Source organism: Acinonyx jubatus, chromosome C1, assembly GCF_027475565.1.
Source record: "Acinonyx jubatus isolate Ajub_Pintada_27869175 chromosome C1, VMU_Ajub_asm_v1.0, whole genome shotgun sequence".
Classification (NCBI taxonomy): Eukaryota; Metazoa; Chordata; class Mammalia; order Carnivora; family Felidae; genus Acinonyx; species Acinonyx jubatus.
Genome location: NC_069381.1, coordinates 180,592,264 through 180,880,621, shown reverse-complemented (window position 1 = coordinate 180,880,621; position 288,358 = coordinate 180,592,264). Strand labels below are relative to the sequence as shown.

The following is a 288,358-nucleotide window of genomic DNA, read 5'->3' as shown; positions in this document are numbered from 1 at the left end:
GCATGGTAGGTACTATAACCCAACTAGATGTGTCATAATTATCAGAGGGAACAATTCCTAAAGCCTTAATAATTGGCTATATTATGTGCCTTTCTCAAATTTCTGCAAGGTTTTCAACTCTACTCTTCTTTTTTTCTCAATCTTCCTATTTATTGTATTAGGCATCTTTACAGTTTGCTTTTTACCTAAATATTTATTAAACTCTATAACAGTCTTTGGCTAGAAAATTCACAACTGAATTTTCTTATTCTTCCTTAGCTGTGTCCTAATGTCCACTGGGATGTGTAAAACATTAGGTGTTTATTGTACATCTGTTAACAAATTAATAGTTGTACTCATTTGGGTGGTCTATTTTAATTTAGAAGTTAATCAGGTTTAATTTTGACTTAGTTATTTGTTAATTTAGAAGATAACTGAAGTGTCCTCAGTAGATTAATACTTCTTTCTTGTTCCAAGAATTAAGCTGTTGACACATAGTAACCATTTTTTATCACCAGCAGTAGGTATAAGTAGTAATGTTCACATTATGACCCACAAGTTGCTAAAAAACAACAAAAAAAAAAACATGAATCACTATGCTGAATGCTTTCAATCAGGTGGTGAATTTGAAAAGTATAGGGTTAAGTAACTATATAACCAAATAGTGGCATTAGCCTTCAAATCCAGGACAGGTTGACTCCAAAGCTCATTATACTTTTCTGCAAATAAATATTAAGTATAAAAGTAGATTCTCAAGATACAGGGGATTCTTATCTCAATTTTTTCTCAGATCTGTTGCTTTTTTTTCCATCTCCATTACCAACATTCTAGTCTGAGCTACCCACTTTCCTTGCCTTGATTACTGGAAAAGCCTCCTAACTGGTCTTTCTGAATCCAGTCTTGGTACCTTCCAACCTATCATACACAAGGAAGCCGGAGTAATCTTTGAAAAGTGCACATCTTAAGTTATTTTCTGCTTATTTTTGAACTGTCCTTTATTTTTCTTCCCATGCTTTAGCCATCTAGCCTCATCTCAGTTCCAGAACATACAGTATTCCTAATATACACTATTTACCTAGAATGCTCTTTGCCATTCCATTAAAATCCCATTCATTCTTTAAAGCTCAGCCCAAACATCATTTCCTCACAAATTAAATACAATTGGAACATTCATACTACCTAGTATAATAGACTATACTACGTCTTAATGTATTTATCAAAATTGTCTTAATTGATTAATTGTCTAGTTACCTAATAACTATCTTTCCCATAAGAGCCTAACTTCAATACGGTATGTCCAATTTTTTTCTTTTTTCTTGTTGGCTGTATCACCAGCCAAGTTCAATGCCCTGTAACTGTACTGACTTTTAAAATTCATTCATTCATTCATTCATTCATTCATTCATTTAGCAGATAAACCTGTGGTTCCTTGATTATCTTTGGAGGCAAATCCATGAACTTCATGAATTGTGTGCAAAATTTTGTTTCAGTATATATCTCTGAGAAAAGACTCCATGACTTTCATCAGATTCTCAAAAGGATGGGATTAAGAATCACTAAAGTAAGCAGTAACAACTCTAGATGAAATACAGTGAAAATATAAAGGCTGAGAAGCAGTAGTGCTGCTTAAAATGGTAGGCCAGTGCTACTCACAGTGTGGTTTGCAGCCAGTAACAGTTCACTTGGAATCTGTCAAAATGCAAATCCTCAGGCCCTATCCCAGACTTACTGAATCTAAATCTCTGCAAATGTGGCCCTGGATAATAAGCTATCTAGGTGATTCTAATATATGTTAAGTTTTGAGAATCACTGATATACTGGAAGAAGGATTGCCAGTTCTAGTAATTTACATAAATTTGCTGGTCAAGTACTTAATCTAACTTGGCTTATATAAATTTTCCAAGTGTTCTCCTGACAAAAACATACATATTTTTTAATTTGGGGGGAGGAGTGTAATAACTTGATCTGAGAAAAGAGATGGGGACCCAGAACTAGCCACATGGAAGATTTGTGGTTATGTTTGCAACAGCAGCAGTTACAGCAAAGGGAAGCTAGAGAATAAGAGTTACAGTGTCAATGAATTCTTGTGAGAGTAGATCCAAAGAATTTGTGGGGTAGAACCAAAATCCCTTCAGGAAAGTATGGAATCTTTTCCAACCTCACTGATTTCATCATCTTTGGCCTTTTACAAATAAAAGGTCTTACTAAGGTCTTAGGAAATTTATTATAGTGTCTATAGTCTTCAGTTAACTTTATAATTTATATTTATAAAAACAATGGCCTTTCTGATAATAATTTAAATTGTTAAGCTTTGTGTTTCGTTACATTGGTACTAAAATCTAAGTTAATGAATTTTTAGTATTCTTTTTTGAACTTGTTTCTTTTTCTCTTATTCACCTTAAAGTAATAAAAGCTCTAAGATAGTAAGTTTGAAAACATATATTTCAAAGACACTTTAACGTATGGAATTTTTTTTTAATTTGCAACATTCAATTTTTACCATAACTATATAGATGTGTTAAGATAAACATTTTCAAATGTTCAGAAATTACCATTTTAAAAGAAAATTGAACATTTTAGTTATTGTTATTATTTAATCTTTGCTTTAGGTTCCAGTATAATGCCTGCAGCTGGAACAATGTATCTAACAACTTCAACTGGATATCCTTACACTTATCATAATGGTGTTGCTTATTTTCATACTCCAGAGGTAACTTCTGTTCCACCACCTTGGCCTGTAAGTAATTTTCATCTTAGAAGGTTTTCCATCTATTCTATTGATTTTGTAAAATATTTATTTCTGAGATATTTCAACCACAGACAAGCACAAATAATAATATAATCGCCATGTAGCTACCACTTAAATTTAACAGATGTTAACATTTTGCCATATTTACTTAAGTTCATTTAATAGGGGGAAATAAAATATGAGAAATTCAGGTAAAGTCTCCTTGCCCCCACATTCTTACTCTCTTTTTCTCCTCAGATATATCCAGAATATATAACCAGAATGTCTTTCCTATCATTTTATGGTTTTTCTACACATGTAGGTGTCCTTAAACAATAGGTAGTATTACTTTGGGTGGTTTTTAAACACTATGTAAATAATCTAGTTTTTCTATTCAACATTATTTTTTAGAGATTAAACCATGCTGATGCTAGTATATCTAATTCACTTTTAATATTTTATAATATTCCATTATATCAGTGTATATTCCCCTATTGATGGACATTTTAAGTTTTTTTTTCTGTAATCAAGAGTGCAGTGAACATCTAGCTCTTGTATGTATTGTGTGAGAGTTTGTCTAGGAAAGTGGTCTTCAAAGTTTTTTCTTCTACAGCCTCTAAAAATTTTCTGAAAAATTATAAATAGTCTCACTCATTTTTAAGTTGACATCTTAAATTTGTCATAATTTTATTTTTTTAATTTTTTAATGTTTGCTTATTTTTTGACAGAAAGAGAGAGTGTGAGTAAGGGATGGGCAGAGAGAGAGGGAGACACAGAATCTGAAGCAGGCTGTAGGCTCTGAGTTGTCAGCACAGAGCCTGACACAGGACTCAAACTCACAAACTGTGGGATCATGACCTGAGCCAAAGTCAGACACTTAACCAACTGAACCACCCAGGAGCCCCTGAAATTTTAAATAATGTAGGAATATTTTATATTGTGGAGTATTGTAGATTTGTTTTAGATACATTTTTATAAAACTTTGTAGCTGTATATTTCGTTTAAGAAGAAGTGTTGTGGGGTGCTTGGGTGACTCAGTCGAGGGGCTGACTCTTGATTTTGGCTCAGGTCATGATCCCAGGGTCATGGGATCAAGCCTTACTTCTCTCTCTCTCTCTCTCTCTCTTGCTCTGCCCCAGTGAGCCCCAGACTGCTCACAGTCTGTGAGTTTGAGCCCCACGTGAGGCTCTGTGCTGACAGCTCAGAGCCTGGCGCCTCCTTCAGATTCTGTGTCTCCCTCTCCCTCTGCCACCCACCCCCACTCACGCTCTGTCTCTCTCTCTCTCTCTCTCTCACGCTCTCTCTCTCTCTCAAAAATAAATAAACTTAAAAAAAATCTTTTTTAAAAAAAGGATGGAAAATGTCTGCTCTAGAACTCAGTTAACAAAATTAGTCAGCCAAATAAAACTTTGTTTCTATTAGAAAATTCTGACCTTTAGTATTTTTATAATGTTTAAGTTCAAATGAATGAGTTAGTATGTATTCCTGTGACGATCATGTTACTTATTTTGTTCCCTCTATGAAATAAGGGACCATCTCCCCTTTAACATTTCTTTTTTTTTTTTAAGTTTATTTATTTTGAGAGAGACAACAGGGGAGGAGCAAAGAGACAGGAGAGCAAGAATCCCAAGCAGGCTCCGAGCTGTCAGCACAGAGCCTGCCACAGGGCTCAGTCCCACAATCTTGAGATTATGACCCAAGTGAAAATCAAGAGTCGGTTACTTAACCGACTGAGCCACCCAGGCACTCCTCCTCTTTAATATTTCTTATATAAACTCTTTTTGCTTTGCTATCTCCTATTTTTTAAGGGCATTGCCTTCTTGAATTGTTTCATGCCCTGTTGGTATTTATATTCCCGAACAAAGCACTATAACAGATCCAGGATGATTGAGAAGTGTGTCTTTCATTGTGAAGGAGAAGGGTAATTGTGAAAGGAGAGTTATGAAAAGAAGACAGACACATAGTGAGCAGACACATTCACAAATCAAATCAGGAAGGAGTACATGTGTTAGGATCTAAAAATTAATACTCTTGGAGCACCTGGATGGCTCAGTTGGTTAAGCATCTGACTCTTGATTTGAGGTCAGATCATAATCTCACAGTTTGTAAGTACAAGCCCCACGTAGGGCTCTGTGTTGACAGTGTGAAGCCTGCTTGGGATTTCTCTCTCACCCTCTCTCTCTCTCCTCCCCTGCTCACGCACTCACGTTCTCTCTCCCTCTCTCTCCAAATAAATAAATAAACTTATAAGAAAAAAAATTAATACTCTTAAACTTATTCATGCCTATGTACCACTGGAAAAATTTTGTATTCTCCTGCTGTAGCAGGATTCTCACACAGAGAGTCATGGCACCGAGGCTTTTTAATTTCCAGAAAGCAACTTTATTCATGCCGGCACCACTCAGTTGGGTTCATACCCAAAAAACTGAGCACCAAACATGTAGCATAGGTTTTTTATGCATTTTCTATTTCTTTGTCTCCCATATATGGTAACATACACACACATGTAGTCTGATTAAGTGTTCTCAGTTTACAACGTCATGAGGGATGTTGTCACATAGGTACATAGCCAGGTTACCTTGTTTTTTGTGGGTTTTTTTTTTTTTCCTTTTCTCTCTCTCTCTCTTTTTTTTTTCTCTCCTTACGGAGGGGTCCCTACCACACTAACTTGGTCTAGGCTACAATATATGCATAGAAGTAAAATTTCACATTATAAAGTATAAACATCTTTGACTAAATGTTGCCAAATGGCTTTCCAAATATACACTTTAGCTACAGTTTATGAAAGCTGCAATTTCTCCATAATCTGCCAACCCTTTAATTTTACATTTTTGCCAATGTTATTATGAAATAGTATGTTGTTTTTTTATTTAATCATTGGTAAGATTTAACATTTCATGTATTTATTTGCCATTCTACTTTCTTCTCTGAGGTGCCTCTTCATATCCTTTGTCCAGTGGGGTTACTTATTTTTTTCCATTGGGGATTATTGTCTTTTTCTTGAGTTCATGTATGAATTTTGTGAGTTCTAGTTTGTGGCTTGTCCATTAACTTTATAAGTTTTGTCTTTGTCACATGCTAGTTCTTTTAATGTTAAAAAATATATTAATGTTTTCCTTTATGGCTTCATCTTTTAGTATCTTGTTTAAAAAAAAAAACACTTCCTGGGGCTCCTGGATAGCTCAGTCGGTTGGGCATCTGACTTCAGCTCAGGTCATGATCTCACGGTCTGTGAGTTCGAGCCCCACGTCAGGCTCTGTGCTGACAGCTTCAGAGCCTGGAGCCTGCTTGGATTCTGTGTCTCCCCCTCTCTCTGCCCCTCCTCTGCTCATTCTCTTCTCTCTCTCTCTGTTTTTCTCTCTCTCTCTTAAAAATAAAAATTAACAAAAATTTTTTAATTAAAAAAAACACTTCCTTATTACTCAAATATAGATATTTTATATTTTATTTGTAAAATACTATAGTGTTGCCGTTTTTCACATCTAGATCTTAAATCTGGAGTTCATATATTGACTAATTCATCATCTTTCACTGTTTTGAAATAAATCCTCTGTGAAATGCCACACTTCTGGGGTGTGGGTGGAGTGGGGTCTTCTTCTGGGCTCTCAGTTCTATTCCACTGGTGTATTTGTTTGCCCTGCCCAATTCTCTTTTAGGTCCTGTTGCTTTAGAACTAGTTAAAATCTGGTAGGGCAACCCTATCACTTTTTTCTTCAGGAGTCTCATCTATCCTTAAGTCTTTATTTTTATAAATATAAATGTTATAATCCAGCTTGTTCAATTCTGTGAAAAGCCTTTGTTGGGTGTTTATTATAATTGCATTAAATATGTAGATTAATTTGTGTATAATACTGAATTTTTTTTTTAATTTTTTTAATGTTTATTTATTTTTGAGATAGAGAGACAGAGCATGAACAGGGGAGGGTCAGAAAGAGAGGGAGACACAGAATCTGAAACAGGCTCCAGGCTCTGAGCGGTCAGCACAGAGCCCGATGCGAGGCTCGAATTCACAGACTGCGAGATCATGACCTGAGCCAAAGTCGGCCACTCAACCGACTGAGCCACCCAGGCGCCCCTATAATACTGAATTTTAACATCCACAAACATTTCGTTAGGTTTTTTATTTCCATCTATCCATAAAATTATCTTTCTCCAGGAAATAGTTTAGTACATCTTTTGTTGGATTTATTCTTAAGTACTTTATGGTTTTTGTTAATTTTAAGAATGACATTTTTTAAATCACATTTCCTAATAGGTTGAGACTCATAGGTAGTAATGCTTTTGATTTTTAAGTGTTCATATTCTATCAGTAATCCTTCAAAACTCTTATATAGACAATCATTTATTATTCAGTATAGTTATTTTTTTCTGCTCTTTTCTCATTTTTTTTCCCATTGAGTTATTGCACTGGCATTGTCTCTGCTACAGTATTTATATAACAACATGCCCTTGTCCTTGAAAAAGGAAACAAGTTTAGTGATTCACCATTAAGTTTTGTATACATATACTGTAGATTTTGGAAGATAATCTTAGATTTAATGAAGGTTTCTCAACCTCAGCACCAGACATTTGGGGCCAGATGATTCTCTGTTGTTAGAGGCTCTCATGTACATTGGATGTTTAGCGGTGTCCTAGCCTCCTCACATCTATAAAAACCAAAAGTATTGTCAAATGTTCCCTAGAGGGGCAAAGTCACCCTGATCAATTAAGAAAGGTGTTTTACATTCTGTTTGCTAAGAAAGAAGGAGTATTAAATTTATCATGAAAAAGTATTGAATATTTTTCCTTAAACATATCTATTTTTTTTTTATTTTTTTAATGTTTATGTATTTTTGACAGAGAGAGAGAGAGAGAGGGAGAGAGAGAGCATGAGTGGGGGAGGGGCAGAGAGCGAGGGAGACACAGAATGCCAAGCAGGCTCCAGGCTCCAAGCTGTCAGCACAGAGCCCAACGAGGGGCTTGAACTCACACACTGCAAGATCATGACCTGAGCTGAAGTCGGACGCTCAACTGACTGAGCCACCCAGGCACCCCAGACATATTTATTTTTTAATTAATTATTTATTTTTTAATTTATATCCAAGTTAGTTAGCATATAGTGCAATAATGATTTCAAGAGTAGGTTTCTTAATGCCTCTGACCCATTTAGCCCATCCCCCCTCCCACCACCCCTCCAGCAACCCTGTTTGTTCTCTATATTTAAGAGTCTCTTATGTTGTATCCTCCTTCCTGTTTTTATATTCTTTATGCTTTCCTTACGTTGATCTGTTTTGTATCTTAAATTCCCCATATGAGTGAAGTCATATGTTATTTGTCTTTCTCTGACTAATTTCGCTTAGCATAAGGGGTATTGAATTTTAACAAATGCTTTTTCTATGTCTGCTGAGATTTTTCCCCCTTTGTTATTAGAAATTAAATAAATTAATATAGTAAATTACATTATTATTTTCTAATGTTAATCTCTTTACAATTTTATTAACATATGATAGTCTGAAAATTGTACAATGATACTTTTTTCATTTTGTGGGTGGGGTGGTACGGTGAGAATTAAAATAAAACAACATAAGTTAGATCCCATATTGGAGACTGAATTTTAACTGCTATCGTTAAAGCTTATTTTAACTATCTTGTAATACAACTTGCCTGTTTTATTAGTCTGATTTTAAATAACCTAATTTGGGGTTTACTCTATTACTTTGAATAATTAAGTGTTATGTGTACTTTTTCAAACATAGAGAAATCACTTGAAGTTTATTGGATGATTAACTCATTTATTTTTTTTTAATGTTTATTAATTGAGAGAGAGAGAGAGAGAAAGAGAGCACATGTGCACGTGAAAGCAAGCAGGGAAGGGGCAGAGAGAGAGGGAGAGAGAGAATCCCAAGCAGGCTCCACACTGTCAGCATACAGCTGGACATGGGGCTTGATCCCACGAACTAGGAAATCATAACCTGAGCCAAAATCAAGAGTCGGCCGCTTAACCAACTGAGCTACCTAGGCACCCCGGATGATTAACTCATTTAAGTGTCAAATTAATAAAACAGAATTTGATAAATGCTTCAATAAGAAATGTATTTGCCTTAATTAAATGTATAACAAAGGAATAGGATTTAATTATTTGTAAGTAGTGGGAAATCAGTGGCAAAATTAGATGTGATTATTCATTCAGTTCTGTATGTTAACATTATCTGTTGCTGGTCTCATGATGGAAATAGGCATCATCACCTTAAGTCCAGCTGCCATTTTCTTTTAAAAAATTCTCTTAGAACTATATTTTCATAGTCTGGACTAAACAACTTTTCTGGTGGTGGTTTTAGCATTACCATGGAAATGAAACCAAATAAAAGTGGGACTACTGTAATGATTTTAGTAGACTTAAGTGGGGTTGGTAATTCTATCAATAACAGGTGGAAAAATGACATTTCCAATCATAGACCACAGGTTGACTGGGTTTAGGTAACAATTCGAGATAAATTTTGTAAAAACTATTTTAAAGAATTTTGCTTAGGCCTAAAATAATTTTTCACTTTTTTTTTCCTCTTATAGTCACGTTCTGTATCTAGTTCCCCTGTGATGGTAGCTCAGCCAGTTTATCAGCAACCTGCGTATCACTATCAGGTAAACATGAAATTACAATTAAAATTCTCTTTAATACCTTCAGTCCTTTTTGGGTAAATTTCATTGTATTCTTTCTCATGCAATAACTCTAGTAATTAAAATGAGATACTTAAGCCTTGATAACAGTGGGTTTTTTTTTTCTTATGGGGAACTAAACAATATCATACAAGAAGGTAGAATGTTTGCTTCATTTAACCAAATGTAATGAGGTCAGTTTTGCTCCATTTGGCTAACATTTGATCTAAAAAGTCTTTAGAAATTCTCAAAGCAACATACAGATAACACATTCAGGGTCACAGGCTAATTTTTTAATGTTATTGTTAACATTATATTACTTCCTTGCTATTATATTTAACATAATCTATATTAAAATAAGCCTCTTTTAGTTAACCAACACTCTTCTGTTAATTCTGTGGGAGATTGGTGATAAGTGATCCATAATGCCAGACTATTTTGGTGTTTTGCAAATAAAGATTTGTTTACATATCTTGTATTTGTATTACATATCTTGTATTTGTTTACATACTGTCTCTGGCTGCTTTTGTACTACAATGACAGAGTTTAGTAGTTCTAACAGAGATACTATGGACTGCAAAGCTTAAAATATTTACTCTCTGGCCCTTTACTTGCCAACCTCTGATCTATAGCATTCACAAATAAAATCACATTCTTTCTTACTTCTGGAATATTGGAAGAGAATTTGTTTCCTTTTTTTTTTTTTTAACTTTTAAAATACACCCACATCAAGTGTTAAGTTTACTGGAATTCTTTTTAGTATTAGACTCAGTTTTGGGAGGGAGGGTTATTTTAGATAGAATTTAAAATTCAAATTTATTTAAATTGGTTATATTATCATATGTTAATGTATATTATATTTTTTTTAATGTTTATTTTTGAGACAGAGACAGAGACAGAGTGCAAGCAGGGGAGGGGCAGAAAGAGAGGGAGACCCAGAATCCAAAGCAGGCTCCAGGCTTTGACCTGTCAGCACAGACCCTGATGTGAGGCTCGAACCCACAAACTGTGAGGTCATGACTTGAGCTGAAGTCTGGCACTTAACCAGTTGAGCCACCCAGGCACTCTAGTGTATATTATATTATTATGCTATATTGCTTATTTTTAAATAAAGTTATCAATTCTATTAGCATGCTAAATATAAAATATCTAAAGTATTTCCTTCATTTACTAAAGATGAAAATAACTTAATGGCATATATTTAAAATACATATGTGGTATCACTTTTTCTAAGCTGCCTCAAAAGTTTAGCAGAAGCCTCAAAGACAAAACATTAGGTACCGCAGCTTTTAACACGACCAGCCAAATATTGTGAAACCAGTTTGAGGACCCTTAGCTTATTGTCCACCTTGAACACAATGAGGGGAAGCTGAGATTGCTGAGGGAGATTGGTAGCAAGGTTTTCTTGAATAAAAGAATTGTTAGAATGCTATGGCATTTCCCCTTCTTCTCAACCAAGTAAAGAGGACATCAGAGAATGACTAAGAAAGCTTAATGCACCTGACTTTGGACTAAAAAAGTCCAAAGAAGCAGCTGAACTAGTCTCTGGAGGCAGAGCCTGGAGAAAAGGCTACAGTGGGAATGTGTTGAACTTTTACTCACAACAAGAAAGTTTTATATGTCCCAAGAGCAAGATGTGAACCTCACAGAAGAGACCCTTTTCAAAAAACTTTAAGATGACCCCAATAAAGAAAGAATATGTGTGAAGTAGACTTCTAGAATCAAGGGCTAGAAATGTAGTTAGAAGTTCTCAGCAGGGAGATCACCAAAGAATCCAGTAAACTACCTAACTAGAGTCCGCATTTGGAATCTGCCACACCCCAAGAAGTGTTCTGTCCTAATTTTTATCTAGGGTCAAGGAAGAAAAGCTCAACCCAGTGCTTTTAAAGTGTCAGGGGGTGAGAAAGAATGCTACATGTCATATATATTTTTTTTAATTGCCTAATTTGAACCCACAAAGATTTAAACATATTTTCTTCTAAGAGTTTTATAGTTTTAGCTCTTACATTTTTAGATCTTTGACCCAACTTGAGTTAATTTTTGTATATAGTTTGAGGTGTAGGGATCCAACTTCATTCTATTTGCATGTAGATATCCAGTTTTGACCCCTGTTTATAATGTGGGTGGGTTTGTTTCTGTTTTTCATTTTAGGCCCCTGCACAGTGCCTACCAGGACAGTGGCAGTGGGGCGTTCCTCAGGTAAATATTAACTTTTTTAATTGTATTTTTATGAAGACTATATGAATATTAAGGTCAGGAGAACTAGATTTGAGATGTTCCTTTTCTATTTAGTAACTGTGATACCTGTGGCAGTTTGTTTAATTACTATATTTCTTAGCTTCCCCATTTGTAACATGGAAGTAATGATACCATACCTTTGTAAGTTTCTTTACCTGATCTTTGTGAAGATCACATGAGATCGTGTTAGTGAAAGCATTTTGTTAAAAAGTGAGTACTTATATAAACATGCAAAATTACTTTTTATTATTTTTTTTTATTTTTTTTTAACGTTTATTTATTTTTGAGACAGAGAGAGACAGAGCATGAACGGGGGAGGGTCAGAGAGAGAGAGGGAGACACAGAATCTGAAACAGGCTCCAGGCTCTGAGCTGTCAGCACAGAGCCCAACGCGGGGCTTGAACTCACGGACCGCGAGATCATGACCTGAGCCGAAGTCGGCCGCCTAACCAACTGAGCCACCCAGGCGCCCCTACTTTTTATTATTAATATTATGGGGAAATGTAGCATTTTTCCAGTTTTATTTCAAATTTTTCTTCAGTTTGACTATGCTCCTTAGTAAAATTCCATTTCTCAATTTTTGATACAAACAGTATACCACCAAAAAGACTATTTAATGACATTTTGCATTCCCATGTGAAGTCACAAAGCTGAGAATAGGTAATTTAAACACTGTAAGTTATATTATTACAACCTTCAATAGTGATCTTAATATCATTATTATCTGAATTTATAAATGAGGTTCTGAAGCATTAAGAAACTTTAGTATTTACCAGTGATAAAGTTCTTTGATCACATCTACACAATTGGAATTTATAATAACCAAGAACTCCTTATTTGTTGTTAAGATACTTCTATCCTATTCCTGGAAAAGAACTTCAGCAAATTATGAAACAAATATTCCTGTCATCTGTTGGGTAAGTTATTTGGTTTAACTGGAATCATATTTGATTTGGAAATATGGCTTTGTGTTTTAGTCTCCTGCATCTTCTGCTCCATTCTTATACCTGCAACCTTCTGAGGTTATTTATCAACCGGTGGAAATCACACAAGATGGTGGATGTGTCCCTCCTCCACTGTCTCTGATGGAAGCCTCAGTTCCAGAGGTATGTATTAGTCTCAAAGTAAATTATCTATAACTACCTCATCATTATATTTTATTTCTTTTTCTTTTCTAAAGATATTTAAGACCCTCATGGAAGCTGCACATCTTTTTTCTTTGATTTATTCACATCTTTTCCTCTTTAATATCTAAGAATGCTCCAACTTAGACTTCTTCATTAACTAGTTCTGAACCATTTCTGAAATTAGCTGTTCACTGTACTAGGCTAATCCCTGACTTGATCTCCTTGAAAGAGTAAGGTACCAAATACTTCTCTTTCTTTTGGTTTGCCTGTCAATCTGTATTGTTACTAACATTCTGTCAATTAAAAGCATATAAAAATTAAAGAAGAAAATAATCTAAAAAAAAATCTTCCTTTAAAATGTAAATCAAAATACTTCATAACTACAAATTGTAAATATCATGTTCAGTGTCTTTAAACTACATTTCCAAATCATTACTTACCTTACCATCTATGGGCCAGGAACTGTACAGGTATGTTTTAAATCAGTGTTATGAAAGATTAGAAAATTAACACCCACCTCCCAATTAGAGTATATTACTTTTTTATATTACTAATGTTTATAACATTATGATGACATTCCGGAACAATAATTTCCACAATTGGATCTTAATGTTACTATCACTACTTCTACTAGGATTTCTCCATTTTTCATCTTACCCTCCATCACCTGGTTGACTGAATCTTCAAGAACTCATTGTTAAAGAAAGCTTGTGGTTGTTACATTCTCTTAAGAGATTTCTTACATACTTGTTTGTTGAATATTGTTGTCTATAAATCTGAAAGACAGTTACGCTAGCTATAAAATAGCTACATCATACTGCCAGAACAAAGTACAACAAATTATGGCTTAAACAACAGACATTTATGGTCTTAGAGTTCTAGAGACTCAAAGTTGAAGACCAAGATGTTGGCAGGATTAGTTCAGTCTGAGGGCCATGAGGGAAGCATTTGTTTCAGGCTTCTCTTCTTAACTTGTAGATGGCCATCTTTCCCCTGTGTCTTCACATTATCTTTGTCTGTGTCTCTGTGTCCAAATTTCTCGATTCTGTGAGGATAGCAGTCATACTGGATTAGGTTCCACCTTAATGACCATTTAACTTGATTATCTCTATAAATATCCTGTCTACAAATAAGGTCACGCTCTGATGTACTAGAGGTTAGGACTTCAAAACAGAAGTTTTGAGGGAACACAATTCAACCCTTAACAACACTATTTAATTATAGAACTTCCGGTGTACTCTTCTCTGGTGTTAAGAAGTTTGAAGCCAGCCTGATTTTCTCCCTGGTACATAATTTGCTTTTTCTTCTTGCATACCTGGAGAAGTGAGGTGTGTTCTTAGTTGTCTTTGTACATACTATTCCCATCTTCTTTCCCTAATTCTTCAAATTCAAGCATCAATTCCACTAGAAAACTTTTCCTGACTACCTCCCTGACTTTCTTAAGCTAAATCAAGTAGTTCTTTTCTTTTCTCCTATACGTTTCATAGGATTTATGGTAATTTTGGCTACTCAGCTATCCCCAATCAGTCTATAAATTAATTAAAGATAGAGAGTGTGTTTTTCATTTGTGTTCCTCTATTAGGTAGCAAAATTCCTTTACATTGTAATGCTGAATAAATATTTTGAATTAATAAATGAAAGGCAATATTTTTTTTTTCTTTTTTTGTTAACAGCCTTATTCTGATCATGGAGTTCAAGCAACATATCACCAGGTTTATGCTCCAAGTGCCATCGCTATGCCTACACCTGTGATGCAGCCTGAGCCAATTAAAGTAAGAAGTTTGTTTTGATTTTTTGGTGTTTTTTCAGTCATTTCAAGTTTTTCAAATTTATTTTCTGAAAAGGAACAACTTTGGATATTTAGATCACATTTGTGATCAGAAGAACAGAATTAATGAACTTTTTCATGTGAAGGATGTACAATTCTAAATTATAATTTTTATTTATTATTTTTGAACACGTTATAAACCATACATGGTCAAAAATGTTTTATTTACTGTAGTAAAATACATATAACTTAAAATTTGCCATTTTAAGTGTACACCTAAGTGTTAATTAATTACATCCACAATGCTGTGCAACCATTACCACTATCTATTTCCACACTTTTTCATTACCCCAAATAGAAAATCTGTACCCATGAAGCAATAACTTCCAATTCTTCTCTCCCTACAAATCCCTGGTAACCTCTAATCTACTTTTTGTCTCACTGAATTTGCCTATATATTTCATATACTCAGATTTTGGTTATGTTTGTTAATGGAATGTGGCATTTATATGGGGAGATAAAAACAGTTAACAATCTATTCAGCTAGTTTGGGAACTGCTCATGCATCCTAAATCAGATGCATGCCAAAGAGTGGGAATCTAGTTAGATGCATGGATATACTCAATATATTTCAACTAAATTCTTCTTATTCCCTTATGACCTTCAATAAAAGTTTCTTATTGAAACTCTTCATCATTACTTGGGGGAATTGGGACTACATCTCTAAGTGAAGAATCACAGATTGATTAACTCTTGTGATGGTAATATGAATCTTGCTTGCAGTGTACTTTGGTAAGGAATGTAGGCATATTCTATGACAAAATGATGGAGATTAGCTATTTCACAGTCATATTTATGCTTCTGAGCCATCCCATGTGTTAGAACTTGGTACCAAGACAGTCTACTTTAAGGAGCCTCCCACTCTCTCATATCCCCTCATCCCATTACCACTCACTGCATCCCTTCACTGCTATTACTACTGTACTGTACACATGAAGTAAAACCATAATGGTGACCTAGTGTCAAAGCCTAGAGTGTTCCTAAACTTTATTTATAGAGTTATTATACTATCAAAATTTTCTAAAACAGATTTCCTCTGGTGTTAACATTTTCTCCTAATATACTTCTCTAGGAATAGCTGAAAGAGCTTTGCCATATTAAGCAAGTACTAATTACTTTCAGTTACTGATCATATACACTATATATATAAACACAAAGGATTGAAGTTTTATTCCTTGAGTGGTACTAGAAGAAATTTCCAAAGAATGTTAATGTTACACATTCTTTTTTTTTTTTTTTTAAGTTTGTTTATTTACTTAGAGAGAGAGCGCTAGCTGGGCAGGGGCAGAGAGAGGGGGAGAGAGAGAATAGAATACCAAGCAGGCTCCACACTGCCAGTGCAGAGCCTGATGTGGGGCTCGAACTCACACACCGTGAGATCATGACCTGAGCCAAAATCTAGAGTCAGACACTTAACCGACTGAGCTACACAGGCACCCCTAATGTTACACATGCTAATTTAAAGTTTAATTCCTCTAGTTTAAGAGTAAACACTTTTCTACATTTTCTTAAATCTATGAATAGGAAATGAAAGAAGTTATACAGAGAAACTAGTATCTTACTCCTTAGTCACATAAAAAGTACATTTATGTTGCATATAAATCATAACAGAGTCATGAAAAGGTAGGTATCTTCTCTTTTTTCATATATAAGCCTAAAACTGGAATCAGTAACCTGTCTCTTCATGTCTAAAGAAATGCTGCTAGAAGGAACTTTCCCCGTTCTATCCTGATGCAGATCTTTGCTTTACTATGCCACAGGCCAAAGGGGAAGAAAACTACTGACTTGTTTCAATTTAATCTGTCTCATTAAGGGTTATAATAATTCTGGTTATCACATGGGATGCATCCTAGAGAATGTTTTAGTCCTATTCAAATTAAGATTTAAGGATTAGGGAAGAATTGAAGAGCTATGAACTATGCTTAACTAGCTTACTCCAAAACCTATCATGTCTCACACAACCTAGTATCAGATTTCATTGAATCTGCAACATCATGGGTTATAAGACACACCATTCTTTATCACCATGAAGGAAAAAAACATTGCCATCAATTGTAAACGTATCCTTACTCAGAGGTTTTGAAGTATGAAATGCTTTAAGGAATGCAATGTCTCAGTATCAGTGGAATTTAACCTTTTATACTTAGAGATACAAAGTTAAGAGGGATGGGGAAGAAACCCAAAAATCCTCTTTTGTTAGAGATGAGGAAAAAAAGAAAGTTTAATTTAATGAACTTTAAAAGTCAAAACTGAAACACAGGGCTATTGTATACAGTTTTATATTTCCGGTTTTTATTTTTTAAGGTCTAATGTTCTGTGTATTTTATACCCAATAATTTTCTTTAGGTGATTTGATGGCCCTCAATAGAAAATGCTATCCCACCTAGGGACAGAAATTTAAAAACACTCCCATAGTTTTCTAAAACTATACAATCCTATAGAAATGTTTTAATATTCAAGTTTTACTGTATGGAAAATTATCTCCTGTTGTTTATAGTACATTTGTATTATAACATAGAAGTCTTAATACACAACTGTTATTAGTTGATGATCTTTTCCTAAAACATATTAAGTACACTAATATTAAAATATTGACATTTGAAACATTAGCCTTAGTTCTTATTATGCAAATTTTCTCTGGTGTACCAAATAGCTTGATGAGTTAAAAGAAAAAGGTAGAAATATTCCTTAGAATAATGTGAGCTCGGGGTGCCTGGGTGGCTCAGTCGGTTGAGCTTCCGGCTTCGGCTAGGGTCATGATCTCACAGTTTGTGGGTTCGAGCCCTGCATCGGGCTCTGTGCGGACGGCTCAGAGCCTGGAGCCTGCTTCAGATTCTCTGTCTCCCTCTCTCTCTGCTCCTCCCCCACTCATGCTCTGTCTCTCTCCTTCAAAAATAAATAAAAACATTACCAAAAAAATTTTTTAAAAAAGAATAATTTGAGCTCTAATGATTATAATTTTAAGGGTGTTAACTGGATATATTCCAAAGTAGCAATTTCAGATGTCAAAACTATCTTGAAGCATCAAATCTAATCAATAAAATAGAGACCTTATTCAGGGCTCAGAGCACAGGTCTAACTACTGTAAAAGACTGTTTGCTAGAAATCACTCATTGACTGTAAGGCACACGCTACTACCAATATAGAAATACCAATATAGAAACTACTAGATGAATAAGGTATTAATTAGGGTATCATTTTTTAATTCAGCAGAGCCACATCTTATACATAACTGAGTTTGGAAGTCAATAAAGCAAATCACAGAATGTCAAAATTAGCCCATTGAGCTAGACTACAGGAAAAAACAAAAGGAAAATCTTTGTGTATCTGGGCATTTGAACTATTATGCTTTTAAGATCAGTATCAAATCCCAGGGTAAGAAATGTGTAAGTGGAAAATTATGAAGTGTTTATGTTTTACAGTTTTTCCATTTTTGCATTAATATGTGTCCAATAAATTTGTTATGAGGATTAATTGAAATACTAGAAACTGGGGAAATTATAGTTTTAAGTTCACCTTTAAATTAAATGTTCATTTTATTTAATTCCAATGTATAATAGCTATTCATGAAAATATTTAATGTTAATAATATTTAACTATTTGCCAGCCTATGAGGAATTTCTTCTTCTTCTTTTTTTAATGGTTATTTATTTTTCCTGTGCCAGTACCATACTGTCTTAATGAGTACAGCTTTGTAGTATAGCTTGAAGTCTGGGATTGTGATGCCTCCTGCTTTGGTTTTCTTTTTCAAGATTGCTTTGGCTAGTCGGGGTCTTTTCTGTTTCCATACAAATTTTAGGATTATTTGTTCTAGCTCTGTGAAGAATGCTGGTGTTAGTTTGATAGGGATTGCATTGAATATGTAGATTGCTTTGGGTAGTACCGACATTTTAACAATATTTGTTCTTCCTATCCAGGAGCATGGAATCTTTTTCCATTTTTTTTGTGTGTCTTCTTCAATTTCTCTCATAAGCTTTCTGTAGTTTTCAGTATATAGATTTTTCACCTCTTTGGTGAGATTTATTCCTAGGTATTTTATGGTTTTTGGTGCAACTGTAAATGGGATCAATTCCTTGATTTCTCTGTCGCTTCATTGTTGGTGTATAGGAATGCAACCGATGTCTGTGTGTTGATTTTATATCCTGCAACTTTGCTGAATTCATGAATCAATTCTAGTTTTTTGGTGGGATCTTTTGGGTATTCCATATAGAGTATCATGTCATCTATGAAGAGTGAAAGTTTGACCTCCTCCTGGCTGATTTGGAGTTGTCTGATTGCAGAGGCTAAGACTTCCAATACCATGTTGAATAACAGTGGTGACAGTGGACATCCCTGTCGCGTTCCTAACCTTAGGGGGAAAGCTCTCAGTTTTTCCCCATGGAGGATGATATTAGCATTGAGTCATTCATATATGGCTTTTATGATCTCGAGGTATACTCCTTCTATCCCTACTTTCTTGAGGGTTTTTAACAAGAAAGGATGATGTATTTTGTCAAATGCTTTCTCTGCATCTATTGAGAGGATCATGTGGTTCTTGTCCTTTTATTGATGTGATGAATCATGTTAATTGTTTTGCAGATATTGAACCAGCCCTGCATCCCAGGTATAAATCCCACTTGGTTGTGGTGAATAATTTTTTTAATGTGTTGTTGCATCTAGTTGGCTAATATCTTGTTGAGGATATTTGCATCCATTTTCATCAGGGAAATTGGTCTATAGTTCTCCTCTTTAGTGGGGTCTCTGTCTGGTTTTGGAATCAAGGTCATGCTGGCTTCATAGAAAGAATTTGGAAGTTTTCCTTCCATTTCTATTTTTTGGAATAGCTTCAAGAGAATAGGTGTTAACTCTTCCTTAAATGTTTGGTAGAATCCCCCTGGAAAGCCATCTGGCCCTGGACTCTTGTTTTTTGGCAGATTTTTTATTACTAATTCGATTTCCTTCCTGGTTATGGGTCTGTTCAAATTTTCTATTTCTTCTTGTTTCAGTTTTGGTAGTGTATATGTTTCTAGGAATTTGTCCATTTCTTCCAGATTGCCCATTTTATTGGCATATAATTGCTCATAATATTCTCTTATTATTGTTTTTATTTATGCTGTGTTGGTTGTGATCTCTCCTCTTTCATTCTTGATTTTATTATTTGGGTCCTTTCCTTTTTCTTTTTAATCAAACTGCTAGTGGTTTCTCAATTTTGTTAATTCTTTCAAAGAACCAGCTTCTGGTTTCATTGATCTGTTCTACTGTTTTGTTGTTGTTGTTGTTGTTGTTGTTTCAATAGCATTAATTTCTGCTCTAATCTTTGTTATTTCCTGTGTTCTGCTGGTTTGGGGTTTTATTTGCTGTTCTTTTTCCAGCTCTTTAAGGCATAAGGTTAGGTTGTGTATCTGAGATCTTTCTTCCTTCTTTAGGAAGGCCTGGATTGCTATATACTTTCCTCTTATGACTGCCTTTGCTGCATCCCAGAGGTTTTGGGTTGTGGTGTTATCATTTTCATTGACTTCCATATACTTTTTCATTTCCTCTTTAACTGCTTGGTTAGCCCATTCATTCTTTAGTAGGATGTTCTTCAGTCTCCAAGTATTTGTTACCTTTCCAAATTTTTTCCTGTGGTTGATTTCGAGTTTCATAGTGTTGTGGTCTGAAAATATGCACGGTATGATCTCAATCTTTTTGTACTTACTTAGGGCTGATTTGTGTCCCAGTATATGGTCTATTCTGGAGAACGTTCCATGTGCACTGGAGAAGAATGTATATTCTGCTGCTTTAGGATGAAATGTTCTGAATATATCTGTTAAGTCCATCTGGTCCAGTGTGTCATTCAAAGCCATTGTTTCCTTGTTGATTTTTTGATTAGATGATCTGTCCATTGCTGTGAGTGGGGTGTTGAAGTTTCCTACTATTATGGTATTACTATCAATGAGTTTCTTTATGTTTGTGATTAATTGATTTATATATTTGGGTGTTTTCACATTTGGTGCATAAATGTTTACAATTGTTAGGTCTTCTTGGTGGATAGACCCCTTGATTATGATATAATGCCCTTCTGCATCTCTTGATACAGTCTTTATTTTAAAGTCTAGATTGTCTGATATAAGTATGGCTACTTCGGCTTTCTTTTGTTGACCGTTAGCATGATAGATGGTTCTCCATCCCCTTATTTTCAATCTGAAGGTGTCTTTAGGTCTAAAGTGGGTCTTTTGTAAACAGCATATCAATGGATCTTGTTTTCTTATCCATTCTGTTACCCCTATGTCTTTTGATTGGAGCATTGAGTCCATTGACGTTTAGAGTGACTACTGAAAGATATGAATTTATTGCCATTTTGATGCTTGTAGAGTTGGGGTTTCTGGTGGTGTTCTCTGGTCCTTTCTATATATATATGTAAAATATATATGTTTTCATCTTCTCTCCCCTCAGAGAGTCCCCCTTAAAATTCTTGCAGGGCTGGTTCAGTGGTCACAAACTCCTTTAATTTTTGTTTGTCTGGGAAACTTTTTATCTCTCCTTCTATTTTGAATGACAGCCTTGCTGGATAAAGAATTCTTGGCTGCATATTTTTCTGATTCAGCACACTGAATATATCCTGCCACTCCTTTCTGGCCGGCCAAGTTTCTGTGGATAGGTCTGCTGCAAACCTGGTCTGTCTTCCCTTGTAGGTTGAGGACTTTTTTCCCTTGCTGCTTTCATGATTCTCTCCTTGCCTGAGTATTTTGTGAATTTGACTATGATATGCCTTGTTGATGGTCAGATTTTGTTGAATCTAATGGGGTTCCTCTGTGCTTCCTGGATTTTGATGTCTGTGTCTTTCCCCAAGTTAGGGAAGTTTTCCACTCTGATTTGCTCACATAACCCTTCTACCCCTATTTCTCTCTCTTTCTTTTCTGGGACCCCTATGATTCTGATGTTGTTCCTTTTTAATGAGTCACTGATTTCTCTAATTTTTAAATCGTGCTCTTTTGCCTTAATCTCCCTCTTTTTTTTCTGCTTCATTATTCTCTATAAGTTTGTCCTCTATATCGCTGAGTCTCTGTTCTGCTTCATCCATCGTTGCCGCCGCTGCATCCATCATGATTACAGCTCAGTTATAGCATTTTTAATTTCATTCTGGCTATTTTTTACTTCTTTTATCTCTGCAGAAGACTCCAGCTAGTATTCTTATTATCGTGATTCTAAATTCTGGTTCAGACATCTTGCTTATATCTGTGTTGGTTAAATTCCTGGCTGTCATTTCTTCATGCTCTTTCTCTTGGGGTGAATTCCTTCATTTTGTCATTTTGAAGGGAGAATGGTTATTTATTTTTGAGAGAAAGAGAGCACGTACAAGCAGGGGAGGGGCAGAGAAAGAGGGAGAGAGAAAATCCCAAGCAGGCTCCACACTGTCAGTGCAGAGCCCAACACAGGGCTTGATCTCACAAACCATGAGATCATGACCTGAGCCGAAATCAAGAGTTGGATGTTTAACAGGCTGAGCCACCAGGTACCCCTGAGGAATTTCTTCTAATTAAAGCACCGATTGGACTTGAATGAAAAAAACAGCTATTTATGTATTATATGTTACCTTTTAGAAAGACACTGTGATTCAAAAGTAAATTAGAAAAGGACTTGACCTGTTACCACTGTCTGTTTCTAGCTCAGAGAACCATAACGTACACTTAAACTAAAAATTAGCAACTTACCTTTACTTTACAGAATCATTCCATTACTATCTTCTTCCTAAACATTTCGTCATTTCGGTATCATTAACACTTCTCATAAAGCAATTTAGAGACTAAAATTTCCACATATTCAGCAAGTCCTCAGAGTAGAGGATGACAACTGCAAAGCACTGCATTGTAGAGGGCAGGGACAGGAAAAGTCTGTGCTTTGCAGCTATGAACATACAGGAGGGTATAAATTTTTATGTACTGTACAAAGTCAAACTATACATAGTCTCAGATTCTGCAGAATAAATTATTTTACTCAACAGAGAACTAGGCAGCAGAAGCAAAAAAGATTACCAATCTAGAGGCACTAGAAATTGCATAGGTTGTATGTGTACCAAGCCTCTTTCTTGCTACAAACCTAAGAGATGGGACAGAGGACGGTAAGAGAAACAAAAACTCATGAAATGGATCTTTTAGAATTTTCATGGATAGATCTACATTCAAGGATAAGTTAAACAGAAAAGTATACATTATATGGGTCCCATTAAAATATTTTTGTATATGGCACTACATTGAAGGCAAGGATAAATAGCATATATATGTATATATGCATAAGAACATATATACAAGAGGAAATTAAATAAAGTTATAAAAACATATCCCATGTTCCTAGTAATTACAGACTGAAAAACAGGAAAGATGAAATGGTTGCTAGTCAGTGTAAGAAGACACCATATGAAACTATTGATATGATGGAAAAAAATCAAATTTGTCTTGGCTGTAAAGGACCAGTAATTACTACATAAAAATAATTCCTTGATGTAGAAAGAATTTTTTGAAATCCTCCCAGAATACAGAGGAAAATAACATGAAGGATAAAATGATGAAAAATAAAATGCTAGAATAGAGAGAACAGACACAAGTCCAGCCAAAAAAGGAGTAACTCTCAAAAGGAATACAGAAAAAGACAAAAAGAATGAACACACATTTTAATAGTAAAACAAAAATAAAAATACGCTTGATTTGTTTGAATTTAAAAGTCAAAAAGGATTCACCATCCTTCAAGCCTAATTAATGAGAGACAATCCATGTATAAATATGCTGGGAAATATCCATTTCTCTCCTTCAAACATCCTGGTCCTTTTAACTTTTTGTTAACCATTTATTTTTAAATAATTTTAGAGTTAAAGAAAAGTTGCAAAAAATAAGAGTTTATGTATCCCTTCACCCAATTTATCCTAATCTAACAATTTATGTAATCATAGAACAATTAGGAAAAACAAAAATTAGCAATAGTATAATATTATAAACTACAAGCACTATTTAAACTTCACCAGTTTTCCACAAATGTTCTTTTTCTGCTCCAGGATCTAACCCAAGAATCCCACATTACATTAATTTGTCATCTCTCCTACTCTCCTCCAATCTGTGAAATTTACAGTCTTTCCCTGTCTTTCATGACCTTGATACTTTTAAAGACTACTGGTCAGTTATTTTGTTGATAATCCGTCAATATGAGTTTGTCTGGTATTTTCTCTTAATTAAAAAGAAGTTATGCAGGGGTGCCTAGCTGGCTCAGTTGGTACAGCACGTGACTCTTGATCTCATGGTTATAAATTTGAGTCTCACGTTGGATGTAGAAATTACTTAAAAAAAAATAAAACCTAAAAAAAAAAATAGAAGTTATGCATTTGGGGAAAAAATATCACAGAAGTGATGTGCCCTTCTCAGTGTATCATTTCAAGGGATACAAGATGCCAGTATATCTGATTACTGGTACTATTAACCTTGATCACTTTAAGCATGAGAAGTAAATTACCTAAATAAGCAGATCCAGGAGTCTAACAGAAGCATGCTTTCTAACAAGAGAAAAACTTAGCTGGCCCTATGAAATCCCTAACTGTAAAGCTCATTGATAAAACTATCCACACACAAAGAACTTCCCATTAGGATTTTAGTGCTTCTTCCTTAAATATGGATATGCAGTCACGTTAGAAGAAAACCTTCAGAATGAGAGATCATAATAAACAGAAAGAAACATAATGCAGAGAGCAGAAGAAAATATCAAACTATAATTAATATCCACTTAAAGATAAGAGAAAATAAGAAGTGTTCCATGCATAGACATCCTAGCAAACACTTCATTTTTATCAAACAAATTGCTCCTTTTAACTTTTTTTTAACTTTGTATTTTTTTTCAACGTTTTTTATTTATTTTTGGGACAGAGAGAGACAGAGCATGAACGGGGGAGGGGCAGAGAGAGAGGGAGACACAGAATCGGAAACAGGCTCCAGGCTCTGAGCCATCAGCCCAGAGCCCGACGCGGGGCTCGAAGCCACGGACCGCGAGATCGTGACCTGGCTGAAGTCGGACGCTTAACCGACTGCGCCACCCAGGCGCCCCTTAACTTTGTATTTTGAAGTAATTTCCGATTTACAGAAAAGTTATAGAAATAATAGAGTTTCTGTATATCCTTCACCCTCCTGTTCTTTGACTGGAGGGCATTGGTAGAGAAAATGAACGCTAATATGTCCTCTTAACCTAACTATATACCTTACTCAAATTTTATTAGTTTTTACACTAATGAGGTAGCTGAAATAAATCAAATGTGAAAGGGTTAAACATTACAATCAAAAGCTTTCAGAAAATAGAAAAAGAGGTAAATAATAAGAGAAAAAGATAAAATTAGATTGATCCAAGAAGTCAAATATTAATTCCAGAAAAAAGAAAATGGTTTGAAGGAAATTAGCAAAAAGTTAACACAAGAAAATTCCCTAGGAAGTTAAGGACAAGAATCTCTAGATTAAAAGGCCCTAGGGGAGCCTTGGTGGCTCAGTTGTTAAGCATCTGATTTTGGCTCAGGTAATGATATCATGGTTTGTGAGTTTGAGTACCACATCAGGTAAGCCCTGCATCGGGTTCATGAATTCAAGTCCCACATCGGGTAAGCCCTGCATCAGGTGAGCTGGAGCTCCACATCAGATGAACATGAGCCCCCATCAGGTAAAACATGAGCTCTGCTTCAGTTGAGCCCGGCTTTCTCTCTCTCTCTCCCTCTCTCCCTCTCTCCTCTCTCCCTCTGCCCTTCCTGGGAGTGTCTCTCTCTCTGCTCCTAGCTCACTTGTGCCCTCTCTAAATAAATAAATAAATAAATAAATAAATAAATAAATAAATAAATAAATAAAAGGGCCTACCAACTACTTCGCACAATTGCTGTAAAAGACTCACAGTTCAGGCACATTATTCTGGATTTTATTTTTATTATTCTGAAATTTCAGAATGGCAGGGATTTAAAAAATAAACCTAAGCGAGAAAATAGATCACAGACTAAGAATCAGCAACACTGAAAGCTAGAAAACAATGGAGCAAAGCTTTAAAAATATTTAATGAAAGTTTTAATCTAGGATTCTATAATAGACAAGTATAAATGAAAAAATATATTTTCATACAGTAGAGTCTCAATTTACCTCACGTGCATCCTTTCTTGGGGTGCTACTAAATGTGTATTTCACCAAAACAAGAGAATAAACTAGGAAAAGACATGGGATAAAAACAAAAAAGCAGAAAATGAAAATGAAACAAACATCTAATGCAAGGCAGAGGCTAAGGATGAAAACAAAAAGAGGTCTTGGGATGATGGCTGTTTAGATGGTTTAAAGAGCAATCAGTCCAGAATTAGATTGTTCTCTGCAGGAAAAATAAGTTTTATTTGTGTAGTAACTTGTATTAAGTATCTTACACAGCTGTTTAAAGATATGGAGAGACTTGACTTTAGGTCTGAATAAAACTAAATGAATGGGGGAAATGAAGAAATTAGTGAAAACCCAAAAGGTGTTCAAGAAAGAAAATGTAATTATAATGCACCACTTGGCTTATTAGTGAGTAATATTTACTTAAGCATAATAATTAAAATAATTAACAAATTTGGGGCGCCTGGGTGGCTCAGTCGGTTAAGCATCCAACTTCAGCTCAGGTCACGATCTCGCAGTACGTGAGTTCAAGCCCCGCGTCAGGCTCTGGGCTGATGGCTCAGAGCCTGGAGCCTGCTTCCGATTCTGTGTCTCCCTCTCTATCTGCCCCTCCCCCGTTCATGCCCTGTCTCTGTCTCAAAAATAAATAAACGTTAAAAAAAAATTTAGAAAAAAAATAATTAACAAATTTAAGCAAAACTTATGATATAAAAAGGATGGGCAAGGCAATAAAAGAGATGTAATAAAAGATATAAAAGAGTTAAAATCCTTATCTACCATAAAGAAGTCGTTAAATAATGAATGAAATTGTTCAGTTAATATAGATAGAAATAGGGAAACAAATACTAGAAGAAACAACTTAAACAAATCAATGTGGCCATCTCTGAAAAAGTGAAGTGGGACAGGAGTGGAGTGGCAGGGGAGGGCTAATGTGTTGAAGCCATTTTTCCCTTTAACCACTATTCGATTTTTAAAACTAAGTATGTAATTACCTTATTTATTTATTTATTTATTTATTTAGAGAGCATGAGCACGGAGGGGCAGAGAGAGGGAGAGAGAGAGAATCCCTAGCAGGCTCCACAATGTCAACACAGACCCTGATGCAGGGCTCAAACTCACAACCCATGAGATCATGACCTGAGCCAAAGTCAGACACTTAACTGACTGAGCCACCCAGGCACCCCTATAGTTACTTTAACAAAAATAAAAATTAATTTCAAAAGTGCTATGTACTCCAGATTGTTTCAAGCCAAGATATATCAGGCAAATGTGAACAATAGTAGGAAAAACCCAAGATGATTCTAATAAGAAAGTAAATTTCAAAGTAAAAAGCATTAAACAAGACAGGGAAGATTAGTTTGTTGTGATAAAAAGTTAAATCTAAAATGAATAAGTAAGTCTAATAATGTAACATCAAAACTATAAAGTAGGGTTGCCTGCCTGGCTCAGTCAGAAGAGCATGCGACTCTTGATCTCGAGATCATGAATTCAAGCTCATCTTGGGTGTAGAGATTACTTAATAAAAATTTAAAAACTTAAAAAATATATACAAAGTAAAAACTGTTAGAAATACCAAGAGAAAGAAACACAGCTGTGATAGGAAACTTTAATATCATAATCATAACTCATGTTTGGATAAATAAGATCTAAAGACATATATAAATAATACATATTGAATTTTGTGCCTTGCAAAGAGAAAGCTATTTCTTTTCTAACATTTACAAAAGTTGGTAATATTTTGGTCACAACATAAATCTCTATAAATTCAATAAAGTGGTCCTGGACAAATGTCACTGACTATAATGAATTATGTATAAGAAAGGAGAGCATTGTGCAGGGCAGAAGTATTGAGAGACTGACCCCTAATAGGCAGAGTTGCCTACTGAAATGGCAACAAAAGGTTGTTATAGCCTAGATGATGATGCCTAAGGGCTCTCTGTCTTGGGCAAGACAACGCCTACTCCTTCTCAAACCACAGCATGAGCTAAGACCACTCTCTACTCTTCCATTTTTTTTCCCACGCATGTAAATATTACCAAACATCTTAGCTGATGATGATCTCAGGAGAAAATTTTATGAAGGCAAAAACCACAAAACATCTGAGAACAACACAATAAGTAATATGTGACAGAAATAGCAATGAGATATAATTGACATATAACATTATTAGTTTCAGGTGTACAGTGTATGTATATATTATGAAATGGTCATCACAGTAAGTCTAGTTAACATCCACAAAACTTCACATACTTAACAAATTTTTTCCTTGTGGTAAGAAATTTCTTAAGATCTACTTTCTCAGCAGCTTTCCAATATGCAATACAGTATTATTAATTATAGTCACCTACATTATAGTCACAGTATAGTAATGCTGTACATTAGTGGTCCACTTAGAAATGTCTTCTGTAGCTTTGCATTACCAAAGCAGTTATTTTTGCTTACTTTTCCATTACTCGGACTTAAGATAAGTTTCTATCAATTTGAGTTAGTTTTCTCCACACAACTAAATCAGATAAAATACACTGAAATCTCTTATATATTCACTTAGCCATTCTTTCTTGAATACTTCAGACTTTAGTTATACCTTTCATGAAACAGTATTGTTTAAAAGCATGTAATTGTTGCTGATCTTTAAAACTTCAGAATAAACACATTAGGGACAGATCTTAAAGTATTTGCAAACTGCTAACCACCTTTATCTTCCTTCATTCTTTCTGCAATGAAATGTTCTTAACCTGAACTCTATTAGCTTTTCATTGCAAGATGGAAAAAGCCTCCTGTTACATGTTGTAAACCTTTAAGGAAAAGACCTTTATGTCATTCTGAAAATTTTAACCAGGATTTATTTAAAACCCTCCTCTCTCAACTTTAAAAATTGGCTAAAACAATTTTTACTTGAAAAATATTTATAGGATATATTTTCTCTTTTATACTGTCAATTTGGTCTTTTTCATATATACCAATTTACATCATTTCCTTGTGCGTATACTACCTGCAGGTTACCTCAACTCCTTTATTTTCACTTTCTATCTGTTGGGGTTTTTTTTTTCCTTTTTTGAATGCTCTTTAAGAAAGTTTCTTTATTTTTTTTTTTTCAACGTTTATTTTTTTATTTTTGGGACAGAGAGAGACAGAGCATGAACGGGGGAGGGGCAGAGAGAGAGGGAGACACAGAATTGGAAACAGGCTCCAGGCTCTGAGCCATCAGCCCAGAGCCCGACGCGGGGCTCGAACTCACAGACCGCGAGATCGTGACCTGGCTGAAGTCGGACGCTCAACCGACTGCGCCACCCAGGCGCCCCAAGAAAGTTTCTTTAAAAAGAGTCAAAGTCAAATCAGTTTGTTTACCCTTCTAATCTTGACAAAGATTTAATTGAGATTGAAATAAAAACTATAGCTAAAATAAAACTTTAAATTTTTATGGATAAAAACTATACATTACTGTTTTTACTCATATTTGTAGGTACTGTCAAATCTGGCAGAATCTAAATGAACTATGGGCCATTAGCTAATTAATAAATCACATAAATAAGTTGGCCCTTGCATAAACATGTCATATGGACTCTACCATATGACAAGTTTTAAGTAACATTTTCATTCTCAGTAGTTCATTTCACCAAGCATTTATTGAACATTACACTTGAAAAATAATATTTGAAGTGCTGTATGTATAGTTAGTAAGACCACCCTTAAGATTACATTCAGCTGAGCCTATAGTCTTTTCCTAATCCTAATTTGCTTGTAATGTAATGTTACATTAAAAAAATTTTTTTCTTGCGTGAATACTTGGTGGTCTCAAAGGTGTTTTTAAATATATTAAAATTAGTAACGGGGAACAAGGCAAGAATGTCCATTTCATTTCTCCATTTCAACACTGTACTGGAAGTCCTAGCTAATGCAGAAAGACAAGAAAAGGAAACAAAAGTATACAGATTGGGAAGGCAGAAATAAAACTGCCTTTGTTTGCAGATGACATGATCGTCTATGTAGAAAATCCAAAAGAATTGACCAAGAAACTTCTGGAACTAATAAGCAATTATAGCAAGGCTGTAGGATACACGGTTAATATGCAAAAGTCAATTGTTTTTCTGCTTACCAGCAATAAATTAAAAATGAAATACTTAGGTATAAATCTAACAAAATGTGTACAAGATCTAGATGAGAAAAAGTATAAAATAAAAGAAATCAAAGAATTAAATAAATGGAGAAATAGTCCATGTGTATGGATAGGAAGACATCATATTGTCAAGATGTCAATTCTTCCCAACTTTATCTACAGGTTCAACAGAATCCTAGTCAAAATCTCGGCAAGTTATTTCATGGATATTGACAAACTGATTTTAAAGTTTACATGGAAAGGCAAAAAACCCAGAATAGCCATCACAGTGTTAAAGGGAAAGAACAAAGTTGGAGGACTGATACTATTCAACTTCTCTCACTTCTTAATATTCAATAAAATTAGTACACATGTTCTGCAAGTATTGTGTAAATGTTCATTGATGTCCTACATTCATTTACTCTAATTTGTTTTTTCTTTCCTGTTCATTTCTGATCTATATTTTCTCTCTTTTTACTTAACAGACAGTGTGGAGCATTCATTATTAAGACAACTGGGCAGCTCTAGTCCAGCTCAACTGATTTCTTGTCCAATGATCCTTGTGTGGCCAAGATCCAGCTTCAACGAACCGTCTAGAAGCTGCCCATTGTGACACTTAGGGTTAGTTAATACCTCGCCATACTTATTTATTCCATTATAAGCTGTCTAAATTCGATGAAATTTGCTTTTTCAGCTGTTCTACAAAACTATTTAGGTAGTTGTGGCATGTTGGTTTATGTGTTAATCTAACTGTAGTGACATTTTCTACATGTTTTATCCATTCCATAAATAATAACCACATTGGGAATAGTGAGGTGTCTTTCATTTTCTCTGCTTTGTGTTATTTCTTTTCCTCTCAATCTTTTAGGAGTAATGTTTAATAGTCATTACTATTTATTTTAGTATTTAGGATAAGAGTCCTCTCTAATGCTAACAGAATTTTTAATACTTTCATGCCTTGTGGTATAAGTACATTTGATCTTAATGATTCAGTTCTAATACTGGCTATTTTGTCATTTAATATGTTTTTGACTGAGTTTTTATTTATTATTGCTATTCCTTATTTAATTTTGCTTCTGCCATGGTTTTCAAAATTTGAGTAATATTTATACTTTTTTATAACATTTTCCAAATATTAGAAACACTTCAACATGATCAGTTTTCTTACCTTTTCATATGATTAATTTGACTATATTAAATTTTTACTCTAATATTTGTGATAATGCTGAAGCCTTTTATAATATAAGCCATTTGGTACCCAAATTTATATAATACGGTTCACCTAGTAGAATTGTTTTGATAAAAGAAGGGCTCACCTCTGACATCCCATAATACTGACTGATACCCCACTATATTTTGGTATCCTCTACTGCTTTAATATTTTGACTTTTTATTCTTATATGTTACCAATATATTCAATTATATGTTATTAATATTTTAAAAGACAGTTATTTTCATAAAAAGCAAAGCTATTTCTTACACCAAAGGAAAACTTTAAATTCTGATTCTAAAGCCAATCTTATTATAAAATTAGAAAATAGGTAGGGAGGAAAAGCCATTGTTCAAAAGTTACAGAACAAATTGTTTTCATCACTGTAATTTCTGTAATAGTATAAAAAAATCCACTTTACATTCATTTGCAATTCTTTTACTTGACTTCCTAATTTTAGGTGAGAAGAGGAAAATCCATAAATATTGGCATTACCCTAATTAATCTCTCCTCTCTCCTTTTCTATGCCCAAATGTATTACATGTTCAACGGCATAAGCAGAAATAATAAGACTTAGATCCCAAAGATTTTCCTGATAAGTCAAATAAGGTGTTTCTTTTGAAACCATAATGAACAGTAGGACTATATGATTATATATTAGCCTACAGGTATTCCATGCACATTAATTATTCTGTTTTTAGAAATATAAATAGACTAATAAGTCCCACAATGAAATTTCAAAAGTTTTTGTTCTGTAAGTAAAAATGATTAACCACTGATGTTAGAGATATTTTAATAGCACTCTCCTTGATTTTCAAAATGTTTAACATGATGCTAAACAAATCCTGGACTGTTAATAAAAGTTAATGATTTATTATTGGATAAGGAATTTTGATAATAATTGATACCCAAGTGTGTTTCTTCCACAAAACTATAGAGATCTGCGTACACACATATACTACGTACACACACACACACACACACACATATAGATTATATACACATACACATTATATATACATACAATTCATATACATACTTTCTTAGAATTTAGCTTCATTTTGTGAAGCTAATTAAAACTGTGGATATCACTGTCAACCAGAATATATGGAGGACATCATCAACTTTCTTTACGACCTAGTTTGATAGCCCAAACAGGTTATTTCTAAAACCAGATTGAGAGGATAAAAATTCTCCTTATATAACTAAGTAAAAGCCATTTTATTTTTCTATTTTTTGTAGTATATCATCTATAGATAAATTTGAAAAGTTTCTATTTAGTTCTATTTTGAAAGGCCAATCTGAAGACATCTGAGGAAATTCACTGGGTTAGAGTGAAAAGGATAATACAAATATTAGTATCATCACATGTACCAAAATCACAAATAACTTTGTGACCTGTTTTCCCCAAATCTCTAATATAATCAGAGATAGAAAGATGGTAGCATGTCAAAAAATAAAGGATCTTGGAAAATTAAGACTTTAATTTCTTTCCTGTCAGCCAATTTCACAAGAATGGCTTAGAAAAAGAGGTATGATTTAGTTTGTAACAATGCTTTATAAATTTCTGCCAATAATGACAGTACAATATTTTCAAACAAATTTATACATAAGTCCCAGATGTAGGAGTGTGTTTCATGGGTTTGTGGTGTATTTAAGAAAAATAATGAATTGGGGTCACATACACAAAAAATCTTTGTATCTCTCTCAGAAGTAGTGCTTGGATAGTATTAAAATGTAGAATCAAAGGACTAGAAAAGACTTTACAGGGGCATTCAATCCAACTTTGATATCATGTTTCAACATGCCCTGTTGTTAAAATAGTAAATTGCTGGCCCCTAGACCTATACTTTGACTAAAATTTATTCTGAAATCTCTATAGACTTCAGTAGAAAGAGGCAAATTTTTCAAAAAAGATGGGCATATTAATCATAATTGGTGCTGTTTCTTTCAACTCTATTCAGTGTTTTCATTCCTAGTGCATAAATTCCTAAAAAAATATGCTACCAGCTTCTGTTCTTCCATGTTTAGTACCACTCTCTGATTAGCAGCTACAGTTATTGCTGTTTGTTTCACCTGCTCTATGTGTTTTTGTCTCTTTGCTTTTATGTATTGCATAAATTTACTGATACTTTCTGCATTCTCATGATTCCTCTCAAAAATCAAGTGCCATTCAAGACCACTTGTTTTATTTCACATTGTCATTTTTGTCCTTTCCATGTAATATAATCCTTCAGTTTTCTGTTATACTAGTTTCATGGTTACCTTGATACCTACTTTATGACCTGTCAGAATCTAGAAATAAAATAACAGGCATCAATTTTAAATTTGTAAACTAACAGATTAAAGTTTTCCAGTTTTATCATTCTTTTTAGTTATGCTGCTTAAAATAGGATCAACTAATATATTACCAAGCCTGACTGTATTGAAGTTAAGATACACAGTAACAGGCTGAATAGTCATTAAAACATTTTATTTAAGCTAGTAAGTGATACCATATTGACATCTGACTTGTTTTTAAAACATGTAATTAAAAATTTTTCCATCTACTGATTTGTCAGTTTTACTCATTTGATGCGTATTTCTTAGTTAAAAGAAGCCAATACTTGATTATTTACTAATATTTTGGTACATAATTTTAGTGAGGCTAGTATGTGTTAATCTCAGTTTTGCATTTCTGTCAAGGTATATACCCACGAGTCAATGTCATTTAGTATTTCTCTAAAGAGGATATGAATCAAACATCTTGGTGTACTTTTTTCCTTTGGAAAACAAGGCTATGGGAAGCTGCCATTCTATACCTAGGAACTAAATCCCTCCCCTTCCTTACCTGCTAACAGTTTTTTTCCTCACTTCAAACCTTTTACTGACTGGTTTTTGTTTCTCATCAGAGAAAATTTGGAGAGCCCTAGATCCTCACACTTTTGGACGTCCTACAAGATCCCAGTATACCCGTAGGCCTAGAGAGAGGATTTCTAATAAGAATGTCCTTTGATTAGACTCTTTTTTCTTTATGTCTTCCTTTATGAAAAAGAGGATAAAATACATCTCTCAGAATTTTTCTTTCCTGGGGAAAGTAATGCTTTTGAGAAGATGATAATTTTTTGTGTTGCTATTTTGTTTTATAAGAGAGTCAAGATTCTCCTCTAAAGTATAAAGTCTTCAAAGTGTCTCAAAGCTCTTAGCATTTTCTTCCCCTTACTCACCATTATCAAGTTCTGTGGCATTTCCTCTAGATCTTTGTCTTTGATAGGTTTCAATACTTTAAAAGGAGTTTTCCCTTTGGTAAATTCCAAGCTAAATCTCCAACTATACTCTTCCTGTCCCATGAATTCCCTAAGTCTACCAGTTGTCCTCTTCCAATCTGGAAAGAATTCCCTGTGTATTCATCTGAAGATCTACTTTCCAACTTGTTTTCCAAGTACCATGTCCTTGTTGTTTGAATCACTTAAAACAAAAACAAAAACAAAAACCTGAGTGTACTAACAAAGAGAAAGACCTCCATCTGGTTTTCCCCCATTATGGCTATTAGCATTCTGAGGGACCTCTATTTTGTATTTTGTATAGAATTTCTCCAGATTTTTAGAGACCCTGACTCTTTTATTATCCACCCAACTCAATTAACTTTCTTGTACTTAAAATGGTAGGGTTTAAGGATATTTACTGTGTAGTCATTATTTATGGTTTCATTTTCACATGTGGCTCTAAACTGAAAGAAAAGAAATGCAATCAGATACACTTAATTTTGGAAGAGTTTTTCCCAGCTTCAACATATTTAATGATGTTTAAATTCACAGCATATGCCTATAACAGCTATCTATACTGGCCTAAATATATAAACCTAGTAATACTAACCTGACTTCTAGATTTGGGGAATAATGGCAAGAGGAAAAAAAAGGATCTTTCCTGGCCTTGACTTGCCTAAGAACAGGAATAAAGAGAATTCCTATTAACCCAAACAATCTGATTTGATAGAATTTCCAACAGTGTAATCTAATATGAAAAAAAATCAGGCAATGTGGAGAAAGATGTTTTGGCTTAAGGAATCCAGCTTACAAGTAGCTAATTCATGCTTAAGAGAGTATAATCCTTAGTTTTCACAGATTCTGTCCTTTTATTTCTGAACTCATTGGTACTCAAAGTTCCATGTTTCTCACAGTGGTTCCCAATAACAGAGTGAGCATTTTGGAAGAGAGCCAAGATAGCTTTTGCTTAACGTGGAATATTACATCCTTTAATCTTCAATTTCTTTTGCTTTAAAATAAAGATTATAAAAGGAAATTTTAAAAGATGACGATCAGGAAAAGAGTTACTTACCTTTGTGTCTAATTCCTAAAGATCAGATGCAACTATAGAGAATGCTACTTAACACACATCTTTTTGTACATCTCTCTATATCTTATTCTTGATTTCAAAAAGGCTATCCTGTTTCCTCAAAGGATTTTATAGGTGCAACCCTAAATAATAATGAAAGATAAACATTCTGTGTTGAACTTCAGCAGATTTGTATTTTTGAAGTTAAAAATTTATTTTAAAGATTCTCTGATTTCGGATATAAACCTAACACTATACAACTCATCTTAATCATCCACTTGCTTCTTGAAAATTCTTTCTAAATCACTGTCACCTTTTCATAAATGCTGTATACCCAATACAAGAATTTAGCTTTCCTATTTTCTTCTAAATGATAAATTATTTGGGGAAATAACCAAAAATGCATTCTAATGGTCGTTTCTTCATATGAAATCATCCACTTGCTCTTTCTTTATTAAACATCCTTCAAACCAAACATCTTCATACTCTATGTAGGAAAGGTAGCTAACAATAGTTTTCACTGACATGATTTAATCTCAAGTCATGCAGTTCAAAAGAATTTTGTCTCTATCATTAATAATGGACAGTTCATTATATTTTAATAAGACAAAGTTGTAATTAGGGTCTATCTGAATAGAGTCATGTGTAAGAATGTACTACATTTTTTTTCTCAGAAATAATTACATACTCAGAGATTTGCCAAGTTCCAATATGAATATTAGCTTAACCTTCTCTGAAATACAATTATATGGATTCAGAATTAGAGGAGTCCTTATTCTCCAGCACTTATTTCCTTTGAAATTGCACTCCCAACTTCATTGATAAGCAGCAGACTGACTTGATTATATTTACAGAAATCAAGCCTGTTTCACTGTGGACAAGGCCCTCTGATGTTTACCAATCATACTAAGTTCTGCTTCACTTCTGTTCCTTATAGGAGTCAGAAAGTTCTTGACTTTGCTAGGGGCTCCAAGTTCTTCTTATATGTGGAAATGATATATTCATAATTAAATCAGTACACTTAAGAGTGAAAAGGGGCACTAAAAATAATTAAAATGATCTAATTTTTGAAGTATATACTTACTAACCAACAAGTTTATCATATTAACAGACCCATAAACCATTCTATTCAAAGACTATTTTTCAAAACCAAAATTCTAATAATACAGTATGCATAAACTAGACTGTCCCAGGGAAATTGGAATGTTGTTAACCCTATTAAAATATTATAAAATGAATGTAACATTACACTGAGATCAAAAAAGTATAGTCTGAAAGGGATTAAGCCATAAGGGATAGGCCTGAATTACTCTATTACTTTAGCCCTTGAAGCTTTATGATATCTGGTTTAGCCGTTGATACAACTATATAAATAAGTTCAATGAATATGTTCAGGGATAAGCCCCTTTCTCAAGTTATAAACACGAAACCACAGAATCATATCAACTTGAAAACTATAACATCTAATAAAACTATGGAATATTCTTAATTATTTTTTTTAACGTTTATTCACTTTTGAGACAGAGAGAGAGAGAGAGAGAGGATGAACGGGGGAGGGTCAGAGAGAGAGGGGGAGACACAGAATCCGAAACGGGCTCCAGGCTCGGAGCTGTCCGCACAGAGCCCGACGCGGGGCTCGAACTCACGGACCGTGAGATCGTGACCTGAGCCGAAGTCGGACGCTTAACCGACTGAGCCACCCAGGCGCCCCAAAACTATGGAATATTCTTAAGATATTAGTCTTAAAATATTGGTAACTTGAAACTAAATTTGGTATAGAATAATGAGGTAATTCTCAAGAAAATCTTTGGTTTAGTCATTGAAGATTATTTAAAGTCCATGATAATATTCCTTATAAAAACTGTATTAACTCTGTTGATAATTTGCTATAAAATCATGCTTAGTATATCACATTTGTGCTTACTGTATTCTTCCAAGGCAAGAATAACACTTATTTTTATAGCACTTTATAATTTATAAGCACAATACATATATTATCTTATTTTGTCCACTCAATATATTTGAGAAATAATCGACAACTTTTTTATAAGAGAAGTAAGGCTTTGAAAGAGTAAGAGAATTGCCCAAAATGACATTACTATTAAGTGGTAGAACCCAGAGTTTTGATTACTAATAAATTACACCAGTAAGGAAGCAAGTGATTTCTGGGGAGTATGGGAACTAAGAGGGGAAGATCCTTGGAGAACACTTTTCAGAAATAATTTTTGCCCCTTCTAAGAGTTATGGACCATCTTTCATTGAATCACTAAAATTAAATCTTACACAAATTAAATCTTAGACACAAAAGGTCTATTCTACTCCCTTAAGCATCTCAGACTCAGAATCAGAAAATATTTCAATTCTAAAGTAAACAAATTCTGATAAACACGAACCTGTTTAATCATGCTTTTATCAAGTAACTGAAGTATGAAGCTTCCTAATAAAAGGGAGAAACAGAATTGCCATAGAATTTAATTTTTAGATGTTAATCAAAAATTTTCTTCAAATGTGCCGTGTAATTCAGCATTCGGAGAAATATAAGAAGGAACACAAGGTAAGAAGAAAGGCCTTTTAAGTTATCCCTGAAAACTTTAATCCCTCTGATAAGCAAAAGATACCTGTAAGTGGAGCCACCTACTCTTTTTATTTTGGGAATGTGACACATTTCCACATGTTTTTGGAAGCATAAAGTCCACCAACAAAAACAAATGAACCTTTGGTTGCTTTGCTTCTGCCTTCCCATTTTCTTGCTAATAACTGCAGTGTAGGCATTTATCAGTGTTTGTATAGACCCTACATGTATTATTTGCTATTTTGAGAAAAGGCTATTCAAGTTTTCTTTTTTTACATCCTAATCCAAGGGGCCAAACTCATGCCACTCTTTATACTGATAAAATGTGTGTGTTTCTAAGATAAATGGATCATAATCATAATTGCCTACTAAAGTCAACTTAGCTCAAAAATTGTAACCGTGCCTAAAGTTAAATACAGCCTGATGTCATTACAGGGAATTTTCTCAAACACTGATTTTGATAACTAACATATTTTATAATACTTTATAAATGGTTCTTTTCTGGTTAGAAGACTATTTTGTACCTTCACAAAGTATCCTAAAGTGATACGAATAAACTCTCTCAGTAACCCCACATTTAAAAAACATTTTTAACCCTAGAAGCACCTAGGTTTGATACGCTGTAAAATTATTCATTGTTTTTATGACTTACTCCTAATAATTAACCTATTCTAGCATTGGCAAGTTGTTACATTGTTAGTAGACATGCTCAGAGTCTTGCTAGGTCAGTAGAGTGGCATCTGTGCCCAAATTAGGGAAAACACAATATATAATCAACAGTGCCTCTTTAGAGAAGTTTTGCCCTTTATCTTAGAAGCTTCAGTTCATTTCCCTTAACTACATAAAAGCTGCTATTTAAGTATTTAGAAGAACAACTTCAAAACTTGGCATTAACTTTCTGTTGTCAGATTCAGGCTGGGCAACTGATTAGCCTTCATGCTACTTCCAAAGTTTTAATCAGCTTTATTAGATAAACTCAGGCTTGATGCATGCATTCTTCTTGAATCACAACATTCAAACTCAGATAATCTGAAGAGGACAGAACAAAAGATGAGATTTTTTAGGCAAAAGGATTTGGCTAAACACTGACACTCTGAAGTAGGCATTTACTCATTATAAAAACACCTTAGCTGAAATCTTCCTATTCTCAACCATCTTGAGCAAAGCAGTATCTTCTAAAAATCATTATATTCAGCAGTGGATCAAATAAAAATCATTTGTTGGAACACAGAGTCCATTCATTGGATATTTTACTTAACAGAATAAAATGTTACTCTATTAATATGAAAGTTTATTAATAATTCCTTGATTTTCTCTGGATAGTGGCTTTCTTAACCATAGGCTTAAGTGCCTTTCTGACTCTAATTTTATATATCACTGAGTACATAAATCTTTCTTTTAAACATATCTTTAGCAAGGTTCAGGAATGACACAAAAGAATATAACCTAATAATTGAGAAAATACCATTAGATATGGCCATTCTCAGATCCTTTGTAGTGAGTCTTTGTTATTGCCCTAGGTTTCCTCCTTGTCCAGCAATAGGTTTTAGGGTAGCCTACATACTCTTAATAGTGCGAATTTCCTAAAGCACACCTCTCCTCAGAATCCAGGCCCAGTTAGTATTATTTTTTAAATCTTTCCCTTACTTACAAGAGCCATTTAAAATGCATTAAAACCCTAGTTTTCTTTAAATCTCTTAATAGGAACCAAGGTTACATTCTGTGAGAAGAAGCTTTTCTCAACCTTCATCTGTAGGTTTGAAACCTTGATATTCTCGAACACCACACTTTCATCCTAGGAAAGATTTCAGAGCATTCAATTCTTACTCCACCTTAATTGATTCTGTTAAGTAGAGTCTTGGATAACTATTTTATCCAATAATAGAAAACAATTAGCCCTATGTGTGGTCTGACAACAAATGTGAGGGGTTTGGATATGCCTAACATTAAATGCTTTTGCTTTTTTAAGGGCATTAAAGAAATCCTAGTAGCCAAAATATTGAAGATGCAGGAGAAAACTATGGTTTCCCTTATGAATTTACACACACTTAAGTAAGATAGACTTATAATTCTAGTAAATAGAACAAATGCTGTATCTATAAAACAACAAATACCTTGGTAAAGTTTGAAAACTTTGGTCATATCTGGCTATATTATCAACATGATAATGTCTAAGCACTTAAAAACACCTTTGATGTTTGGATTTTTCAGATTTGTTCTAGATGTTTCATACCTGTAGACACAGCCATGCCATATATAGAATATACAATAGCAACAGGCCATTTGTTGTAATATGGTAAATTAAAAAAAAAAACACTCTCTTGCTAGAGAGATAATGTGTGTAGAAGATTTTAGCTCCCACATTATTTTGACTTTTCTATATATTGGTTAGTGTATATTTTACTGACATTAAATATTTTTTATAAAACATTTCAAACTCTAGATTTACATTAGGAATTTTGACAGATATTAATACATGTAAAGATAATTTATATATATAATATCTGGAAACCTGTCCTATTATGACCACTTATTTTATACCAGTTACTATGACCAGAGTAGACACTATTCTTAAATATACTTAAATGTATCTCTCTATATATTTCTGGCCCTCTTTTGTCATCCATACCAAAAGTATAAGGGTTCTTACAGCATCTTAGCAAGTATAAGCATTCACTGCATATATCATCCCAGATTCAGTACATATTTCTTCCTTTAATACTGTAACACTGTCATTATTCCTTTTTATCTTTCATTCAGGTCTTAGTTTGTGACGTTTCTAGCCTTTCAAAGCATTAACTTTGAATAAAACTTACCCATAACATTATATTTCACCTTTTAAATACAAAGATATTATGACTATCTGCTCTTACAGAATTCAAAGTTTTTTAAAATTAAAAAATGCAACAATAGGTAGACCTTCTTAAAATTAAAAAATGGCCAACTCTTCTTTAAATGCTGCCTATTTAATGTATATCCCAACTTTCTTCTCTAAGAACATTATATTCCTTATATACAAGGCTAGACTAATAATAAAACGATTAAAAATTATATAAATAAGCAACATTTAAATTAACTACATGTAAGTTTATTCTAGCATTTATTGAAATTTGATTGTACAATATTAGAATAAGAGTCTTATTTTTTTCACTATTTTAATTTCACATCTTCTCCAAAAACTAAAGCTAGTTTGTACTTATGTTGGAAAAGAGTAGGAATTATATATGAAAACCTTCTTATAATGTTAGGTAGATGATAATCCAATTATATCAATTTTTTTTATCCTGCCTCATAAAGGATAATGAACTATCCATTAATGTATCTACTTTTTGTGTATATTGCCAAAATGTTTCTGGGCTAAAATATTCAGGTGGAGGAATAAAATGTAATAATATAGTTATATATTAATTACTCTGGCACATACTAAGGCCACTCCACCTATTGGTAATACTTTTGTTTTGCTACCTTTATTCTGAAAGTAACATGCTATATGTTAAGATCCAGTATTCTACAAATAGAGCCCTCGTCAAAAATAACATGACACATTCTATTTAATATTCCACTTGTCTGGCATTTTCATTTTAATCCTATATTTGTTATTCAGGCTAATTCAGTATATACCAAGGCATTTTTGTTCTAAAACTTTTGTAAATTTCAAGAGTCCAAGGGTAATCACATTTTCCTTCAAAAACAAATTTCTGTTTGAAGTGTTTTTCTTAGTTAATTTATTTTAGGTAATTGTGCTCTTTACCAAAATGTACTGATGTGCTTTCACAGTGCATTCATTCAATTCTATAAAGATTGTATTACTTTATTTTTCTCTCCAGATATAAATTACAGAAAAATGGAGATGGTACAAAAATCATTAATGTACCCCCCCCCAAAAAAATTCTGTTTTGCTTAGGTTGTGATATTTGGCTCTTATTTTATAGAGAATGTAAGATAGCAATAATAGCATAAACAGATTTAATACCATATAAGAGATAAATTTTAGCTCTTAACTATCAAGGTCCTTTTTCCTGCAAGTCAGGATATAAAAATGGACAAAGGTATGGAAACTAAACCCTCTTCCTTAGCCTCATATAATTCTGAAATGACCAATGATAACAAAGAAAGGAAATGCTAATTAACATAAAGTATTGCCGAAAACGTGGATTTTTTTTCCTTTACGTGTTTTGGAGAAAACACCTAAAGGATAAAAATTTTAAAGTACACATCAACAATTTGAGATGATTTTAATATTCTCAATGTGTTTCTAGCTAATCCCATTTAGGATTTTTTTTTAACCTGATACCAAAGCAATCTATACAATATCCACTTACAGAACATATTTTTCACAACACATAAAAGAAACCTTCTAAAATCCCTATTAGTAGCTGACCTACAATACAAATTATTTTTAAAAGATACTAATACAAGTAAATTCCTCCTGCACTATTCAAATGCTGACTCTACGTTAACCTTAGGATTATTTTATTCAGGCTATATCCAACTGTTTGTGAGAATAGCTTTCAGTTAAAAGAACACATATAATATCCTAATGTCTATGCCAAAGGAAAAATGAAAATGAATTAAGCAACAATCCTATGTTTACCAGTTAGATTTTTATGCCCGTGCCCTAACTATGTGTCTATCTTTAGAGAATGACTTGTTTAAAACTCTTGAGCTCAAACCTAACCTACCTTCACATGTTGAATATTTAAAACATCTACCTCTACAGACTTACCAATGATGGGTTTTGATAACTTGGTTGACTTTGGCTAGTCCCCTTGTCACTACTCTAGATGTTAAACAGTAAGTGTCACTATTTTTCCTTTGCTTTTCTAAGATCAGGTTGATTTACTAATTTTTTTACACTTAGCTACACACAGTTATATATTTATATTGGTTTTTGTGCCCCTGAATGGATAGCTGTACTTTTAGATGGTCTCCATAAATTATGGGAAAAGGAAGAAGTCCTATATATTCTCCTTAGGCTAGAAAACTAATTTTATGGTATCAGCTACATCCAAAATGTTTTATTTAAAATTTGTTTCGAATTAATTACCTTATTTTTATGTAATAAAGGCTGATTTTTATGTGGGCAACATTAAAATTAAAAAAAAATCTTTCTAGTTTGAGGATTATTAATTGAGGATTATTAATTGTCAGATTACTTTTTAATTCTAGGTCAGACAGTGTCATAATGAACGTTAAAATTTTTCCTTTATATTCAGCAAAAAATACTCCTTCCATATTTTAAAATGGTGTAAAAATCCAACCATCAATGTTCACACAATGAACCATACATAGTTTCAGTAATTCATTTTAGTACTTATGGTTTTCTTCTATAATACCAAAATAAGCTTTTTACACATCGTTACTTATTTAATTACATTCCAGTAATGAATTATTAAATGAAACTGAACTCAGGAATAAAAGGTTTGCTTTTTAAAAATGAAGGGAGTTCCCATAAAGTAAGTTTTACAGAAACTTAAATATAAAAGTTAATGCAATAAATTCATTTTACCAGGATTGAAGATTCTTTGCCTTATGAAAGCCTTTATAAATTGCTTTAGTAAGTGATTTTTAAGGATAATCTGAAAAATGCTATATAGGATATTTTTTATAATGTACCAGTCTGATTATGTTAATAAGTCATAAGCTACCATGCAAAAAATACTGAAGTACCCATCATGCCTTGCTATCTTGGGACTTTGTAACTTGAATTTAAACATAGTTTGAAGAAATTATTTAAAACATAGAACAGAGATGTAGGTGTTCATGGCTTCCAAGTTAGCAAGGCCCTTAATACTTTTTTATACATTTTTAAAAATACAATTTAGATGATAGCTTAAAGACCTATATAAACATGGGTTTCATCACACTTCAAGGTGTAGCCCATGTCCAACATAATAGCTACATTTCATTAAAAATGTAAAATATGACATTTTGTGCAGTTCATAACAAAATCTCTAATTAGGGGAAGTTAGAACATGTCTTGACTGTCATGTATGAGATAATTTACCAAGAATTATTCAATATGTAGCATTTTTGTTAGAGTGGGATTTGCTTTGGTAATAACTGTGGAGTCAGTTAACCTGATTTCTGCAGGCTTGTTAGGAAAGATGTCATAAGAATACAGTAATAAATGTTCAGTAAATTTATAGAACTTAAATTGTTAGTAAATAGATGAGTCTTTTCATAAGTTCATTTATATTAAAACTGTATGTATGAAATGAAAAAGTTTCAGTGTTTGTGAGCTTGAATAAAATTCTCTGGCTTTGTTACTATAATAGTCAAGTCAAATAAAACTTTTGAATATTGATATGTTTTCATGTTTAGAGATAAATGTATTATCTAAAGTATTTGTAAAATGTTATTTCAAAATACTTAGATTCATAAATTTATGACAGCATACTTTCATTTAGAGGAGAACTACTGGATTCAAGAATTTGGAACACTGTTCTGAAAATGAGAAACAAAATAATCTTAAGGAAAAAAAATACAGACTATAGAGTTATTAAAATTTTTAACAAATTTATACCAGCACACATAAACAGGCTTAGGATATAAAGGGAACTATTGAAAGCAAGAGAGAAATATTTCATGATAAAAGTAAGTAGTTTTTCTAAGTTTCTATTTTGGCACTCATCTATTTCATAATCTAGTTATCAAGAATAATCCCCCACCTTGAAACACTCATTGCTGTATTTCAATTAAGGGGTCTTTTTTAGACTTTTCATCTTCAAATCTTTGGTTCTGATTATACTACTTCCTCTTCCCCACAATACACTGCCCTCAGTATATACTCAGTGATTGATTGTGGTGTTGGTGCTGAGGCTCTGGCATCAAGATAAATCTGAGTCTAGGCTCTTCTGTTTTACAAACTATAACCTTGGCCAAGTTACTTAATCTCTCTCTGCCTCAACTTCTCATCAGCTAAACAGAGAAACAAAAATACCTCAGAGTTGATGAGAAAAGTAAATGAGAGAACATAATTAAGGAACACAGAACTATTGGTTCTCTCCTTTCACCTTTGCTTATTACCGAACTAACAATGAAAAATTTTGGCAAAATTATAGCCATGGGATTCTCCCCTTTTAATAATCCAAAGAGAGGACTTCCTGAACAGGTATATTTGCTGACATATCTATTCAAAAAGCAAGTCATCATTTTCACAGAGGCATATATGGAAAAAGTCAAGGTTTTAGAGTCACAAAACCTTACCTGCTATAAAATTTTTATTTTTCTACACTTAGCAATGATACATGTGGTAGTGAGCATTAAAGACTGAAGTGCTGATGTGTAGTGTAAGTTTTTACTTTCTCATTGCCTAGTTTCTTTGAACTCATGAATGGCAATTTCGTTTTTTTGCAGACTTGAACATTTCTTGTTAATTTTATCCTTTTATATTTTGAGAATGTTGTTAGATCATACAATTTCCTAATTGTTATAACTTGCTGCTGCATTATTCCTTTTATATTAAGCCTCACTTTATATTCAGTAATGGTTTCCCCTCTCAATATAGACCGCCTACTATTAATAATACAATACCAGCTTTCTTTTGGTTTATTTATATGCCCAGTATTTCTTCATGTCTCATTTTCTCTTGTAAGTATATGCCTTTTAACTACATATAGCTAACTTTTTATTAAGAATGAACATTGCTGGGGCACCTGGGTGGCTCAGTCAGTTGGGTATCCGACTTCGGCCCAAGCCCCACATCAGGCTCTGTGCTGACAGCTCAGAGCCTGGAGCCTGCTTTGAATTCTGTGTCTCCCTCTCTGCCCCTTCCCTACTCACGCTCTGTCTCTCAAAAATAAATAAACATTGAAAAAAAAATTTTTTTAAAGAATGAACATGGCTGTCTTTTGACAGAAGGTTTATCCTTTGATGTTCATTACAATTCTGAGATATTTGTAATTATAATCATTTCTACTGTCTTATTATGGGTTTTCTTTTACCATATTTTTCATTTTTCTTTGCCCCTTTTTCTCCTTCCTGTCTTCTTTTGGATTGAATTTTCTTTAACATTTCTTTTCATGTGGTTTGAAAGAAATACATTGTATTTGTATTATTGTACTGATTTAACCTAAAATGTGTAACATGCTTATTAACTTTATATTTTTAATATTTATAGCTTTTTAACCAGCAGACTCTTCTAGACTAGTTCAAGGAAAGCCAAATTACTGAAACTATCTTAATGTTTTCCAATATAAAAGTTACTACATTTTTAAAAATATTTTGAGAAAAAATGTGCAGTCGGTCATATTTTTATTGAATGTATTAAGAAAACAGAAATTCTAATCTATAAATCAGTCATAAACTACTTTTTGAAAGTACATCTTCATGTTAAATCGCACAAACCAGTGACTATCAACTAATGAGGGGTATATGCACAAGGCATGACTGACGTTAGGAATGGTAGTATAGAGAGGATAGAACCATTTTTCCCATACCATACACTAAGAAAGGTGGTATCATCCATTCCCAGTGAGTCTTCCAGGCCTCTGCAGATGTTTCATCCAAAATATTCTTCATGACTTGAAGGCAGGGCTCATCTCTCCTTGGAGCTATAATTTTCTTCTTGCAGATGGCACACTTGGTTTCCTGAAACATCCTGACATCTCATACCTTCCAGTTCTTAAGTGAGGAGCTGTGGACTTTAAAATCTATGGTGAGTAGTCTGTGCCATAAACCAAATGATATTTAGTTAACAGCCAAGGATGGAACTTCCGTACTTAGCCTTACCTTACTTTGAAGATCCAAGTATGGCTAAAACTCCCAATAGCTATTCATGAAAAGATGCAGTAGAAAGTATATTATTTCTAGTTGTCAATGCCATAGGAAGATCCTCCTGGTGTGTAGCTCTTCCCAATTCCCTTCCCTTGTCATGAAAATATAAGTAGAAACTGATTAATATGATATAATCTTAAGCAGGGTATTTTAAATATGGTCAACTATTCCCTGTTAGATGGTTCCCATAATTCAGAGGATCTATAATACTAGGTAACCCAGGACTACCAAAAAACTAAGAGAAAGCAGCAATTTCCCCTTTAAACTGGTTAGTCCCTTCCCCTCAGCTCAAAGTAGTTCTTGGTGATAGAGGAAAGTAGCTTAGGCTGAGCTTCTCTTATCCTCAGTCTCAAAAAAGAATAAGACATTCTCTAAGAAGGTTAAAATCCCCATTAATTAATCTAAATTAGCTTGGTTGTTACTGTTTGGCCCTTCCAGCAATATTAACCCCCAAATTTGGTGTGCTCCTATTGATAAAAGATGACCAATGCTATCTAAAGCTCCTTCCTGTAAGAGGAAGGGTCAGGACCATCTGAGTTGTGCTGAAATGACATATTTCATACTGGTTTCATTTCGCAAGGGACTCAAAGCCTTTCTTCTAAGACTGATCCCCCTAACCTGTGCTCTTGGTTACCCAAATCTATGCTGGAGCTCCCTCCAAGCTCTCAGAACTCATAAACCTTTGCTGCAAAAATAGACTTATGGCTGTCAATACATCCACACCCTTTTAGATCCACTGATGTTATTCATTCAGGCAAAAGATGAGGGCAAGGACCCACCAACGTTTACAGCAAACTTGATCTCACCCACCAGAACAGTTGTTCTATATTTGGTAGAACTATGGATAGTGGGGAATTGCCTCCAGGAGACTATTTTAGATCATCATATAGCAGCTTTATGAACCAAGTCTCAGTCAAGAGGCATGGCCTCCCCCATAACTCCGGGTTACACTAATGTAGGCCAACAATGCAACTACATACTTACCAGGGGTGGGGCAGTCAGAGATCTAAGAAACCAGCCCTACATAATGCCCAAGGAGTAATCTGCTAAATGCTTCATACTGCCACTTGCTACTCAAGCTACATCATGATCATAAGGCATCCTAGATGGAGGCCCACCCAACCTAACCAACTACTGGCTTTACTTCAGTTTTGGAACTTCCCATATCTAAAGAGCTATTTCCTGGAGTGCCTGGCTGGCTTAGTCAAAGCATGCAACTCTTGATCTTGGGCTTTTAAGTTCAAACCCCACATTGGTTGTAGAACTTACTTAAAAATTAAAAATAAAGAGCTATGCCCCAACCACAGGTCCAACTGTGCAAAAAAAGACCTGTGTCCATGTTCCAGCCTAGGCCTTCATGAGTACTTTGGCATCAACTTAATATTCAACTTATCCAGCTCTTCTCAGCCCCTATAGGGGTCATATAGGTCGTTAAGAAAAATAATGAGGCCTATTTCCAGAATAACTTTGAGATATCAATGAAATCAGAGATGGTATCTATTTGTTCTTCCTGCCTATTCTTGATCTCCATATATAGCCACAGGTCTTATGACTTCCGAGGTGCCTAAGCTCTAAGTTCACTTGTAGAATGGCTCTCCAATATACAGTGATGCACCTAACATATACATTGACCACAACTTCTTGCATGACTTCATTGATAGGACTGTAGCCTGCTGAGTTGACAGCTACGTTATTACTTCAACATGATACGTTGTGAACACCTGGTCTATCCCCTTCTGCAACTATGCCCCCAAGAACCCCAAATTGAATATTTAGGAGCCTCAAGGTAGTAGTTTTGGAGAAACCTCTGTTCTGTCAAAGGGTGCATAAGATGCCGTCTCTTCAGTTTTAAGTTTCACCTTTCCTCCACTTGCCATTCCTAAACTGTTGGATCATATTGAACACATCAACTAAGTACCCAAAGGATACTTGTTTTACATACATTGCCCCTGACACAGAATCCAACTGGTTCATCTTCCATATTACCACAGAGTAACTTAGATCCCCACTTCTTCAGAGTATCCTGTATTAATTATGTATCTGTACTAATTATGCCCTCTCCTCTTTCGATTCTCTATTTTCTTGTGCCCTTTGGTACCATAAATATTCTGGTAGCCAGTTAAGTGCCTCTATAAATGACAAGCTGCACAAAAGGAACTCCATTAACACCCAGCAAGTCAAGATCCAGTGTATTGACCAGCACTAGGCCATAGGAAAGATCATTCAAGTGGAAGTGAATGTCCTTTCATAATAGGAACAGAAAGATTGCTATCAAGGCACTTCAACAGCAGAGGTTATCATACCACTGGTTTTCCAAGTCTGTTTTTGTTCATTCATATAAACGTTTACATCTCATTTCTTTTACCACTCTGCTCTATCCAGCCCTAGGAGAGATTATACCCCTCCTACAACCCAGTAATCTGCCCTACCAATCCCAGAAGATAGCTAGACTATGTCATGTGGAAAGCCCAGGATTCGATTATGAAAAGGAGGGTCTGAAGGAACATTTGCAGAAATGGTCCTTCCACCTTTAGAATGCCTTCAAGCTTTCTTTTCTAAGCAATGTTTCCAAGCAACCAGAAATCTCTCACCATATTGATTAATAAACAGAAACTGGAGCTGAATAGTAGCACCTAGAATAAATCTGGGGGAACTACCAGCACAATAGTTGACTTCATAGTGAGCTCTCTCTGCTTGCTATCATGCTGAGAATGAGTATTTCAAGGCAAGTTCTCATTTTAAACTTTGGCCTAACTATCCAATCACCTATGAAGTATTACGCTGGCTTACTGTGTTGTAGTCATTGAATAAATTGATACCTTAACATCTTCTCTGTGATATTCTCTTATGGAGCCTTGGAGAGATCCCTAAATCCAGTTTGAGATTCTTGGAGCATTGATCATTTCCTCCCTTCACCATCACCTTCAACAAATTCAACAGAACAGATCTGAATAAGGTACTCACAGACTTTTAAACTTTAATAACTTAAGACAGCAAAAGAAATAATCGGTAAAAAGTACTTGAAAGTATATGTATTAACATTTATAACTATTCCACAATGTCTATATTGTATTATAGATTCTGATTTGCCAAAAGAGATCACATAAGGTAAATTATGTATGTGTTAACAAAATTATGATTCAGAAATAAAAAGAAAATATAACCATTTTGAGCTGTTTACAAATTTTTTAAATCATACCTGTAAACCTGTTATTAAAGTTTAAAATTTTTAACATAACCAACTCGAGAGCTTTATAATTTATCACGGATAGTCCAAACGCATTTGATACATTTACTTATTACCTTACTAAATGTTTAATAGAGTAAATGTCCTTTTTTAGTTTGAAAAAACAGGATTCTGATCTTTTTTTATTGCTTTATGTAAAACAGCAGTGGTTACAGTCTTCCCTTATTTTAAGAAAAGCAATAAAATTTTTCTTTAAATTCTGCCAAATTAGCAGAAAACAAATTTATCCTAAATATTCTGAACTGTCAATGTTAGGTAATCAAATACGTGAAACTGTAGAGCCATCTACTGGTTGAAGTGTAATGTTACAAAGCACAACTATTCAGACTATTAACAGAGTAGGTAGGGAGTCATAGTTGTAAGAAATGAAAATATAAACGTGGGCAAAAACCATCTTGTCTAGGACACTGGTTTTTAAAGGCTTAATAAAGAAACCTGTTTATTTTTAATAGGAAACCCAACATATATAACAAAGTAGGACTACTACGTAAAAGCTGAGGTAGGGGGCCTCCAACCCCCAATCTTCACTAATTTGCCCAGCAGAGGCCAGGCCAATGGAAAACAAGCCATAAGAGGTAGTCTGGGCAAATAACATTAACTGTGGTTTGGAAGGAGGCACAATGAGAAGGAATAGTATCAGCAAAGTTGTCTCTCACCCATCTTTGACCCTGGAGACATCTTAGAGACACTGGTGTACAAAGGATAGTGGTTAATGGGCACAGAGAACTGAAGACTAGGAGGGGAGGCACCTGAAAGGCTACAAACCTCTTATCACAGTGACACTGTTTATGTGCTCATATGATGCAACACTTTAGAAAACATTAGCATAATTTTCCTAAAAACGCAAAATAAGAAAATAACACATTTGCTTTTTTACCACAAGCCAATTTAAAAACTAAGTTTCTAGGTCCTATGGGCTTTTACCAGCCAGGCCCTAGACTGGTCTAGTCTTGGAAACAAGAGCCCAGTTTCAGGTCCCAGCCTCCTCCCTTCAAAAGGACATGGATGTCCATAGAATCGAGGCAAGAAACAGAGCTCTCCAAGGCCCCTCTCTGTGGCAGACACCCCCAACCTGGATAGCAGCTTATCAGCTAGGCTTGGGGTGACAGGCTGGAGCAAAGTTCCAAAGACTCGCAAACATTCCAAGGCTACATGAAGCACAGTACCCAGCCAGGGGGCATCCACTGGGCTCTCCCAGTTCAACTTCCACGGTGCATGCCTTTGGACAAAGCCGTTAGTTTGCCGGACACAGCTGGACACTGCCTCCAGAGCTTTATAGATCTGAAAGTTATCATAGTGGTCGGCTACCTGCTTGGGCAGAGTGGCCACTGCACTCACCAAAGCATAGTCCTCTGCCTGTGCACGAACTGACGGCCCCACCAACCCTGGCTCACTGGGAAAGCAGGTAGTGCAGAAAACCGGATAGGTCCCAGAAGGATTTATTCTATTGGCAGTACACCGGTTCAAGAGGCCTCCCAAAGCATCTGCCAGCTCGGAATCTAGCAACTTAACCACCTTTTCATCATAGTAATCACAGTCCCAGTTGGGGACGCCCTGACGAAGAAGAAAGTATCGGAAGCCATCCACAGTATAGCGATCAAGGCAAGTCCTGGGATCCACCACGTTGCCCAAGCTTTTGGACATCTTTTGGCCACAGACCGTCCAGTGTGAGTGGACATAGATGCGGTGTGGTGGGCTCATGCCGGCTCCTAAGAGGAGGGCAGGCCAATAGATAGCGTGGAATTTAAGAATGTCCTTGCCTATGATATGAGAGGTGGTTGGCCACCAAGATTTGAACTCAGCATTTGGGTAGCCAATTACAGTAAGGTAGTTGACCAAGGCATCCAGCCATACGTAGATGGTCTGCGAGTCGTCCCCGGGCACAGGAATGCCCCAATGCAAGTGGCTGCTCCTTCGAGAGACTGACAGGTCTGGCAGCTCCTCCTCTAGCCACTGAAGAACTGCGTGATGAAATGGCTCAGGGGTGATTGCCTGAGGGTCGCCCCGCAGCCACTGCTGAAGAGGCTCTCGGAACTGAGAAAGCCTGAAAATGTAGTTTTCTTCCTTGGTCCAGACTACGGGATGCCCACTCTCTAAAGACACAGGACACGAATTCCCCGAGGAACTCGGCTGCCTGGTGACCTTGGCCTCAGGCAGGAAGCACTCTTCGGAGGCGCAATACCAACCTTCATAGAGACCCTTGTAGAGCAGACCCCGGGCCTTCAGCAATCCCCAGAAATGCTGCACAGCGATCCGGTGCCGGACTTCGGTGGTGCGGATGAAGTCGGTAGAGGAGATGCCAGCCTCCCGAAAAAGCTGCTGGAACTGGGCAGAGACTCGGTCGCACAGCTCGGTCGGGGCCAGGCCCGCAGCGGCTGCTGCTTGCTGAATCTTCAGGCCATGCTCGTCGGTACCAGTGGAGAATCGCGTGGCGGAGGCGCTGGGAACTCGGAGGCGACGGTGGCGGCACAAGGCGTCTGCCAGTAGCGCCGAGTACAGGTGCCCGATGTGCGGCGCCGCGTTCACGTAGAAAATGGGTGTCGTGAAGAAAGCGCGCGCGTCGCGAGCATCGTCGCGGGCACGGAGAGGGGACGAACTGTAGTGGCGGGGGGTAGAGTACTCCAGGAGCGAGACTCCTCTCGTCCCCGGCCGTCTTAGCAGCCGCAGGGCAGAAATCTGCACCATGATGCCGGCCTAGCCGCGGCAGCGGAGGGGGCGTTCTGGAAGCACGTGTGAGGAGCGCATGCGCAGCCGATGTGCACCGCCGCTTCCGGCCGGCCGGAAAGCCAATGAGGTGGGGTCTGCAACGCCGGCCCTCTCCCGCCCCGCCCGCGCCTCCTCTCTGCGCCCGCGTAGGACGTTGGGGCTGTGAAAGTGGAAGCGCGTGAGAAAGCTTAAAGGAGCTGGGTTTAGGAGAGGTTCTGAAAGCAGATAAATCTTTCTCTGACGTCCTATGCGCCTTGCTTTGGGTTGTAATTTTATATTTGTGGATCTCTTTTCCTCTCTAGGCTGACTTGCTTGTGAGGCAAGAATTTTATGTTCAGACATTTCTCAAACCCAGTAAGTGGCCGGCACGTTGCTGGACACAACAGTATGCGCTTTACATATGCCCTGCTCAATGCAGAGATCTGAAATATCTAAATTTTATCTCAGAACCTAGCAGCTAGACACAATAAATCTGGAAGAGGGAGGTAGAAAGTAAGAAAAATAATTACCTAGAGCACTTGAGGGAAGAGTAAGAACATGCAAAGTAAGGGAAATGTTTTCTCTAAACACAATCTTAAATCAACCAAGGATGTAGATATCTTATGTGCCAAAGATTATTGAGATCCAGAGAAGTGAAATGCAGGCTGTTGTCACTGATAAGGAAGAGTCAACCTTCAACTTTATTTCTCGAAGTAGTTAGCAACACTTCTAAAGCAGTGTTTTGCCAAGTTTGTGTTTAGTGGTGGAACTCTACCTCTTTTTGGGTGAATGCTTCTGGAGCCCAGAACTGGATTAATACTAATCCTTGCTTCATGAAACACTCTCATCTTTGCTTTGGTCTATGACTTTTTTTTTTCCATTTAATTTAAATACTACATTCATTTCATAACAAAATGCAGTGCAACACCAGTGAACCCACAACCCAACCAAAGAACTAGGTGTGGTTATCTATGTGTGGTCCCAGAAGAACAGCATTAGCAGCACCTGGGACTTTGTTAGAAACACATGTTTTAGGCCCCACACCCAAACAAACCCTTCCACCGATTCTGGGGGTGGAAACCAGCAGCCTAGGTTTTAATGAGCTCTCCAGGTGATTCTGATGAAGATTCAAGTTTGAGAACCACTGAACTGGAAGATTACCAATGATTTAGATCTATGTGCTCCTTTTCTCTCTGTTTTCCTCCCAGAGGTAATCGTTGTCCTAAGTTCTGTACTTTTCCATTATTGTCATCACAAGCTAATTTTAATTGTATTTAAACAGTCTAAAAAAGGATATCATACAGGGGCGCCTGGGTGGTGCAGTCGGTTAAGCGTCCGACTTCAGCCAGGTCACGATCTCGCGGTCCGTGAGTTCGAGCCCCGCGTCAGGCTCTGGGCTGATGGCTCAGAGCCTGGAGCCTGTTTCCGATTCTGTGTCTCCCTCTCTCTCTGCCCCTCCCCTGTTCATGCTCTGTCTCTTTCTGTCCAAAAAATAAATAAACGTTGAAAAAAAAATTTAAAAAAAAAAGGATATCATACTACATGTGGTCTTCTTCCACTGGCCATTTTCACTCAACATTTTGTTACTAAGATTCATCCACGTTTCTTTCTATAACTCTAGTTACTTCATTTTGATTGGTGAATAATTTATGAATGGGAGCGTTTGGTGAGTTGGATCTTATTTATGTGGTGATATGGAAAGTGGATCAATCAAATTCTCTATAGATGTTACAATAGGAACAACAGATAATTCTTTGAGTACTTAGTTGATATGCTCTATTTGATCTAGCAGTTTACGAAGGGAAAGTGAAGAATAGGTAAAACCTAAAACTGGAGGGTATATACAGCACCCTCCAGAACTAGGAGGTAAATTCAGATTAAATGTCTGAGAAATCAAGTTTTCCAGTAGTTCTCCACCCCCACACCCATGGCATTAATTCTTTAGCATATGCAATATGTAATTTTTCTCCTGTTTTAATCAGGAAAAAAAACTCTCAACCCACTACTCCTCCATTACTTTCCTTCCCTTTATAGCAGACTCCTTAAAAGAAATGCCTATTGATGCACATCTGAGTGGTTCAAGTTGTTTGCTCTTAAGAATAGTACTACTGTTAACTTTCTTGTATAAATCTTCTGGCACTTACATGCTAAACTTTCTCTAGGTATGTATGTAAGAGTAATATTGCTGGATCATACAGTATGTGAAAGTTCAATTTCACAAGATAATGTCAAGTTGTTTTCCAACATGGTTAAGCAAATTACACCCCCATCAGCAACATACAATTAAAGAGGTCTCTCCAATACTTGATATTAGCTACTTCTTAATTTTTTGCCAGTTAAATAAGTATAAAACATTATCTCACTAATGTTCATAGAAACATTATCCCCAATAGCCAAAAGATAGAAACACCCCAAATGCCTATCATCTGATGAATGGGTAAACAAATGTGGCATATCCATACAATGGAATATTATTCAGCCATAAAAAAGAATGAAGTACTAATAACATGCTATCACATAAGTAAACCTTTAAAACATTATGGTAAATGAAATAATCCAGACACCAAAGACCACATATTGTAGGTTCCACTTACATGAAATATCCAGAATAGATAAATGCATAGAGATAGAAAGGAGATGAGTGGTTGCCAGGAGCTGGGGGAAAATCGCAATGGAGAGTGAATGCTTAAAGGATGTGGGTTTCCCTCATGGAGTGATGAGAGAAATCTGGAGCTAGATAGTGATGATTATCATACAGTATTGTGAATGTACTTAATGCCACTGAATTGTACACTTTAAAATGGTTAAAATGATCAATTTTATGTGTATTTTACCACAATACAATATAATCTCACTGTGGTCTTAATTTGCAATTTCCCAAATAGAAGGTTAAGTTAAGCATCTCTGTGTGTGTTTATTAACCATATATGTTTCCTTGCCTGTGAAGTGCCTATTTATATTTTGTGTCTGTTTGTCTATTGGGTTTTTTTTTCTTTATTTTCAGGTTTTTATATATTCTTGATGCTGTTCCTTTATTGGTTGATATTTGACAAATATCATTTACCAAATTGTATCTTGTCTTTTCACATTACACTTAATAGAAATTCTTAATTTTAATATAGTAGGATTTATGAAAATTTATCTTATGATTGTTATTTTATTTAAAAATGTTTTTAATGTTTATTTATTTTTGAGAGAGAGAGAGAGAGAGAGACAGAGTATGAGCTGGGGAAGAGGCAGAGAGAGGGAGACACAGAATCCAAAGCAGGCTCCAGGCTCCAAGCTGCCAGCACAGAGCCCGACACAGGGCTCGAACTCACAAGCTGCGAGATCATAACCTGAGTCGAAGTCGGACACTCAACCGACTGAGCCACCCAGGCACCCCATGATTGTTATTTTATGATTAATGATGATTATTTTCTGATTATCTTCTTGCTTTAAAAATAGTTTTTAGTACTCTTACGTCAGAATAAATATTTATCCATATTTTCATATAAAAATGTAAAGTTTTCTTTTGATGTTCAAATTCTTCATGTAAAATTTAAATTTTTATATATGATATGAGGTAGGGATCCAATTTCATCCCCATATAGATAGTCAAATGTCCCAGCTCCACTTTCTCCACTGATCTGCCATGCCACCTCCCTCATATATTAAATTTCCACATATGCAGGTTTCTGTTTCTGGGCTTTTTATTCTGTTGTATTGGTTAATTTGTCTATGCCTTGCTAAAAAACAGATTTAATTACTATAGCTTTATAATAAGTCTTAATATATAGTTTTTATATCTCCTTATTCTCCTTCAGAAGTATCTTAGACATTCTTGGTCTTTTTGTCTTCCACATATATATTAAAATCAACTTGAGGATGCCTGGGTGGCTCAGTCAGTTAAGTGTCTGAGTCTTGATTTTGGCTCAGGTGAAGAGTCTTACAAATTGTGAAATTGAGCCCCACATAAGGCTGTATGCTGACAGTGCAGAGCCTGCTTGGGATTTTCTCTCTCCCTCTCTCTCTGCCCACGCCCCCCCAAAATAAATAAATAAACTTTAAAAAATCAAATCAAATTAAATCGACCTGAGAGATTCCATGCGAAAAATCTGTTAGGGATAAGGTCACCATTGCATTAAATCTACAGCTCAATGACAGGTGTCAAGGAATAGCTAGAGAGATAATTACAATATTAAGTGTTCCTAAAAATGTCTTTGTATATCTCTCCATTTACTTGCCTCTCCTTTCACGCTGTTCAGTAAAGTTGCATAGTTTTACATATACAAGTCTGGCTTATATTCAGTAGATTTATTCCTAGAAACAACATAGTTAATTGATAATGTACCTGTTTTCCTTTTCTGAAAATTATGGGAGTTTGTTTGTTACTGGTATATGAAACTGACAAAATCTACACTATTCTGTTTGAAGAAAGAGTGGTGTGATGGACCCAGAGCCCTGCCTGCCTGGCCTCTCCTCATGATCAAAGCCCCCTCTCTTCCAAAACTGACACCTCTTCGGAACCAGGGAGCTCTGCCACACATAGTTTGAAAACTTCTAATCTAGAAGAGTGAACAGTTAAGAGTAGTCAACAATTTTTTTAAAGAATAATAATATTGTGAACTGCTGGACAGTGAAAGATTATAGAGGCATTAAAAATTTTTAAATATGTAATATGAAGAAGCCAGACTATTGAGAAAAATAAAAAGTAAAAAAATCTTAGTCTATACAATGATTAAGTATGTGGTGAGTATGGCATTTCTAATCATTAAAGAAAGCCTTTTTTTAGGGTGCCTGGTTGGCTCAGTCAGTTAGGCATCTGACTCTTGATCTCAGCTGAGGTCACAATCTCGCAGTTTGTGAGTTCGAGCCCCACATCAGGCTCTGTGCTAACAGCATGGATTCTCCTTGGGATTCGCTCTCCCTCTTTCTCTGCCCCTCCCCCACTTTTTTCTCTCTCTCAAAAATAAGCATTTAAAAATATTTTTAAAAATACCTCTTTCAATAAGTAGTGCTTTCAATAAGTCATTAATTACTTAGGAAATTTGACTACATTATGAAACTAGCAGTGCATTAGGTTAAAACTCAATGCTAGCCTGCTAGCTTATGATGTCTAAGGACATAAATTGGTATTTTTATCTTTGTGTCTACATGTGCCCTAAATATGTAGTCAGTGCTCCATAAAAACTTATTGAATTATTTTTGAATTTGCTTCTTTGGATCAGGGCCACATAAAATAAATTGGATTTAAAAGTTACTATTATGGAAAGATTTTGTAAGGCATGGACTGGATAATATGTAATTATCTCCTAGAAGCTTTAAAACTTTAGTGAGCTTAGGTGATCTAAACTCTCATAGTAACTATGAAAATAATTTGCTATCAGTTATGGAGAATATTTTTATAAGGTTCACTCATTAATTCAAGGACTAAGTGAGCCCATTCTAGAACATAGGCAAGAATTGATAATATATCTTCATCATATACAGCCACATAAGAGTCTGCACTTGGAGAAACCCTATTTGCAATACAGAACTGAAAACATATAATTCCATATAGAAAAAAATGACCAATGATAGAAAACATTTGTTCCAAATATTTATCCTAATTACTATAGGTACTCAATATATGACAAGCCTGGGGAAACATGACTGGTTAAAAAAAAAAATTATCTATGAAAACAAATGTAGTTGTGACAGTTGAATGTCAGTGTAGGAAAAACTGACTTTGATCCATATTTTACCCTTTATATTACAATTGCCAGATGCATCAGAGTTAAATAAGAAGTAAGGATGGGATGAATAGGAGGAGCACGGATTTTCAGGACAGTGAAACTATTCTGTATTATACTGTAATGGTGGGTCCATGTCATACATTTGTCAAAACCCATAGAATGTACAATACCAGTAGTGAGCCTATGGACTCTAGGTGATAATGATGTGTCAAATAAAATTTTATTTTGTTCAACTTTTGGAGAAAAAAAATAGTGATGGCTCAAATAATGAACTAAAGGAACTATAGGTTTTTTTTACTAAAAGATTTTAAAAAGTATTTAAGGACATAATGATGTCCCATATTCATTCATCTAAGTTGTCAGCACTCAACTGGACTACTGCAATACTCTCCTGACTGGGTCTCCCTCCATTCTTGCTCCCATTAAAACCATTTTCCTCAAAACAGCCATAGTGATCCATTAGAAATACAAAGTGATGTTAGTTGCCTGTTTCAAACTACTCCTTTGATTTTATACTTGATTATTTAATTCTCCTTTGTTGCCTACAAAATAAAGTCCAAATTCCCTTTGTATGGGACATAAGATCCATTACAACTTAGCTCTTGCCTCTCTTACAGCTTAGTTCTCTTTCAAATTTTATGTTCTAGTAATTTGCAACTGCTTCATGTTCTTTAAAGTTCATGCCATGCTATTTCATGATTTTGTGACATTGCTCAAGCTTTTCCCTTTCCCTGGCACATGCTCCCCACCTTTATCTATCTTATGCATATTCATCCTTCAAGACAGGTCAGATACCATCCTCCAAACTGAGTTAGAGTCCCCTTCTTGGGTTTCTGTAGCATCATATGCATACTTCTATCTCATCAGCTACCAAATCACATTGAAATTATCTGTTTATAAGTCTATCTTCTCCATTAAACCATAAGTTTCTTTAGGAGAAGCCATGTTTAGTCATCTTGTGTACCTAGCCAGCTCCTGGAATATAGCAGGCATTTAGTAAATAGAATGAGTACTTAATAAGCCATCTTCTGGGTACTGCACCAGGGACTAGTGAACTTCATATATTCCATTTCTGCCACCCAGTAGCTCACAGCCCACCGTACAAAAGAGGACATGAGAAATGACAGGCATGAAAGCACTGTGACTAGTGAAATGAGTCAAACTGGGTGAGAGTCTGCTGTCTTCTTAGCCAAATTGAAATTGCCTACCACCAACCATGCTCATCCATGAGAATGAAGAATGGTAGAATTTTCCTCTGTTAAAATCACTTCTGAGAAGTGACTATTGAAAGACAAGTAGGCAGACTGAAGAGACAAGAGGTCATAGTGCTCTACAAACTCATCCATTCCCCCCTTTGAGAGTCTTGATATGCACTCTTCAATGTGATTGAAAAAACCTTTACAGGCTTGTGTTCTCTAGAGTCTGATATGTGATCAGGTTTATTCTGTAAATAATGAGAGTTGTGGCAGAAACACTTCCTTGCTATTACTATTTTCAACACTGTTTTATAATGGAAGCACGTTAACAAATTTATTTTGTGCTATTAGCCAAGCATAGTGTTAAGATATGAAATAAGATTATTCCACTCAACCTTCATAACAAGCCTATGAAGTAAGCACTATTATTAACTGCATTTTGTTAAGGGAGGAAATTGAAACTTGAAGAGATCAAGTAACTTGCCAAGATCACGTCTGTAGTAGGCATTAGAAGCAGGATTTGAAGCCAAGCAGTCTGATTCCAGGGCTCACAGCTTTGGTGAGTGCACCATTACCTGAGCTGTACATGGTAATATGCAGTGAACACTCATTACAATTGGTCCATTATAAATTGTTCCTGACTTCAGGTAAATGGCAATTTATAAGACTGAATAATCAAGTTGTCAGTTTTGTTGCTTTTTTTTTTTTTTTTAATTAAGGATACTTTGGGACCTGTAAAAGTGTTAACAGTTCCTCTCAGAAGCCTGCTAATAGTGGAGTACTTTAAACTTTAAGGATACTATCCACATAAGAGAAATAAAATCTTATCATTAAAATATCTTTTTTTAATGTTTATTTATTTTTAAGAGAGAGAGAGAGAGAGAGAGAGAGAGAGCATAAGCAGGGGAGGGGCAGAGAGAGAGGGAGATATAGAATCCAAAGGAGGATCCAGGCTCTGAGCTGTCAGCACAGAGCCCAACATGGGGCTTGAATCCACAGAAGGAGAGATCATGACCTGAGCCAAAGTGGGACACTCAACCGTCTGAACCACCCAGGCGCCCCTAAAATATCTTAATTTTTTTTATATTTAGCAGTTTTAATTAGTATATGATTAGCATATGGAAAGAGTCTTCCTGTGGAAAGAAATCCACAGTGCTACCTAAAGACTCAAGTGTTTGTTTAAAAAAAAAAAAAAAGCTTTACTTTTCTCCTTTTAGACTCCAGAAACAGTTTCCTCCTAAAGCTGACTTCCTTTCTGGAAATGATTTTTGTTTCCAACCATGTTGAGAATCCATTTTTTTTTTCATTCCTTCTCTCTCTCTCTCATTCTTTCCTTCCTCCCTCCCTTCCTCCCTCCTTTTGCTTTTCTGGTAGTAGCAGAGAGGAAGGAGGGGGTGGGCACAGCAAAGAGGGAAAAAAGAAAACAGAAAAAGAATTGCATGCCACTATGCCTGAATATATCCTCTACTTGTAGATAATTCCATCCGAGTTGCACTTTTGCCTTTTTATTTCCGTTTTTGGACACCTCCTTTATCATCCAGCCAACTGGGACAGACAAAGCACTGTTGGTGCCCTGAGCGACAGAACTCTGGTAGGGGGCTGGCTGTAAATTGACGTGGCATGGAAATTCTCCGCTAAGTTGTAGCAGCTTGCATGTTTCTCCTAAGATCAAGCCCAGCCTCCCAGAGCTGTGGCTTAATCATCATGGGTTCAACGACTTTACAGAAAAATGGATAGAAAATGTCTTCAGCTCCTTTCTTTGGACTCAAATGTTTTCTTTTTGACTATCTATGGTTTAGCTGAAAAAATCAAAGCAGTTAAGTCTGTAACTTTCTTTTTGCAGCTTAAACAACAGAATTTGCTGCTCTCCCTCCCCTATCCTGCAATTTAATTCCTTACAGATTTTGCCATGGGGTGCGGACTTAGAAAGCTAGAAGACCCTGATGATAGCAGCCCTGGAAAAATATTTTCTACCCTGAAGAGACCGCAAGTGGAAACAAAGACAGAATTTGCTTACGAATATGTATTGCTGGATTTCACTTTACAAGGTAATTTTTGCTTCTATTTTATTTGTTAAATGAAATCTCTCAAAGAGAAGGCACCAGTTTTTTTAAGTGTTGCTTGTGAATTTTTAAACTATTCTTCACAGATTGTGTAAATCTAACAATAATGCTTTGTTTCTTAATTATATTTTGAAAGGTTTTTGTTTCGTTTGCTTCATTTTTTTATAATATGGCTCATATATACTTTATAAAATTAGAAAAACTGCTTGGAATTATTTTTCATTTTTAAATCAAATGCTTATTTGTAGAAGGATAGATAAAAATGTTTGATTTCTCAACCTAATAGCTATAGCCTTAATGACAGTTGGGTCTTGAAAAAGATCTTAAAGTCACAAGAAGGTAGCTTGTAGAGAATATGATTTGCATGGTGTGAAAGAGTATTTGCTAAGATAATTCTGAGGTTTCCAACTATGTAAAATTTTGTGATTGTAATAGTCATTTGATATATTTAACCAAGCTAAACTTGAAGTTTGAAAATACAGTAAAAAAGAAAAAAAAAAAAAAGATAGTCTTTCTGTAAGACATTTCCTTTGCTTGGTGCCCTGTCCCTAACAGAGAAACTCCCTGTTCCAGAAAGTTGGAAACACAAATAAACAAGCCCAGATGGCAGCCCTGTGGAAAGAACAGAGGCAGCTCAAACTCACAAATACTTTGCCTCACTTCTTTTGGAACTTCAGGGTGTACAACTGCATGGATAAAACTGAGTTTTTAAAAACCAGAGCAATATCTTTAACTATGGGGTACTGAAAATGAAATTTCGAATGTCTTGCTTGCTGTTAGAATTTCCAGATATCAGTATTTTAAGTTCTTATTACAAAGTTACACTTTTAATTCTAATAAGCCACACATTTTATCAGTGAATAGAAAGTTTATACTAAATATATGATCATGTTGGGTATTAAATTCTTTTCAACTTAAACACAAATTCCCCATTTTTTGGTTTCCTCTGTGAACAGTGCATCTTTGTGCGAGAAGCAAGAGCAGCCCATTTTTCTTTGTCAAAAATTGAGCTAGCCAGCAAGCAAACTCCCTTCCAGGGACGTACACAAAATCCTAACATATACTTTCAATATATTCACATTTCTATTTTTATCTAAGGCTAAGGCTACCAAAGGTGAAAATGTCAATATTCTTAATTTTCTTTTTAATTATGAAAGTTAAAAGTGGATTAAGATAATAGTGATAATCAGAGAACTGACCAATCATGTGAATTTTTTTCTATACTTTTTCAAAAACCATCATTTGAGAAAATATTTCTGATGTGGTGCTGTGTTTTCTGCATTGATTGTTCTTGTCAATTATTTTTAGGACTAGTTTCTGTCAATCCATAGGATGCAAACACACACTCTCCTTAACCTTAAAACCTTGTCTACTCATAAACTTTAGGCCAGAGCCATTTTGATCTGCACTTTAAGATTTGCTGCACAATCCGCCATGGGATCATAAGGCTTAAAGTAACTGGAAATTTTTTTTTCTGATTTATTTCCTTTTAACAATGTTAGCAGTCTCAAACAAATATGCATACATGCAGTCATGCTTGAATCAGAAACATCTACAGCTTTTGTCAGAAGTGATTTTGGTTTTGTTATCAGAAGCACTTCTCTCCATGAAAGTAGTATAATTACTACCTCTACTCTAGGTGTTTGGAGGAGGTAATAGTGTTACACTATGAAGTGTAAGTATGGGCACAGATTACAAATGCTAGCACAGAAAGCAGGCACATATTTTAAAGTTGCATCTGGTTCCTATTTGGATGAGGCGCCTAGTCTCCTGGTGCCCCTTTCTGTCCAATTCTTCCACATTTTTTGTTGTGTTTTGTTTTGTTTTTGTCTTTGCCTTTGCGTCAGAAGCCAAGACTCTGTATCACCCCAAGTGCACAAACCACCTTTCTTTATTCTGTTGTTTCTGACGTCCACCTGCCACTCCAGTGTATAGAGGAGTGAGTCGGGGTGGGGGTGAGGGGGTGGTGGTAGTTAAAACATGCCAGTCTTCTATTTAACACTGGCAATTCTGTCCTGGGATTGCTGTAAGTACTGAATAGTGACACCTCCTATTTCTCAGAAGCCACTGTGAGCAACCGTTCAGGAAATAAAATGGTCTGGTGACAGCTGTGTGTGCTCATGATGAGCCTGTCTCTTACCTTGTTTTCCTCCATTTTTTCCAAATAGAGGACATGAGACAGAGAGAAAGTCTCAGTGGGCAAAAGGAGACCCTTTGAAATTTCCAGTGCCTTGTGTTAGGATGGCTAATGATCCTGAACAACTTATTTATTTTCATTCTTTTATTTATTTATTCTCTTTCTTTTTCTCTTTCTTTCTTTTCTTCTTTCTTTCTTTCTTTCTTCCTTTCTTTCTTTTCTTCCTTCCTTCCTTCCTTCCTTCCTTCCTTCCTTCCTTCCTCCCTTCCTTTCTTTCTCTCTTTGCTTCCCTACACTTTGGTGGGGGGGGGAGGTTGGCGGTGCAGGGGGACTTTGAGACATTATTTACATCTCTATGGGAGAAATAATAGCATAGTCATGAAGAACATAAGACTCTGGAGTCAGAGTTCCTGGATTCTGAATCTAGGCTCTTTCACTCACTATGTCAGGTTTATAAATGTTGCTGTATCTTGGTTTCCCCATCTGAAAAATAAGGATTCTGATGGTACTTACATAATGGAGTTGTTTTGAGGATTAAGGAGGATAATACAAGATAATCCATTTAATAAAAGTTAACTATTATTATCCCTCCTGGCTTTGTGCCAGGTCTACCAACTGCACTAGTGAGATTTTGGTACAATTTTTGTTTTCTGTGAATGTGTATTTATGAGAGTGAGTGTGTATACGACTATGTTACAGAATTTCTTAATAGAATAGAATAGTTAAATTAACTCTGCAAAGTATCCAAAAGTGTTAGTTTCATCCTTAAATCCCAGAAAAGAATCTGAATAATAATAGCCTTAAGGATTTTTAAAGCACATAGAGCTTTATGATTAAAGGAGTTTTACTAAAACCCAATAGAAAGAAGGACAGATGGTAGCTTTGAATTTCTAGTAAAATTATGTAAAATATATTAAGGAAAATTTTTCTGGTCCCTAACTTGCTTCCTTATTATTAAAACAAGAAACTCTCATTGTCTTTTATCACTACTGTTAACAGCAATAAATACATAAGACATATGGATTTTTTAAAAGATACTGATAAGTACTAGAAATACAAAGAGGAATAAGACAGTTTCTGCCCTCAAGTATTTTATGTTCTAAATGGTCAAACTAGAAAAGACCCTAAACTCCTCAGGGTCAGGAACTATTTCTTACCCACCTTTGTATCCCCCTATCTAGTACAGTGTTTGGTCCGTGAACAATGGCCAATAAGCTTTGTTGAATTAATGAATGAAAAATTATAATACAAGATACAAGAGGTAAAATCAATTTTGAGTAGGATCAGTTAGAACTGGAATTAGGACTTTAACTGACCCTGAAGAAAAGTAGGGCTTAGATTATCAGAAAACAATTAAGAGGTTGAAGCATACTCAAAAGCTGTTGACTAGAGCAGTGAGCTAAGGGAGGTTTTGTTGGAGAAAAGGAGAGAATAAGGTTGGAAATAAGTAGAGTATGAAACACTCTGACCTGGCTAAGGAATGACTCCTTGATTCTATGGGAATTAAGCAGCTGTAAAGGCTTTTGAACAAGTAGTTGATAGGTACAGAGAAGTTTTTTTTAGAAGATTAATGTGAGATTGCAGTGAAGAGAGATGAGAATGAGGATATTTATTTAGAAGGCTGCTTGTAGTGGTCAAGGCTACCAGTGGACCATGAGGACCTGCATATTGGGGGACAGCAATAGGATAGAATGCCAGGGGCAAATATAACGGACATTATGAAGGAGGAACTTACTAGCGTGCGCTGGCTGGATTTGAAGGAACAGAAAGAATGAGGAATCCAAGATGCCTTCCCACTTCTGAGTAACTGTGTAACTGAGCCTGAGTAACTGTGGAAATAATGATGCCTCTTACCATGGAAGGGGCAGCCCAAAGAGAGTCAGTGTGTAAAACAGCAGTTCCATCACAGGCATGTTCCATTTGAGGGGGCAGTGGACATCCTGGTAGAGATTCTTACAGATACATAGCTGGAGATGATGATTTCCAGGAGGAACTGAAATAGTTAAAGTCTTAAAGACCATGAACGTGAGCAGAGTCTAAGCATCTTGGGCTGAGTTGTCAGGCATATTTAGCCATATTGAAGACAATTTCAGTAAAAATGACTGAGAATGAAGACCGTCAGGACTATATACACCAGAGAACACAGGAAAGGGAGGGTTTCAAAAAGCAAGAAGTGGTCAGTAATTTCAAGTGGTAAAGAACTTGTAAGAAGAATGAAGATGCAGCACTGTAGAGCATTAGAGAATCAACCAGAAGTGAATAAAGGATCAGAAATGAGGGAAGGAAGGGGCGCCTGGGTGGTTCAGTTGGTTGAGCTTTCAACGTCGGCTCAGGTCATGATCTCACAGTTTGTGAGTTCGAGCCCCATGTCGGGCTCTGTGCTGACAGCCTGGAGCCTGCTTCGGATTCTGTGTCTCCTTCTCTCTCTGACCCTGCCCCATTCATGCTCTGTCTCTCTCTGTCTCAAAAATAAATAAACATTTAAAAAAAATTTTTTTAAAGAAATGAGGGAAGGAAGGAGGAAGGAAGGAAGAGAGAAAGGAAGAGTGGGTCCCACTAAATTTTCTGTATCTGTCTGAATCTAATAAATTCCTGAGCATTTCCCAAACAGTCAAAAGATTTTCAAAGGTAAAGTGCTACATTAAAGGAACTTATAATAAAAGCGACTAAATTTAATCAGGCATCAACATAATCCCTGTTGTAGTGCCTAGCCCAAATTCCTACCAGGTGAATAAACCTATACAACGAGTTCTATTATGTTTGAAATGGTGAGATATTTTGGTCTAGAATATAATAACAAAACCTCACAAATACCACTGGGGGAGAAAAATATCCCATTCTAGACTGAAAAAGAGGAGAATCTCTGATAATAGCAGAGGTGATCGACCTAAATATTGATGTTGAAAGAAAATACATATACATTGATATTGACAATCTAAATTATATTTTCTATCCTACATATACTTCTTATGTGTGGCTGGACATGTACTCGTTAATTGAGCTAATATTTATTGAGTATCTACTGAGCTAAGAGCTAGGATATAAAGATAATAAAGCCTAGTCCCTGCTGTTATGAACCTGCACTCTAGTGAGCATCCTACTGAGGGACACTGATAAATAAACATTTAGTTATAAGTGTATGTACACTATACACTATGATACAGGTTATGCTAGAAGTTATGAGTTATGAGTTATGAGGGTTATAGGAGAAAAAGAAGAACACCTCTACCTGATTGATGGGATCCAGAAAGATTCCTTAAAAGAAGGGTCAATTCATCTGAGATGAAAAGAATGAGTGGGACTTAGACAAGGGTTTGTATCCAGAATATAGAAAATACAACTGCAAATTGATAAGGAAAAACCAACCAACTCAACAGGGAAATGCACAAGGAATTCGGACATGCAATTCACAAACTAGTTAATCCAATGACCATATCAAATAGACGTATGATGCTGTGCTCAACCTTATCAGTAACCAGGAAAATGCATGTTAAAACCACAGTGAGGGGCGCCTGGGTGGTTCAGTTGGTTAGGCGTCTGACTTCAGCTCAGGTCATGATCTCACAGTTGGTGGGTTCAAGCCCCGCATTGGGCTCTGTGTGTCTGATAGCTCAGAACCTGGATCCTGCTTAGGATTTTGTGTCTCCCTCTCTCTCTGCCCCTCCCCCACTTGTGCTCTGTTTCTCCAAAAATAAACAAGCAAACAAAAACCACACTGAGACGCTACTTCAAAACATCCAAAATGGCGTAAATTTTAAAAGACTGCTAATATCATGTTTTAATAAATTGGTACAACCATTTGGAAAAACAAATGCTTTGGCATTATCTAGTTAGCTAAAGATATACCTAATATAAATGTGTGCACGTGTGTACCATGAGGCGCATATAACAATGTTCATAAAAGTGTTATTTATATATTTTTTTAAGTTTTTATTTAAATTCTAGTTAGTTAAGATATAGTATAATGCTGGTTTCAGGAATCGAATTTAGTGATTCATCACTTACATATAACACCTAGAGCTAATCATAACAAGTGTCCTTTTTCTCTCTCTCTCAAAAATAAATAAACATTAAAAAAAATTTTTTAAAGGGGGGCGCCTGGGCGGCTCAGTGGGTTAAGCGTCCAACGTCAACTCAGGTCATGATCTCACGGTTTGTGAGTTCGAGCCCCACATTGGGCTCTGTGCTGACAGCTCAGAGCCTGGAGCCTGCTTCGGATTCTGTATCTCCCTCTCTCTCTGCTCCTCCCCCGCTCACACTCTGTCTCTCTCTCTCTCAAAAATAAATAAACATTAAAAAAAATTTTAATAAAAAAAGTGCCCTTTTTAATACCCATCACTTATTTGACCCATCCCCCACCCACCTCCCCTCTGGTAGCCATCAGTTTATTCTCTATAGTTAAGAGTCTCTTTTTTTGCCCTCCTCTTTTTTCCCCCGTATGTTCATCTGTTTTTTTTTTTCCTAAAGTTCCACATAGGAGTGAAATTATATGGTATTTGTCTTTCTCTGACTAACATTTCATTTAGCATAATGCACTCTAGCTCCATCCAGGTCAACGCAAATGGCAGGGTTTCATTTTTTGTAGTTGAGTAATATTCCATTATACACACACACACACACACACACACACACACACAACATCTTTTTTACCCATTCATCAATTGATAGACATTTGAGCTCTTTCCATAATTTGGCTATTGTTGATAATGCTGTTATAAACATCGGGGTGCATGTGCCCCCTCAAATCAGTATTTTATATCCTTTAGGTAAGTATCTAGTAGTTCAATTGCTGGATCGAAGGGTTGTTCTATTTTTAACTTTTTGAGGAACCTCCATATCCAGAGTGGTTGCACCAGTTTGCATTCCCACCAACAGTATAAGAAGGCTCTCCTTTCTCCACATTCTCACCAACATCTGTCATTTCCTGTGGTGTTAATTTTGGCCATTCTGACAGGTGTGAGGTGGTATCTCATCATGTTTGATTTGTACTTCCCTGATGATGAGTGATGTTGAGCATCTTTTCATGTGTCTGTTAGCCATCTGGATGTCTTCTTTGGAAAAATGTTCATGTCTTCTGCTTATTTCTTAACTGGATTATTTATTTTTTGGTTGTTGAGTTTGATAAGTTCTTTATAGATCTTAATAACCCAAAAGTATGAACAACACAGAAATCCAAGAACAAGAGACTAGAAAAATAAATTGTGGTACACTTGCACAATGGAACACTATACTGCAAAAGTCAGCAAACTTTTTCTGTAAGGGACCAGATAGCAAATATTTTAGGCTTTACAAGCCGTGTGGTCTCCATCATAATTACTCCGCTCTGCCATTGTAGTACCAACTTACCATTCATTATAAAATAGGCCATAGGCAGTACTTTGCCAACTATACTTCGATGAAAATGAATGCACTACAACTACACAAGCTACACAAGGTGAATCTCACAGGCATAATGTTGAATGAAAGAAGGCAGACACAGGGGGTGCCTGGTTGGCTCAGTCAGTAGAGCATATGACTCTTGATCCTGGGGTTGTGAGTTTGAGCCCCATATTGGGTGTAGAGATTACTTTAAAGAAAATAAAAATAAAAACTAAAAAAGAAGACAGACACAAAAGTATATGCCTTATGATTCCATTTATATAAAACTTGAAAAACTGGCAAAATTGAACTATAGTGTTTAAGGCTGCATTCTTGGATAGTAAACTAAAAGAAGAGAAAGGAAATGATGACCATAAAACTCAAGGTAGTACAGAGGGGAGAGGGAGATTGTGATTGGAAAAGGCAAAATGGGAGACTTCTGGAATGCCCGCCATTGTCTGATTTTTGAACGGATGATGGTTACCCAAGTGTTGATAGTGTTATGTTTTGCTTTGTTTTGTTTGTATGTTGTAGTTCAACCCCTACCCCCAAATTTTTAAAAGATGAAAAAAAAAAGACTAAGTAGGGGGCGCCTGGGTGGCTCAGTCAGTTGGATGTCAGACTCAGAATTCCGCTTAGGTCATGATCTCACAGTTCATGGGATCAAACCCCTCGTCAGGCTCTGCACTGACATTGTGGAACCTGCTTGAGTTCGTGATTGGGCTTCTTTTAAAAAAGAAAACTAAGTAGAAAGTGTGAGTAAGGCAAACAAGGCTGAAAGACAAGACATACAGACTTGGAAATGAGAGAAAATTGCATGGTCTGTCTGAGACCCACTAATAAAACAGAACGGATAGAGAGTAGCACATGACGCAGGCAGCAATGAAATTAAGGCTGCAGGAGTGTGAAATGGTCATAATTTGATCTTTCATATATCTGCCTATAATAATGAACCATGTAGTTCAGTAGAATTTTGCCATATTTAAAAGTACAGTTATATTACCTCAATTAAGAGTGACTACCAAAATGGAATCTTTCATTGAAAACATAAAAGCTTACATAATTTGGATATTGTTCATCTAGCAGTTCATATTTCTAAATAATTTTAAGCATGTTGATAATTAAACCAGATATCCCTTTAATATCCATACATTAAATTGCTTAACAATTTATTATAGTTCAAAAACTTTAGCCTAGCTCATGTCTGAATTTTCACAAATTCTATATTAACATGATCCAAATCAATGAAGTTTTACTTTCCTATAGGCACCAGAGTGTATGGCTGTGGAGTCATTCTGTCTGGTTTGATCACAGCCTACCCACTTACTAGCAGTTTGGGCAAGTTACCAAATTTCTCTCTTCCTGAGTTTCCTCATCTGAGAATAATGATAATATCTACCTTATGAAGTTTTTGTAAGGGTTACTCAAGATTAGGCATGTAAAGCATTTCACATAAGTGCCTGGCACAAAATATGCACTTGGTATATGTTACTTATTAATTTTTACTATAATTGCTAGATATCTATGGAGATTGACAGTCTTATTGCCTTTTGAAAATATGATAAAATTACTGCCAGTGTTTGTACATTGTATGTTTATCTGAGGAAACAATGTTTCATAAATATTTCAAAAACACATACCAATCTTCAGAAGTAAATTGGTGGAAAGAACATACACGTCTTGGACAGTTTTCATAGAGTTACATCATCAGAGCAAAGCTTTCAACATTGAGCAATTTCATAGCTTTATACTGGATGGTGAATTTTTCTATTTTTAAAATTTGATCTTTGTCTATGAAGCTTTTAAGCAAATGAGTGTAAAAAAGTCTATTAATGGGGCACCTGGGTGGCTAACTCAGTTAAGCGTCCAACTTTGTCTCAGGTCATGATCTCATGGTTTCTAAGTTCGAGCCCCGCATCAGGCTCTGTGTTGACAGCTCAGAGCCTGGAACCTGCTTCGGATTCTGTGTCTCCCTCTCTCTCTGCCCCTCCCCCACTCGTGCTCTGTCTCCCTCTCTCTCTCAAAAATAAACATTAAAAGAAGTATTTTTTTAAAAGTCTATTAACATTTTATTTTTTAAAACTATAAGTGATAGAATGTTGCTTGACCTTCAATGTGTTTCAGTTTTAATTATAAAAATCCACTTTGCATTGGTATATAGTTTTCAAAGCAATTACAAACACTTTCATCAGTTATTCACAATAGTCTTGTAAGGTATAATAAAGCATTTACAAATTATGTAGCATCAATTTAACAGTAATCAACCACACCCAATAATGCTATGAACAGCACCATTTGCTCCTTCTCCCAAAGAGCTGAAAAAGAATTGATGGTGGCCTGGGAGCTAGGAAGAACAAGATGGATGGCTTGCAGCTGCTGCTAACCACCTGTGCTATTCAAATTCTAGCCAAAACTACCACCACCTCCCCCTGAATTTCCTGGTTTAAAAAGTAATAGAGCCATGGGACATCTGGCTGGCTCAGTCAGTAGAGCATGCGACTCCTCATCTTGGGGTTGTGAGTTCGAGCCCCATGTTAGGTATAGAGGTTACTTAAAAATAAAATATTTTTTTTAAAAAAGTAATTGAACCTCTGATATTACTGCCCCAGTATAAAGACATCAAATCAAAGTCTTGGCCTCAAACATCAAACCTGTTGCGGAAATTTGATTACTCACTCTGGTGAGTACTGATGAAAATTCCTCACTCTGTGTGCCTAGCTCTCCCCTTCCTCACATGTCTCGACTGAATCAGGCTTCTAGTCTCCTTTCAGCACAGCTTAAAACATTAGTAAAAATTGAGGGAATTACATGAAGGGAAGTTCTCAAAAAAATTCCCAGATTTATTTTTCCTCTTTTTGCTCCTGGGTATGATGCTGGCATGTTTAAAGCACGTCTCTATGTCAGATGAGAACAGTTTGTTAAAAAGAGTGAACTCCAGCCTTTCTATCACCATTCTTCTCCTCTTCCCACTAATGAGGAAGAATCAGATCGTTCTTCTGTGTCCTAGGAGGCTGAACACTGTCTAACATGATTTAGGTGGCCTGGCCTGGACCTGAGCAGGCTCCAGTCTGCAGAGTCCCTGGGGTGACCCAGAGCAGAAGTTGCAAGCCAAAGAGACATGGGCCATATTCAGCCCTCAGACAGGTTTCACTTGGTGTGTACAGTGTTAAAATATGAATTAACTGTCGCTTTTTTTTTAATTGGCAAATATTACATAAGAATCTGGATTTGAGGGTCTTCTTAAAAATTAGAAGATCCAATAACAGCCGGGCTCGCCTGCCCATATGGCAGCCCTCAGCCAGGGCTACTGCTGTCTTTGGATGAAGTTCTGAGGTTTTTCCAGGTCCCACAGCCTCCTCCAGAACAGCTCCTTTCTTTGTTTTATCAGCCTAGAGCCTTCAGGCATTTGAGTCCAAAACTCAGTGTAATAGGTCAGTGAGTTAGGAACCCCTGATATGGAGTGTGAGCTAGGGATGCCTAATCCACAGGGTGAGTTACGGACATGAGATCTAGAGCATGTGTTAGGGCCTCTGATCCAGAGTGTGAGTTAGGGACCTCTAGAATTCTACAGGATGGGAGCAGGCCATGTGCTTGGAATAAACCCAAATCTCTAAAACAATCTTTCGGGAGCTTTTTAAAACCAACAATGACGTATCTCTGAAGGCAACTTCATTTGAAGCTCTCTTTTCTGACTGGATCACCAATAGGCACACCTATGAGGGTTTACTTCATGCTAGGCACTGGGCTCCTGTTTTACAGTTACTATTGAGCAACTCTATGGAGTTACTACTATTATTTATCCTTGTCTCAGAAAGACAAAGTAACTTGTTTCAGATCTAGTAAATGGTATAACCTTGACTTGAACCCAGGTGATTTGCTTCCAAAGCCTAATGCTCTTAGTAAGGATACTGCATTTCCTCTCTTTGCAGAGGAGAGGAGTTTATTTAACAAAGCAACCAACAGTTATATAGCACATACTGCATGCCAGATACTTTCTAGGAACAAACATTAACTTATTTCATCCTTCTGACAATCCTATAGGGTGGATCCTATTATTACTCTCACTTTGCAAATAAGGAAACTAAGGAACATGGGTGCGAAGTACCTAGTAAATGGCAGACCTGGGATTTGCACCCAGGTTCTAGAGTCTGTTTTCTAAACTGATGTTCCATGAGCACCCTGAAGCTCTGTTAATTAAATATGTTAATGTTACACCTAATTTTTCATTTGTTGATCCTTTAATAAATATTTTTAACCACTTACCATAATTGTTATGTCTCTAATGAGTGCTATTTATCAAAAGACACAGACCTTCAGATAGAAGAATATACACACTTGAGACAGTTGAATAATTAATGTAAGGCACTGAGCCCAAAACCAACATGATCTTCACATAAACTTATGTTAAAATATATTTATACAATTTTTTCTCCCTCCCTAACTTTTCTAGATTTCTCAGTTTGTGATTCCTCCCAAAACTACTGTGTGTGTGTGTGTGTGTAATGCATTAACATTTCTTTTGCTTTGAGACGCAAGACCTTACTTTAGTGAGAGTGCAAGAGGGTGTGGAGTTGACCTGGAAACCCGGATTTATTCCATTGACATCACCAGAGAATGAGGTGTTCCTTAGAAATACATTCTCCACCTGAACAGGAACCCCCTTAAGCACCAATGTTAGTCTGTCATAGCTATCTTCTTGGCGATTGTTTTTAATATGTTACATAACTCTGCCTTTGAAAACCATGTTCTGAAACAAGAGAATGGAGGGAATGAGTTCATTATAATAATCAATTTGGGACAGTGAAGTGTAGAAAGCCTGTTAAGTGACCCCAAACTGTATGTAAAGTTTTAATAGTTCTTTTATCTAGTTTTGTAATTCATTTTATTCCCTCTGATGTCCTCTGTCTCCTTGCTACTATTGTTATGCCCTTGCTCTTTCTTAGTGGCTCTCCAAGCCTCTACAAAATCCCTTGGCACTGGATATGAGATGCTTTCAAGTTGTGCATACAGGCACAGAATTAAATAACATTGAGTCTCAGAACGTTGTGCTCTTTTCAATCCTTTTTAAGCCTTCCAATCAGCTTGGAGTTAATATATCTTTAACACATCTCTAATGGCTAATTTTACTTTTCAACAAAGAGAGAATAGAGCTGTGGCTCAGAATCTTTGGTAGATAACAGTATCAAGCTAGAATATAATGTGTTTTTGCTGTATTTATTTGTATGACAACTTTCTGCTCATGGTAAGTAATTCTGCTTTTACAGTCCTATGAGAAATATAAATTCCTTTTGAAATTAGTTTAAGTTTAAATATTTTTTAATGTTTATTTATTTTTGAGAGAGGGGGAAGGCGGGGGGGGGAAGATATAGAGGGGGACAGAGGATCCAAAGCAGGCTCTGCACTGACAGCAGCGAGCCTGGTGTGGGACTCAAACTCGCGAACTGTGAGATCAGGACCTGAGCCGAAGTCGGATGCTCAACTGACAGAGCCACCCATGAAACGCCTGAAATAAGTTTAAGATTAAAATGAAAATTCAAAGAGGAACTGTAATGATATGGAAGTACAGATGGTACTCAGATAAGACAAAAACTGAAAGTGTGCTCAATGACTTAAGTTTGGGATATGCTACCCCAGTCCAATATACACATGGTAGTGAGGAGAGCTGAAGGGAGCTCCATGCCTCTCATGAAAAAGTGGATGCTTTGTGAGAACTTTTTTGGTAAGCTGAGGGTTTATTTGAGTACTAGATTTTTGAGGCTGCTGGCAGTCTGCTTTCCAGTTACATGGAGCAAAAGTCTCTTACCTCTAATTTTTTGCCATATGTCTTTACCATACATAGATTTAAACAACTGAGCATGTCAGAGTCCTATTTTTCTTCCCTGCCAGCTGCAGTTTGGGTGAATACTCCTCTGTGTACCTGTCTCCTCCACTGTTCAGTCAGTGTCAAACCTGCCAGCTTCTTTGTGCGATAGCCCTTGACATATATCCAGATGGTATCCTGTCCCTCACTTATTTAGCACATAGTTGAAGAACACCTGTAAGGGTCTTCAGACCCCTTGCTATCCTGAGCACTTTTTTGGAACATAATCCAGCTTCAAACTGTCTGTCTCTAATTTGGCCCTTAAACTGAACACAATCCAATTATTAATTCAACAAATATTAACTAACTATTGATGTGGTAGGTGCTGTTCTAGGTATAAAGAAATAGAGGTGAACAAAATGTGAATATCCCCACCTTCATGAAGCTTTCATTTTGGTGAGGGAGGCAGATATTAAATAAGATAATTAGGTGAATATACTAGTATATTCTGATTATTATTTAGGTGGTGATAAATATGAAAGGGAAGGAAAATAAACAGGAAGTATACCAATGGTGGTCTGCTCAGCACAGAATTCAGTGAGCCAGTTTGGAAACCGTTTTCTTTCAGATGACTATGATCACATTAGGTTAACTGCTAACTTATAATTAATTTGTGGGCAGCTAAAGTCTCTAGGGTTTCCTCCTTCCCCCACCAAATGAACATGTGTTAAATCAGATTTCTCTCATTCTGTGTTTTGAACTATGAAAAGAACTAAGAATTTATCCCTGTTCAAATTTGGGTGGGTGGGGGGTGGGAACATATATACTACCAAACAAAGAGTTCTTCAAATCCTCGTTCTCTTTTTTTTATGTTTATTTTTTCATTTATTTTATTTTTTATTTGAGAAAGAGTGAGTGTACAAGTGGGAGAGGAGGGCAGAGGGAGAGAGAGAAAGAATCTCAAGCAGGCTCCACACTCAGTGCATAGCCCAACGCGGGCTTAATCCCATGACCCTGGGATCATGACCTAAGCCAAAATCAAGAGTCAGGCTCTCAACTGACTGAACCACCCAGGTGCCCCAAATCCTCATTCTCTTAGCCAATGTATTTGCAACCACTTCTTTGCTATATAATTATCATTCTTCATTGACTCCAAAACATTCTTGGTTTTAAAACACACCATTACTTTATGTACTGCTAAGAGAGAAAAAAATCACAAATTAAACTATGACTTACTACTTTCTCACTTGGTAATTTAATTCTTACCAATGGTAAAAGCTCTTTGAGACATTTTTAAACGTCAATTATTCCTTCTATCTCTCCTCCATACATAAAAAAGGAACACTAAGTGCAATAAAAATATTCCTAAAACTTGTTTACACTCAGGCCTCAATTCTTCTAAATCACTTTCAGATTCAGACCCCTTGTGTCCCCTTTTTTCCACATAACTTTTTCCTCTGGGATGTCAGGAGTATTGGAAATGCCACATTTCTTAAAAGAGTCTTGGGCTTTTCTCTGAAGTACCTGACACCCATTCTGAGATTGGGGCTCTCTTGATATTGCCAGAGGTTAACAATGGCAAGTTTTCAGGCAACAACCAGGAAACCAGAATTCACAGTTATAATTCAAGTGATCCTTGAATGGTTTGTTGACTGAAACCTCAAGCACTCTCTCTAGTCATGCCATATGGAAAAACAACCAACTTCACACAGCTTGTGATACCCACTATAATTACACCTGGCCAGTGGTAGTGGTTAAAATGCCAGGAGAGATTTCCAAGCCAACATACATCCCTCATTCTTATATTGAATTGTATAATTTACAAAGACACGCTTTCATACGATGAAATGCTCATCTCCACTCATATATTAAGTTATAAACTACAATCTACATTCTTTTGTGTTTCGCTTTTGTCAGGTAAATAGTATTTTTTCAATAAACTTTAAAATTTCTTATACTTTCATGATTTTTATGTATTCATTTTATAACTTACCTTACCTAAAATAATTATGTAAAGCCAATGTGAAAGTATCATAGTTTTTCATTTTTCTGGCATCATTTTGAGAAAGAAGGCATAGCATACCTTTTTAAACCAATAATCTAGGGGCGCCTGGGTGGCTCAGTCAGTTAAGTGTCCGACTTCAGCTCAGGTCATGATCTCGCGGTCCGTGAGTTCGAGCCCCGCGTCAGGCTCTGGGCTGATGGCTCAGAGCCTGGAGCCTGTTTCAGATTCTGGGTCTCCCTCTCTCTCTGACCCTCCCCCGTTCGTGCTCTGTCTCTCTCTGTCTCAAAAATAAATAAATGTTAAAAAAAAAATGTAAACCAATAATCTAGTGCTATTGTACTTTTCAAAAAAAAGTCTTTAAAGATTAGCCTAAGCTATCAAATTCCTAGAAGAAAACATAGGGTAGAACTTTCATGACATTGGATTTGGCAAAGATTTTTTAGATATGACACAAAAACCAAAGGCAACTAAAGCAAAAATAGGTAATGTGACTACATCAAACCTAAAAACTGCTGTGTATCAAAGGACACAATCAACAGAGTGAAAAGTCAACCTATGAAATGGAAGTAAATATTATATCCAGAATATATAAAGAACTCTTATTGAGAACAAAAATAACCCAATTTAAAAATGGGCAAAGGACTTGAAAAGGCATTTCTCCAAAAATGATACACAAATGGCCAATGAGCATATGATGTTCAACATCACTAATAGGGAAATACAAATCAAAACCACAATGAAATATCATACCCATTAGGATGGCTACTATTTAAAAAAAAAAGAATAGAAAACAAGTGTTGGCAAGGATGTAGAGAAATTAGAAAACTTGTACACTGTTTATGGGGATGTAAAATGGTGCATCCACTATAGAAACCAATATGGCCATTCCTCAAATACTTAAAAATAGAATTACCAGGGGCACCTGGGTGGCTCAGTCCATTAAGCATCTGGCTCTTGATTTTGACTCAGGTCATGATCTCACAGTTCGTGTGATAGAGACCTATGTCAGGCTCTGTGCTGACAGCGCAGAGCCCACTTGGAATTCTCTCTTCCCCTCTCTCTACCCTTCCCTGTTCACATGTGCTCTCTCTCTCAAAATGAATAAACATTTTTAAAAAATAGAATTACCATATAATTCAGCAATCACACTTCTGGGTATACATCCAAAAGCATTGAAAGCAGTATCTCATACAGATATTAGCGTGTCCACATTCATAGCAGTACTATTCACAATAACCAAGAAGTGGAACCAACTCAAATATCCATTGATGGATGAATGGATAAACAAAATATGGTATATATATACAATGGAATCTTATTCAGTCTTAAAAAGGAAATCCTGTCATATGCTACAACATGGATGAACCGTGCGGATATTGTATTAAGTGAAATAAGCCAGTCACAAAAAGACAAATACATAGAGTTGACCCAACAAGAAGGGTTTGAACTGCACAGGTTCACTTACACACAGATTTTTTTAGATAAATACAGTATAGTACTCTAAATTTATTTCTCTTCCTTATGATTTTCTTCATAACATTTTCTTTTTCCTAGCTTTATTATAAGAATACAGTATATAATATATATATGTATATATATATATATATATGCATTAATTGACTGTTTATGTTATTGGTGAGGCTTCCAGTTAACGGTAGGCTATTAGTAATTAAGTTTTTAGGGAGTCAAAAGTTATATGTAGATTTTTGGCCATGGGAGTTGGTGCCACAACCCCCATGTTGCTCAAGGGTCAACCGTAATGTATGATTTTACTTGTATGAAGCATCTAAAGTAGTCAACCTCTTCCCAATCCTCATTTCTTGATTTCTGGGGTTTCCTTCCAAGCAATGGTATGAGAGTAGACTTAGATAAGACAACGTTGGACCAAACAGTGACTCCAACCAAGTCAGCAAGGGAAGCAAGCCCAGCGGGATCCTGAAGCTCTCCAAGCCTACAATCTCATTCTTTGTATGTGATAAGGTCTCCCAAATTTCTCTCCAGATTTCACCCCAAGGTGGAGCTAATTACATCCAGTGTAGTTCCACTTCTCATTACTTTTTACCTCATTTTCTTTGTCATTTTCTCATTGCACTATGATTAATTTAAGGAACCTAAAATGGGGCCCGAAGCTAGAACATTCAGAAGCGAATATGACATTTAACTCTACCTGGTTGGATTCTCACTAGGTTCTTGACCACCTTCACTTTTATAATCAAAAGAGTAACAGTTTTGCAACACTTTTTGTGTGTTCTTTCCCTGTTGTGTCTCTCTCCAACAAGTCCTAGATAATGTGTACATTTGTTCCTGAATTTACCAGCCAACCTTGATGGCTTTCCCTCCTTTATGCAATAATTTTACTTCATAGTTCCCCTAATGAACAGTATTTCCAACTTAACATAATAATAACCTAAGGAAAATGCTAGGCATAGAAAGAAAAATAAGGTAGGTTCTTTGCCGTTAAGGAATTCTTAGTCTAACAGCAGAGACAAACATATAAACAAGCAACTATAATAAAGTCTGAAAAGGAACTAGTAGAATGCACACACAGAGGAAGAAGTGATTAACCAGTCTCAGGGAGCAGGAAAGGAAGTGAAGGCCTGGTGGCATGAAATAGCATGTGAGGTTCAGGAACTGCAGTAGTACAGGCCTGCCAAAGCAAGGCCTACAAGAAAACAGATGACAACAGTGAAAGCTGAATAAGTAGAAAGAGGCCAGACTATGAAGATTCTTCAGTATCATGCTAAGTAAGGCATTTCCACTTCCTATAATAAACAACAAGATCCATTAAAAAGGCCTCATTTTGAAAAAATTTTGTGGAATTAGTATATAATCCTAAAAATAGGTTTGGGTTATGTATGTATCATTCCTTAGTCTTAACAGTTTATTGCGTTTTATAGTTTTTCAGTTTCTTTGTTTGGGAATAGGATTGGTAGTTAAAATACTGAAAAAGTAAAACTAAATGAAAAATGGAGTGATTGCCACACAACCATGCAGCACAGGGCCATTGGACGATGAAACCCAGCTGTTTCCTTCCAAGTCCAGGATCATTCTCTTTGGTATTTCTCCCTATACATAATGATGAAGAAAATACATTGTAAATAAATTAGTGTAAATCCAAAAGAGAAAGAGACTTTGAGGAAATGGATTTGTCTTAATTTATATAACTTTTCTATTGAGGGTTTTGTTTTCTTTTGAGACATTGGCATGAATACCCAGTGTTGGTGGATTTTTGTTCCATCATGTGGATACTAATGTAAGAGGAGGCGGGGATTTCCTCTGACCCTTCTTCCTTGTCTGCTTCTTAACCTCCTTCCTGTGTTCAGGCAATTAGCCACAGTTCTTTGCTGGACACCACGGACCAGACTGACAGATGGCCAACAGCCAGCACTGCTCACGCCTGGAATTAAGTTCATATGTTTTGTTACTCAAGAGATAATCAAATTGCAGGTCTATTTCTAGATATTAATTCTTGACTGCTCTCCAGAAAATGAGAAATATTGTTACAGAAAATAAAGTTGTTTTTTAAATTAACTCTGCTTGAACATTAAGAACATTTTCCCAAATAACACACCCTTTTCCTTTTACTAAAAACTGTACACATTGTACTACTCTATAGTTTTTACAGATTTGCCCTGCTTCAAAGGGCTAGTTCAATTACATATCACTATTGCATTTAAAATTCCTCTACATTTAGAAATTTTACTTATTAAAAAGAGCTTCTGGATACCTTTCCTTTTTCAATTCCTCCACTCAAGCATTTATATAAGTGCCGTAAGAAATCATGTTTAGTTTCCCAAAGAAACTTAAAACATGATGCTTTTGAAGTGTAATTGGAAATAAGAAAGCACTTGACAATTTTTGCTTAACAAATATCATTACACCCACTTTTAATTTTTAGATTTGTATGAATTTTATTTTTAACAAAGGATGCATCTCAGCTTGTTCAGAATTATAAAAACAATTGGCTCTCCAACTTAATATTGTTTCTCATATGTATGTCTTCCATATCTATTAATGGAATACTGCCACTCAAAATGAAATTCTAAAAAATAAAGCTGCCTTAATTGAAAAAGTAAATATAAGGCATTTCTTACCTTATCAATAAGACGTATTGGTACTATTACATATTTACCAGCTTATGAGGTTACTTTTGCTTTTTTCTGAAATTAATTTAGAAAACATATAATACATGTTAGTGTAACTTTGAGATTAAGTCACATGGATATGCTTTCCATTCATTAATTATTGTCACACATAGATAGAAGTAACATATAATTCAATTTTATAAATGTGCGATTTCTCATTGCATTTGGTATTTCAGCCTCGCCAAACCCAGAAGTCATCAAGATAAATTCAATTCCGGATATAGTAACAAAAGTTGAAGACTACTATCTTAAAGGATATATTGTTGGGGCTATTCATCCTGTTATACAACCTGTGGGGCAGCGAAAACACCTACCTGCAAGTTACCTGTACAGGGTAGTGCTATTGCGCTTGAAGTTAAGGTAAGCCTAGTGTTCAAGGAAACAGACTAAGAAGCTGTCGAGACAGTTTTCTTTGGTTAAAAGAAAAGAAAGTTTGAACGTAATGATGGGGAATAAAGGATATTTAGGGGGGTTGGTTGAGAGCACATTTTCTAGTGGTTAAACCTGGAATGAAAGAAGGAAACTTACACCTCCCTCCTTTTTAAAACTCTTCCTTGATTTTAGCCCCTTGCAGACAAATGGGTCCTAGATGAGGATGTCGGTGAACAAAGGAAAAGGAAGACAGACTCAAGAAGCACCTAGAAGCTTCAGCAGATGAGGGAGTAGTTGTCAGCTACAGGTCCTGTCACTGGGCTAAAAGAGATGACTGGACCAATGAAGTCCACTTTCACTGAGTGTTTTTTTTTAACTGTCCTATACTATTTTAATAATAGTGGCAACAGAAACTAGCTCTACCTTCTAAGCAGTTTACAGCAGAAAGGCCTACATGCCGAGTTCTCACAAATTGATAGACTTCAGCCTTTTCAAAAAAAAAAAAGGGGGGGGTGTAAAGACCATCCATTTTAGTTCATTTTTTTCACTTTTTTTGGTAGCTGCTTTCCCAAATAATACTGCAACCATTTTTGCCAGCCTAGCTTGTAAGTTTGATAGTTTTCAAAATACAGTTGCCCTTTCCAGTGAGGAGTGAAAATAACCAAATCAAGTCTTTGATTAACACATTAAATTTTTTCACCCAACTCTTTAACTATATCAATCCATCCCAAATACCAGGGTAAAAACTGTTTTCTCTTTTTAGTGATGGCCTAACAATTGATTGCTTTAACTAAGAAAGGGCTAAGCAAAGAAAGATGCTTTTAAGGGACACTGCCTGCTACTTATCAGTATAAGCCTATTTATACATGTCTGAGAGGGTTTGTACAGGCGTCAGCTTTCACCATTAGATCGAATTTGATCAGATACTCCAAACATTATTAAATAAACATGTCATTTTATCACACAGTAGCAACACTTCTAATTATAACTCTTATAAACCATGTATAAATTATTTTGTCTTTTTTAACATTATTTCAAATGGACTTAGTAGTGCTCTGACAAGGCTAAGAATAAGCAAGGGGTAATGATCAGAAAAGAAAAAAAAGGAAGAAGACAGGACAATATTTATTTGCATTTAAAGAGGACCTTGACTAATGTTTTTGTACAATAATCAAGTGTAACAGTGATCTAAAATCATTTCTTACAATTTTTATTAAAACCGCTGATGAATTTTTTCTTCCATATCAAATCAGAAATTATATTAATAGAGGTTTATATTAAGAAAATTCAACCTGTTTTTCTGGTATTTTCACCTAAGAAGACCACCATTATTAAGTTTGAAATAACAACAACAACAAAAAGATTGCCTTGACCTTATTTGTGAGTTGCTCTCTCAATTTTACATAAGCATATTAGCTGAAAATGATCAATTGACTTCCAACCATGGGTATATTCTCTGTTACAGCCTGAAGCATTCAGCAGCATCCAGTGGACAAAGACGCCCAAGGCTCGTGATTGAGGAATGTCCTCTAACTTATGAGACACAAACAAATGACATAGCAAAAGAACTGATAGAAAAGGTACTAAATGTATAGATTTTTTCATGTGATATTGAGAAATATTTGGTATTTCTTCTTCATCAATCTCCTTTCTTACCTTAAAAAGAACAGGGAAATGGTAAGTGACTTATTCTTCCAGAAGTTAAAACATATTGAAGCACACATACTAAATTATACAGAGTTAGAAACAGAAATACAGGTCAATGGAAATGCCAGCAATAAATTTACACACCTATAAGAAGTTTGGAAACAAACCCGATGAAATAAATTGGGAAAACAACCATCCCAGAAAACAACTGCTGGGGAAATGGACAATTTGCTCTGTGTAAAATAGACTCCACACATTTCAAATAGATAAAGAGGTAAATTTTTTTACCTATAAAAAATACAGAAGAAAACAAAAGAATAGACATACTGAATTATGAATAAGTTGAGGAGTTTGAGAATATAAATATAACATATATTAGGAAAATTAAGCTTAAAAAAAAGAATCAGTGTGGGGGGGATCTCCAATAAATGTGTCTTAGGGGGGTTTATTTAAGAAATCTATAAAATGAATACAAATGCATGAAAGTAATGTCCAGTCTTGAATGGACAGACAGAATCCACAGACAGCAAAATACAAAAGGAAACATAAACTACAGACCTTTGGAAAAAGGTTCAACCTAACTAATAATTTTTAAAATAAAACTGAGATTTAATACCTCACCAATATTAACTGAGAAATTAAATTGAAGGTATTAAATCCAGTGTTGGAAGAGCTTTAAGAAAACATTCATATATCGCAACTGGCATCGTAATAAATTAGTACATTGTAGTAAATTAGGTGTTTCTGGATATCAGTCTGGTCAAAAATATCATAAATACCATTTTATTCTTTAGAATCTATTCCAAGAAATTAATTGAAAAGGGGAAAAGTCATTTTTATACAAAGTAGTTTAATCAACAGTGAATAAAGAGGCCAGATTCTCAATAATTGGAAAATTGAGGAGATAGCAATGGTACATCCATACAATGCAATATTTTATGGGGACTAAACGTAACAACTATATTGACTGTTGAGATAGAAAAGTCTATACAAAATAACTTAATTGAAACTTAAACAAAAAATTGAACACTATATGCATATTGATTAAGACCAAGAAAAATTATACATTTATAAGTGTTCTAAATTGATGGGATTTTAAGTGAAAGTTTTTCTTAGTTGCATTGATACATTTGTAGGGTTTAGGTCTTATTTAAATGAATATAGCCAAAAACCTAAGGCATTTCCTTTCAAGTAAGAAACTGAGGTTTGCTCACTGTTTCTAGTATTGTTCCCAAGGTTTAAGTGGTCTTGTGTGTCAGAGTGTCTATAATTTGTATATAGCCAGTTAGAGCTGCTAATGATATTTCTCTTTTAGGTATAAAGTCACCATTCAATAAGGTTTTCAGGAACAGTCTTTGAGACTAGATTTTTATAAACAAGCTACGCATACTGTTTACTACTACTAATCTGGGAGATTTCAACTTGTTTTTCTGGGAATAAATCCCCTCCAGAAAATTTCTTTTGAAACAAAAATGTAACTACTAATTTAGTCTTAATAGATCACCATCAGAGCCCTTGTTTTGCATTTGACTTCCTGGACACAGTTAAAGATCTATTTAAACAGGAAAGTACTGTTATTTCAGCAATCAGAGTAATGGATTTATTTCATGAAGAGAAAAGCTTCAGGAAACATAGCACATGAACTATTTGAACATTGCCCCATGTATGAACAAGAGCAGTAGATGAATGCCAAATGTTATTTTGGAACAATTGTCTTACATAAAGAGTTTATTGTTGAATAGCTAGATTTTAAGTCATTTTAATTTTAGATCAATATTTGTTTTATGTTTAAAATTAGATTTATAAGTGTTTTTCTCAGGATTTTAAAGTAAAAATAACATTTAAAAATATCAATCTTCCGATTTAAAAACTGGAAAAAAAACATTAACACTATATTTGTTACCAAATGTTTCCAGCTAAAACTTTCTAGTAATAGAAAAAGCCTTCTGTACTTTTTCACCCAAATCAACTAATAAGACCTAGAGAAAGAACTGACAATAAATTTACCCATTTCCACCTGCAGAAACGTCATGCCCCCTTACCACTCCCTCTTCTCTCCCAGGACACCTGATATAAAGGACAATTTGTGGTTATTTTTAAGGCTTCATGCATTGTTACAATCTCAACATGTCCATGTATAGGAGTAAATGATACTGCAACAGCACTATCCTCTGTCTTAGCTCCACACACCTATCACCTCTGTCCTGCCCAGAATTTTCCTTGCTGACTAGAGCTGAGTGACCATTGTCCCCTTTGAGTGGGTATTGCTCTCTGGTTTTGTCCCAGTTCTTCCCGGCCCTTTTCATTGCAACCTCCATCATAACTCTTTCTTCCCCTCCCAGGGTAGCATTTAAAACATGTAGTTTAAATATTTAAAACAGTGGCCAAATTAAAGATGTTGCTATTTCTTCATTTTTACTTATTTAACCAATACTTATAGAGCACCTGTAGGTACAAAATGGCACAATACAAAAATGATTAAGATACAGTCCTTGCCCTCAAAAGAATTGCCAGCTTAACAGAGGAGAAAGACGTGGACACAAAAAGAACAAAGAAATGTAGAAAAAGCAGAGAAAGGGGAAAGTGCTGGGCATGAAAATGACCCTCTTAACGTCTCAAATTATTTCACTGGCATTATGTAATGTTCTTCTGAATCCTATTCTTTAACTTATACGATTGAATCTGATCATGTGTATTTGGCCTGATAGGAGACAATAGCATCAAGATATAAATAGATGGGAAAGCTTCCTAAGAGTGAATTGGGCCTATGCATGACATGCACACATTTGTCAAGAATTAGACTTCTAACATTTTTCTTTACCCACATCAAGCAAGCAATTCTGTATGTTTTTGCTTTTAATGTTTTTGCTTTGTTAATTAAGATGTATTTAGTCATGTTATTTTTGAGGATTTCTTGGAATAGCTTTTAATTTTGCCTCAGTGGGAGAAACCATTGTTAACAGGCTTGCAAAAATCATGTTATAGAATTATTAGTTCTTCTCAAATAGTAACCTTTTGAAGAAAAATGATTCCTGTTTTCATAATTTCTTTTATTTTTTAATTTTATTTGAGAGAGAAAAAGAGTACGTGAGAGCAGGGAAAGGGGCAGAGGGAGAGAGAGAAACAGAGAGAGAAAGAGAGGGAGAGAGAGAGAGAGAGAGAGAGAGAGAGAGAATCTCAAGCAGGCTCCATGCTCAGTGCAGAGCCAACACAGGGCTCAATCTCACGACCCTAGGCTCATGACCTGAGCTGAAATCAAGAGTTAACGCTCAACAGACTGAGCTCCCCAGCAACTGCTTCTTTTCATAACTTCTAAAGTGTATCAGTTCTGTTTGAAGAAGTCACAATAATACTGTGACATAGAATTTGGAGTAGTGCTTTGTTACAGGTTATTAATTTGTTTATGAATGGGTCTTTAGTTAGTGGTCAATTTACTTCATCTTATGAATTTCCTTAATAAACCTACAGGTTAACTGATAAAGTGATCAATGTAAATGAATTTTACATCTTGCTCTACAATCTCTTTTAGATTAATATAGCTGCTAAGAGAGGAATGAAATTTGTTGGATTCATATCACAGCCTTATTCACCACTTAAATTCTGCAACGGAACCAACCATGATGAAGACGTAGAGTCAGTGCTGCCTCTGAGACACACTTCAGATGAAAACTGTAAAAGTTGGAATGAAGGAACATTAAGTGGGCAATCATCTGAGAGTGGAATTGAGGAAGAACTTCATCATGAAAGTGAACAGTGTCAGATGGACCGAGATGGCAGCCCCAGTTATTCTAAATCAAGAAAGGGAGAAGGTAATAGACAAGATGAGTAGAAATAGTATATTAGTTTCAATTTAGTAAAAATAAGTTTTTGAGGGGTTTTTTGGAAATACGAGACAAAGTAAATTTCTGAAACTACAAAAACCGAGTAAACTAATATATTACACTCATCTTGATTTTGTTTTTAATTATTATAGCCAGAAATAAGGTAAGGCAGTTTTTCAAACAGTTGTCCCTGGCATGGTCATACAATACCATCCATATAATGAAACTTGGTTTGAAACTTGGTTTCCATTTAGTCATTCACCAACTCCCCTATAAAATGGAGGCTATGCGTGTATACAGAAAGTGATTCTATAAATATAGAAAGCTGTTCTGATTTATGTTTGTTTTTTGCAAACAGAGTGTGAGAATTTTAGTTTTGGCCTTTCCCATTTCATGGATGGTTTTTGCCCTTGAAGTTAATTGACTTTCTTTGATGATCAATTAGAATATGAAAATGCACACCATGATGAAGCAATTAATATAACAATAGTGCCTGCATCCGAAAATAGCTTTAACCATTAGTTTTAGTCTACTTTGCCAACTAGCAACTCTTCCCAAGCAATTGAGACCACTTCCTCATGCATCTTGGCCTGCTCAGAGTTTTCTGATATCTTTGCAAGCATGCTTTTAAAAAGCACTGTTAGAGAAAGTCAAAGACTATGCACACCTTACAGTTAAGAGCTCTGGAGTCAGGCTGCCTCAATTTCTTTATATAAAGGGAGTTGTTGTGAGAAGTAGCTAAAAGATAAGGCACTGTGCCTGCCACAGAATAAATTCTGGAGTAAGTTAGCTGCTATTGGCTGACCTTTTGTTCTAAGTTAGTGCTGAAGCTGTACCCACTCGTGTAACACACTGCACATATGCACATTGGCTTTCTGGTTGTAATGAGATGTGCTCAATCTCGTGAGCCTAGCAGAGACCCATCAACCATGGTCAGCACAATCCTTTTATGAACAAGCCAGGAGCACTTCCTAATTCATCGTCTCATCCTTCCTCACTGCCACCACCACCCTCCTATTTTCTCACTAGCTCCTTAACTAACAATCACCCTGATTTTCTTGCAGTGTAAAAATTTTAAGAACAAGAGTTGTTGAAGATATGGTCAGAGACCTATTTGCTATCTGCTACCCAATGCTGCCTTTAAACTCCCGCTGGTTCCCATCCCGACCTGATTAGATCAAGTGTCTATTTCTAGCCCTTTTAAATTCTAAATCCAAAATGATGCCTACTTAATTTAATTAACAATCTTTATTTTTTTAATTTTATTTTTATGTATTTTTAAATTTACATCAAATTAGTTAGCATATAGTGCAACAGTGATTTCAGGAGTAGATTCCTTAATGCCCCTTACCCATTTAGCCCACTTCCCCTCCTACAACCCCTCCAGTAACCCTCTGTTTATTCTCCATATTTATGAGTCTCTTCTGTTTTGTCCCCCTCCCTGTTTTTATGTTATTTTTGTTTCCCTTCCCTTATGTTCATCTGCTTTGTCTCTTAAAGTCCTCATATGAGTGAAGTCATATGACATTTGTCTTTCTCTGACTAATTTCACTTAGCATAATACCCTCCAGTTCCAACCACGTAGTTGCAAATGGCAAGATTTCATTCTTTTAGATTGCCGAGTAATACTCCGTTGTATATATATACCACATCTTCTTTATCCATTCATCCGTCGATGGACATTTGGGCTCTTTCCATACTTTGGCTATTGTTGATAGTGCTGCTAGAGACATGGGGGTGCTTGTGTCCCTTCAAAACAACACGCCTGTATCCCGTGGATAAATGCCTAGTAGTGCAATTGCTAGGTCGTAGGGTAAGTCTATTTTTAGTTTTTTGAGGAAACTCCATACTGTTTTCCAGAGTGGCTGCACCAGCTTGTATTCCCATAATTAACAATCTTTAGATTCCACTTTCTAAATAGTTTAAATCCTATACTTCTTTATAATTTGTCTATGGCAAAAGTTCTTAATTTGGGCTGTCAGGGTGGGGTAGTGGCAGCATGAGGTTGGGGGAGATACACACAAAAGATCTCTTGGAGAATCTGGTGAAATCCACAGAGACTCAATCCAGAAAAATGCACATGTACATACATACCCCCAAATACTTTTGCAATGCAAGTGGGTTTAGACTTCCTAAACACAACCATAGAGGTGGGTCCCTACACCACTCCCCAAGTTAAGAATTTGCCAACTTATGGAAAAGTAGAAGATATGACCTAGCAGTTCCATGTCTGCATATGTATGCTAGAAGCTACTCCCACATGTGTGTCTAAGGAAACATGAACAATGTTTATAATGACAAAAATTTGGAAGCAATGTATATGTCCATCAACAGGAGAATAATAAACTAGGATATTATGTAGCAGTTTAACTAAATGAATAAGGTCTACATGTATTAATTCCACTCCAAGCAAAAGAAAATCAATTTATAGATGCATATATACAACACCACTTTTTAAAAGTTTTTTAAACTTCAGAATATTATATATATATATATATATATATATATATATATATATGGGTATATAAAAGTATATTAAAAGAATAAAAGCTTGCATGAGAATAATAAACACCAAATTATTATAGTACCTATTTCGGGAGAACTGGATTAGGGAAGACTACATAGTAAGCCTCAACTACATCCATTTCTCATTTTCTGGAAAAATAAATCTGAAGGAAACATGGCACAAGGTCAACATTTAATAAAGCTGAGTGGTGGGTAATTTTATTATTCTCCATGTTTGTCTGTATGCCTGAAATACATGAGTAATAAAAAAATGTTTAGGAATCTTTTCAATAAGTAAATTAATAAATAAATAATCTTTCTTCTTTCCGAATGCCTATCCCTAGAAAACAAGTTGTATACAATATTCAATGTTTTCGATGATGAATCAACCTGCTGGACCTATCAGGAAGGCATCCTGTCAATGAAAGTAACAAGAAAAGGATCTGTCATTAGTACACTTGATGCCGATTGGCTGGAGTTAACTACATTTTATTATAAACAAGGCTTATCTTTAATTGATTCTTTTGTATGCTGGGAAACATCTAAAGGTATGTTTTATATTATAATATATTGATACCTAAAAAATTTGACCTGTATCAGAGTTGGTGGAAATGTTTTTGCCTCTCAAGATCTATGGCTAAAAGGACAGGAATTATTCATTATTATTCATTATAAAATTCATTAGGAATTAGATTCCAATTATTACACAGCTGTGCAACTTTAATTTAAAAGCTTAGGGGCTCCTGGGTGGCTCGGTCGGTTAAGCGTCAGACTTCAGCTCAAGTCATGACCTCACAGTTTGTGAATTTGAGCCCTGTATTGGGCTCTGTGCTGACAGCCTGAAGCCTGCTTCTGATTCTGTGTCTCCCTCTCTCTGCCCCTCCCTTACTCATGCTCTGTCTCTCTCTCTCTCTCTCTCTCAAAAATAAATAAACATTAAAAAATTTTTAATAAATAAAAGCTTAATCATAGTGTGTGGTAGAATTGTAATGTTTGCTGTCGGGTTGTAACTATCAGGTATAGATAAACCACTGTGTGATTGACTAGTAGGATTTTCCAAATAAGATGTATTATAACAGTCCAGTTGAAAGGATTATAGTGGCATTTGATAGTTACTATCCAAACTTATTACACTATCCCAGATTTGGACACTATCTAACCATGTACTCCAATCTATATCTGACTCTAAAATTTGTATAGAAAAATAATCTTTGGTTTAGAAAATGATATTTACTCTATTTTTTCTGCGTTCCCTTTATCTTTCAACTTCCCCTAGTCTTCCTCTTTTAGTTACGATGGGATATGTAATCACTCATGTCTATCACAAAAACAACAAAACTTTCCAAAAGTTACTTTCTAGGGAAAGTGTTTTAAAAAAGAAATTGGTGCTGGGGCACCTGGGTAGCTCAGTTGGTCAAGCCTCCAACTCTTGATTTCATCTCAGGTAATGATCTCACAGTTGTGAGATTGAGCTCTGCACCAGGCTCTGCCCTGGGCATGGAGATGGCTTAAGATTCTTTCTCTCTCTCCCTCAGTCCCTTCCCCACCCACGTGCACATGCACATACCCACGCTGTCCCTCTCTCTCTCTCAAAAAAAAATAAAAATAAAAAAGAGATTAGTGTTAAAAGAAAAGAAAAACTCATAGTTAGGAGACTTGAAAATTGCATTAGGAAGGATGAAGGCTATGAAAACCAAGATTAACTAACTTAATGAGGCTAGAGGAAAGAACAAAAAAAGCAAATGAGATATCAGTATTCTTTACTATCATTAAGTCAGCCTATTACATCAGGGATACCTTAACTAATAGAACTAAAGACTTTGGATGATTATTTAAAATTATCAAGAGTCATGGTCCAATAAGTTCTTTTAACTAGCAACCAAGAGTAAGGATCTAGCCTATTGAAGTACCCAGAAATATGGCCCATAGCACACAGCCCATAGCAGGTGCTCAATAGATAGTTCTTAGTATTTTGGTTATTGGAAACTTCCTCCAAGGTGGTCTTTTATGGAAACAGCAAAATCTTTTTTCTTTAAGTTTATTTATTTTCAGTATATGTGCTGCCGAAGCAAGCACAAGTTTATTTATTTTCAGAAAGAGACAGAGAGTGCATGCATATGCACAAACAGGGGAGGGGGAGAGGGGAAGATAGGGGGAGAGAGAGAGAGAGAGAGAGAGAGAGAGAGAGAGAGAGAGAGAGAGAATCCCAAGCAGGCTCCATGCTCAGCACAGAGCTCGACTCCAGGCTTGACGCCACGAACTGTGAGATCATGACATGAGTGAAACCGAGAGGCAGACACTCAACCAACTGAGCCACCCAGGCACCCATAAGATTTTTATTTTTAAGTAATCTCTACACCCAACATGGGCCTCAAACTTACACCCCAAGATCAAGAGTCTCATGCCCTTACTGACTGAGCCATCCAGGTGTCCCAGAAACAGCAAAATCTAAGAAGAGCATGGACTTTAGGATGAGATAGACCAGGGTTTGAATCCTATGTTCTCTACTTATTAGCTGGGTGATCTGGGGAAGTGAGGTGAGCTCACTGAGCCACAGTTTCCTATAAGGGGAGTAAAAATACTCCCTACTTTACTGCTATAAAAATTTGATAAGATGCAGTATGTACAAAATGACTCCCACAGTGCCTTACCCACTGTCAGAGCTTATTTTCTGGAGTTAGTTTTCTTTCCTGCAGCTTGTGTGCAGCTACAGTACTTTTAGTATGGATCAGCTACTTGGAGGTCAGTTTATGCTTCATATATTTCTTTCTCTCTTCTCTTCCTTCCAAAAAGTCTAGTTGGAGACATTTCAAAATTTGGTTTGTTACTAACTGCTGAAGGAAAAACGAGAATTACTCCTTTCAGAATCTCTTTCTGGCATCCCCGCCTTGGGCCTTGCCTGATGAAAATAAAATTAGCCACAGCAGTTGCCAGCCAGAGACTCTGTAGAGCTTTTGTTCATAAAGCCTCAGAAGCTATTTAGAGAGCTCAGGGGAGAATCTCTCCCTCTCAGCAGCTCTGGAATGTCTCATTAGACATTTTACATTGCAGGCCATGCCAAGCCCCTAATGAGCCACCACGGTCTGTGGGGCCTGGCAATTGGGTGTGTCTCTTGGGACTTCCCTAGGAGTACACAGGGAAGCTGCAGAGGGGAAATTGTGACCCATGCCTGTGTCACTGTGAGAAGCAAGCCGGAGGAAGCAGGGCTGAATTGGTTGCTTTGTTCTGGGACATTTGATGCCTGACAGCTAAAGCACATAGGGGACAATGCGTATTTTGTTTTGTCTTGCTTCCATCCTCTTCCAAAATATTGTCAGAAGTCAGCTCACCATGAGAAATAAAAGCACAAAACCAGACATTGCACAGACATTTAAATACCTTATTCCACAAATCTCATAAAATATCTTCCTCTAGAAAGAGGGAGAGGGGGAACAAAACTTTTAACAAGTTTTCTCCTTTGGTGGGGTCACGGTGGAGAGGTTATAAGGACTGTGAAATTCCTCTTCAGTGCCCTTTCCCACGCACTCTCAAAGCCTTCTGCTTCGAAAAGCCCCACAGGAGAGGTACCCAGCGGCCGTCTTGCTGTTCTTGCAGCCTGAGGGTTCCCACTGCAATGGTTTCCTGTATCTGACATTCTCCGGCATTGTTGGGTCCTCACCAAACCGGTCCTCTGCTGGAATCACTGCACACGCACAGGGGCTTGCACTATAGGGCAAAGAACTCCAACTGGTCCCAATTGAGCCAACAAAGATAAAACACTTTATTTTACCAGAATGTGTAGAATCCAGTGGGCAGTTGGCATGGGTTGAGATGAGCAGCTTTGCCAGCTGATATAAAACACACACACAGACACAGACACAGACACAGACACAGACACATATACACCCATGAGTCCCCATACTCTACTAGCCTACAAATGCCCCCATTATCCTCAGAGAATAGTCTCTTCCCACCTTTAGTTCACCCACATCTTAAGGCTACATTTTGATTTTTTATGAATTTTTAGACTTAAGTTCATTTCAAACTCTTCACCCCTATAAAAAGGCTTATGTGAGCTGACAGGCAAGGTGTATCAGAATGAGGAGTGAGGTAGAGTACTGACAAAGAAAATGTATTTATTCACCACAAATATGTGTATGCCAGGCCCTATGCCAGGCACTGGATTTACAACGATGAGCAAAATGGACATCTTCCCTACTCTCAAAAAGCTGGCCCTGTGGCATCAGGCAGTCAGGCGGTAATGGGTACAGAAACATATGTATCTAATTTCAAACTGGAGAAAAGTGTTGTGACATTACCTAACACCATATTGTAAGGAGGGATCAGGAGGTCCCGCCTGACAAGGCACCAATCACACTGAGACTGGAAAGCCAGCATTCCAGAGCCACAGGCAGACCGTTCTAGGCAGAGGAAACACCCCCAGATGTACAAAAACCCCAGGGCAGGAAAGAGGAACAGGGAAAAGGTCTGTGTGCTGGAGCAGGGTATGAAGAGAGAATGGCTCCATACAAGGTAGAAGTGGTAGGCAGCAGCCAATCTTATAAATAATGCAACAAGAGCTAACATGTATTTGTACTTACTATACACCAGCATTGTTCTAAGCACTTTAAATTTATTAACTCACTTAATCCCACAGCAACCCTGTGGGGTTGGTATGATTATTCCTCTTTTGTAGATGAGGAAGCTGAGGCACAGAAATATTTAAAAATGTGCCCATTTTCATGCAATTAGAAAGTGGGGCAGGGGGCACCTAGGTGGAGTGTGTGCTCCTAAGCAAAAACTTTAAACATCCTGCCAGGATTTTTATTCCAAGTCATTCACTGAAGATTTAAAAAGGGAGTTATGGAGGTGCCTGGGTGGCTCAGTCAGTTAAGTGTCTGACTTGGGCTCAGGTTATGATCTCACATTTCATGAGTTTGAGCCCTGTGTCAGGCTCTGGGCTAACAGCTCAGAGCCTGGAGCCTGCTTCAGATTCTGTGTCTCCCTCTCTCTCTGCCCCTCCCCCACTTAGGCTCACTTTCTCGCTCTCTCTTTCAAAAATAAACATTTTTAAAAATTAAATAAATAAATAAATAAATAAAAGAGGGAGTTATGACCTGATATGCATTCTTAAAATAACTTCTTTGGCCTCATTTTGGGAAGTGGATTAGAGAGGGCAAGAGTGGAAGTGGGGGGGGTGCCATCAAGAGGCTGAGACTTGTTTTGGAGACAGAATGTTCATGAATGAGGTACAAAATGGGAGTCTCCATATTTGCCCTCCAGGCCTACCTCTAGGCAGTTTGATGCCAAAAATGACACATGGACCAAAAATACTAAAATGGAATGTTACCTTTCCTCACATTTACATAAATGACACTGTCATATGTAGCTGAAATGAATGTGTCAGAGCACACGGCCAGACAAGTAAGCCACTCCCTGAGAATTTGTTAAGCTTGTGCTTCTTAAACCAGGGCCCAAGTACCCTGAGGGTATGCAGCCTTGTGCTAGGGAGTACACAGATTCAAAGGATAGAATGTCAATATTACTTAATATGGGGAGTTGGAGAACTTTACTTTTTTACATAATATATTTGAAAGGAATGCAAATATTGCATGGCTTTTAAGATATAAACATTAAGACGTTAAAGAAACCTTATTCTTGCCACAAATCAATTCAAACTGTACTTGGAGACCATCCTTCAAGGGTACAGGTATACTTTCCTTTGCTACTGATGGTATTTGGCTAAAAAAAATTAAGAAGCAGTGGGTCAGGTCAATGCTTTGTAACATTTTCATATTATGCACACATAGAAAATGATAAGATAATAAGGCACATGGGTACAAGAAGATAAAACTTCTCTGAGCAGGAGGTGGCATCCCATATCTTGGCACTTCTGGAAGGGGTTCTCAGAACACCAATGGGCCAAGACATACTGGGTGGGAAGCTCTGGAATATGTACTGTTAAGAAGTGACTCAGTTCTATAGGTGCCTGGGTGGCTCAGTAGGTTAAGTGTCAGACTTTGGCTCAGGTCATGATCTCATGGTTCATGGGTTTGAGCCCTGTTTTAGGCTCTGCTGACAGCTCAGCTTTGGATTCTGTGTCTTCCTCTCTCTGTGTCCCTCTTCTGCTCACACTCTTTCTCTGTCTCAAAAATAAATAAAAATGTTTAAAAATTTAAAAAAAAAATGACTCAATTCAGGAACAGTTATTAAGTAACCGTTTACAATTATCAACTCATCCATTACCTGGAAGATTTAACACACCAAGCACCCAAACAGCCACTCCCCATGGGACCTTCCCTGACACCCTGCCTCGCCTCCACTTCTGTTAGGGAGAATTTTTCAGGAGATATTAAATACTTTCTCCTGTGTAAGCTTCATTCATCTGTGGCTCTGGGGACTGGCATGGGAGCTAAGAAGGTCAGCCAGGACCTTGGGGGCTCTAAAGTGAGAAGGGAGGGACATAAGTATAATACACATATAGAAAAGTGCATTAATCTTATGCGTACAGCTGAATAAAAACAAACATTCAAGATATAGAGCATCTCTTTATATATCAGTTATATCTCAATAAAGCTGGGGAGGAAAGAATTCAGAGGGGGAAAAAAAGGTACAGAACATTTCCAACATCCCAGAAGCCACCTCATGACCCTCCCCAGTCAATGTCCTCCCACCCAGAGGAAGCATTATTCTAACGTCCATCCCCATAGATTAATTTTGCCTGTTTTTGAACTTCACATAGGTTGAAGTATACAGTATTTACTCTTTTGTGTCTGGCTTCTTTTCTCAACATAGTTTCTGAAATTCATCCATGTTGCTACATAGCAGTGAGTCTTACTTTTTTATTCTTGTGTGGCATTTTTTGAGTGTACCATGGTTTCATTCTTTTAAACCAAAAGAAATTTAGAAGTACTAGGATACCCCAATATTGAGAATAAGAAAACAGACACAGAGCCACAAAACCACATTGTAATCCCAAAGTAAATAAGAAGCAGATTATAATTAACTACATAATTATCACAGTACATAATTATTTCTAAAATTCATACCCCCTTTCTAAAAAAGGACTTGGGACATACATATTTTTAAAGACGGTCTTGTGAAGCTCTAAACTTACGATAAAAAGATTTGCTTCCACTGGTCACTTTGGTATGACAGTGGACAAGTACATTTAAAGGAAGTGGAACATACACTGTAATTAGAAAACTAACTCTAACTAGTAAATTAAACTTTACTGGGTTTGAGGGAACCAATCTGAACAAGGTAAATTCTTCACGGTATTCTGCCCTAATTGTAAATGATGTAAATAATAATGATGATGATTTTCTCCTAAAGCTTATAGCCTGTTAATAAAAATCAAAACCAAAAATTACATTGAAATTATGTTTGGCTTCTTTATCTTTAAGCTTAATAGATCACTTGAAAATGTTGTAGGCTATAATTTAGATAAATGTCCAGCAGAGAGACTTTGATGCGACATTGTACTGTATAAAAACCAAACTGTTTAGCCAGCACGTGACCATGGGAAAATTGTCTCCTATTGCAAAATAGGAGACAAAAGAACGTCCATAAAATCAGTTTAGTTTTCGCCAGCTGGTTATTGTCAACTATTCAAGAAAATGTCAGAGAGGCCCTCCCTTAAAACTTCCTTCCCAGCAGGAATTCTTTTGACAATGACTTCTGTTTAGGATTTTCCTGTTACCATTCTTTCATTATTTTTTTAAAAGCATCATTGAGGTAAAGAATTGTTTCGTGTTTATATTTTTTTGAAGTAATCTTACCTCACATTAGTTTGAATATCACACCTATAGTTTCAAGAATATACATTTTTATGTTTTCTCTCCTAATGGTGTAATTAATGTGCATAAACATATAGGTCAGAAACCAAAATTTGATTTCAGGGTGAAGGTCAGTTCCCAGTGCTTTTTAGACTTAGGAAATCCACTTGTTTCTCACTGTATGATATTATTTTATCTTGTTTTTGTGTTTGTAGTTTTCATATTTACAGTTTGATTTTAATTCAGTGAAGTACAAAATTGTCTTGACCTTCCCCAAAAAACCCTACAACAATAACAACTCTCAAAGAGGAGGATGTTATTGATTCAGCCAAAACAAGTGCTGATTAATTTATATGCTTTTCTTTCAGCTTCCTAAAAGGGTTATCTAAGGATTTAGATGATCTTAGGAGACACTCAGTATTTGCCACCCTTCTTAATTGCATCCTTTTCCTCACAGGGGACCATTTGCCTAAATCTTTGGAAGGATTCTTTATCTATGAAGAAGAAGGTTCTGGAGTTCCAGGTTCCAGTAGGAAAGGAAATGATGCCATCGTAGTAGAACAATGGACTGTTATTGAGGTAAACTGCAGTTTTCTGACAGTTTAGCTTTACTTTTCTATTTAGTTTTACATGTTAAAGATCTTCATTGCCTAATACCTGCAGTATCCTTCAAACACATGTTTGTGCAGAGTTCAGAATTTTATCACAAATGCATAAACAAACTGTATAGATTTGTGAAAAGGTGATTTCCTTTACTCCATGTTCAACTCCGTGATAAGATAGTAAAATAATTACCTATACCTAAATAGCAGTAGATTCCCAAGGATTTGGCATTATAATCCTGAATAAAGTTCCCAGGCACTGAGACTCTCTTTACACATGCCATGACAACTGGTTGAAACTGAAAAAAAACTCAGTCAATAACTACTATTTTATCTCCAAGAAACCAATGTGACTGACTTTTATTTATTTATTTATTTATTTATTTTACCTTGTGAATTGACTTTCAAAGGCAAAAATATCCAAAAGGTGTTCTCTCTCTCACCAGGCCAAATATGTACACACAGCATTGTCCTTCCTAATCAGAGATGACATTGCTGCTGATGTTGTGCACTCTGAATTCAGATGTCACCGAATGGACTGCCCTTGAGGTGTACAGACTGAATTCAGGTATATTGTGTTGTGTGTATGAGGCCCTCACTGACAGGCTGTTTCATAGACACATGTGCCTTTCTGGCCTTATAAAGGCATACAGAGAGGCATAGCTCATTTTCAAATAAACTAGAAATCCCAATGAGGGGGGAGAAAAGGATTTGGGGGGAGAGGTAAAGCTCCTAGTAAAAATCAATTCCACATGAATAAAAAGCAGGGAAACAACTCAGCATCTAAGCCCCACTTGCCTTTTACTTCCTGATCTTCACTTCCTACTCTTATCCTCACTTCCCAACCCCTGGTCCAGTGTTTCTAACCAGTATGGTCTGTAAACTACTTGAATCCACGTCACTAGGGAGCTTTTCTAAATGCAGATCCCCTAGCCCCATACCTTAAAGTCTGATGCCTGAACAAGACTGAGGGAACACAAAGGAAGGCAGGCCCAAACTCTGGAGAACCAGATGGAAACCTCTCTCCACTCTGATCCCCAGTGTCTCTACTTTGGTTAAATGGTTAGAACGCAGCAAGTAGCAGAAAATGAAGCCCAGGAAGACTGCAGCTGATGAAACTGTACTTAATGGAGCATGAACTCCCTTTATTGTAACACCCATCACCCTTTATTGTAATCACTTGTGTTGCTGGTCATCTTGCCATTAAGGCTATGAGCTCTTATGCTTATTCATGCAGGGCTGTGAAATCAAAACGGATTATGGCCCTCTGCTGCACACTCTGGCTGAGTTTGGATGGCTCCTGACAAGCGTGTTGCCTACACCTATACTGCGACATGACAGGTAATACCAGAGTAGCCTTACAAACTCTCATTTAATTCAAAATATAGTTCATTTGTTAGATAACTCAATTCAGCAAATGCTTATTTAATGCCTACAAAAAGCATTTCACTGAACTTCTAATCTGATTTCATGGACCTTGGAGATCAGCTAATCTAATCCCCTCAAGTTATAGATGTACAAACTGTAACATCTCCTCCCCAAGGGCATGCAAGCAGAGCCAGGCAGGGGCGCAAGACCCACTCCCAGCTCAGGGCAGCTCAAAATGCCTGGAGTCAAGGGGTGCCTGGGTGGTTCAGTCGGTTGAGCATCCAACTCTGGATTTCGGCTCAGGTCATGATCTCACAGTCGGTGAATTCGAGCCCCACATCAGGCTCTCTGCTGAGTGTGGAGACTTCTAGGAGCTCTGTCTCTCCTTCCCTCTGCCCCTCCCCAGCTCGTGCTGTCTTTCTCTGAAAGTAAATAAATAAGCTTAAAAAAAAAATGTCTAGAGTGAAGACTGAGTTGATGTAACTCTGCAAACAGAACAACTCAGGCCCCTCTGTAGACCTCTTGTCCTCCCCCTCCTCACTGTGCACGCAATCCAAGGGAGGCAGGAGCCCAGGCACTGCTGCCTTCACCTCTCCCCTCTGGTAAGGTGGCTGAGCTCTCCCCTGGAGCACGAACTCATTAGCTGTTTCCACTAAAATAAACTGCCTACATTAGAACCAAAGTGCCATCACTTCACAAATACCAACCTTTCCTTTTCCCCTTTAGTCAATCGTACTTTGTTTTTTTTAGAGACAGAACGAGAGAAACCAATTAAGCCTTCTGTATAAAGAGCTTTGCTGTCCCCTGGACACAGAGATGTTCCCTCTACCTTCTTTGGCTTCCAGAAAATGATCGAGTGCCAACGTGGTCCTGCCTGGGCCAGTAACTACCTGCCAAGGACAGCACAGTACCACGTGGCCTTACCCTTTAGCGGCGTCAACTGTGGTTCAACACTCTTGAGTAATTGTCAGGTGTAGCTGAAGGAGGCAGCTCCTCCTTTCTCAGTCTCACCCACCCTGCTGCCTCCTCTGGTTCTCCCAGTTTTGCAACCTACCCCTGTCCAGTATCCCAACTTCCCCCCACACTGTAAAAACATTTGATTGGCATGGTTTTATATTAAAGCCGCATCTTCTTCAGGTGGGAAGAGAGACAAAGACTGATACAGAGTAAAGATACTCAAGCTTTAAAAGGAGGGGTTAGAAATAAACAATTAATCTGCTTTTCTTCTCCGGGATCTATTGGTAACTGTACTCAAGTTGTGAATGACAACATCCTGAAGCATTAGTTCCCAACTGTTTAAATCTGTGACATAGCTGTCAGGTCACAATACAGTGGTAATTCACAAGATTTGGTCTTTAAACGAAGCAATATGAAACACCTGGGGAGCCTATGCACCTACAAATGCTGGAGGGCCACCCCAGTGGAACAGTCAGAAGCTCTGAGGGTGAAACCATGAATCTGCACTTTCACAAGCTTCTGAAACTCGTTAACATTAGAAGAATTGTGCAGGAGGTAGTGAGAAAGGAACTCCTCTTCCCTGCCTTTCTACCCCTCATAGCCATGCCCAAGCATTGGCCTATCCCACTGCCCACTCTCCCTCAGAATAACTTGGGTATTTGGCCTTCTCATCTCTTTTTGATGGTTATCATTGGTGTGTAATTTAGGATATCATCTGGCCCATTACAGTTAGCTCTTCCTAAGAGTACTCTTGAGTTCTGAACCTTTCATGTTCCTTTATCCCCGGTGAAAAATATATTTATCATTCCTCCCTCCCATTCACTCAGGGATTCTACTCTCGTGAGTCTAAATTTTTCTTGGGATGCCTGACTGGCTCCATTGGTAGAGTATGTGACTCTTAATCTCAGGGCTGCAAGTTCAAGCCCCACACTGGGCATGGAGCTTATTTAAAATTAAAATGCAAAAAAAAAATAGTTTTGTCTTAAAGTATGAGTGACTGCTTGGGCACTGATTAGATAGCAAGCCTGCTGGGCTGGGTGCTGAGCCAGAAAACACAAGCTGAAGTTCCTTCAGCATCTCCTGCTTCTGGTTGGTTTAGGATTGAGGACAGGATTGAGACCGAGTATAATGTGAAGGGGGAGGGTTGTGGAAACCAGAGACACACTTGACTGGACCACCTTGTCCTGTATGTCAGACTGTATGAAGTCACAGGCTTCCCTGATGAGGAGAGGGCTCACTGGAACAAGGAGTAGCTGTACATTGTCTTTGAAGCAGAGATAACACCACTGCCTCTCCACTGTTCTAGATTCTCCTGTACCCCTGTTCCCCTTGAGGTGCTGTGGGGTCACAGTAGGCCTTTCACACCCTCCTTGTGAAGGCTTATCTTCATGTGTAATTAAAATAGCAAAAGGGCTAGTTGCTGGACTGCTCATAAAGCGACTGTTTCGAACAGTAAAAAAAAATGGACACAGTATAGATGTCTGTCACTAGGAATGGTGTGTGTTAAGGCTAAAAAGCTACATAGCAAATTCTAGTGAATGATTAGCTCTGGGACTATGGGTAGGAGACAGGGAAAGTGGGCGTTTCTGCTTTGTCTTTATACATTTTCTGCTATTTGACTTTCTACAAGGAATACATATTCTGTGATTTTAAAAAAAAACTAATTTTAAAGAGTAAAAAAATCAATCAATTACTAAAAAGATGTGACAGCTGTATCTGTCGTGAAGGAGCCTGTGTCTGGTTAAGCTTAAATTTAGTATATAACGAGGCTTGCACTTGGGTTATGGCAGGTCAAACTTACATACCGGGGCAAGTATAGGTTGTACAGCAGCATTAAAAAGAGGAGTAAAGACTGTCAAAGTTAGACAGAATCTTCACCTGAGTGAAGTTTAAAATGAGTTTAAAAAGCAGCATCACCATTTAGCAGGTCTCCATTTAGAATCTGCTGTTTACCCTGGATGGGAGATAGTACAGGGGCACCTGGGTGGCTCTGTCAGTTAAGTGTCTGACTCTTGATTTCAGCTCAGGTCATGATCTTAGGATTCATGGGGTCAAGCCCTATGTCCAGCTCTGTGCTGCCCATGTCTGACTCTGTGCTGCCCATGTCCGGCTCTGTGCTGGCAGTATGGAGCCTGCTTGGGATTTGCTCTCTCCCTCTGTCTCTGCCCCACCTGGTTGATTTGGGACTGAAGACAGGATTGAGACCAAAGGTGGTAAAGAAGAGGTCTCGAGTATGTGTACGCACGTGCACACTCCCTCTCTAAAAATAAATAAATAGATAAATAAACGAAAATAGTAGAAAAATACTTTTTAGCAGTAATCACCCATTTGTAACAAGGCACACTAGAACAAACAGTGTCTACTGTTCTTTTGTACTCAGGAATATTGTGCAATATTGATGTTTATTTTAATCCTTTACGTCTTGTAACTTGTGTTCTTCCAAGTGCCTGCAAGGTAGATGCTATAAGCTGAAAGTCAAGGTTCATTGTTACTATCCGGTAACAAAGATTGTTGATAAAACCGGTTTATCCTCTGCCTTCTTATTCTTGTCCAAATGTGCTATCTCTGTCAGTCACATGCTTGTCTTAGCTGCTGTAGTACACACAAAGATAGTACTCACTGTCAGTCATGTCATCTTTAAATATAAAGAAAAATACCATTTAAATACAAAAAAAAAAAAAAAAAGAAGATACCACATACAGTTCATCTTGGTCCAAGTGGAGGATAGAGCCTAAAAATTTTTAGTATAGAAGAAGAGTCTGGGATGTGAACCAAACTATTCTATAGGAACTAATCCTTTAGCAGAACCAAAATCCTGAAGTTGAAACTTCAGGATTATGCAAGCGTGATCACTCAGCCTGTCATAAATCAGGATATTTCAGAAAATGTAAATACTGTGATTCACTATATACTAAATCAGCACTGATGATTACAAGTCAGTAAAGGAGCAGAAATAAATAACATCACTATAAAGATACATAAGCTTACACATATACTCATACCCAGAAAAACAAATAACTGTCATGACCTTTCTTTCGGGGCCCACATGTCTGAAAACATGAGTTAGAACCATTGTCAGTGAAAACTTTCTTCCTTAAATATTTTCATCTTGTACACAATCATGTCTTCCTTCAGCAATTTCAACTTTTTCCCACTCTTCTATCACCTAAACCATAACTTGAGTGGTCTGTAGATAAGGTATTTTCCCTTCATTTCTTTCATTACTCAAGTATGTCATTGGATGACATAAAAATATTTTCCCAATGTGTCCTTACACTGAGGTTGTTGCTTCATCATCCTAGGCAATATCACACCACCAAGGTTGAAAGCCACATTGCCATGGAAACATGATAATGTGGTAATCAGATAACACTACATTATTCCAGGATTATTGCTGTCAGCTGTGAAAACTTGCCAGAATCCCTTCTTAATCGTTATCACTATGTAATTATACAAATGGGCCCAATCCTTTTCTTTTCAAGAAATCAACATGAAAATTGACATTAAACAATTCAGGGAAAATCTGGTAGAGGATCAAATTAGCTGAACTAGCAGCTAATATTGCTGCCCTTAAAATAATCACCAGAATAAAATGGAAGGGGAGCCAAAGTTCCCTCTGTTTGGCTCCCTCAAACCAACAAGGTCATTCCCCTCTCCCTGAATAATCATCTGGAAAGGGATGGGGGAAGGGGGCATCTTAACAGGAACCCACGGTAATTCTGATGTGCTTTCAGAAAAACACTGAAGTATAACCTTGCAGAGGGACCATGAAAGCATTTTAGAATACAATATAGAAGAAAGATATACGCCTTCATTTATATCTCAGAAGACAGAATTGAAAAGCAGGGGTTTGGGGGTACAATGAATCATGTTATACTGTTCTGAGAATATAAAAACATCTGATCCTTAAGAACAAGATCTGAATAACAAAAAGAGAAAATTGTCTTCTCACTGTGATGCTGGGAGTCCTGCTCCCTCTTCCATCTTCTGCAGCCCTTGCAGAAAAGGCTCCACAGCCTTGTGGTCACCACAGCCCAGAAGCATAAGTCTGTGAAGTCACTTGAGACACTTTCATGTACCAATGATTTCCTCTCAATCCTCAAGTGGCAGCCAAAGCAGAGCTGCATATTTACACACAGTCAGGGCAAGGCTAGGGTTTCGTGTTTAGTTCATTCTAATGTGCTTCCCTTCCCTTCCTAATTTAAATTCTGTAGAAACAGTAGGTGTAATTCCTAGTTAAGCTCATAGTAATCTTGCAGTGAGCAGCATTTTGATAAGGCCACTTTTTAAACAAGTTTATTTCTTTATTTTCAGAGACAGAGATAGAGCACGCATGAGCGGGAGGGAGGGGCAGAGAGACGGAGGGAGAGGGAATCCGAGCAGGCTCCACACTATCAGCACAGAGTCCAAGGCAGGGATGAAATCAAGAGTTGGACCCTTAACCGACTGTGCCCCAAGGCCACGTTTTTCAAAATAGTCAATTTGTCTATTGTAGATACTTCCAGTTATCACTTCCTCATCTGAACTTCAATTTTTGACATTTTGTCAGGCAGGGGGGTTGGGAGAAGCTAAACTGTGGGAGTGCTCTTTTTAGTTTTTAATACACTCATATTAATACCTGAAAAACAAATCAGGGTCATAAGCCAAAGGAACTGTGACCAAGCACATAGCTATAAAGGTGCATGCGAAAATTAATTTTATAACTTTGCTTTCAAAATGAATTTTATTTTATATTTTAAAAGCAAGAATTTACTCATTTATTTTTAAGTTGCAACATTAAACATGGCAATTAATTAATTAATTAATTAGATGATACAAAACTGATCAGAAAATACAAATTAACCTAACAATTCTGTTTCCTCTAGTCTAACTCTACAATCATAAATAAAAGCTCTTTATAAAAGTTTTTTTTTAAGTTTATTTATTTTAAGAGAGTGTGTGCATGAGTGGGGGGGTGGGGAGGGGCAGAGAAAGGGAGAGAGAGAATCCCAATCAGGCTCCATGATGTCAGCACAGAGCCCAATGCGGGACTTGGTCTCGAGATCTGAAATCATGACCTTAACCGAAATCAAGAGTCAGATGCTTAACCAACTGAACCACCCTGGTGCCCCAAGAGTATTTTTATCCCACAAATGACTAAACAGCTACAGATAAGCCACTCATTTAGAACCATTTCAGTTGTATTCAAACTGAATCACATTTTTGCATTTTATTTGAAAATGTTCTTTCAGTTCAACTCAGATATCTACTGAGTGCCTGATATGTACAAGGCAGTATTTTACTCACTCTAGAGGCTGACTCTGGCTTCCAGGAAGGAACTCATAGTTGGCTTGGAGACGCAACACCATTGCAAATAACTAATGCAGAACAGCTCATGACAAGTCCTGCAGTGGAGGTCTAGAGCATGTATTCTCAATAGGGGTGATACTGCCCCAAGGGGGTGAAAATTAGTTATAAGGGGAGGTAAAAAAATCTTAAATACTACAGTGGTTTGTGGCCCTCCAAAAGGTCACGGTACATAAACACAAACACAGCATATCTTTAGGATTAAAATTTAATGGGATTGGGGAGAATTTGGGGAGAAATATCTAAAAAGTCTTTTTTGGGGAAGCAATAATGAAGAGTTGAGTATAAAGCAGTTGAATATGCTAGAGGACTTCATTGAAGGAGGAGGGCAGATCTGCGAAAGCTGTGTGTCTGAGGGGGAACTTTAGGAAAGAACAGATCTTCTGAAAGCAGTTTTAGAGAGGAGAATACTCCCTGTGGCAAATAGGACTAACTATTTACTATTCTGTTTCATCTCATGTAGCAGCACTAGTCTGTAGGTAGTGGCTGCCTGGAACACTATAAAACCAAGGATTCTGACACTAGAACCAGGCTCAGCAAAAAAGAATGCAGTGATCAATCAATTAGTGATGCCTGCTATGTGCATAGAAGGTAGAAAGTTGAAGTATGGGTACCACAAATTATTTCCTTCCTCTGGAAATCTTAAGCAAAAACACAGGAAAATGCAAGATATATTCCAGGGAAAGTTAGTACAGGTGAATGAATTCCTAAAGACCTCTTCTAATCAAACCCAAAGAATTCAAGACTGATTTTTTACCAAAGAATAAATGTGAAAGGGGAGGGATCATTTTTATCATGTGTAAATCTACAACCATTCTCCTTCATGTCACCATTACCTGTACTCATAAAACAATTTTTCTTAAATATACAAGTATAAAGTGCACAAAACACAAATGGGTATAATTGTAAACACTTGTGTAGTTTCTACTGGACAAGAAACAATATCAGAACCTTGAAAGCACTCCACGTATTTCCCCATCACATCTACTCCCTTCACTCAAGAGTTAACATCCCAACTTTTAGGATAATCACTTCCTTGCTTTGCCCAAGAGTTTTATCACTCTTGCATGTGTATCTAAACTGTATGCAGTTCAGTTTTGCCTGTATTTGAATTTTACACAAATGGAATTTTATGTTTGGCTCCAATGGTTGATTATGACAAGCAGCGCTATCCTGAACATGAGCAGGGATCCTAGTGCACACGGGCATGAGTTTCTCAAGCGAATAGATCTGGAAGTGGTGTTGCTGGGTCATAGGGCATTTCTTTAGCTTTATTAGATAAATGCCAGACTCTTTCCAAATAGAATGTTGCAGTTTACACTCCTAACAGCAGAATATGAAGTTCCCATTGCTCCTACAAAAAATATTGTCAGATTTTTAAATTTTGCCATCCTAGTGCGTATACAGTATGATGTCGGTATGGTTTTAATTTGTATTTACCTAGTTACTACTGAGATTGAGCACATTTTCATATGTTTATTGGCCATTTGGATGTTTCTTTTGTAAAGCACCTATTTAAATCTTTTGCCCAATGTTGTCCTTATAAATAACTTCCTGCAAAAATAACCTAAAAGCTTAAATACCACTAAAGATGTTATCAAACTGTGATAGAACTGCTTTTTAATTTTGTTTTTGTTGCTTGCTTGTTTTAAGTAGTGCTGTTCACTCTTAACTGAATTCATGGGGAGATTTTTTTTTTTTAATGTTTATTTATCTTGAAAGAGAGCACAAGTGGGAGAGGGGCAGAGAGAGAGGGAGAGAGAGGATCCCAAGCAGGCTCCACGCTGTGAGCACAGAGCCCAACATGGGGTTCAATCTCACAAACCATGAGATCATGACCTGAGCCAAAATCAAGAGTCCGACATTTAACCAACTGAGCCAGCCAGGTGCCCCCAAAGGGGGAATTTTTTTAAGGAAAAGCTTTCAATGATCCATCTTATATGTGGTGCTTAAATGCCGAGAGTCAAGAACTTGCCCTCTCTCCTTCTCTCACCATGCGAACACCGGGACCTGTGTGGTCTGTTTAAATAATCTAATTGGCCCAGAAGAAAATGAACACTTGTTTTTATTTTCTTCACTATTCTCCACTACAACCCCTGCACATTATAAGCTGAAAGTATTCATTTGGGAGAAGCTACATAAAAATCTGAACTTTTGCAAAGTAGTCTATGCTTATCCATTCATTATAAAGTGTTCCAGCAGAATGGAATTAAATTAGGCCACTCTTCTCTGTAGTCAGAGCTTTACTGAATTCATTCTACACTTGTTGTAGAGATAGTATGGTGTTGTGGGAAATAGAGAAGACCCAAGACAAAACTCTTAAAAACTCTGAGTCTCAATTTCCTTATCCATATAATGGATAAAATAATATCTTCTCTGCCCACCTCAAAGGGCTATCATAAGAGGGGCGCCTGACCAGCTCTGTCGGTGGAGCATGTGACTCTTGATCTCTGGGTTCTAGGTTCAAGCCCCACATTGGGTGTAAAGATTACTTAAATATCAAGCCTTTTTAAAAAGGGGGGTGGCTATCATAAGAAGCAAAAGTGCTCATTAACAAGGAAAATAGTGTACCAAAAGCACTACACAAATCCAAGTTACCCTTCTTCTTTTAACCTATATTTATTTTTGAGAGAGAGAGACAGTGTGAGCAGGAGAGGGGCAGAGAGAGAGGGAGACACAGAATCCGAAGCAGGCTCCAGGCTCCGAGCTGTCAGCACAGAGCCCAAATTCACGAACCGTGAGACCATGACCTGAGCCAAAGTCAGTCGCTCAACCGACTGAGCCACCCCGGCGCCCCTCCAAGTTACCCTTCTTACTTTAGTCCATGAGATCTTCTGTTGTTGGGAAGCTAGTCTCTTTCTTAGTAGTCTGTTGATGCCATAGCAAACCTCTCTCCTTTAAACAACACCCAAATAGAAAGTCTTCTTTTTGCTTTCATATGAAAGGCATAGAAGAAGGTAGGGAAGAGAGAAGGAAACATTTATAAAGCATCTACTGTGCTCCAGGATCTGTGCTAAGAACTTTACTTCCATCACCTCACAGATATTGTTTGGACCACCTGTTTTACAGAAGAGAAATGGGAGACTCAGAAACTCTGAGTAACTAGCTCAGCATCACATGGCTAGTAAGCAGCAAAACTCAGATGGAAACCCAGCATTGGTCTGACTCTAAAGTCATATACATGCTGTTTCCCCCACACTCAACATCCTCTCCAATAAATATATCACAGAAAAAGGATGTGTCCCCACATTTTGTAGTGTAAAGCTGTAGAGCTGGTCAAAAACTCATTTTCTTCCCCATCTGTGGCCTGATTCCTTACACTTATGCTCACTCCCCAGACCCTATAGTAGTGCATGCCCACATTAAGAGGTGAGCATAATACCAAGACAAAGAGCAAAAGAGCCCATGTCCCAGGACAACAGCAATACTGGTGGCCTCTTCTGCTTCTTCTAGGTCCACACCTGCCCTCTGGTGTTTGTCTGATTCTAGGTGTGAACCTGACAGTGACTCAGGCTTTACCCTTTCACTCTACTTCGCCTGGTTCAGTCTGGTGAGATGCGTGGATCTGACACTGGCTTCTCCCACCAACTGCATTTTCCGCTAGGCCTCACAGATCCGACCTTTGTTTTATCTCCTTCAGTTTGGACCAATGCCTCAGGTCGCACATGGACTTTGGCCTCTAGAGTCATGATACTTTCCTGGTCCTTCTGTACTAATGACCCTCCTTTCCCTTCCCCCATCTGGGCCCTTTTATAGTCACCCTGCTCCCCATCATTGCCTGCAGGGAACTTAGCCTCTCCAGGCCTGAAGTGGCTGACCCGTCCCTCATGCTGACAGTGGCACAAGGGATTATTTGCTGCCCTCAGAAAGGAAGAACTAGTGGATGGTTTTACACCTTTGCAGACTATTTCCTTGGCCAGTTTATCCTTGAAGCTTATGCTCTTGACCAACACAGGTTGTGCCAGAACTCTTTCAGCACTTCTGTGAAAATCTGCCATTTCTCAGAAGCCGTGTTCATTTTCTATGACATCAAAGCATGACTGCCCACTAATAATAGTCTGGAAGAGGATGTGAAGAGTTTTAAATTCCTCTCAGAAAAACACCAAGTTACTCAGTTAACTAACACTTTTTGGATGAAAATTGCTGTAGGGAATAGGAGATGTAGGCCCTGTCCTCTGAGTATCCAGGGCATGCGAACCCTCCCTGGTCAAGTAATGACACCACCAGTCAAATCCTTTCAGAAACTGTGCTACAGGACAAATATCCTATCCCAGCTCAGCAGACAGAATTACCTCCAGAGCCACTGAGGCTGTGAGGCACTCACCCTTTCAGATAGTTGTTGTTCTGTCAGGCTTCTGTCCCTTAGTTCTACCATGCTTAGATTCTCTAAACCAAAAGGAGGTCCATGTCTCACAGATGTTCTGAAAATAGCAGGACCTATTTTCTTTTTTATTTTTCAAGTTTAAATTCTAGTTCATTAACATACAATGCAATATTAGTTTCAGGAGTAGAATTTAGTGATTCATCATTTACATACAACACCCAGGGCTTGTCACTAGTGCCCTCCTTAACACCCATCACTCTTCTAGCCCATCCCCCACCCACCTCCCTCCATCAACCCTCAGTTTGTTCTCTGTATTTAAGAATCTCTTACCGTTTGTTTCCCTCTCTTTTTTTCCCCTTTCCCATATGTTCATCTGTTTTGTTTCTTAAATTCTACATATGAGTGAAATCATACATTTGTCTTTCTCTGACTTACTTCGCATAGCATAATATACTTTAGCTCCATCCACGTCATTGCAAATGGCAAGATTTCATTCTTTTTTTTTTAATGCTTATTTATTTTTGAGAGAAAGAGATAGCAGGAGTCAGGGAGGGGCAAAGAGAGAGGGAAGGAGGATCTAAAGCAGGCTCTGCACTGTCAGCGGTGAGCCTGATGTGGAGCTCCAACTCACAAACTGGGAGATCATGACCTGACCTGAAGTCATCCACTCAACCGACTGAGCCACCCAGGTGTCCCAAGATTTCATTCTTTTTGATGGCTAAGTAATATTCCATCATATATATATATATATATATATATATATATATATATATGCATGCCAAACCTTCTTTCCATTTATCAGTCCGTGGACATTTAGGCTCTTTCCACAGTTCTGCTACTGTTGATAATTAGTAGCACATATTTTAAATCAGAATGGCCTTAGGGTGCCTGGCTGGCTCAGTCAGAAGAGCATGCAACTCTTGATCTCTGGGTTGTGAGTTCAAGCCTCATGTTGGGTACAGAGATTTACTCAAATAAATAAACTTAAAAATAATTGAAAAATAAAACTTAACACTGTAAAAAAAAATCAGAATGGCCCTCAGAAAACTAGGGACATAGCAATCTCAGACATATTTCAAACTGAAGAACTTGTTCTAAGGACCTCCCCAAGAGATGGGAAGATGCTGACCTTCCACAGCCTTATCTGGGCATGTGAAGACTGTCCTGTTACAGTCAGCAGAGAAGCTATCTCTGCATTTACTATTTTACCCCATTAGTAAAGGTTGAGAAGCCTGCTCTAAGTCAAACATCACATCCTAGGACATTCAGATTTCATGTATATTCACATCCTATAATGTGTTGGAAAGAACTCACTCCAGGGTCACTCACAATCCCTACCTTGACCTTCTCCTGCTTTCTATTCAAGAAGAGTAATTCTGCCCTGATGGTTTCTCATCTTTCCATAGCTCGAGGCCTGGTCCTCTCATGGGTTTCTCTACCTGAATCACACACTTTGACCATTACCCAGAAATGTCCTCTGTATTCTCGGGTATCCTCTCCCTCCCTTGACTTTTCTCTCTGGAAGGGATTTTTGATTCTGGGACATTTCCCTCCCACTTAACTCCACCCTACATTTCATTAAACAGATAGAAAAAGTAGACGGAAATCACATTTGTTGTACTTCTTCTAGTGGCAGGCACAGTGAAGGTGTTCATGCACATCAACATATCTATCCTTCACAAAGTCATGATAGGAAATGAAGTGCAGAGAGTCTAAAATTTTGCCAAATTTTACCAGCTATTAGGTGGTCTCATCAGCTATTATGGTAGAGTTGGGATTGAACCCAGGAACTCTTAGACTCCAAAGCCTCAGCCTTTTCCAGCATATTCTGTACCTCCCAAACAGACAGCCTATTCTGTACACTGCTAGTTCCTTCCCTGTATGCCTGTGTCATAACCCATGTGTCCTAATGATTGTCGCCAAAAGTTACAATATACAGTTGACCCTTGAACTACATGGGTTTGAATTGCACAGGTCCACTTATAAGCAGGTTTGTTTTGATAAATATAGTACAAAACTGTAAATGTATTTTCTCTTCCTTATTATTTTCTTCACGACATTTTCTTTTCTCTAGTTTACTTTATTGTAGGAATACAGTATATGATACACACCACATACAAAATATGTGTTGATTGTTTATATAATCAGTAAGGCTCCTAGTCGACAGCAGGCTATTAGTAGTTAAGTTTTGGGGTAACCAAAAGTTATACATGGATTTTTGACTGTGGCAGGGAGGGGGTTAATGCCCCTAACCCCCTCGTTGTTCAAGGGTCAACTGTACTTCATACCAAGTCTTTTCTTCTAATCGAAGATAAGATCAAACTAAAATGAGATTAGACTAGAAGCATTCTTTTAAAAATAAAAATAAAAAAGCAGCAGTCTCTCAGGAACACTCTGGGGGAAATTTTGCAGTTTCTCAAAATTCAACAGTATCAGTAAACTGGGGATTTTCAAATGGTGTGGGGCTGACATATACCACTAGGGCCAGAGTTTCAATGTTGCGTTTGTTTTCCAGAAAAAGAGCTCAGCATAAAATGCAGCTAATAGTGAGGTTTTGTTTGGGTTTTTTGCATAATAAAAGTCGTAACTGAGCAACATTAGCTACAGACACTCCTCCCCATAAATCCATGGAGACTGTGAAAAGCATTTCAGAGAAATACAAACCCCAAGTAGTCTTTGGCAAGGGGTAATTTGCCATGATGATAGTTAAATAAGGAGAATACTGAGTAGCTGACTACAAAGAAGCATCTGAAAATAAAACTAGCTGTGGCTCAAGTCCTTCAATTGAAAATGTATATACAATCTCTCACATGTGGCAGCCCAAATTGGTCTCTTCTTTTTATAAGGCAAATTTGACAATGCATACCAAGAAGCTTAAATCATACCCTTTTGACCTAATAATCCTACTCCTAAGAATTTATCTCAAGGAAATAAGTCATAAGAATAAGGAAGACTATACATATTTTATAGCAACATTATTTAAAAGTAGCAAAAAAACTGGAAACAACCTAATTTTCCAGTCACATAGGAAAGACTTAATACATTTTAGTATCTTAATTCTTTGAGATAATCTGAAGCTATTAAGAATACGATCACCAGTGCACAAACAAGAAAAGGGTGTTCAGTGAAAAGTATAGAACACAGAAATGCAAATATGTAGTGGTTACAGACCTGCAGAAATTCACATGTTGATAAAGAAGATTAGGAGGGGGCAAAAGAAGATAAAATAGTTACGTTAGCACATTGAGATTACAACTTTTAAACAAATTTTTCTTTTGTAATGACTGTATTCATTTTTTAGGCATTTTTTCTTGTTTTTCCTTAGGAATCAAATAGAATCATATTTATATAGAATCATATTTATAATCATTTTTGAATAAGAAGATTATTTTACAAAGAATACAGGTGGAATATTCTAGCCAAGTACGAAATATAGAGGATTACTAATTCTCAAATACTAATGCTATTGTTTTAATTTGCAGTGAAGGGAATTTGGCTACAAAGCAGGTTGTGTTCCTTCAGAGACCAGTTATGTGGAATTCAGCTGCTCAAACACCAGAAGTGAGTAAAACTGATGCTTTTTTTTTTTAAGTTTATTTATTTATTTTGAGAGAGAGAGAGTGCACACACTCAAAGTTGGGCTCGAGCGGAAGAGGGGCAGAGAGAGAATCCCAAGCGGTGGTGTGGAGCCCAACACTGGGCTCAGTCCCACGAACGTGAGAGCATGACCTGAGCCAAAATCAAGAATCAGACACTTAACCAACTGAGTCCCAGGTGTCCCAGTGCTTTATTAACCAAATGTTCTATGGAAGCATTTAATCCTTAAACTCACGTTGTAATTCTAAATGGTGAATACAGATGAGGAAATGTGGACGCGATATGGAAATAGTCTCCAAAACAACATAACAACAAAGGAAACGTGCCAGTAACAGGTGACATGAGACAGTTCCAAAGGGGATCAAAATATGTTACCCCCAAATTTGCCACTTTGGCAAAGGATTATTTTGAGCTGAAGGTAATTAAGAAACACAGACATAGGAGTAACTTTCTACCCTCTCCCTTTCTCATAAAAACAGGGCATAAATTTCCCTTTTTAAAGTTAACGTAAGGGTACCTGGCTGGCTCAGTCGGTAGAGCAGGTGACTCTTGTATTGTTATTTCAACCCCCACATTGGGTGTAGAGATTACTTAAAATTAAAATCTTTTTTAAAAAAAGGTAACATAAATTTCCATTTGTAAAGTTGTCCTCCTCTCCTATACCAGGAAGAGGAGAAGACTCCTAATCACTAGAGATGATTCCTCACTGGAGATAGTACTGACTTGGGTCTACATAAATAAATCTTACTAAAATAACCTTGATCTTCCCTTAGGTTCCCCATATACTTACCTTTCCACAATTTGCTGCCCATAGAAGCTCAAAACCCTGTTCCTTTGTCTAGTCACTTCTCCACAATCTATCATCGTTTGTTGAAATCATGTATAAGCTTTCAGTCTAACTGTCTCTTTGGGTTTTCACTTTTTCTCTGTGAAGCCCCATGTACATCCAAAATAAATCTTTTCTCCTGTTAATCTATCTTTTGTTAGTTTAATTTGTAGGCCTCAGGTACTGAAATAAGAGGGTAAAGGAAAAGTTTTTTGGAAGTGGGTGTGCCTAATATTGCAACACACCTGTGCAATCTTCTCTGTCTTGACCTCTGAAGCTACTTTTTTTCATTCTTAATTTTAGCTTTTATTTATTATTTTATTTTTAATATTGACGTATAGTTGACATAGGTTATATTAGTTTCAGGTGCACAACTTAGCGATTCAGCAATTCTATACATTATGCAGTGATTACCACCGTAAGTGTAGTTACCATCTGTCACCAGACAACATTATTACAATGTTATTGACTCTCTTTCCTATGTTGTACTTTCCATCTTTATGACTTACTTACTTTATAGCTGGAGTTTATACCTTAATCACCTTCACCTATTTTGCCCGTCCTTCCACCCCTTTCTCACTGTCAACCACCAATTTGCTTTCTGTATTTATTATTCTCTGTGTTTTAAATTTTTTGTTTGTTTTGTTTTTTAGATTCCACATATAAGTGAAATCATATGATATTGTCTTTGACTTATCTTACTTAGCATTATACTCTCTACATCTATCCATGTTGTTGCTAATGGCAAGACTTTGTTCTTTTTTATGGCCAAGCAATATTCCATTGTGTGTGTATACCACACCTTCCTTATCTATTCATTTATCAGTGGACGCTTGGGTTGCTTCCATACCTTGGCTATTGTAAATAATGCTGCAATAGACATAGGGGTACATATCTCTTTTTGAATTAGTGTTTTCGTATTTGTGGGGTAAATGCCCAGAAGTGGAATTACTGGATCATAATGGTATTTCTATTTTTAATTTTTTGAAGAACCTCCATACAGTCTTCCACAGTGGCTACACCAATTTACACTCCTACCAACAATGCACAAGGATTCCTTATTCTCCACATCCTTGCCAATTTGACTCGTGTGTGGCTTTGAGTTCTACTTCCCTGATGGTGAATGTTGAGCCATCTTTTTATGTGTGTGTTGGACATCTATATGTCTTCTTTGGAGAAATGTCTGTTCAGGTCCTCTGCCCATTTTTTAATCACACTTTTATTATTATTTTTTTTTTTTGGTGTTGAGTTGTATGCATTCTTTATATATTTTAGATGTTAACTTCTTATCCTATATATCATTTGTAAATATCTTCTCCCTCTAAGTAGGTTGCCTTTGCATTTTGTCGATGATTTCCTTTGCTGTGCTAAAGCTTTCTAGTTTGATGTAATCCCAATAGTTTATTTTTGCTTTTGTTATCCTTGCTTGATGAGACATATCCAGGAAAATGTTGTTAAGATCAACGTCCAAGAGATGATTGCCTATGTTTTCTTTTAGAAGTTTGTATGGTTTCAGGTCCTACATTTAGGTCTTTAATCCATTTTGAGTTTAAGACCTTTACTTTTAGAATCTGGTTTTTTATTTCACAGATATGTTTTAATCAATTTTCCAGATAGCTTGAGAATTTTTTTAAGAAAGTGAAAAGGCAAACCATGGATTAGGAGGAAAAAAACCTTGAAATCACATATATGACAGAGAACTTGTATCTTGAATGTACCAAGAACTCTAAAAACTGAACAAACAACTCTAAAAAATAGCATAGAGACTTGGACACCTCACCAACAAGGATGTAGATGAGAAATACGCATTTAAAAAGTCATTTAAATCATTAGCCATTAGGGAAATGCAATGAAAACCATAATGAGATACTACTCTGCACCATTGAGAATGACTAAAATAAAAAATACTGACAATACCAAGAACTAGCAAAGGAGAAGGGCAATTGGAACATTCAAACAAAGCTAGTAGAAATGCAGAATGATACAACCACCTTGGAAAAACAATTGGCAACTTCTTTTGAGGTTAAACACACACTTACAATATGACCCAGCAAAACCACTCTTGAGTATTCACCCTAGAGAAATAGAAATTGAAATATAAATGGAACAGAAATGTTTATGTCAGTTCTATTCATAATCTCCAAAAACTGGAAACAATTCAAGTGTCTTCAACAGGTGAATGGATAAACAACTATGGTACATTCATACAATAAAATACCACTCAGAAATAAAAATGAATGAAATAATTATATACACAAGGAGTTGAATTAATTGCAAAAGCATGCTGATTAAAAGAAGTCAGTTTCAAAAGGTTACAGACTGAAAATTTTACCAAAAAAAAAGGTAACCTACTGAATTGGAGGAGATATTTGCAAAAGACATATCTGATAAAAGGTTACTATCCAAAATATATATAAAGAACCTACACAACTTAACACACGCACAAAAACAAATAATCCAATTAAAAATGGGCAGAAGACTGACATTTCTCCAAAGAAGCATACAGATGTCCCACACACACATGGAAAGATGCTCAACATCACTCATCATCAGGGAAATGCAATCAAAGCCACAGTGAGAGATGGCCTCATACCAGTCAGAATGGCTAATATAAAAAAGATAAGAAATAACAAGTATTGGCAAGGATGTGAAGAATAAGGAATCCTTGTGCACTATTGGTGGGAGTATAAATTGGTGCAGCCTCTGTGGAAAACTGTATGGAAGTTCCTCAAAAACTTAAAAATAGAAATACCATTATGATCCAGTAATTCCACTTCTGGGCATTTACCCCACAAATATGAAAACACTAATTCAAAAAGAGATATGTACCCCTATATCTATTGCAGCATTGTTTACCATAGCCAAGATATGGAAGCAACCTAAGTGTCCATCAATAGATGAATAGAGAGAGAAGGTGTGGTATATACATACAATGGAGTATTACTCAGCCATAAAAAAGAACAAAGTCTTGCCATTAGCAACAACATGGATAGATCTTGACAGTATGATGCTAAGTGAAATAAGTCTGAGAAAGACAAATGTTGTATGATTTCACTCATAAGTATAATTTAAGAAACAAAACAAATGAACAAAGAAAAAAAGAGACAAACAAAAAAACAGGCTCCTATATATAGAGAACAAACCGGTGGTTAGCAGAGGAGAGGCTGGGGGAAGGGGGATGGATGAAATAGATGATGCGGGTTAAGAGTACACTTATCAAGGGAGGCGAGGGTGGGTGGTGGGTGTTGGGGAGGGCACCTGTTGGGATGAGCACTGGGTGTTGTATGGAAACCAATTTGACAATAAATTTCATATTTAAAAAAAGAGTACACTTATGATGAGCACTGAGTAATGTATACAATTGTTGAATCACTGTTTGTACACCTGAAATTAATATAGCTCTGTGTGTTAATCATATTGCAATTTAGAAATAATAAAAAATATTCCATTTATATGACAGTCTCAAAGAGATAATGATATAATGTGGAGAACAGTTCAGTGGTTGCTAGGAATTAGGGATTTGGGGAAGGGAAGTGATAAAGGGATCACACAGGGAGTTTGCAAGAGGTAATAAAACTGTTACATGTCCTATTATAGTTACACAAAACTATACATAAGTGTTGAAATTTATAGAACTATACACTTTTAGTATATAATAATTTTTTTTATTTTTTTTAACATTTATTTATTTTTGAGACAGAGAGAGACAGAGCATGAATGGAGGGAGGGTCAGAGAGACAGGGAGACATAGAATCAGAAGCAGGCTTCAGGTTCTGAGCTGTCAGCACAGAGCCCAACGCGGGGCTTGAACTCACGGACCACGAGATCACGACCTGAGCCGAAGTCGGATGCTTAACCGACTGAGCCACCCAGGCACCCCTAGTATATAATAATTTAAAAATTAAAAGATTGCTTTATAAATCACACAGACTAAATTTTTTATGTCTTTGTCCTTCATTAAAGACTGTCCTTGGGTAATGAAATTCTTATGAAGTAAGGCTACACAGGATGATAAACCAAGGTCTTTCTGTCTTGTTCCTTTCATCTATTTGTATTTTTCTTTATTTTGGAGAGAGGCCTCTAAATAAATTCAATTATTTTACATTCAGTAGAATAAAAGACTCCAACCAGGATTTTACCTCCATCTATTAAAATGTTCCCAACTTTTCTTCCAAAATATTTTTCTTAACTTTTTTGTTTCTTTTGAATACTCAAAATTCATTGATTTTTTTTTACCTAAAAGTCTCTATTGCAGTTAAATTCTTCAGCCCACTTCCCTTTGATAATTATTTAAAAGAAACAAAGGTCATTTAAAAGTATTTAGTTTCCACTAATTCAGAATAGAGTTTCCATTCTGTGGTGTTCTTAGGAGTAGAAAACAAAACATGAAAAGGATGCCAGGGGATAGTGTGTGTGTGTGTGTGTGTGTGTGTCACAATCTGCAAGCCTCCGTGTCCTCATCCGTAAAAGATGGACAACATTGGTACTTACCACAGGATTGTGAGGAGGATTCAGTGAGAAAACATGTAGTGGCCTTGCCACATTGCCTTGTCATGAGAAGTGAAATGTTGCTTTTGTTTTCAGTAGGAATGTTTTTCTTTCAATACTAGATGATTAATCACTACTAACTCTATGGAGAAATTGAAGAAGAATCTAGAAATGCCTAACGACCCTCCATTTTCTACAGCTAAAAATTGCTTTCAGCTAGTATGCAGGAATTCTTTTTTTTAATTTGTTTTAACTTTTTTTTTTTTTTTTGAGAGAGAGAGAGAGGGAGGGGCAGAGGGAGAGAGAGAGAGAATCTTTTTAATTTTTTTTAATGTTTTTATTTATTTTTGAGACAGAAAGAGACAGAGCATGAGCAGGGGAGGGGCAGAGAGAGAGGGAGACACAGAATCTGAAGCAGGCTCCCTGAGCTGTCAGCACAGAGTCCAACGCGGGGCTTGAACTCACGGACTGTGAAATCATGACCTGAGCCGAAGTCAGACGCTTAACCGACTGAACCACCCAGGCGCCGAGAGAGAGAGAGAGAGAGAGAGAGAGAGAGAGAGAGAGAGAGACAGTCTTAAGAAGGGTCCACATTTAGCATAGAGCCCAATGAGTGGCTTGATCCCACAAACCTGGGATCATGACCTGAGCACAAATCAAGAGTAGGACGCTCAACCAACTGAGCCATCTAGGTGCCCCGGGAATGTTTTTTGATGTTCTAAAAAACATATGTATATATGAGAAATATAGCACAATTATCAACAAGTTTAGAATTAGGTAGTGAGTATATGGTGTTTGTTGTACTGTCCTTTAAACTTTCTGTATACTTGAAATTTTTCTTAATATGAAAGTTGGGGAAAATTAAGCTGAAAAGCATTAGTCACCCAACAGCTTATTCATTCATTATTAATTGGTAACTAGTTACTAAGATGCTATACCAAAAAAGACCCATAAGGAATGATTTAAACACAACAGAAGGGTCTCTCTGTCATCATAGTCTGAAGCTGAGCAGGTCCTCTAGGGTGGGGCGAGGCTCTGCTTCATGACAGGTCAGCTCTGCTGCCCTCCACATTTGGCTTCTGCCTCTGGACCCAGGGCTGCTGCCACAGTTGTTGCTGTGTTCAGCCTGCAAGAAGCAGGAAAGAGGAGTCCCAGGCATGCTTCTAAGGCACTGACCCCCAAGTCACGTATTTCTTCTCACATCCTATTGACCTGAACTTATTTATGTCACCACAGGTATCTGCAAGGGAGACTGGGAAATGTAATCTGGGAAACCGGGAGTTGGTAACATGGTGAAATAGCACATGGCCAGCTCAAAACTGCAAGGCACTGCCAGGAGGAGTTCTGTTATTAAAAGAAAAATGGAGAGAATAGATCCTGGGGAGACAGGAGTTTAATTTTAATGGTTTCCATTTTAATTTATTTTTCTTCTTGAGAGCAAAATAATATTCAAATAATATTCTTATCTTTAAATATATCTCAAAATGAATGATTTCAAGAGGTAAAGACTTCTTGGACACATCTGTTGAATCAGTTCTCTAACACAAACCAAGAAGTGAAGGAGCAGCAGCCAGAAAAATGTTCTAAATCAGATCTTTTCCAAGGTAGCTACAATCAAATCATATATGAATACTAAGAAATATTAATGTACACACTAACTTCTTTTTTTACCTTACAGTGAGACAATTATTAAACTTAGTTCTTACTTTTTCAGTCATTTGAAGTTGATTTGAAATTATTTGAAAACCATAAGGGTCATACTTAATTCATTAGCTGTCAGTATCCTTGATTGAAATCCATGTGAAATCAAATCAAGTGCTAGTGTAAATAGAGGGCATCGAGTATCTCAAAGAAAATTATGCAAAAATCAAGATGAAGGCATTTTGCTTTTATCATTAACGAGGTTCTTCATCTAGGGAATGCTTTCCACTTAAAGTAAATGGGTTTTTTTCCTGGTGTGAGCAGAAGAGAAAGAGTGGTCCCTGTTGCCACAGGACAATGTTCAGGCTGGAGAACAGCTCTCTTCTAGGCCACCTGTGTTCTTATCTATTGGTGTCCCTGGGAATGTAAGGGACAGAAACCCTGCTCAGATTAGCCTGTGTGTATATAAGGGAATTTACTAGCTTCTAGGTGGAAAGGATGCCAGCATAGCTTACAACATCAATAAAGAGCTATAAGAACCAAGCCCTCAGGCACTGACACCAGAGATTCCACATTACCAGGGTGTTCTTTTTCATCTGTTTATTTCAGCTTCTAGGGGCATATGTGCAGAGGGCTTCTAATCAGGTGAGTGTGGCCACTTCATCAAAAAGAAAGAGCTTCTTTATCCTAGAGTCCATATAGCAATCCCAGAGAAGGACTCTGATTGGATCTGATTGGGTCATGTGCCCACACTACGGCAGAGAAGAAGGTGGATAGGAAAACTGACTGGAAAGGTAGTTGTCCACTACCCCTTTCCTTACCAGTTTTGAATGATTCTGACAACCTCAAGCTGGAATGACCCAGGAACAAGTTCTGTGAGCAAGCTGGGGTAGTGTCTCTGCATGTTTCTCTAACTCTTCCAAATGGTACTAGAACTACACTTCAGCTTGAGACATACAGAGACAAGGTATGGGAGATCTTCTCCCAAGCCTGAGACATACAAGGAAGAGAAGTCCTGAATGTCCACTCCTTGTTTTTATTTCTAAACCATATCTTTTAGCTCTTCTTCTACCCTGTTCATCACAACACTGACCATGCCTTATGATTACTGGTGTAATTCTGACTTCATTGTTTTGTTTTTGTTTTTAAGACACTGACAGTAAAAAATGGAAGCCAGAATGGTAGGATACTCTAAAATCAACTGACTTGTCACTGGGTCTCATATATTTGAAATGAATCACCCATTTTTAGCAAATGAGAATGATTCTCAAAAGTTAATGGATTTTATCAAGGATGACATTATCAAGGATGACATTTGCATCCAGATCTTGGTATAATTTCCTCCAATTTTATAGTGAAAATATCAGAGAAAAGTGAGAAGATATATGAATAAGCCTGGCAATGTAGCGTGGAAAATTTCTCCTTATTGATTTAGAGAAATATTCAAAATACAGTGCTAAGTAGAAAAGTGAGCTGTATACATTTATGTGGACATAAGCAAATACATACATATTTAGAGAAAGAAATAGTAAAATACACCAGATTTTAACAGTGGTATCTCTGCAAGATAGGATTGTAGGTAGGTTGTGCTTTTTTCTTTGTTTTTGCCAAGTTTTCTACACTGAACATGTATTATTTTTGTAACTGAAGGAAAATTTTATTTGGAAAACACACAAATCTTTGACCATTAAGTCTACTCATAAATTTGTAGCTGTGGATAATGTAGTGTGAAGGGAATGAAATAGGATCCTTGGGCTCCAGTTCAAGGCCAACCTTGGACAAATCCTATCTTCCTTCTTGGCCTGGGTCCTACCTCCATTAGAATGTGGGGTTAAAGCAGATGACCTCTCAGGACTGGTTGAGCTTCAGACTCCTACACTCTACGTTAGAAGAACATTGCAATTTGATCTGCTGTAAAAGCTATTCCTTCATGTGGAGTGAGAGTAGAGTAGGGGAGGCATTATCATTGCTGAAGATATATTTATTAAGAGTCATGAGGTAAAAAAAGAAAATAAAAGTGTTTGTTCTGAAATCTTTTTTAGAGTTACCTAGCAACCTAGAGTTGCTAGGTATTGTGTTATCTTTTAATATGTGAAATTTACATTTGGTGGCTGTTTACTTATTAATACTTATCTATAAGTGAATTACCAAGAGTATCTTATTATTCTGAATAATACCCACATTTTATTAGGAAAATTCTCACTATGGGGCACCTGGGTGGCTCAGTCGCTTGGGTATCCCACTTTGGCTCCAGTCATGATCTCACGGTTCATGATTTCGAGCCCCGTGTCAGGCTCTGTGCTGACAGCTTGGAGCCTTGAGCCTGCTTTGGATTCTGTGTCTCCCTTTGTCTCTGTTGCTTCCCTGCTCATGCTCTGTCTGTCTGTCTCTCTCTCTCTCTCTTTCAAAAATAAATAAACATTAAAAAATTTTTTTTAAAAAGTAAATTCTCACTGAGTGAGAGTTGGCCTCTAACGGCTGGCATGCAATAAGGAATTTATTGCAAAATTTACTTTTGGCCCTGGCATTGGTGAAGAAGGAAAGATCCAGGCAGCCAAGTGCTCCCAGGCACCCCTGCCTTCCTATTTTCTTTCAGTCAGCATTGAGAGGTCATTCAAGAATGAATGAATTCTTTATACATGTGGGAAAGAGCCAGTAGCCAGGCTTGAGAAAGGAGCCCAGTCTGGCAGTACCCGTCAGCCCTTCTTGCAGCCAAAAGGCTATCTCCTCACTGATGAGTGTCCCAATGCCAGAGAAAATGTGCCATTCTCAAATCCAGTACCTGAAGAGTAGATCTGTCAGGTTCCAATGCTTGTATTAAATTTAATACTTCTGGGGCGCCTGGGTGGCTCAGTCGGTTAAGCGTCTGACTTCAGCTCAGGTCATGATCTCGCAGTTCATGGGTTGGAACCCCGCTTCGGGCTCCGTGCTGACAGTTCAGAGCCTGGAGCCTGCTTCAGATTCTGTCTCTCCCTCGTTCTCTGCCCCTCCCCCACTCATGCTCTCTCTCTCTCTCTCTCTCTCTCTCTCCCTCAAAAATAAATAAATGTTTGGGGCGCCTGGGTGGCTCAGTTGGTTAAGCGGCCGACTTCGGCTCAGGTCATGATCTTGCAGTCCGGAGTTCGAGCCCCGCGTCGGGCTCTGTGCTGACAGCTCAGAGCCTGGAGCCTGCTTCCGATTCTGTGTCTCCCTCTCTCTGACCCTCCCCCGTTCATGCTCTGTCTCTCTCTGTCTCAAAAATAAATAAACCTTAAAAAGAAAAAATTTGAAAAATAAATAAATGTTAAAAAAATAAAAAATAAATTTAATGCTTCTAGTGAATAACAATAAAAAGAAAAGGATTTGAGTTCTGATATTTGCATCTGATGAATACAAGGGGGCCAATGGAAATGTCACCACCACAACCATCTCTGACTTGGGATCATGAAAGCTCTTGTTGAGGCAGGACCCATAAACTTAAACTTGCCCAAGGACTCCAGTAACTCAGCCAAGAAAAAGAGCTGCCAACATACGCCTTTCTATGCAACATGCTGAGGACTGCAATGTTCCTATACAATGTCATAGACCGTGGTTGCATTCCATGGTAGCACATTAAATCTGATTTAGTAAACCTGTTTGTTTGCTTTGTATATTTGCCATGAAAGTCAGTAGACTATACCTCTGTATTTTATATATTACAGTTCAACTAACTTCTGAGTTAATAAACTTTTATAAGACTAGCCTGGGCATGGGCATCTGACTTCTATATTTTTTCCCTAAGTTTTATAATTATAGCTGTTGCATTTAGGAAAATGAAGTCCTAATTTCCATCTAACATATAAATGAACATCCAAATAATAAACTCTGTGTAAATTGGGAAATTAGTGTGCTTTTTTATCTTTTTAAATTTTATCTCTTTTTTGTTTATCCTTGTTCAGATTTTTGTTCCTAAGAGTAAATGATCACATTCTAATATGTCATGTTATCAGTATTAAAGACATCCTGGTAAGGAAATCTCATCAGGAGTCTGAACATCTACCTGTTGAGTTGCTACAGTTTTCTTCTTGAGATTTCCTTTTATTGGCTTAGATATCTTATTTTGACTTATTACCTTGGCAAAGACCATGTCCTCTTTACTCTGAACTGCACCAAGGACATTGTCAGCCCTCAGTAAATATTTCACAGCAGAAGCATCTGCAGCTTAAGGTGGTCTGGTTGCTGAGCATTCGTACCATGTCAGGCAGAAGTAGTTTGAACCAGGACAGAGAGAGTGGTCTGCTTGACCTAGGAAGACGCTCCAGGCATTCTTTCAGTATAAGCATGATCAGAATTATTTGTGACTCTTCTGTGCAGACTATTCCTGTGTGAAATGGGTATGAGGTGGCCAATGAAGTCCTTTTCCTGCTGTCTGTATTGCAACTAACACCAAGAAGAAAAATAGAACCTTCAGTGTATTTCTACCCTACTTTGTTCCCCCAAAGTATGATCTCAACAGGTTTCTCTCTCCCAGAGATATCATTGAGGGCCCAGATATGTACACAACCAATCTGTCAGTGAGGAGAAGGACGTGCCAAGAAGCTACTAAAGATTGTGAAAGAGAGAGGCAGCTCATTCTTACCTGGGAGGAGGAGAGACTGTGAAGGGTGGCTCTCAGTTGGTCCTTAAAGATGAGCAGGATCTGGAAGAGAAGCAAGGAAGAGACGTTTCAGGCTGAGTACAGTATGTGCTAGATCAAAAGGACAGGAAAGCACCCCTCTTTTTAATTCCTGGTTGCCAATCTCTTGTGTTCCAGAGGAAAGCCAGCCGGCATACAAAAGGTGAAGACAGGAACAAAGTCACCAGCAGGAGCATCGGTTTGGACACAGCCACATCACAACCAACAGACAGCAGAAACCCACCTGCAGAGTGCCTCCTCTCTCCTTCTGGAGAGTGTTGGACAAGAGAGAGGAGGCCGACACAGTACAGCAGCTTCTCCGGCTTCAGCAGCAATGACAGTGTCCTACGGGAATTAGACGACGGTCAGTTTGACCAGGAAGATGGAGTAACTCAGGTCACTTGTATGTGAGCAATGAAGTAAAGCAATGGAAGGCCCTGTAAATAACTATTAAAATAATTGCCAACTGACTTTATTGTATTACTTTATCTGCATTTATGTAATACTTTGAATTTTTCCAGATTCTGGCTTTCCTTTAATCTGCATAAACTTTGGCTCAACCTCCCAGACAAGGAAGAATAACCAACATATTTGTAAATTTAGAATCATGTTTACACTTCTCTCAACTAAAACATCTGTTTAAACAGATGTCTCATTAGGTTATTAACCAATAATCTACTTCAGTTTCTCATGAATGTACAAGATGTACTTTTCATTCATTTCCTGGTAAGAAGACTAAATATATTAGCCAGTATTTCACCTAATTAGAAAGTTCTCAGGAAGTCAAAATCTTACTTAAGCTGAAAAGCAATCTCTCTCTCTTTCAATCCCCCTCTCTTTCACATACATGTAAAGGGCTAATTAATGAAATACCCATTTCCTGAATATAACAATAATCCAAATTTTGTCTTTAACTATAACATGTATATACAAAGCAAGCCCCTGTTTGTGAAAATATTCTTCCAAAAAAAAATCCTTTTTGTTTGTCTTTTTTTTGGGAGAGAGAGAGAGCAAGAGCATATAAAAAGGGCAGAGGGGCAGAGGGGCAGAGGGAGAGAGAAAAAGTTTAAACAGGCTCCACACTTAGCATGGAGCCCTACATGAGGCTCGATCCCAAGACTCTGGGATTGTGACCTGAGCCGAAATCAAGAGTTGGACATTCAACCAACTGAGCTACCCAGGTGCCCCTGTATGTCTTTGCTTTTAAAGAAAGGGTCACCATGTTACCAACTCCATACTGATTCACTGAGCTTAAACTTTATTGCTTCCAATAGCTTAGAAATAGAGCAAAGCAGCATCCCTTAAAATTCAATATGAAAAGAACCCACAATCTCAACATTTAGAAACCTTGGTAGAAAGAAAGAATTTCTTTATTTTAAATTGCAGATAATATGAAGAGCAGAAAGGTACTTACAGCTCCATGTGTATGGAGACCCATCTGTTCCATCTCTGCTTTTCTTGCTCTTGTAATAGGGATGGCTTTGCCTTTCCCAGCCTTTAACAGTTAAAGATGAAAATTCTACATAATAGAGGATCTTCATTTATCTGTGAAAAGCTTACTTGGAAATGTGGGAATCTTCGAGGGAATTACAACTGACTTTGCCATTGATGAATTTAGCATATTATATATTTTTATTAGCATTGGTGTTGACATTATAAGATCATTTGAATAATAAAATGTCATTTGTTATTGGGTTATCGTTTTCTTGAACACAAATGCTCATTATACATTTTATACATATGACAGGTACATATTACATGTATAACTAAACTAGGACAATCTCCATGAATTGTTGATAAGATTAACATGGAATTATCCCACTTCTACCATGCAGAAGCATTATCTTGATAAGTATAAAGGAACTTAAGAAGATTTTGCTTAGTAGTATTCTTTGGAAATGGCTATTAACAATATTTGCAGAAATGTTTTCTTTGTTTTAATTTTCAGATGAACCTGAGTCCCATATTCAAGGGTTGGTAAGTTTTTGGTAGAAACAAGCATTACTTCTGCAGCCCACACAATGTCATGAGTTATGAAACAGGGAGTGTTTTCAGAAACGTCAGTTTTCACAATGCCAGGGTCTACAAGAGGTGGACACTCCTATGTCATTCTGTCAGTATATAGAGGGGATTTGAAGTATTAAACACAGATAGAAATTTATATTTCTAATTTAAAGGAAAAGTCAGGAATTTATCAATCACTTTTAAGTTTTTTAATTTGTGTTAATCATCTTTTTTTTTTTACAGTTTGCTTTTAATCTGTATTATAATGAAATAATGACCAAGGTTTTAGAGCATTTAAAATATATATAAGTATCTTTGAGTCTATTCTTTAAAAACAAAAAAAAAGTAACAAAACTTGGACTCTATATGACTAAGGAGTTAGATGCGACCAATCATTATCTGTCAACTATATATTTGGTTCTTTTCATAATACTATGTAATTCTAGAGGCCTGGCATATGAATTTGTAATACCTATAAGTTATAATGATAAAACATCAAGATCATAGATGTGGGTGTGAAGTTCTGCCATTTTCCTTGGTGCAGTATCTCCTGTCTTAGGTCTCAATAACCACCTGTTAGGGCTTTCCCATTTGGATTGAATGCCACCCTGTCATCTTTCATGGCAATATTTAACACCTACTCACCAGAAAAATCACCACTGAGCTGATGAGCAGCTCTATCAATACCACAACAATTCCCTTCAGTATAAAATAAATGGAAAAATTAACAGGCTTTCAAGAATCTTCAGACACCCATAAAAGCAGGAGGTAGAGTTATAGTCAATCCAGATCACAGCTAACTCCAAATCTTTTATCAGGAGCGGTTGTTTATATATTTGAATATAAATGTACCAGATGTGTTTTTATTTCTTTCATTCTGGACGAGCTGAGGACTGTCTCATTTTCCTAGCCTTGACTGACTACCCTGATTCCTCACTACCATTCTCTCAGGGCTGGAAGGACTGTGGCTCTTTCAGCATCAGGCTAAAAAAGATTTCCTTCTCTCAACTCCTCAGGGCCCCAGAGTATCCTTGTATGAAAAGGCTAATCAAGTGAGAATTCAAATGGAATAGGTGCTAACAGTGGAGAAGGCCTGTAACTAAACATGTTAAATCAATATACTCCTCGGTATGTAGGAAAACTAGCTAAATGCAAACTACCAGAATTTAGGGCACGTCCATTTAACTAATATTTGTTGTGCAACTTATCACACCTTGAGAGTGAAATTTATTGTGCAATTACCTAAAGTTTATACAGCCAGTTCTGACATATGATTAAGTTCTCAGATGGTGTTTGATGGTGGAATATTAGGCGAAGCTCTAAAATAATGAGCCTGGTTTCGCTACGGTCATAAACTTCTTGTGGAGCCAATTCCAAAAATGGATGCCAAAAATGTTTTGGGCATTAATATCATGGTATGTGTAAGTATCAAGGTGATTCTTTGTAGGCTTATATCAACCAATACTCTTAGTTGCAAGCAACAGAAATTGACCTTGGTTCATTTAGCATTAAAGGAGTTTAGTTCAAAAGGTAGCTAGAATTGGACTTCATCAAAATTTAAAACTTCTGTTCATTAAACTCATGGTTTAATAAATGAAAATGCAAGCTGCAGACTGGGAGAATATGTTTGCAAAGCACATACCTGGCAAAAGATTCATAATAAGAATATATAAATGGCTCCAATAAATCAATAACAAAAAACCCCAGCACCCAATTGTAAATGGGCAAAAGGCTTAAACACTTAATGAAAGAAAATATAGAGACTTCTGCTTGCAGAAAGATGGGAGTAGATTCCTCCCATGAAGTATGTATAACTGAAACCCTGAGCATTACACATAAAACAAACCTAAGATGACCAGTGGCAAGTTCCTTGATTTTATTTTTGCCCCACGTATCTCAGACTTGAGACCTGAAGAAGCCAGCAATCTTGAAATGCCAATGTTGCCGATCAAAAAACCCTAACAAACGCCTACCAAGACAGCAAATATTTAGACTATAACCACTCTACCCCAGCCAAACACCAAAGAAAAACCTGCGACCTCACCCTAACCTACACCAGTACAGATGGAGTGGGAAGCATAGATTGATTATACATTGGCTAGGGTGATGTCAGAGAAAGAGGAGCAAGGAATCATAATTTCATCCCCACTGGCCCTGCAGCCCTCACCCCAAAGTGTTAGTGGAGGTCCTGTGAGAAGCTTGAACTTCACCTCCATCCAGTAGTAATGAGGCATCTCTCTCCTTCCCCATTATGGTATCAGAGGAAGCTTAGTGAAGAGTCAGGACTTTATTGCCCAGTGGTAATGAGACCACTTCCACAGAGTTGTCAGTGGAGACCACATAGAGAACTGGAACCCCCACCTGTGCCCAGCAGTAGGGAAGAACACCCCTCTCATGTGTCAAACAGAGGTTGAGTGGGGAACTTGGTCTTCTAACTCCACTCAGAACTGAGTAGATGGTACCTCCCATTCCTGAACTGGAGTAGTGTCAGAAAAAAGCCAGCTAACATAGAAGGTATAAATATTTAAGATCTATAATCTCATAATATGAAAATAATACCTAATTTCAATAGAAAATAATAAAAACCAAGAACCAGAAAGATCCAAAACTAAATGAAAAAAATGCAAAAAATAGATGCCAACAATATAGTGATGTCAGAATTAACTTTAAAATGTTTTGGAGCACCTACGATGAAGATGCTTCAACAAACAATTATGAATGTGCTTAAAACAAATGACAAAAATAGAAAACGTCAGCAAAGATATAGAAGACATAAAGAAGACCCAAATGGAAATTTTAGCACTGAGAAATGCAATACCAAAATAAAAAGGTCATTGGATGGGCTCAACAGCAGAATGAAGGGGACAAAAGAAAGAGTATCTATGAACTGAAAGAGCAAAAATGACCAAATCTGAACAACAGAGAGAAAATAGACTTAAAAAAAAACAAAACAGCCCCTTCAGGGCTTTGGACTATAACAAAACAACAAAAGATATAATATTCCTGTCATTAGTGTTCTGGGGGGAGGGTTGGAGAAAGGGAATGGGGTTGCTGAAAATTTCCAAATCTGGTCAGAGACATAAACTTACAGATTTAAGAAGATGAAATTAATCTATAGTGACGAAAATCAGAGTAAGAGCTGCTTGTGGGGTTGGGGTTAGGGTGTGACTTGACTCAGTCCGTTCAGACTGAGAATACCACAGACAGGGTGGCTTTTAAACAATAGAAATTTACTTCTCACAGTTCTGAAGGCTTGAAGTCTAAGATCAAGGTGCCAGCAGATTCAGTGTCTGGTGAGAGCCAACTTCCTTGTTCATAGACGGCTGTCTTCTGGCCGTAACTTCACAGGGTAGAAAGGGCAAGGGAGCTCTCAGGGCTCTCTTTTGTATGGGCATAAATCCCATTCATGAGGGCTCCACCCTCATGACTCAATCGCCTACCAAAGGCCCACCTCTCAATACCATCACACGGGGGATGAGGATTTCAACATCTGAACGTTAGGGAGACACAGACACTCGGTATGTAGCAACTATAAAGGCACATAGGGGAACTTTCTATGGTAACAGAAATTTTCTATATCTTTATTTGGTTGAAAGTAACACAAGTATATGCAATTGTCAAAAACCTTTGAACTATATACTTAAGATAGGCACATCTTACTATGTGTAAATTGTGTCTTAATGGAAGAAATGCTGATTGAAGAATTTATAGCTGTTGGGAGGACTAGAGACCCACGCTCGATGCTAAGCTTCAGGACAAAGAACAAACCTACACAAGAGAACTCACCAAGCCTGGCGAGGCACCGAGCAGCCCTGCCAGGAAGCCAGGAAAACAGCTGCAACTGTTTTCGGGACCTGCAGCCCCAAACCCAAATGTTTCTGCTGCCATTCTTTTCAGCAAAATGACTGCCGTTTGCTCAACTTTCTTCTTCTCATGACTCGCTTGTGAATCGGCATCTCACGTGGGTGAAACTGCTCCAGCTTGGGAATGAGAATGCAGAATATGAGTATTGTAAGGACTGGGCAGGGCAGCACTCATCAGGCTCAAGATCCTCCAAACACAGCGCACATGTTTATTCATGGTGCCAAGTCAAACTCTGATTGGACCTGAAGCAAATGATCAAAAGTTAACATCACCAATAATGGAACAAACCAACATCCCTGACACAGGACACAATATCATTTCTGCGGTACTCCTGGCAAAAAACACACAACCTGAATGAAATCATTAGGAAATGCCACATGAACCCAAACATTCTATAAAACAACTGCCTACATAGTTTAAAAAAATGTCAAGGTCATGAAAGACAAAAAAATGCCAAGGTCAAAGGACATGAAAGACAACAGGAACTGTTCCACATTCCAGGAAACTAGAGAGACATGATAACTAATTGCAATACATGACCCTGGACTGCATCCTAGATGGAGAGGAGGGGTGGCTGGTGCGTCAGTCGGAAGTTACATCACATAACTGGGACTATGGACTGCTGATTAGATTATGATATTGTTATCAATGTTAAATTTCTTGATTTTGGTTATAGTACTGTAGCTATGTAAAAAAAAATTCTTATGAAATACAAAAATATTTAGGCACAAAGGGACTAATACCTGCCACTTATTCTCAAATGGTTCAGAAAAAAAAAAAGTATGTGTGTATCTATGTTGAGAGACAGAGACAGAGAGATGGAAAGTTTGATAAAGCAAATGGGGCAAAATGTAAACAATTGGTGAGTCTGGATAAAGGGTATGCAACAGTTCCTTTTTTTTTTTTTAAGTATATTCTACACCCAGCGTGGGGCTCAAACTCATGACTCTGGGATCAAGAGTCACAGGGTATACTGACTGAGCCAACCAGGGGCCCCCATGAGTTGTGGTGTGTGTGTGTGTGTGTGTGTGTGTGTGAGAGAGAGAGAGAGAGAGAGAGAGAGAGAGAATTCTTTTTTAGTCTTCTGGCAACTTGTTTGTAAGTTTGAAATTGTATCCAATAAAAAGTTCGAAAAAAAGAAAGAAAAGATGCCAGTCCAGTCAGCCAGAAAACATAACACATGATTACTACAAATAGTAGCTTTCAGTGATGTTCACTATAAAACAGCAAACACATGACTCAGAAGATCTTCATTATGGGGCTCACTTAGGGACTAACACCTGGTATGATGGCTAGATAAAGCTTATCCTCTCTACCAATTTAGTTAAGGATCCTGCATATTCTACCCAGAATTCTTACAGCATGTTAAAAGGATATTAAGAATGCTATAAAATATTTGTATTAAAGCCTATAAAATTTTCTACCAAAAGATGTCAAGCCCTAAAGGAAGGGAAGAGACGAAAACTGTTAAGTGGCTTATATTTACCAGATCCGGTGGTTTCATCCTCACCACAATCACCTAAATTGGGGTTGATTCCAGTTCACAGATGTGAAAACTGAGACTTAGAAAGTTACAGCAAATTGCTAATGATACACAGCTTTGAAGTAGGGAAACTAGAATTCAGAACTTGGCTTGATTCCAAGTCCACCGATCATTAAGAAGTGATTAGAGGGATGCCTGGGTGGCTCAGTCAGTTGAGCATCCCACTCTTCATTTTGACTCAGGTCATGATCTCGTGGGTTCCTGACACTGAGCCCGTCATGGGGCTCCCCACTGGGCACAAAGCCTGCTTAAGATGCTCTCTCTCCCAAGAGGAGCCCAGATGGTGGAACAGCATGGAAGTTTTTTGTGTGCCTCACATCTATGAAATACAGCCAGACCAACACTAAGCCATCCTGCACACCTAGAAAACTGATCTGAGGATTAACACAACAATCTGCACAACCTGAACTACAGAATTCAGCAGGTACGTGGGGTGGAGAGGGGAACTTGGGGAGAGAGAAGCTGCGGAGGGCAGGGAGCTGCTTTTGCATGTGGAGAGAGGATGGAGCCTGGGGGCGGGGGGAGAATACGGGAAAACACCCCTTCCCAAAAGCAGCTGGAGAGAAAGTGGAAAATTGGAAACAGCCACAGGGACTGAACTAAAAGGGGAGAAAGGAGAGGATTTAAATTCCATTAAGACTGCAAACAGGGGGAGAGCAGAGTCTGAAACTCCACAGTTCGATACCTGGCGGTGCTCTGGTGGGAAGGGCAAATCCCCAGGAGCAGAGTGGGGTCCAGGAGGTTCTCGGGCCACATGGGGAGAAGCAGTTCCACTGCTGGAAGGGCATTTGGTAGAGGTTGTGAGGCCACCTGGGCCCAGCAGACCCCAGAAAACGGCCACATTCGCTGGTGCTGGAACAAGGTCGTTGGGGGTGAAGCCTGGTGCCAGATGTGTGTTGTGATTTCCCATAATCCCTGAGGCGCTGCTGCTACACTGTCTCATGAACTTTTTCTGGGGCGGAATTAGAAGACTTGCCTGTGTGGAAAGAAAGTTTGAATGGACCAACGAGTTTCAATCGAGTGTTCATTATGCCCTCCCAGTTAATCATTGCTGCCCTTGGGCAGATAGACCTGGCTCCCTGGCTTGGGTTGGCCAAGACCCACCCAAATAGACATCTGGGAAACCTGAAGTCCAGGATTTCTAATGTAAGAATTTCTTTTGTTGGTTATGAGAAAAAAACTACTAAATACACACATGTAATTTAATGGGCATGCTAATCAGGGACAAAGTTGTTTTCAACATGTTAAAATTTCAAATAGAGAACCACTCACATCACTGTAATAGATGTGGTTAGCACAGTGACTTTTAATTTCTTAAAGCATGTCTTTTCATTTCAGTAATTAATATAAAACTGAAATACACCAAATTTGGATATTTACATTTCCTTTTTCTTTCCCAGACTAGAGGCATAGTTTAATGTTTACACTATACATAGAAAAGTGGGTGTTAACATTTCAGTATTTTTTCTGAAAACATTAGTTCCTTAACCACATATCATTCTTTTGAATTTGTTCTTCTGGGAAACCATATGTCTCAAAATTTTTATTCTTTTTTTTTATGTTTATTTATTTAGAGAGAGAGAGAGAACAAATGGAGGAAAGGCAGAGAGAGAGGGAGAATCCCAAGCAGGCTTGTTCAGCATGGAGCCTGACACAGTGCTTGATCCCAAGACCACGAGATCATGACCTGAGCTGATATCAAGAGTCAGAGGCTTAACCAACTGAGCCACTCAGATGCCCCTCAAAATTTTTATTTTTTAATCCCCTCCAAAAGTATTAGCTAGGATTCCATTTTTTTAAAAATGTCCAGCTTTAATGATACAGCCAGTCTGACAATCTGTGTATGTTCTTCCTTTTTTTCCCCACATCTTTATGTAAAAAGCTATGGCTATAGACCAAGTTACAATGAACAAGATTCATTCCTTATTCCAAAATATCTTCCAGATGAATTAAAGATTTAAATGTAAAAAAACAAAACTATAAAAGCACATATATGAGCAAATATTTAAAGCAAAATTCAAAACCAGAAAAGACTATGTAAATGCCAAGACTAAATATTTAAAACTTACACAGAAAAACGCTCCATTAACAACATCAAAAGGTAAACAAAAAACTGGAATCAAGAAATGATCAAATGACAAAGGGCCAATATTCTAAATACACAAAGAGATGTTAATAAAAAACAGATGTACAATGGAAACCAATTTGAAAATAAATCATATATATATAAAAAAAAAGTCCTGGGGATGTAATGTACTGCATGATGGCTATAGTTGACATACTGTATTATATATTTGAAAGTTGCTAAGAAAATAAATCTTAAAAGTTCTCATCACAAGAAAAAAAATGTGTAACTGTGTGTAGATAACTGGATGTAGTGTGACAATCACTTTGTAATAGATACAAATATTGAACTGTCATGTTGCACACCTGAAACCAATATGATGTTGTATACCAATTACGTCTCAATTAAAGAAATGAACCACTAAAATAAATAAATAAATACGGTATGACATATATAAAAAAAAAAAAACAGATGTACAGCCAAATAGAAAAAAAATGCAAATACAAAAACAAATAGTTTAAAAAAAGAAGCATAAATAACCAAAAAAAATGATGATTTCAACTCACTAATAAAATACTGCAAAACACCCCCAAAAGATGTCATTTTTCTTCTCACTGAGTTGCCAGAGTCTTAAAAAGATTGATAATGCCCAGTGTAGGCCAGCGTGTGGAGCCTGGAAAGGAGCAGCCTTCTCGCGGAGAAACCGTGAATTAGCCTTGAGGATGCAGGCCCGGAGGATGATGGGATAGAAAGACAGAAGGAGCCTGGGACACGGATGAAGGACTGGGAGCCGCTGCACGAGTCTAGGACTGCTGACCCGTGGGCTTGTTGCAAAGAAAAGCAATACCTCATTTGGGTAAGTCACTCCATTTCAACACATACTGCCTAATGTGATCCTATTCAAGGACTAATGGGGTGTTCCAAAAATGGTAGCAGCAATGCTCAGAAACATATGAGCTGGCATAGCAAAATGGAGAGGCCTGAGCTTTGGAGCCAGCACTGAGTTCATATCCTGGCCCTACCACCTGTTCCTGTATACACTGAACAACCACCTTGAAGCTCAGTTTACTTGTATGTTAAATTGGGAGAGCAACAAACAAATTAAATTGTATGAAGATTAAGTGGGATCACGTGGGAATGCACTTACCAGTTCGTGACACCTAGTTACGTGCTCAATAAATTGAAATCCTTATTTTTTTTTAATGTCTAATTTTAAGTTCTCAAAAAAGTTCCTTTTAGTGTGGTGAACAAGATTACTCCCGGGAAACTCCAGAATAAACATAGGGCATCTTTAAATTTTGAATATCCCCAAAGATTTAAATATATTTCTAAGTAGCTAATAAAAAGTTTCTTCACTACTTTGTCAAGTATATGAGGTAGTTCCCAGGATCTCCAGAAGAGCCAGATATCCAGGGCTGGACACCAAGCAGCCAAGAACAAGTGCTGTTAAAGGCAGACATCTTTAATAAAAGATGGAGGAGGATATATTTTAAGAATGCTTTTTAGTTTTCAGTGCTCAGGCCCTTGTCAGCGATGAAGCCCTCCTCCTGAAACAGAACCCCTGTAAGAAGTTGCAGGTTCATGCTCTCATCCACTCATTCATATTTATTGATTCTTGGTCAGATGCCATGCTAGGGACTAGAGAACAAACAGGCAGTCTTGCCCTTATGGGATCAACAGGGTAGCAGAGGAGAAAGATGAATAATAATAGAAATAATCATATAATTGTAGTTGATGGAAGGAAATAACTCTTACAGAAAGCAAAATTTGCTAGGAGAGCATATAGCAGAAAAACCTAACATATTCAAGGTCAGAGAAGGCTTCCCTAAGCAAATGATACTTGATGAAATAATGACAATATTTCTAATAATAGCCTGTGTTTGTGTTAGAAAGTTATAAACAGATCATTTTAAACATGAAGACCTATGAACTTTTCAGGGATCCCAAAAAAGGTTTGAAACCAGTTTAAAAAATATGATGGCTCAAAAAATAAAACTACAAAACTAAAATATTTAAACAGCTATAAAATATAAAATTTAGCAACATTATTTCCTTTCATATTTATAAAAATGTCATTAATTTTGAAAATAATGTGTAAATTAGCTTTTCTCAATTCCAAGAAATCCCAGAGAATGTGTGATTACTGATGAGAAACCACAGCCTATTGTAACTAAGTGACCAACAGAGAGCCCAATTCTTAAAATCAATTACAAAAAGCTGTTCAAATTTATATTTTTAAATATAAAAATTGCATTTAATTTGAAATGGGATTACATTTTAATTTATTTGGTCTTGTGCAGGGTAGAATCTATTAACCTACAAAGATCTTAAAATTCTCTGACTTTAAGGTCTTCAGTAGTTCAGGGCACAGGATCTCAGACCATGCAAAGTAGCACATGGCTGTGTCAGGACCTGAGATTAGGGGTTACCGATGGGCCCTTATCAGTAGATACAGGATGCCACAGGCACTGGAAGAGAGTAGGCAATCGGGAACTCACAGGTTGAGAGGACACTGACATCAAGAGAAGTCTAGTCCTGTCGATATCCATCTGGCATCCCATTCACCATCACCCCTACATTTCCGGGCCACATCTTTGACCACTTTTCACACTCCATTTTGATTCCAGCTAAGCAATGATTTTTATTTCTGCGTGAGTACATAATAAGCTCTAGGGTACTGGTGAGCCCTTGAATCTTGCAACCGAGTGGTGTCTGAGAAGTGGCAGAGATAATGATGCCTTCCATTTGGAGGGCCCTGACAGCCAGAAAGACACCCTTGAGAGGCAACTCCTTCTAATGAGGCCCACCCTTCTGCCACTTAACCCCTTACTTCACAGACAGGCCTCTCCTCATGCCCCAGAAATGTGATATCGATCAATATAGTTACATTCAACTTGCTATTATCTTGCTAAATCTGAGCTGTCCATTCTGTACTGATGGGCTCTTCTCAGAGTGATTGCTCTATATCTGGAACTCGTATTGAATTATAATAATAAAAACTTATTAGTCTCCACCCTTGCCCTAAAGGTGGATATCTCAATCAGAAACAGCAAACCTCATTCATTCCACCCATAATGCTCTCACCACCAAGCTCATTCTGCCACACACCATATTTCCCTTGCCCCAAGCAATGCTTGAAAACTCCCTCTCCTCCTAATTCCCCTAAATCATCAATAGTTATTTTAAATCCTGTTGTATTAACAAATTTAACTATGTTCAGATGTTAAAAATAACTACACGTAAATACACCACCAAGAAAATTGATTGATAAATGGACAAGGTATGAATATAGGTTAGAAAAAACTTCCTATTAATATGAATAAGCAAAAATATTTTAACAGAGGTTGTTGACAAGTCCTAGCCTTTTTAGACAGGATAGGACATTAGTATAAGCCATTACAGTAGCCCCCCCTTATCTGCAAGGGATACATTCTAACAGCCCTAGTGGATGCCTGAAATCATGGAGAGTACTGAACCCTATGTAGTGTATTTTTTTCCTATACATATATACCCATGATAAAGTTTAACTTATTAGGCACAGCAAGAGATTAACAACAATTAACAAATGATAACAGTACACTGTAATGAAAGTTAGGTGAATGGGGTCTCCTCTTACACCGTAATCACCCTTCTTGTGATGATGCGAGAAGATAAAATACATAATGAGATGAAGTGCGGTGAATGACATAGGCTCTGTGATGCAGCAGTAGGCTACTACTGACCTTCTGAAGATGTCGGGAGGATCATCTGCTTCCAGCCTGCAGTTGACCCCAGGATAGTGAAACTGCAGGAAGTGAAACTGCAGATATGGCGGGGGTGAGGGTGGGGGAGAACTACTGTATTATCACACACAAAATTTGCATGTTGTTCACTGAAATTTTTTATGAGACTGAAGACCTTCAGATACTCAGTGAAAATTTTTTTAATGTTTATTTATTTTGAGAGAGACAGAGAGAGAGTGGGGGAGGGAAAGGGAGAGAGAGCGGGAGAGAGAGAGAACTCCAAGCAGGTTTCCAGCTGTCAGTGCAGAGCCTAATTTGGGGCTCAAACCCATGAACTGAGAGATCATGACCTGAGCTGAAACCAAGAATCGTATACTTAACCGACTGAGCCACCCAGGTGCCCCTACTCAGTGAAATTTTTTTAACATTATAAAGGCAGTTTTCTCAAAGTAACGCTAGAATGTAGAATTAAAAAACTATATATTGTAAGATAATCCAAAATTAGTAAGGGAGAAATTGAAGATCTATAGTTAAAGATGCATTTTTCCATAACTTATTCCTCTATGCTTGAAGGTCACAGACATCTCACATTTTCTTTCTTTCTTCTCCAGCAGTCTCATTTCTGGTTTCCAGAAACTGTGCTGTTTACATAGCTGTTATCTAAAGTTTATTTTATAATTTGCTTTCAAGATCATAAATACAGTCCTTAGAATGCTGCGTTCATTTACCTAACTAGACAGATGCAAATGTATTTTTCACCAGGAAAAAAGGGCTTCTTTTAAGAGAAACCATTCATGAAATATGTCCTCTGCATTAATAGCTTACAACATCTCAGCTTATTCACTCAACTGGATCTAGATTATCATAGACTGAATTTTTGAAGGGTGATGATTTGAATTTCCATATTTTGTATTAAATCGCTTGCTACGTAAACAGAGAAGGCTATAGTCAAGTGACAACACCTGCAATGTACAATTCTAACTCAAAGAAGCACATTTTGGTCGAACTTGAGAGATCCATCAGGTTAGTGGTTGGTTGTATAGGAAGCCCTTGGGAAGAATGAGTACATTGTGAAGCTTTTGGCATACTTGTAAATTAGCTAGTGAAAGCTGAAGGCAAATGGGATTTTAGCCAGTTGATGACTGACCTACTTTTAATTTAGAATTGTAAGCAGGAGAAGGGGCTGTTTATAATCAGCCCAAATCACAGTAGTCATTAAGATATGCCCCGGAAATAGATCAGGGGTTTTGGAAGTCCCCAAACCTCCCAACTATTTAGTGTACTACACTCAGATGTACCAAATACTCTATTAGATGAAAAAATTTCACACAACTCCCTGACTCTAACCTGCTCCCAGAGACTAAGATAAAGACTGCCTTGTTAAGCTCTGGCCCCAAGAAGTACTTTAGGACCCAGCTAGAGAATCCTATCTAACATGCACTTTAACTTGGGTGTTTTAAGAATGGCAATCACCTGATGGCCCATGTTTATGGTACTGTACTACTGAGAAGTCATGTGGCAAGGGATGCTGGTTTCCTAGACCCCATCAGATGAACTTTTCTCTTTTCTTCGTCTTTTCTACGTTAAGTTCCACACCGTTGAGGGATCTGAGGCCCCAGCTCTGCACTATCTATCTGTGGAAATTCTGAACAAGTAGTTAATTTCTGTGGCCTTGGTTTCTTGTTGAGGTTGTTTTGTTTTTTTATCAATAAAACAAGAGGACAAGAAAAAGGAGGCTCAACTCAGTAATGCCTAAGGTTCTTTTCTAGCTCTAAACATATTTTCTCATCTTTCTCCTTGGGATTTGCTAATACCAGCACCACAGAGCCCTTTGGTTGTGCTAACAAGAGCTGTTACTTTAGATTCAGTTCCCAAAATTAAGCAAATCACCCAAATTAAGTGGTGATATGAAGGCTGATTCAATGTCTGTGTTGCTCCCAAATAGATAAATATGTTCCTCGGTCTAGAATATGCTAAGCAAGACTGCACACACCTGATGACCCTACTAAGTGTCCTAAAGATTCCAGACCAACAGGTATGGGGCACACTCACATATGGGGATAGAGGAAATTGCAGTTTAGATTTTCTTTTTGGAAGACGTGAGTTGTAAAAGCTTCACAAATGACTCTGATATGCCATCCATTTGGGAAACCACTGGGAAATGTAGGAGGTGAGGTAAAAGGTACACTTCTTTCAAATCAATAAACAGTAATTGTTAAATATTTTCTTGAGGGGGAGATAAATCTGGTGACAGCAACAACATTCACTTTGGGTAAGTTCCTAGAGGAAGGAGTGGGGTTGGGACATACCACCTGCTTTTCCCCAGGTCACAGAGGATGATGAAAGCTACATAAAGAGGAAAACAGAGAAAGAGGGTAGCCCTCAGCTGACCTCCCTCTAAATAGCTTTGTTGCAAGAGTTGGCAGTTACCTTGTTTTGTTTAAATGTGAGAGCCTATTTGAAACATGTTGAATCTTATAATTTGGTAGAATTCAAAAGCCTTGTTTTATAATGACACTAATAGGAGAACTTTTAACTGTGGCATTAGAGAGGATAACCTCTTGCATTTTGGGTTGATTTGATTGAGGAAAACCAGGTAAATTTTAACAGGCCTGGAATGTTTGGTTGCTTACAGAGTCAGATTGCTGCCACTGCAGAAATTCCAAGTTCATCTCAAGTACATAACATACAAGAAATAAAAAGTACCACAATCAGATTAAAAATTAAGCACATAAAATGGAGAATTAACAATGAATTTGAAAGGATTGTTGTGGTAGGCTGAATAAAGTCCACTTTATTAAAGTCCACTAAAATGTCCACTTCTTAATCCCAGAACCTGTGAATATTAATTTGTATACAAAAGGGACTTTGCAAATGTGATTAAGGATTTTGCGTTGGGGAAATTATCCTGGATTATCCAGGTGGGCCCAATGACATAATCACAAATGTCCTGAGAAGAAGGAAGCAGAGAGATCACTACAGAAGAGCAGGCATTAGTAATGATGGAAGGAGAGAGTAGTATGATGTGGCCACAAGCCAGAGAATGCCTGCCAGCAGCCTCCAGCCAATAAAAGAGGCAAGGAATGGATTTTCCCCTGAGCCTCTAAAAAGAAACAGGAACCTAATTTTAGCACTAATAAAACTGATTTCAAGCTTCTGACCTCAAGAACTGTAAGAGAAGAAATTTATATTAAGCCACTAAATCTACAGCAGACTTCAAAAATTAATACAATCACTGACTAATGGTTATCTCAAGGATCAGAATCCAAGATCTGCATTTGCTTTGCAAAATTATGTTTAAAAAAACCAGAAGCACCAAGTATTTTTAAAGTGGTTTAAATACTACCCAAATCAAGGCAAGCATATATTTTTTCCTATACACACCTGGTTTTAAAACACCGTAACTTAGAAAGAGATCATGTTTTCATTCACATGTGGATCTCGAGAAACTTAACAGAAGACCATGGGGGGAGAGGAGGGGAAAAAATAGTTACAAACAGAGAGGGAGGGAGGCAAACCATAAGAGACTCTTAAATACATAAGAACAAACAGGGTTAATCGGGGCAGTGGGGGAGAGGGGAAAACGGGTGATTGGCATTTAGGGCACTTGTTGGGATGAGCACTGGGTGTTGGATGTAAGCAATGAATCACGGGAATCTACACCCAAAACCAAGAGCACACTTTACACACTGTATGTTAGCCAATTTGACAATAAATTATATTAACAACAAAAAACACTGTAACTTTTGGGGGGGGCAGAGAAGTAGGGATTTCCCTAAAAAATCAAAAGGATTCCATTGAATTACTGAAGGGGCACCTGGGTGGCTCAGTCCATTAAGCACCTGACTCTTGATTTTGGCTCAGGTCATGATCTCATGATCCTGAAATTGAGCCCCTGTTGGGCTCCAAGCTGGGTGTGCATGCAGCCTGCTTGAGTTTTTCTCTCCCTCTGCCCCTCCCTCATTCACAGGCACCCATGCACACACGCACATGCTTGTTCTCTCTAAATAAATAAATAAGTAAATAAGTTACCGGAATTGGATCTCATTTGTAATAGTGACCATACCCACCCTTTTCTCATCTTAGGAGTTTTACTATTCCTTTAACTCCTTCAGTTTATCTCTGAGGGATATGATAGAAAAATATGAGGACACAATCCCATCATTCCTACTTGATTTAAACTTACTTAAAAAAAATTTTTTTTTAATGTTTCTTTTTGAGAGAGAAACAGCGTGAGTGGGGGAGGAGCAGAGAGGCAGACACAGAATCTCAGGCTCCAGGCTCTGAGTGGTCAGCACAGAGCCCGATCTGGGGTTCGAACTTGGGACCAGTGAGATCATGACCTTGGCCAAAGTCGGATGCTTAACCGACTGAGCCACCCAAGCACCCCAACCTCTTACTTTTTAAAATGTATGAGAGAGAGAGATACAGAGAGAGAGATCAGGGGAGAGGCAGAAGGAGAATCTCAAGTAGGCTCCAGACTCAGCACAGAGCCTGATGTGTGGCTACAACCCTGAGATGACCTGAGCCAAAATCAAGAGCTGGACATGCAATCCACTGAGCCACCCAGGAGCCCCTAATATCTTTTAAAACAATGTATAAAGCATTAAAAAAAAAAAAAAAAGAACATTTTCTTACTAACTTCATGGGTAGAAGTGCAGGATATCAATTGTATTTAACTTTTGGGAATGTAGGTTGTCAAAATTAGTATTCTCTGCTTAATTACATTAGGTTCTCCCATTTGATATAAAGCTTTGAGTATTATAAAAATAAATGTAAATAGCAGAAAAATCAAACAAATGAAGCAGTTAGATTTCCAGTCCACATAAAATACCAGGTATCCCCAAATGTTAAGAGTGAGGCTCCTAATCAAATCTTTTAGATGAGTAATCTAACCCTCTAGAGGATTCACTTGGCAGTTATCTGGTTTTATTGTGTATACCACACTAATAATGCCTATTTTTTCAGAAGCCACATTTAGATCTTTAGACCATCTCAAATAAGTAGCTAAATGTGTTAACCATCAGTAGTGTCTTAGTCAACAATTAGCTGCATCCAAGAAATGAAAATCAGCTTTTACTAAAACATTTGCATAGCAAGGAAAAACACCAAGAAACCTTTTAACTACACTTAAGTATTCAAAAGGTATATAAATAAAATGTAGAATGTGTGCAAATAAAATTATAGGAAGCCTTCAGGCAAAAAACTGTCATCACGGGGCAAAATACCCAGGGAAAAAACAAATTAGTTCTATTACAATGAATTTAACATCAGTTAGTGGGTTTAAAACTGTAACATTACCCTGGGAATGCAAGCTGGTGCAGCCACTCTGGAAAACAGTATGGAATTTCCTCAAAAAACTAAAAATAGAACTACCCTACAACCCAGCAATTATACTACTAGGTATTTATCCAAGGGATACAGGTGTGCTGTTTCGAAGGGACACGTGCACCCCAACGTTTATAGCAGCACTATCAACAATAGCCAAAGCATGGAAAGAGCCCAAATGTCCATCGATGGATGAATGGATAAAGAAGACGTGGTGTATATTTACAACGGAGTATTACTCAATCAAAAAGAATGAAATGAACTTGCCATATGCAACTACGTGGTTGGAACTGGAGGGTATTATGCTAAGTGAAATTAGTCAGAGAAAGACAAATGTCATATGACTTCACTCATATGAGGACTTTAAGAGACAAAGCAGATGAACATAAGGGAAGGGAAACAAAAATAATATAAAAACAGGGAGGGGGACAAAACAGAAGAGACTCAAATATGGAGAACAAACTGAGGGTTGCTGGAGGGGTTGAGGGAGGGGGATGGGCTAAATTTGGGTAAGGGGCACTAAGGAGTCTACTCCTGAAATCACTGTTGCACTATATGCTAATTTGGATGTAAATTTTTAAAAATAAAAAATAAAACAAGTTAAAAAAACTGTAACATTATCCTTGCTAACAATGTAATCATGGATTAATTTTTTTTTAATGTTTGTTTTTGAGAGAGAGAGAGAGAGAGAGAGAGAGAGAGAACAAGCAGGGGAGGGGCAGAGAGAAAGGGAGACACAGAATCCAAACAGGCTCCAGGCTCCCAGCTGTCAGCACAGAGCCTGACATGGGGCTCAAACTCACGAACAAAACTGTGAGATCATGACCTGAGCCAAAGCTGAACGCTTAACCAACTGTGCCACCCAGCTGCCCTATGTAATCACGGATTTCTAATTTGATTCTATTAGAAAGCATTAACTCATTAAGAATTTAACTGAGAAACTGAGAAATGCAAAGTTAACACCTCAAGTCAGGGAAAATGTACACACAAAAGAGAACTAGGACACTTACAGAAACATAAAGTTAGCTACTTTCCCAGTTATGACAGGAGAAAGAGTGAGTTAAGAGTGAGTTGACTATAGGAGCAAAATTCATGGAAAGTTTTAATTTTGGGATCTATATTGGATAATCAAAAAAAAAAAAAGTGCAGCCTAATTTCCTTACTGCACAGAACTGCGAGTTTTCTTTTCCTCCTTTCTTAGATTTACTGTATAAATCAATCTTTTGTCAGGTTAATTTTTTAATACCACTTATGTACATACATGTGTATTTTCAAAATTCTGTAAAGAGTGTTAAGGAAAAACAGTAACTGTTTCATTTAGGTTTTATACCTAGTACAATGAGTCAATTTCATGGTACAATGAGTATGAGTAAGACCTCAATGTGAATACAAAAGCAAGCCTACAAACTGATGTTTTCTTTTTGGGGTATTTTTTTTTTATGATCAATTCCAAACACACAGTACAGGGAAAATGGAATGAGTAAGAAAAAACATACTTTATTTCCCCGTTAACACCAAGTCTTATTATTCAGAATGTGTTTCAATATACTTAGCCAGATCACCAATCCCAGCCACGGCCTTAGTTCAAATGTTTACTATGAAAATAATCAAGCAACAGAAATCCATTGTGAGACACCATCTAGAGAGAACGGCTACATTGCTATATATAATTTATTAACTTAGTAGTTTAGTCTCTCAATATTTAGCAAGTTTGTGTAAAAATTACTACTCCCATTGGTTTCTAGTGACATTAATATAAATGCATAATTTCAAAGTCAACATTGCTTTCACTATGAACACAAAACTTCTTAAAAAGATAGTTAGTTGTGAGTTAAAGTAACGACTGGCTGCTGGGATAGCACTGTTCAAGGCCAAATACACTGCCAGGCTTGGAAAGGCATAAATATATACATACACACTCAGTTTGCTATTTCCTACATATTTGCTACACGTCCTTTGTTGTATAGTATGGTATAAATTATTTCCTTAAATTTGAAAAAAAAAAATCAAGATGAATACATTTTCATCTTCATTTCAAAATAAACCCTTTAAATGAAAAAGTTCTCATTTGTTAATTCTGTTCAAGAGATGGATTTAAAATATTTTCTTCACTACATGTATAATTTTTTGCCCTATCTTAGTGCCTCATTACAACCAGTTTAGCAATAAGACCTCCAGTGCTTTGTTAAAAATTGCATTCAGTAGATGAAAAGGTTGTAAAATCTGCAGTTGAATCTTTCTCAAGATACTGAATTATAACAAAGTCAAAAAAATGTATGACCATTCAACACCCTTGGAAGCTGTGAATTATTGCAAAAAAAGACTCACATGTGCATATAATTCAAACATAAACTTTGTGGGGAAGGGATGTAAAATAAATACTACAATATTTTTCAACTCTTAAATGTTTCTTAGATGGTTAAATGAAAAGATTAATATTACTAACAGGAAGAATCAAACTATCTTAAAGAGTGCTTTCCGTAATTAGAACAATTTTGCAAAACAAAGATAAGCAAGAGCCTATGCCAATACATTTTTCCTGTAGTGTAATGTAATTGCTAATATGAGGTATAATCTGTAAGCAATTAATACAAATATAAATAGGTATAAGCCACACTAAATCACAGTCTGGTGAAAAGCTTCCCAGCTAATGTAGTTTGGGTAAGGAATTAAGGGAAATGAGAAGGGCAGGGCAGGTTTCCAGTGGGAACATCATTTACATGCCTTATCATTATCATCATCTTGTATCTAACAGTCCACTGCTGCAGAAAGGTAAGTCCTTTCCAAGTATGCTGGTCTAGAATATACTTTATGTAGCACAGTAAAATTATTTAGGTATTACTAATACTTCATTTGCATTTATATTTGGATTATACACATAATCATATATGTGTATCAAAAACTAAAAACAGAATTTGAAAACACTTTCATCTCATTTTTGAAAAGTTAACAGTTAAGACTGAACTATGTACTATAGAATTTTCTAGAATATCTAAACTAGGGGTAAAACCAAAGGAAAATATTACTATTTCTTTAGTAAATGGCTTGTGCGAAACCTCAAGCTCACTCATCTTTTCATAGACAGGTTTATCTGATGAGGATTGTGATTCAATGATTGTTTAGCAGCAATTTTACCAAACTGTAAATTCTTTTATTAACAGGCATTATAAACAGATAATACTAATCTTATTTAAAAACCATGAGTGCCACACTGGTGAATATACAGCTCATGAATAACTTAAAAAGTATTTCCCGTTTTAAAAGGCAACACTCAGCATACAAAAACCTATACTAAACAAAGAAACTATAATATGGATACATGATTGATGTGTCTAAACGATATATATACAGTACATAATTATTGTTAATTATGTGATCAGTACATTTTTTTCTGTATGATTCCCTTCATGCTTCACTTTCCCCAGAAGCTGAATTCTGAACTTCCTCTTCTAAAATTGGTACGATCAGGTTATCCTTGGACATCAAATTATATTTCATCACAAATTTAGTAAACCGGTGACACAAAAATGTTTCATTCTGTAAGGAGGAAGAAAAAAAGATATTTTACTATTCAAAACCAAAAAAGCCTACATGTAATATCCATGTATATTATTGTCATTCTGATAAGAATGCATCAGGATAATTAGTGAAATATACTTACTTCATATTCATCAAATATCTGCCGATGATGAAAATAAGCATGTGAAAATATTCTGTAAATCCTACGGCATACTGATCCTAGTTTTGCTACAGATGATTCCTTTATGCTAACCCTAGAAATAGGAAAGAAATCAGATTCATAGAGCTGGACAGATCTTAGGAACAATGTTGTCTAATCTTCTCAAATGACAAGTGTGGAGACTTAAACCTTGGGGAAAAAAGTGACCAATGCAAGGTCACAGTGCTAATAAGTGGCAAGAGCAGGACCAGGACCCCTCCCTGTTCCTTACTCCTGGGCCAGTGCTCTTTCTATGTAACCACAGTGCCTAAGATACTCAGTATTGTAAGCTTTGAGACTTTATGAAAGTTCAATGCAATTAAATCCCCAACAAATCAAAATTTCCTAGAACATAACATTTACCACATTAACACTTTGTACACTACAGATGATTAAAACTACTAAAAGGAATTATTGCTTTATTCTACAGAATTTGATTTTTTCAAATAAAAAATGCATATTTTTGATATTAAAAAATATATACAGGATAATGAAGCAAAAAATTATATCTTTTAACATATTTTATATCAGCTCTTTGAAGTTGATATTTGGGGCGGTGGGGGGAATCTCCAAATCTACCCATCTGATAACAAGTGTCTTCATAGAATAAAAGGCCAGTAACAAACCTCACTAATAATATATTACAATATGCAGAGCCTTCTTCCCAGATCTTAAAAATCTGTAAGCAAGGATAAGGAATCCTTCAAAAACAAGCAGTCCAGTCCAACTTAGGAAATTGTGCCCTTCAGGCATGCTGTCTAAGAGGAGGCTAGCTCTATCACAGAGATTCAAGAAGTTAAGTGTGTAAATACCACAACTCTAAAGCAGAAGAGGGACAGCCCTGCAGGAAGTACCCTTGACTAAACTGGCCTGTGAGCTTTGCGAGCCAAGTCCTGCTGCTTTTAGTTTAACCACAACCTTAATTTCAAAATTTGAGTAATTCTCAACTAGCTAAATATAAAATAGCTAAAAAAAAAAAAAAAAAAAAAGTTTAAAGAACACAATTCATTAAGCAGCAACCTAGTTTGTTTTAAGAAAAACATCAACCTTTTAAATCAAATCCAAAAAAGTTTAACACCATGTTTACAAGTTTTATTTACCTGCTGGGAAAATATTTATTGCTATTCAGAAGACATGCAGCACCATCAAGTGTGTGTCTAGTATAGTCTATTGCAGGACACTATAAAGGAAAGGATATAAAAAATGCATCAACATAGAGCTCTACCTCTTGCATGAGGTCTGTTATGAAATACTTGTCTTATTCCAAAAACATGAGCATGTCTGAAGAAAAACGTCTTACAATATCAGAATGACTTTAAAATTTAATGTTACAACAAAACTACATTAAAAAAGAACAGGTGAAATTAATTTTAATGATATAATTTATTTCTCTATCTACCCCAAATTATGTCAACATATAACTGATACAAAAATTATTAATGAACTTCTTTGGGGTATTTAAAAATTAGCAAACATGTAATTCACATACCATAAAATTTCTTTTAAAATGTTTATTGCTTTGGGGAGCAGGGGGCAGAGAGAGACAGAGAAAGAGAGAATGAATCTCAAGCAGGCTCCACACTGAGCCCCGATGTGGGGCTTCATATCAACGACCCGAGTGGGTGCTTAACTGACTGGGCCACCCAGGGGCCCTGGCAAAATTTCTCTTTTAAAACGTACAACACAGGGACACCTGGGTGGCTCAGTCAGTTAAGCATCTGACCTCAACTCAGGTCATGATCTCACAGTTCATGAGTTCAAGACCCATGTTGAGCTCTGTGCTGACAGCTCAAAGCCTGGACCCTACTTTGGATTTTGTGTCTCCCTCTCTCTCTCTGCCCCTCCCCCATATACATTCTGTCTCTCTCTTTCAACAATAAACATTTAAAAAATAAAATAAAATAAAATAAATAAAAATAAAATAAAAACTCAGAAGTTTTTAATATATTCACAAATTTATGCAACCATCAACTACATTTCTGAAAATTTTCATCACCCCAAAAAGAAACCTAGTATCAATTAGCAGTCACTTCCAAATCTCTCCTCCCCCTGACTTGAAGCAACAATTAATCTACTTTCTGTTTTCCATGGATTTGCCTATTCTGGATATTTTCTAAAAAATGGAGTAATATGTGGCCTTTTGTGTCACTTAGCATTTTTCCAAGGCTCACCCATAGTGCAGCATGAATATTACTTCTTTTTTCGATTCAAAACCTTTTTAAACTTTGTTTTTAATATATACAAAAATGCTGTAATCCCTCATAGACTTCATTCTTTTCTATGGCTGAACAGTATTCCGTTGTGTGCATGTATCACATTTTGTTTATTTACTCATCTTCAGTTGATGAAAATTTCGTCGTTTCCATGTTTGGCTATCATGAATAATGTGACTATATCAGTGTACAAGTTTTGTATGGACATATGTTCGCATTTCTTTTAGGTATACACCTAAAAGTGGAACTACTAAGTCATATGGTAACTACGCTTATCATTTTAAAGAACTTCCAAACTACTTCCCAAAGTGGCTACAGTATTTTATAGTCCTATCAGCACTGTATGATGATGCTCCTTTCTCCACATCCTGGCCAACACTTGTTATTATCTCTTATATTTTGATCATTCTAGTAGGTGAAGTGTATGCCATTGTGGGGTGTGTCTTTTCTTTTTCCATTAAAAAAAAAAGTGGTAAAATACGTTTAAGATGAATTCTGCCATTTCAACCTTTTTTTTTTTTAAGTTTATATATTTTGAGACAGTGTGTGTGGGGGGGGGGGGGGGCGGGGGGGAACCAAGATAGAGGGAGAGACAGAATCCCAAGCAGACTCCATGCTGACAACAGAGAGCCTGATGTGGGGCTCAAATTCACCAACCATGAGATCAGGACCTGAGCTGAAGTCACGCACTGAACCGACAGAGCTACCCAGGTGCCCCCTCCCGTCTCAACCTTTTTTAGATGTACAATTCAATGGCACTAATTACATTCACTATTGTGCAACCATCACTTCTATGTATTTCCAACCAAAGGTTTTTCATCATCCTAAACAGAAACTCTGTAAACCATTACGCAATAATGTCCCAGGTCCACTACCCCCAACCCCTAGCAACCTCTAATGTACTTTCTACATCTACGAATTTGCTCTTTATAAATATTTCATGTAAGTGGAGTCATGTAACATGTACCCTTTGGTGTCCGGCTTATTTCACTCAGCATAATGTCCTCAAGGTTCATCAACACTGTAGCGTGTTATCAGAACTTCACTCTCTTTTATGGCTGAATGATATTCCATCCTGTACATTCCATTTATCCACTCATGGTGGTTTTGATGATTAATGAGCATTTTTTCATGTGCTTACTGGCCATTTGTTTATCTTCTTCAGAGAAAAGTCTATACAAATCCTGTGTTCATTTTTAACTGGGTAATCTTAATTTTTTTTAAGTTTACTTATTTGAGAGAGAGAGAGAGTGAGCATGTGCATGAGTGCATGCAAGTAGGGGAGGGGTAGAGAGGGGAGATAGAGAAGATAACCCCAAGCAGGCTCCACGTTATAAGTACAGAGCCTGACACAGGGCTCGAACTCACAAACCATGAGATCATTACCTGAGCCGAAATCAAAAGCTGGATGCTTAACTGACTGAGCCACCCAGGCACCCCAACTAGGTAGTCTTTTAATTGCTGAGTTGCAATAGTTATGTATCTGGGTATCAGACCCGTATCGGAGATAGGTTTATAAAAAATATTTTCTCCCATTCGTAGACTGTCCTTTCACTTTCTTGACAGTGTCCTTTGAGGCAAAAAAAATTTTTAGTTTTGGTAAAATCTGAGTATTTTCTTCTATTACTTGTGTTTTTGGGGTCATATCTAAGAAATTATTGCCTAGTCCAAGACCATGAAGATTTACACATATGTTTCTAAGAGTTTTATAATTCTAGTTGTTATATTTAGGTTTTTGAACCATTTTCAGCTAATTTTTGTATAAGGTGTGAGTTAAGGGTCTAACTTCATTCTTTTGTATACAGATTACCTAGTTCTCTCTTAATGAGATATTTGATGTCTTTCTGTACTCTTTGAAAGGGTATTTTATTTCATACTTTGAGCATATCTCAGTTTGGACTACCAACATTAAATGCTCTGTAGCTGCATGTGGTTCATGACTACTATTGTATCAGCATAAATTTAGATCTTTGATTGGTTACTGGAAGAAAAAAAAACTTTTTTGGAGATGGGGGAAAGGTTTTATCTTATTTTAGCTGCTTCCCTCCATCTCTCTCCAATTAACTCTCAGTTAACTAATCCTATTTTGTATCATTTGTAACAGCAAAAAGTTAGCAATATATACAAGGTTACAAAATAAGAAGCAATTTGTTCACAGGCTTTTATAAATTCTATTTTGCCAAATATATATTTATAATGCTACTGCAGTCTGCATGTGACTGAAAGGGCTAGCAGATGATAACAAGTTGTTGTTGATAACAAGTTGTCACTTACAGTCACTATGTACAATTAACTCTGTTGCAATGACTCTTTAATTCTCAAGAACATTGAGTAAAATCACCATTGGTGCTGAGTACCCTGCCTCTTCTACTTTACAATCTTCCCTGTTCTTTTCATCTGTAAGAACAACTTTCTTAGTTCCTAATTTGTTAGTTGCTATTATTTCCTGACTACACAATTATTCTAACAGTTCATAAAGTGTCCTTTCAAGATTTTCTTTTGTATTTTTACAGAAATTCCTTTGCATACAACTTACCACTTGAAAATGCCACCATCATTCATCCTCCCTTGACACAATTCAATGGAGCTGGTCTTCAGCAAACAATGTTACAATTCTAAGACTCATTCACAAGACCTAATGCTGATAATCATCCTATCTTATATTTATTACTAATCAAGAAAAAAAGCAAATATGACAATGACAGTCCATATAAATCTCATAATACATCAAAGATACAAACTGGGTATCTTTTCCACTCTAAAGTGAGAATAATGCATCTTTACTATTTGCCAAAATGAAACTAGCCTTCTTGATTCAGTTTCCTAATTGCAATTATCACATAATTCACTATACTATGTAGCCAATTTCAATAAATTATCAATAAAACTGCTATGTGGATTTTCCCATATATAAAATGATAATCTTAATATTGCTTCAATTAACTAACACAAAAAGAGTAACACCCTGAATGAAATTAGTCATCCAAATAAGTCATCCAATAAGTCAACTTGTCTATTTGCTTAGACAAGTACCAAGTACCAGATACTTCTTATTTTGGAGAATTTGCCTTTTCATTTTTTTTTTTTAATATGAAATTTATTGTCAAATTGGTTTCCATACAACACCCAGTGCTCATCCCAACAGGTGCCCTCCTCAGTGCCCATCACCCACTTTCCCCTCCCTCCCACCCCCAACAAACCTCAGTTTATTCTCAGTTTTTAACAGTCTCTTATGGTTTGGCTCCCTCCCTCTAACTTTTTTTTTCCTCCTTCCTCTCCCCCACGGTCTTCTGTTAAGTTTCTCAGGATCCATCTACATAAGAGTGAAAACATAAGGTATCTGTCTTTCTCTTTATGACTTATTTCACTTAGCATAACACTCTCCAGTTCCATCCACATTGCTACAAAGGGCCATATTTCATCCTTTCTCATTGCCAAGTAGTATTCCATTGTATATATAAACCACAATTTCTTTATCCATTCATCAGCTGATGGACATTTAGGCTCTAAAAATATGGAACGCTTACGAATTTGCATGTCATCCTTGCGCGGGGGCCATGCTAATCTAGTCTGTATCGTTCTTCCAATTTTAGTATATGTGCTGCCGAAGCGAGCATAGAACTTGCCTTTTCAAATAAAAGAACATCAGATGTGAATTTTGCAAACAGAAAGTCACTTGTCTTTAAGCCTTAGAGGTCTATCAATAAAATGATCATTTGACAGTCTATAATTCTGCAGAATTGGCCTAACCCCAATTATTTTCAATGAGTTTAAGTATCCAAAAAAAAAAAAAAAAAAAGTACTATAGATTAAAAGGAATGCAGATCAAGGAAAATGCAATGCATAGTTTAAACAAACTAGCTGCAACTTTTGAAATAACTAAGGAAAACTGAATATGTACTGGATATTAGATAATATGAAGGAATTACTTGTAACTAAAAATGTTCTATAAACAATTGCTACTTCCTATACTCTCACTATGACAAAAACTAAATGAGGAGAAAACAACATGAATAACTTTTTCAATGTAGGGCCAATTATGAAGAGGAAAATCATTATGGTGGGTTTCAAACAAATAGTAGGAAATATAAGGGGTGCCTGAGTGGCTCTATCGGTTAAGTGTCTGGCTCTTGGTTTCGGCTCAGGTCATGATCTTATGATTTGGGAGATCTAGCCCCGCGACAAGCTCGGTGCTGACAGTGTGGAATCTGCTTGGGATTTTCTTTCTCCCTCTCTCTCTGCCCCTCCCCCACTTTCATACACACTTTCTCTCTCAAAATAAATAAACTTAAAAAAAAAAAAAGAAATATTAAAAAAAAGTAGGTAAAAAATACTGACCTATAAAGTCAAAAAGCCCAAAAACAACATTTCTTTAATAGATAACTCATCAACTTGTAATCACCAACAGTTATTCCTATCAAAAGAAATTACGAGGCACCTGGGTGGCTCAGTCAGTTGAGCACCAGACTCTTAATTTCAGCTCAGATCATGATCTCATGGTTCATGGGACCGAGCCCTACGTCAGGCTCTGTGCTGACAGCATGGAACCTGCTTGGGATTCTCTCTCTCTGCTCCTCCCTGCTGTGCACGCTCTCTCTCTCAAAATAAACAAACATTAAAAAAATTATAACTGAACCAAAAAACTAAACATGTATATCTCATCCATTATACAGTAGCTATCAGCATCATATGGTAGATGTTATTCTGTAATAGGCAACGAATCATAAAGTGAGTTCTAGCCCATGATATTATCCAATTATGAAAAATGATAATCATAAATCCTAAAATAGCACTGGGGCAATAAACTTAAAACAAAGAACTCTAAACCAAACAGCAAAATAAACAGTGAACTAAAACACTAAAAATTTATTGACCACTCTCATGGAGAGATTTAGGTTATGATGATTTTATTAGGCATTCTATTTCATAATGTCTCACCTCTTTTGGAGTCTTATGAGCTGCACAAAGAAAAATCCATTGTTCAGTTGCAGTCATCTGAGTACATGTATCTGGATGGCACTCACTCTGTTAGAAATAGTTACACTTCTTAATATGTAAAACAATGAAAAAGTCTATCATTTGGGTTACTACACTCCCATGTAAAAGTACAGAATAATTAGAAATGTTGGGTGAGTCTTTGGGAGCACCTAATGTTACAAAAACAGAAAAAATCAGCACTTTCAATAATAGCTTTAACTTAAACAAAATATTACCTGAAGTTTGACAGCAAGTCCATTTAGTTCAAGACAGAATTGCCTAAAAATGCAAATATATAAATGAAAAGTCTTATCCATCCTCCACATTATTTTCAGAATACTAACTGTAAAAACAGAATCCCATCAGTACCATCCTTCCTTTGTCGTCACCACTGTCAACACCATCTGAATTTACATGGCATATTTTGTACAAAGGCATACAGATTAGTATGCAAAACCCAAAACTAACAACCCTAATAATGTTCAATATCAGCCTCCAGTGAGTTGATCATAATTATACACTGGAAATTGGTGGAATTTTTCTGAATTTGGAAATAGTTACCAAAATGCTTAGGAAGTATATACTTTTATTTACAAAGTCATTCTCCTAGAAATCTATTCTAATAAAATAATCAGAATTGCATACAGATAAATGTATAAAGACATTCACAGAAAATATAAATTTTTGAAACATTCCAAATAATCAGCAATTGCAGAGTAGCAAAATGTTGCTATATACATAAGCAAAGGATATATATTTATATTTACAGTAAGATTCCAGTTATGTAAAACATCATGTGTGTATTTATCTGAATACAAACATAAAACTAGATGTTTTAAATACCTGAATATTCTACAAACTTTGTTCTGATTACAAACAACATGTTCCTTATGAAAACCTTAAATATGATCAAATATATAATGTACAATAAGAAGGTCCTTCATAATTCTACCACCTCTCCCAAAAGTTAATTATTACTTACCTACAAATTTGATTTTCTATGCAAAGATTAAACTATATTGGGACCAAATCATACACAATTTTTTATCTTGCTTTTTGGTCACTTAGTAGATTGTAGCATTTTTTCATGATACTCTTCTAAAACTGCCAAACAGAATTATAAAGCCTAGAATAATTCTTGGAACATAGTAAGTGTCCAAAATGTTTTTTAATAAGTGAAGAATAGAGGAAATTGTGTAAGATTGAGATCATCATTTTTAGACAAACTTGTTATTTTATATGAAACGACCATCAATCCTCTATGTCACTAAGATAACTTACTTTAATAGCTGTCAAAATACTGAACACATCCCCTCTAAAAATCTTACCTAATTAATCACTATTATGTTTCCCCAACAAATGAGAACAGTGTGGTTCCCTACAAATGCAAAACTAAAACCTACTTAGTTAGAAGATAAAGGAGAGTCCCAAAAGGGAAAAAACAAAAAACCCCACACATATATGAAAGAAAAGCTATAGAAGAAAGCAAATAAGGAGTCAGATTTTCAGTTCTCTGTAAATGTATTTCCTTTCCAGATCCCTAACAATAATGCAGTTCTTAGATCACTAAAATAACACTATTTCTGAATCACCACATCACCCTCTAATGCCCTGTATCTTATAGGCTGCATGCAAGTTTTCAAGTTGTTTTCCACTAAGTGGTAATAAAGACAGGTGGTGAAAAGTAAGTTTCTCATCTACTTTAACTCACGTATGGCCAGCAGCAAAACTAAGCCAACTGATTTGGCAGTGTTTATGGGTACAATCTGTGGCACACAGTGCAAATCTAACAGCTTCCAGTTAATTCAATATAGGGCTAACATATAGAGTTGTGCAGCTGAAGAGACAAGCCAGAGCTGAAATCCAGCCTATGCTCTAATCTCTTAAGTCATACATAGGATTGCATCCACTCAGAAAAAGGAGCATCTCTTCCGATTACAAAGATTCCATATGGGCTAGCGGGAGATTTGAATGAAGTCCCATTAGCATCATAATATAATCAACAATATTAACCAATAAGAGCAAGTATTAAGCCTCAAATCAATTACATCAAGTACATGCAAAAACTCAAAAAGCTACTTTTGAAATTCTTCTTGGTCAACTATAAAGATATATACACTATGATGAAGACACAAAAGAATATATATGTGATATTTAATACATAAATATGAAACCAAAATAAAGTGGCTAATATTCAGGAAAAAAAAAAAACTACAAATAACAGCACCAGGACAAATGGAATATGCATGAGAAAGATTTTATAAGTTTTGTATACTGCATATTTTATAGTCTAATTAAATATGCAGGAAAAGGTTTTCCTAGATCTGAAATTAAAATCTTATATGCTAAAATCAGACCTCACTTGTTAGGATTATGCTTGTAGTGAAAAAAAATCCCCACTTATTTTCATCATTAATCCTAACAGGTAAGTAAGTAGTTATTTTCAAAGCTGATTAAAATAAGGCAGAGGGGTGCCTGGGTGGCTCAGCTGGTTAAACGTCCGACTTTGGCTCAGGTCATGATCTCATGGTTCATGAGTTCGGGCCCTGCATCAGGCTCTGTGCTGACAGTTCAGAGCCGGGAGCCTGCTTCAGATTCTGTTACTCCCTCTCTCTGTCCCTCCCCTGCTCACACTGTCTCTCTCTCTCTCTCTCATAAATAAATAAACAATAAAAAAAATCTTTTAATAAAAAATAAAATTAAAAAAAGAGAATCTAAAGTGCTATTTTGATTTATAAGAATGGGAAAATATCTACATATTCATACCTTCAATTATCATGCACTGAGATGTATTTTTAAAAAACTATGTCAGGGGAACCCAGCTGGCTCAGTTGTTGGAGCATGTGACTCTTGATCTCAAGGTTGTGCGTTCGAGCCCCACGTTGGGTGCAGAAATTACTTAAAAATAAAATCTCTAAAAACACTAGATCAAATAGTCAAGTGATTTGTCTAAGAAACCAGCAGAGTACAAAGAAGTCTTAGCATCCTGAAATTGCTGGACTGTTATGACAAGATATTATGTCTTAGCAATGTCTATATAACAAGTCTGTAGCAAAAAAAAAACCCAAAAACACACCAGATCAAACCAAACCAAACTGAAAAACAGTGCCCACTCTACAATTTGTGGGACTCATCAAAAAAGTGGTCTAATTTATGCAGGGAAAGTCCTATTTCAATTTCACTTATTATTTAAAAATTAACTTAAAAAGTTACAAACCCTAATGAACATCTATCTCTAGCTACATTCTTTATATTTAACCTACCAACTCATCTCAGCTCCCGTTTACAGAGAAGCTTGCAACTTCAAGAAATAACTTAGTAACTTCAGGATTAAGCTGCCTTTATTTATTTTTTAATTTTTATTTACTTTGACAGCAAGTGTCAGCATGGCGCTTGATTCAGGGCTCGTTCTCACAAACTGCAAGATCATGACCTGAGCCAAAATCAAGAGTTGAACGCTTAACCAACTAAGCCACCCAGGCACCCCTAGGATTAAGCTGCTTTTAAAGTTAATTCTTGTTAACTAGTCATTCACTAGTCATCAATTTTCTCATTCAAAGGGCATCATCAGAAGTTCCCAAACTCCTTCAGAATTACAATTAATTTTTATTTACAATTAATTTTTATTTACCACAGTTCACAGTAGTTAATAGGCAACTCATCAGACACCAAGCTTAGACTGGAAACTTGTGTTACTTTATAGTGAAATAAACTTTATAGAGAAATAAAGTTTATCATGAGTGGAAAAATAGAAACAATGTATTTGTGGTTAAGGAATAATTTGTGTTTAAGAGAAACTATGTAGGGGCATCTGGATGGCTCAGGTGGTAAGAATGCTACCAACGTGATCTTGGGTTCATGGACTTAAGCCCCACACTGGGTATAGAGATTACTTAAAAAGGCCGGGGGCAGAGGGTGGCGGGGTGCCTGGGTGGCTCAGTTGGTTAAGCATACGACTTCAGCTCAGGTCATGATCTTATGGTTCGGGAGTTCGAGCCCCACATCAGGTTCCATGCTGACAGTGTGGAGCCTACCGGGGATTCTCTCTCTCCGCCCCCCCCACAATCTCTCTCTCTCTCTCTCAAAAATAGTTTTTCATGGGCACCTGGGTGGCTCAGTCAGTTAAGCATCTGACTTCGGCTCAGGTCATGATCTCACAGCTCGTGAGTTCGAGCCTCACATCAGACTCTGCTGACAGCTCAGAGCCCGGAGCCTGATTTGGATTCTGTCTCCCTTTCTCTTTTCCCCACCTCCCACTTGCACTCTGTCTCTGTCTCTCAAAAATAAATAAATGTTAAAAAAAATTTTTTTAAATAGTTTTTCCAAAAAAAAAAAAAAAAAGAAAAATTGTGTAAAAAGATAATAATGCCCAAATCCATAAATTAGAAAAAAAATCAGTGAATAAAAAAGTTGAAAACTTTATAATACCAAAAACACAAAAACTTTAGAATTCAGCTTTTTAGTCTGCAATTACATAATGATTTTATTTATGATTCATAATCATCAGCATTAAAGGTTATTTTTACTAATAGAAATACTACTACTATTTTGATATATTATAAAGACTTACCTTAAATGTTCATATTTCCATACACCTTCATCTTGGCCTTCAGGTGGTTCAAGAATTTTGTCAATATTGGAACAATCTGCTCTTATGTTCTGCTGAATATACTATAATAAAAAAAGTTCTCATAATTAATTAACATACTATAGTACATGGTAAATCTTAAAATATATTTAATTTTTGAGTCCATGATTGCTCCTATGCTTCAACTTTTTTAGGTTATACACATAACAGGAAATCAAGTAATTCAGAAGATAGGAGGTAACCCTTACCTTCTCCAACTCAACTCCTTTGGGATAAGATATATCACATAAATGCAGATATGGTACTTACCAGGATTGGATGTGGGATCAAAAGTAAAGCTATGATTTTCACAAGGACATAAAATGTAAACCATATAACTGTGGTACATAATGCATGATTCTATTAATATGCATTATCTAGAATAGCACATCTATGGAGACAAAAAATAGTTGTTCAGGACTGGAGAAAGAAGGGGAGACAGAGGAGAATGCAGATAACTGCTAATGTGAATGAGGTTTATTTGGTGGGGAGTGAAGATGTTCTAAAATTAAACTGTGGTGATAGTGTAGAACCCTGTGAATATACTAAAAACCATGAATGTTTATTTTAAATGGGTGATTTTAGGGTATGTGGTATCCAATAAAGTGTTTAAAAAACAAAAAATGACTAGCAGAAAAGCTAAGTTAAAAAAAAGGCATGGACATTCACTTTTAAAATTAAATGAAAATTTCAGATCTTTTTAATGTTTCATGCAATCTATGATTTAAATAATCTAAAATTTGAACAGGCTAAATAAGACTAAGATACCTAATTACAGAAATAACTACGAGGCCTTGTTATGCCAATGTATTTTGCCTATTTTCAGGCAACCTTTCTTTGAAAATTACTGTCAAAAGCTTGCTCAAAAGATTTTAATGATTCTCTAATGCCTGTTTAAACTATTCTCCCTGGTTTTCTGACCCCATCTCAAGTTCCAAAGTTCTGCATGAAATTGATTCTCGCAAATAGAACCAAATTCTTTACCTTTTCCACCGGCCACCTCAAATTGCATACAATTCTTTCCAAATTCCCTTTCCCCCAACACACTCGTCTTTGCTTTTATTCAATATATAGCATTTATTTACTTTTTAATATCTCCTTCAAAAAACAGAGACTCGGTTTTGTTTTAAATTTTAGTATTAGGACCTGGCACATAGGAGGTTTTTAACAAATTCTCACTGTCTTTTCCTAAACTACATTACTTGAAGTCAAGGATAAAGATACTACTTACCTGAAATGTTAAAACCATGGGGGATTAGGGATGAAAAAATTTACCAAAAATGGGGTGGAGACTGATTCTTTAGTATTCTCCGGTGATCCCCAAAAGAGTTTGGTAGTTAGGCACACAAAAATATATTCTATGCAATACAGCTGGCTCATAATGAATACTAAGTCTTTAACCACATGTTTAGTAACTGAATTTACTCAAAATTATTTAATTTTTTATAAGTAGAGGTACAAGTTGTCAATCTTCAGGGAATCTAGATTTTATTAATGATAATACATGTAAACAATTAAGAAAACAGGGCACCTAGGGGGGTGACTGGGTGGCTCAGTCAGCTAAGTGTCCAACTTTGCTCAGGTCATGATCTCACAGCTTGTGAGTTCAAATCCTACGACAGGCTGTGCTGACAGCTCAGAGCCTGGAGCCTGCTTCAGATTCTGTCTCTGTCTCTCTCTGCCCCTCCCCTACTCACCAGTGTTTCTCTCTAATATAAAGAAACATTTAAAAATTAAAAAAAAAAAAGAGAGAGAGAGAGAGAACGGGGCGCCTGGGTGGTTCAGTCAGTTGAGTGTCCAGCTCTTGATTTTGGCTCAGATCATGATCTCGTGGTTTGTGGGCTGACACGGATCCTGCTTGTGATTCTCTCTTCTCCCTCTCGCTCTCTGCCCCTCCCCCTTCCATGTCTGTGTACACGCTCTCCATTTCTCTCAAAAATAAATAAAACTTAATAAAAAAGAGAGAGAACAGAAGAAATCCTTAACTCTGAAAGAAAGCAAAAATGTGAGTCCTCCACACTTTTATGGAAAGAGAGACAGCTATCATCTAAAATGAGCTAAGAAAGGGGCACCTGGGTGGCTCAGTAGGTTAAGCATCTGACTTTGGCTCAGGTCATGATCTCGCAGTCTGTGAGTTTGAGCCCCAAGTCGGGCTCTGTGCTGACAGCTCAGAGCCTGGAGCCTGCTTCACATTCTGTGTCTCCCTCTCTCTCTGCCTCTCCCCCAATCACACTCTGTCTCTCTCTCCTTCTAAAATAAACATTAAAAAAAATTTTTTTTTAATGAGCTAAGAAAAGTAAATGTCCTAGTAGCAGATGGGTGGCTCAGTCAGTTAAGTGTCTGACTCTTGATTTTGGCTCAGGTCATGATCTCACGGTTCAGGGGACTGAGCCCTGCATTATGCTCTATGCTGACAATGCAGAGCCTGCTTGGGATTCTCTCTCTCCCCCTCTCTCTGCCCCTTCCTCACCTGCACTTGCTCATGCTCTCTCTCTCTCTCTCTCAATAGAAATATTAAAAAAAAAAAAAAAGAAGAAGAAGAAAAGAAAGAAAATACCTAAGAATAAACCTAACCAAAGATATAAAAGATCTCTATGCTGGAAACTACAGAAAGTTTATGAAGGAAATTGAAGAAGGTACAAAGAAATGCAAAAACATTCCATGCTCATGGATTGGAAGAATAAATATTGTTAAAAAGTCAATACTACCCAAAGAAATCGACATATTCAATGCAATCCCAATCAAAATTGCACCAGCATTCTTCTCATAGCTAGAACAAATAATCCTAAAATTTGTATGGAACCACAAAAGACCCCGCATAGCCAAAGTAATATTGAAGAAGAAAAACAAAACGTGAGACATCACAATCCCAGACTTTAGCCTCTACTACAAAGCTGTAATCATCAAGACAGTATGGTATTGGCACAAAAACAGACACATAAACCAATGGAATATAGACCCCAGAATTGGACCCACAAAAGTATGGCCAACTAATCTTTGACAAAGCAGGAAAGAGTATCCAGTGGAAAAAAAGACAGTCTCTTTGACAAATGGTGCTGGGAGAACTGGACAGCAACATGCAGAAGGTTGAAACTAGACCACTTTCTTACACCATTCACAAAAATAAACTCAAAATGGATGAAGGACCTGAATGTGAGACAGGAAACTATCAAAACCCTAGAGGAGAAAGCAGGAAAAATCCTCTTTGACCTCAGCCACAGCAATTTCTTACTTGACACACCTCCAAAGGCAAGGGAATTAAAAGCAAAAATGAACTATTGGGACCTCATCAGGATCAAAAGCTTCTGCACTGCAAAGGAAAACAATCAACAAAACTAAAAGGCAACTGTCAGAATGGGAAAAGATATTTGCAAATGACTATCAGATAAAGGGCTAGTATCCAAAATCTACAAAGAACTCACCAAACTCCACACCCGAAAAACAAATAATCCAGTGAAGAAATGGGCAGAAGACATGAATAGACACTTTTCCAAAGAAGACATCCAGATGGCCAACTGACACATGAAAAAATGCTCAATGTCACTCATCATCAGGGAAATACAAATCAAAACTACAATGAGATATCACCTCACACCGGTCAGAGTGGCTAAAATGAACAAATCAGGAGACCATAGATGTTGGCGAGGATGTGAAGAAACGGGAACCCTCTTACACTGCTGGTGGGAATGCAAACTGGTATAGCTGCTCTTGAAAATAGTGTGGAGCTTCCTCAAAAAATTAAAAATAGATCTCCCCTATGACCCAGGAATAGCACTGCTAGGAATTTACCCAAGGGATACAGGAATGCTGATGTATAGGGGCACATGTACCCCAATGTTTACAACAGCACTTTCAACAATAGCCAAATTATGGAAAGAGCCTAAATGTCCCTCAACTGATAAATGGATAAAGAAGATGTGGTTTTTATATACAATGGAATACTACTTGGCAATGAGTAAGAATGAAATCTGGCCATTTGCAGCAATGTGGATGGAACTGGAGGATATTATGCTAAGTGAAATAAGCCAGGCAGAGAAAGACAGATACCATATGTTTTCACTCATATGTGGATCTTGAGAAACGTTAACAGAAGACCATGGGGGAGGGGAAGGGGAAAAAAAAAGTTACAGAGAGGGAGGGAGGCAAACCATAAGAAACTCTTAAGGACTGAGAACAAACCAAGGGTAGATGGGGAGTGGGGGAGAGGGAAAAGTGGGTGATGGGCAGGGAGGAGGGCACTTGTTGGGATGAGCACTAGGTATTATATGGAAACCAATTTGACAATAAATTTAAAAAAAAAGAGATTTAAAACCAAAAAATTAATTAATTAAATTAAAAAAAAGAAAAGAAAAAGAAATGTTCTAATCCTCCCTAAATATAATGTTTACCTTATGGAAATTTTTATATTGTTTCTGAGTTATTAGTACTATTAGCAATTTCTGTTCATTCTGAAAAATTATTTTTATCATTCTCAAAACATCTGAAAACTAAAGATTCACAACTGTAATGTTTCTCTATCCTGTCCCTGTCACACATAATGTGGTATAAATCTAAACTTGGATTAATTTTTTCAAGTGCATCACAAGATACACAAATATGAAATGGGGAAAAAAAAGCAAGAACTGGCCCTATCATGAAAAGCTGTAATATTCTTAAGTACATTTTCAACATTATCTTTATTATATTACTTATTTAGTAATTCAGTTAAATGGAAAAGTAGTACCATTACTATACAAAACTTTTGCTGCTGAATTTTAACGCTGAGAGAGGTTTTGAAGCTGAGTAAGTTATACAACTATTATTTAAGAAACTAGCTTTGTACTCTAAGAAATTCTACCAAAAAAAAAAATCCAGAAAACAACCACACAAGAGTGTTCTTTATGCTTCCAAGAACTTTAAAATCCTAACTTACCACCATTTCTTGAAAAGAATTTTTTCAGGTAGCTTCTAAAGGTATTACCACTTCTACTTCATACTGTCACCTGATCAAGCTCACTAGCATTTCAGAAGCTCTCAGTATATACTTACTTCCCAGGCCTTTCAAGTCTCCTCAGTACAGGAATATACTATACCATACTTCTGGACTAAGTTTAAAAAAAAAAAAGGGGGGGGGGCATAAAATTCTTCCTTCTGTTATGAAAAAGGCACAAACATATCCTTCCAGTGATTTATTCCCGTGGACTGTAATTATTAAGAATTACAATGATCTAGTATGGTGTTTTACAGAAGATTTTTCCTAAAGCAGTTTTTAGAAATCATTTGGGAACAGTAAAATACCATTCAAAAGCATTTTATTGCTTCCAGTTCTAGGTAAGATGGAGTAAACACACATCAACTTTTCTCTCCCACCGTACACAATTATAAAATCTGGACAGAATGCATGGTATAGCAATTTGAGATCTTTGAAGAACACATATCAAAAAGAAGACCTGGAAAGAACACCAGATTCAAAGTATCACTGAACTCGCAGTGAAGTTGTGATGTTTCTTTTCCCCTCTGGTATACCCTGGCCTAAACTCAATATAGGATGCAACCCAAAAATGAGCTCTGTTGGTGCTAAAAGTTCCAGGAGAAACTACATAGTTCTGGCTCAAGGAGTGGAAAATGGTACTCCTAAAAGCTCAAAAAGAATGAAAGAAAGCTGCTGGCTTTTTGCCCTCTGCTTTTTCTCCACTTTCATAGCCTATGCCTAAGACAATTCCACAATGGCAGCAAAAGCAGCTGGCAACAGAAAAATTCAAGAGACAAAATTCTCAGGAAGAGAAATCGTCCTCTCCATTTGGTGGTGGATCAAACCCTATTTCTTTTTCTCTCTTTGTCTTCCCACAACTGCAGCACAATTCTAGTAAGTGGTTTCTGGTTGGAAGATCAAAAAGGTGGGCCCCAGGGAACCAGAATGTATCAGAGAGACATTAAAGAGAGCAAAATTCAGAAATGTGACCCCATAAGGTGTTTATGAACTCCTGAGCTCAATCCTAATCTGCGCATGCGCACATACATTGATCTGATCATAATTAGCATATGACAGACTTCGAGAAATGAACTAACAGATATACCTCCACCCAGGCTGACCACAGATTGGTACACACAGAACAGATTCAAGGAGGAGTACAAAGATTTGAAATCTGAACAAACACTGGAACCTCGGTCAGGTTGGAACTGGCAACCTGTATCTAACGAGGTCAGATACCTGCTAAAACAAAAATAACATTCCCCGTGGGATTAAATAAGACCAAAGTCTCAACATAATATTCAAAATGTCCAGAATACAATCCAAAATTACTTGGTATACAAAGAATATGTGAAAATCTCAATTCAAGAAGATGAGTGAACTGGGGGAAGGGAGTAGTGGAAAGTTGTTATTGTTTAATGGACACAGAGTTTCAGCTGTTAAAGATAAAAAAGTTCTGCAGATAGAGGCTATAATGATTCACAATGTGAATGTATTTAATGCCACAGAGCTACACACTTAAAGGGCCCCTTTATAGTGTAAGCTATATACTTAAGCTGGCTCAATCGGTAGATCTCAGGGTCATGAATTCGAGCCCCACGCTGGGAGCAAAAATATAAATAAAATAAATAATTTTTTTTAAAAGTACACTTAAAAATGGCAAAATGGTAAATATATTTACCACAATAGAGAAAAGCAGAGTGAACAACAAATAAAAACCTCAAAGAAATCCATGCTTAGACACATAATGAAGCTGCCAAAAACTAAAGATAAGCCAGTGAAAAAAGACACATGACCTACAAAATATTTTAAAAACTGCCACTTTCTCATCAGAAACCACAGACAGAAGGAACTGACACAACATGTTCAAAGGGCTGAAAGAAAGAACTATCAACCCAGAATTCTATATCTAACAAAAATACCCTTCAGGAATGAAAATAAAGACATTTTCTTTTTTTTTTTTTAATTTTTTTTTTAACGTTTATTTACTTTTGAGACAGAGAGAGACGGAGGATGAACGGGGGAGGGTCAGAGAGACAGAGGGAGACACAGAATCCGAAACAGGCTCCAGGCTCTGAGCTGCCAGCACAGAGCCCGACGCAGGGCTCGAACTCACGCACCGCAAGATCATGACCTGAGCCGAAGTCGGACGCTTAACCGACTGAGCCACCCAGGCGCCCCAAAGACATTTTCAGATGAAAGAAAACAAAAGATAATTTCTAGCCAGCAGAGCACTCTAAAAGAACTGCTAAAGGAAGTTCTCTAGACAGAAGGGGGAAAATATAACACCAGAAGAAAACTTAGAATCAAGAAAAACAGAAATTATAAATGTCTGGGTATAATTATAATAGGCCATTCTCCTCCTGAGTTCTTTGAAATATGTTTTGGCAGATGACAGCAAAAATATAACATTGACTAATGGGGTTTCCAATGTATATAAATGTAATATTGACAGGAAAAGCATAAAGGGATAATGGGATCCATAGGATGATAGTTTCTACATTATATATTTCAAATATATTATACAGAGGCACCTGGGTGGCTCAGTTGGTTGGGTGTCTGACTTGTGATCTTGTGGTCAAGGGACCAAGCCCTGCAGCAGACTCTGTGCTGAGCGTGGAGCCTGCCTGGGATTCTCTCTCTCCCTCTCTCTCAAAATAAATAAACTTAAAAAAATATATTACATAAAGAGACAGACAAAATTAGAATTCAAATAGAACACTAAAAATGTTCAAGCTGTAAAAAGGCAGAAAAGAGGAAACAAACAACAACAAAAAACCCAGAGGGAACAACCTAGATGGTAGACCTAAATGTAAACATATCTACCAGTAACTAAATTAATATTAAATGGCCTAAATACACCCATTAAAAGACACACACTATCACACACACACACAAAAAAAAAAAAACAAGAAAAGATAACCCAACTATACACCGTCTACAAGAAACTTACTTCAAATATAGGTAGATTAAAAGTAAAAGGATGGAAAAAGATATACCATACAAACATCAATCAAGAGGAAGCTGCAAGGAATGAAAGGTGGTTCAGTATTAATAAAAAAAACAGGGTGTCTGGCAGGCTCAGTTGGGAAGCATGTTGAACTCAACACTCCCCAATTTCAAAACTTACTACAAAGCTATAGTAATCAAAACAATGTAGTATTGGTATAAGGATAGATATACAGACCAATGGAACTGAATGAGCCCAAAGAAATAATCCTTACATAGTCAAATAATTTTTCACAAGTGTGCCAAGACCATTCAATGAGGATAGCCATTTAAACCATTTTTAAGTGTATAGTTCAGTGGCATTAATTACATTCACAATGTTGTGCAACCAAAGAAAAGACCCAATGGCTTCAGTGGTGAATTTTACCAAACATTTCAAGAATACCAATCCTGGGATGCCTGGATAGCTCAGTCGGTTAAGTATCCAACTTCTGCTCAGGTCATGATCTCATGGTTCATGAGTTTGAGGCTCACGTCGGGCTCTCTGCTGTCAGCAGAGCCTGCTTCAGATCCTCTGTCCCCCTCCCTCCCTGCCCCTCCCCTGCTTGCACTCTCTCCTTCTCTCTAAAAATAAAGATAGATTAAAAAATAATAACAAAAAAAATAAAGAACACCAATCCTCTTCAAACTCTTCTAAAAAATCAAAGAGGAGGGAATACTTCCTAACTCATTCTATGATGTCAGCATTGCCTGACACCAAAGTCAAACAAAGACACGTGAGGAAAACTAGAAACCAATATCCCTTATGAATACTGACACAAAAAATCCTGGCAAGCCAAATTCAACAGCTAATCAAGAGAATTATAGATCATTATCAAGGGAGATTTATTTCTAGGATGCAAGGATGGTTCAAGATACAAAAACTGATATATATGCCTCATTAACAAAATGAAGGGGGAAAAATCACATGTTCATCTGAATTGGTATATTTGACAAAATTCAACACCTTTTTAGGTCAAAAACAGTCAACAAACTACAAACAGAAGGAAACCAGTAACATAATAACTCAACATAATCAAGGTCACGTATGAAAAACCCACAGTGCACCTCATACTCAATGTGAAAGACTGAAAGCTTTCCTCTTAAGCTCAAGAACAAGATGCCCACTTTTGCCACTTCTATTCAAAGGAGTATTAGCAGTTTTGGCCAGAGCAATTAGGTAAGAAAAAGAAATAAAAGGCAACCAGATTAGAAAGGAAGAAGTCAAAATGTTTACAGATGACATGTTCTCAATATGTACTTAAAGATTACACACACACACACACACAAAGTTCCAACTAATAAATTCAACAAAGTAGCAGCACACAACCTCTACTTTTAAAGGGAGATGGCTCAGGTCATGATCTCACAGTTCAAGCCCCACACTGGGTTCCATGCTGACAGTGCAGAGCCTGCTTGGGATTCTCTCTCTCACTCTCTTACCCCTCCCTGGCTCACTCTTTCTGTCTCTCAAAAATAAATAATAAACTTAAAAAAAAAATTTTAAGGGAGAAATATCCATACACTTTTCCTGTAATTTTTCCCAATTTCCAGGCATAGAACTCTAAGTTTATATTTCTGTGTCTTCCACAAGGCCTGTCTCATTGCCCAATAAATATTTGCTGATTGAACAATACATTCTTTAAAGGCAATGAACAAATAAAGCCATTCATTCATGAATACTCTTCCATTTCCTGTGCTAAATATTATACTGAGTCCATTCAAAAGGTTTTTAGTATTTCTGTTAATATCATGAATTGGTTTTTATGCTCAAAGAATTCAACTGTATTCCTGTTTGATTTCCCAGAATCTTCAAATAACACAATAAATCCAAACAGCTTCTACTTCTATTATCTCACTATCAAGATAAAGCCAAGCCTCTCTTTATTACATATTTTTCCTTTAAATATGTTAGTTAACCAGGGCCCCTGGGTGGCTCAGTTGGTTAAGCGTCTGACTCTTCACTTATACTTGACTCTTGACTTCGGCTCAGGTCACGATTTCACTTTGAGTTGTGAGTTTGAGCTTTACATCAGGCTCTGTGCTGACAGTGTGGAGCCTGCTTGGGATTCTCTCTCTACCTCCCTCTCTGCCCCTCCCTTGCTGGCACACGTGCTCTCTCCCAAAATAAATAAATAAACTTAAGAAAAAATGTTAGTTAACCAATGCCAAATCCAACTTACTAGTCCAACTGGTTAGTTAACCAATTCCTAGTCCAATTTTACTCATCTTTTTGTTAACCTCTTAATGCAACTTTTAATAATTGGCTATAGCAAGTATTTCTTTCCTAGATTCTAGATTTTACTCATTTTGGAAGAACTATTACATTTTTTTTTAAACCCCAATGTAGGGTGATTCTCAATAAGAATGTTTAAGAATCCCCTGAGGGGCTTTTCAACCTACACAAGTTACAGAAGTCCATCTCCTTGATAATCACTGCCTTAGTGAACTACTTAATAGTGGCAATAACCTAAAAGGAGGCATCTTAGCCCTCAAATGTATTAGAGAGCACAAACATTAAGAGCTAATGGCAACTAAAATTTAAATGTAAATTTAGGGGCGCCTGGGTGGCTCAGTCTGTTAAGCATCCAACTTGTGATTTCCGCTCAGGTCGTGATCTCACAGTTGGGCTCTGCACTGACAGCATCAAGCCTGCTTGGGGTTCGTTCCCTCCCTCCCTCTCTCTCTCTCTCTCCCCCCCCCCCCCACCTCTCTGCCCCTCTCCTACTTGCACTTACACTCTCTCTCAAAATAAACTTCAAAATAATTTTTAAAAATGTAAGTTTAGATACATGTTCTCAAGTGTCAGTAACCACGTATGCTCTTTCTTCCTACTTAATCATGTTATTCTAATTTAGCATTCAATTAACTTTGAATTAAATTCACTCTAAAGTAAAATTTGGTACCCCAATTTGGCACATATTAATAGATATTAAAATGTACTTAAGCTTCAGTATAGCTTACTATGCCATCTTAAAACAAAATGACTGATAAAAATTTTAAATAGGCATCCTGTTATTTCCATGGATTCTGACTTATGCTAAAAGACATAGGAATATTTAACTACTCCAAGGGAGGCAAAATGCTCAGGTTACTGGAGTTGCAAAAAACTATTGTTATTACCTGCTGAACAGCTAGTGTACTGTCCATTTCATCAAAGGATTCATCAGGCCAATTATAGAAATCCTACAAAAAAAAAATTCATGGTTAAAGCACATACAAAGTTACAAAGAGGCAACATTATTTTCATTAACTTTAATTCTTAATAAAGTTATATTGGAGAAGAAAGCTCTCATACTATAAACAACATGATTATCAGTGAGTAAGTCAAAGGAACTTTAAAACGAACACCAAGATTTTATTTAACTGAACTACAAGTTAAAATTTTCAACCATAAATCCCTAAACTGTTCATGGATTACCTAAGGAGATAAATCTATCACTTTTTTGTTTATGGTGGTTAAATATCTCTCAAAAAGTTGAAAAAAAATCTCCAAGCACTGATTCAGTTTTTACCTAAAGAGAATAGTTTGTGACGGTGGTGGCAGTGGTGGTGGTGCTAATAGTAGTTATTGTCCACAAGTACTATTTTAGACAGACATTATAAATTATTATTCCAATTCCAAACGATGTTTTAAATTTCTAAATCAAAATATGAGCTCCACTAAAAAGTAGTCAACCAGTCTTCATTAAGGGCAATTGGTACTTTTGTGGATCACCTTATACCAGTTCTGAAATTCTCTATAAATAGTCCAGTTCACAGACATTCCCCTAAGTATTTAAGAATCTTCCCATCTGACTGATTTTTTTCAGCAAAGTCTACCTATGTATCCTTAGCAGGCAGCACAACATATAGTAGTTGCTTGATAAATGACTCTGGGGTAAAACTGAGGGAAACAGGAGTAGTGAACCAGTGATATATAACCCTGTATCAATCAACATGGGTAAGTCTCCAAACACCTTAAGCAAAAGCTGGAGCAAATGACAAATTCAGTGTACGATACCACATGAATAAAAATTTAAGAAAGTGCAAAGCATAATTCTGGAGACAATGCATACATAGTAAAAGTATGCAGCAAAGCAATGATAATCACTATCATTTGGTTGGAAGAAGTGAGTAGAAGACAGAAGAATGTGATAAAGAGGGATTTATCTATATTAGTAACGTCTTAGTTATGAGAGTAGATGATAGGTATACCTTAAGTGTCTTAAACTTTTCACATTTTTCTATAGTTGCCCTATATGAATGAAAATGAACTAACTTATTTTAATATGTCAGGAGGGGCACCTGGGTAGCTCAGTCAATTATGCATTCCACTCTTGATTTGGGGCCAGGTCATGATCCCATGGTTCCTGAAATTGAGCCCTTTGCTGAGCTCTGCGCTCATAGCTCAGAACCTGCTTGGGATTCTCTCTCTTCCTCTGTCTCTCTCTCTCTGCCCCTCCTCTGCTTGAGTTCACTTGCTCTTTCTCTCATATTATTTAATGTTATTTAATATGCTCTCATGTTATTTAATAGGTAGATCAAGAAATAAAAATAACTTTCTAGAAATTGTTCCAGGATGTTTTTTTCCTAGATAGCATGTAGTTTTTTAAATTCTTTCTATGCAATTTATACTGAAAATGTTTTCCATCAATATGCTTTGACTATTCTTCCCTTTAAAAAAATTAAGGTAGTTTGTAAAATATTTTGTTTTAAAAATATTAAAACACACATATAGGAATATACAGAAAAGATATAAAAGTGTTAGCTGGTAACCAAATGTTTTGTCTCATCATAACTGTCATATGCTTTAAACACTTACAAAAGGAACCAAAAATTGGCTTAATGAACATTCTCATGCATTTCATGAAATAAACATTTACTGAAAACCAACCATGTGCCTATATCCCAATCTAACCAATTAAAAAAAAAATAGGAAAAAAATAAGTAGAAAGACACCTCACCTACTCTATTATAGTTCTAAATAAATAATTTAGAATAGATCTATTTCACTGAAGGAAATCAATGTGACAGATAAGAAATAGAAAAGAATGCTGCTTAAGCAGTCTTCTTTTTCTAATCCTTACCTCTTCTGTGACATTTTATTTAACAACCTTGATCTATGACAATGTGGGGGAAAAAAGCAAAGGAGAATTCTTATATGTTACTTACTCATAACATAGGAAACAGATGTTACAACATTAACTTAAAATATATTCTTTCTAACCTTTCAAAATTAAGAACTGAGTAAATAAAAATGGATGGCGCTTCTCAGAATGTGAGAACACGAGTCCACCTCAATATAAAAATATAAAAGCTGATCACTTAAGAGAAGAATCAGAAACAATGTTCCTACAGAATAAGAGGTAAAAGTTTCTGAGAAAAAGAGCATTTATAAAGAAAGTCTGGAAAAAGTAAAAAGCAACCATATATAATATTGGGGTGCTGGGTGGCTCAGTCGGTTAAGCGTCTGACTTCAGCTCAGGTCATGATCTCACAGTTCATGAGTTTGAACCCCAAGTCAGGCTCTGTGCTGACAGCTGACAGCCTGGAGCCCACTGGATTCTGTGTCTCCCTCTCTCTGCTCCTCTCCCCCTCCCCTCTTTTATGCGCTCGCTCGCTCTCTCTCTCAAAAATAAACACTAAAAAAATAATTAAAGAAACCATATACAATATGTAAAAAAACAATATGACATGTCCACAAAACTGCCAAAAGTAACTGACAGCTAAATGTGACTCTATAGTAAGACTTTTAAACTAAACTCTCCAAAATTCTGTACTAAAAGCAACTTGATGAATAAACAAGGTCACCAATGAGCCAGAGACTATGTAACCTTGAGCAAATGCAGTCAATTCTCTGGGCTTCAGTTTCCCTGTCTGTAACATGGATCTGGGAAGTGTCTGGATATAAAAGATACTTTGAAAGGACTTCTTTTCCAAAATTCTGTGCAGTATATTAAAATATTTTCTCTGGCATATGGTCAGAGCTCCATGTTTTTTTCCAGTTTGTTTTCCCCACTTATATCACTTTTTCTTTAAAATTACATTTTAACACATCTCTTCTGACTTTAGAGCACCTATTCAACAGCTGGTGGATTAAGCACATCAAATCTAAATGTCTATTTGAATATTTTCTTAGAATGTGAGGCATCCGCCTTTTGAAAATCCCCCAGAACCAATACCTAAAGGAACACAAACTCACCCCAGATACTGCCTACTAAAAGTTGATAAAACTATTACCAGTTTATTCCCAAACTATGCCTCACACGTAATAACAAGGAATGACATCTAACAAAAGCAACCTGATGATGAAACTTGTTGGGCCAGAGAAAAGCTGCAGCGAGAAATGGTCAAAGGCAAACCGCAGAAGGATAATCGCCACCAGGATCCGGCTAGACAAGCTGGCAGGCAGAAGCCGGGCAGGCACGTCACAAGCCAGGTAGGAACCGGAAGCCAGAACAAGGTTGGCTGTTTACACCCCCTCCCGCCGTGGCGGCACCGACCCTCCCAAAACCCCAGGGTCTCCACCTGGCCGGCCGCGCCCCTCGGACGATAGTCAGAATTCAGGGGAGAGACGAGAACAAGTAGTCGCTGCCGACGGGCTCGCACACCGGAGTCCCGGCGGTCACCGCCCGAGACTCGCACCCAGCCCCTCAGGCCCACCCTCAAGTCAAGGCTCGGCAGGCCTCGCGAGCGGCCGCCGCCTCAGCTAGACCCAGGGGTTGCGGCTCCGGAAGAGCAGGCCGGGCACGGGTGCCCCCTGCCCGCCAGCTTACCGCCCCGGCCCAATCTTCTTTCGGGGGCGACCAGCTTCCAGGTGCGGCGCGGCTCGCCACCGAGAGTGCCCACGCAGAAAAGGTGCAGAGATGGTACCTGCGCCTTGGTGCCCGGCCTGTTCCGCCTCAGCACTGCCGTCCCCTCCGCCATGACCATAGTGCCAAAGTCTAGGCGGCTGGAGTCGGTACCCGGATGTAAGGGAAGGCTGCCTGCGCCGGGGCGGGTGGGGGGAGTCGGGGGGCGGGACGGGGTGGAGCGGAGCTCTGGGTCCGGGCGCCAGGGAGGGGCGGCAACTGAAGGATCAGCCGTGGCCCGCGCGGAGCAGGGCGGGAGGACGGAAAAGAGTACCGGAAAGGAACAGCTGGCGGAGGGAGGGACACGAGAGAAAGAACAGCCGACGACTCACAAGTCGTGGCGTGGAGGAAGGGACAAACATGGCAGCGAGGACGAGGACTGGCTTTGGGAAAGTCCGCAGGCCCCCACCGAAGCCCGCTTCGGAGTGAGCAAGAGCGTAACACATTGCTGCATCTCCCTGGGTTTAGGTTAGTTACACTCAACGGATAGAGCTTGCATAATGGTGACCGTTTCAGTAAACCTTTGTCCTAGCAGATACCCAGAGAAGCATAATTGTGTCCCGAAATCCTCACAGACAAGCAAAGTGGAAAAACAGGCCAGCAGTCGGAAAATGCCACAGACCCCCGCGTGAAACCGACCTAATCTGAAATAAGACTAGGGCTTAGATTGTCAAATGGTATTTCCGCCATCCTCTGACTTCAAAGCCAAGGACCTTTTCAATGACAAATTTGTGAAGATAAAAGACTGAGACACTAATTATCTGAGAATGGACATCTGGTACACAAAATTAACTCGTAGTTTTTGCAAGTCAGAAGCAGGAGGAGGAAATGATGCCCCTTGACAGATGGTGGGAGTTGTACATCTTTACAGGATTCTAAATTTCCTTTGTTGCAAGTTTTAAGTGTTCTCTTATGTTATGAAATCATGGCAGTTTTGGCAAACTTTTGTTTCCTGTTTAGAAACGTTAAATCTTTGATCTGGGTTGAGGGGGGCCATAGGATACCAGATAGAAAGCCAGCTCAAAGGGTGAAAACTGCATATGCTAGGGTGATTTTCAAGAGAATAAAACATCAGATATCCCATCAGATACACTTAAAAGTGTATCAGGAATGCTGAGAGGAGAACTATGTCCCAGCCTCCAAAAATGGAAGAGTGTAAGAGAGGTTGGTTAAATTGAGTAGGAGCAAAGCTGAGTAATTAGCAGTGATTTGAACTTGGCTCAAAGGGGCCTGAGAGCAGGAAGTTGGTTCGTCTTTAAGATTCATTCATTTTGAAAGATGTATAGACTGGTAACTTTTCCAGAACAAGGAACTTAATTCCATCACTACTTCCTAAGATATCAAAAGATTTATTCATTCAACAAATATTAAGCCCCACGATGTGTTCAGCGCTGAGGTACAAGTATGAAAAGGCCCAATCTTTAACCATGAATTGCCTAGAGTGTAGCAGTGGAGAAAGACGTGCAATCACCAGTTCTCTTACTAAATACAGTGAGAATCTTGGACAAGTGGCACCCAAATTGTTGCCTCCCAAATAAAGACATGGGGTGGATCTGGGGAGAGCAGAGTGCTAGGTAGGACTATAAATCTTTAAACAACTCTACCTCACTTACTCCAAGGATTAAAGTTAAAATTTCCCAGATTGTGTGGTTATGTCCCTGAATTGTAAATAACAGTTACCTACAATTGAAGGGGCTCATCCTAATGTTCTCTTAAGTCCAGATTTGTTATATTGTTTCAGCTCATCTGAAAAAAAACAAGAGAAAAAGTGAATAAGTAGAATTAAGTTCAGGAACAGAATAGGCATTCATCTCTGAAAAATCCAGTAAAGTTGCATTATGATGTCGACTATATTGTTTCAGCTCATCTGAAAAAAAACAAGAGAAAAAGTGAATAAGTAGAATTAAGTTCAGGAACAGAATAGGCATTCATCTCTGAAAAATCCAGTAAAGTTGCATTATGATGTCGACTCTGGCCTTGTTTACAGGAAGAACCTTGTTCTTTAGGTTTGAAATGTTTCTAGCTCATAACCTTCACATTTATTTCTTCATCACTCTGCAGATTATGACCTCCAAACAAAACCACATATCTAAACAGTGTTATTTTGGTGGGTGGGGGAAGGGAGGGAAGAAGAAGAAAAGAGAGCATGATCAGTAATAACAATAACATGTAATACTGGGTTACTTGAATATTTCAGTTAAAGGAGGAATAGTCTTTTGTTTTTTAATTTTTTTTAACATTTATTTATTTTTGAGAGAGAGACAGTGTGAGCAGGGGAGGGGCAGAGAGAGAGGGAGACACAGAATCTGAATCAGGCTCCAGGCTCTGAGCAGTCTGTACAGAGCCTGACTTGGGGCTCGAACTAATGAACCAGGAGATCATGACCTAAGCTGAAGTCAGACACTTAACCAACTGAACCAACCAGGTGCCCCAGGAACAATCTTTTGTAAGATAAAATGGAAAAGATGGGGCTGGGATTCAGAAAATCGAGATTCTCTTGCCTGTTGACTATAAGACTTTGAACTATCAAATAAGAATCTAGGGTAAGTGGCACCCAAACTGTTTCTTCCCTAAGAGAGACATTTCCTTATTTGTACTGAAAATAGTACACAGCAGTTCTTTCTCTCTACCTCATAGATGATGAAAGCAAGTATAAAAGTAAATATTCATGGAGCACCTGGCTGGCTCAGTTGGTAGAGCATGTGACCCTTGATCTCAAGGTTGTGAGTTCAAACCCCATGTTGGGTGTAGAGATGACTTAAAAATACAATCTTTAAAAAAAATAGTAAATATTCCTTGACTTTTATTAAAGTTTTAAAAGAAAATATTTTAGAAATCCAAAGTATCATGAACAATTTCAAAAATATCTAACCTGTATGAAATTCTCTTGAGCAAATGCTGAGAAACATGAATAAGATGTAAGCTACTTTCCTCAAAGAGCTTAAAAATGAATGGGGAAAGGTGATATGTAGATTACTACAAAGCAAAATGTCTGAAGTCTGTTGCTTGCTGTCCATTCTTCACACGTGTTCTTTGTAAAACATAGTTTGATCTTGCTCAGTATCCATCTCTTCCCATATGACTAGAGAAAGGTAAACCCACCTCTAACTGACATTTAAGTCCCCATTGGCCTAAGCCAATGTTTAGTTAAAGGGTAAGCATCTGACTCAATTTTAGCCTTAAGAGATATAAAAGGATATCTGATGGAGGACTTTGGGGAAAGGTTTCTTCTTGAGGAGATACCAAAAGAGATGGTTGAGATGGTCCCTTTTTTCTTCCCATGAATATTGCCAAGTTTGGGACTGCACCTACCACGTTGACTTGAAGGAAGCCAGCCTAAGAGCAAAGCTGACACACTGAATGATGCATGAAGTAGTCAAAATGTACCCTAAAGCATGGGTATTAAAGCATGCAGATTTCATTCCAGGCCAAGCAAAGATGAAGCAGCAGAGAAACATGGGGTTATATGTTCATAGTTGAACAAATTAGTGCCTACATATGGTTTTATACATTTTTCTTTCTTTTTTTTATGTTTATTTTTGGAAATAGAGAGACAGAGTGTGAGCAGAGGAAGGGCAGAGAGAGGGATATACAGAATCGGAAGCAGGCTCCAGGCTCTGAGCTGTCGGCACAGAGCCCACTGCAGGGCTTGAACTCACAAACTGTGAGATCATGACCTGAGCCGAAGTTGGATGCTTAACCGACTGAGCCACCCAGGCACCTCTATAAATTTTTCAATGTATTAAAAACAGTTCAAACTTAGACACTTTGACTACAGATGAATAAGATACCAAACTCCTATGGCACTTCACTTTTTTCTCTAGAATTCTAGGATATTTGATCAAATTGGTGATTGTGGTAGCCAGCTGCCAAGATAGCCCCCCAATGATTATTAAATCCCTTATGTACGCTTTTAATAGGTAAACTTTATTTTTATTTTTTCAAGTTTGTTGATTTATTTTGAAAGAGAGAGTGCACAAGTGGGGAGGGACAGAGAGAGGGAGAGAATCGCAAGCTGGCTCCACTCTCATTGTGGAGCCTGATGTGGGGCTCGATCCCACGACCATAAGATCATGACCTGAACAAAATCAAGTCTGTTGCTTAACCAACTGAGCCTCCCAGGCACCCCAAACTTTATTTATTTTGAGAGAGAGAGCCAGCGCAAGTGGGGGAGGGGGTGAGAGGGAGAGAGAGAATCCCAAGCAGGCTCCGCAATGTCAGCACAGACCCCAATGTGGGGCTCGAACCCGTGAACTGTGAGATCATGACCTGAGCTGAAATTAGGAGTGGGACACTTAACCAACTGAGCCACCCGGGCACCCCTGTACACTTTTTGTTTATTTTTTTAGTAATCTCTATATCCAATGTGTAACTCTTAACTCATGACCCTGAGATCAAGAGTTACATGCTTTCCCAATGAAGCCAGCCAGTTGCCTCCCTGGTATGTACATTTTTGTGTGGATCTCTTTCATACTAAATTGGGCTGGCCTGTATAATAAGATACTGTGAAAATGATGTGTGACTTCTGATGTTAGGTCATAAAAGACATTGTGGCTTCTGCTTTGCTCTCTTAACTCACCTGCCCAGTGTGAGAAAGCTGCCATGTGTGAAGCAGTTAAGTAGCCTTATGAAGGGTCCTGGTGCAGAACTGAGGTTCCCACCAAAATCAGGCATCAACTTGCTAGAGTGAACCAACCATCTTGGAAGAATAGCCTCGAGGCCCAGACAAGTCTTTGGATGACGGCAGAGATACCCCCCACCAACTAGGACCACCCAAATAAGATGCTCCCAAATTTCTGACCTATGAATACTATGTGAGATGTTTATTGTTGTATTAAGCCAGTAAATTTGGGGTGATTTGTTATGCAGCAATAGGTAATTAATACAGTAATTCCTAAACTTTGAGGAAGAGAAAATATGATCAGAAGAGACCAGTCACAACAGACTATTATCCTTTCCTCTTTTCAATAGGTCACCTAATGTCTTTCATGAATTTAGCAGCACTTCCTATCTTTATTTTCTCAATGACACTAATCTCTAATATTTGCAGGGGCACCTGGCTGGCTCAGTTGGTAGAGCATGTGACTCTGGATCTCAGAGTTGTGAGTTTAAACCCCACGTTAAGGGTAGAGTTTGTTTGTTTGTTTGTTTGTTTGTTTATTTATTATTTCTTAATGTTTATTTCCTTTTGAGAGAGAGAGAGAGAGCAGGGAAGGGGCAGAGAGAGAGGGAGACACAGAATCTGAAGCAGGCTCCAGGCTCCAAGTTGTCAGGACAGATTCCAATACAGGGCTCGAACCCACAAACCATGAGATCATGAACTAAGCTGAAGTTGGACGCTCAACCTACTGAGCCACCCAGGTGCCCCGAGTTTACTTCAAAAATAAATAAATAGGAATGCCTGGGTGGCTCAGTTGGTTAAGCATCCAACTCTTTTTTTCAGCTGAGGCCATGATCTCATGGGTTTGAGCCCTGCATGGGGCTCTGTGCTGACAGCATGAAGCCTTCTTGGGATTCTCTCCCTCTCTCTCTCTGCCCCTTCCCTGTTTGTGCACATGTGCATAGGTGTTCTCTTTCTCTCAAAATAAATAAACTTAAGAAAAAAAATAAAATAAAAAATAAAATGAAATTATGCTATTAATTTAGTTGTTTATTTCTCCCTCCCGAATTGTATTCATTCCTGTATCTCCAGTAGTGCCTGGAACTTGTTCAACAAAATGAACAACTTAAAAGGAACAAACTGGCCTTTTTGAACTGACACTCAAGTCAGATAAGTAACCCATTGATGCTTTTTCCAAATCAAGTCTCTAGGCTAAATGATACGGAAAGACCATTTTGCAAGACTTGGGATAAATTTTAACATGTCTTAAAGAACTGGGCTTAATCTGTAAATTATGTTTTATAATAGGGAAATCTCCAGATTAAGCTAACATTGAAATTAAAACAAAAAATATAAAAGCACCTATGGAAGAACGTGTAAGTATTGGAGAAGACTTTTCAGTTTGACATAATACCCAGAAGCCATGAATTCAGCAATACCAAAATGACTTCCTGCAAGTTCAAAAAACAATGACAAAATCAAAGCCAAAATTATAAAGAACCAATTTCACTAATAAATAAACATATCACACAAACCATAAAAGACCAGTCATCCATTAGAATGATGGGCAGAAGATATTAACAGTAGGCACTGTCAGTTAATGGTAAAGAAAATAAAGATGGCTGTCAAACACAAGATGCTCATCCTCATTCATAATTATAAAAGTAAAATTTTAAGAATGGCAAAATAAAACCTTTATAACATCCTGTATTATTGAGAGTGGGAAGAAATCAGTCTCATACATTGCTGTTAGGCTGTTAATTGATAGAACTTCTATGAAGGGCAACTTGGAGACATGCGTGTGTATACACATATATGATCAAAATTCTCATACCCTTTGACATAGCAATTACATGTCTAGGAATTTGTCTTAAAATATACTTGTTCACATGTGCTAAATAATATATGCAAAAATTTTATTCAGTGCAGAAGTGTTTCTAATAGCATAAGACTAGAATTTAAATATCCATCAGTGGAGGGGCACCTGGGTGGTTCAGTCAATTAAGCACCTGACTCTTGATTTCAGCTCAGGTCATGATCTCTTGATTCATGGGTTCGAACCCTGTGTCAGGCTCTGTGATGACAGCAGAGCTTGAGATTATGTCCCTTCTCTCACAAAAATAAACATTTATAAATAAATAAATATTCATCAGTGGAGAATGCTTAAATTATGGCTCATCCATATAATAGAACATTATATGGCTATAACGAGAATTTTAAGAAGCTCCTTATGTACTTTATAGATTAATTCCAATTTGTTAATACAAAAAAGGTGCCAAATGGTATATATAGAATGTTATTTCTTGGAAAAAAAAAAGATATTTCACATACATGACATGTATATATGCATGTCCTTGCATGCATACACACAGACACACACACACACACACACACACACAATGTATACATAAAATATCCCTCAAAATATAAATCGTAACACTAGGTACCTCTAAGGATGGAACTGTGTGGCTGGGGGACAGGGAAGGGAAGATATTTTTCACTGTGTATCTTTTCAGTGTATATCCTTTTGAATTTTTAACTACATGAATGTTATCTACTTTTAAATTATGTAAGAAAAAAAAAGTAAGAGGCCTGACTCAAAATGTTAAGGGATGTCTGGTGCCCTCCTTTTACAATTAATTCTTAAACTAAGAGGAGCTATGTGATTTGTCACATGTCACATAACTAGTATGTAAGCAACACAGGATCAGAGCTTAGATTTGATTAGGCTTTCTCTTTAAAGTTGCTTAATGGCAAAAGAAACCATGTAAACACTCTCCACATAAATAAATCAAAACATTAAAAACAATTTTTTTTTTTTTTTAAATGGGGCACCTGGGTGGCTCAGTTGGTTAAGCGACTGACTTCAGCTCAGGTCATGATCTTAGGGTTCATGAGTTTGAGCCCTGCAAAGGGCTCTGTGCTGACAGCTCAGAGCCTGGAGCCTGCTTCCAATTCTGTGTCTCCCTCTCTCTCTGCACCTCCCCCACTCGCTTGCTCTCTCTCAAAGATAAACATTAAAAAAAAAAATCTTTTTTAATCAGAAGTTCAAAACTCTATTTTGTTGTGGGTGCAGTGAAAACAGCAATTAACTTGCTGGAAGAGACATGATTTGGTATCACTCTGGAGAGCAATCTGGCAGTCCTTATCAAGAAGGTTAAAAGTGTTCATAACCAGTTTGTGCATTGTTGAAAGAGTACAGAGAAGACTTATCAAATATCAAACTTGAATACAAAAGTTTGTTTATATTTATATTGAATACAATGTGGTAGAATAGAGAAATCAATGGGACAATCCTATAAAACCCAGGAATAGACTTAAAGATTTAATGTATAATAAAGATGTTACCTCAAACTTCAAGGTGGGGAGTGGTGGTGGGTAAAAACAAATAATAAAGCTGAGACAAGCTAATCATTACTTACAAAATAAAAGTCAGATATATAGACCCTACAGTAAATAAATTATGGATTAATTAAATGTTCAAAAGAAAAAACTACAAGAATGAGATTTGAGTAGCTACAAAAACCTGCACATCAAACTAGGACAAATATAACAAGTTAGTACCTCCAATATATAAAACCTTATGATCCATGTTGGTTGGTAGTAATGCAAAATGGTGCAGCCACTATGCAAAACAGTATAGAAGTTCCTCAAAAAATTAACAATAGAGGGATGCCTGGGTGTCTCAGTGTTAAGCTCTCTCGATTTGGGCTTAGGTCATGATCTCACAATTCGTGAGTTCAACTGGGCTCTGCACAGACACTGCAGAGCCTGCTTGGAATTCTCTCTCAAAATGAATAAGCTTAAAAAAAAAGATGCAGAGGTGGGTGCCTGGGTGGGTCAGTCAGCTAAGCATCCAACTCTTGATCTTAGCTCAGGTCATGGTCTCATGGGTTGTGAGATCGAGCCCCATGTTGGCCTCTGCGCTGACAGCATGGAGCTTGCTTGGGATTCTCTCTCCCTCTTCCTCTGTCCCTCCCCTGCTGGTACCCCTACCCTCCAAAAGAAATAAATAAATAAGCTTTAAAAAAATAGGGGGGCACCTGGCTGGCTCAGTCAGAACATGCGACTCTTTTTTTCCCTTTTTTTAATGTTTATTTTTGAGAGAGAGAGAGCAAGTGGGGAAGGGGCACAGAGAGGGAGACACAGAATCTGAAACAGGCTCCAGGCTCTGAGCTGTCAACACAGAGCACGATGTGGGGCTTGAACTCACGAACCATGAGATTATGACCTGAGTTGAAGTCGGATGCTTAACCGACTGAGCCACCCAGGCACCCCAAGGAACATGTGACTGTTGATCTTGGAGTTGTGAGTTGGAGCCCCGTGTTGGGTATAGAGATTACTTAAAAAAAAAAAAAAAGTCTTTAAAAACAAATACTGTAGTCTTATCTAGCAATCCCACTTCTGTGTATTTGTCCAAAACAATTGAAATCAGAATCTCTAAGAGATGGTAGCACTTCCATAATTGCAGAACGATTCACAAGAGCTAAGATGTGGAAACAACCTAAATGTTCATCCACTAGAAGAATGGATAAATATGGCATATAGATACAATGGGATATTATTCAGCTTTAAACAAGGAAATACTGCAATGTGACATGACTAAACCTTGAGGACATTATAAGTGAAATATTCAAACACACGACAAATACTACATGATTCCATTTATGACTTATCTAAAATAGTCACTCATAGAAGCAGAGTAGAATGGTGGTTGCCAAGAACTAGGGAGAGGAGGGAAATGGGGAACTGCTAATCAAGACATAATGATCCAGATAAGCAAGACGAAAAAGTCCTAGAGATGTGCTGTACAACCCTATGCCTATAATTAAAAATACTGTATTGTAAGTTAAAAATCTGTTAAGGTAAATCTCATGTTGTGTTCTTACATAAATAGAACAATAAAATAGAAATGAAATCTTATAATCCCAACTTTTTAAATAAAAATCTTTGTAAAACATACATTTTCTACCTAATAGGAGGGAAAACAATCTTAATGGTAATGCTCATACAACACAATAGCTCCCTGGGAATTTTATTATCAATTTCCCAAATTTTTTGTGGAGAATAGTTTAAGCCATGCTTTTAAGTCAAACAAATCTGAGTTCAATCCCTAACTATGACTTAAAATTGTGTCACCTGGGGCACCTGGGTGGCTCAGCCGGTTAAGTGGCTGACTTCAGCTCAGGTCACGATCTAACGGTTCATGAGTTCAAGCCCTGCATTGGGCTCTGTGCTGACAGCTCAGGGCCCGGAGCCTGCTTCAGATTCTGTGTCTCCCTCTCACTCTGCCCCTCCCCTGCTCACACTGTCTCTCTCTCTCTAAAATAAATAAACATTAAAATTTTTTTTAAAAAATGGTGTCAACCTGAGCAAGTTATTCTTTCACCTATGAGGAAAAGAGTATCTGCCTCACAGGGCTGCTAGGATTACATGCAGTTAAACCAGATTATGTTAAATGCCTAGAACAGTGCCTGGAAATGCTCAAGAATAGCATTATCACAAAAATTCCCATTGGAATTTTACCTACTTTAATTCTTCACTATTTTTCTGTTTGATCAAAGGGTAAATGACAACATATTATTGTGAAACACAGTTCCCCACCCTCAACACCATTATTTTCACCCCAAATTTCTCATGCCAAAATCCTTTTCCCTATTAATTCCCAATATAATCTCACAACCTAAAATTATTTTTTTTTTTAAGCAATTCTGCTAGAGAAGCATTATGGGACAAAATGGATACAAAAAAATTCCCCCATCCTTCTAAATTAGGTTATAAATGGAGCCCTGAAATTTTTTTAAAAAATATTTTTTTGAGAGAGTGCGAGTGGGGGAAGGGGCAAAGAGAGAGGGAGACACAGAATCCGAAGCAGGCTCCAGGCTCTAAGCTGTCAGCAGAGAGCCTGATGTGGGGCTTTTGAACTCAAGGACGGTGAGATCATGATCCGAAGCGAGGTCAGACACCTACTGACTGAGCCACCCGGGAGCCCCTATGGAGCCCTGAAATTTTAAATACACCAGGTAATTCTAAGAATGAACCAAGGTTTGGAAATTATCGCCTTGGGATCTCAAAACTCATTTGCTTGGGTGTTCAAAAAACAGAATTGGGAAATGGTAAAGCCATGGCCTCTGGACTGGATTCCTAACTCTACTATTTACCAGCCACGTAGCCTTGAACAAGTTTCCTCATCTCCTCTCAGTTTTGTCATTGGTAAAACCAGGACATCTGTGCTCAACAAGGTTTTAAGAGCAAAGCACATTATCTAGCTGTGCCTAGGGCACAGTAGGACACTGATGACCCGCTCTGATACTGTAAATAGAGCTTTTAATCATAATTTTTATCTTAGTATGACAAAAATTAAGCCTTAGTATACCAATGACACTTACATTAATGTAAATATTCACATACTTGCCCAATGAGGACATGACCAAAAGTTGACACCATTATTGCATGCCATTTACAATTTCAGTTAGCTTTCAATTCCACAAGACAAATATAGGGCATATCTTTAAAACATGATCACTGGGATGCCAGGGTGGCTCAGTCGGTTGAGCGTCCGGCTTCGGCTCAGGTCATGATCTCACAGCTCATGAGTTCGAGCCCCGCTTTGGGCTCTGTGCTGACAGTTCAGAGCCTGGAGCCTGCTTCTACTTCTGTGTCTCCCTCTCTCTGCCCCCTAACCCACTCGCATTGTCTGTCTCTCTCAAAATTAAAGAAAAAAAAAAAAAAATCAGACTGACCTAGAAAATAAATTTGACCACCAAGAACAGCTGGTCTGAGAGGTAAAGTTTAGGAGTTGGTAATCAAGTTTGGGGTAGGACTGTTTGGGTTCCAATCTTAACCTTCCCTAGCTGCTATTACTAAAAAAAAAAAAAAAAAAAAAAAAAAAAAAAATCAAGCTATTTGTTCAGCTGTTTCCTATTTGTTAAATTCAACAAATTATATACTAAATACCAATAATTAGCACTCAAGTACCACCCAACCCTGATGCCACAGTGGTTTATCAAGCAGAATTTAAATAATGTATGTCAAGTGCTTAGTTATCTGACAAAAACAGCCACAGGTGAAGTTCTGGTCAGCAGCATCTGGAGATGGACTGATTATATCAAAATCCTGGCTTTGCCACTTCCTATGGAGCGTGCTTGGTTATTACTTAACCTGTGTGCGTGCGCCTTACCTTCCTCCAAATGCAGGATAGTACCTAGCTCACAGCATTGTTGAAAGATTACACCAATTGATACACACCAAGTACCCACAACAGTAGCCAGTACCCAGAAAAATGCTCCTGAGGCCTTGCTATAAACACTATCACACAGCACCTGACACATAAAAAGCACTCAACCAACGGTAGCCATAAAACCTTGCCATGGACTTTTTTCAAAGCAAATAATAGTACAAAGTTTTAAAAACTGGAAATGTTCACTAAGTTTCTCTAAATACTTCAGAAACAAGACATTTAAACACTAGATTCTATAAATGATAAAGTATACTTTAATAAAAGCTTGTTATATATGAAATTAGCATGATACCTTAAAAAAATTTTTAATGTTCACTTATTTTTGAAAGAGAGGGAGAGACAGTGTGAGCAGCGGAGGAGCAGAAAGAGGGAGACAGAATCTGAAGCAGGTTCCAGGCTGAGCCTTCTGTATAGAACTCACCAACCGTGAGATTATGACCTGAGCCAAAGTCAGATGCTTAACTGACCTAGCCACCCAGGCACCCCTGAATATTGCTATTTTTTAAAACATAAGTGTAAATCCATGGTTTTGTGTCAGCATAATTTTTATTATTTTTGAGAGAGAGTGAGTGAGTGCGAGCGGGGGAGGAGCTGAGAGAAGGGGACAGGGGATCTCAATCGGCATCTGACAGCAGACAGCCAGATGCAGGGCTTGAACTCAAGAACCATGAGACGACTGGAGCTGAAGTTGGATGCTTAACCAAATGAGTCACGCAGGTGCCCCTGTATTAGCGTAATTTCTGTAATCTAAGTTCAATGTGAAAGCTAGAGTGCATATTTCCCAGAATTCTCTGTAAGTTACTTGGGGAAAAAAAAACATACTGGAAAACCCTAAAAAATCTTAAATCACCAAATAAAGATTAACCACTCATTTATGCATTTTTATTTGGTAATATTTAGATCAATACACTATAACTAAATTTTAGAGACACTGGATATCATTAGTTTGGATACCATTAGTTTATTATAAAAGAGAGACATGAAAATTATTTACATGATGAAAGATTTCACAACTTCACTGGAATGGGCAGCTTCACTTCATGCCATTTCAATAATGATTTATTTCAGTCTACATACTTTCCGAGAATGTCACCATCTCTAAATAAGAAATAATCCTGCAAATAAAGAAAACCATTAGTTAAGAAAACTAATAACAAATACTTAACTTATAGGAAATATTAAATTTACACACCTTGTCATCTAGAACTACTTTGGTGCCTCCATATTCTGGGAGAAGAACTTTATCTCCAACTTTCACACTGACTGGTTGGATCTCTCCACCCTTAAGAAAATAAGAATATTTATTAGTAAAGACATCTAGATCACCAAAAACTTACACCTAACTTTTATTAATCAAATGTGCTCATTCAAATCAAGTGTTAAAAAAGGACTTAGTGGCCAAGTGATATGATTTACATTATAATCGTAGTTCACTCAAAAATATCACTGTAGAATTACACTTTGAAATAATGCATACCTGGAGCTTACACCAAAACCTGCTTTCAGTGTAAAGTTCAACGAGTTATACTGGAAAGCTAACTTAAGCTAATTTTTTAACTATTAAATATTAACTTCTAGACTATATAAATCAGTTTTTAAGACCAGATATACAGATGTCATATTTTAACTTCTTCCAACACAAAAATTCAAGAGGAGTTTCCAGAATTTGGAACATATACTTCTTTTGTGACTCAATATCCTTTTCATTAAAGTAAAAATTTAAGAAGAGACTGCAGCATAGTGCCCACTCCCCAGAGACTTCCTATTCCTGACTCTGGGACAGCTGTTCTTAGAGCTTTCTTAGGGGCAACTGGAACAATGAATGCAATTAATGTATTTGACCCCAAAGGCATGTATTATGTATTCTGGCTGACTTTCAGGTCTGAGGTCTAACCAGTTACTGGAGAATAACTATTAAGGCTAGATCCAACCAGTTCTTTTCGAAAGTATGCCAACTAAGGCCAAAAATGGTTAAAAAGATTAGGGCAATTACAGCGTTAGAGATTAGATCGAGAGTTTAAATTTCCCCTCAACTAGTCAAAGAACCCACAGATCATCTTGAGGAATTTTTTGTTTTAATCAAAATTTAGAATTTAAAGAAAACACTGGTCATACTCAGCTACCAAATGGCTACTGATTTTAATACTCTGGAACTCTTCCATCCTACAAAATAAGCAACTTTATTTTACATAATCATTTTCGTTAAAAGCGGCATATCAGACATGACTGAATTAGGGAACGATCTTGAAGAAAACACAAAGCTATTTAAGAGACTACCTTTAATAACCACCAAGAATTTCTTTTTTCTCCTCCATACAAAACTAGTTGCACTTTAGCCCCATTTACCTTTCCTTTAGAGCCTGATCCAACAGCTACTACTGTTGCTTGCAAAACTTTTCCTTGCGATTTTTCTGGAAGCATAATGCCTCCTTTGGTTACAGTTTCGGCTGCACTCCTTTCAACTAAAACTCGGTCAAAGAGAGGAAGAAACTTCCTAAACGCTTGTCCTGCCTGTAAAAAAAAGGAGTATTAAGTTTAAAAACAAAAGCAGTATGTGATTATGTTCTATGCGTTACACATCAAAAAGCACGTGTGGCTTTCAAAATTAACGCCAAAACTCCAATTATTCGTTCAAGAAAACCATTTGAATGTTTTGCTCTACCTGCCGAGTTTAATTTCCATTCCGTGTGTGTTAGGGGGGTCGTTGCTGCTTCTCCGGTCAGCAGACAGCTTTAAGAGTAACCCTAGTCTATCCCAAGGTCAAATATTTTCCTACCTCAATTGTTCTGGAAAATTTCACAGAACTCAAGTCAACCCCTTTGCCTGGAGCCACGCTTTTCAAGATACTACACACCCACAAAGATCTCGCAGAAGTGGGTCCGCAGCTGCGCCTGAGTCCGGGTTCCCGCCCCCGGGCCCACAAGCATGCGGGGTACACGCGTGCAGAGCCCTTGGCAAATAAAAGGGGTTAGTGGGCCTCGCCTCTCCGGGGTTAGTGGGCCTCGCCTCTCCAGGGTTACTGCGGGCGCGGGTCACTAAGTGACCCCTATCCCTCCCGGTAGGCCTGCAAAGAAACACCCGGGTACCCGAGCGCTATAGGCAGAGAAGGCCTCTTCGTCCTCCAGGCCACGCGAGACTCACCATGACTCTGGCCACCGCAGTTCCTACTCTGCTCTGGAGCTGCCGCCGCCGCCGCAAGCAGACCCGCAGTCCGACCCCCGGGCCACGTGAACGTGGGAAAAGGCCTCCCAACGCGCAGGCGCGCTTGCTCCCGCCCCCCGCTCCTCCCCGCAAGGGAGGGTGGCTGCACCAGCGCGCCGCGCGATTCGTCCCGAGAGTTGTGCGCCGGCCACTGACGCGAAGACTGGGAGGCGGAAGAAGAGAGGAGTTCTTTCTAGGCTTTTCTAGGCCGCCTGCGGGGGAGAAAGTACTAGCTCTTCGCCCCTCTTCCGGAAATGACGCGCTCTGAACCTTGACCCACAGAGAGCGCAGCGCTTCCCGGAAAGTTCTCGAACCGAGTACAGCCCGGGAACTAGCCTAAGCTGGACTGGGAGGGCTGAGCTCACTTGCCTGGCCCTGCGCGGGTAGGGAGGGGCGGAGCTGGGCGCGGCGACTGCCGATTGCGGGGCCCCGGTGGAGGGGAAGGGGTGGGCGCAGCCCGCGCACGCGGTGCCGCGGGGCGGGGGGAAGCGGCGGAGGGAGGGGACACGGGCTCTTTGCCGTGTGCGCCGTGCACTCTGTCCCTCACTCGCCTCCGACGGCCTGCCTCATCGTCCGCACGCCCTGCCGCTGCCCCGCAGGTATACGGCCGCCCCGCGCCGCCTCTCCCAGACGCCTGGGACCCGGGAGCCGGGCCTTTCCCCGTCCGCTGCGGTCCTGCCTGATTGAGCCGGAAGGGGAGAGCCAGGGCTTCCCTATGGCGCCGCAGGCCCGGACCCGCTGGGCCAGGCCTTACGGGTCCATGTCGGTGCCCATCACGTGCGGCGTGGATTGCTGGCCCGGGCAGGGCGCAGGGGGGAGGGCTTGCCCGGTAGTTTGTATGCAATCGGGGGCGTATATTCACGTGGGCTCTCGTTGCAGCCCTGTCCTGATCGACTGTAGGGCCCCCGGGAGGGTGGTCGCAGCCGCGTGGGAACCGATTTTGGCCCCGTGGGCAGCTGGGGTACGGCATCTCCACCCTTGACCTTGCTGAGGGCGTCCTAAAAACAGACACGTGGGGTTGGGCGTAGAGAGCCGGGCCTTGGCCCCCAGCATCGCGGCCCTGCGGATAGTTGGATACAGTAGCCCTGAGTAGATACAAAGACTCCTGTTACTAAACGGATTTTTGCACCGTCCGGACTATTTTTTTTCCCTTGGTCATTCTGGTTTATAACTTACCCCTTCCTGCAGATTTGGTTTTTTTAGGAGCACTTTTGCTCAGGAGGCTATTTTAGCGGTGAAAGATTAACTCGTTTTTAGCGGCTGGGGTAGGTGGCCGTGGGGATTCACTGACATGGTGTACTTTGTGCTAGTTCTCTAGGTTAGGCGTGGGAGCGGCCTCTTCAAGCTTACGTTAGTAGCTGGTGTTTGAACCTATGTTAACGTGGGCCGCGTGTAGGGCAGGGATCAATACAGCTTATATCTAACATTTCTTGTTTTGTGGTGTACAGGTGTCATGTTTGTGTTGTGCTGTAATGCACCACGGATAGTGCTAGTATAAATGTACTGATAATCTGATTGTTTTCCCCCCGACAGAAATGCTTCGATTACCCGCAGTACTTCGCCAAATTAGGCCAGTATCCAGGGCACTGGCTCCTCATCTTACTCGGGCCTATGCCAAAGATGTAAAATTTGGTGCAGATGCCCGAGCCTTAATGCTTCAAGGTGTAGACCTTTTAGCTGATGCTGTAGCTGTTACTATGGGGCCAAAGGTATCAATATTTTTATTTTATTGTGTTACAATTTATAGCATTCTGAATTAAGGAATAATATTTTAATGATGTCACATAGACAGTAAATACTTTAGTCTCCATTGTTGAGAAATCCCAGTTTACATAAAAGAGTTCCAAATTACCGCTTAATCTTTTTTTTTTTTTTTAACTTGATTTAACGGTCTTAAAGCTTAAGTTTTTTTTCAAATTCGGGAAACTTTATTTCATATGACGTGTGATGTAATCCAGTGGTAACTCACAACTCAAGGTGGGTTCCTAAACGGAAAGTAGAATTAATCTTGCTTGCCTGCTTAAGTTTTGGATTTTTTCCCAGTAGTTAGTATCAAATATTGACGTTAGTGTGTAACTTAGCTCCAGTAATACCTCAAGTATGTGTTTGTAGGTACTAGTTTTACTTTTCTGCTGTTCATTGTCTTCCAAAGCACATTTAAAATGTTAAATCTTCTTTAACTTAAAGAGGTTGGTGAGGAGTAAAAACATAACTTGAGGCTTTTGAAGATGATGCACAAGTGTAGTGATGCGTGATTTCAGGTTAACGGTTCCAGTATCAAAGTAGTCATATGTAGTATATAAAATATGGCATTTGCCTGCCTCACAAGTAGCACCTTTAATTCAAATCTAGAAGCTGCCAGTACTGTTTGTACTGTGTTTGAGATTTAACATTGAACCAGCCTTGGAAGAGTGAACTGTATTTGTCTTGCTGCTAGTATTTTAGTAACTAAATTTTAAAGCAAGTTTAAAAATAAGTTTCACATTCAAAGACAGCAGGCACCAGACAAAACTATAAATTATGTGAAGAGTATTCTGCCATTTTATTATCTACCAAATTGATTTGGTTTATCTTGTGTTTTTGTTTTTTTATGAGATAACATCTTTCAGTCTAGGATCTATATCTTCCATAAAAGATCATCCAAAGTTATACACTTGGCAACAGAGAGGTCATTTTGTCTGTAACCTAAGAACACTGATGAACGTGCCTTTGAAATTACATGCTGCAGATCTGATTAAATAATGACAGTTTGTGTTGAGGCTTTCAAGTAACTACTTTTTTATTAAGAGTTCCTGTTTTACGCTAAATAGTACTTAGAGAGTATGTGATTCTGTCACTTTTTTTTTTCTCTGCAATTCTAGGGAAGAACAGTGATTATTGAACAGAGTTGGGGCAGTCCCAAAGTAACAAAAGATGGTGTGACTGTTGCAAAGTCAATTGATTTAAAAGATAAATATAAAAATATTGGCGCTAAACTTGTTCAAGACGTTGCCAATAACACAAATGAAGAGGCTGGAGATGGCACCACTACTGCTACTGTCCTGGCACGCTCTATTGCCAAGGAAGGCTTCGAGAAGATTAGCAAAGGTGCTAATCCAGTGGAAATCAGGAGAGGTAGGAATGTCTTCATTGTCACCACAGTGTTTTGAAGTGTCTTAGAAAGTTGATTCTTACTTCTCCTTTCTCTTAAAAACAATCTTACATGGAGTTTTTTTTTTCTTCAGCAAATAGCAATTGGATGCCTGGCTTATGTGATGGGTACTATGCTAGGCATTGAGAGAAATAGGACTAAGACATTCTTTGTTGTCCTTCCCTTTCCTGTGTCTAGAGACCCCCCAAACCCCCTCTTCCCCCCGCCACCCAAAGGAACAGTTTGGTGGAAGATACAGCATGTTCTGTATACCTTGAGGATAGTAAACTTGTGGGGATTAGAGCAGGGAGAGAGTATTAAACAGTTTTACTATTTTACAGAGTAGGGCTAAACAAACCATATCATTGATCCAGGACGTCAAATTTAGTGTGTGTGTATACATAAAAGCAGGATTTTGTTTTGTTTTGTTTTGTTTTTGCCTCTTAACAGCACATAATGCATTATTGGTCTTCATTTTGTTCATTATTGCTTGCTTTGGGAAACTAGGCCACCATTTAAAGATCTCCTTAGCATGAGCTTCATGGTGATACAAACTTAAGTCCTGTCACTGCTGTGTACTAAAACTTGATTTTTTGTATCTTGAAAATGTAATTGCTGCTTATCTATAGGGTGTGTTACTGTCCAAATTAGAGAAGACTTGAGAGTAAAGTGGGGTGCCATTAACAATTTTGTCAGAATTGGCATCCCAGCACACTGATGTATCAGCATCCCATCTATTTCAGTGTTTAAGGTACAAATAAATGTTTCATTAAAAGCAGTTTGAATATAAATCATGGACAAATGTTAATTGAGTTTATTAAAATTACTTCCCTGAGAAAGTGATTGTTACTACATGCCTTTCTTTGGATTTATTTCTTGAAGTTACCCTTTATCAAAATAAAGGGAAGAGCCAGCACTCATCCCAGTTGAACAAAATGAGGTTCTCATAAATCCATACTGTGCTGCTGTTGACTGTTAAATATTTTATTTATAATTACATATTAAAGGAGGAGATTTCAGATATTAAAACCTGTAGGGGTATAGAGGTCCTGGGTGGCTCAGTCGGTTAAGCATCTGACTCTTGGTTTTGGCTCACAGTTTGTGAGATCAAGCCCCAAGTCGGGCTCTGCTGACACTGCAGAGCCTACTTGGGATTCTCTCTCAAAATTAAAAACAACCTGTAGGGGCATAATCCCTTATTTTCAATTGAGAGAAATGTTGGGTGACCCTGTTGGAAACCTGCAACATGATTGGACTGGGAATAGTTTACACAGAATGAGTTGAATGGTGAGATTCTTGAAATTATACACCATAGTTTTTTTTTCCTTAGTACAGTTTTCAGAATAATTTTGACCTGGTTCTTCATTTATCAGACTTCCTGTGTGAGTGTGCACCATCCAACTCCATGTGATTAGAAGTGCCAGCACAGAAGTATTGTTTAGGCTGTATTAACACATTAAAGCATTTAATATGAATTGGAATTTTTACTTGACAAGGAACCATGAGAGAATAAGCATTGTTAATGGCATTTATTCTTAAATCAGGTGTGATGTTAGCTGTTGATGCTGTAATTGCTGAACTTAAGAAGCAGTCTAAACCTGTGACAACCCCTGAAGAAATTGCTCAGGTAAGGAGTTGTCATATTTTACAATAAACATGTGATTTTATTCCGTAATCACGTACCAGTGTTAGAATAACAACACTAACCAGTCACTAACATTGAAAGCATTTTTCTTACTGCCAAATAACATTTGAAAATAATGCAGTGACCATAGCTGGAGTCTTAGTTGGCTGTCACTTTAGTTCTACATGGCTCTGAGTAAACCTCTTTTTTTTTTGTATGGAAAACGTTCTTTAGTCATTTGTCAAAAGGTACATAGTTTTTGTCATGTTAGAATATTACCAGTTTTTTTCGGGGTGTGGGGGGAGTCTTTTTTTTTAAGAGTGGTTGTATGTCATATCTTTTAAAAACAATGTAGCCAAATGATAATTGAAAACAGAACCAACACTTCCTTAGAACTGTTAGACTGTATCTCCCACACACACTATCAATTTGGAAGTTACTAGGAAAAGGAAAGGGAGTTGATTGAGAACATTGGCCTTAACTTTTTAACTTGGAAGAGTAACTTGATTGTTTTAGGTTGCTACCATTTCTGCAAATGGAGATAAAGAAATTGGCAACATCATTTCTGATGCAATGAAAAAGGTTGGAAGGAAAGGTGTCATCACAGTAAAGGCAAGTGTGATTTTTTTTTAATTTTTTTTTTTGATGTTTATTTATTTTTGAGACAGAGAGAGACAGAGCATGAATGGGGGAGGGTCAGAGAGAGGGAGACACAGAATCTGAAACAGGCGCCAGGCTCTGAGCTGTCAGCACAGAGCCCGATGCAGGGCTCGAACTCACAGACCATGAGATCATGACCTGCGCCGAAGTCGGCCGCTTAACCGACTGAGCCACCCAGGCGCCCCAAGTGTGTTTTTTATGATAGCTTGGTATGGGTTGTCTGGTGATCAAAACAGTTTTCCAAATAAAACATTCAAACTGTGTGTTGCATATATATATAACACATTGAATATAAAAATTCAAATATGTATTTTTGAAGTTTTTGCAGAATTGGGAGTTGGATGTCCTGGGGCATTTGCATAGTTCTGCCTGGATCCTTTATGATCAATGGGGTCTCCTAATCTGGTCCATAATTAAAAATTTTTGTGTTTCTTTAATGAAATTCATACAACTAATTGTTTGATTTGTTATAGGATGGAAAAACACTAAATGATGAATTAGAAATTATTGAAGGCATGAAATTTGATCGAGGTTATATTTCTCCATACTTTATTAATACTTCAAAAGGTAAGAGCAAGTCAGTAAATTAAAAAAAATAGAGCTTGTCATGTGTCGAGCTATAAGCATTAGGCCATACTTCTAAGAAAATAAATTTATGTATTCCAAAAGTTACTGTAAATGACAAATGAAAGTGGAAAAACATGAACTCAGTAGTCACTTGAAATGTACTGAAATTGGGTTATAGCTTTTTCATTTAAAGAAATTGCAGTTATTTCAAAATATTGTTAATGTTTTAACATTGATTTAAAATGTTTTTTGTTTTTGCAGGGCAGAAATGTGAATTCCAAGATGCCTACGTTCTGTTGAGTGAAAAGAAAATTTCTAGTGTCCAGTCCATTGTACCTGCTCTTGAAATTGCCAATGCTCACCGTAAGCCCTTGGTCATAATTGCTGAAGATGTTGATGGAGAAGCTCTGAGTACACTTGTTCTGAATAGGTAATGGGCAGTGGTGTTTGGTTTACATTTTCAGATGAAAGGCAATTTTTTGTATTGATGTTTGAAATCTCTATTATGTACCCTCACATTGAACCACTTGTGTTTGTATTTAGAGTTATGTGTGATACAGGTGTGCTTCATGAACTCTTGGTCCAGTTATAATGGTTGTTTTTGAATGGGTTCTATGTGAAAATCCATAGTATTTTGTGCAACTTTCTCATAGGATAGCCTAATTTTGTATGGTGTCCATTTTTTATTATGAACGTTTACAGTTGCTTAGAAGAAATGAGTAAGTTTTTTTATCTGGAAAAATATTTTCACAATTACAATTTTGAATGAGAAGTAAACTATCATTTTCTAAGCCTTAGATCAAAGTGTATTTAGCTATCAGCATTTTACATAATCTGTTAAAAGAAAAAATTAATAGGCTGAAATAAATTGGCACTCAATCTAAGATAAGTTGAGGTTAAGATAATTTTTTTTTAATCTATAATGTATTACTTTTGACTTTAAGGCAGGTGCTTAATGCTATAAACAGAATCTTAGGGCATTAAAAAAAATTAAGTAATCTCTACAGCCAGCGTAGGGTTCGAACTCACAACCCCAAGACCAAGAGTTACATGCTCTTTCAACTGAGCCAGCTAGGCGCTCCTTAGGACATCATTAAAATGTGCTCCTAATCCTGGAATTGAGGTATATTAAAAGTAATATTTCCAATTTTATTATAATGGAAATGCACAAATGAAACAGGTATGTAGGAGAGTTACATGGCTTGACCCAAAAGCTCTGAGTGAGTTTACTTATCCTGGAATGTTTGTTAGCTTGAATTTGCTTTTTGGGATCTGAAGAGTCTTATTGTAGGATTTGAAACCAAAATAAAAAAACAATAGACCTACAGAGTTTCACTGAGCCATTTTACTGGTAGCTGTAAAGTTGGGTGTCTTGATTTTCTTGGCATATTATCAGAGTTTACCCCTCTGATTTTTATTTGGCTCTAATAGACCAGTTTTGTTTTAGTGTCCATATATTCTTTCTGTTTCACTATCTGGTCTCAAGTGGACATTTCTTTGATTATATATTCCAGGCATTCAGTATCTGATAAAATTGCAGGTGAGCTTGATGTTATTATCAGTAATACCTACATTTATGAAGGAACCAGATTAAGAACACTGCTTGCTCAAATGTAACTGTAGTAGTAACTTGATTACTACTAAATGGAACCCATAGAGCAGTAGTAAATGCTCATTAGATCCCCAAATTTAATATTTAAATATTTTAAAATTAAAATTTAACTCTTCTGATTTTTGAAAATTATAAAATATTTATCACTATGTCATAGTTAAAGGTGTTTTGCTTATAATATTTTTGTTCCTGGGTCTAGTTTAACTGGAAAGTAAGGTCAGTTTATTACGAAGGTGATTGGATATTGGCAAATACGGATGAATGGAAAATTGCCCTTTCCTGTCTTAATTTGACCAAAAGTTGTAAGAAAGCCAAAAATTGTAAAAAGTGTGGTTTCCAGGGGCGCCTGGGTGGCTCCATCTGTTGAGTGTCTGACTTCAGCTCAGGTCATGATCTCACAGTTTGTGGGTTTGAGCCCTCCATTGGGCTCTGCACTGACAGCTGGAAGCCTGGAGCCTGTTTCAGATTCTCTCCCTCTCTCTCTGCCCCTCCCCTGTTTGCATGCTCTCTCTCAAAATAAAAAAAAAGTATGTTTCCTAAATAATCATAGTACTTAGAACTTAAGAACTAGATAAGCATTTTTAAATTTAAATCTGATTTTTATTAACTGTTCTTAACAGGCTGAAAGTTGGTCTTCAGGTTGTAGCCGTCAAAGCTCCAGGTTTTGGTGACAATAGAAAGAACCAGCTTAAAGATATGGCTATTGCTACTGGTGGTGCAGTAAGTAAAATAAATGTGATGTTGGTTTACTGAGTATTTTATACTTCCAGGTCTGAAGTTTATTACAGGTAAATTTTACATTTTTCACGGTCAGATATTATCTAAACTATTAATTTGTGTTTATGTTGGACGTTTAGGAGGTATAGGTTGGATTAAATACTGCTAAGGTCCCCTGTCTAACTTACCATGAGTCTAGCCCAAGAACAGGGTTATTTGACTAATTTGTTTTTTTTTTGTTTTTTAATTTTTTTTTTAATGTTTATTTTTGAGAGAGAGACAGAATGCGAGTGGGTTGGGACAGAGAGAGAGGGAGACACAGAATCTGAAACAGGCTCCAGGCTCTGAGCTGTCAGCACAGAGCCCGACACGGGGCTCAAACTCACAAGCTGCGAGATCATGACCTGAGCTGAAGTCGGACGCTCAACCGACTGAGCCACCCAGGCACCCCAAGACTAATTTGTTTCTAAGAATATTGGCTGGGTGGCTCAGTCAGTTAAGCATCCGACTTCGGCTCAGGTCATGATACGGCTCGTGAGTTCAAGCCCTGGGTCGGGCTCTGTGCTGACAGCTCAGAGCCTGGAGCCTGCTTCAGATTCTGTGTCTCCCTCTCCTCTCTCTGCCCCTTCCCTCCCTCTCTCTTGCTCTCTCTCTCAAAAATAGTAAAAAGAAATTTTTTAATAAAATATTGTAGAAACCACATAGGATTTAAGAGTTTAGGCCTAAGGTCCAGTCCCGATATCACCAAAAATATGACCTTTGAGGAGTTGTTTGAGTTTATACTTTCCTCAAATAAAGCTAATGTTAATTTGATTAACTGAGAAATTGGAAGTGCAGTGGGAAACTCGATCAAGTCTTCTCTGGACTAGTCATAATCTTAAAATCTCATGTTTCAAAGAAATACAGTATTATAAGATGTTTTTCTCATCAAAACACCCATGTTATGTATTACTGACAGACTTAGTACAGTGAAAAACTAAGCTGCAAGTGGTTCATTTTTAAATGTTTTTGTAGGTGTTCGGAGAAGAAGGGTTGACTCTAAATCTTGAAGATGTTCAGCCTCATGACTTAGGAAAAGTTGGAGAAGTCATTGTGACCAAAGATGATGCCATGCTCTTAAAAGGAAAAGGTGACAAGGCTCAAATTGAAAAACGCATCCAAGAAATCATTGAACAGTTAGATATCACAACTAGTGAATATGAAAAGGAAAAACTGAATGAACGTCTGGCAAAACTCTCAGATGGAGTAGCTGTGCTGAAGGTAAGATTCGTTGTTGTAAATGAGCTTTCTAGGTTCTGAGCTCAAGAATGATTTTGTTTCTGTGGTATTCCCCACTAGGGCCATGTAACTAAAATGTTTGGGGAAATAACTTCATCATGGAGATATATATTATACAAAATTTCTTTGTTGGAATATTCTTTCCTTAAAACCAAGATGTTTTGTTAAAGATCAGGCTGACGTTGCACTGATGTAGGACACTGTGCTCACCCTATTAGCTATTTAGTCATGCAGTCACTTTTAACAAGTAGGCAACCTTTTTTACATGGTCTTTTTTTTGGTGTTTTTTGTTTGTTTTTTAAGTAAACCCAGTGCAGAGCACCTAGGTGGCTCAGTTAAGCATCTGACTCTTGGTTTCAGCTCAGATCATGATCTCACGGTTTGAGTTCAAGCCCCACATTCAGTTCCGTACTGACAGTGCAGAGCCCGCTTAGGACTCTCTCTCCCTCTTACTCTGCGCCTCTCCCACATGCCCTCTGCGTGTGTGTGTCTCTCTCTCTCTCTCTCGCTGTCTCTCGCTTGCTCTCTCTCAAAAGTAAATAAAAAAATCCAGTGCTTTTTAATGACTCTTGCCAGCCAGCATCTTGAATCAGAGAAGCCCATACCAACTGGAATTCTTTTATTCTTAGGTTGGTGGCACAAGTGATGTTGAAGTGAATGAAAAAAAAGACAGAGTTACAGATGCCCTCAATGCTACCCGAGCTGCTGTTGAAGAAGGCATTGTTCTGGGAGGGGGTTGTGCCCTGCTTCGGTGCATTCCAGCCTTGGATTCAATAACTCCAGCTAATGAAGATCAAAAAATTGGTAAAACTGCCTTACAAATGAGTTTATTTGCAGCGTGATTTTAGTCTGCTGTAATAATATTGTTGCCCATCAAATAGAACAATAAATCACAAAACAATTATCAGTATAACAAAGGAAGAATAACACTAATAATCGGAGGACAGATGAAAGATGAAATCACATCTCTTGGGGGGGAATGATTTGACCTGTGGAATTTCCCAGTTGGGTTTTCCCTGTATCAAATTGTGTTGTAATTTTTACAAAAGAAAGAATGAAACCAAATTTGCTAAAATTTGTTTTCTTTAGGTATAGAAATCATTAAGAGAACACTCAAAATTCCTGCAATGACCATTGCTAAGAATGCAGGTGTTGAAGGATCATTGATAGTTGAGAAAATTATGCAGAGTTCCTCAGAAGTTGGTTATGATGCTATGCTTGGAGATTTTGTGAATATGGTAGAAAAGGGAATCATTGATCCAACTAAGGTAAATGGTTGGCCATTTTCTAAAAATTCTTTCAGAATCTTCTGTTAAGTCTTATTTTTTACTAAGGATAAAGGTAATATTTTATCAAACTTTTTCCTTAGGTTGTAAGAACTGCTTTATTGGATGCTGCTGGAGTGGCCTCTCTGTTAACTACAGCAGAAGTTGTAGTCACCGAAATTCCTAAGGAAGAGAAGGACCCTGGAATGGGTGGAATGGGAGGAATGGGAGGTGGTATGGGAGGTGGCATGTTCTAATTCCTAGAATAGCGCTTTACCATTGTTAACGAACTGTGAGAGGAAGCTCAAGGCAGTGCTCCTCAAGAATAACTTCAGAGAAGTCAGTTGAAGGAAATGACTGAAGAAAAGGCTGGCTGATGTTTAAGAAAATCACTATAACCATCAGTTACTGGTTTCAGTTGACAACATATAATGGTTTACTGCTGTCATTGTCCATGCCTACAGATAATTTATTTTGTATTTTTGAATAAAAAGACATTTGTACATTCCTGATAACTGAATGCAAGAGCCATGTACCAATGTACTGCTTTCAACTTAAATCACTGAGGCATTTTTACTATTATTCTGTTAAAATCAGGATTTTAGTGCTTGCCATCACCAGATGAAAAGTTAAGAAGCAGCCTTTCTGTGGAGAGTAAGGATAATTGTGTACAAAGTAGAGAAATATCCAATTATGTGACAACCTTTATGTAATAAAAATTTGTTTAAACTTAATTGTGTTAGCTTTTCCATGACCTAGAAGATAAGAGAAATTGAAAGCCAATAGACAAAGAGGGGTAGGGGTAGGATTTGGTACAAGTGTGTAAAACATTTCTGCATGTAGTATATTTCCGTTTCTCTTTGCTGCGATTATATTACTATGTAGATAATGAAATTTTAATATTTTTTATTTCTTTTTGAAAGGCAGAGAGGGAGACACAATCTGAAGTAGGCTCCAGGCTCTGAGCTGTCCACACACAGCTCCACTCCAGGCTTGAACCCATGAATGGTGAGGTCATGGACTGAGCCATTCAGGCACCCTATGGTAATGGAAATTTTTAAAGGTGACAACTGATTGCTGTGGACACTATTTTATGTGTTGAGGTCTGGTCATAAAGGGGCAATTTGTCATTTCTTGTGGAGGTTATAGTTACTGCTTCAAACCGTCAGCATAATAAATGGATTCCTGTTGGGTACCCAGAAGTGAGGAGGGCAGGGTGTGTAGAAGGGTGTACTTCAGTGGAAAGGGAGGTATGCCATTCGAGCATAATGGACAGTGAGGAAGGGCATCCTTGCTTGGTGGGGTCAGCCCAGTGTCTTCACTTTTATTTAAGAATGTAAAGCAGATTTTTGGCTCAATGCACTGGAAACAGTATGGAAGTGTGTGTGGTTTTTTTTTTTTTTTAATGTTTGTTTTTCAGAGCGCGTGAGCAGGGGAGGGGCAGAAAGGGAGGCAGAATCCGAAGCAGGCTCTGTACTGTCAGTGCAAAACCCAGTGTGGGTCTCAAACCATCCAACTGTGAGATCATGACCTGAGCCAAAGTCAGACACTCAACCTACTGAGCCACCCAGGTACCATGAAATGTGGCCTATTTTTAAAATAGTACCTGGGTGTGGGGCATGTTGGGGGCAGGATGATTTGCAAGACGTAACTTTGCTTTCTAGATTTACTATATTATGAGTTGAAGGCAACAAAATCTTGCCTAACAACATCTAAGTTCCTGCCTTCACCTGTGCCAAGGACCTAGTCTGTCTTGGCTACAGAATGTAAATCTGCTCTAGATGGGAAGGATCTTGCCCGCCACTTCGTTTGGTCTTGGGGCTGCTGCTTAGAGACTGGTAGAAGCTAGGCATTGAGGCAGTGCTCTCCTTGTTTACAAAGCTTGGGCAGAAACAGGAATAATAAAGTCCATCACAGACCAAAAGCCAAAGTCACTTGAAATCTGCACCTAGGAATACCTGTGCTTTCCTTGGTTTAGAAAAAGAATGACCATAGATTAAAGGGGACTGAGTAATGGGCATTTTAAGTGAATACAACTTGCCTAGAATGTAGTTTTAGCTACATAAGTAGCAAAAGGCAAACCAGTATCAAAAGAGAAACCTTAGAGAAAGGATTTAATATAGTTTATCAATCTTTTTTTTTTTTTAACGTTTTATTTATTTTTGAGACAGAAACACAGCATGAACGGGGGAGGGGCAGAGAGAGAGGGAGACACAGAATCAGAAGCAGGCTCCAGGCTCTGAGCCATCAGCCCAGAGCCCGACGCGGGGCTCGAACTCACGGACTGCGAGATCGTGACCTGAGCTGAAGTCGGACGCTTAACCGACTGAGCCACCCAGGCGCCCCAATATAGTTTATTATCTTAAAGGCCAAGCTCAGGGTGCCTGCGTAACTCAGTTAAGCGTTCGACTTCGGCTCAGGTCATGATCTCTCTGTTCGTGGGTTTGAGCCCCGTGTGGGGCTCTGTGCTGAAAGCATGGAGCCTGGAGTCTGCTTCAGGTTCTGAGTCTCCTTCTCTGCCCTTCCCTTGCTTGTGCTGTCTCTCAAAAATAAGTAAACGTTAAAAAAATAATAAAAATTTTATAAGTGTTTTTAATGTTATTTTTGAGAGAGTGTGAGTGGGGGAGGGGCAGAGGGAGACACAGAATCCAAAGCAGGCTCCAGGCTCCGTGCTTTCAATGCAGAGCCTGACCCAGGGCTCGAACTCATGAACCATGAAATCACGACCTGAGCTGAAGTCTGATGCTTAACCGACTGAGCCACCCTGGTGCCCCCCAAAATAATTTAAAGGCCAAGCTAGGTGATGAGAAGGAAAGGTAAGAGGTGAGAAACACCTGGACTTTATCAACGTTTATTTATTTTTTTGGGACAGAGAGAGACAGAGCATGAATGGGGGAGGGGCAGAGAGAGAGGGAGACACAGAATCTGAAACAGGCTCCAGGCTCTGAGCCATCAGCCCAGAGCCTGATGCGGGGCTCGAACTCGCGGACCGCGAGATCGTGACCTGGCTGAAGTCGGACGCTTAACCGACTGTGCCACCCAGGCGCCCCTAGAAACACCTGGACTTTAAAAGATTATTGGGGGGTGCCTGCATGGTTCAGTTGGTAAAGTGGCTGACTTCGGCTCAGGTCGTGGTCTTGCAGTTCACAAGTTCAGGCCCCACATCGGGCTCTGCACTGACTGCTCAGGAGCCTGCTTTGGATTCTGTGTCTCCCTCTCTTTTTGCCCACCCCCCCTGCCTACTCAGGCTCTGTTCTCTAAAAAAAAAATAATAAAATTTTAAATTAAAAAAAAGATAATTAGAATGACCAGTCTAAAGAGAGCACAGGAGAGGAAGAAAATAGTGTTATATGGTAGACCTTAGACTAAATGTAGTACTGCATTAACTCTAAACAGTCTTGGATTGGGGACTACTTATTAAACCTATGCTACATGTAATGTAAACAGGCTGTGAGAGGTTAAGTAGCTTATACAAAGTCTTCAGCTATTAAGTGGCAGACCCCAGATTTAAACCAGGTTTGAAGAACTTAAACTCTTAAACCAAAGAGGCACCTGGAATGAACTCCTAAATGAGGATCAGGCAATTGTAAAACCCTCTGAAAGCTGCAGCCAGAGAAATCGATAGATTGGGAAATTACCTTTTCCCTCTGTTACTAACCTTACAGATTAGCAGGAAAGCATTTCTATTCCCTCTCTCCACCCCTATACTTCTCTGGGACAAGAAATAGAATCATACAGGAAAACAGAAAAGACTTACAGATTCTGCCATTTGAGAGTCCCCCAATGAAAATGCTGCCTCACCTGGTCACCTGACAGTGAAACTCAGTCAGTGTGCCCTACATTAATGCCAATAAGCTTTTTAGTATCTTGATTTCAAATATTAATGGACAAACATGAACCATTAGACAATCAAGCCTCAGCATGAAGGAGAATAGCAAAAACCATAAGGGACCTAAGGGAACTTAAAAAATTGTAATATGTAAAAGAGATCTTGTTGCCATAAACCGTGGCTCGGTTCAGCATCTTCACTTCAGCTCAGGTCATGATCCCGTGGTCCATGAGTTCGAGCCCCACATCAGGCTCTCTGATGTCAGCTCAGAGCTCATTTTGGAACCTGCCTCCTGCTTTCTGTCCCTTCCCCACCTGCACATTCTCTCTCTCTCTCAAAAATAAGCATTAAAAAAATGAACAATTAGAAAACATTCATGGAGGGGCGCCTGGGTGGCTCAGTCAGTCCAGCATCCAACTCTTGGTTTTGGCTCGGGCCATGATCTCACGGGCGTGAGATTGACTGCAATGTTGGGCTCCATGCTGAGCATGGAGTCTACTTGGGATTCTGTCTCTCTTTCCCCTCTCCCCTGCTGGTGCTCTCTCTTGCTCTTGCTGTCTTAAAACTTTTAAAAATAGGGGCACGTGGGTGCCTTAGTTGGCTAAGTGTCTGACTTGGTTTCAGTTCGAGCCCCACATCAGGCTATGTGCTGGCAGCGCGGAGCCTGCTTGGGATTCTGTCTCCCTCTCTGCCCCTCCCGTGCTTCCTCTTTGTCTCTCAAAAATAAAAACAAAAATTTTAAATAAATTTAAAAAACATTCTTGGAAATTAAAACTGTGGCAAATGTAAAATTAACAAAGGCCTGGGAGACAGAATTGAGGAACTCTAAGAGGCAGATCAAAAACATGGAAAATCGGAAAAACAAAGATTTTATACAAGGGGCACCTGGCTGGCTCAGTAGAGCACGTGACTCTAAACCTTGGGGTTGTTAACCATGTTGGGTGTGGAGATTACTTAAAAATAAAATATTTTTTATTTGTTAGGTGTTTGCTTTCTTAATCTGAGAGGGAGAGAATCCCAAGCAAGTTCTGTACTGTCAATAGAGAGCCCCGTGTGGGACATGATCTTACGAACCATGAGATCATGCCCAGAGCTGAAATCAAGAGTTGGACGTTTAACCAACCGAGTCACCCAGGTGCCCCCTAAACAATTTTTTTTTAAAGTTTTTTGGGTTTTTTGAGAGAGAGGGTGTGCACGTGTGGGGGAGAAGGGCAGAGGAAGAGAGAATCCCTAGCAGGCTCCATGCTCAGTGCGGAGCCTGACTCAGGGCTCAAACTCAAACCGTGATATCATGACCTGAGCCCAAATCAAGAGTCAGATGTTTAACTGACTGGACTTAATACAAGAGATAGAATATCTAATTGTTCAGGAATACCTGAATGATAGAACCAGAGAATTTGGGGAGGAAATGATCAAACAAATGATTCAAAGAAATTCCTCAGAATTGAAATAGAGTCTGACTGAAGGGCTCTCAAGGGGCCCAGCACAATTAGGGCCAGGCAACAGGACAGCATGCAGTTTCAGACTACCCAGGATAGAGTAGATTTTAAAAGCTCCCAGAGGGCACCTGGATATCTCAATCAATAGACTTTGGCTCAGGTCATGATCTTGCAGTTCATGAGTTCAAGCCCTGCGTCAGGCTCTGTGCTGACAGCTCAGAGCCTGGAACCTGCTTTGGATTCTGTCTCCTCTCTCTGTCCCTCCCCCATTCACGCTCTCTCTCTCTCTCTCTCTCTCTCTCTCTCTCAAAAAAAAAAACATTACAAAAAATTATAAATAAAAGCTTTCAGAATCCAAAAAAATGGATGCTATACAAAGAAATGGGAATAACAGTGGCATAAGACTTCTCAAGAATAAATAGCACTGGATGCCAGAATACAATGAAGTCAGATCATCAAACGGGATGGAGGGAGAGGATATTATCCCTAATGTAGAGTTCTGTACTCAAGTGTGAATATAAAACGACATAATCAGACACAAGGATTCTAAAAATTTAGCCCCACTTGCCTTAGGAAACCACTAAAGGGCTTATTTCCTCAGCATTTGGAAGGTAAATTAAAAATATGAGGCCAAGACTCAGGACATAGAGAGCCCCTAAAAAGAGGGGGAAGGAAAACCCTAGATTGACTGCATGGGAGCCCTAGGATTACAGCTGCACAACAGACTAGAGAGCAACCAGTTCAGACTGGAGGATAAAAGTGGCTGCAAGTAACTGAACGACTGAACTTTAAGTGGTTTGGACACATTAGAGGCCTGTTTTCCCACAGAACCAGGACAAAGTTGACAACTACACGGTTGGTTCACTTAGCACTTGATGTTAGAGTTCCAATATGCCTTCTCTGGAATTACTGCCTCTTCTCTGAAAAGGTAGCAGGTGTAGCTGCAAACTTCATGTCCTCACCATCAGGCAAAAACCAAGGAAGAGACCTTTCTCTTCCAACTTGCTTTCCACAGATAAAAAACCTTATCTAGCAGTGCTCTCCCATCAGTCTTCCCCTATGAATCCAATGACCAGATGTCACTTCAAAAGTTTATTGGGGGTGGGGGCTCAGGTCATGATCTCAGGGTTCATGAGTTTGAGCTCCACCTCAGGCTCTGATGTCAGCACAAAGCCAGTTTCAGATCCCGTCTCCCTCTCTCTGCCCCTCCCCTGCTCACAATCTCTCTCTCAAAACTAAACGTTAAAAAAAAGGAAGGAAGGAGAGAGAGAAAAAGAAGAAAGAAAAAAAAAGTTTATAGGGGCATCTGGGTGGCTGTCAGTTAAGCACCCAACTCTTGATTTTGGCTCAGGTCATGATCTCATGGTTTGTGGGTTTGAGCCCCGCATTGGGCTCTGTGCTAATAGTACTGAGCCTGCTTGGGACTGTCTCTTCCCTAATTCAATAAACTTAAGGGGGAAAAAAAAAGGGGTGCCTGGGCGGCTCAAACAGCCAATTTCAGCTCAGGTCATGATCTCACAGCTCGTGAGTTTGAGCCCCACATCAGGCTGTGTCAAAGCAAAGCCCCCTTCAGATCCTCTGTCATCCCCTCTGCCCCTCCTTGGCTCATGCTCACCCTCTTTCAAAAATAAACATACATTAAAAAAAGAAATTTAAAAAAATTAATAAAGGCATTTTTTTTCTCTTCCCATATGGAGAGCATTGATGACAAACTTAAGTGCATATGTTATGGCCTCTGGAGTGTTGTACTAGGTAAAGCAAACACAAGAGCATAGATACTGGAGCCAGAACGCCTGGATATGTTGTATCCTGTCTCTACCACTTACTGCAATCTGGGTTCTGACCATACTTGGGAAACCTCATGGTTTATGTGGATGGCTAGATCAAGGCATTATTTGTGTGTTCCTGGGCTCCCTGACCAAAATACCATCCACATACTCTCATAATACCAGCTCAGTTAGATCCCAACCACTAACTTAGATTCTGAACCTGGGAGTTTATCTATGGTATTTATTTATTTATTTATTTATTTATTTATTTAATTTATTTATTTATTATTTTTATGGTATTTATAAGGGTAGTGGTAAAGTACAGATTTTTATTTCCATCAAAAGAAAAGTAATATGTGTACAGGGACAAAAAAATATCTGGATGCTATCTGCCATTTAAAAACATTTTGTTATTTAAAAGGTAATTATATACAAGCTGCAGATACTCTGGAAAGATACTGCTTTACCTGTGTGAAGCCACAACCAGTTCCATGTGAGTAGACTGTAGGAGTACCTCACTACTGTATAACCAGCACCTGGCACACAGCAGGCACTCAAAACAGATTTACTGAAAAAAACTGATGCAAACGTGCTTTTAGGTAGCGAACGAATTATTGAGGTCCCCTGTTGATCCGAAGAAACAAAGTACTCTGGTTGGAAAGGTAATGCAAGGGGGTTGTTAGGTGTGGAGTGAAAGGAGGGAAGAAGATCAACAATGATTAAAGGAAGACTGAATTTTGCCCAGATTGGTTTCATAAAATGCCACAATTAAACTTTACTAGGTCTATGTGAAATACATATTGAAATAACACAGGAGGATTTCAATAACCAGAATAACTGTACAAAAAATAAACAAATTAACTTTATTAAGTTACTACTTCACTCCTTAGACATTAATCTGTTTACAAAAATATGTTTGAAATACATTATTGAAAGTGAATACACACAATAAATAGAAAATAGGGATGCACGGTGCTGGAGATATATCAACCAACTTATCTTCATGTGTTGCCCACTGTTGTAGACAAAACCGGACACAAAATCAGCATTACTGAAAGCAGTCAAAGTACCTGGGAGAGGGCTGCAAACTACAAGAAAAGTAGCTTAAAGATCTGGACCACTCACCAAAAAAAAATTCACTGTTTAATCTGGGAGTTAATCTCACTATTGATAGCACTGAATTACCTACTACCCCTAAGAATAATTTAAAAATAAGAAAAGTGCCAAGGAACCTTCATTAACAGTATTTTTAAGTCTAAGTTTCTATTTTAAATATCTGATGATTACTTGAATATCCTAAGCCAAGAGGCAGGCCCTATGACAATAAGTTATAAATAGTCTGAATTTAATAACTTAAAGGTGATAATGGTTAACATAATACATACTGTGTGAGTATCTTAACTAACCACTTTCAGGTAAGGTCATAATTAAAAGGTTTAAGTTTACAGTTTCAATTTCTGGTTAAAAGTGATGACATCCTACTATTGTAAATATGCTAATAAACACATTACTTTGAATTACACTTGATTGAATTCTGTGTACACGTGGTTCCATATTCCAAGTGCAAATTCTCAATGGTGTAGGTTTATAATCAAAGCTGGGTTTAACAAATGCTTTCTAACTTCTGAAAGCAAATGATAAAAGCACTTCCTAAAAGTGAATAAAGTTATAAACAGGTGACCAGTTCTTTTTTCCCTTTACGTGTGATGAACTTCATGAAGCATTAATTCCCGAGGTATATTTGTTTCTGGACCATACAGCTTACATGCTCTTCTTTCAAAGGCAGCTACCATCTGCTTTACAACTTCGTCGAAAAACAATGTGGCAAGCTGAGAGTGCAGAAGGGAGCGGAATTCAAAAGAAATCTGTAGGAAAATGTTAATTATTTTAGGAGGATCTTTCTCTTACTCAATGTCTACTTAGGATAATGGTATTCACACTGTGAAATGGGCTGCTCGGCCTGTAAGGTAGAGTTGTACGGGTATATCTAGATGAGATTTTTACCACCCCTCAGAAGACGGAGACTTCTTTTCCACAGTAAGCACAACTACTGGCACAATAAGCCTAAGTAAACAAGGACAGTGAATTTCATTTCAGGACAAAGAATCTGCTTTTATTAAGTTAAAGATAAAACTGGAAAAAAGCTTTGCTGAATGAATACCATTTCGGTCTGGCTTCTTTCTAATGTACCCCTTTTGGATCTATCCTGTTTCCCAAAAGGAAATACAGAAGGGAAGTAACCCTTCTGATAAGGTATTCCTATGAGAAGTAGTAGCAAGAAGATGAGAAGAGAACTATTTATATCTCCTCAAGATAGAAGTCAAGGCAAGTGGTTCGAGAAAGTATTTTAAGGACCAAATAGCCACTAACTTTTAAAACTGCTTTAATTTTCCATTTTGAAGCAATTTAAAATTTGTAAGAAAGTTGCAAAAATACTACAAAGATTTCTCATACACCCATTACCCAGATTCTCCTATTTAGAAAAAAAATTTTTTTTTAAGTTTATTTATTTTTTTGAGAGAGAGAGAGTGAGCGAACACAAACAGGGGAGGGGTAGAGACAAGGAGACAAAATCCCAAGCAGGCTCCACACCATCAGTGCAGAACCCAATATGGGGCTCAAACTCACAAACTGTGAGATGACCTGAGCTCAGATCAGGAATCAGATGCTTAACCGACTGCAGCACCCATGCACCCTTAGATTCTCCTATTTTAATGTTTTACAGAACCACAGTGCAATTATTAAAGCCAGGAAATTAAGAGAGTTAATGCTACTAGATAGTAACACTATTATCTAATCTACACAGGCCTTATTCAAATTTCCTCAACTGTCTCATTAATGTCCACTAATTTTTTTAATGAATGCAACTCAAGAGCTGAGAACAGCAGCGTCAAAATTATGACTATTTCTGGGGCACCTGGGTGACTCAATTGGTTGAGTGTCCAATTTTGGCTCAGGTCATGAACTCACAGTCTGCTTCAGGTTCTGTGTCTCCCTCTCTCCCTGCCCCTCCCCCGCTCACACTCTGTCTTTGTCTCTGTCTCTCTCTGTCAAAAATAAATAATCATTAAAAAAAACTTAAGGGGCGCCTAGATGGCTCAGTTGGTTAAGCATCTGACTTCGGCTCAGGTCATGATCTCACAGTTTGTGAGTTTGAGCCCCACATCAGGCTCTGTGCTGACAGCTCGCAGCCTAGAGCCTGCTTCAGATTCTGTGTCTCCCTCTCTCTCTGCCCTCCCCTCACTCACACTCTGTCTTTCTCTCTCTCTCTCAAAAATGAATAAACATTTAAAAATTTTTTTTAAAAATGATGACTATTTCTTGAAATGCAATGCCTGAGTTGCAAATACAGAGAACAATTCATGTATTATCTGTTGGCAAAGAAAAGCCACAAGTGGCTCTAAGTTATCTATAGCTAAGGTGATGTGAACAAGAAAATGCCATAGTCCCTATTTTAAAAACATATTTTCCCCTTTGCACTTTATCTCTGCACCACAAGATGTAGAAATCAATGTGTAGATTTCATTTGCTGTTAATAAACTGTTATTAAGCTGTTAGTAAATTCTTAATATGTGTCTTATAATCTATGGACCTGTAAAAATTAGAAAATAGAGAATGACTATTCAAGTTTTCAAGAAATAGAACAGAAAAAGAGAAAGATTCATTAGTATTCTTTCTTATAAAGTTAGTACAGAAAAAGGTATTCAACACTCAGAAATTTGAGATTTTCTGAAAGTGTCTTTCAGTAATCACTATGCACCTAAGATTAATTATGGCAACTGGATTCTAATAAATTGATTATTCCTTCTTTAACAAAACCTCACCTAATATTTGGAACAAACTGAGGGCTGTATGAGAGACTTACTGAAAAATCCAAGGTGCAAGTTCTTGGGTAGCCAGGAAGACCAGGGCTAAAACGCCAAACAGTCTCCAAATGATTGAAAAGTTTCCCGTCAGTACAGGATGCCTAGGACAAAATGAAAATACAACAGGTGTAAAACACCATTTGGACTGTCCAGAATCTACAGTTGAGGATGATTTCTTTTTGAAATGTTTGTAGGTCAGACCACAGGTGATAAAAACATCTCATTTTCAGCTTGGTACTAGGAAGTGACCTCTTGCCAATATACGCCAAGATTGTCAGTGCTCGTTTTCACTGCTGCCACCCACTGTGCTTAGACATTCTCCAGGAGCAAAACAGGGAGTGATTTTTTTGGAAGTTTATCTCCAGCCCTGCCACTTATAAGTAATCCTGAACAAGTTAATTTCTAATACCATATTTCCTTAAATCTATAAAATGAGTATAATACCTATTTTATATCATCATATGATACAACTAAAATATTTATAAGGTATCTGGCACAGATCCCAAGTATAATTCTAGAATTCTTCTTTCCTACCCAAAGACTTCTCTTGTCAGTTACATTCACTCATTAGTCTCTATTTCTAAGGGCATCCGTGGTTCTAGTTTTCCTGAGAGTCTGGTCCTGACCAGTATCCCTGATCCATTACTTTCTAACCTCTAATCTCTTCAGTGCTCATGTTTATTTTGTGTATGTATACATTGAAACATAATACTTAGCAATACTATGTACAGTCCATCTTGATAGTTCCCATTCTGTCTCATTAAAAGAAGGCTAAGACCCACTTAAGAGTTGCCTCCTGCAATGTGAAAAATGGTGGCCAGGTTCATAGTCACTAGTCTATTGTCAGGACTGTTTACGACTCTGAATAAAGTTCAGCTTCTTTACTTACTATCCTAAGACGGTATCTGGGCCTTCATACTAGTAGACAACTGACCTCAAGAATATGTACCACTTTCCCTCAGCAGCAAACCGTCTTTTAAACCCTTGTTTCAAAGTCAACACATCCCTCCCCAATTAAGCCTTAAGTTTTCAGCTCTTTTGGCATATCCTGGGACCAATAAATGATCAAGCCCCTCTACCCCTTTTTTCTCTGTTAACTTATTCCCCTCAACACTTTAGATTGTCCCTCCTCTGAGCCTATACACTACAGGTTGGCAAAAGGACTTGCATAGATAAACATTTTTCCCCAAAGTGTTATTTTTTCTTCCCTAGCTTCTGTCTCCCTAAACACAGAATGCAAGATTATTTGACTATATCTGACTATATCTCCACAAATAGTTCAAATTGGAAGCCAAAGAGCTTAAAATATATTTGATGTTTATTCTTCCTCTTCATCTAAAGCCTTCTGAGTCAGTTATCACATGAAAACATGGTAGAATCATTATAAAGATCAATTGCATCCATACTAAAAAGCATTTATGAAGAAATGCTCTATTTTCACATTCATAGAAGACAGTATTTTAATTTTTAAGATGGAAACCAGTGAATGTTTTAAAATTTAGGGGGAGGAAAAAATAAATAAAATTTATTTAGACATGATAAAATAATAGTCACTAAAATGCTAACTACTTTATTTTTATTTTAGAGAAAGAGAATGAGCAAGCAGGAGGGAGAGCGAGAGTGAGAGAGAATGAATCTCAAGCAGGCTCCATGCTCAGTCCAGAGTCCACTGAGGGGCTTGATCCCACAACCATAGGATCATGACCTGAGCCAAAATTATAGACTTGAATGCTCAACTGACTGAGCCACCGAACTACTCTAATAGCTAAATTTAGTCATATTATGCTAAGTCACTGGGGAGAAGTGAAAATTTTCTTCAAGGAGTTTGTTTTTTTTTGTTTTGTTTTTAGAGAGAGAGACCACACGTGTGCAAGCAGGGAAGGAGCACAGGGAGAGAGAGACTCTCAAGCGGGCTCCACACCAAGCCCAGAGCCTGATACAGGGCTTGGGGCTCAATCTCATGACAGTGAGATCATGACCTGAGCAGAAATCAAGAATCGGACGTTAAACTGAGTCATCCAGGCGCCCGAAAGAGTTTGGTTTTACTGGTAGTTCAGTAATGAGCATCTAATTTTCAAAAGCATCAAAAGGTTACTATAAATCTTATTATTTCAGTTATTCAACTTTCAGGTAATACATTCTACCCTTCTTTACAATCACATAAGATGCTTACAGGAAATTTAACAATGAAGGAAAAACTGCTACTGGGAATACTCACAATATACCACCTCCCTCTGACTACTTTTTCACAAAATGTGACAGTGCTGTACTCATACGAATAATCTAGCCCAAGGACCCACAGGTTTTTACTGGTATGTTTAGACATGGCAAAAGGCTTCATTCCTAACAGGAGAGTTGCTGATCACAACAGGAGGTGTTATGATGATGACCTGCAACTAGCTGCTCTGACTGAACTGACCCAGACAATACAAACTACGGCATACAAAATTTTATATTGTGACCCAGGCAGTAAGAGTCATTGAACGGTTGCCTCTATTAAATCTGCTGAAAACTGCTAAGGGCTTCTGGTCATTATAGATTCATGTACACTAGAATTAATGACACATCACAGGCACATCTGAGGCAACTAGTGATTCACCAAAAATGTCACATGGCTTCTCCTGCTCCCTTGGTTATAATGATTTTTATTCTATAGCACATGTGTGTATGAGGTATTAAAATCCAAAACGTGAACCCAGGGACAACAGAAAATTGAACATATATAGTTGTGTGTTATGCTCAAATATATCTTTCAACAATTGACACATTAAGTGAGGCACCTTATTTTATTTTTTTTAATGTTTATTTTTGTTTTAATTTTTTTAAATGTTTATTTATTTTTGAGACAGAGAGAGACAAAGCATGAGTGGGAAAAGGGAAGAGAGAGAGGGAGACACAGCATCCGAAGCAGACTGCAGGCTCTGAGCCATCAGCACAGAGCCTGACGCGGGGCTTGAACTCGTCAACTGCAAGATCATGACCTGAGCCGAAGTCAGACGCTCAACCGACTGAGCCACCCAGGTGCCCCCAATGTTTGCTTATTTTTGAAGGAGAGACAGAGTGTGAGCAGGGGAGGGGCAGAGAGAGAGAGAGAGAGAGAGACAGACAGACATAGAATCAGAAGCAGGTCCCAGGCTCTGAGCTGTCAGCACAGAGCCCGATGTGGGGCTTGAACTCACGGACTGTGAGATCATGACCTGAGCCGAAGTCAGATGTCCAACCGACTGAGCCACCCAGGCACCGCTATGAGGCAGCTTATTTTAAAGAAAAATACCTTTGCAATTTGACACAAACAGTGTGAATTTGCATAAGGTTCTTAATTTTACTAAGCCTCATAAAATTGAGATAGCAATGATAACTTCATACATGTTATTATGAAGATTTTTTTTTCTAATACAGTTTCCTCCCTCCTTGGCAGTAGTGAAAGTTACTGAGATTATGAGGAACATCTCTGGATCTGCAATAACCCAAAAAAACAGTAATGAGAACTTCTTACGCACAAAGCTCTCATGACTCCCATCACTGTAGTATTGGTGCTGAGGCCACACAAAGATGAAAAAGAGAAGCTTCTACTCACTCAAGTAGCTCAACCTTGTCAAGCAGAAATCAGATGAAGAAATAAATCATATTGCAGAGTGATAAGAGAAACAAAACATGTACAAAGCCCAGAAGAATCTCCGAAGTAGGACTGATTATTTATATTAAGGAAAGGGAGAAAGCAACATCAGACAGCTAGAATTTGAAGGACTACTAGGCAAAGAATTAAGTTCATTACAGGTAGAAGAGTGAGAAGTATGCAAAGGCACAGGGTCGCACAATAAGCACCGTATGGTGCATTCATGGAACTTGAAGATGGAAGGTACTGCCTGAACATTTAGTATATTTGTGTGTGTGTGTAGTGTGTACTGGGGAAGGGGTGGGGAGCAACAATAAAGCAGATGACTTAATCTTGTATGTATTAAGAAGCAAGGGAAGGTGTGTCAACTATACTTCAATTAAAATAAAAAGCCAGTGAAGGAAAGAAAAGGCTAGGGGGAGAAAATTGAGGGTTATTATTTTTTTTCTCAAGAATTCTTTTAGTTAGATATAGAATATGAAGATTTAAGTTATAAGAGATTAACGTCAGGGGCACCTAGGTGGCTTATTCGGTTGGGTATCCAGCTCTTGATTTTGGTTCAGGTCATGCACGGTTCGTGAGATCAAGCCCCACATGGGACTCTGTCCTGACAGCATGGAGCCTGCTTGGGATTCTCTCGCTCCCTCTCTCCCTCTGTCAGTCCTCTGATTGTGCTCTCTCTCTCTCTCAAATAAACAAACATTTAGAAAAAGAGAGACTGAGGTCAGGAAACAGAAAAACATTTTCAGATTATATAGATATTCACTGGTGTCAGAAAGACTGAGCTGGAGTCTTGGCTCTGTAACCTTGGGTAAGTTATCTAACTCTTCTACACCTTAATCTGCTCAACTATATGATGGAGAACAGTAACATTTGAATCTCAAAGGGCTGTTTTGAAGACTAAAGAAGTAATTGAAGTGCTTTAAAGCACCACAAAGGGCTCAATAAATGTTAGCTAACGTGAGAGGCAGTGCAGTATAGTAGTAAAAATCTCCAAAACTATGAGGAAAAAGATGGAAATATTCATAATGGCAAAGCCCCGGAGTGGCACAGCCTTTTATATGAGTTCAAGTTGTGAGAGGATGAGGGTGGACTCCAAAGTCAGCCTCACTAGACAGTAGACTCTCTGATATGAGAGCTGCACCTCCTTCAATGCCTAACAAGGAGCTGACGAAGGCATTTAGCTCTGGCCAATTACCAAGAAATGATATTTTGTGGGCATAAAACACAACTACACTTTAAGTATTTGGCCACGAAACTCTAGGAATTCAAAAGAACTCTATGGAATTCTGCCCTTTTGTGTATTTAAGCCCCAGTACCTTTTCTATATGTGCATTCGCCTTTGACAAGGTAAAATAATCAATAGAATGCATGTAATAGCTACTTGGCATTTCAGTACTGCCACATGGCAGTATGACCTTGACAGTGTTCATGTTCTCATTTATATCTTTTCTACCTTCATTCTCTCACCACTGTCCTTTCCTTAACTTAAAAAAAACAAAAAAATCAAAAAAACAAACTAGCGCAAAAATTAAAACAGTTCTCACTTGTGCGGTCCAATCTTTTCTAAGGGGCAATAGTCCTCAACTGAAGAAAAAAAAGAAAAAGCTTCTTATTTCCATATTCTAGTCAAATTTCTATTTGGCAAGAATAACACCAATACTGGATAAAACAGTACAGTTAGAAGACATAAGAAATCATTTGTTTTTTCCTTCCTTCTCTGATTAGTTTAGGGACATTCTTTCAAGCTATTATACTTTAACTCACTTGATATAATCAACATTTGGGAAAGATTTAAACACAACAAAAACTACAACTATTACCTTTACCAAATGTGGTTTCACCAAGGTTACTACTGATGTATAGCGCTCCAACACAGGTGGAAACCCAATTTCTAATCGTGTTTTGCAATATCCAGTTCTCTTTGATATTACATCTGATTTTTTGCACCAAGGAACAAAATGCTTGTAATCTTCCATTCCTGATACCACATCATACATTTCCTGCATAGAATATCTTAAAAAAAAAAAAAAAAGAGAAAGAGAGAAAGGTGTTAACTGCACCTAGTTATATGGCATACATATATTTTAAATTGAATATGACGGGCACCTGGGTGCCTCACTCGGTTAAGCATCTGACTCTTGACTTAGGCTCAGGTCATGATCTCGCAGTTCATAAGGCTGAGCCCCACACTGGGCTCTGCACTGACTCCGCAAAGCTGGCTTGGGATTCTCTCTCCTTCTTTCTCAACTTGCTGCCTCTCAAAATAAATAAACAAACTTTAAAAAATAATTAAAAGGGGCACCTGGGTGGCTCAGTCAGTTAAGCATCTGACTTCGGCTCAGGTCATGATCTCACGGTCCGTGAGTTTGAGCCCCACGTCTCTGTGCTGACAGCACGGAGCCTGGAGCCTGCTTTGGATTCTGTGTCTCCCTCTCTCTGACCCTCCCCCGTTCATACTCTGTCTCTCGCTGTCTCAAAAATAAATAAACGTTAAAAAATAATAATTAAAATAATTAAAAAATTAAAAAATTATAATCAAATATATACTTTAAAGTTTACTTATTAATTTATTTTAGTAATCGCTATACCCAATGTGGGGCTTGAACTCACAATCTTGAAATCAAGCATTGCATGCTCTTCTGACCGAGCCAGCCAGACAACCCCTCCTTTTTTTAAGTTTATTTATTTATTTTTATTAAAAAAACATTTTTTTTAATGTTTATTTATTATTTTGAGAGAAAGACACCATCAGCAGGAGGAGGGACACACAGAGAGGAAGACACAGAACCTGAAGCAGGCTCCAGGCTCTGAGCTGCCAGCACAGAGCCCAACGCGCCGTTCGAACCCACAAACCTTGAGATCATGACCTGAGCCGACGTGAGACACTTAACTGACTGAGCCACCCAGGCACCCCTGTTTTTTAAGATCAAATATACGCTTTAGAGCAAAGAAATTTACAACACATTGTTACATGAAAAAAAGCACACTACAAAGAGCACACTACAAAGTAGACAGGATATGCACTATTCTATTATCCATTTAAGAAAAATTATACATAGGGGCGCCTGGGTGGCTCAGTCGGTTAAGCATCTGACTTTGGCTCAGGTCATGATCTTGCAGTTTGTGGGTTTGAGACCCATGTTGGGCTCTGTGCTGACAGCTCAGAGCCTGGAGCCTGTTTCGGATTCTGTGTCTCCCTCTCTCTCTGACCCTCCCCCGTTCATGCTCTGTCTCTCTCTGTCTCAAAAATAAACGTTAAAAAAAATTAAAAAAGAAAAATTATATGTAAATTCTATATTTCTCACTTTTAAATACCTGATGTTTACTTCTTCCTGAAACTAATTGTTAGGGTAACAGACTATGTGCAATGAAAATCTGGAAGGACACAGATTAAACAATAGTTTTTAACTCAAGAAAAAGTAGTAGTAATAAAGATCGACTCTCTTAGTACATATTCTTATATATTGTTAGATTTTTATACAAGTATGTAGTATTTTTGTAATTAAAAAAAAAAGGAAACTATTCTAGAACATAAAGGAAACATCTCATTCTTTTCATGAGCCAGCATAACACTCCATCAACCCAAACCTGACCAAGAACATAAAAAATAAAATCTATAGACCAATGTCACCTGTGACTACTAAGGCAAAAATTCTAATTATCAGCAAATAAAATCCAAAAATACATTTTGAAAAAAACATTATCAAATACAACTCTTTTAAAGATGCACGGATGGCTTAACACTAAGAATTATATTATTATAACCATATTAACCAAAAGAAAAATTGTGATTCCCTCCATAAATGGTAAAATACCAAAAGCATTCTCATTAGAGTTAGAAATAAAATAAAGATGCTAGTTATCATTGTTATGTAACATTATTCTGAAAGTATTAGCTGAAGTAAAATCAGAGTATGAAATATGAGGCATATGTATGGAGAAGAATAAAACAAGAGTATCAGTTGGCAGGTGATATGACTATCAATTCAGAAGATAAGCAATTCAGAATTCAGTAAGGTAACCTGTTAAAGAACCTTTAAAAATAAATACTTTTCCTACACTAACAAGAACCAGTTATAAAACAGCACAGAATTGCAAAATACCTACAAATAAATTCAACAAAAAAACTTAAGGGCCTAAATGTAAAACAAACAGAAACAACAGCAGTCTATGGATACAAAAGACGAGCAGATGATGAGAGCCAGATACTTATTATTCTTATAAAAACTGAACACTATTAAAACATAATTCACCTCAAAACGGTAATAGGAATTTACACCACCACCAAGACCATGATGGCTGGGACTATAATTCTGCCCCCCTCCAATCCCTTCAACAAGTACATGGTCATAATCAACCAGGCCACACCCTACAACTACCCAGTGCCCCTCCCAGATGATGGGAACATGCCCAAGGTGTCCAGCCACCCCCAGGACTCCGGGCCCAAGTCTGGAGTGGCTGAAGAAACTGTGAGCACCTCCAGTTGCAGGGAGGACACATCCTCCCATGGCCAATAATATGTGAAAAGTGAAAGAAGAAAAATACAGTAATTTAAACAATCCCAATCTAAATTACAAAAGGGAAGTTTCAGAATAAGACAGAATGAGTCTTTATGAATGTTTAAATTAATCTTTATGAGCATGAAATGAGGCCCACACCAGAGGGGAGGGAAAATCACTCTACCCCCTTGGTTTTAGTTACTTTGAAATAAAGGCCAAAGTAAGTCCCATGAAGAAGTATGAAACCTTGTAGCCTGGAACTTAATTGTTATAAAAATAGTCTACAACAACTCAGAAAGCAGTATATACAGCATAGTGGTCAAGGAGATGGACTTTATACTCAGGAAGGACTGTGCTCAAGTATCAACCCTAAAACATAGTAAGCCACATGACCCTGGGTAGGCTGTTTAACCTCTCAATTTTATGTTCTTCATCCATAACTAAAAAGTACCTCTACAGGGTTCTTTTGAGGGTTAAGTGAAATCGTTTTGCCATACTGCACAATGCTTAATAAGCACTTAATAAACGGTAGCTAATATGTGTTTATGTCAAATACAGGGGAAAAGATAAGATAGAGATCACTGGATAAGGCCAATTTGCAATAAAAAGAATTTTAGCCTGAGAAAGAATAAGGAAGCAAGCAATAATAAGTAAATACGTTAGAAAAAATAATCTTTGAAAAAAAAATCTTTGGAATCATACTTCATGTACATTATCTCTCTGAGCTTCAGTTTCCTCATCTCTATAATAGGAATAACAACACCTAATATACATGGCTATTGTGAGAATTAAATGAAACAGTAAAGTACCCAGTAATAGCTGTCAAATGCCAGGTACACAGTAAAAGAAGATATTAACAGTGATTCAAAAGTAAAGCAGGCCAGGGGTGCCTGGGTGGCTGAGTTGGTTTAGCATCTGACTCTGGATTTCAGCTCAGGTCCTGATCTCACAGTTTGTGGGTTTGAGCCCTGTATTGGGCTCTGTGCTGGCAGCTTGGAGCCCGCTTGGGATTCTCTCCCTCTCTCTGCCCCTCCTCTGCTCACGCATGGGCTCTCTCTCAAAATAAATATTTTTTTTAAAAAGTAGACCAATTCACTATTAATCTTTTTATTGCCATTTCTTTTTTTAACTGATACCAGCTCTGGCAAAGATATCTACCTATCCAATTATTTAGGCTCACTTCACATGGTATACTTGCTGGGAAGAAGATGCCCATCAGGAGGCTACTATTTCCTGGCACAAAAACAGACACTCAGATCAATGGAACAGAATGGAGAACCCAGAAATGGACCCACAAACGTATGGCCAACTAATTTTTGACAAAGCAGGAAAGAATATCCAATGGAATAAAGACAGTCTCTTCAGCAAGTGGTGCTGGGAAAACTGGACAGCGATATAGAGAAGAATGAACCTGGACCACTTTCTTACACCATACACAAAAATAAAAAAATGGATGAAAGACCTAAATGTAAGACAGGAAGCCATCAAAATCCTCGAGGAGAAAGCAGGCAAAAACCTCTTTGACCTCAGCCACAACAAGTTCTTACTCAACACATCTCTGGAGGCAAGGGAAGCAAAAGCAAGAATGAACTACTGGGACCTCATCAAAATAAAAAAGCTTCTTCTGCACAGCAAAGGAAACAATCAGTAAAACTAAAAGGCAACCAACAGAATGGGAGATCTGCAAATGACACATCAGATAAAGGGTTAGTATCCAAAATCTATAAAGAACTTATAAAACTCAACACCCAAAAAACAAATAATCCAGTGAAGAAATGGGCAAAAGACATGCATAGACACGTCTCCAAAGAAGGCATAAAGATGGCCAACCAACACATGAAAAAATGCTCAACATCACTTATCATCAGGGAAATACAAATCAAAACCACAATGAGATACCACCTCACACCTGTCAGAATGGCTAACACTAACAACTCAGGCAACAACAGATGTTGGCGAGGATGCGGAGAGAGGAGTTCCTCTGTACTGCTGGTGAGAATGCAAACTGGTGCAGCCACTCTGGAAAAGAGTATGGAGACTCCTCAAAAAATTAAAAATAGAACTACCCTATGACCCAGCAATTGCACTACTAGGTATTTATCCACGGGATACAAGTGTGCTGTTTCAAAGAGACACATGCACCCCCATGTTTATAGCAGCACTATCAACAACAGCCAATGTATGGAAAGAGCCCAAATGTTCATCGACGGATAAATGGATAAAGATGTGGTGTGTGTGTGTGTGTGTATATATATATATATATATATATATATATATATACACACACACACACACAATGGAGTATTACTTTGCAATCTAAAAGAATGGAATCTTGCCATTTGCAACTATGTGGACGGAACTGGAGAATATTATGCTAAGCGAAATTAGTCAGAGAAAGACAAATATCATATGACTTCACTCATATGAGGAATTTAAGATACAAAACAGATGAATATAGGGAAGGGAAGCAAAAAGAATATACAAACAGGGAGTGGGGACAAAACATAAGAGACTCTTAAATATGGAGAACAAACAGAGGGTTGCTGGAGGGGTTGTGGGAGGGGGGATTGCTAAATGGATAAGGGGCATTAAGGAATCTACTCCTGAAATCGTTGTTGTACTATATGCTAACTAACTTGGATATAAAGTAAACAATAAACAGACTTTAAAAAAAAGAGGAGGCTACTATTCCCAGTACCCCTCTTGCATTTAGATGGGATTATGTAACTAGTTCTTCCCAATAATCCCTTCCAAATCAATATGGTTTAGAATCAGGTATATCTTTTTAAGAGACTCTCAAGACTAAGAAATTACAAAGGTACAAGTTAGATGGAGCCTGGTTCATAAATTGCTGTGCATGGATGGGGAGTACTCACTTGAACTTTACATAAGGAAGAAATAAACTTTTGGGTTTTACCTATATAGCTGCTAGCTTTACCTTAACCAATACAGTGACTTAGCCAGTAATAAAGGTGATTTTAGTGACAAAAGTGGAGTCTGCTGAAAGTCCTTTACTACAGAAAACTTTACTACAGAAGGGAAAGAGGAAGTGGAAAAATTCATGAAATGCACTTTCACAAGAATTCATGTAATACTTAATGGCCTGTTGAGAATTAAGACCCCCTTGTAGAAATTCCCCTATGAACAGATGCTGTATTTCTGGTTTAGCAGAACTGCAGTCTCTCTATTCTCTCCTGTGTATATGCCTAGATCAGGGGTCAAACCTGGCCTATTGCCTTGTTTTGTAAATAAAGTTTTATTAGCACATAGCCACACCCACTTATTAACTACAGGCTATAGTAGTAGGTCTTTTGGGCTATAATTCCAATGACAGAGTTGAGTAGTTGCTACAGAGATAGTATGGTCCACAAAACCTAACATATTTACTCTCTGGCCCTTTACAGAAAAAGTTTGCCAACCTACGCTCTAGGTGGTAGGAGCCTCTTAGCATATCTGCATGTTACTTACCTATGCATGTGTATATGTTAGGGAGCTATATAAATATATTGGGCCCAACAAATCACTAATGTTGCCACTACAGAAATGAACAGTGTACAAAAATACAGGTCATAAACAGTTCAGTTATTTCCTTTATATGTCAAGATTTAAATCTATCCTATAAAGTCACTACATAATTATGTTAATTCAACAAATATTTATAAAACAGCAAAAGCTATGGAAAGGCCAATCCAGAAAAACCAGAGCTTACTCTGTAAGAAGAAAATCCAAAAAAAAAAAGTCATGATACAAGAAAGTTATTATATACAAACCCTATAATTCTCCTCTCTGAATATTCTTTTCTTTTGTTTATTAATGGCGCAGCAATTCTGAAGAAAGTTCTTGCATATATCTCCTTAGGCAAAACTAAGGAGGTATATAGTGGAAGAGTTCTGCTCATCAGTATACCACAGGAAGCAAAATATCTAAAAGACAAAAATTACCTGATTTAGAATGGCATTGAAAATTAAGAGGAAACACAAATTACAGACTGTAAAATACTATCACACTTTATTTTTTTAAAGTAAGCTCTACACCCAACGTGGGTCTCAAACTCATGACCATGAGATCAGGAGTTGCTGCTCCACCAACTGTGCCAGTCTGGCCTCCCAGTAACTATCATACTTTGGAAGACTTTGCAACTTTAGAATATTACACACACACACACACACACACACACACACACACACACAGAATTGTGTGCATATGCATGCACAAGCACACAGAAAAAAAATTTATTAAGTACCATGAAGAAAACTAAACATAACAGCTTACAGTTTGGGTTAGAAGTTCCTGGCACAAAAGGGATCTCTCCCAGAAAGTTGGCTTTCAGTCTACCATCACGTATTACAACATATTCTTCCCATACACTTGCTAGAATATTCATCAACTATTTTCTCTTTATTTGTTAATGTAAACTCTTCCCCCAATGTGGGGCTTGAACTCATGACCCCGAGGCCATGAGTCCCATGGTCTACTGACTGAGCCAGCCAGGTGCCCCTCATCATCTATTCAACTCATCTATCCAGGTTGTTTTCTCAGCTGGATCCACAGAGGTTCTTTAATTCCTTTTTTTTTTTTTTTTAATTTTGAGAGAGAGAACATGCACACAAAAGTGGGGGAGGGGCAGAAAGAGGGAGGAGAGAGAGAGAATCCCAAGCAGGCTCCCCAGCGCAAGCAAAGAACCTGACATGGGCTCAAACTCAAGAATCTTGATATCATGACCAGAGCCAAAGTTGGACACTTAACCGATTGATCCAGCCAGGTGCCCCAGGTTCCTTAATTCTTGACCCACTCTGAGACTTGAGATTGGAAATCTAGTGGCCCTCTCAGAACTGTTGCTCTATACTCCTTTACCTTCCAGTCTCCCTTTCAATGCGTATATGTAAAAACACATATCAAAGAAATTAGAATATTAGTTGTTTGGGTGCTTCTAAATATACGTGCCTGATACACTTGTTTTCACCTGAATATTTCTGCCTTTCCCTAATAAGATTATTGTATAACTATTTTATACTATTATTTATATATTAGTTCACATACTCATTGAGATCGTGTTCTGTGCTAGGCACTAGGGATATAATGGTAAAAATAAAAATTAACTGTATGAGAATTACTTTGTAGTTGAGCATTCAAAAGAAGTGCTAAGAAAGAAAGGGGGTGGGGACACGTAATTAGGAGCTCCTTTTGATAGGGCAGTCTCAGAAGTCCTCTAACATTATACTTCAGCTGAGATATAACAGGAGTTAGCCATATAAAGAGAGAAATAGGTATGTATGTACATAATAAATGTGTATGTGTATGCATACACACACAGTGTATGTGAGTGTAGTATATGGAAGGAGGGGAGGTAGGCAGGGGGCATTCCAGGTAGTAGGGAAAGAGCCTGGCAGTATCCACAGACTGAAAAAGACTAACAGTGTAGTATCAGTAAAGCAAGCCAGGAGAGTACTATGAAATGATATTAAACTGGTTGGAGCGAGATCATGCTGGGAATTGTTAGCCAGGATAAAGCAATTTGGATTTTATCCTCAATGAGAAGCTTTTGGAGAATTCCAAGTAAAAGAGTACTATTTCATTAGATCAAATCTTCAAATTATTTTTTAAAAGGGGAATGGAGGGCCTAGTGAAATCTTACATCATCATACATAAAATTTGTTTTATAAATAGAATTTACACATAAATAAAATTTCTTTGGACATAGACACCCTACAATTTGGCTGGGGAGAAAGAAACAATCAAGTTAAACAAGGAATAGTTGAAGAAATTGGGAATATTCAGCCAGAAGGATGATACCTGAGGTATGGTTCCAAAACATAAACAAGAAGCCCAATCGGAGGGAGACAAATTTAGGCTCCATAATAAAGGAAAGAACTTTTGATAATTCCTTTTTTAAAAAATATACATTTATTTTTGAAAGAGAAAGTGTGTGCCTGCATTGTCAGCAGACACACCCACACACCCACACACCCACACACACGAGCAGAGGAGGGGCAGAGAGAGGGAACAGAGGATCTGAAGCAGGCTCTGTGCTGACAGCAGAGTCCAATGTGGGGCTCCAACTTAGAAACCGTGAGATCATGACCTGAGCCGAAGTTGGTTGCTTAACTAACTAAGCCACCCAGGTGCCCCAAGAAAGAACTTTTGAACAATTAATACTCTTTATAAAAATTAGGTGGTCTTATTCCAGACAATGAAATAAAGGTTAATGAAAATGGTTAAGCTAAACACTGATAACTATTTGTCAAAATGTAATGGTAAAGAAATCAGACATATGAACTATATAGGTGAACTTACAGGCCTCTTTTTAAGACTTTAAAAGGATTTTTCATCCAACTGTAAGTAACACTTCAAAATATAAACAAGGGGATAAAAATATTGGAAAACAAGACAGCTTTCTAAATTCTAGGTTTTTAGGACATCACAAGTAGTATTTGATTTTTTAATGATGGTAAGAGCATATTTTAAAGATATCTCTATTATTTTTAATCAAAAGAGATTTTAGATAAATTCATCTCCTAGAGAGAAAAATATGTTACCAATTTAGATAGATTCATCTAGAGAGAATAAAGGTGTTAAGTGTTTCCAAAAATCTTTAAAAATATGATTAGTTATGTGAATCTTATTTTAAAGGCAGAGATAATATTAAAATAAGCCTATTGTGGGGCGCTTGGATGGCTCAGGTCATGATCTCACAGTTGGGACAGAGCTTCACGTTGGGCTCTGTGCTGACAGCATGGAGCCTGCTTGAGATTTTCTCTCTCTTCCTCTCACTCTCAAAATAATTTTAAAAGAGCCTATTGTGATTTTTTTTTTTTTTTTACAGTAAAACCACAGAGTTTTCTTAGAAGTAGGATAATACCGGGGCACTTGGGTGACTCAGTCAGTTAAGCTTCTGACTTCGGCTCAGGTCAGGAACTCGAGGTTTGTGAATTCGAGCTTCGCGGCAGGCTCTGTGCTGACAGCTCAGAGCCTGGAGCCTGCGTGGGAATCTACGTCTCCCTCTCTCTCTGTCCCTCCCCCATTCATGCTCTCCCTCTCTCAAAAATAAAAAATAAAACATTAAAAATTTTTTTAAGAAAGTGGGATTATACCAACGTAAGTGAATGACAGTTACTCTGCTAAATGAAGATCAGTGGAAATAACAGAATTCGGCAATTAATTTAGCTTCTCCTTCAAAAAAAAATTTTTTTTAAGGTTTATTCATTTTTGAGAGACAGAGCACGAACAGGGGGAGGGGAGAGAGAAAGTGAGACACAGAATCCGAAGCAGGCTCCAGGCTCTGAGCTGTCAGCACAGAGCCTGACACAGGGCTCAAACCCACAACCCACGAGATCATGACCTGAGCCGAAGTCAGACGCTCAACTGACTGACTTCGGCTCAGGTCATGATCTTAGGGTTTGTGAGTTCGAGCCCCATGTCAGGCTCTGTGAAGACAGCTTGGAGTTCGGATTCTGTCTCAATCTCTCTGCCCCTCCCCCACTCACACTATATGTGTGTGTGTGTGTGTGTGTGTGTGTGTGTGTGTCTCTCTCTCCCTCTCTCTCTCAAAAATAAATATTTAAAAATATTTAAAAAAGAAGCCACATAAAATAATTTAGGATCTCTGTTCGTCATATTGATTACAAACCAAATCTGGTGTACAAAATACCTGATCACCTGTTCCCTTTCTAGGACATTCTTTAGCTGTCTTTGTTATAAGAGTTTTACCTATTTTCCCCACTTTTGTTACCTATTATCAGAAGCCAATTATGTGACAGATATTGAAAACACTTATTAATAATTTTCTGATAAATCAGTATCAGAAAAGGCAGCATTTCTGTGATAAACCTTTATTTAAAAAAGATAAAACCGTTGCTCCTGAGAGATGAACTGGTTGCCTATGAAGCTTTTCACTGTATATGGTTTTGAATTTTGTATCAAGTTTATGTAATACCATGGCCCCAACCTCCCACTCTACCTCCCTCAAAAGAAAACACACACACACATACACACACACATACACATATACATATAAAAACCCTTATACAATCTGATTACAACTGTATAGGAAATACCTGTGTTTAAAGCAAGCTAATAGTTTTCCTGATGAGTCTGCATACTATGGTTACAAGCCCTGGACCGCACATCTATTTTCACACACTATCAAGAATGACGTCTTAAAAAAAAAAAAAAAAAAGAATAACGTCTTCAACTGTAATGAAGAGCCATACAGTCATATATATCGTTAAACCATGATATTAAAACTGAATCAGAGGAAGGACAGTTTTTTGTTACTAAACTTCCGATACTACATCTCACCCTACTATAATAAACGCCACAACCTATGTTAGTGCTTGCGCCTAAAATGAGCTCATAAACTCCCTCCCTCCTCATTATTATAAACAGTAAATACTTGTCTTGGAATTTAAACCTTAATGTAATCACTAAAACAATTTTTTTTCTTAAAACTGACTAGAACTACTTTTTCAAGTTATTTCCTTTAACAAGACTTCAGTTTCAACCAATATTTGTTTAAAAAGATTTAGAGTTGGCTGGGGGTTTGATACTTGAAAAATTCTTTAAATCTAAATTCTTGGAGTTCAACATTTGTGCTTTCTCCCTTCATCCTGTACTGTTTACAACTGAATACATTTTAAATACTAACTTTAGTTTTCGAGCATTAATTTATTACAAAGTCATCAGGAAAAGGAAACTAAGCGGTGGAAGTATGGAATCATTCATGTCTCCACCTCCACCCACCAAAAAGGAGCCAACCAGGAAAATCCAAAGCTGGTTCAAGGTTACAGGACCTCTAAGTTACAGTCGAGCGGGGAAAAAAAATCCAGGTCCCCTACTATGGCTACATTTAGTTTTGCAAGCACCAAAGGGTGGAAGCAAACGTCTCCTACCAAAAACTGGGAAAGTATGTCTGGCCACTTGGCACGCTAGAGGAAAAGAAGGAGGCTCACCGCCGGGCCACAAACTCCCACAGCCCGGGCACCCAGCAACTCTGAGGCAAAGTTAAAAGAGCAGCAACAGCAGCAGGCCGTAGGGGAGGAGACCGGAAGAGCTCCAAGTTACCCTTTTTCCTAATTGCTCTATCAGCTGCTGCTAAAGTCGCTCCGCCGATGATTCACTACCTCTCGCGAGGGAAGCGAGTCACCAACTCAGACGGGTGTCTGGAACAGGCCCACGAACCTCTGGCCGGGGTGATGGGCGCAAAACCTGAACTCCTCAAACGCAGGAGACCCTCTTCCTCCGGAGACGCGGAAACGCATCCGGTCAGGCTCCCCCTCGCCCCAAGTCTCCTCGGTCCCCCAACTCAGCAAGCCGGGGCCGAAGGCTACCCTCACTGCAGCACCCCCGTTGTTTATTACCTGACGTTCCGGGTAGGCCTCTGCGCCGGAGCCGGGGTTCCGGCCGCTGCTGTCGACTTTGGACGGCATCCCGAAACCACCTTTCTCAGGGCCCCCTGACCGGCCCGAGCTGCCATGATAGTCTCACTGAAGCCGGTTCTCACCTCCGGGACCTGGTCCTCGGTGCCGCCCTTCTGTGGCCCGCGGAGCCGCCCGGCTCCGGCGCCTTCCAACCAATCAGCGGGCCCCTTGAGCTGCCAGACACGCCCTCTCTTCCCACCCCTAAAGCGCATAACTGACGCAAGCTCCCGCTGCCGTAAGGCCGACTGTAAATGCCTCGTCATCCTTCCAGCCAATCAAAGGGAGCTCAGGGCCGCCTGGACACACCCCTCTTTCCTGGCCGAGCTACAGTTCCCGCCGCGCGCTAAGGCGCCTTTTACGTGAGACTCATCGTGACCTCTCACCCCACCTCCCGCGCTGGAACTCTTCTCCGGATTCGCCAACCGCCACCGTTCTCTTAGGCGCTGCTTGAGGTCTTGAGGCTCGGCACGTGAGCCCAGTCCAAGGGCGGGAGAAAGCTCGAGGTTCTGGGTGTTCGTTACGTAACTGTCCAAACCGGTGAGTGCTGAGCCGGACTGCCATCGTTCCTGGCTGCGAAGTCTGGCCGTCAGTCTTGCTGTTTAATGATTGTCTAATACAGTACCTGCCGTTCTTACCCCATGAAATTGTTGCGAGGGCAACATAAGGTCATGTGCCTAGGGAAGAGACTCAGTTCTATTTGCCTTCCTCTTGTCTGGCCAACATTTTTATTGGTGTTCATGTATAGTGTGGGTTTCCCATAGTGCAGACAAACCAGACAACTTTGCTTTAATTTACCCATGTCAGGAATCAGTCAGTCATCAAGTCCTGACATTCTTTTCTTCTCTGTTCCCAGGTCCTTATTTAATCTTTGTATGTCAATGTCCTGTAAACCAGATAGTAGTACTACCTACTGAATATGGTTTTGAGGAGCAAATGAGGTAGTTGATTAAATATATTGAACAAATAATTGGGCACGTGTTATAGAAAAAAAATCAGGGTAATGAGGTGGACAGGGGTAAGGTGTGGTGCTAATCTATATAGGGTGGTCAGGTGGACCTCTCAGGAGGTGATACTGAACAAAGGCCTAAAGTGAGGAAATGAACTATGTGAGTATTTGGGAGGAAAGTAACTTCAGGTGGAATAGCAAGTGCAAAGGCCCCAAACAGAAATAATGTTGCCTTGTTTTATGAAGAGCAAGGGCTTTGGATCACAGTGAGTGAGGAGGAGCGTGGTAAGAAATGAGGTTAGAGATAGTGAGGGCTTTATCATAGTGCCTGGGAGGCCATGGTATCAACTTTGGATTTTATTCTAAGTGTGCAGGGAAGTCATGAAAGCTTGAGGGTGGAATAGTGACTTGATCTGATCTACATTAACAGAAATATTCAGCTGCTGTGTGTATATATGATTATTTTGGGGGTGATATAAATAATGAGATAGGGAATTTGTCATTTTTTATTATTTTTCTACTCTTGCTTTGTTCACTGCAGTCATCCCTTACTAGATGCTTTGTGGAACGAGTTTAAATCACTAGCTACAAAGTTTATCAAACACTTTTCAATACAACACATAACATACTTGTTGAGATGGTGTATAGCTGCATCCAAACGATTCTGTATTAAATTACTTTCAAATACACAATCCCTGCTATTCTTGACCTCAATATTTCCAGTAATGTCTTCCTTAAAACAAATTTTTATCATATTACTCCTTTGCTCAAAAACCAGTTGTTACCAGTTGTCTAGGAGATATAAGCATTACACTGCCACCTACTAAATTCTATTTCAAACTATTGATATTGTTAACTGGAAGACCTGTTAAACATACTTGTCAGTACATGATGTGCTTAAGTACTTAATATAAGGCTTTGTTTGTTTATTTTGAGAGAGCACACATGCATGCACAAGTGGGGGAGGGGCAGAGAGAGAGGTAGAGAGATAGAGAATCCCATGCAGGCTCCGCACCATCAGCTCAAAGCCCAGTGTAGGGCTTGAACTCACTAACTGTGAGATCATGATTGGAGCCAAAGCCAAAGTTGGACACTTAACTGTCTGAGCCACCCAGGTGCCCCAACACTTTTTAAAAATATATATATTTTAGAGTGAAAGTTGGGGAGAGGGGCAGAGGGAGAGAGAGAGAATCTTAAGCAGGCTCTATTCTCAGCACAGAGCCTAATGTGGAACTGGATCCCATGACCCTGGGATCATGACCTGAGCCTAAATCAAGAGTTGGACGCTCAACTGACTGAGCCACCCAGATGCCCCAAGGCTTTCTTATATTAAATTCACCAAACATTTTTTCATTCAACTCTTCTCAGACATATGAAAATACCTACTGAATTGGGTCACTCAATTGAATAGTTTCCCAATTTAAAAAACTTAAAAAAATTTTTTTAATGTTTATTTTTTAGAGGGAAACAGAGAAAAAGCATGAGTGGGGGAGGGCAGAGAGAGCGGGAGACAGAATCTGAAGCATGTTCCAGGTTCTGAGCTGTCAGTACAGAGCCCGAAGTGGGGCTCAAACCCATGAAATGTGGGATCATGACCTGAGCCGAAGTCAGACACTTAACCAACTGAGCCACCCAGGTGACCCCCCAATTAAAAAAAAACTTTTAAGGCAAATAAAAGAATCTTTGTAATAGATGACATCTTCTCAGTAAAGGAAATAATGTCATAAGCTTAAAGGTGATAATAAATTCCATTCAGTTTCAGTAGATGACAGTGCTTCTGTAAATTGGGGGTTAAATGGTCTACCAACATAAAAAGATTGGCAATAAATTAAAACTCAGCAGACACCTGTGGGAAGCAATATCTTAGAGTCCAAACCAACTATGCTGTCAAAAATATATTTGACACAATATCATATATTAAATATTTTTGCCAAAAGTTGAATCTGAATCTGGTGAAGCTTTCAAATAAGCCAGTTTATACAGGGGATAGAAGAACATGTTAAATGACACCATGGAGATACAATCTGCCAAATAAGATGGGAAATTTTATAGGACAAATGCCCCAATTTCTTCAATAAATGTCAAATAAGGGAGAAGGGGGCAGGGGACTAAGGTAGATTTTTTTTTTCCTTTAAGTATGGTTGACACACAGTGTTATATTAAATAAGTTGGATAAGTTTATACATTATGATATATTTCACTGTAAGTGTAGCTACCATCCATACTGATTAGATTTAAAAGATTTTAAGAGGCATTGTTTGGATTTTGTTTTGAACAAACTAAATGTAAAAAGACATATAGAAGCATGAGAAATTAAAGTAGAATCTCTACTTCAGTAAAGATTTATATTGAGGATTTTACAAGTGAAATATGATGTCTGTAATACGTTTTAAAATAATCCTTGGGGCGCCTGGGTGGCGCAGTCGGTTAAGCGTCCGACTTCAGCCAGGTCACGATCTCACGGTCCCTGAGTTCGAGCCCCGCGTCAGGCTCTGGGCTGATGGCTCAGAGCCTGGAGCCTGTTTCCGATTCTGTGTCTCCCTCTCTCTCTGCCCCTCCCCCGTTCATGCTCTGTCTCTGTCCCAAAAATAAATAAACGTTGAAAAAAAAATTAAAAAAAAAAATAAAATAAAATAATCCAACATCAGGGGGGAGCCTAGGTGGCTCAGTCAGTTAAGCGTCCAACTCTTGGTTTTGGCTCAGGTCATAATCTCCCGGTTTCATGGATTCGAGCCCTGCATTGGGCTCTGTGCTGGTGGTGTGGAGCCTGCTTAGGATTCTCTCTCCCCTCTCTCTCTGCCCCTCTCCCACCCACACTGTCTCTGTCTCTCTCAAAAATAAATAAACTTAAAAAAATAATAATCCAATGAGGGAGGGGGTGAAGGAATAGAATGGATAAAACAAAATTGATCATTTGTTAATTATTGATCTGGATGATGAGTAAATGGGGAGTGTATAATAATATATCTAAATTTCATGGATGTTTGAAATCTTCCATAATAAAACTATATATGTATGTATACCCACATATTTAATTTCTGTTTTCATGTGATCTTGCCAAATGAAATCCTCCTGGTTGACTTCCACTTAGAATCTCACTTTGTTTGACCTTTTGCTCATTTCAGAACCCTGAATATAGACTGAATAGAACCAGAAAGGCTTCAGGTGAATAGAGATGGCTATGACTTTGTGCCAATACTATTTATAATCAACTCTCCAATCAAATGAATATTGGGTGAATTTTAACCACAGAACAAAACCTTTACCTAAACATCACATATTTTTTCCTGAAATAAAGCAAAAAATTTAAAATTAATCTCATTATTTATACCTTTTTGATCAGCAAAATAGTATTCCCAGTATGCTAAATAATTTTATACAGGGATTATCTTCATGAAAATGTTTGGTTGAAAGAACACATTCCTTTACTGAATCAGGAACTGCATTACAAGAGGTTAGTGCTATTACAAATGTTAGTTGCTGATGAAATTAGACTATGGAAAGGCATTAACTAGATAGTTTACCCTTACTCACTGGCTATGTCAGTCAAGGACGAGTCAGGAAAACTATACCAGTTATTTTAAACAGAAAATTTAATATAGGGATGTTGTTAAACAGGGGTTGCAGAACTATGGTGACAAAAAGTGGATACTGCTATAAGAAAGCAGTAGCGACTGCAAGAAGTAAGTACCACTCTGTGTCCCCAAGACCACTGCACTGGTAGGTTAGTGATTTGCTGAGAAGACTCATGGGACTCAACATATAGTTGTACTCACAGCTATGATTTCTTACAGCAAAAGGATATAAAGCAAAATGAATAAAGGGAAAAGGGGCATGTGGGATATCTAGGGGAACCGGGTAAAACTTCCAAGGGTCCTTTCCCTGTGAAGTTGTAGAATCACACAGGATATGCTTACTTCTGACATTCTGACCACATGTGTGAAATGTTGCCAACCAGATAAGCTCATTAGAGACTGTCGTATACCCAAATTCCAGACTCCACAAACCATATTGCTTTCACAGTTTAGGCACAGTGAGGCAGTCTTATCAATTCTGGGAATGGTGAAAGCTTACCTGAAATACAGGTTTTTAAATGCCTGCCAAAGGCCAACCTTGTAAGCAAGTTTTTCAAAGAATAGCAGGCAAGCCTGACTTTTCTGCATACTCCCCTCCTACTGAGGGAACAAGGAAAAATTCTGGGCTATCAGAACTTAGAAACTTAGTGAAAGGGTCCCACAATACTGGGGCTCAGATCTCTGAGGGGAGACCAGTGCTTGCTCGGCTGATAATAGTGCCTAAGAAGCATAAAGGTGACATGTCTCCTATTCCCAAACTCCACGGAGCTGGGACTCAGGTGTCTAAGGAGAAGCATCGATTGATAATGGGGCATCTAATGGGATGCAATGAGGCCTTACTGAGAACATAGGAAACAGTTTAAAAATAAGTAACTTGCACACACTAGAAACCAGCATGGCCAACAAGTCAACACTTATCTTCTGACCTTGACTCAAAATGCTGCTTTGTAGGGACGCCTGGATGGCTCAGTTGGTTAAGTGTCCGACTTCAGCTCAGGTCATGATCTCACAATTTGTGAGTTTAAGCCCTCCATCAGGCTCTGTTGCTGACAGCTCAGAACCTGGCTTCAGATTCTTTGTCTCCCTTCCTCTGCCTCTTCCCCACTCGTGCACGCTCTCTCGCTCTCTTTCCCTCACAAAAATAATAAACATTAAAAAAAAGTTTTTAAAAGAATGCTGCTTTGGGGCGCCTGGGTTGCTCAGTTGGTTGAGCCTCCAACTTCGGCTCAGGTCATGATCTCACAGTCTGTGGGTTCAAGTCCCGCATCAGGCTCTGTGCTGACAGCTCAGAGCCTGGAGCCTGCTTCTGATCCTGCGTCTCCCTCTCTCTCTGCCCCTCCCCCACTCTCACTTTGTCTCGCTCTGTCTCTCAAAAATAAATAAATGTAAAAAAAATTTTTTTAAAAAGAATGCTGCTTTGTATTATATGACTTCTTGAAAGATGAAGCAGCCACTCTGTAATACCAAAATATTAGAACTGATTTTTAAAACAGCTCAATTAGAGTGAGTCAAAATTGGAAACTTGAGCAAGTTATTCAAACCAGAAATGTAAACAAGAGAAAAGAAGATAATTGAGTACCCAGGAAGGGCCACAAAAAGTAACAATATAGTTTAGGGGCTCTTCTCAGCTTTCCAGATTCAGAGATTTTTAGGTTAGGGCACTCAGAATTTATCAAGAAAATGGATCATCCTAGTTCTATGACCAGCCTCTTATCCAACCCTGTAATTCTCCTTTTGCAACTCCCTGCCACACACTGTGGCATCTAGTCACAGAACTGCCTCTAGATTCTACAGACCCCGTGGTGTTTGTTGCCTATGCTGTCTTTTCCTGGAGACTCTTCCTTCCTATTCCCACTTCCATCTCCTCTACTCCCTTTCACCTGGTTAATTCTTTCTTCATCCTATGAAACTGATCCAGTGTCACCATATCCAGAAAGTCACACCCTAGGAATTATATATAGCTACATATAGCATGGTTTGATATTTCTGTACAGTTCTAAAATCCTACAAATATATTTATTCTAACCACTTTGTATTATAATTGTTCCTATGAGTCTTTCTCCCAGCCCTGGACTATAAAGCAGCTGAAATTCTATGGTTTCTGTGGTATTTCTATAATATATGAAAACAATAGGCAAAATATACTAGGATTACCATTTTAAAAATCTGAGACATAGTTTCTATTCTCCTATCTTCTCTTTTTGGTATTAAACATTATTTCTTTTTTTTTTAAAGATTATTTCTTTTTAAAAATATTTATTTTTGGGACAACGCAAGTGGGGAAGGGGCACAGAGAGGGGAACAGAGGATCGAAACTTTGTGCTGACAGTCTGACAGCAGTGAGCATGACGTGGGGCTGCAACTCATGAAATGTGAGATCATGACCTGAGCCAAAGTTGGACACTCAACCAACTGAGCCATCAAGGTGCCCCTGAAACATTATTTCTTTAGTTTGCGTAGAATGTGGGTTTCAGATTTTTCAGCTCTTGTGTCCTCCACAAGTAGTATATTTTGTTGAGATTGCTCCTAAAGATGCTTTTGTTACATTAGCAAATTCTCTTGCCACCTGGGATGTGGTTGGTTTTGGCCAGGGTACCTTCCCTCACTTAAAGCCATCAGTTACTCTCTTAGTACTGTCACCTTATTTCATTTAAATTAAGCCTATTTCCCTCTTATATTTTTTTCCTTTTACCTTTGGGATTACTTTTCTTAACAAAAAAGAAAGAAACAAATGAATCAGGGAGTGCACTTTGTCTTCTGTTATATTGAGCCATCTACCTGAGGTAACAGAACTCATTTCATTTTTCTTGCTCCAAACAAAGGCCTTTGTATTTTCTTTAACATTTTGCCAAAAGCCTCAGCTCATTGAGTGTTTAGCTTTCCTTACACTATTTTTATGTTTCTGCCACTTAAAAATTTCTTTTTTGTGTGTGTGGGGGGGTGTCTGGGTGGCTCAGTTGGTTAAGCTTCCGACTTTGGGTCAGGTCATGATCTCACTGTTTGTGAGTTACAGCCCCGTGTCAGGCTATGTGCTGACTGCTCAGAGCCTGTAGCCTGCTTCAGATTCTGTATCTGTACCTGCTCTCTCTCTCTTCCCCTCCCCCTGCTCATGTTCTGTCTCTCTATCAAAAAATAAACATAAATTTTTTTTAAATTTCTTTTTCCCCCCACCCAAATGTGGGAAAACTTCCTGGGGATTGCAAAGCACAATAAAACAATTGTATGAAAAGAGAAAACAAAAATAACCAGTCAAAACAAAGTTATTGTAGCTGGAAGTACTTAAAATTGGTAATTTGTATTTTTTTTAAAGTTGCATAGCTTTAAAAAAAGTTGCAAGATGATTCATTACTGACAAACTGTTTAGCAATTTCATTTAAGAGGAAACAATATATTTAATAAGTTGCAATTTAGTAGATAATCTTAGATTTAATTAATTATAATGTAATTATATCACTTGATTTACTCTTTGGACTGCATTGTGATATTGTTAAATATGTGATTTTAAAAATTAACGTTTTAACTTTCTTATGTAGAAGTGTATTTTCCACTCATGGGGGAAAAAAATAAAAACTTGCAATTATGGTCTACACTCAGAGAATGTGTTACTGCTTGGTTACATTTATTGGGTTCACATGTAAGACATTAAGGTATAAGAAGTAAATTATGTGGTCTTCAATTTAAGAAGAGGTGTGCAGAAACCTGATGTTGGGGAAATAAAACAGACTCCATACTAAAAAATCAAAACCTAAGAAGTTGCACAGCTTTAAGGAACTTAATAACAAATGAAATTTTAAATCAGTTAATATTGGCATCTGAATACAAAATGTTTATCAATATTACCTTTGTAGATGACTATCAAGGGATGTGCAGAATTTTCTAAATCCCCATGTGTACTTTGTATACATATTACTCTGTTCTATATGTTTGTCCATCTCTCTATTGCTGAATCTTAGAGACCTCAGATTTCCGGCTGAGTATGCCTTCATTTTTGTTTTTGTTTTTCTAGTAACGGATCTTCATATCCTTTCACTTTTTCAAGCATCTTCAAAAGACAACAAAATCTATAAAAAAGAAATCTGATGTTTAATCTGAAGGTTGCCCAGGGCAAGATCTGTTTATCTCAAACCATTGGTGCAGCCTTTAAGATCTACAAACAAGACCCTTATGTATAGATAAGGCAATCACGCTATAATATCACCCTGCTGCAGTTCTTCAAGGCATATTGCACATTGCTCAGCATCTTTACTCAGTACATTGTTAGAGTACCAGTTCGTTATAAAAGGATATGTCAGGAACAGCTGGATGGAAGAACTGCATAGGGCAAGGTATGTGGGAAGGGAATCAGGGTTTCCATGCTGAGTGTGCCACTCTCTCTAGTGGCCACGTGTTCACCAACCCAGAAGCTCCTGATTTATTTTTTTATGTAGGCCTCCTTTCATCTTTTCTCCTTTTTGTTAAAGTCTAACTTTACCAGGACTTGTTGTATTTATTCATATTAGCATCTTTATGCTTAAACTCTTTCCTTCTTTTTTGGAATAATTTGTGATTTTTATAGTGTGTAATTTTTGCCAACATTTACTTCTTACACAGTCTTCCCTTTAAGAATCTCTGGGTAGGGGTGCCTCGGTGGCTGAGTCGGTTGAGTGTCCCACTTCAGCTCAGGTCATGATCTCATTCACGGTTCATGAGTTTGAGCCCCACATCAGTTTACTGCTGTCATTGCAGAGCCTGCTTTGGATCCTCTGCCCCCCTCTCTCTCTGCCCCTCCTCCCGCCCAAACTTTCTCTCTCTCAAAAATGAATCAACATTTATATATTCAAGTCCCTGTTAAAAAAACTAGTCCTCTGTCTTTGCTTGAGGAATATACAGAGACCTCTGACTTATAAGACAACAGGTACCCTGCTCAGGAACTTTCCTTACTTTCCATCCTGGATCCCAGACCAGTAGCTGCAGTTAAATCATACTCTACCTGGCCAAGAAAATTCTGGACCTGTTAAGGATGGAAAGGGACACCTCGAAGGAGCTAAGTGACCAAGCCAATAGGTACCATCCGTAGCTGAAAGACGGCATAAAGAACTCAATTCTGAGTGTCCTAGATCAAGGGGCAGGGGTAGATAGCAGAACATTGGATAGCATGATATGAATCCCTGACATCCCATGATATGATACGCTGACAAGAATCTGGAAAGGCAGTGCTAACACTCTACTAGGATGGCTCTTAGAAACTCAGAGAAAGTAATGGCCCACATTAAGTGGCAGGAATGGCAGGACTACTGTGGGATATGGTGGATGAAGGGATGATCAAAAGACTCAAAGAAGTAGCTATGCTAGAGTAGATATTCAATGCTAAGGCCGGAAAACTCAGCAGTTATGTTCCATGGGAAGGCTCAGAGGATACTCTGTTTCCTAAAGTAATAAGAAATGTGACAGAGGCACCAGCATCACTGAATAAGACTGAGACTAGGGTGAAGTGAATGAGGTACTTGCCTCAGGTGCAAAATTTAAGAGAGTACCAAAAAGTCCAGTAACCAATATAAATAAATAATCCTCTAATACATTTTTAAAAATCAAAATTAACGCAGGGGCACCTGGGTGGCTTAGTTGGTTAAGCAATTGACTTAAGCTCAGGTCATGATCTCGTGGTTTTTGAGTTCAAGACCTGCATTGGGCTTTGTGCTGTCAGCACAGAGCCTGCTTCGATCCTCTGTCCCCCTCCCTTTTTGCCCCTCCCCTGCTCATTCTCTCTGTCTCTCTCTCTGTCTCTCTCTCTCAAAAATATTTAAAATATATTATTAAATAATATAAAAATATTACAATTAAAAAATATTAAAAATCAAAATGCAGAAAATCCATATGAACAAGATACCAAATCTTAAAGACAGGATCAATATTTCTGATTTTCTCGTTTTCCCCAGACTCAATATGGCCCAGCAAAGCACTGTTAGTTATGGTGGCTGTTCTTTACAGGCCTCTGGAGATAGTGGCAGATAAAGTTACAGAGCTGAGTTCCATGATAGCAATGGGGATGATGGGATCCCCAAATAGAGGCCACCTGGTGAGGTTTAACTATCAGAAGGAAGGTGGGCAGAATTATGATTAGCACAAGGTTAGAATGGCTGCCTGGAGGGTCCTGACCTGCAGAATGATATTTAGATGGTTGATTCAGTAGGATTTCCTTAGAGGCAAATTGATGGGCAGTGTACAGAAGTATTGTTCAATTTATTACAACCAAGAGAAATCAAGGATGGATGTTTAGGAGGTTGAAGGCAGCTATTCCAGTTAGGAAAGAAAAAAAAAAAAGTGGTCCTTTCCTTTAGTTTTCAGACCTGAGCTAGTTTTTAAACTTAGAACGGTTTGATTTCAGACCATGTGATTGAAAGTGAAACTAGGTCCTCAGGAAGGACCATGTAACACCATAGTATGTGTTAATGAATCCCCTAGTACTTCTCCAAAGGTACCTATCATTTGCTCTCAAAACTATACATTGGGAAAAGTGGAATAACCAAATATTTTGAAGGCTGTAGGCAAAATGTCCAAGTTGACATTGATACCCAAAGTGTCATAGTGGCCTCTCTTAGAATGGTGGTATATAGGGTCATAAATGTCCTGGCCCAGGTCTGGCTCACAGTGCCAAGTGTCATTTCCCAAGTTGCCAAAAGTATAATTTTGATGAGCATAATTAGAAGTTGGCCAAACTCTCATATAGGTTCCAGAGCCTATGGGATAAGAACATAGCAGGGAAGGATACTGAATAGCTCCCCCCACAGCCTGCCAAGATAGGAAATAAAAAACATTATTATATCCTAGGAAATATGGCAGAGATTAGTGCCTTAAAGACCTAAAGCATGCAAGGATGGTGGTCCACATTATATTTACAGTGACGTCAGACCCTTACAAAGGCTACACAGATCCTGAGGATGACAGTGAATTATCACATTCAACCAGGTAGTAGCCTCAATTGCAGTTGCTGTGCCAGATGTGGTTTCTAGAGCGGATTAAGAGATTAACATGACCTCAAGTACATGGTAGGCAAGTATTGATCTGATGAAAGAGTTGTTTTCCATCCTTAACAGTAAGGAGTATTTAAACAGTATGCATTCTCTTGGGGTAGACAACAGTATACATTTTAAATTTTATCCCTGAATTATGTTAACTCCCCCCTAATGCAGTCTGTCATAAGAACTATCATAATACAGTCTTAAGCAACATGGACATCTGGACATACAGTGAAAGATTGGCCCACTATATTGATGGCATTATGTTAATCCTGTTAATAAGACTAGATGACCAGGAAGTGTTAAATACTTGGAGGCCTTGAAAGACATATATGCTCCAGAAGGTGGAAGATAAACCCAAAAAAAGGAAAGGGTCTGCTCCATTGGTGGTATTTTTAGGGCAGGATTTCTCAACTGTGGCACAACTGACATCCTAGGCCAGAAAATTTCTAGTTTCGGGGAGCATCTTGTGCAACATAGGATGTTGAGCAGTATCCCTGACCTCTAGATGCCAGTAATCTCTCCCTTTAAGTTGCTCTAGGTGTTACAGTCCAATTCAGGGAGATAGACACAGAAACAACGATAACACCAAGTAATTACTTAGAGATGTCTGTGGTATTTCAGGAATACGGCACAGAAATATCAAAGCATACAATCTATATCTCAATCCTAGGGTGAGGTTCCTGGCTGGGGTGGCACTGGGCCAGTCTTACCAGATGAGGACTTACCATGTGACAGAGAGTAGAGGATATGGGGGTGGGAATAGGAAGGAGTATCCTCTAGGAAGAGGATAGAGTTGTGACAACCAAAATGTCTCTAGACATTGCCAAGTATCCCTGGAAGACAAAATCACTCCTATCTGAGAACCACTGTTTTAGGTACATAGTGGCCTGGGGCATGCCTGGACATCCCCTCCGAAGTAAAGGACAACTATTGCATCTTGTACCTCCTACCACTAAGAAGGAAGCACTATGCTTAATAAGTCTCTGAGTTCTGGGTGGCATCAAAAACTGTGGGCTTTGTACTGTAGCTATTGTTATTATTGCTATTGCCAACTTGTTGACTCTGGTACCTGCTGACTATACAACACCTGTCATTGACCCAAGGGCCATAGTCTGCCCAAAATTCCTAACCCTCCTTCACAAATCCTATTTCTCTGGTCCTCATATACCACCTTCCTCTCCTCTTACCAATTTCTTAGTTTAGTTAGTGACAACAGTCATCCTAAGGCGAATCATTAGTGACAATGTTTTCTGCTCTTATGTACGTCTATCATGAAGAATCCAGTAGCAAAAACTATGTGGCTGCTGTCTCTGTATTAGCTAACAGAGGCAGTATAGAGCAGGAAAGTTTGGAAGATATTTTCATTCAACATTCATTCATTCATTCATTCATTCAACAATGTAATACTGCCAGGCATCTGTGGTACCATCTCATCTCATGCCATTCTTTACTCCCTCCCCCTTACTTCATTCTGGACACAAACCCCAAGTTCATTCCGACCTTGGCATATTTGCACTTACTATGTTACTCTTCTCCCCAATCCTCATTCCATTATTTCATTTAAATATCTATTCAAATGTCATCCTCTCAGAGATCTTGCCTTTTCTTTTCATCCTATTCTTCCTTAAAAACATTTTTTTGTTGTTGTTATTAAGTAATCTCTATGCCCAGTGTGGGGCTCAAACTTATGACCCTGAGATCAAGAGTAGCATGTTCCACTGACTGAGTCAGCTAGGTGCCCCCATCCTATCCTCCATCCTGCCCACTCTCCCTTAATACTGCTTTTTCTTCATAGTGTTTGGCAGTACCTGAAATTATACAAACACACACACACACACAGTTTTTAATCTCTGTCCCTCAAATAACGTAAGCTCCATGAGGACAGTGTCTTGTTCAACATTGTATTCCCAGCATCTAAAATAATCTCTGGTAATTATATTACTGGGTATTTACCCAAAGAATATGAAAACACCAATTCTAAAAGATATATGCATCCCTATGTTCATTGCAGCATTATTTACAATAGCCAAGATATGGAAGCAACCCAAATGTCCATCCCTTATCAATAGATGAATGGATAAAGAAGATATGGTACATATATACAATGGAATATTACTGAGCCATAAAAAGAATGAAATATTGCCATTTTCAACATGGATAGATGTAAAGGGTATAATGCTAAATGAAATAAATCAGAGAAAGACAAATACCATATGAGTTCATTCATATATGTAATTTAAGAAACCAACAAAGAAAAAAGAGACAAAAAAACAGACTCTTAAATATAGAGCACAAACTGGCTACCAGAGGGAAGGTGGGTGGGTGATGGGTGAAATAGGTGAAGGGGATTAAGAGTACAGTTATGGTGATGAGCACTGAGTAACGTATAGATTGTTGAATCACTGTATTGTGCACCTAAGACTAATATAACACTGTATGTTAATTATACTGGAATAAAAAAAAAGGAACAAGTGATAGCTACACACAAGTTATAAAAGACTATAACTAGGATGATTCCATTTACATAAAAGTTAAAAAAAACAAGTATACTTGATTACATACATATGTAGTAAAAATATAAAGAAGTACAAGGGAATAACTAACACAAAACTCAAAACATGGATTTTCAAGTATGATTGGTGGAGCTATAATTGATGCAAGGAACACTGGAGTCAACACACAAGAGACTGATAATATTCTTGAGTAATAGCAGCTGCATGGGAAATTGTACATACTCTTTGTGGATACAATGTGCTCCGTAATTAAAAATGAAATGAAATGAAAATAAAATGAAATAAAATAATGGCTGGTATAGACTAGGTCCTCATTAAATATTTATTGATTGGTCCTCAATAAATATTTTTTGAACGAATGAATGGTAAAATTTACCTTTGGCATTTATATCAATCAGGTTTTAACTGGAGAGACACCAGTAGGGGATACATATTAAGAGATTTACTGCAGGGAATTGGGTTTATGCAATTGTGGACACTGGCTAAGCAAGTCCAAAATCTGAAGGCAGACCATCAGTAAGGGCAGTCTGGAACTTTCTAGCAGAGGCTGAAGTTGCTATCCACAGGTAGATTTTCTTCTGCATCAGGGAAACCTAAGTTCTGCTGTTAAGGCCTTTCAACTGATTGAATTAGATCTACCCAGCTTATCTAAGACAGTCTCCTTAAAGTCAATTATTGTGGACTTCCAGCATATCTATAAAAGCTTTCATAGCAAATAAATTGGTATTTATTTGAATAATTAGGGACTGTAGCTTAGCCAAATGCACATATTAGAAGACATCACAGCATTCCAGGCACCTAATGCTTCTGTGCCACAATCCCTTAGCTGTTTGGGACACCTCCTCAGACTTGATTTATATGTGCTGTAACTAGATATTTCAGCATTATGAATCAAAAAGAGCTCTCAGTTGACCTTTAACTAGAAAAATAAACTAATTAATGAATTCACACTAAAAATACTGCTCTTCTATTCTAGTGAGGCTGGAAGGCAGAGAAATCTACCCTAGTTCAAGAAAATCAGTATTATTTAAAGAATGGGCCTTTAGAAGTTTGGAGCTGGAGATAGTTCTGGATTTAGGGTAGCTGTGGGGACTTGAGCAGCAGGAGTTTATGATCCCTCAGTCTTATGTCATTCAGGTGACATTTTCCTTTGATTCTTTCTGTTTCAATAGCAACCAGCAAGTTCCTTTCATACTTCCAGTTCAAATTTCCAAGAGAAGGAATCTTGTGGGTAGAATGTCCTGTATTCTAGGCCAGGTTCTAGGTAGCTGGCCAGGTACCTATCTCTTCCAGGAGAACAAGCCAGTGCTGTTTCCCTGAGCAGAGAATTTGGTCAGTTAAGTTGAAGCTAGACATGACAGGCACATTGACAGACATATTTAGAACATCATCTCAAGGTTATCTTTTTTTTAACTGGGTAATGTGTTAAAATTTCAGAAATAAGACTCGGTAGTTTTGGGATTTTAGGCATAACTGAAAGGGAGATAGAAGTTTTTGGATTTTTGGCTTGGAGTAGGTAGAGTCTGATATTCCTTTGATATAGGAGACTTCTAGGAAACACTGCACATCAAGATTGTGGGCCATTTATCCATGAAAGTCCTTCTTTAACCTCAGAAAAAATGGGCTGGATAAACTGTCAGTGGTTTTCCTATAGCATAGAACTTCAAGGCCTTTACAGTTTTATCCCAAAGGTAATTTGAGAAAATTACATCTAGCATTTAACATTCTGAAAAACTGTTACATCTTGTTTTTTGTCCAGAAAAAATATGTATGCTTGTTGCTTTGCGGTATTTTTTTTGAGACTCAGAAAAGCCAGCCTCCAAGTGCTCCTGATAAGAAAAGGAATGAGGGTGCATGGCTGGCTCAATCAGTAAAGCATGCAACTCTTGATCTCAGGGTCTTAAGTTCAAACCCCACATTGGGTATAGAGCTTACCTGAAAAGAAAAGGAATAGGGGCACCTGGATGGCTCGGTTGGTTGACTGACTTTGGCTCAGGTCATGATCTCACAGTTGTGGGTTCGAGCCCCATGTTCAGCTTTGTGCTGACAGCGAGGAGCCTGCTTTGGATTCTGTCTCCCTCTCCCTCTTTCCCCTACCCCATATGTATGTGCATGCGTGTGTGCTCTCTCTCTCAAAAATAAATATTAAAATTTTGTTTAAATACTTAGAAAAGGAATTGGTTTTCCTTTTAATTGGATGTCATCACTGTCAGTTGTTTAGATTATAAAAGCTAGATCCCTTTTCTAACTTTTGGAAAAAAAACTTCACCAGAAAAGGGCAGGAAATGTATTTTAAGTGATATCTGAGTATTATGTATTAATATTGAAAACGGAAAGTAAAAAGTACTTATTGAAAAATCTCTGTTACTTACTGTCTGAATGTCCAAGTCATTGTTTTATTAAAGAGTAATTAGTCCTTAGAAGAAGACTAAAAGAAGGGAATCTCCCTTGATACTTTGGCAAATTTTCTCATGTCTCACTATCCTATATATGCCTTTGCCCTACAAAAGTAACTGAATACCGGGGCGCCTGGGTGGCTCAGTCAGTTGAGCATCCAACTTAGGCTCAGGTCATGATCTCACGGTCTGTGAGTTCGAGCCCCGCGTCGGGTTCTGTGCTGACAGCTCAGAGCCTGGAGACTGCTTTGGATTCTGTCTCCCTCTCTCTCTGCCCCTCCCCCACTCATGCTCTGTCTGTCTCAGAGATAATAAACATTAAAAAAAAATTTTTTTTTAAAAGTAACCGAATACCTAGGAACCTAGAGAAATACGCATATAATGCAAACTGGCCAGCAGGTGCAGTTTCTATCTTGGAAAGACAAAGGACATACCTACTTTGTGATACCTACTTTGCAGATGCTTTTCATTTCTTTAACACATTTCTTGTGTGTGTTTATAAAAATAATATGTGTTTTTGGCAGAATATCTGGAAAATACTAAAAATTATTTTTATAATTCATAATTTCATCATTCATAAACATCCACTATTAACACTATAGTGAATTTCCTTTACATATATTTTTATGGGACAGTAATTTCCTTGTGTATACATATTCATCTTTTTTTATAAAGTAGAGCCAAGAAATGCAATGTTTTTGTGATTCTTTTTGTCAACATGGATGTTTTTTAGATTGTTGATTCTTGATGGATAATAACACCCTTCTGTAACTCCTTACTTCACATTCTTTTTGCCTTTCATTATTTAAAATTAAAAAAACCTTTTTTTAATTTTATTTTTGAGAGAGACAGAGCATGAGCGGGAGAGGGGCAGAGAGAGAGAGGGAGACAGAATCTGAAGCAGACTCCAGGCTCTGAGCTATCAGAGCCTCATGCAGGGCTCTAACTCACGAACCACAAGATCACGACCTAAGCTGAAGTGGGACGCTTAACTGACTGAGCCATCCAGGCACCCCTCCTTTAATTATTTTAAAACATGTTATTTTGTATATATAAAAGTATAATCTATGTTTAGGTTATAAACCATGTAAGTAATATCTGTGGGCCCTCTACCAATCCAAGAACTAGAGTTTATTAATAATATGTATAATAATCTACATTTTCTCTCATCCCCTTCTTCCCCCAACTATAACCTAAATTAAAACAATTAAAAATTGAAAATTTTATCTCATCAGATTGATTTTTTTCACTGATTTGTTACTGAAGTTTCTACTAAGTATTTGTGTTGTGAGTCTTATCACACAGCCAGGTAAACTGTTTTCTTTGTGAAGGCTCTAACCTTAATCCTTACCTGTTTTCTTAGGCTGCTTCCTGTACCAACTTCCCTTCTAAGTTATGTTCTTTTCATTTCTAAAGTCCAAGGTTTACATTGACACTTCAAAGTTATGCTAGTGTAATGATGCATAGAAAAAGACAGCCATAGGAGTGGCTGGGTGGCTCAGTCGGTTAAGCGTCCGACTTTGGCTCAGGCCGTGATCTCACGGTTTGTGGGTTTGAGCCCTGCATCGGACTCTGTGCTGACAGCTTGGAGCCTGGAGCCTGCTTCGGATTCTGTGTCTCCTTCTCTCTCTGCCCCTCCCCAACTTGTGCTCTGTCTCTATCAAAAATGAATAAACGTAAAAAAAAAAAAAACTAAAAAAAAAAGAAAAAGACAGCCATAAAATTAACAACTCAGGCAACAACAGATGTTGGTGAGGATGTGGAGAAAGGGGAACCCTCTTACATTGTTCATGGGAATGCAAACTGGTACAGCCACTCTGGAAAACAGTATGGAAGTTCCTCAAAAAATTAAAAATAGAACTACCCTTTGACCAGCAATTGCACTACTAGGTGTTTTTCCAAAGGATATAGGAGTGCTGATTTGAAGGGGCACATGCCCCCCAATGTTTATAGCAGCACTATCGACAATAGCCAAAGTATGGGAAAAGTCCAAATAGCCATTGACGGATGAATGAATAAAGAAGATATGGGACACACACACACACACACACACACACACACACACAATGGAATATTACTCGGCAATCAAAAAGAAGTCTTGCCATTTGCAACAATGTGGATGGAACTAGAGTGTATTATGCTAAGCGAAATAAGTCAGAGAAAGACAAATACATCATTTCATTTCACATATGTGAAATTTAAGATACAAAACAGAAGAACATAAGGGAATCAAAAATAATATAAAAAGAGGTCAACAAACTGTAAGAGACTCTTAAATACAGAGAACAAACTGAGGGTTGCTGGCAGGGTGTTGGGTGGGGGGATGGGCTAAAGGGATGAGGGGCATTAAGGAGGACACTTGTTGGGATGAGCACTGGGTGTTATATGTGATGAATTACTAAATTCTGTTCCTGAATTATTATTATACTATATGTTAACTAACTTGGATTTAAATTAAGATAATCACCCTTTACACAAAGAGTGAAAAACCAATATAATACCAACAATAGAACCTTTATGAGCTGTCAAAAAAAGAAAAAGCCATATTCTGATCTTTTAAAAGTTCCTGATTTCAGAATGACATTTAGGATTAAGGATAAGGATTTAGGATTACTCCTTAATGACATTAAGGATTAATGACATTAGGATTTCATCAGTGTTAATGCTGATGATCAGTGGTTTTCTAAGAACCTATAAAGTTAAAAGGCTTTTAGGGTGGCAAAGTTCCTGCTGTGTAATTTAGCAACTGTGTGACCCTGCACAATTTATATATACCCCCGCCCTAGTTTTTCTCTTATTTCTTAAATGGGATTAGCAACAACTTGTCTACTAGGTTGTTTGTAAGGTAAACAGTGCTTGCAAATACAATGTTGTAAATGAAACTCCTACCCAGATGGTAATTTTTTTTTTTTTTTTGAAGGAAAATTTTGAATTTCAGCACGTAGGATGTGACTGCTTATAGGACTGTTTCTACAGCTAACCACTGCAACAGCTGAGAGACAGATGCTAAGGAAAGCTTTTGTCTTGCACCAAGACACCTTCCGGTCTATTTGGAGAAAATAAATTGGAGGTCTGAGGTTTCTCCCAGCCATGAAATCCGTAGTGTTTCTTACTGTACACTGTTCTCGCGTAATCCACCTTCCTCCAGGGCAAACTTACTCCCTTAAAGACATTATGGGCCGCCAAGCCATTTTCTCGGTCACCACGAAAACCGCCTCCGGCCCAACATTAGCTCCTCCCCCACCCCCACAATGCATTTCTCTGTTCCTTCTAGGTGGCTACTCTGTCACGTGTCGCCCAACGGAGCGCGCTCCCGCTTGGCGCATGCGCAGAGAGTATCTCCCAGCTATTTTTCTCCGTGGCAGCGGCAGCGAGCGGAAGTTCTTGGGAGCTCCAGTTCCGTCTGTGTGTTCGAGTGGACAAAATGGCGAAGATCGCCAAGACTCACGAAGGTAAGCCGTCTTTCCCTAGTTATGTGTCTTCTCTGCTGCCTAGCCAGCCAAGAGTCAGTTTTCCTAGGCTTTGTCTCGTCGTGTGGTTTCTTTTGTAGGGTGCCGAGCCCGCGCTTGGGGGCCTTGGTCGTCTTCTTCGCACAAGCGGCGCAGGCCACTGCCCCACGTAATGGCGTCCTACTTAAACACAGCCGGCAGGCGCTTTGTTCCGTGTTTGGGTCTTGCTCCTTCAGAGTTGCTTCGCTTTTCTGACCAGAAGGCCGCATTTAAACGGATCGCTAAGGAGTAGTCCAGGGCAAGGGATCGGGGAAACGGGCGTGAAAGCAAAAAGTCTCCCTCGCCTCTCAGAACTATTGGCCGTTTGTGCAAATGAGTCTGGAGAGCACTGAAATACGGCAGCCGCTTTTTGGGCGGCCCCCAAATCGAATTTAACCTAACCATTACTCTTAACTTTGGCTAATTTGTGTGTCTTCAGGCGTCAAAGATACTTTGGGTTTTTTGTACGAAGTGATTTGGGAATATTTGTGGTATATTGGTCTTTTTCTTTGGAGACTGGATTATTGGTGGAAGCGGGAAAGGCACATTTATATTAATGGCCAAAGCTTTCGAGGTAGGTGATCATTTTATGAAAGATGGAGAATATAAAGCTAGGAAAATGTTGAGAATAGGCTGTAGTCCTTTAGGGAATATTCAGAAATGGCAGGTAATAGGGTCACTTCAGAAAAGATGAGGCGTGGGAATTTGGGACTGCATTCCTTGGTTTCTAACGTGAAATCTGAAGTGTTTATCAGACACGAGGCTTCCAAGAGAATCGGTTATTTCACTCGTCGTTTCCAAGTGCCTGGCTCAGTATAGTGGAGTAACCAAGACTAAGGCCGTCAAAAGTTTTACAGTCTAGTAGGGAAACAGATGTGTGTACGTTTTCATCCTTTTATGAGGCAAATGAATGCTTAAATAGAAATACAAGCAACATGTTCTGGGATCCTGGGTAACGGAGGGATTAATTTATGCTTAGGACTGTTTCATAGAGGAGGTGACGTGTCCCTGGTGTAAAAAAGTGCGTTTTAAATTAGGGGAGGACATTTGAGTCTGAGAGACATCTTGTAAGGAGGCAGGGAGTCATGAAAGTTTGTTTGAGTAGTGGACTGTGGCAGGGAAAGAGAGTTCAAGGAGGGAAAAATGTCCATGGATCTGGAAAGGTTGGTTGGGACCAGAACGTGAATGACATCAAATAGTTGTTACCCACCAGAACCGAAGTCCAGCTTTCTGCAACTTCTAAAACATGCTAATCAATTGGCAATGACTTTAAATATTCCTCTTATTGATGGTAGGTATTTAGGATTTATACACTGTTTTAACTCAAGTGTTTTTAGGCACTTTTTCTTTAAACTAACTCAGACATACTTTTTGCAAAATAATTAGAAAATGTAAAGATGGTGCTATTCTTGTTCCTTCAGGAGTAGGTTGTTCATTTGGGGCATTTTGTGGCTTTGTTTTTTGGTATCCTTATCATAAGATACTTTTAGACAGGAAAATGAAAATTCTGATGAGTTTTCCTGCATTGTTTGAAACCCAGTTAAAAGCTTTGATCTGCAGAAGATTGAAATTCATTGGCCAAATTTTTGTCATTTTATTTGGGACTGTACTGTGAATATGAAATAACTGATGCTGTAAAGAAAGTATAGGAGTGTTCAGGTAACATGAGAGCACTGTGTACAAGACATTTTCCATCACTGTATGACACTGAAGATGACACATGTTTACTGGAAATACAATATTTACATAGTTTCTTACTCCCTTATGACATTTACCTTGACAACCGTAGTTCTTTATCGTGCATCTCTTTTCCCTTGATAAGTCATCTCTGATAATCTGGAGCAGAATTCTTGGTGGGGCTTTTGTTTTTGTTTTTGTTTTCATTTTGATGCTACTGTAGCACTTTATAAATATTAGAATATTGGGTTAAGATTTTTTTCTTCTACTTTGAGATTGTTGTGTATAGGAAATGTACCTTCGTATCCCCGTATCTAGTGCCTGATGGGTACTGAATATTAACATTTATTGAGAGATTATGCTGGAAATATTAAAAGTTTCACAGAATGCGGTTACTTAAACTGACCTTTGATTGAGTAGGTTTGGATGCATCTGTTTGGCTGAGGTAGGTGGGAAGACTTAGTAACATATTAGAAATTTTCTGGGCTGAAAGGAAAAAATGTCAGGTAAGCATCAAATTCAAGAAGGCTTTAAACACTGATCTAGGTTTGACGTGGCTTTCCAGTGACTACAGTAGTGCCTCCTCCTTTTCCCAGGTAACAAGTTACTTCTGCACTTCAGGAAAGTCATTGGTTGCAGTGTGAGGAATGACAGTAAGAGCAACAATTCTTAGGCTAGTGAAGTAGTTGTCTGAAGAACTTGACTTTGAGCCTGAGTGGGGTAACTTTTAAAAATGCGCAGAGTACTTGTTTTAGAATTGTCCATCATCATGTTGCTTTTTTAAATACATACTCTAATCTTTTTATCCCTGAATGTTGCTGGTAAAAACCTTACTTTGTTGTACTTTATAATTTGTTTATTGTTTATTAAAAAAGATTTTTTTAATGTTTATTTTTGAGAGAGGCAGAGTGTGAGCAGGGGAGGGGCAGAGATGGAGACACAGAATTTGAAGCAGGCTCCAGGCTCTGAGTGGTCAGCAAAGAGCCCAACGCAGGGCTCGAACCTATGAACTGTGAGATCATGACCGGAACCGAAGTGGGACTCTTAACTGACTGAGCCACCCAGGTGCCCCTGTAATTTATTTTTAAAGTAATGGCTGCATCAGTTTTTTTACTTGAATTTGGTGAGTTAAATAAAATTGTATTGTTTTTTCTTTTTAAAGTTTATTTTGAGGGGCGCCTGGGTGGCTCAGTCGGTTAAGCAGCCGACTTTGGCTCAGGTCATGATCTCGCAGTCCGTGAGTTCAAGCCCCACGTTGGGCTCTGTGCTGACAGCTCAGAGCCTGGAGCCTGTTTCACATTCTGTGTCTCCCTCTCTCTGACCCTCCCCTGTTCATGCTCTGTCTCTCCCTGTCTCAAAAATAAATAAAACGTTAAAAAAAATTTTTAAAAAAAAGTTTATTTTGAGAGATAGCTTGATCAGGGGAGGGACAGAGAGAGAGACTCTCAAGCAGGCTCCCGTACTGCTTGCGCAGAGCCCAGCATTGGGCTTGAACTCATGAACCACAAAATCATTACCTGAACTGAAATCAAGCGGTGGACGCTTAACCAACTGAGCCACCCGGGCTCAGTGGTACTGTATTCTTTCCTGTGTGGTTCTTTTCACACAGCTATTAGCTCCCATCGTTGAGCCAAACTGGTAACTTTTTTTTTTCTTGCTGTGGTATTCCTTTTGAATATTTCTATTAGGGTCAGCCCTTAACATCCTTTTTAAGCAACCTGATTGTTTTTTATCCTGGTGGCTTGCATTTTCTATAAAAAGAGCTGGACTTGTTCAAATCAATAAAATCTTTTGGACCTTCCTGCATGTTGTGTCAAGGGTATACAGTTAATTAATGTGCATAATGTTGCTATCCAGCAGTTCCTATATTAACTTTGGCAAACAAACACAATCTGTTCCCTCAGAAAGGGGAAAGTAGATTATCCTAAAATCTCACATATTGGCTTGTTTTGTCACTGTCCCTTAAGTGGATTTTTGGGGGACATCTCAGAGGTGAGTTTTTTCCCCCTTAAATTTTTGTATTCAGAATGTCCAGAATGGTCATCTTACTTTTCATTTACTGAGATTTCTATTTTTCTGTGTTCAGAATAGTTTTGGTTTTGTCGACTTCCAGTATGAATGTTGCTAGTAAAAATAAAAATGAAAACAAATTGCTTAAAGACTTTGAAAAAGATTTTTTTCCTGTATAATCATTTAAGAGTTAATATAAGTAATGCTAATTAGGAATTAGTCATTTAGGAATTGATGTTTCTAGTGTTCAGTAAAATAATTTGTCACTATAATGCGTTTTCTTGTTTGGGGTTTGTTTAAGGAAAAGACTGAAAGCTGTGATACAGAATATACTTGGTGTTTTCTGGATCTCTTTTAGAGGCGTCACATGTGATAAATCCTTGCTCACTACTTGTCTCTGCTTTTTGGGAGAATAGGTAACATTTATGGACCAGACTAATGTGTCAGTAACATCCAAAGGCTGTATGTCTGTAACATAATGAACAGTGACTAGAATATTGCAAATCATCCAAATTAAAAATGAGGAATAAAAAGACACATCTGGGGCACCTGTGTGGCTTAGTTGGTTAAGCACCCAACTCTTGATTTCTGCTTAGGTCATGATCTCACAGCTTGTGAGATCAAGCCCCATGTCAGGCTCTCCACTGACAGCACAGATTCACTCTTTCTCCCTATCTCTATGCCCTAGCCCCCACCTCCCGATAAATAAGTAACTATTAAAAAAAAAAAAAAAAGACACCGCAAGCAGTAGAAAGTGCTACGTGCCAGATTTAGCAATAATCTGGGGCATGGAAAAAAGGCATAGAAGGGGAAACCAGTAGAGAGAATTGGTGGGGAGCAGTTAAACAGTTGTATCAGATGTGACCAGTGGTGGTTTATCTCCGAGTTTGATATTTAGGTCTTAGTTTAGATTATAAACAGTAGGCTAGATAATTAGGGCTTAGGTTAGATTATAAACAGTGGGCTAGATGTTGACTCTCTTAAGACCCCTAGGGGGTGCCTGGGTGGCTCAGTTGGTTAAGCGTCTGACTTCGGCTAAGGTCACGATCTCGCGGTCCGTGAGTTCGAGCCCCGCGTCGGGCTCTGGGCTGATGGCTCAGAGCCTGGAGCCTGCTTCCGATTCTGTGTCTCCCTCTCTCTCTGCCCCTCCCCCGTTCATGCTCTGTCTCTCTCTGTCTCAAAAATAAATAAACGTTAAAAAAAGAAATGAATTGAGATACTAAGTGAGCTGGCTCACAAATTTATTCATTAATACACAGTTAATTTATATCTATCTTTTAGGGAAGGATTTGTTCGTTGATAGTTGAAAGCCTGCTTAAGATCCAGAAATCCCCTCCAAAAAGAGGGGAGTTTCACTTGAATAATATTTATTTTCTGTAGATCATTGGAACAAATTTATTTTTGAAATGTATGTTTATATCTTAACATTTGTTAAGATTTTACATTATCATCAGCAAAATAAATAAAGCCAGAAAAGGAAAGAAATGACAAGGTGGAGAAGAGTTGGACTTTTAAGGTTGAACATATTACATAGAAAAGCTAAAAAAAACAAAAAAAATCTGTTTACATCTAGCAAAGGATTCCATTTCAATGAAGAGAGTTTTAATTTTTCTGTTTCATGGGATCACAAGCCTTCGTTTCAAGGGGCTAGCAGAAAGAAGAACCAAAAATGAGGAAAAAGAAAACTTCAGAAAAACACGCTTAAAATTTTTAAACTTTTTATTGAACACTGCAAACATGTACAGAAATAGAACAATGAAACGAATCCACATGTTGCACCCATCATCTAGCTTCAACAGTTACAAACATGAGTCCACTTTTGTTTAACCTGTATTCTGGTCTCTACCACCCTTCCCATTATTTTGAGGCAAATCCCAGACGTATTATTTTATCCATACATTTTTCAGTGTGTGTCTCTAAAATGTAAGGACTTTGGGGGCCTGGGTGGCCCCCCCTGGCCCTGGGTGGTTGAGCGCCTGACTCTTGATTTCAGTTCAGGTCAGGATGTCACGGTTTGGTTTGTGGGATTGAGCACTGCCCAGCCCCGCCCCCACCCCCCCTCACTTTGCACTGACAGCTTGGAGCCTGCCTGAGATTCTCTCTCCCGCTCTCCGCCCCTCCCCCACTCACACATGCTGTCTCATTCTCAAAATAAACTAAAAAAATAAAATAAAATTTAACAACTTTATTTTTAATGCTTATTTATTTTTTTGAGAGTGTGCAAATGAGCGTGTGTGCCTGAGTGCTGGCAGCATACAGCCCGACTTGTGGGGAGGGGGCCCAATCCCATGAACAGTGAGATCATGACCCGAGCCAAAATCAAAAGTCTGATGCTCGCCTGACTGAGCCACCCAGGCACCCTTAAAATGTAAAGACTTTAAAAAAAAATACCATTTTTGCACCTAAAATTAATATAACAAAATATATTTTTGTTTTATTTATTGCCTTATAAAACTTTTTTTTACAGTTTGTTTAAGTTCCGAATAAATCCCATACAGGGATTAGTCTTAAATCTTTATGTTCCTCCTCCATGTTTCTTTTTCCTTGCAATTTATTTGTTGCAGCGCCCTTACTTTGTAGTTTCCCATAGTCTGCAGGGAAAAGGAAAGAGGGCAGTGAAAACACCCATGACTGCCTCTAAGACTCTCCTCACTGCTGCTGCAGTTAAGATGTCGGGAGGCCCACAAGTAAGGGAGGTGCCAAGAAAATTATTGGATTTAGGAATGAACACAGTTCTGAAATCATACTTCAGGGTTAGGTTGGACTAGCCATGGCAAGGAAATCTTAAAATCAGGTGCCTCTCCCACTATAATTCTAATGGCAATGAATGTACTCTCACAATTTTTCTAACAGGTTTACCTTCTACCTGAAGTAGTTTTGCATGAGTCCCTGTGATATTTGTATCTTAAAATGGGAACATCAGCTTAAGAAAAACCTCATTCTCAACTATTTACCCTCAGGGCTCCTCATTTAGTGAGGCTCTTTACAGACTGTGGTGTACAAGTCTAATGCTTAACTAGTACTTTGTTTTCTTGTCTAATAAGACTTTTTAGTTTTTTATAAACCACTATCAGACTATGCCATCTATGGATTGAAGGACAATCCATAACTTCAGTTTTAGGATTCCAAATATGCTCTCATGATGGGGAATTCCTGCTTTGTTTTTAAGTTTTCAGCACCAGTAACGAAGATTTGTACTGTATATGGTCCCCCTCCTCTCACTTCTTCAGAGATTTTACTGAAATAGGAGAATGGTTGGGTGGGGAACAGAAGTGAAGCTTTAATCTGGAAAATCAGATAATTTAGGAACCCACACTAGATACATCTGCCTCCTGATAACCTCCCTTTTTTTAACACCATTAAACTGGAATTAGCTTTTCTTCATTTTACTTGTTCTGTTAATTTCCTCCATTTCATCTCTCAAAATGATTCTTTCTCTGTTATACAGAATAGTTCAGTTCTCTTCTGTGCTCAAACTTGTGTAAGTAAGTCCACCAAAAGGACTTTGTAAATTTCTTTTATTTATTTTTTGAGAGAGAGGGAGAGATCACAAGCACGCAAGCCAGGGAGGGGCAGAGAGAGGGAGAGGGAAATCATAAGCAGGCTGCACTGTCAGCGCAGAGACATAGGCTTGAGCTCCTGAACTGTGAAATTACGATCTGAGCCAAAACCAAGAGGCAGATGCTTAACCACCTGAACCACCCAGACACCTCTGTAAGTTTCTTTTAAACACATACTGTTTTAAGACCTAGCAGACTAGATATTTATCTATAAAGAGTAGGTATTTACCCAAGTGCTATTAAATCCTGTATTAACATAAAAACCTGTATGTGAATGTTCTATAGCAGCCTTATTTGTAATCTTTACAGACTGCAAGCAACCTGAATGCTGTAGTACATAGGAATACTACTTGATAATGAGAAATATTGATTAACATATCTTGAAGACTGGAGTATTTAAGGGTTCAGATGGATTAGAGTGCCAGCTCTTGGCAGTTGTATGTGTGCCCATGAGGAGCTCCTAGTCTCTTGTCCAGTGACTAGCAGACCATATCCATTTTTCTTCATCTTCACATCTGAATGTCTCAACTACAGGGAGTCTGAATTGGAAAGGAATTAAATGAAGTAGGGAGAGATTAGCATAAACATTTCCTCCTTTCTCTGCTTCAAGTCTTTTATTTAACATTTTGGCCCTCTGGTTATTCTTTTTTGTATGCTGCCTCATTTTTTTTAATCCCATCGTTGCCAACAAATCTTAGCATTTGTTGTCAGAAATGATCTATTTACCTACGTTTAGTCAATTAAAGTACAGAATATCTGCATGCCAGTAGCTATAATTTTGTGTGCGACAACTTTAAAAATAAGAGACGATTTTGTCTTTCCCAGAGGTGCAAAATGTTTATAAAATTTTGGAAAAATTTTTAATGACTTCTGATTGAAAGTTACCTTTTAATTATGAAATAGTGTAACATTACAGAAAAGTACAGGAAAAATAATGAATATTGCTCAGATTTACCAGTTCTCAATATTTTGCCATATTTGTGCCATAGATTTTATTTATTTTGTAAACAAAATATACTCATAATAACTTGATTATACATTTTATAAATGTTTATAAGCGAAATGATACATTTGTTTGCTTAAATATTGAGTGTGTTCTATTTCATATTTTGGCACATAGTTTACTAAATAATTACTGAGTTTTAATTCTGTCATTTATTTGCATAACTGCTGAATGTTGGGGAATCTGTTGTCTTAATTTTGTGGATGTGATGCTTATGTAAATGTGCTGCAGTTTACAATGCATAAATAAAACTTACAAGGCATATAGAATTTTTATCCGTAATTTCAAGCAGATATAGTACCTGGTTTGCATATACAACTCGTAGAAGTTTACTAATAAACTCCCTTCAGAATTAATTAACTACAGAGGGCTGCCTAGCCCCTAGGTGATTTTGTTACCACATTTTACTTAATAGGAATCCAGTCATAAAATACATAGAGTTTATACAAACACAAATTCAATATTTTGAGTATTTTGTAATTAGAAAACTCTGTTGCTTATCCTTAAGTATATAAAATCAGTGGGTAAGATTGAATAGATGAAAGTAGTTCCTGAATAAATGTATTATCCAAATAGTGTACTAGCTGCTGTAAACTTCTAGAAGAATCCTTTCCAAGGAAAATAAAACCGTAATGTATAATGTGTGTGTGTGAAGCGAGGGGAGGGTAAGCTGCCCAATATGTATGCTGTGATGTGGTTTTTATGAAACAGCACCTCTTTATTGCTTTTTTGTTGTGTATGACCTAGAAAAAAGTATAACATGTCCCAAATTGGAAATTTTAAAGTAAAGGTAGGCTGGAGCTGGAAGTCGAGGGCCATGTACAAGTTTCCTGGAGTGTTTGTTACTGATATAGAAACGTGGGCTCTCTCTCTCTCTCTCCCTTTTTTTCTTTTAAAGAAAAATGGAAGTATAAAATTGGGTTTATTCACAAAATATATATTGATGAAGAAACCTGGGCTCTGAAGTTGGTGGTTCCAACTTAATGGGTCTGAGGCATGGGAGTCAGTCCTGTAACAGGTGCCCCAGGTGACTTTAATGTAGGTTGTTAGTAGACTACACTGATGCTGTAGAGGGCAGATTGCAGATTATTTGGCTGGCCTGATTCACCATTGTGTGTCCTGTCTGGATCCTGATGGCAGTAGCATTTGTGGTCCATGAGAAGAACTTGTTTACTTAAAGGTGATCCATGCATCTAGCGGTTTAAAAAAATATATATATTTTTAATGTTCTTCTCAAACGTTTAAGAAATGGAAATTTTTGGAAAGAGAAAAGAAAAGGCTTAATCTCTAGTCACCCTTTAGCCAGTCTTTTTATCCACTGAGGTTTCTTCTGTGCTCCAGGACAAAAGGTTTCAGGGGTGAGTGAGGGGAGCAAATGTGGATTTAAGACTTCTAAAAAATATATACTACTTCAAATAGAAACAGAAGTAGATTAGTAAAATAATAGTAAAATAAACCACCCAGCTCACATGACAATGTTTCTATTTGTGATTACTCATGGTGGGGGCCTCTGGCCACCTGGGCTGCTGTAATGGTTTTGAGGGGAGAGATGCAGGAAAAAGTAGCAACTGTGGAGATGATAGTGCTGTGGATACACCATAAGAATTTTGAGATGTGGTTACAAACTGGAGCTGCTAAGTTCAGTGGTAAACCCTGTTTGTTCCATTATTTTGAGTTTCTGAGACTTGGTCCCACAGTTACATGGCCCAGCTGTACTTTGGACTAGATCATGTTATTATATTTTCTGCTTTAAACTATACCCTTCTTGAACAGTGGAGGTTTTTCTCCCTTTGCTGAGGGTGTGGAGTTGGGCATTTGAATCTTTTTCTTTTGGTCTTTGCAAACTAGTAAATGAGCTTTTTTAAAGTGCCTGGTGTCAGAGGGTTTTGATTCAGTTGAAGGTAATAAGCCTGCAAAAATTGAAACATCTATTTGTTAAGCCACAAAAGAAACCAGTAGCTGTAAACAGTTTTGTTTCTTAAAACACCTAGGTATTCAGATTATTACAATGAAACATTAGTTTGGAATTTAAAGTTAGCTCGTATTGGGAAAGACCAGAAAAAAGTTTGGAAGGCTAGTCTATTTAAAAAGAGACTACTACAACTCAGTGCCTTGCCAGGTTCTTGATGGAATCATGGACCAAAGAAGAGAACATCTAGAAAGGTTGTTACTAGTATGATGATTTCTTGAGCCTGTTAATACTATTTTGATTATATAGGAGAATGTCTTAGACCTGTAAATACATGCTGAAATAGTAGGGGTTTTAAATGGTGTAGAAAAGTCATGTACATATATAATATTTGCTATATCTCATATATATGTAAACACTTGATGAAAATAGGTGAATACTATGTAGATGTTCATTATATGTTTTAATTTTTTTTTAGTCTTGAAAAATGTCAAAATTAAAAATAGGGAAGTTTGGGAATCGGTTGAGAACTTCATTCATCAAATGTCCATCTTCTAAATGTCAGACCAATGGATAGAAAGAACACAGTGCCTGGAGGGTGAGATGTGGCAAGAGTTAATTCATTGGTGGAGTGCTTAAGTGTTTCATGTTCATTATCTCATTTAATCCTTAAAAAAAAAACTTCAAGTTGTAGGAAACTGAGACACAGAGGTGAAATAACATTAATTAGTAGAGAAAGCCTTTATTTGAAGGCAGACATTTTGGTTCCAGAGCTCAGACTCTTAATCATAAAACTAATGTCATGGTAGTTGCAGCCAAACTGTGTAGGGCTCTGAATTCTAGGCTAAAGAATTTAGACTTTATCCTTTATTATTTTACTCCCAGGAGTGTAATCCTAGATGTTTAGGACATCACCTGGGAGCTTGTTAGGAATGCAGAAACTTGGGTCTGATCCAGGCCTACTGCATTTTGACAAAATCTAGAGACCATTTGTTGCACATTCTATGTAGTTTGAGACCCACACTCCATAGTACTGTTGTGTTTGCATTTCTGGTATTGTTGAGTTTAAATTATCTTGAATATTGTTCTTAGTCCCTAAACAACATTGACAGTATTATTTTTTCATTTGGGAAAAGGTTTGGAATTCAACAATAACTTATACTTTGGTAACCCATTCTTAAGGTAAGAATGGTTTGTGGTTGATGAAATGGTAAGCATATCTTCTGTATACGAGTATTGTCTGTTGAGGTTGAGGTGTATTAAGTGTATTAAAAATCAGTACTAAGAATAGTTCTACTACTTATGTATTATAATTATTTTAAAGTTTATGTATTTAGAAGACTACTTTGATAATTTCTACTAGAGAACTGCATTGTGTTGGGTCTATTTAGAAAATTAAGAAAATCTTAATTTCTTACAGATATTGAAGCACAGATTCGAGAAATTCAAGGCAAGAAGGCAGCTCTTGATGAAGCTCAAGGAGTGGGCCTTGATTCTACAGGTTATTATGACCAGGAAATTTATGGTGGAAGTGACAGCCGCTTTGCTGGATATGTGACATCAATTGCTGCAACTGAACTTGAAGATGTGAGTTACCAAGTGTACAAGAGTCAAGTATTTTTTTAACAAAGAGCAAGAAATATAAAGGAATTTTCTATTTTAATCCTCTCATTTAATCTGGGAAGATTTGGGGCATTGGGAAATCTTTCTTTTGAAGGATAAAACTATTAGGTGTCCTTCCTCTGTAAGATCCAGAAACTTCTAGAAGTGATCAGTTCTCAATCTTCATGTTAAAACTAGTTTATCTAGTAAAGGACCTGCAAATCATTAACCATTGTAAAATAAATCCCTATTGTGACCTATTGAGCTCTAGAGTAGCCAGTGTGAGTCAACTTTCTTGTAGATAGCCATCTGTCCTTGCCACTTTTGACTTCAGACTTATGCTTGATGTTGTGTGTTTTTTCCCTTTGGTGTCTTAATATGAATGGAATGATGCTAATGGACTTTTTCATTTACTCTGGAGGATGACTACCCACTTCTCATTTTGAAATATGTCCTTCAAAATGTTTTTATATATTCCACAGAGCTTATTTTGTTAGGCCATGCCAAACATCCATATTTGGTGAAATAGTCATTTTTGTGTGATTCAGTAGCAAACATTTTATGTTATAGATTATCAAACTTGTTTTTGTGAAATTCAAGCCACATTTTTAGTTGGCACTTTTTTCTTTTAAGAAAAATTTAATAAAAGTTCCAAAGGTACAATTTCCAGAGACTAGTCAGGCTTCTGTTAGCATTATTAGACCTTCATGGTAAAACACAGTGATGGCTATATGTTCTCAGAAGCTGAGGAAATTGTGATTTCATTTTTGACTAAAATAAATGAGGTGTTAAGATCTTGGGAGTTAATGCACTGTTGCACTTCTTACAGTAGTGAAGTAAGAATATCACTTTGGTCTGTTTAAACATACTACTAAGGAAACAAATACATTTAAAATTAATTACATTTTATTTGTGTTAAATCATGTTTAAAAAAAAAAAAATGAGTGACAAAAAACAAGGAGGGGCTCCTAGCTGGCTCAAGTAGAACATGCAGCTCTTGATCTTGGGGCGGTAAGTTTGAGCCCCACGTTGGGTGTAGTGATTACTTAAAAGTAAAATCATTTAAAAAAAATCAAGGAAACTGGAGAGTTTTAAATAAGCTGTTTGCAGTTTCCAAATTTGAAAAACAAATTTCATTATGCTTTCTGTGAGAAAATAAAATGCTCAGGTTTTTCAATTCCATACTTGCTTTATTTCAGTTAACTTCCACAGAAAGCATTCCTGGTTTAATATTTTTAAAAGAGTAAAAAATTTCTTTAAAATAGGTTTAAGAGTTGAAAGAAGACCTAAGTATTTACAAGTTTTATGAACAAAGGTTTAGACATCACTTTATCAGTAAGTTGGGTTTTTTTTGTTTTTTTGTTTTGTTTTTTAACATTGAGAGAAAGTGACTGCTCACACTCGCAAGGAGAGGGGGAGGGGCAGAGAGAGAGGGAGAATCCTGAGCAGGCTCCTCGCCTTCAGTGCATAGCCAGATGTAGGGCTTGAAACCATGAACCATGAGACCGTGACCCAAGCCGAAACCAAGATTCAGACACTCAACTGATTGAGCCACCCAGGTGCCCCTGTCAGTAAGTGTTTCGATGCCATGTTGAATTTGCATGTTCTTTCTCATTTTTAAGTTCTGACATTTTTGTGGTTTTCCGGGGGGCATTTCATTGCAGGATGACGATGACTACTCATCATCTACAAGTTTGCTTGGTCAGAAGAAGCCAGGATATCATGCCCCTGTGGCATTGCTTAATGATATACCACAATCAACAGAACAGGTGATTGTTTTCTTTTTCTTCTTCCTCTGTTTAAAATTAAAATCAGAGTTTATTCATAAGGAAAACAATGTCTCAATTTCCATGGAAGCCCACGTATTTTAGAAACAAGTTATTAGAATGTCTTGAGTTGATTTGGGAGGATTAGAAATAGTACCTAGCTTGTTTTATGAAGGTAATCATTTCATGAAGAACTATGCAGATGTGGACATGTTTATTGTCTCATTTCCATATGTCATTTTTTCACGTTAACATCCATAAAATATATTTCTTTTATTAGTAGGCATTTATTTAACATTTTTACATGTTTTATATATAACATTCTGGGTTTTGTTTATGATACTCTTTTTGGTATTTAATAAAGTGGGTATTAAATGAGACATACCTCTTTTCAGTATGATCCATTTGCTGAGCACCGACCTCCAAAGATTGCTGACCGGGAAGATGAATACAAAAAGCACAGGCGGACCATGATAATATCCCCAGAGCGTCTTGATCCTTTTGCAGATGGTAATTCTTTCCCACTTTTCTATAAGTTTTCAGGAATTTATTTGTCTTAAGTTGTCTTTAGCCCTTTGATTTTTTTTGGCATGCTTATGAATTTGCTTTTCTTTTTTAAAATCCCCCTTATTATAGATTTGTATAGATTTGGTTGAAGTCACAGATGCCATTTTCTTCATCTTTATAATGCAAGTTTTCTTTCCAGGTAGAAGGACAAGAAAATAATGAGCCAATGCCATAGAAACGCAAAGGGTTAAAGGTTTTTCTTTTACTTTTGTTTTGGGTACGCTTTCTATACTTTGAACAAATGTGTTTTTCTGCTCAAAATACTTTCAAACTATTGAAAGTTTTCATTCCAAATCCTAGACTTTTAGGCTTGTTACTTTTGAGAAACTGTTTCTCACATTAGAGCTCCCCCCCTGTATTGCTCTAAATGTAGTTTAGTAAATGCACCTACTTTGCTCTAAGCATACTTAAAGTTAAAAGAAAAGTATATATACAAAAAGACTTTGGTATTTTTAATAGTTGGAGTCTGTTTTGCTAATTTTAGTGTGCAGGTCAGCACAAGGGGCATAGTGAGCCTGATGGAAGCTTTCCTCAGGTGAGTGAGTTTCAAAAGCAGAATTAGGTGCCTGTTTCTTAGAATTAGATTCTGCTGCAGGTTTACAAATTAGACTTTCAGCCTGCATGAATTAGTAGGGATATTCTTTTTTTACTTGCATAATTGTAATTGATTTAAACATGTATGTCAGAATTCACAGGCCCATACTAACTGTCCTTAATTTCTTTCCTACAGCAGTACTGCTATATGCCAGTCCTGTCTGCATTCTTAAGGGTGCAGTTCAACACATCCTCTCTAGATTATGGTGAAAAAGTATTCCAAAGGAAGTCTTATCAGAGCTAGTGTCAGAAAGAATGACACTATCAATTGGGCATGATCTTCAGCATAGGAAATGTCTTAGAATTTTATTATTTTTTCCTAAATTGTGATGCTATACTACTTGTATAGCAAATTACCACATTTCTAAAACTCAGTGTGCCTCTGAATCTTATTATGTACTGTTTGGGCTTCTTTAAGATATTTTGAAGTTTGAAAAGCAAATACTGAAACTTTAACCAAGAGACTAACACATCTCTTTGTACACCACTTTTCTTCTGTGTGCAACATAACTGGTAGAAGTAATATATTTCAAGTAATATTCCAGTTGTAATTTATACTTTCTAAGAAAATAAAAATGTTTTGGAGTCAACAAAACTTAAAAAGAATGAAGCCCTTTTTAGTAACATGGGATCAGAATCAGATTATAGGTGTATTTTTAAAAGTCTAAACTATTTTCTAAACTATAACTGTTTTAGAACGTTGTATGGAGAACTTATCTAGTTATAGTTATTTGTAGTCAGGATTTTAACAGCTTGCAACAGGTAATGTTTTGAATATAAATATCTTTCCAAAGTGTTACTAATGGTAAAGAGATAATTTTCTAGGCTTCTATTCTGCTGCTTGAAGTCAGAACTGCTGATGGAGACAAAGGCACGAAAGTGTACGTATTCCGGATTAGCAACCCAGGAACCCATCACTACTGAAGACTCTAAACTGTGCTGTCATTTTGTTTTTATATGCATTAAAATATTTGTTTTAAACTGCTGTAGATATGTTTGTGTTCAAACAGGTTAAATTGATCAGCAAACTCAATAAAAAGTAAGATGTATAATTATTAAAGTTTTCCATCAAAAAATAAATTAAATGATTATGGAATAACATAATATTAGAGCAGGGAAGATAAATCAGTTGAACCTAATTATCTTTTATTTATTGTACTCTTGTCCTGTTGCTGTTCTTTTCTGCAGGAGGGAAGACCCCTGATCCTAAAATGAATGCTAGGACTTACATGGATGTAATGCGAGAACAGCATTTAACCAAAGAAGAGGTATGTGAACCGGATTTTTATTTTAGTGGTTGTGACATAACGTAAAGAAAGTTCAAATTGATACTTTTGTGTTTCCTTTTTATTTGCTACACGAGTAATATCTTAATAGTATTAATAAAAATTAAGTTGAGAAGGAAACCTTACCCAAAATTCTGCCTCCTCCCAAATTAAACTTTCATATTTCTATGTCCTTTTCTAGCCCTTGGCCTTTTGGCTGTATATATATATGTGTACGCATGTATGTATATATACACATACACAGACCTGGTGGATATATTTGTAGGGAGGATTGGTGGTGTGTGTCCAAAATAGATGTATAAAGGCAAAGTCAGATAGTTAAAGCATTCCTTGAAAAACCTTTTCAATTCATCCATAAGATTTTGTTTGGATATGGGTGGAGAAGACTGAAGGATTCCTAATGGCCTGTGGGGATTGCTTCATTTGTTTTAATAGTGAACCTTTATAACTTAATTACAATTATATAATTTGTTATATGGATTAAGTGGGTTTAAACTTTAAAATCATAGGATAAATTAAATGGATTTGTTATGATTACATTGTATATAATTTACATAGTTACAGTTGTTTTAATGCTAGAGAGAGAGCATGAGTGTGAGCAGAGGAGGGGCAGAGAGAGAATCCCAAGTAGGCTCCATGATACAAACACAAAGTCCAACACAGGGCTTGAACTCACAAACCACGAGATCATGACCTGAGCCGAAATCAAGAGTCAGACGCTTAACTGAACCACCCAGGCACCTCTATGTAGTGAAAATTTTTAAGTTTTCACTTTTTGCCACTTTTCTATCTTACTACATGATGTTAATTGCTGTTCATCAGAGTTTTAAATAAAACTTAAATAAGACTCTATTTTTCAATGAAAGCATTTTGGGGGCACTTGGGTAACTCAGTTAAGCATCCAACTCTTGGTTTCACCTCAGGTTGTGATCTCACAGTTCATGAATTTGAGCCCTGTGTCAGGCTCTGCATCAATGGTGCAGATCCTGCTTCAGATTCTCACTGCCCCTCTGCTGCTCTCTTGCTCGCTCTCCTTCAAATAAACATAAAAATTTTTTAAAGCATTTTGATTCTCCACCATTGAAGATTTTACTTCATTTAACTGTATTTAAAGTAAGATGCTCTGTGTTATGAATTCTGTACTTATCTGTTGTGCAGAAGGGCATTGTATAAAGACTAGAAATACAGAAAATAAAAAGATATAAAGAATGGGACTACCAGTAGCAGCATAGAACAGAGAATGAAGAAAATGACATTAAATGGAAATGACCATGCTGATTATATGGGAATATGTTGAAAATATTTTAGAGATACTTAGTGCTTATTCAAATATTTTTAGAGAGAAATTAGGCAACAACTAGCAGAAAAAGCTAAAGCTGGAGAATTAAAAGTTGTCAATGGAGCAGCAGCGTCCCAGCCTCCCTCAAAACGAAAACGGCGTTGGGATCAAACAGCCGATCAGACTCCTGGTGCCACTCCTAAAAAACTATCAAGTTGGGATCAAGCAGAGGTAATTTATTTTTGTTTTTTATGATTGTTATTATTTTTAGTTTATCCCTCTCATGTACTGTATTAGTCTACTCTTGGTGACCTAACAAGGGAACAGAGAATGGTGGTTTAAACAGTAGTCGTTTGTTTTCTCACAGTTCTAGAGGCTTAAAGTCAACCTCAGGGTGCCAGCAGGGTAGATGTCTGGTGAGCGTTCTCTTTTTGGCTTGCAGATGGTTGCCTTCTTGCTGTGTCCTCACATGGCCTTTTCTCTGTGTGCACATGGAGGGAGCAAGGGACCTCTGGTGTCTGTTCCAATGACATTGGTACTATCAGGTTAGGGCCCTAACCTTATGACCTTATTTAACCTAATTATCTCACTAAAGGCCCAATCTTTAAATACACATAGGTGGTTAGGGCTTCAACGTAAGTTTTGGAGGGAAGACACAGTAAAGTCCATAACCTGGAATAAAGGAATGTCCCTTTTGGAATATTAAAATAGATATTTCAGTACATCACATTGTGGAGGTTAAGTATAATACAATGATCTTCCTTATTTTCTAGATGGATAATTTAAGCATCTGACCACAGGTGTCACATTGGCAGTGCTACTGCATTTCCTTGGTCAGTTTATTTTCCTAGAGAACCGTTTTGGGGGTTGTTTTTATTCTAAAGAATAAAAATAAAAATAAACTTTTCTTGAGCGTTCATTTATTTTTGAAGGAGAGAGGCAGAGCATGAATAGGGGAGGGGCAGAGAGAGAGGGAGACACAGAATTGGAAACAGGCTCCAAGCTCTAGCTGTCAGCACAGAGCCTGACACGGGGCTCACACTCACGAGCCATGAGATCATGACCTGAGCTGAAGTCAGATATTCAACCAATTGAGCCACGTAGGCACCCCTCAAAAATTTTTTTAATGTTAATTATTTTTGAGAGACAGCACAAGTGGGGGGAGGGCAGAGAGAGAGGGGACAGAGGATCCAAAGCAGGCTCTGTGCTGACAGCAGTGAGCGAGCCCATGTGGGGCTCGAACTCATGAACCGTGAAATTATGACCTGAGCCGAAGTTGGACATTCAACAGACTCAGCAACCCAAGCACCCCTGTTTTAAAATGTTTAAAACTTGTGATAAAACATTAATAATGTAAAATTTGTCATTTTAACCATGTTTAAATGTACAATTTAGTGGCATTAATTACACTCAATGTTGTACAGCTGTCACCGCTATTTTCAAAATTTTTTCATCACCTTGAGCAAACTATTAAGCAGTAATTCTCTGTCTCTCTCACTCCCAGAGAATTTCTTTGTTATTTCAATCTTCTAATACCTTCTTAACAGCTTTTTATATGATGATATTAATTCCTATTTTTCCTTTTTAAAGTAGAAATAATTGAAAAACTTAAACATGTTCCCACTATGAAATCTACCAGTATGCCTGTTTCTGGTTTCATCTACTTTTTCTTTCTGTAATGAGGTATTGATGCAAGTTGAACAACTTCTGCTTATGTACTATTTCCCATCTCTTCTTACTACTCAGAGACTTTTGTGTAACATCAGTTTTTTCTCTAGATTATTATCAGCAAACACATTTTACCTGTTTTCCTTTTAAAACCAGAAAACTACAGGAAACCATTCCTTGATCTTCACATCCCCTTCTAGCCATTTCTGACTTTTCACTGCAAAATGCTTTGAATGAGTTGTCTATACTTGCATTCTGCTTATCTGGTGTTTTGCTTGTACCACTCCACCAAAACATCTCTTTTCAAGGTCATTTGACCTCCTTTTGGTAAATCCATAGATCAAGTTTCAATCCTCATATCCTATACATATCATATCATTTATCACATATCAGTGATATTTGCTATCACTTGATTCCCTTTTCTTAGATTCTGAACTTGAGTTTCTCTTGATTCTCCTAATACTCTCCTAACTGACTCCTGTCTTGTTGGTGAGATCTTCCTCGGCTTCCTTTAACTTTGGGGGTGTTTTAGTGCTCAGTCCTTGGACCTCTTTTCCATCTAAAAGCACTCCTTCCTCTCATTTCTATCTTCCTATACCATCTCCGTGAGACTACTCCCAGATTTACAAATCTATCCCATTCATGTCCTCTGTTCCTTGGACCTAACACTTTTATTTGGATGTTTAATAGGCATTTAATTTTTTTTTTTTTAATAGAGCATGAGTATGGGAGAGGAGCAGAAGGGGAGAGAGAAAGAATCTTAAGCAAACTTCATGCTCAGCGCAAAGCCTGATGTTAAGACTTGATTCCACAACCTTGGAATCGTGATCTTAGCTGAAATTGAGAGTTGGACACCTAACCAACTGAGCCACCCAGGCACCCCAAAACTGTGGGAATTATAATGGATAATAGAATGAATTTATTTCCAGGGTGCCTGGGTGGCTCAGTCCGTTAAGTATCAAACTCTTGATTTCAGCTCAGGTCCTGATTTCTTGGTTAAGGAGATTGAGCCCCGTGTCCGGTTCTGTGCTGACAGCACGGAGCCTGCTTGGGATTCTCTTTTTCCCTCTCCTAGCCTGCTTGTGTGTGTGCACATGCTTTCTCTCTCTCAAAATAAATGAATAGATACTTAAAAAATTTATTTCTTCCCTGATTCAGCAGGAGGAGCAGTTGCCAAGATGAGATTTTGAACAATTCATGTGTTTCATTCACCTAATTGAAAATTTCTCAACCCTGAGTGATACATAAAATCTTTTTAAAAGAAAAAAACTGTTGAGTCTTAATTATGGTATTCATGTAAATTTGCAGGTGTAAAGCTGGGTAGAATTCTTGTGTTGGATAGAGAGCATCCAGCTTTAAAATAAATACATAAAGGTATATTATAAAACCTATATGGAATACTTGAGTCGTAAATCAAATTTTGTGTGGCTTACACTGAACCACCTGATAGTTTGATACTGTATTGTCTCCACTGTGCAGGTTGTTTTGTTATCATGGGCTGTCTGATGCCCTGAATCACCCACCACTTGTCTCTGTTCAAACTATAGTGGAACCTTTGGTTACTTCACTCCACTTCTAATCTTTTTTCACTAATAATCTTGTCAACTTCAGTTAGAATTATACTACAAATGTGATTTTAAATCTCAAGGATTAAAATTATGTGGCAGTATCTACTTATGACCCAGGTGATCCAAAACATACTTATGTTAACTAAAAACACACACAAAATTGAACACAAACACAAAAATAGTGTTTCCTTAGTGTGAGAACTTCTAGGTATATGTCTCTAAACCTAGTTTGGGAAGTAGCAATGATATCATTAAAGCTGAAATGTTTAGATTGCAGATGGCAGACAGAGAAAGCTTAGTGGTTTTCTAAAAGCTACAGAGATATTAATGGCATATCCAAGGTTCATAACCCAAAATACATTTTTTTTAAGCTAGGGCTTTATTCAAAACTGTTCAAAATTAAAACTTTACATTGTCTTTAGACATATTTGCTATGAAGTAGGTATCTTTTAAGCAGGGTAGTTTACTCTCATTTATACAGAAGAAGACTAAAACGTTTATTTGTTTACTATGTTTCTAATAGAAATTTTCTAGTTATTTTTATGTGAATGTGTAGGTGTGTGAAATAAAGGTATTTTTTTGCTTTGTTAAGACCCCCGGACATACCCCTTCCTTAAGATGGGATGAGACACCAGGTCGTGCAAAGGGAAGTGAGACTCCTGGAGCAACCCCAGGCTCAAAAATATGGGATCCTACACCTAGCCACACACCAGCGGGAGCTGCTACTCCTGGACGCGGCGATACGCCAGGCCATGCAACACCAGGCCACGGAGGTGCAACTTCCAGTGCTCGTAAAAACAGATGGGATGAGACCCCCAAAACAGAAAGAGGTACTTCTAGTGGAGTCTGGGTGTGTGTTTGGGTGAAGTATTGATTTGATGAGTGGTACATTTATAAGAGGAAATCTGTTTACATCTCTAGTCCTGGCTAGACAGGTAAATAATCAGCTGCTTTGGGGACACATAAAGGACTAAGCAGATCATATGCCTAATTCTTTGCCCTTCTTGAAAAGGTTTAATATTTATTTTAGGAAGAACATTAGGAGAAAGAAAAGATTGTAGACCATAACTTAGTTTTTTATTGTGATAAAATATACATAACATAAAATTTACCATTTTAACTGTTTTACGTGTACAATTCATTGGTGTTAAGTGCATTCATTTTTTTAAAAAACCAATTACTTTTTAATTTACATCCAAGTTAGCATATAGTGCAATAGTGATTTCAGGACTAGGTTTCTTTTTTTTCTTTTTAGGACTAGATTTCTTAATGCCGCTTACCCATTTAACCCATCACCCCTCCAGCAACCCTCTGTTTGTTCTCTATATTATTTTCTCTTCTGTTTTGTTCCCCTGTTTTTCTATTATTTTTGCTTCCCTTCCCTTATATTAATCTGTTTTGTATCTTAAATTCCTCATATGAGTGAAGTCATACGATACTTGTTTTTCTCTAATTTCGCTTAGCATAGTACTCTCTAGTTCTATCCATGTAGTTGCTAATGGCGAGGTTTCCTTCTTTTTGATTACCAAGTAATACTCCATACACACACACATCACATCTTTATCCATTCATCCATCAATGGACACTTGGGCTCTTTCTGTACTTTGGCTATTGTCAATAGCGCTGCTATAAACGTTGGGGTGCAATGACCCTTCGAAATAGCACTCCTGTGTCCCTTGGATGAATACCTAGTAGTGCAATTGCTGGGTCATAGAGTACTATTTTTAGTTTTTTGAGGAACCTCCATACTGTTTTCCAGAGTGGCTACACCAGTTTGCATTTCCATGTGTCTTGTTAGTTCTTTAGAAGATTAGCTGTGGCAGGTTAAGACTTCATAGTACATCTGCTATATTTTTATAAAGAATTTTTAGTGATGGGGAGAGTGCTTAACATATAGTAGATGAAAGAAGCAGTATAGAATTGTATGTACAGAGTAATATCAACCGTATGGAGAAATGAAAAGTGGCTCAAGATGCATAAAGTGGTTGTCTCTGGGTTGTGATAGTATGCATGGTTAAAAAAATACTTTTGTTTTCTTACTCCTCAGTGGTTACTATGCTTTTGTAATCATTGGGAAAGAAAAAATGAAAGAGAATAAAGACGAGATGAAAATTAAAACTCTTAAGTGGGTCTGCATTTTAAGAATATCCTTTTTTTGAACTTGATCTATTTCAATATTAGATCTTTGAGAATACACTAATTTTTTGACAGTGGTTAAAATTTTATATTTATTTACTTTTTTTCTTTAAAGATACTCCTGGGCATGGAAGCGGATGGGCTGAGACTCCTCGAACAGATCGAGGTGGAGATTCAATTGGTGAAACACCAACTCCTGGAGCCAGTAAAAGAAAGTCACGTTGGGATGAAACACCAGCTAGTCAGATGGGTGGAAGCACTCCTGTTCTGACACCTGGAAAGACACCAATTGGCACACCAGCCATGAACATGGCTACCCCTACTCCAGGTAGAAACTTTCCCATTGGAAATACTTTTTACCGGAAATATTTTGAATGTTTTTCTCTGAGGTATTCTGTATGTTATTAATGTTTATTTTTAGCAAGAATGACCAGATATAAAAAGAAGTCTTGATTTGAGTTGATAATATAAAGCAATTATGAGGTTAACTGTCTTATATCCCAAGGACCTATGTAATGATAAAGACTTAACGCTATAGATTGTTACAGAAATTTGCTTTTTTTGGTAGGTCACATAATGAGTATGACTCCCGAACAGCTTCAAGCTTGGAGGTGGGAAAGAGAAATTGATGAGAGAAACCGTCCACTTTCTGATGAAGAATTAGATGCCATGTTTCCAGAAGGATATAAGGTAATGTGGTATTTATAATGTGAATTTTCTCTAAGTGTTCTTTGAAAAAATTAATTGGTCAGGTTTACATTGGCTTTGCCCAGATTTACTACTGCTAATTCTTTTAGCTATTTCCAAAAAGTAATAGAGTTGAAAAAACTGAATGCTACAAAGCTTTTATTGCTTTTGGAAAGTGAGAAATTTCAAGGACTTCTAGGACCATACTTTGAGAACTTGCTGCCTTTGGGATATGGAATAGCTTGTTGCTTCAGTTCATCATAGTCTCAGGATTAAGCTCACATTAGATCATGGTTATTTTACTTTGTGTTTCACAAGATTTTGTGTATTTAAATTCATGGATTGCAAATGAACACAAAGAATATTGTTTTTACTGTATCAAGTTAAAGTTTAGTTTGAGTTATAAAATGTACCTGGCATTCAGGGACCATTTGCTGGTCTAAAGGTAGTCTGTGGTCATATAGCTGGAACTAGATTCCGATGGCCTCTACAGAGCCTTACATTGCTGGTGCCCATTGCTTTTAAGAGTTTGTATATGTATGTTTTTCCCCCTTGTTAGTTTTGTATTAGAGTGTTTCAAGTGTGCCTGAATTTCTGCTTTAAACTTGTTGTAGCCTCCACATAATGCTGTGGGTATAGACATTTCTGCAACTTACTGTTGACTTCCTGAATGTCTTCTCAGTTACAGTCATTGATTACCTTAATATCCATAGGAGATAAAAATCTTTCTTAGTGAATCTTAAGTAAATTTCTTGGTTTAATCAAATGGTGTATTTTATAGGACCTTGGTAAATATTTTGGTTTTAGTTTTTTGTTTTTTTTATTTTAGAGAGCACGAGCAGGGGAGAGGGGCAGAGGGATAGAGAGACTCTTAAGCAGGCTCTGCGCTGAGTGGACCAACACGGGGCTCGATCCCATGACGAGATCATGACCTGAGTTGAAATCAGGAGACGCTCAACTGACTGAGCTACTCAGGCACCCCAGATTTAGTTTTTATACATTTTGTCAAGCAACTTAAATACTAAGATTCTTGCTTTTACGGTGCAGAGATTTGTATGAATCTAAATTTTAACTTTATTAAAATTAACCCTTTATATATTATGTGCACTTTGTGAACTTATTTCCATTTATGACATGTCGGCTCACCAACATGTTTATATAGATTAATGTTTGAGAGTGATCAGAATTTTATAAGCCTGCTTCATGTATCTCCTCATTTCCCCACATTACTAATATTCTTAATGTGCTTTTTAATCAGCAAATGAGAAATGTTTGTCATACAGATTTAAAAAAAAAATTTTAATGTTTATTCCTTTTGAGAGAAAGAACAAGAATGAGGCGGGGAGGGGTAAAGAGGGAGGGAGACACAGAATCTGAAGCAGGCTCCAGGTTCTGAGTTGGTCAGTACAGACCCTGATGCGGTGCTCAAACTCATGCACTGTGAGATCATGTGACCTGAACTGAAGTTGGATGCTTAACCGACTGAGCCACCCAGGTGTCCCTGTTACACAGATTTTAAATGATAGAACAAGCAGGAAGCTTCTTAGCTAATAAACTGTTAAGATATTTTTAAATACAAATATTATTGTGTTATTTTATAAAGTCAAGAAAATCCTAAACTGTCTTTTAACTGTATTAGGTACTTCCCCCTCCAGCTGGTTATGTTCCTATTCGAACTCCAGCTCGAAAGCTGACAGCAACTCCAACGCCTTTGGGTGGTATGACTGGTTTCCACATGCAAACTGAAGATAGAACAATGAAAAGTGTTAATGACCAGCCATCTGGGAATCTGCCATTTTTAAAACCTGATGATATTCAGTACTTTGATAAACTTTTGGTAAGTGATAATAGCAGAACTGAAATACCATTTTTTATTTAGGACTTAGAAATCACAGTATCTTAATCTAACTGCACTTTCTTTTTTTTTTTTGCTGTTAGGTTGATGTTGATGAATCAACACTTAGTCCAGAAGAGCAAAAAGAGAGAAAAATAATGAAGCTTCTTTTAAAAATTAAGAATGGAACACCTCCAATGAGAAAGGTAAGTACTAGTTCATTACATCGTCATGTTCACTATAGTTTTATGTTTAGAAATTTATAATTAATCTCTTCATCTTTACCATGGGCATGGTGTAAGGGAAAGAAAGGTGTAGTATGAAGGATTTAATTTTTTTAATCAAACAGCTTTATGCTAATGCAGATGCTGAAAAATGAGATTCTCCTTTTTGTTCTCCGGGCCTTTTTATAAATTTTTTTTTTAAGTTTATTTATTTTGAGAGATGCAGAGATCTGCAAGAGCGCTAGCCAGGGAGGGGCAGAGAGAAAGGGAGAGAGAATTTCAAGCAGGCTCCATCTTAGAAACTGTGAGATCATGACCTGAAGCAAAATCAAGAGTCAGATGTGACTGAGCCACTCAGACGCCCCTCTAACTTCAGAGTAATTTGATGGGAATGCACTTATGCTAATGTGTAAGATGTTTGTGAAGTTTATACTAAAAATATTAAGGTAAAGAAAATCATGGAGTAATTAGTTCTTTTAGAATGCTTAATTATAAGGGAATATACCTTCTACTCTTTTTTTTTCCCCCCAGGCTGCATTGCGTCAGATTACTGATAAAGCTCGTGAATTTGGAGCTGGTCCTTTGTTTAATCAGATTCTTCCTCTACTGATGTCTCCTACACTTGAGGATCAAGAGCGTCATTTACTTGTGAAAGTTATTGATCGAATATTATACAAACTTGATGACTTAGTTCGACCATATGTGCACAAGGTGTGTTGTTCTAATTAGTGTTTCTAATAGTTGGATAATTTTTAATATAAAAACAATTAATGGATTTCTTAAGTCACTTATTATTTGTGAAATTTAAAAAATTCTTAAAAGGTAATAGCTGATGCATGCATTCACAACAAAAGGAAATTTCACCCCCCTGTAAGACACTCCACAGAGTTAACCAATATTATATTTATATGTCCTCTTAGACCTTTTTCTTTGCACAAGTATATATCACACGTATACAAGTGTATGTGTGTAGATATTGAAGGAACTTTTTGTCATCTTGACTAAAATGGTTTCATATTATTCATACTTTTTCATTTACTTTTATTGGTATTATGTTAGGGTAAGAAAAGATACATGTCTGTAGCATGCCATTTGGTGTTAAGGACCCATCTTTTTGCTGGTGGTAATAATGGCTTAGAATTGTTAAGTGAAGATCAGTGTAGTTTTTTTTTTTTTATGAATTTTTTTCAAATTTTTTAATGTTTGGTTTTGAGAGAGAGAGAGAGAGAGAAAGAGTAAGTGGGGGAGGGCAAAGAGAGAGGGAGACACAGAATATGAAGCAGGTTCCAGGCCCTGAGCTGTCAGCACAGAGCCCGATGTGGGGCTTGAACCCATGAGACATGAGATCATGACCTGAGCCAAAGTCGGATGCTTAACTGACTGAGCCACCCAGGCGCTCCAGAAGTTGTTATTTTTTTAAATATTGAATATTTGTTACTCCGTGATGAACAGTTCTCCCCAGTTTTTATATGGGGTTTGAAATTATGTAATTAAAATTTTTAATTGTCCCTTGTTACAAAGTCCCAGTAATTATAAATTTCCTAGCAAAATATGTTTTGTGTGCTTGTGTGTATAAATTACATAAATGACCTATAATAAAATTTTTTCAATATGTATTTAGTTTTCTTACACGAGTATGGCATTAGTAATTGGTGTGAAAGTGTAGCTCTTTTTCTTTTTCAGATCCTTGTGGTCATTGAACCATTGCTAATTGATGAAGATTACTATGCTAGAGTGGAAGGTCGAGAGATTATTTCTAATTTGGCAAAGGTAATTTACATTATATTTCTAGAGAAGAAAGTTTTGTATCCATTGATGGGATTATTTGATTATAGAAGGAAAGCGTTGAGGGTTAATGTTATCAGCTGATGAGTGTCCTTCTTGACTTTTTAGGCTGCTGGTCTGGCTACTATGATCTCTACCATGAGACCTGATATAGATAACATGGATGAGTATGTTCGTAACACAACAGCTAGAGCTTTTGCTGTTGTAGCCTCTGCCCTGGGCATTCCTTCATTGTTGCCCTTCTTGAAAGCTGTGTGTAAAAGTAAGAAGTCCTGGCAAGCGAGACACACTGGTATTAAGATTGTACAGCAGATAGCTATTCTTATGGGCTGTGCCATCTTGCCACATCTCAGAAGTTTAGTTGAAATCATTGAGCATGGTAAGTTGTGATGTAACTTCATCTCTTTAAAAATTATTTTTACTTATTAAAAAAGTTTTTTTTTAATGTTTTTATTTGAGAGAGAGAGAGAGAGACTGAGTTTGAGCAGGGGAGGGGCAGAGAGACGGAGACAGAATCTGAAACAGGTTCTAGACTCTGAGCTGCCAGCATAGAGCCCGATGCAGGGCTTGAACTCAAGATGAGCAGTGAGGTCATAACCTGAGCCAAAGTCAGATGCTTAACCGACTGAACCACCCAGGCGCCCCATTACTTCATCTTTTGTAAAATAGGTGTCCTGAAATTTGGGCTACTGATTTGGAGAGATAAATGGAAGGGTTGTACCTACAAAAACCCCACATAATTTGTGATGGGGTTTATTACGTTATCTGCCAATAGGCTTTGGTTCATATTGGCTTTTGTCTGATTTTGTCTAGTATGAACAGATTCTTCATTTTGACTAAATAATGAGCTTGTGAAAATTAAGTAATGTCACTTAGTTACAAACTGTGTTTGGTTTTTTCTAGGTCTTGTGGATGAGCAACAGAAAGTTCGGACCATTAGTGCTTTGGCCATTGCTGCCTTGGCTGAAGCAGCAACTCCTTATGGTATCGAATCTTTTGATTCTGTGTTAAAGCCTCTATGGAAGGGTATCCGTCAACACAGAGGAAAGGTAGGTTTGGTTCACCAGATAGATTTTATTTTTCTTTTCATTTCCACTCATTGAAGTTAAGGCAATTAAATCTAACTTACTAAGTATACATATTTTTTTTACTTTAAAATAGGGTCTGGCTGCTTTCTTAAAGGCTATTGGCTATCTTATTCCTCTTATGGATGCAGAATATGCCAACTACTATACTAGAGAAGTGATGTTAATCCTTATTCGAGAATTTCAGTCACCTGATGAAGAAATGAAGAAAATTGTGCTGAAGGTAAGTATTCCAAATTGTTGTCACGGATTGGTTCACGTAAATTGGGTGTGTTTCATGGTTCAGAGAATGTTAAAGCCCAAAACTATTTAACTATTGTTAAACCAAGACTGTATTTACTACTATTTTTTAATCTTTTAGGTGGTAAAGCAGTGTTGTGGAACAGATGGTGTAGAAGCAAACTACATTAAAACAGAGATTCTTCCTCCTTTTTTTAAACACTTCTGGCAACACAGAATGGCTTTGGATAGAAGAAATTACCGACAGGTAAACTTCCATTGTAAAAAATATTTTATCTTTTTTTTTTTTTTTTTTTTGAGAGTGAGCATTAGTTGGGGAGGGGCAGAGGAAAAGGAAGAGAGAATCTTAAGCAGGTTCCACACCCAGCACAGAGCCCACCATGGGGTTTAAGGGGCTCTATCTCAGGAACGTGAGGTCATGACCTGAGCCAAAATCAAGAGTCAGACACTTAACTGAGCCACTCAGACCCCCGTAAAACATATTTTCAAAGGGTGCCTGGCTGGCTCAGTTGGTAGAGCATATGACTCTTGATCTCAGGGTTGTGAGTTGTAGCTTCATATTGGTCATGGAACCTACTGAAGAAAATATTTTTAAATAATGTTTTCAACTAATTCTTTAGTTAATTTGAATGAATATTAAACATTGTTTTTGCCCTGGTCTCAAAATATGTGCTTGATTATAAAAGGAGATGTATTTAGTCAGCTAATTAACTTCCATTTTGATTTTGCATTCTAGGATAAATACTCAACTATGAATTAATGTCTTTGTCTAGTTAAAAGAAATACTTAATCTGGGCTAGGTGAAACATGAGTACAATCTTACCTTAAATCATTTTGACTTACTCTCACATTTATGTTTTTTGGGTTACCTTTCTCTTAAAAGTTTTTGAAACCGGAATTAACTGTTCTCAGCCTACTTGCTGGCTTGGATAATACCTAAAAGGTTTCTTTCCTCCTGTCTTTAGTTAGTTGATACTACTGTGGAATTGGCAAACAAAGTAGGTGCAGCAGAAATTATTTCCAGGATTGTGGATGATCTGAAGGATGAAGCTGAACAGTACAGAAAAATGGTGATGGAGACAATTGAGAAAATTATGGGCAACTTGGGAGCAGCAGATATTGATCATAAACTTGAAGAACAGTTGATTGATGGTATTCTTTATGCTTTCCAAGAACAGACTACAGAGGTAATGATACAGATTATTGCAACAAATTGCTGCTGACCTTTATATTTGTAAAACACATTACTTTTCAACCAAATAATTATCACTGAAAAGTAATTGAATTTGAAATTTTAAAAATGCTCATGTTCTCATTTCAGTTGTCTATGATTTAAATTTTTTAGATTTGATTTTGTTAAATTAATCTTAGTATATTTAAAATTTGTTTTAATGTTTTATTTTTTTGAGAGAGAGAGAGAAAGTACAAGTAGAGAAGGGGCAGAGAGAGAGGGAGACACAGAATCTGAAGCAGGCTCCAGGCTCTGAGTTATCAGCACAGAGCCCAACACAGGGCCTGATCCCACGAACCATGAGGTCACGACCTGAACCGAAGTCGGACGCTGAACCGACTGAGCCACCCAGGCACCTCTGAATATTAGTATATTTAAACTATTCGGGCACAAACTGAATTGTAGTCTCAATGAATGTAGTTTTTAAATTTAACGTAGCTTTTCTTTTTTTAGGACTCTGTAATGTTGAATGGGTTTGGCACAGTGGTCAATGCTCTTGGCAAACGAGTCAAACCTTACTTGCCTCAGATCTGTGGTACAGTTTTGTGGCGTTTAAATAACAAATCAGCAAAAGTTAGGCAACAGGCAGCTGACTTGATTTCTCGAACTGCTGTTGTCATGAAGACTTGTCAAGAGGTAAACTTTTCTATCAGATTCTTATTTTCCCACCAAATAGTTCCATGTGAATAGTAACATTTTAACTTTTTTTTTTTTAATTATTACAGGAAAAATTGATGGGGCACTTGGGTGTTGTTTTGTATGAGTATTTGGGTGAAGAGTACCCTGAAGTATTGGGCAGCATTCTTGGAGCATTGAAGGCCATTGTAAATGTAATAGGTATGGAATTTGCTGGTCATGAAAGAATTTTTTTATTTTGTTTTTTTAAGTTTGTTTTTTTGAAAGTAAGATACAGAATCACATTTAGGAATTGAGTAATGATTTCTGATACATGGTTTTAAGCACTTCAAAATCATAGTTAAGTCAGGATGTCACGAAAGTTGTTTCCTAAAACTCATTTATATTGTACTTTAAACAGAAAAGAGGGCAAGTTTAGGACCTGTAAAGAGAGGTGAGAATAGTTACCAACTCAAAAAACTTTGAAGTCATGGAATAGAGAATCCTAATAAAAACAGTGTCTCACCTGAAACGTATTTGAAGGGTGTGAGGAAACAATGCTGAAGTTTTAGTTTTAGGAGACGAAATATTGTATATTTCTTTACCCTTGAATTAATAAATGATTATGGCAGGTTTTTCTGTTTGCTGTCATGTTTCAGGAACATAACCAGAGAGAAAAGTGGATTTATCAAGTTGTTGTCTCATTTTTATTTATATCCAATTCTTTATCCATTCAGTTTTCTAACCCAAAGCAAAACACAAGTACATTACAAATGTCCCCTTGGGTATGGAGAGCAAAGCTTTCATTATTTAAGAAAATTATGATGTAGCAAACAAATGGTCTCTTCTCTTTAATGTTTACTGTAGTTGAACATGACTTCTGCAAAAGTAACTTCTGTATGGTTAAGAAGAGCCAAAATAACCTAGCAGGAGGTCAGAATAGCTGACTGATAGCCACTGTTTTTCTCATTTTAGTAAAGGGTTTTTATGCAGTATAGGAGATCTTTGAACCATTGCGTTGACATGTAATCCTCAATTTAGCCCTGTCTTCTATACCTGAAGATAGCTACTTGCCAAAAATCAGTTACTTGGCCACTTAAGGGACTCTGGTTTGCAGGGAGTTGTAAACCATATTGTTGGTCAGGGAAACATGGGAAAAGCAATGGAGAGAGAATCAGAACAAGCAGTTCTAGTTAGAGCAAGAGCCCCTGCCAGCTGCCTCCTTTTTTCTCTCTTCATAGGTGTAAATACCATCCAAGTATGCCCTGCATTGCAGGGAGACTGGAGATCTGTTTGTTTTGCAGTTAAAGGGTAAGGGGGCCCTTTCTGGAAAATTTTGCTTTAATTTACATGTCTGCCTCTGGCTTATATTGTTGTGTATGGCCGGAACATAAACTGTCCCCATATTTAAATATGAGTGTACAAATACATTTCAGAACCAAATAAAACTCTTCTGTTGTTGAGTATCCATCATTTTTTAAATCACTTCACTAATTTCTTTTCATTTCTATGCATAATCAGAAGTTGTTAATAAAAAGTTAAAAACAATTCTGAGTCTGGTCAGAATATGGGGCTTTTTCTTTCCATAGGCAGCTGTAAGTTTATATTTATGCCTAGTCATCTATATTACGTTGCTAAGTAAAAGGTAAAATGAACAAATTATAGTTCAAATGTTTATTGATAGTGTGTTGACTTCTATTAAATAGGTATGCATAAGATGACCCCACCAATTAAAGATCTCCTGCCTAGACTCACCCCCATCTTAAAGAACAGGCATGAAAAAGTACAAGAGAATTGTATTGATCTTGTTGGACGTATTGCTGACAGGTAAGCAGATTGCCTAAACATTTTTATGAACAGTATCGGTTTTTACGTTTAGCTACTTTTTTATTCACTTTGCAAATATGCTTAATGTTGCTAATACAAACATATATGGTAAGGCTATCCAGTGAAATGTTCTGTGAAATTTCAATTTGAGATGGTGATTAGAGGTGTCAATATAATTTTTAAGATTACTGCTTAAACTGAGTAGATAGTCATGTTTTGAGAACTGAATTTGCAAGTTTACCTTCTAAAATTTCTTATTACCAGAATTAACTTTTTTCTTTTTAAATTAGGGGAGCTGAGTATGTGTCTGCGAGAGAATGGATGAGGATTTGTTTTGAGCTTCTGGAGCTCTTAAAAGCTCACAAAAAAGCTATTCGTAGAGCCACAGTCAACACATTTGGTTACATTGCAAAGGCCATTGGGTGAGTATTACTTACTTTTATGTATGTATTTTTAATTTTGTAATAAACCCACTGTGTTGAAAAATGCTTTTATTTCTGTAGTAATCTCTAAAAGTGTGGTGTGAATAATGCAGGTGAGAAAGCATATCGTTTAACACTGACCTCCAGTTTTTGAAATGTTTTCTTAAATTTTAAATTGAACTAAAATGTATGGAGAGTTTTAAAATTTATTTTAATCACACCTCAGGTATTTTCAGAAAGGAAAACAGTACCATCTTTAGAATAATTTCAGATTTTAGCTGGTCCCTTTCAGGTATTGTTTAAAATATTAAGGGCAGTTCTTAATAAAACAATGAGCATAATTTAGGTCTCATGTTAATACTTTGTGTTTTTAAAATATTTTTCTAAAGCGAATCCACAGACAACTGAAATTATAACTAGTAGATAATTTGTGGTTATTTGCTCATCTCATCAGAACCAAACTAGAAGAAGTAGTCATTGTACAAAATGAGATACCACCCATACATGTGGTTTAATAACAAAATAATTTTAAGCAATACAACATAATAAAACCCAGATTAATTAGAGTCTCCTTACCCCCTCCCTGTCTTTTGGTAGCAGTAGTAGAGTAATTTATTTCAGCGGTGGTATAGTTAAGATTTTTGCAATGAATAGCTTTTGTGCTTTTTTAGCTTCAGTGTCTGTGGTGAAATAAATGCTTAGTGAATAGATGTTACAAAGGTGTGTGGGCGGGAAGGCAAGAAAAGAAAGGTAGATTATGTATTGAGGCATGAGAGACCACAGTTAGGATACTGTGCCTAGCTCTGGTGGCCATGTTTTGACCAGTCTAGAATTGTTCAGTCTAAAACTTCTTTATGTTTTAGGAAGTTCACTAAAGACTAAAAATTACATTTGAAAATTACTAACCATTTGAATTTTTTTCTTCAACATATATTTTAATTTGATGAAGTTTTTAAGTGGAAATAAGTACCAGTGCTAAGTGACATTATTGTATTTAATAATAAAATTACAAAGTTGCCAATAATTATTTACCATAAAGTTTTATTCCTTTACATTTTTTTCTTTCCAAAATTTGACTTACAATCTGACAGATTGCTGACACATTTATTTTTTTCAGTCCTCATGATGTATTGGCTACACTCTTAAACAACCTCAAAGTTCAGGAAAGGCAGAACAGAGTTTGTACCACTGTAGCGATAGCTATTGTTGCCGAAACGTGTTCACCCTTCACAGTACTACCTGCCTTAATGAATGAATACAGAGTTCCTGAGCTGAATGTCCAAAATGGAGTCTTAAAATCACTTTCCTTCTTGTTTGAATATATTGGTGAAATGGGAAAGGACTACATTTATGCTGTAACACCGTTACTTGAAGATGCTTTAATGGATAGGTAAGTGACCTGAATTAAATGCAAGAAAGAAATAGTTAGAATTCTTCCTTTATTTTAGAACTTACTGAAATAATTATTATGTGACCTATTTGTTAGTGATGCAGTTAAAGAAGGGGGAATATGAGACTGAATTTTTATGGAAGTGAACATGACCATTCTCTCCAAATAACATTTATGCTATAGTGGATCCCCAAATTTTCTTTTTTAGGTGCTCCCTCCCCTTTTAAGCCCCCCTTTCATGTATTTAGACTAAATACGTTTTGAAAAGCAGTGATTGGTAAACTTTTGTTTTAAAAATTAATTGAAGTCATGGGGTGCAGGGGCAGTTCAGTTGGTTGAGCATCCAACTCTTGATTTCAGCTCAAGTCATGATCCCAGGATCATGTGATGATCAAACTGCAAATCCACGCTTAGCGTGGTGCCTGCTCGGGATTCTCTCTCCCCTTGCTCCTCTTCCCCAGGTGTGTACTCTCTCTCTAAAATAAAGGACAAGGAAAGAAATTAATTAAAGTCAAATATAGTTGGAGCATGAGCTTATTGGTGTGGCAAAGAGACCTGATTTGTTTAGCTTTTTATTAGTGCATGCGAAGCAAAGATTATTATTAGGCTTTGTAACTACTGAACATAGTTATATTATTCCCATTTTAGGCCCCCAGTTATTCAGACATTGACCACTGATACAGGACTGCTTGAGTTATTTGATAGATTCCTGATATCTTTAACTATCTGGACCGACATACAGCTTTAAACACCAAAGTAATTCATGTAAAGAAAGGTTCAGGGTCCAGGTAGTAAGGGAAGGGGTGCTTGGGTAGCTCAGTCACATGAACATCTGATTTTTGTTCTTTGGCTCAGTCCATGATCTCTCGGTTCATGAGTTCAAGCCCCATGTCGGGCTCTGTACTGACAGCTCAGAGCGTGCTTGGGATTCTCTCTCTACTTCCCCCTCCCCTTTCTCTCTCTTTCTCAAAATAAATAAACAAAAAAGTCCCAAGTTGTAAGGGAAATGACTGTATTAGCTCTTTATTTTTCAAGAAAGATAAGGTATCCAAATTAGAAACAATTCAATTAGTTTTGTGTACACATTAAAGTTACTTATTCATGACGTTCCAAAAGGGAGGCTTAACAGGATCAACAAGTTACCAACAAGGTATAAATGCATGCAAGACATAGAGACAGACTAAGAATCAGGTTCTGTAAAAGTCTAGCCACCTGGGGCCCAGTAAATCAGAAGCATATTGTTCCATATTCCTCAGTGAGGTGTGCCTGACCATCAGAGTGCAGCCATCAAAGTATGTGACCTGCAGTTAAAATTTATATTCTATGTACTATTTTTTTCTTAAATTTTTTAAATGTTTATTTACTTTTGAGAGACAAAGCATGAGTGGGGGAGGGGCAAGGAGAGGCTGCCTGCTGAAGCAGGCTCCAGGCTCTGGAGCCCAACACGGGGCACGAACCCATGAACTGGGAGATCCTGACCTGATCCGAAGTTGGCCACTAAACTGACTGAGCCACCCACGCACCCCTCTGTGTACTATTAAGTTGAGGTGTAACTTGTCAAAAACTTCCAAATGAAAAGAAACAAATACCTTTGGGAAATTGATTAATGAGGAATGCTGCTTTACTATAAAGTGTACTTGATTAAGTGTTGTTATAGTAAGTAAGAAATAAGGATGCTAGCAAGTTCAGTGTTTTTTCTTCTATCTTTAAGGTGTTGTTACCTTTGAGGGCAAAGTGTATGAACTTGTTGTTTATACTCATCACCAACTTATCTGATGTTTTTCCCAGCTGAGTCACTGTAGAATAAATAACTCCATGATTTGTCATAAATTCAGTTAACATGGAAGATGATAGAATTCTTACTCTCTTGGTTTGAAAAAATTTTTGGTCCTTCTCCCCAAATTGCATTTTTGAATGAAACTTAAAATTTACAAGGGAAGGGTTTTAATTTTAATTTAGTTGTCTCTTATATAGCAGTGTTGAATCACTTTTCAAGTCTATTAAATTGATAAGAGTTTAAAATGAGATAACTGTTATTCATATCTAAGAGTCACGTATCCCCTCTTTAGTAGCATACTAAAAATGCACTGCACAGGGCTCTCTTGCTCATATTCCTTTCAAAGGTTAATTGGGAATTACTTATTTTTGAGCCACAGTGAAGTTTGCGTCATTAAAGTAAAAATTCTCAAGGGGAATCCTGAATCTGATACAGAATGTTGTATATTCTAAAGGCATTTTATATCAGGTACATAAAGTATGAGATGTTTGCATTTGTTCCCTGCACCAAATTTGTAATTTAGTTTCTAATTAGGACAGGTAAGTGTTTCCTGTAAAACTAAGACCATTTTAACAAGAGGGTTTTTCTTTTTCCACCTGCTACAGGGACCTTGTACACAGACAGACGGCTAGTGCAGTGGTGCAACACATGTCACTTGGGGTTTATGGATTTGGTTGTGAAGATTCACTGAATCACTTGTTGAACTATGTATGGCCCAATGTGTTTGAGACATCGCCCCATGTAATTCAAGCAGTTATGGGAGCCCTGGAGGGCCTGAGAGTTGCTATTGGACCATGTAGAATGTTACAGTATTGTTTACAGGTAAGGTTAAGATTTTTAAAAGGTTACTCCATGAAAAAAAAAATAATTTAGTTGAATTAAGTCACTGTTCTTAATTATGAGTAGGCTAGTTTGTACCATATGGGAAAACAGTTGTGGGGGGAGAAGAGATTAGATTTTGTCTTAGCTTGTTGCAATTTTGTGCCTTTGTCAGGTTTTTTTCTCTTAAAGAGAAATGTTTGGAATCCCGTCTTTATGGTTTGTTGGTTAGTTGTGCTAAGGTTATATATGTTACTGAAAATTGAAATAATATAACCTTCTAATTACTCTAGGGTTTGTTTCACCCAGCCCGGAAAGTCAGAGACGTGTATTGGAAAATTTACAACTCCATCTACATTGGTTCACAGGATGCTCTCATAGCACATTACCCAAGAATCTACAATGATGATAAGAACACCTATATTCGTTATGAACTTGACTATATCTTATAACTTTATTGTTTATTTTGTGTTTAATGCACAGCTGTTTCACCTCTTAAACTTGCTTCGATTTGGTGATGTAAACTTTTAAACATTGCAGATCAGTGTAGAACTGGTCATAGAGGAAGAGCTAGAAATCCAGTAGCATGATTTTTAAATAACCTGTCTTTGTTTTTGATGTTAAACAGTAAATGCCAGTAGTGACCAAGAACACAGCGATTACACACACTATACTGGAGGGATTTCATTTTTAATTCATCTTTATGAAAATTTAGAATTCATTCCTTGTGTTTAAAGGGAATGTTTAATTGAGAAATAAACATTTGTGTACAAAATGCTAACTTGTGTGTGTTTTTTGAACATGACTTGTAAAATGCGGAACTTTGATAAAGTATTGGTTTGTGTAGAGTAAGTGGCTTAATTTTATTTTCTGTTACCTGGTTTATAGAAAGTAGTTAGCAGAATATAAACTATATAAAGTGATGGCATCTTTGTCCAATTCCATTGTTCTGTTGATAATGACATCAAGAAGAGTAGTAGCTTTGGGGGTGTTCACCTCAAACTAGCACAACTGTTCTATCACCATAGAGAATATAGCATCTTTGCTAACCTGTATTGAGTAATAATATTTTGCACTTACATAGCGCCTTTCATCTCTTGATTTCTCAAAATGCTTTATGAACATGTTTAGGAGAAATGATTTAAGTCATATCTAACTCTTGAGTCTGTGTTTAGAAAGTGGGTAAGGTATCTACTTTGAAACTGCTTTCTACTTAAGTATTGCTAATAGAATAAGACAATCTTTGGGCTCTTTCCCATGTCATAAGCCAGTACTCAACAATGTATTCAGTAAATACTTGTTGAACACTTAAACTGTATACCAGCCACTGTGCTTAGTGTAGGGGATGCAAAGGTGCTTTTGACCTGCCCCTTGCCCTTAAGAAATGCAGTATAATGGAAAAGGGGAGACACATCTAGTTGCGTATTACGTACTGTGTTATTACACAATTGCAGCAGCTAAAATGTCTAGGTTTGCTTAGATCTATAGATGTTAAGCATAAGTTGGAACACCATTTAATTTTAGAGGAACTAAGCATTAAGGTAGTGCTTACCATATTTTGGCAACTACTTTAAATATATTTTCAGCTTTTCCCAGAAATCCGACCAAAAATTTCTTCATTTTAGTACTTTGACTACCCATAGCAGTTTTGCCTCCTTATTTTAGTACTTTGGTGAACTCGAATGGGAAATGAGATTCTACAGCAGAGTATGCATGGGATGGCTCTGCTACTTTAAGTAAAACTGTTACACTGTGACTAAGGAGTTTGTGCCTCCAACCGTTAACACTTAGTGCTTCCTGTGTTGGAGGCTTACATGACAGTTTGTAATTGGCTGACTTTTACAAAATGAATAGCAGTAAAGGACTCTTCAGGCAGAAGTTGTAACTCCTTATTGTTCCTTGTGTAACATTGTGACAACATGTCAGCGTGTCCTAGAACACAATTTTCCAGATCTTTTTATTCTTTGAAGTTTTTGTAACAGTAGCCCCCATTATAACTTTACATCTTACTATTCCTTGTAGTTTATGTCAAATGACCTTCAGTAATTTCTAATCATGAAAATTGCAGAAAATGGTTTTGAAGCCAGAATTTGGTTTTAAACTGGTCTTGGAAAAATTTAGTTGTATTTTCACCTCAAGAAGTTGGGTAACTTCAATTTTCTTGGGCCCTTCCTGTTTATGGAAAACATATCTGCTTTGTAGTGGCAAAATGGAGCAAAAGAGACCACTTTATATGACTTTTACTGATGCAAATCATTTGAAGGCAGGTGAGGGAAATACAGCTATGACCTTAAAGGATGGGACCAAATAGAGGCTCATAGGTGTTTGGATAATTTTATATGCTTGTTGAATAAGGAAAGCATTTTGTGATACACTCATGTGAAAGACGCTATGTGAAGTTTTAACTCGTTCAAAGACTTTCTCACTTTCTTTTGGTGTTTCTTAAAGCCAAACTTAAGCAGGAAGAAAATGTTCTTAAGGGATGACAGTGGGTGGGTTTTTCTGTGGGCTTTTGTTGGTTTTTCTGTGGGCCCTCTAATGGAATTGATCTCTTTGGCTGTTCAATTTTTTCATATTGTATTTTTAAAATTTGTTGTACGGTGCCCTGTGAGCATCAAGTACCACCAGATGAATAAAACTTATTATATCTAAAGTCTTAGACCAGTTTTTAATCTTAGTTGACTATCGTTGTTGCACTACAGTGTTGTGGTTGTGCCATTTAAATAATATTGCTCTTTGGGTGGTTTTCCAGAAAAGGGAACTTCATAATGAAAAATCAAGAACTTTTTCTTTAAATTAAGAAACTGAAAACAATAGTGCCACCCTATCTATGGGTTTAATTGCTTGACTCTTTGGTTTCTAGTGCTTCTTAAATCCCTTAGGTTAAAGGAAATAGAAACAGCTATTACAATTTTTCAGTTTTGGCATACTGACATTTTAGGTCAGATAACCTTTTCATTGTAGGGATCCTGTCCTGACAGATGCCAGTAGCACCCACCCCAGTTGTGACAACTAAAAATGCCTCCAGATCATGCCTCGTGTCCCTTGCAGGGCAAGATTTCCCTAGGTTGAGAACCATTCAGACTTGTTTAAACAGGATTCGTGTGATAAAATTAAAGCATGATGTATAAAGCATTTTCATTTTGGGCAGCATTTGCCTAGGAAGTGACTAGAAATACTATTTCACAAATACTTAAACACCTACCTTGGGTTAAGTGCCACACCGGTGTTGGGGAAAGCAAGATGAAAGCATGTAAGATGCCAACTGACCTCAGGTCCTCAGAGCAGCTTGTGGTCCAGGTGGAGCCAAGTGTGGAGTGCAGGGGCAAGAGTGCCAGTGGCTCAGTGTTCTACTTGGAATGCAGTTGTTCAAGGCCCAGCTTGTCACCTGTTGGGAGAAAGAGGCCAGGCAGGGAATGGAGCCTTTTCCCTTTTTAAAAGAGATGGATATGAAGCCATAGATTTTAAGGTGATATGATAGAGAATTTAGATTTGCAAGGCAGTCAAGGTTTATAGGCAGGAGGGAGTAAGTAAACTATAGGGAGTGTAGGTCAGCGACATTTCTAGTGTTCATTCTAGGAAAACTTAAAAGTTCTTAATAGTTTATAATCTAAAGAGACTATGAAAGAATATGCTTATGTATCATGTTGGACATAAGCTTTTTTTTTTTTTTAATGGCCTAATACATTTTTTTTTGGAAGGAGATTTGTAATAAGTTAGTGAATGAGAAACTGAAGGAGATCTATAGTCTGAAGTCTTACCCTGGAATACGTTTGTCCTGGGCCAGAAACTCACAAATAGGAAAAATTGTTCATTGTTTCTGTGTCTAACTGCTCTAAACTTTAAAATTTCAAATATTGAGAAAA

At 37.5% G+C, this 288,358-nt stretch overlaps 7 protein-coding genes, 1 long non-coding RNA gene and 1 other non-coding gene across 23 annotated transcripts in view; 4 read left to right on the top strand and 5 right to left on the bottom strand.

Moving 5' to 3' along the window:
* The window catches only part of BOLL (boule homolog, RNA binding protein), a 41,473-nt gene extending 10,858 nt beyond the window's left edge, over positions 1 to 30,615 (top strand). Inside the window, exons 6-11 of one of the 2 annotated variants that reach the window (XM_053215510.1) lie at positions 2,589 to 2,716; positions 9,254 to 9,325; positions 11,492 to 11,539; positions 12,556 to 12,684; positions 14,379 to 14,477; positions 30,226 to 30,615. In XM_053215510.1, coding sequence (XP_053071485.1) covers positions 2,589 to 2,716; positions 9,254 to 9,325; positions 11,492 to 11,539; positions 12,556 to 12,684; positions 14,379 to 14,477; positions 30,226 to 30,249 — 500 coding nt within the window. In that variant the 3' untranslated portion in view covers positions 30,250 to 30,615. The remainder of the gene's footprint in view (positions 1 to 2,588; positions 2,717 to 9,253; positions 9,326 to 11,491; positions 11,540 to 12,555; positions 12,685 to 14,378; positions 14,478 to 30,225) is intronic. The other variant, XM_015077948.3, reaches the window with a different exon arrangement.
* Positions 13,472 to 134,432, bottom strand: LOC128314100 (uncharacterized). Its single transcript, XR_008295510.1, has 3 exons — positions 130,642 to 134,432; positions 124,816 to 124,875; positions 13,472 to 13,750 (listed from the first exon to the last, which is right to left on the bottom strand). It is a non-coding gene; the product is annotated as an uncharacterized LOC128314100 (long non-coding RNA).
* RFTN2 (raftlin family member 2) lies at positions 46,841 to 126,541 on the top strand. 5 transcript variants are annotated; one of them, XM_053215506.1, is made up of 10 exons: positions 46,841 to 49,570; positions 61,303 to 61,507; positions 81,144 to 81,327; positions 82,805 to 82,919; positions 86,516 to 86,795; positions 89,657 to 89,860; positions 97,527 to 97,648; positions 98,909 to 99,012; positions 113,149 to 113,227; positions 124,990 to 126,541. In XM_053215506.1, the coding sequence occupies exons 2-10, from the start codon at positions 61,369 to 61,371 to the stop codon at positions 125,260 to 125,262; spliced, it is 1,500 nt and encodes a 499-aa protein (XP_053071481.1). In that variant the 5' UTR covers positions 46,841 to 49,570; positions 61,303 to 61,368; the 3' UTR covers positions 125,263 to 126,541. The 5 variants fall into 5 exon arrangements, with proteins under 5 accessions (XP_053071481.1, XP_053071483.1, XP_053071482.1 ...); XM_053215508.1 differs by having other exon boundaries at positions 49,433 to 49,570; positions 61,361 to 61,507; XM_053215507.1 differs by lacking the exon at positions 46,841 to 49,570 and adding an exon at positions 59,816 to 60,018.
* MARS2 (methionyl-tRNA synthetase 2, mitochondrial) lies at positions 49,567 to 52,621 on the bottom strand. The gene has a single exon (XM_027053943.2). It carries the CDS (start codon positions 52,544 to 52,546, stop codon positions 50,765 to 50,767), a length of 1,782 nt encoding a protein of 593 aa, XP_026909744.1. The 5' UTR covers positions 52,547 to 52,621; the 3' UTR covers positions 49,567 to 50,764.
* Positions 134,433 to 144,854: 10,422 nt separating the features above from the next.
* On the bottom strand, positions 144,855 to 188,798 carry MOB4 (MOB family member 4, phocein). 2 transcript variants are annotated; one of them, XM_053215505.1, is made up of 9 exons: positions 188,666 to 188,798; positions 187,871 to 188,035; positions 169,975 to 170,037; positions 158,856 to 158,956; positions 154,522 to 154,564; positions 154,247 to 154,333; positions 148,196 to 148,275; positions 147,039 to 147,150; positions 144,855 to 146,914 (listed from the first exon to the last, which is right to left on the bottom strand). In XM_053215505.1, the coding sequence occupies exons 1-9, from the start codon at positions 188,666 to 188,668 to the stop codon at positions 146,783 to 146,785; spliced, it is 786 nt and encodes a 261-aa protein (XP_053071480.1). In that variant the 5' UTR covers positions 188,669 to 188,798; the 3' UTR covers positions 144,855 to 146,782. The 2 variants fall into 2 exon arrangements, with proteins under 2 accessions (XP_053071480.1, XP_026910863.1); XM_027055062.2 differs by lacking the exons at positions 187,871 to 188,035; positions 188,666 to 188,798 and adding an exon at positions 173,707 to 173,855.
* On the bottom strand, positions 152,817 to 152,925 carry LOC113597905 (U6 spliceosomal RNA). The gene has a single exon (XR_003418643.1). It is a non-coding gene; the product is annotated as a U6 spliceosomal RNA (small nuclear RNA).
* A 170-nt stretch (positions 188,799 to 188,968) lies between the features above and the next one.
* On the top strand, positions 188,969 to 200,312 carry HSPD1 (heat shock protein family D (Hsp60) member 1). Of its 3 annotated transcripts, none has more exons than XM_015077957.3 (12): positions 188,969 to 189,108; positions 190,259 to 190,434; positions 191,587 to 191,839; positions 193,400 to 193,482; positions 193,996 to 194,091; positions 194,613 to 194,706; positions 194,968 to 195,136; positions 196,939 to 197,038; positions 198,050 to 198,295; positions 198,943 to 199,117; positions 199,403 to 199,581; positions 199,683 to 200,312. In XM_015077957.3, exons 2-12 carry the CDS (start codon positions 190,261 to 190,263, stop codon positions 199,833 to 199,835), a joined length of 1,722 nt encoding a protein of 573 aa, XP_014933443.1. In that variant the 5' UTR covers positions 188,969 to 189,108; positions 190,259 to 190,260; the 3' UTR covers positions 199,836 to 200,312. The 3 variants fall into 3 exon arrangements, with proteins under 3 accessions (XP_014933443.1, XP_026909803.1, XP_014933444.1); XM_027054002.2 differs by lacking the exon at positions 188,969 to 189,108 and adding an exon at positions 189,183 to 189,324; XM_015077958.3 differs by lacking the exon at positions 188,969 to 189,108 and adding an exon at positions 189,605 to 189,686.
* Positions 200,313 to 207,449: 7,137 nt separating this feature from the next.
* COQ10B (coenzyme Q10B) lies at positions 207,450 to 228,228 on the bottom strand. 3 transcript variants are annotated; one of them, XM_027054057.2, is made up of 6 exons: positions 227,956 to 228,090; positions 226,654 to 226,754; positions 222,370 to 222,522; positions 215,921 to 216,113; positions 210,481 to 210,582; positions 207,450 to 208,480 (listed from the first exon to the last, which is right to left on the bottom strand). In XM_027054057.2, the coding sequence occupies exons 3-6, from the start codon at positions 222,495 to 222,497 to the stop codon at positions 208,313 to 208,315; spliced, it is 591 nt and encodes a 196-aa protein (XP_026909858.1). In that variant the 5' UTR covers positions 222,498 to 222,522; positions 226,654 to 226,754; positions 227,956 to 228,090; the 3' UTR covers positions 207,450 to 208,312. The 3 variants fall into 3 exon arrangements, with proteins under 3 accessions (XP_026909858.1, XP_026909847.2, XP_053071479.1); XM_027054046.2 differs by lacking the exon at positions 226,654 to 226,754 and having other exon boundaries at positions 227,956 to 228,222; XM_053215504.1 differs by lacking the exons at positions 215,921 to 216,113; positions 226,654 to 226,754 and having other exon boundaries at positions 227,956 to 228,228.
* A 168-nt stretch (positions 228,229 to 228,396) lies between these two features.
* Positions 228,397 to 287,145, top strand: SF3B1 (splicing factor 3b subunit 1). 5 transcript variants are annotated; one of them, XM_027054016.2, is made up of 26 exons: positions 228,407 to 228,552; positions 247,718 to 247,895; positions 259,511 to 259,677; positions 261,357 to 261,461; positions 261,854 to 261,968; positions 263,808 to 263,887; positions 265,245 to 265,415; positions 269,013 to 269,250; positions 270,672 to 270,884; positions 271,125 to 271,246; positions 272,883 to 273,080; positions 273,182 to 273,283; positions 273,833 to 274,012; positions 274,985 to 275,071; positions 275,195 to 275,465; positions 275,990 to 276,135; positions 276,248 to 276,394; positions 276,533 to 276,658; positions 277,377 to 277,598; positions 278,096 to 278,278; positions 278,368 to 278,479; positions 279,964 to 280,084; positions 280,375 to 280,506; positions 281,624 to 281,896; positions 284,279 to 284,495; positions 284,786 to 287,145. In XM_027054016.2, exons 2-26 carry the CDS (start codon positions 247,868 to 247,870, stop codon positions 284,942 to 284,944), a joined length of 3,915 nt encoding a protein of 1,304 aa, XP_026909817.1. In that variant the 5' UTR covers positions 228,407 to 228,552; positions 247,718 to 247,867; the 3' UTR covers positions 284,945 to 287,145. The 5 variants fall into 5 exon arrangements, 4 of the variants coding, with proteins under 4 accessions (XP_026909840.1, XP_026909817.1, XP_014933438.1 ...); XR_008295508.1 differs by lacking the exons at positions 281,624 to 281,896; positions 284,279 to 284,495; positions 284,786 to 287,145 and adding an exon at positions 279,499 to 279,568 and having other exon boundaries at positions 228,405 to 228,552; positions 280,375 to 280,435; XM_015077952.3 differs by lacking the exons at positions 228,407 to 228,552; positions 247,718 to 247,895; positions 259,511 to 259,677; positions 261,357 to 261,461 and adding an exon at positions 263,445 to 263,500 and having other exon boundaries at positions 261,903 to 261,968.
* Positions 287,146 to 288,358: the final 1,213 nt, after the last annotated feature.

Excerpts from the sequence above, each read along its gene's own strand:
- RFTN2 (XM_053215506.1), top strand. The coding sequence starts at position 61,369 with ATGGGGTGCGGACTTAGAAAGCTAGAAGACCCTGATGATAGCAGCCCT. Across the intron at positions 86,796-89,656 it reads TAAATCAAGAAAGGGAGAAG|AAAACAAGTTGTATACAATA; the intron begins GTAATAGACAAG and ends GCCTATCCCTAG. Across the intron at positions 99,013-113,148 it reads CCTATACTGCGACATGACAG|TGAAGGGAATTTGGCTACAA; the intron begins GTAATACCAGAG and ends TTTAATTTGCAG.
- COQ10B (XM_027054046.2), bottom strand. The coding sequence starts at position 228,071 with ATGGCAGCTCGGGCCGGTCAGGGGGCCCTGAGAAAGGTGGTTTCGGGA. Across the intron at positions 216,114-222,369 it reads TCAGAGAGGAGAATTATAGG|ATATTCTATGCAGGAAATGT; the intron begins GTTTGTATATAA and ends TTTTTTTTTAAG. Across the intron at positions 210,583-215,920 it reads TGAAACCACATTTGGTAAAG|GCATCCTGTACTGACGGGAA; the intron begins GTAATAGTTGTA and ends ATTTTGTCCTAG.
- MARS2 (XM_027053943.2), bottom strand. The coding sequence starts at position 52,546 with ATGGTGCAGATTTCTGCCCTGCGGCTGCTAAGACGGCCGGGGACGAGA.
- MOB4 (XM_053215505.1), bottom strand. Across the intron at positions 154,565-158,855 it reads TGGAAATATGAACATTTAAG|GCAATTCTGTCTTGAACTAA; the intron begins GTAAGTCTTTAT and ends TTGCATTTTTAG. Across the intron at positions 147,151-148,195 it reads AATAAATATTTTCCCAGCAG|GGTTAGCATAAAGGAATCAT; the intron begins GTAAATAAAACT and ends TCCTATTTCTAG.
- HSPD1 (XM_015077957.3), top strand. The coding sequence starts at position 190,261 with ATGCTTCGATTACCCGCAGTACTTCGCCAAATTAGGCCAGTATCCAGG. Across the intron at positions 194,707-194,967 it reads CTTTATTAATACTTCAAAAG|GGCAGAAATGTGAATTCCAA; the intron begins GTAAGAGCAAGT and ends TTGTTTTTGCAG. Across the intron at positions 199,582-199,682 it reads GAATCATTGATCCAACTAAG|GTTGTAAGAACTGCTTTATT; the intron begins GTAAATGGTTGG and ends CTTTTTCCTTAG.
- SF3B1 (XM_027054016.2), top strand. The coding sequence starts at position 247,868 with ATGGCGAAGATCGCCAAGACTCACGAAG. Across the intron at positions 275,466-275,989 it reads AGTTGAAATCATTGAGCATG|GTCTTGTGGATGAGCAACAG; the intron begins GTAAGTTGTGAT and ends GGTTTTTTCTAG. Across the intron at positions 277,599-278,095 it reads TCCAAGAACAGACTACAGAG|GACTCTGTAATGTTGAATGG; the intron begins GTAATGATACAG and ends TTCTTTTTTTAG.